The sequence below is a fragment of the Acipenser ruthenus genome, chromosome 10, assembly GCF_902713425.1.
Source record: "Acipenser ruthenus chromosome 10, fAciRut3.2 maternal haplotype, whole genome shotgun sequence".
Lineage (NCBI taxonomy): Eukaryota > Metazoa > Chordata > Actinopteri > Acipenseriformes > Acipenseridae > Acipenser > Acipenser ruthenus.
The window spans coordinates 468,646-757,003 of NC_081198.1; the positions used below are offsets into that span (position 1 = coordinate 468,646).

Here is a 288,358-nt window from a genome sequence, read left to right on the forward strand (position 1 = left end):
AGAACTGAGAATGTGCCAGCTTCCCCAGCAGAGTGAGAGGGGAGGGGAGCGGGGGCAGTGTGAGAGGAGAGGAGAGGGGAGCAGGGGCAGTGTGAGAGGAGAGGAGAGGGGAGCAGGGGCAGTGTGAGAGGAGAGGAGAGGGGAGCGGGGGCAGTGTGAGAGGAGAGGAGAGGGGAGCAGGGGCAGTGTGAGAGGAGAGGAGAGGGGAGCAGGGGCAGTGTGAGAGGAGAGGAGAGGGGAGCAGGGGCAGTGTGAGAGGAGAGGAGAGGGGAGCAGGGACAGTGTGAGAGGAGAGGAGAGGGGAGCGGGGGCAGTGTGAGAGGAGAGGAGAGGGGAGCAGGGGCAGTGTGAGAGGAGAGGAGAGGGGAGCAGGGACAGTGTGAGAGGAGAGGAGAGGGGAGCGGGGGCAGTGTGAGAGGAGAGGAGAGGGGAGCAGGGGCAGTGTGAGAGGAGAGGAGAGGGGAGCAGGGGCAGTGTGAGAGGAGAGGAGAGGGGAGCAGGGGCAGTGTGAGAGGAGAGGAGAGGGGAGCAGGGGCAGTGTGAGAGGAGAGGAGAGGGGAGGGGAGCAGGGGCAGTGTGAGAGGAGAGGAGAGGGGAGCAGGGGCAGTGTGAGAGGAGAGGAGAGGAGAGGAGAGGAGAGGGGAGGGGAGAGGGGAGCAGGGGCAGTGTGAGAGGAGAGGAGAGGAGAGGGGAGCGGGGGCAGTGTGAGAGGAGAGGAGAGGGGAGCGGGGGCAGTGTGAGAGGAGAGGAGAGGGGACGGGGCAGTGTGAGAGGAGAGGAGAGGGGAGCGGGGCAGTGTGAGAGGAGAGGAGAGGGGACCGGGTCAGTGTGCGAGGAGAGGAGAGGGGAGCAGGGGTAGTGTGAGAGGAGAGGAGAGGGGAGCAGGGGCAGTGTGAGAGGAGAGGAGAGGGGAGCGGGGGCAGTGTGAGAGGAGAGGAGAGGAGAGGGGAGCGGGGGCAGTGTGAGAGGAGAGGAGAGGGGAGGAGAGGGGACCGGGGCAGTGTGAGAGGAGAGGAGAGGGGACCGGGGCAGTGTGAGAGGAGAGGAGAGGAGAGGGGAGCGGGGGCAGTGTGAGAGGAGAGGAGAGGGGAGCGGGGGCAGTGTGAGAGGAGAGGAGAGGGGACAGTAGGACAGGGGAGCGGGTTGGTGACAGCTCACATTCTCCAGATCTTGTCTTCCATAGCAGCTTGAGGGCTCCGCTGTTTCCGCGCACAGATGATACCGATCTGAACTGCCACATAAGTGTTGGGTTTTGTTTCCTTTGTAACCAAAAACAACCAAAATAAAAAAAAAACATTCTGCCTACCGAAAACTTAAAATAACTGACCTATTTAAACTGCTGTTGGCTCCCAGTGTAATTGGCAATGCTGTGTGATGTGCTGCTGAGCAATATTGAATTCCAGTTCTGTTACAAGGCTAACTGGGACCAGTTTCATCAGACTGTTCTTCCTCATGCTTTTCAGCCTTGAGATTAGTCTGGCCCCTCTTCTCTGAACCATCTCCAGTAAAGTGGAGACCAAAACTGAGCGCGACTAATGGGACAAAGCAGCTCTTATTACTGTATTTGCTGCCATCTGCTGGTAAGAAACGGTAAGGTTTGCTGCAGAGGTCCTGCGCAGTAGAGATTAGCTGGACTGCAGCTGCAGTCCATTCCCGTGGCAGTGGGCAGTGCCTCTGGCGCTCTATACACCACACCACCGTCCCATTGTGCCCTGTCAGCTGTCAGTGCAGTATTCCCCACCTTGCACACGCACCGCTCCGGGGAATTCACACAGCATTGTTTGAATAACAATGTGATTTCAATCCTGGGACTGTAAACTCCCTGTAACTCTGTGCCGTTCAGCGGAGCTCGTTTCACTATAGTTGCACTCTGCTAATTGCACAGGGCTGCACGTTGCACAGTACAGGAGTCGTAGTGTTTCTAAATAAAGAACTGTATAACAGAAGACCGAGAATTTAAGTTTTTAAACATTCATTAAAGTTTTGTGAATATGTGGCAGAGCTTGCCCCAGCGGTTCTGATCCTGTGCGATCCAGTCCGGTTCTGCCCCCAGCACCTCCACTCGGCTTCACCTCTCGGCTCCAAAATAGCCGGGACTTTCTTAACCCAGCGGTCAGGCTGTGGCTTTGTCACGTGATCTGGTCTCCTGGGCAACAGTGACACTGAATTCCCCACAAGAAAACGCCTGACTCAACAGGTGCATTTTCTAAAATCTGATGCCTATTATTATTATTATTATTATTATTATTATTATTATTATTATTATTAGATACTGCCTTTCTGAGTATCTTTATAAACACATGCACATAATTATCATAGCAGTGCAAGAGAAAGCACCTCCCAACTTGATTGGAGGCAGCAGCACCTGAACAGTTAGAAACATCTCACTGTAAGCCATCCCGTCGAAATAAAAACCCGACGAAGCGTGCTATTAACACACGATATATGTACTTAGAGAAGCATGCTATTAACACACGATATATGTACTTAGAGAAGCATGCTATTAACACATGATATATGTACTTAGAGAAGCATGCTATTAACACACGATATATGTACTTAGAGAAGCATGCTATTAACACATGATATATGTACTTAGAGAAGCATGCTATTAACACACGATATATGTACTTAGAGAAGCATGCTATTAACACACGATATATGTACTTAGAGAAGCATGCTATTAACACACGATATATGTACTTAGAGAAGCATGCTATTAACACATGATATATGTACTTAGAGAAGCATGCTATTAACACACGATATATGTACTTAGAGAAGCATGCTATTAACACACGATATATGTACTTAGAGAAGCGTGCTATTAACACACGATATATGTACTTAGAGAAGCATGCTATTAACACACGATATATGTACTTAGAGAAGCGTGCTATTAACACACGATATATGTACTTAGAGAAGCATGCTATTAACACACGATATATGTACTTAGAGAAGCGTGCTATTAACACACGATATATGTACTTAGAGAAGCGTGCTATTAACACACGATATATGTACTTAGAGAAGCATGCTATTAACACACGATATATGTACTTAGAGAAGCGTGCTATTAACACACGATATATGTACTTAGAGAAGCGTGCTATTAACACACGATATATGTACTTAGAGAAGCATGCTATTAACACACGATATATGTACTTAGAGAAGCGTGCTATTAACACACGATATATGTACTTAGAGAAGCGTGCTATTAACACACGATATATGTACTTAGAGAAGCATGCTATTAACACACGATATATGTACTTAGAGAAGCATGCTATTAACACACGATATATGTACTTAGAGAAGCGTGCTATTAACACACGATATATGTACTTAGAGAAGCATGCTATTAACACACGATATATGTACTTAGAGAAGCGTGCTATTAACACACGATATATGTACTTAGAGAAGCATGCTATTAACACACGATATATGTACTTAGAGAAGCATGCTATTAACACACGATATATGTACTTAGAGAAGCATGCTATTAACACATGATATATGTACTTAGAGAAGCATGCTATTAACACACGATATATGTACTTAGAGAAGCATGCTATTAACACACGATATATGTACTTAGAGAAGCGTGCTATTAACACACGATATATGTACTTAGAGAAGCATGCTATTAACACACGATATATGTACTTAGAGAAGCGTGCTATTAACACATGATATATGTACTTAGAGAAGCGTGCTATTAACACATGATATATGTACTTAGAGAAGCATGCTATTAACACATGATATATGTACTTAGAGAAGCGTGCTATTAACACATGATATATGTACTTAGAGAAGCATGCTATTAACACATGATATATGTACTTAGAGAAGCGTGCTATTAACACATGATATATGTACTTAGAGAAGCATGCTATTAACACATGATATATGTACTTAGAGAAGCGTGCTATTAACACACGATATATGTACTTAGAGAAGCATGCTATTAACACACGATATATGTACTTAGAGAAGCATGCTATTAACACACGATATATGTACTTAGAGAAGCATGCTATTAACACACGATATATGTACTTAGAGAAGCGTGCTATTAACACATGATATATGTACTTAGAGAAGCATGCTATTAACACACGATATATGTACTTAGAGAAGCATGCTATTAACACACGATATATGTACTTAGAGAAGCGTGCTATTAACACATGATATATGTACTTAGAGAAGCATGCTATTAACACACGATATATGTACTTAGAGAAGCATGCTATTAACACATGATATATGTACTTAGAGAAGCATGCTATTAACACACGATAAGAGATCTGTTTCTGCAAGTCATTTAGAAACGGGCCCCACATGTTCAGGAAGAGCCTATCCTGCTGTGTTCAGTATTAGATGCGGCTGGTATTTGAGTGTGAGAGGGCATCTGCGCTCAGCGATGTTGTGAGTGTAGGTGCTGCTAATGTGTTAAAACGAGGTCTAATGCAATGCTTCAGTCAGGAATGCGATGCCCTTTACAGGCTGGGAGTGACTGCAGCCCGCGCTCTTTCACAAAGTCCAGGACGACTCTCTTCATCGCTGAGCACGTGCTGCTTGTTTTTTTCATTTTAATTCTGGGCTAGCGACAAGCTGACCTTGACATGGGAGATTTCATGTGTTGCTGCCTTCATCCTGAAGGGGGCAGCAGAGTTATTGTAATCACTCGCTGCCTATTTCCAGTGGACTGTGCGCTGTCTGAGCACAGAGGCGGGCAGTAGGGATTCGCTCCCATGAAAACCCACTCTGCCCCTTCCGGTCAAGTCAGGTACTGTTTTGATCTTTTTGGGAGTTGCATCATTGAGATTTTACAGCAAATTAGAATTAAAAGGATGCAGGTTTCGGAAAACATGTTATTACTATTATTATTTCATAGCAGACGCCCTCCAATTGTTACAAGATATCACATTATTTTTACATACAAGTACCTATTTATACAGTTGGGTTTTTACTGGCGCAATCTAGGTAAAGTACCTTGCTCAAGGGTACAGCAGCAGTGTCCCCCCACCTGGGATTGAACCCACGACCCTCCGGTCAAGAGCCCTAACCACTACTCCACACTGCTGCCCTATAACATCCCTATAAATGTAACATTTATGAATGTTATGTGTTAATAATATAATATAATCAACAGTATAATTTGCTTTATACAGAATTTAGGCGAGTGTAGTTTGAGTTGCAGGGCTGAAAATAAGACTCCTATTGCATAGCAGTTTCACCCATTCCAGGTTTTACTACAGACTCGAGCAGTGTCTAAGTCACAAGCTGAGGTGAGTCTTATTCAACTCCTAGTAAAACCAGGAATGGATCGAGCTGCTACTCACATCCCCTGTTGTGCCGTTTCTCTTTTTACTGTCTGAAATCGAGATCATCACTGGATGTTTTCACTTCGATTGCTATCGTTGCTGGAGTGCCCTGTGGTCATGAGTACACTAACATCGTGCTCATCTTGAAAAGGTTACGCGAGCAGGGAGGGGATGCGGGCTGGGTTGTAAAGGGCAGGCTAGTCTCGTAAGCTCTTCCTTGGCTCATAACCTGCCGGGGCTGTCCCTGCACTTTGGAGGCCAATTAAAAAAAAACACAGCAAAAAGTACCATGCAGTGTGACTATCAAACGAGTACGCTGAGCCGCCCCGTGGAATGCGTCCCGCAACCTGCAGTGACGCGCCTCCTTCAGGGTTAGCATGCCTAACCCTCACCCTAACCCTAACCCTAACCCTAACCCTAACCCTAACCCTAACCCAAACACCAACTAATCCTAACCCTAACCCTAATGCAAACACCAGCTAACCCTAACCCTAACACTAACCCTAACCCTAACCCTAATCCTAACCCTAACCCTAACCCGCAACCTGCAGTGACGCGCCTCCTTCAGGGTTAGCATGCCTAACCCTCACCCTAACCCTAACCCTAACCCTAACCCTAACCCTAACCCTAACCCTAATGCAAACACCAGCTAACCCTAACCCTAACCCTAACCCTAATGCAAACACCAGCTAACCCTAACCCTAACCCTAATGCAAACACCAGCTAACCCTAACCCTAACCCTAACCCTAATGCAAACACCAGCTAACCCTAACCCTAATGCAAACACCAGCTAACCCTAACCCTAACCCTAATGCAAACACCAGCTAACCCTAACCCTAACCCTAATGCAAACACCAGCTAACCCTAACCCTAATGCAAACACCAGCTAACCCTAACCCTAACCCTAATGCAAACACCAGCTAACCCTAACCCTAATGCAAACACCAGCTAACCCTAACCCTAATGCAAACACCAGCTAACCCTAACCCTAACCCTAATGCAAACACCAGCTAACCCTAACCCTAATGCAAACACCAGCTAACCCTAACCCTAACCCTAATGCAAACACCAGCTAACCCTAACCCTAATGCAAACACCAGCTAACCCTAACCCTAACCCTAATGCAAACACCAGCTAACCCTAACCCTAACCCTAACCCTAATGCAAACACCAGCTAACCCTAACCCTAATGCAAACACCAGCTAACCCTAACCCTAACCCTAATGCAAACACCAGCTAACCCTAACCCTAACCCTAATGCAAACACCAGCTAACCCTAACCCTAACCCTAATGCAAACACCAGCTAACCCTAACCCTAATGCAAACACCAGCTAACCCTAACCCTAACCCTAACCCTAATGCAAACACCAGCTAACCCTAACCCTAACCCTAATGCAAACACCAGCTAACCCTAACCCTAACCCTAACCCTAATGCAAACACCAGCTAACCCTAACCCTAATGCAAACACCAGCTAACCCTAACCCTAACCCTAATGCAAACACCAGCTAACCCTAACCCTAACCCTAATGCAAACACCAGCTAACCCTAACCCTAATGCAAACACCAGCTAACCCTAACCCTAACCCTAATGCAAACACCAGCTAACCCTAACCCTAACCCTAACCCTAATGCAAACACCAGCTAACCCTAACCCTAATGCAAACACCAGCTAACCCTAACCCTAACCCTAATGCAAACACCAGCTAACCCTAACCCTAACCCTAATGCAAACACCAGCTAACCCTAACCCTAACCCTAACCCTAATGCAAACACCAGCTAACCCTAACCCTAATGCAAACACCAGCTAACCCTAACCCTAACCCTAATGCAAACACCAGCTAACCCTAACCCTAACCCTAATGCAAACACCAGCTAACCCTAACCCTAACCCTAATGCAAACACCAGCTGGTGGGTGCGGTGAGTGCGGTTCTTCCATTATCTGTAACTAAACTCCAGACACACGGCAGTTAAATAAGCGCCCGTTATACGTTGATTTGGGGCCTGCGGAGGCCGTTGGGCTGCGACATTTCGCAATCCGCAGTGAGGCAGACCAGTCCATCAGAATGCAAAGAAATACATGACCCCGCCCACGCATTCCTATTGGACATGCTAGAGATGGGCGGTCCCATTACAAAACAGGGCTTGTTTTGATACAAGGTTACCACCTTGACCTCTGGCAGCTCCGTTGTAAAATAATTGTAAACTCCACAGATCAGAGTTATTGAACATCCCTCAACAGTTTTATTGTTATCATTATTATTAGTAGTAATTGTACAGTTGTACTCGTAGTATGTATTTATTTTTGTCGTGGTACCAGTAGTAGTATTAGTCTGATTTGAAACCTGGATAATAGTAGTATTATCGAGAGTGATCGATAGTGTCAAAGGCAGCAGAGAGATTGAGGAGAATTAGGACAGCGGAGAGAGAGGCAGCACTGGCAGCAATAGTAGGACCTCGATTATATTTTTGTTTGGTGAATCTCCACAAAACTTCACTTTATGCGTATGTAAAAACTTTCTTGTCACTGATTTGTGCCTGAGAACAATTTAGTGAACAAAACGCTATTTATCATAAAAATAAATTTTAAAAAAGCCAGAACTTGCATAATTGGAAAGACAATGTCTCGCTGCTCGATGCACCACCCGTTCAAATTGCAGTCATATAATAATGGATAGTATTGCACAATTAACTTTTCGTCCTCCAGGATTAACTTGTTTTTGAGGAGTGACTTGTTTTGAGGCGTGACGTGTTTTGAAGCGTGTGTTTGACGTGTGTCAAGGGCGTTAACCTTGCTTCTGATTGGTCAGTTGCATTCCAGTGGCGACGTAAAAAAAAAATAGAAACTATTTTAGCGATGGCGTCGGTCGCTGCTGGTGTGCAGCGTCGCGTTTGTCTGCAGTGACTTCGTATTCGCTCGAGTCCAGTGTGGATGCAGTGCCCGCGCGGCGTGTTCACCAGTATCGGCACGGCTGACGTCATCCGCGTTACAAAATCAATTAGAACCCCTCGGAATTCCGCTCACGTGCAAAGGCTGTTCAAAAGACTGACGTCACAGCCGCCCGGGTACCGCAGACATTTAACGGCATTTTCAAAACCAAACAAACACGAAAGGTAGCGGTATTTCACTTCCAATGGTTAGAAAACAAATGTAGTGTGATTTTGAACTTGTTCTAACTGAAGAACAGTGTACAGCAGAGTTACAGGGCGGTGAACGCCTGTGTATGGTTATAATATCGAGACTCGAAGAGCTTAACGGACCTCGGCTTTCAGAAACCAGGAGGAAATTGAATAGGGAGACATTGCGGATGGAAGGTAGGCTCTAAAGTAACACACAGAGAGGCGCGGTATTGTATTAGGTATTATATTAGCAGGTATTATATTAGCAGGTATTATATTAGCAGGTATTATATTAGCAGGTATTATATTAGGTATTATATTAGCAGGTATTATATTAGCAGGTATTATATTAGCAGCACGACGGTCTTAAGCGTTTAGCTTTGTACTTTTAAACTCACAAGTTCGTTTGAAAACTCAAATTACAGAGACTCGCAAAGTTTGAACTCCGGATACTCGTGGACATCTTAACCGTTTTTCCAGCTAATGTTGTTTATACAGGGTGTTTTGTTTATTAACAGAAAACAATGGAAACTGTTTGTTTTTTTTTTTTTTTTTTAGCAAATGTTTAGAACAGCTGCCTGGGTAAATAAAACCCTTGATTGAATCATCACGTTTTTATGTTGTTTTTTTTCTTCATGTCCCCAAGGGACTAAATATAAATATACATTAAATAGAAATATTTGTATCAATGTACATGTTATTTTTGTGTTTACCGCAGCTGTGGTGCATACAGTAGTACCATAAACGCATTCGTAATTAAGACCTCGTCTTGTGGAAAAGGGAGAATTGTTGCATTCTGTTTCAAGTTCCACCTTCCCAATTTCTGAGAAAAAAAGACATTAATTTGGGTAGCATGAAAATGACAAATTCGACAATGAAGCGGTCGCGGACGATCACTGGCTGGAATGCGAATCCTGAGATCATTACTCTGATAGGGCAGGTATCAGTAAACTAATACAATCCGCCGTCAGTCGATTTGAGTAAGGACTCGCTGCGAGGTGCCCCCCCTGCAGTCCCACCTACACCTCCGCAGAAATGTGCACAATCATCTCATCTCAAGAGCTTTCCAACACTAAAACTGCAAGCAAAGTGCAATATTGCCCCACAAGCACTGCCACTTTGCCAGTATAACTATATCGTTTCTTTTCTGCTGTGAATCCCCCTGTAAATGCTTTTTACAAGCCACAATTATTATTATTATTATTATTTAGTATCTTTTATAAACATACACGGGATGATCATTTTGAAACTATACTCTGCTAACCTTTGAGCTGATAAGCAAAAAATAAATAGCTATGCACAGTGGTTTAGAGTTAATATAATACAATTAAAAAAAATCAAACAATTCAGTTGAAGATGATAATTTGTTTTGTTTTCCTGTCCTTTTTATTTCTGTCTGTCTGTATTCCAAGCTGCAGAGTGCTGCTCCTTTGTGCTGAGAGAGGAACAGTCCTGCTGTGGGGTGCTGAATGCAGAGACTTGTTTTAAAAGTTGCTTTACTGTCCCTGCCCAGGCCCTGCTTGAGTACAGTAGACAGTAAGCACAGTTAGAGCCCCTATTCCCACCCACTCAAACATGTACATCCTGAAAGTACTGTCATCAATGCACACACATGGGGAGGGGGATTCCCTGCTTGTTTCATCTCTGTATTGTGTGTGGTGAGAGGTGGGCAGAGAGCGGTGTTTCTGACACCTCTTGAGTAATATCAGGAGTGTTATCTGGCCTCAGCCCTGGATTTCAGCACTGCCTGCCGAGGGGTTGCTGTAAGCTCAGGGAAACCACCCCCCTGCTGGGACTGGGAGAGCCAGGCTGACCAGCAGGATAGCTTACTGTTTCCTAGAACTCACAAACCACTCTTTAATCAGAAGCCTTGCTGGGGGCGCTGTTTCTGACATGCCCTCGAAATCCTGTTAGTTACACAAATTACTAAGCAAAACAAACCTACTTTATAATTTGTGTGTTCGGGGGCTGAATCCAGTAAGAGTGTATGCTTGCGCACCCTTTGCTGTGTCAAGGAGCACAAAGTATACTCTCAATTTCATTAGAGGGAGCCACTGAGCACTTAGAAACATAGGTCGTTCAATCTTAATAAACAGATGACACGCTAACGGTGACGCGCTCAATCTGTTTTTGTAGAACCTGTTTTGGGTTTGAATGTTTCGAATGCTTTGTGATGACATTCGGAGTGCGAGGGCTACACATATTAAAAAAGAAACCATGGTAAACTGGTCCTGATAAGTGTCCTATAGTAAAAACACAGCAAAGTGTGATATGCACAGAGAGGTCTGGTAAAGCATAGGGAAGCATTGTAAAGCACAGAGAGGTCTGGTAAAGCATAGGGAAGCATTGTAAAGCACAGAGAGGTCTGGTAAAGCATAGGGAAGCATTGTAAAGCACAGAGAGGTCTGGTAAAGCATAGGGAAGCATTGTAAAGCACAGGGAGGTCTGGTAAAGCATAGGGAAGCATTGTAAAGCACAGAGAGGTATAGTAAAGAATAGGGAAGCATTGTAAAGCACAGAGAGGTATGGTAAAGCAAAGGGAAGCATTGTAAAGCACAGAGAGGTCTGGTAAAGCATAGGAGCATAGGGAAGCATTGTAAAGCACAGAGAGGTCTGGTAAAGCATAGGGAAGCATTGTAAAGCACAGAGAGGTGTGGTAAAGCATATGAAAGCATTGTAAAGCACAGAGAGGTCTGGTAAAGCATAGGGAAGCAGTGTAAAGCACAGAGAGGTCTGGTAAAGCATAGGAGCATAGGGAAGCATTGTAAAGCACAGAGAGGTCTGGTAAAGCATAGGGAAGCATTGTAAAGCACAGAGAGGTGTGGTAAAGCATATGGAAGCATTGTAAAGCACAGAGGTCTGGTAAAGCATAGGGAAGCATTGTAAAGCACAGCAAGGTATGTTAAAGCACATAATGAAACATGGCAAACCATGATAAACTATGATAAATGCATGGGGAAGACTACAACATTACTGTGCAAATTTACTGTGGTCTCTGTGTCACACTGTACAGGTGATGTCAGCCTGTGCATCAATCTTCATCAAAGCTCTGCATACACTGCTGGCCTCCTATACTGTAGTAGCTTCTGCTTGCAGTTGGGTATAATCCCATATACTTTAGATGATTATTATTTCTTTTTTTACATATTTCATTTTTAACCTGTCCATTCTCAATATTAACTTGAATACCATTCAGAACTGCTCTGTAGTTTAGCTGCATTTACCCTGTTCATTGCACTTGCACTCTGATCATATCGGTAGCAAAAGAGTGAAACCAATAGCTGCCGGAGAAGCATGCTGATTATCTATTAATATTTCATATTGAGAGAGATTTGTTTGCAAAGCCTCTCTTTGGTACTACTGTGTCCCACAGTAAAAGCATAGCTAAGTGTAATAAAGCAGGGTGAAAGCATTGGTAAAGCTCATAGTAATTGAGCATTGTAAAGACTTGTGAGGTATAGTAAAGTATAGACATGGCAAACCAGGGTTATGAATGGGGGAAAATTCATGTGCAGATCTAAGGGCCATGTTAGTCTCACCGCCCTGAGAGTTTCTCATGAGACTGCTCTCTGATTCTAGCATCGGTATGCTGTTGCAGGGTTCCCTTAATCATGTCACGTGTTTAAAACCTGTGTGATAGAGCAATACCCATCCCTGTGTTTCCTTCAGCCCCACCAGACAGCAGCAGCAGCTTGTTTTTCTCATCCCGACAGCAGGGTTAGTGCTTGAGGGGAACTGCTGATATGAATCACTTCTATGTAAGAGAATGGGCTTTTCTTTTCTTTTTTTAGTTGTATTTATTTTAAAGATTTGCACCCACAATCTGCTGGGGTCAACTCCAGAGATGAAACATCCTCTGTTGTTTTCAGTTACTGCGCTCTATCAGCGCAGCCACATCTTCACCCTCAAGTGCTTTTCACTTTCTGTCACTTTCACTGGAAGCACAAATGAGGTCTGTGCTCTGCGTCACATGAAACCCTCAGCAGCACGCTGAGCCAGAAACGCAGGCAGGCTGTAGGAGTGCATCAAGAGAGCTGAGAAGTGACTGGCAACCCTCCCCACCCTTTCCCAACACACACCCTGGGGCCGGACAGGCAGCATCAACCAGAAACATAGCTGTTCTCCGCAGTCTCGAGAGGATCCTGATCAATGCTCACTGGGTATCTGGGTGCAGTAAATGCAGCAGTGAGGAGGTATTATATTTCACTCTGGGTATCTGGGTGCAGTAAATGCAGCAGTGAGGAGGTATTATATTTCACTCTGGGTATCTGGGTGCAGTAAATGCAGCAGTGAGGAGGTATTATATTTCACTCTGGGTATCTGGGTGCAGTAAATGCAGCAGTGAGGAGGTATTATATTTCACTCTGGGTATCTGGGTGCAGTAAGTACAGCAGTGAGGAGGTATTATATTTCACTCTGGGTATCTGGGTGCAGTAAATGCAGCAGTGAGGAGGTATTATATTTCACTCTGGGTATCTGGGTGCAGTAAATGCAGCAGTGAGGAGGTATTATATTTCACTCTGGGTATCTGGGTGCAGTAAGTACAGCAGTGAGGAGGTATTATATTTTCCTGTGTGCGTTCCACCAGCGATACATGCAATCAGGTCTTCTTGTGCTGGAGCAGACCCTGGATTTCTGTATTCTGCTGCTAGCTGCAGTAAGAGGAGTCTGTTTAAGGACACAGACAGAGCAGGCCCTGTGGTCAGAGGGAGGGGAAGTGAAATGGGGAAGCACTCGGTGGGGTGCGGTCTGGGGTCCTGACCACTTCAGCAGGGTAGCGAGCTGTGAGTCTGCCCCTGGAGAGATGTTGAGACTGCAGAGGGACTGCACTGTGGCTAAGCAGGGATGGAAATAAGACTGCCATTGAGTAGCAGTTTGATCTGTTCCTGGTTTCACTTTGAATTTAATAAGACACACCTGAGCTTGTGACCTATACACTGTGGCTAATCAAACTCATAGGTGAAGCTGCTAAGCAAATAGGAGTCTTACTTCCATGCCTACCTACCAAGGCAGTGTCTCTCGCCCAATCTGTTCTAGGACTTACCAGCACTAAGTTTGTACAGAGAATGCAAACAAATTACAAGAGAATTGTCGGTTATAGTTCTGACTGCATCTGGGAATTCATTTTTTAGGAGAAAACAACTTAAAAAAAAATTCAAAAGTATGAGAAAGTAGCGAAACCTGCTGAGTCATTTCCAGGGACCGTGTTTCTGAAGCTGAACCAGATTCAAACTGCATGGTAATAATTTCTTTCAGCCGTAGGAGGTTGGGTATTTTCTGACCTTCGCTGAAAACGTTTAGAGATCAGTCTTTTATAAAGCACATGTTTGACACCCAAATAAAAACGAATTGAAGTCAACCCAGTAACTTTCTGTTCATTCAGTTTTGAGTCAGATTCTCGAATTGGGATCTAACCACACAATATATGGTAGTTTCTCACATGTGCTCTCCAAGAGACAGATGTGTTTAATGTGTTGCCATCTTCTGCAGTACTATTGCTGCTGAGCAAGGGTGCATACCTCACTACCCATCAGCTACAGGAATATAACAGATAGGTGTGCCAGCATGTGTCCCTCCCTGTGCTGGAGCTCGGTGTCACATTATAGAGCTTTGTATATATTAGGGGAACTTCTTTACCAGCTATGATGAAACTTGAAAAGGACATTATTGAACAGAAGTAACAATATCTATCTATCTATCTATCTATCTATCTATCTATCTATCTATCTATCTATCTATCTATCTATCTATCTATCCATATACATATATATAGAGAAACTTTGTTTTGATATCCTGTAGCATATGGAGTATCGGAATGTGGGTGTATATGGAGGGGTCTGTGTTGTCTTTGTACAGTGTTGTGCAGGTCATGGCAATCTACGTTTTCATGTTACTCATGGCTCTCTCTATATCATTCTGGATTTGTAGCCGTCGCTGGTAATGTGTGTTATTAGATTTTGATGGTAGGGCCGCCTGCAGCTTACATTTTATTTCTCAAGTCTTCTGATTTTTTTAATGCTTGAACAAGCCAGAGTTAAAAACAAAAAAGGATAGCAAGATTGAAAGAGGAAGACAGGATTTAATTCTTAGGCCACATATTCTAGGCTCCATTTGGACTTTTTGTTCAAATGCTAATCATTTAGATGGCGTCAGATTGGAAGCTCTGAAATGTTACTCTGTTTCTTTGAAGGTTGTCGGTTGTTCTTCACCACAGCAAACAGCAAAAATCCTGCTGGCTTCATTTGCATACCGGTGCCTTTTGAAGTGAAGAAGCGACGACTGTGGCCTTATCATTACAACTTGACAAACAAGACCTCTTAAAAAAAAAAAAAAAAAAAAAAAAAAAAAAAAAACCCACCATCATCCCTTTCCGATTTCTCCCTTGCTCTTTAATGCTTCTTCATTGCAGTCTAATTCACACCTAGCTCTGGAGCCGTGGCTCTTGTAAATGACTTGGTTTGCAGCACTTCCGAGTATAAGCACACAACGCAAAGTGTTTGTTAAATGGAGGATCACAGTCCACCACTTAGGTGTCTTTGTTTGCTCCGCTATGAAAGCATGTTTGTGTCTCGCATTGATCTTCCAGGGTCTGTAGTAATGGCTTTCTGCATGAGGTATTAATTATGTTATTAATTATATTAGTTATTAATTAAATGTGTGCTTTTTTGTGGTGTAACACTTGTGTTAAATTTAGTGTTTTAACTGTCCCTGCTTTCTCACTGTCCTGATTGAAGCGACAGGGAAAGCACAGTGAGAGAATCGATGAAACCTGATGAAATTCAATGTTTTAACTGTCCCTGCTTTCTCACTGTTCTGATTGAAGCGACAGGGAAAGCACAGTGAGAGAATCGATGAAACCTGATGAAATTCAATGTTTTAACTGTCCCTGCTTTCTCACTGTCCTGATTGAAGCGACAGGGAAAGCACAGTGAGAGAATCGATGAAACCTGATGAAATTCAATGTTTCAACTGTCCCTGCTTTCTCACTGTCCTGATTGAAGCGACAGGGAAAGCACAGTGAGAGAAACGGTGAAACCTGATGAAATTCAGCAGTACTGCTCTGCTGCATTGACTCTCTACCCAGCACAAACTCACCTTTAAAACACTGTTAAAGAGGAATTTACACTGCTTATGTTCTAAGCAAACAACAAATATTAAAATCAAACTTTCTTTATTTATTAAAGGTCTCATTAGGCATTGGCGTTTGTGAAACCTGCCATTCAAAGGACTGCATGAGGTTTTTGGGAACTGAAATAAACAGGCTCATAATAAAAAAGCATTTCATTTCTGAGGTGCTTGAAGTTATGGGTGAGCATCCATATTGGGCAATTTTAGGACAATCAAGATTGTTCTAAAAATGTGTTCATTTTTTGTATTTCTGATAACCTGAAGCCATCAGTTTGCATGATCTCCATACATGTGATATCCAAGGATGGGCAGTATTGAGAATACATGTAATTGAAATATGTGTTTTCATTACATTTTTGTAGTTTGTATTGAAAATACACATGTTAGCCTGTAATTTGAAAATACTCAAAAATGCATTGCTGCTATGCCATCCGGAGCTAAGTTCAGTGCAGTATTTCAGATGCAAACGACCTTTTCGCGTGAGAATGCAAAACAATGTTTTGTATACAAAAATATACACTTTTTCTGTTCCTGTATGGTTTGTATTTGAAAGGAGTAGACTATTGTCTGATTTAAAATCGACATTTTCCTCTACATTCTTCCTTGTGTACATATAACTTGTCCAGTCAGGAATTCAGCCAGCAGCCCAAAGAAAACTGTTAACTTGTCAGCACATCAGGTAAGGAAAATGTGTAATTATTATTATTATTATTATTATTATTATTATTATTATTATTATTATTATTATTATTATTATTATTATTATTCGGTTTTATCTATAATTGTGTTCAACGTTTAAAAAAACTGTTAGAATTGAATATCGGAAGAGAATGAAAGTAAAGGTTCAAATAAAGAAATAAAGATGTGTCGTTTGCCAGATTTGTGCTTTTCATTTTATTCTAATAATAACAAAGACCAATGTGAGTTCAAATCAATTATTGTTATTTCCATTCCCCTCGAAGTAGATGGGTAGTAATGTACAATTATAAATACACACATAGTAGAAAGCTAAAAGAAAATTATACCAGACTTTGTTTGATTAAGTATTTCAAATTAAGGTGAGAAAACGCTGCACAGCTCAAGTGGAATGCATTTGGTCAACCAAAAACTTCAGAAATAATTCTGGAAATCTGCCATTGTCAAGTGATTAGTCCATGCCCTTGATGAAATTCATTGTATGACAACCTACTAATTGATATCCATAAGAAAGTTCCCCAGTTGATGGAAAAACTCCAGCTTCCTAGCTTAAGGAAGTGGAGTTAGACTTCCTTGATGAAGTACTACTGCTGAGTGCTGATGCCCATTGCCACTGCTGTAGATCACTGAGTGCTGAAGCCCACTGCCACGGCTGTAGATCGCTGAGTGCTGAAGCCCACTGCCACGGCTGTAGATCGCCTTCAGGGTCAGTTTTCTCTGTTTTCTTCATGATTTTAGGGGTGTCTAATTCTATGTACATCAATCTCTCCGTTGAGCTTCCTCCCGTCAGCCTGATGAGCTCCGGACGCTCCGCGGCCCTCCAAGCCCTGTGATCCTAGGTGCTCTGCACTGGAAGATTCCATTTCCATTTTTTCCTTTGATTTACACAACCTACTCAACACTTTCAATGTGTGAAAAAATGGGGGGGTGAAAAAACAATTCAATTAAAAATAAAAACCTGAAAAGTCTTCATTAGATAAGTATTCACCCCCTTTGCTATGACACTCCTAAACAACCAGTTGCCTTCAGAATTCACACAATAAGTTATCTGTGTGCAATAAAGGTGGTTCACATGATTTCAGATTAAATACACCTGTCTCTGTAAGGTCCCACAGTTGGGTAGTGCATTCAAAGAAAAGATACTACCATGAAGACCAAGGAGCTTTCAAAACAACTCCGGGATAAAGTTGTGGAAAGGCACAGATCAGGGGAGGGGTAATAAAAGATTTCAAAGGCATTGAATATCCCTTGGAGCACAGTCAAGTTGATCATTAAGAAGTGGAAGGTATATGGCACCACCCAGAATTTGCTTAGAGCAGACTGTCCTCCCAAACTGAGCAGCCGGGTAAGAAGGGCATTGGTCAGAGAAGCCAGCAAGAGGCCAATGACAACCTGAAAGACTTACAGCGTTCCATGGCTGAGATGGAAGAAACTGTCCATGTGTCAACAATAGCTCAGGTACTCCACAAATCTGACCTGTATGGAAGAGTTTCAAGAAGGAATAATAAAGCCCATGTAAAATCCTGCTTGGAATCTGCAAAAAGGCATGTGGGAGACTGAAAAGTTGTGGCAAAATATTCTGTGGTCTAATGAAACAAAAATTGAACTATTTGGCCTAAATGCAAAGCGTTATGTCTGGCGCAAACCCAACACAGCACATCACCCAGGTAACACCATCCCTACTGTGAAGCATGGTGGTGGCAGCATCATGCTATGTGGATGCTTTTCATCGGCAGGGACTGGGGAGGTTGTCAGGGTAGAGGGCAAACTGGATGGAGCTAAATACAGGCAAATCCTTGAGGAAAACCTGCTTCAGTCTGCAAAAGACCTAAGACTGGGACGGAGATTTACCTTTCAGCAGGACAATGACCCCAAGCACACAGCCAAAGCAACACTGGAGTGGCTTAAAAACAAGAAAGTGAATGTCCTAGAGTGGCCCCGTCAAAGCCCGGACTTGAATCTGATTGAGAATCTGTGGCAAGACTTGAAGATTGTTGTCCACCAACAATCCCCATCCAACTTGATAGAGCTTGAACAATTTTGCCAAGAAGAATGGGCGAATATTGAATGATCCAGATGTGCAAAGCTGGTAGAGACTTACCCCAAAAGATTCATAGCTGTAATTGCTGCCAAAGGTGCTTCTACCAAGTATCGACTGAGGGGGGTGAATACTTATCTAACCAAGACATTTCAGTTTTTTTTTATTTTTCATTAACTTTTGTTTCTCATTAAAAATTCTCTTGCCTCTTCAAAGTGTTGAGTAAGTTGTGTAAATCAAAGGGAAAAAAAAATCAATTTAAATGCATCAAAATTTCAGGTTGTAACACAACAAACTAGAAAAAGTCCAAGCAGGGTGAATACTTACTATAGGCACTGTATGTGATCTGACTTAAATAAACCAGCAAAGTGTTTCAAGGACCAAACGGCTACATTAGTAACAGGGCCGGAGTGACCTCCTCTCTATTAGATATTGGGTCCCCTGGTGTTAACAAGGACCTACTGCATGTTTGCTTATTAATGTAGCTTGAAACTTGTTTATTATTCACGGTTTCAGTTCCTTTATTGACAAAACAGATTTTTCTGGATGACTGATGGTTTGTTTTATTAAAGGTATTTTGTAAATTCAAATTGTTTTTTAACAAATATAGTTGTATTGTAATGTCTTCATCTAGACAATGTGGGGAAGCTATATAAAAGCCAACAAAATGCTTGGATATGTAGTGAAAAGTGTTGAATTTAAATCAAGGGAAGTAATGTTAAAACTTTACAATGCATTACTAAGACCTCATCTAGAATATTGTGTTCAGTTCTGGTCACCTTGCTGCTAAAAGGATATTATTATTTGTTTATTTAGCAGACACCTTTTATCCAAGGTGACTAGGGTGCGTGAACTATGCATCAGCTGCAGAGTCACTTACAACTACGTCTCTCCCAAAAGATGGAGCACAAGGAGGTTAAGTGACTTGCTCAGGGTCACACAATGAGTCAGTGGCTGAGGTGGGATTTGAACCGGGGACCTCCTGATTACAAGCCCTTTTCTTTAACCACTGGACCACATAGCCTCCTGTGGTCATATTGCTGCTCTAGAAAGAGTGCAAAGAAGAGCAACCAGAATTATCCCGGGTTTAAAAGGCATGTATGCAGACAGGCTAAAATAACTGAATCTATTCAGTCTTGAACAAAGAAGACGGTGATCTGATTCAAGCATTCAAAATTCTAAAAGGTATGGATAATGTCGACCCAGGAGACTTTTTCGATCTGAAAAAAGAAACAAGGACCAGGGTTCACAAATGGAGATTAGATAAAGGGGCACTTTTTTACACAGAGAATTGTGAGAGTCTGGGACCAACTCCCCAGTAATGTTGTTGAAGCTGACACCCTGGGATCCTTCAAGAAGCTGCTTGAGATTCTGGAATCAATAAGCTACTAACAACCAAACGAGCAAGATGGGCCGAATGACCTCCTCTCATTTGTAAACTTTCTTATGTTCTTTTAACTTGTTTTTACAGCAAGTGTTGAGAGTTGTAACGCTTTCACACTCTTTCGTGCTACAGAAATCTCATTTTGGAGTGCATCTTGCTTTCCAAACCCAATATGGTGGTATGACCAGGCAAGTCACATTGTAGGTAAAGCCCCTTTCACACTGGCATGCTGTACCCAGGTCAGGTCAGAACCTACCCGGGTCAGGACCTGGTGTCATGCAGGTCAGGTACGTGATTTCACACTGCTTTTGATACAGCAGGGTTGACCTGGGTGACAGACGCAAGTACACAATACGCGTATCAATTCCCCGGAAGCAGCTTGTTACTGATGCTTCCATCCAAGCTGCTCTGGATTGAACCATCGGCTCAAATGTTGATCAGAGCAAATGTCACTTCATCCCTGCTTCAATCTGGCTCATGGTGTGTCTCAATCAACAAAAATCTGGCTAAACAGAAATGTTCCTTGTGGAAGTGGAACCTTCACGCAGGCGTGGCTGTTTGTTAATGCGTTGGCTCACGAATGGCCGTCAAGCATTTTGTCTCGCTCAACCTGAGTCAACGTGTCATCCCACATCCTGAGGTGGGTCGCTGGGATCCGGGTACGTGGTTTCACACTACGTGGGATTGTAACCCTGGTAGCCAGGACCTGGGTCTGGACCCGGGTAGGAGTGCCAGCGTGAAAGGGGCTTAAGAAGGTGCTGAGCAGGAGCTTAATCTAAGAAAAGTACTTCTCCAGGTTCAGCTGTTTCAATTCAGATCCATTGTTATTTAAACAGGGTACATACCCCATGATCGTAGGTGGAGTGCTGTGAGGAAGGGAGGCTTGTGAGTTACTCGGCTGTCCTTGTTTGTGGATTAATAACAACAGTACAGTATAAACGTTCATGAAGTGTCACCTATAAATATTAAGAAGGGAACTGTGTCTTATTTTACCTTCAGATGTGTTTCTCTTGGTATTAAAAAAGTGAGACTTCTCAAGAACTGTCACAGCCTAGATGAGTTCATAATAATCAGGTGTACATACATATTAATGTGTTATTTAACTAGGAGATTTACCCATTAAGACTGAGGCATCATTTACAAGGGGGTCCTGGAAAACAATAACAAAAGACAATAGCAATGTATGAACACCACAATAAAAACGTGTGGTTCAAACTGAATCCGCAGCATGCAGAGATCTAAGACCAGTATAAATAAGACACATATTACTTATTAATGTGGAGAGAAGGAGAAGCATTGGCAGGAGGTTCGAAGCAATTCCCAAATACAATCTTTAAAAGCAGAGAAAGAAAGGTTTTCCAATTCCATCTTCATACTGTGATGGAAACAGTTCCACGTCTTCGGGAGCTGATCGTACACATGATGTGTTGCTGTTGCAGGGCGTGTGCTTACCTTCCAAGCAGCCAACAGAGGGCGCCAGAGACAGCCACTCATTCAGAGAGGTGCTTCAGGGCTGTCACGCCACCCGCTCCTTTTTTTTTTTTTTTTTTAAATAACAAGATATTTTTTTTTTATTGTCAGGAATCAAACGGTAAAACAGTGTCGTTATGACTGGAGAGTTTGACCAAAACAGATAAAGGGAAATTTTCTTATTCTTTTTTTTGTGTAACTTTTTCAGTGCCTTAAATGTCAAATTCATGACACTCCTGAATGTCCTAAATACATTTCCCAGCAAGATGTCATAAAATACTGACTAAGAAGCACAGTTAATAAAAAAAAAATAACAGTAACATGTTTGAATATATTTTACAAATATCGAAATAGCCTGCTTTTAAAAAAAAAAATACACTGTACAAAACATATATATATCTACATATATTTTTTAAATTTGTAACTCTGCTTGTAGTTTTATAAACACATCTTTAAATCTATAATCCTGATCATTTTGGTTTCTTATGCCACGTCATTTGAATTGCTAAGTCTGTTCTAGTCCTGCACTGTACTGTGACTTGCATAACACAACGGTTGTAAGACTCATGGCGTCCAAGTTATTTTTTGAAAAATGCTGAGAAGGAGGTTATGGCTATAGAGGGGTGCAGTAGTTACTCATTTACAGGTTCCTTTTCTATGTAATAGTTTCCCTGCTCCAATATATATGTGGTCAAGCTAAATCAGCAGTTACTGTAACCAATCTGTCCTGACCACATTCTCCCATGTTTTAGAGCTCATCTCCGATCAGGTGAGACTAATCAGCCCAGCTCCACTCTCCCAAGACTGGCTAGTCTGCCTGTTAGAGAGGAAGCAAGACACAATACAGGGATTGAAATTAAAAAAAAACAATAACCTGCCTTAACTCACATACAGAATACTATTTACAATCCCACTGCACACGTAGAAACAAATGAGCAGCCACTGTGCGGTACATCCGCTCCGCACACAGCACTGAGGGGAGACCTTAGCACTTACTCATACCTGGGGGATATTAAATACTCAATTTGAGCCGGGGGGGGGCTCAGTCACGGGTTGAAAGAACAAATGAATCAGGAAGGAGATGGGATGGTTTTGTTTGTTATGCTATGTTAAGGAAGTTCTGTTTAGTTAAGTGTGATGACAATTCCAGCAGTGTGTGTTCTATAATAAATTGGATCCACCGAGTATGCTGGGTTCCACATTCACGAGGGGGGACCAAAGGAAAAACGTTCTTTCTTCTTTTGATTAGTTTTTGCTTTGTTTTCTCATATTGTTTAGGTTGGGTTTGTAGGTGCATAACTATCTGACTTCCTGTAGTGTTTATTAAAAAGCTGCTATATTCCTTGAACTTCTTAGCAAATTAAACCGCGCACAGGAAGTTTTTCAAAAAACCCCACAATTAATGAATATTAATGTTTCTGACTTTCAAAACTTCTTTTCAAAACATTAACAGACTATGCAGCGAGTAGCCCAGATTCTTAGACCAAATGCTTGAGGAAGCTCTCAGCTCAGGATCTTGACGCAACAGTTGTTGTGAGTCAGTGCCTGACAATGTTGCTGCATGAAAAGAGCTTACAGATCGGACTAAAAATGCGTTTTCAAAATCCCAGATTCTTGCATATAGTACAGACGTGCAAAGCTATGGTGTAATGGTGATAGTGCAAAGGTTGTGGTGAGTTCCAGTCTAACTATACAACCCTTTGTCTGTATTGAAACATCATCTGAGTTCACTGCAGGGAAGCCAGTCTGCCCCATCTGTATTGAAACATCATCTGAGTTCACTGCAGGGAAGCCAGTCTGCCCCATCTGTATTGAAACATCATCTGAGTTCACTGCAGGGAAGCCAGTCTGCCCCATCTGTATTGAAACATCATCTGAGTTCACTGCAGGGAAGCCAGTCTGCCCCATCTCTATTGAAACATCATCTGAGTTCACTGCAGGGAAGTCAGTCTGCCCCATCTCTATTGAAACATCATCTGAGTTCACTGCAGGGAAGCCAGTCTGCCCCATCTGTATTGAAACATCATCTGAGTTCACTGCAGGGAAGCCAGTCTGCCCCATCTGTATTGAAACATCATCTGAGTTCACTGCAGGGAAGCCAGTCTGCCCCATCTGTATTGAAACATCATCTGAGTTTACTGCAGGGAAGCCAGTCTGCCCCATCTCTATTGAAACATCATCTGAGTTCACTGCAGGGAAGCCAGTCTGCCCCATCTGTATTGAAACATCATCTGAGTTCACTGCAGGGAAGCCAGTCTGCCCCATCTGTATTGAAACATCATCTGAGTTCACTGCAGGGAAGCCAGTCTGCCCCATCTGTATTGAAACATCATCTGAGTTTACTGCAGGGAAGCCAGTCTGCCCCATCTCTATTGAAACATCATCTGAGTTCACTGCAGGGAAGCCAGTCTGCCCCATCTCTATTGAAACATCATCTGAGTTCACTGCACGGAAGTCAGTCTGCCCCATCTCTATTGAAACATCATCTGAGTTCACTGCAGGGAAGCCAGTCTGCCCCCAAATAGTCCAGGCTGTGTGACTCATCCTGTGCTCGCAGCGGCAGTGCTTTAACTGGATGAGCCTCTCTGGGACCCCCGGCTGTGTCTTTTAAAGCACTGCCACGGCTGGCCTGCCTTGCACAGACAGGAAGCACTGCGACCAGAAGCTGGAAGTCATGTGACCCATCGGTTTTCATTAGCCCTGAGTGTGCACAGGAAATGCATTCAGTGTAATCTACACCATCTGAAAAACACAGGTAAACGATAGCAGAGAGAATATGAAATTGACCTAGATAGCAGCCTCTCTCGGGTCATCCTCCATACCACTGTTTTTGTTGCACAAAGACTTACAAGAAAGTTCTTTTGGCTGGTTGGCTTATTTACTATTAAACAGGCAGTCAGGCAGGCAGGGATATTGGTAGGAGTTTATATCTACTGTAGACAGCAGCTCTCAGAGCTCTCTCTCACCACACGAGGAGGCAGCTTTAGAAAATAAAGACTTGTGCCAATATCTTAATGTCCTCATAATGACTAACATGGGCCGTCATTCCCCACTTATCCTAATAACAGACAACATGAGTCTCAATCATCTTTTATTTCTTCAGTATAAAAAAGCAGCAGCATCTTCTTTATTGCACTTGCATTTCACCACCTTAACCAGTATTTCCTTTATGTATGTACAGTGACATCCTGTCCTTCTCAATAAAATACCAAGCTACTATCAAATCCCCATAAGGTGTTGATCACAAATGCACTCAGACTTTCCTCCACTCTCATCCCCCGACACTGATCTCTTGGGGGGCTGGTCTGGACCCCTGGTCTGCATTCATGGTAAGAGATGCACATTCGTTCTTTGTTTTTTAAATGTAGCGTGCCTTCAGTAGATGGGTGTATTGCGGGTTCAGTGGAAACTCTGATAGTAACCTCCTGACGCATGGCACACGTCATGGTTACCAGAATGGGAGCTAAAAAAACCCAAAAAACGATTTAAAACACACTCCTAGCAAGTTTAGACTTTTAAACTTCTAAAAACAGAAGCAGCTTCAGAGTTCTGGTTGCTCATAGTGAGGTGAAAGGAATACTTGTAGAATTTAAACAAAATATTGAATTCCATGCTGGCCAGCTGGAACTTGGATTTTTACATGGGCACAATTCCTTAGTTGTATCGATTTTATCACAATGCCGGTCTGTAAAAGAACATGTACAGCAGCAAAGAACGTACAAAGCACTGGGGCTCTTTAGTTCAATGGAAAGCGTAAGATGACACTCTTTATATGGTGTGAAGTACCACTTAATAACTACAGGATCTGTCTTGCTTGTGTATGAATTTGAAACGCTATCAGTAAAGCGTGAGGCTGGGTTTAATAAACACAATGAAATCCTATAGTTTTGAACACAAATATAGTTTTACTCTGCAATGTATGCAACTACGTAACTTAGAACTTCACATTTTCAAATTCGAATATAATCATTTTAATGGTATAAAACTAGTAAGAAGCTACTCAGAATAATCCTTTGTCTGCTTCATGTTTCAAGGTGGAAATAGACCAAAGCTTTGCAAAGACTAAAAGTAAGTGTTATGCATCTTGCTAAGTGATCTTGTTGGTATAGTGTCTCCTAACCTAAACACAAGATACAGATAAGATACTGCACTTGTAAAGGAACTGCTAGTTTTGATGGACGTGTGCCCAGGAGAGTGCAGGCAGCAATATGTAAAAGGCCATGGTTTTATGTGTAGAATGGACACTACTCTGTATTGGTACACAGGACAGGCTGTGTGGTGCTGTAGAAATGGGAAATGTCTTTTTCAGGTTGGGTTTGTGTGGAGGGCAGACTTCATGCGACACTGTGTTTAGGAGCAGTCCTTTTTTGTTTTTTTGGTTTTTTTTCGGTTTGGTCGGGCTGCAACTCGAAATCTTCTTTGATCAAACCCAGTTGTTCCCTCCTCTGATGCCATTTTGTAGATGATATAAAAAGTGAGTTTGTGTGACTACTACTACATTTGTGGAACCATTACAGTTACTGAAAAATGTACAGTATTCCTTCGAATTTAAGAAGCTCTCGAATTTAAGACACAGCCCAAATTTCCTACCGTCAACTTGAGGAAAAAATCAAAGTCAAATCCAGATGCGTTAACAAAGATGCATTGACTCATAAGAAAACGACGTATGGAGGCAGTTTGCTGCTTCTCCTTTCCAGTCGTGGTTACTCGCACATGCTTTTCTCTCTTTTTGTGAACTCTGGTATTGCTTGGCAAGTAGAAAAATACAGGGGGCTGATTAGAACCAAGCCTAATAATGAAACGCTGAAATTGTAAAAGCTTCTCTTCAAATTCCTCAGGAAGATAATGACGCTTTGTGACAGGGAGGACCCTGCCGCTGGTTCAGCTGCGCTGCTGCTGTGGTAAACAGGAAGGCTTGCCCGAAGCTGAGCTGATCGGGAGGTCCTGATTGGCTCTGGGGCGTGCCCGGGGAGCTGAGTTGATCGGGAGGTCCTGATTGGCTCCGGGGCGTGCCCGGGGATCTGAGCTGATCGGAAGGTCCTGATTGGCTGGGGATCGTGTCCGGGGAGCCTACGTCTGTTTAAGAACCCAGCAGCACTAGTTCGAGGCTACTGCCCCACGGCCACAGCTACACAGACGGGCGCTGAGCGAAAGCTTGCATTGTTTACATCGAGTGGGAGAGCGTCCGCTCCGCAGGATAACTACTACGGAAACCTTCAACTGCCAGTCAGTCACGCTGCTGTTTGTGTACTCGGCCTGTCACATCTTGTGTTGGCGATTTTAATACACGCATCACTATACTGTACTCGAATTTAAGACGGAGGCTATTTGAGAAGAAAACATTGGTTCAAAAAGTGCGTCTTAAATTCGAAGAAATACGGTAATAAGATTACAGTAATGGATTATACATCAACACTTATTATGTGTGTGTGTGTGTTTGCTTCAAGTATCAAATAATTGAATCCTTCTAGGCAGTATTTATGTGCTCCTTGTTGGTGAAAGAGAATTTGTTCACTCTAATTACAATAATCAGAAAACTAACAAAAACATGACAAATACAATGTAATCTTAACAAATGTAAAGTGCTGCACTCGGATCACAAAGGTGTTGGTTTCAAATACTGGGGCACCGAACTACAGCAAGCTCGCTTCTGGACATCCCAGGGCTAAAACATTGAGTTATGAAGCCAGATTGAGGAACTGATTCTGTAGTATTAACCTAGAACACAGAAGGGTTAGGGCAATCTATTTATGTTTTTAAAAATCCCCAAAAGAGTTGACAGAGTAGAACCCTAGCCGCTTTTTCAAGTGCAGCACAGAGAGCAGGGCCAGAGAGCACTGGAGACAGACACAGGAGGGCATGGGGGTGTATGGAATGGGTTACCAAGCCACGCTGGGGCTGCTGGATTTTTGTGATTCTTCAATATCAATCAGCTACTAGAAAATGAATGAGCACTGAGGGGCCAAACAGGTCCCTGTCTGGTAACTTTTCTCATGTTCTCATGTAATAACAGAAACTGTTTCTGCACTGATGGCTGCCTTAGTATGTGTTCACATGCAGGCCATTCAGAAATGATATGAGCCTGCAGTGTAAGTAACAGGCTGGAGGCTTGGCACAAACCGAGGCCCTGCACATGTCAAGCAAACACCTTAACCGCTATGCAAAAAGAGCTGGCTCATCTGCATTTGTGGTTTTAGAGCTTTTTGCTTTTGTAATGACAGTGCATCACACAGCACTGCCCGTTACATCTACAACAATTCTTGATTTCAAGCAGTGTGTGTTTCCTGCTGCTGTGTTGCGGGTTGCAACATGTGTATAGAAAGCAGGGGGCGCAAAGACCTGCAGCACAGTCCACTTCCTCTAGGAATGAAGACTGTACGGGACAGAGGGCAAAACTGAGATCAGACAAAAAAACACTCAAGCCCCATCTTACGCATTCTTACTTTTGTTGAGTAAATGGCCGTTTCCTTTCTCTGTTGGGATGTGTTGGCTGCACCCCGTGCAGACGGGAGGGTGCAGTGTGAATACATCCCCCGCTGATGCTCCACCAGATACCTGTTTCTGCTGCAATTTCATTTCTGGGGGGCTTTTGTTTATTAGCTACCATTTTTCAACCTTTCTAAAAGGTTCCTTGCAGGAAAGCCAGAAACAGCAAAAAAAAAAATACAATAATTTGAGAACATAATCTCCCTGTTGGGAGTGGGTCTGCCCTCTCCTTTCATGCTGAGAGACGAGATCCTGGCCCATCCCAGTTCTAAAGAAATCCCTTTCTAATGATGTTGCCTACCTTATCCAATAATGTACTGAACAGAAACACACAATTTAAACAGGCAGAGCAATGCAAACAAAGGCGAGTTCAAATACAGACGCCGGGCAGTATCTCCCCAGTGTGAAGTGGCTACTATTGCTGCCTCTACGGGACTAGGCAAGGTCCTTCCAGGTGCTGCTTGGGATCAGCCTGGCTCTCCGTCGAGCCCGTGAAGGCTTGAATCACACCTTGTAACAGGAGATCATCTTCAGGACGCGGTCCTCTGCTGCGCTTGCCAGCCAGGATGATCCCACACACATTCTGTGCGCTTCCTGTCCTGGTGCTGTGGAGGGCAGGTCAGTACTGATGTCTGGTCTGTGGCTTCAATGCACCGACCGTATCGAATGCTGGAAGAAACAAGCCTGCACTCGTGAGCAGCAGGTTAAACACAGCCGGTTCCACCCATAGCCTAGCCTGCCCCCACCAGCATCGCAGGGCAGTGTTGGTGTTGGTGTTACAGGAGGATGTTCTCCAGAGGGGAAAGCCAGCCGTTCACAGCCTGGTCATCTCTGTACCTAACTGCCTGGCAGTCCCTGAATCTGCGTCTCGCTTCCCGTCCAGCAGCAAAGATCATCACACCTGCTGCTTCTTTATTCACACTCTCTTGCTTAGTTTCATATTTGTTATTCTCTCTTTTCATATGTACATCTGTCCATCTGATGTTCAAGAATAAATGTGCTCGACAGATCAGTTAGTTTTCTTTGTATGTTAAGCTACACCTCTGTCTAGGGGTGTAATTATTCCATGTGTCCTGATGAATCGTGACACTTTCTTTACATGATATATAGAGGTCTGTATCGTGATACAAGAACAAAAGCATTTTGCAGCTTGTTGTACTTCACCAAATGCTTCTTGAATGAAGGACACGTGTATTTTGTAGTTGGTATGAATACATACTCTACCTATCTAATTGAATCGACCTTTTTTTAACAAAATAAAAATTGTTAAATGATCATTTGATCTTGGTATACATCACCCAAGTAGCCAATTGCATGTATGGTGATGCGTATCGTATAGCGCCCTGCATATCGTGAGACTCATTGTATCGTTCCACCCCTGCCTCCGTCAGGCAGCTCTCCACTAAGGTCTCATGCTGTCTGCCCCTTCGGACTCTGAGGATCTCCCTGTGAGGAGACCAGTTCTTTGCTTTATTAGCATTGTTAAATAAAAAAAATAAAAAATCCTGAAATATTTTCAATCTCCATTTCAATCAAATCATTATTTAAACCAATCAATTTGTGCTTGAGGGAACGTTTATTTCTGTATGTATTTATTTATTAATTTAAAATGTTATTACTATTATTATTTCAATTCCAGTGTCGTAGGAACGGAATCCATATGAAACGGATATGAAGTGCTCTCGTTGTGTTTTATACCATGTGGTTATGGCAGGAGGCTTTCTGTATTTGTTTGTTTGTTTGTTTGTTTGTTTTAACTGCGCTGTGACAATGACCTGGCCTGCCTTGATTCCCAGCGCTCCACCTGGTCTATTTGTATCCCCAGTGCAGTGTCCACAGTACAGGCACCTCAATATATTCTTGTTTTGTCACGGATCCTCTTGTATAAATTGCTTTTTTCACTGTTTCAATGTTCTGTTCCGGTAAGCAGACATGTGAAAAACCACAAAGTTAGCAACACTTTCACCCACACACTTCTTAAATCACCAATCGTTCCTAAAGGTGCCTTCTAGAATGACCTTATAACAAAATGTACAAATTGAAATTCGTGCACACTGATAATTTTAGGCAGGAAATTCCCATGTGAGTGGAGGAAGGCGCAGCAGCAGCAGCACACACCCTTGATAAACTTGTAAAGGGACACACTGAACTGTATGCCTGGACTGTTAGCAACTCACAAGCTTACTTCAGAGGTGTTTCTTCCTAGTCCTGTAACATTAACAGCTGCATTTGTCTTTCATAATAAAACTGCGTGCTGGTCTCAGTTTTATTGCAGCCCCGAGCCCTTGAGACCCCAGCGCTGGTCTCAGTTCTATTGCAGCCCCGAGCCCTTGAGACCCCAGCGCTGGTCTCAGTTTTATTGCAGCCCGAGCCCTTGAGACCCCAGCGCTGGTCTCAGTTTTATTGCAGCCCCGAGCCCTTGAGACCCCAGCGCTGGTCTCAGTTTTATTGTAGCCCCGAGCCCTTGAGACCCCAGCGCTGGTCTCAGTTTTATTGGGCTGATGAAACTCACTCCTGACCTTTTCAGCTTAGTTGAGCAGACTTAATCTGCCTATGATTAAAGTTAAATCTTTTCATTTTCCACTGCGCTGCTGCTGCTGTTGGCACCTTGCACTCTGATTAGTATTGCTCTAGTAACCACTGTGTGTGGGGGCGGGTGCAGGAACACAGTGGAGGCAGTCTGACCTACTTGACTGACTGGGAGTGTGAGGGATTGGGAGCGTGCGACTAGGCGGTTAGGGCTGAGCCGTGGTCACGCTCTGAAGTATCTCGGAGAATGCGGGGCAGTGTTTATATTCCACTGATATTTTTATCTGTGTGATTCCTCTCCCCTGTCTCTGTCTGCTTCTATTTAAGTCACGATTTCCAGCGTGGAAGTCAAGCGAGCTGACCTTCCTGTGTGGAGGCGTTCCTTCCGACATACAGCCACTGCCTCCCATTACTGCATGATGCCCGTATCAATGGACAGTAATAATAGCACGGCCAGCGTGCTCTTATTCCAGCGGAGTCCAGTCTGATTCACAGTTTCCATTCCTATATTTATATATAGTTTTGATCACTCAGAACTATTGTACTGTAGTCTGGTGTTTCTTTATATAAATGAAGAGCAGCAAGGTTGGTCATTTTTTCTTCTATTCTCCTGTTCTTTATGTGGGCAGTTAAAGCCAACAGGCAGGACTGTAAGGTGTGAAGGGTTCTTTCATGAAGTCTGCTTGAAGAGTTGTCAATCAGGTACTTATATGATACACTGGGTCAATGATTTCCTTTAACTGCCTGCAGCAATAAAGATGAGTGATGAAATTTTCATGCTGCAAGATCCTGAAGGAATTACTGACTGATAAATAGCTGTGAGACTAAAGTCAGGGTTTCCGTCCGGATGAAATGATAATGCTTAACTTGGAGGGGAAGTGATTAAAAAGGCACACATAATTCTACAGTGTTTAAATAGTCAAAAGTGTAGAGTACAAATCCAGTAGGTCCTGCTGTAGTCTCTGCAATTCAGAAAGAGAGTCCAGGGAAGGACAGCCAGTCCAATCCCAGGGTTTAATGAGTTATAAGGATAGCTTGAGGGAATTGAATCTGTTTAGCAGAAAAAAGGAAGGATTAAGGAAGACTTTATTTCAAATCTTAAAAGCAGTTGACAAAGTTAGCCCTCGCTAATACATGAAGCACAGAGGTGCGAGACAGGAGTGAGGGGCATCTTTGTGTGTAAGTGGACGGAATGGGTTACCAAGCCACGGTGTTGATGCTGAATCGTTAGGATTAGATTTGAAGAGGGGGCTCCTGAGTGGTTGTGACAGGCTGGCTGCAGGGAGGAACTCAGACCAGAGAGAGAGAAACACACAGACAGACGGTGGTGATGAGTAGCTGAGTGCAAATGGTAGCACTCAGCGTTTATTAACAAAATAAAAGGTTTAAACAGAACACAAAAACAGGACACGGCACTCTACGCCAAAATAAAATAGACAAACAAAACGTACTAAACAGTAAACAGACAAACGAAACACGGTGAGTGAGACACTTCTTTTCTTCTTCTTCTTCTTCTTATTATTCTGTTTACCTCCTTCTCCACACTCGTTCTCCACTCACCGAACACCCAACCACGAGTGAGAGCTACATGTCTCTATATATACTGTTGTGCTGGGATTCAATTACTAATTAATTATTCACTTGAATCCCAGCACGTGAATTCATTACGTGCAACCCCGTGCTCACATATTACATTTAACCAGCACGTGAAGTGATTTGTGCCCTCCTCGTGCCTAAATACAAATCTACATTTTTAAATACACGTGAAACACAGACCCGTTTATATCCCGTGTACCAATGACTATACACCAACATTAACACATGCACCATACAACACATAACACACAAATGCACACAGGGGTGGGGCGCATTGCCACAGTGGTGCATCCAGTAAAGGTGCTCCACGTGGAGTGCAGGATGCATCCTATAGCCTGGAGGTCGCAGGTTTGAATCCAGGCTATGTCATTTCCGAACGTGACCGGGAGTTCCCAGGGGGTGGCGCACAATTGGCCGAGCGCGGCCCGGGTAGGGAGGGCTTAGATTAGCAGGGCAATCCACGGTTCACCGCACCCCAGCGACCCCTGTGGCTGACAGGACGCATGGGGCGGCACCCTTCTCTGGGAGGTAAAGGGTTAAGTCAGTTAGCGAGCAGGCAGGTCCCTGTGAATCAGGAGTTCATTAATGCCTCCTCTCAGAGATACAAAGTTCAGTGTGAGCTTATCTGTGCTTATCTGAGACAGAGAAGCAGGGGGCAACGCCCCTAAACACATTACATCATCAGGAGCGCTGTGCAATCTCTGGTTTGTTTCCTTATTACTGGGTTCACTTTCCACCACCTTTCAGTGAAACCGCCCTCGCTCAGTCGCAGACAGAATACCTGCAATGCAGGAGAGCAGTCTGGCTGGACTGTGTTTGTATCAAATAAATACGCAGAAAACTGCCACAGTATGAGGGAGCAGTGACAAAGGCCCACTTTACAGGAATTGTCTTCCAGTATTTAACACAAACAGTGACGCAGCGCAAGTGTTGTCACACTGTATTCTGAAGGCGTACAGTGCATACAGGAGTAGAGCGAGTTCCTAATCAGTATTGTCAACAATGTTAATTTCTCATTTCCTGTCTAGTTGATCATTCATTTAAGGTATATTGAGTTAGATCTGTTGAGCTCCCTGAGTATCGACAAAGGGCTCCTTGTAAAAGTGCTCCCTTTTCTAGCAAAAGCCTCCTTTTTTAAAAGGGAATGAGCTTGTTACCCTTAAAAGTTTACCACAGGAAATGTGTGCCGTTATCTTTCAGTTTTAACAAGCTTTCCCCACAGTTACTGTATACTGTGTATTTACCATAGTGTACCATGTTTTTTTAATATGCTGTGCCATACCCCTCTGGCTTTGTAAGCGTTCGTGACGAATCTGTGTTTTTTTTGGTTGGTTTTCAACTGTAAGAATCATATCAGACCACCTGGTGAAAGGAAAACAAGATTACAAGCTGCTTTAAATCACTCTGTATGGAAACCGCTTGCCATTGATTGGTACTCAATTGTATAGTGAGAAAGGCAGCTTTTCTTGTTGTGAAATTAAAAAACATGTTAAAGAGAATGGCTGTGATATTCTGTGTACCTGAACACCCCTAGTTGATAATATAGTATTATTGTTACTGTAGTATTACAGTACAAATGCACATTGATTTTTATATAGCGCCCTTCATCCCATGGCATCCCAGAGCGTTGTACAAAGTTGTCATGTACACCATACACTCCAGCTACAACCAATTATATACAAAGAGTATGCTTCCATTCAGACTTGAAAGAGTCCGGTGCTTGAACTTGCCTGATGTGACGCACAGTAGAGTTCAACAAACGAGGCGCTCAACAGCAAAAAAGCTCTGGCTCATGCGGACTTTTTAGATGATATTTTGGAACAACTGAGAGTTCTGCATTTTCTGATCTGAAGGAATGAAGAGGAATATATGGAGTTAGTAGTTCTTGGAGATAGGGATATTGTTACTGTAGTATTATGTATGTGGTGCTTTACATTTGCATTGCTTTGACATATTTGCTGTTTTAAAGTCTGCACAGCCGGACAATGCAGTAACATGCATGGTCTTTTTCATTGAGCTGAGGCAGTTCTGGGGGGCTCTGCTTCGGGCTGAGTGCTGTGATGTGTGCTGTAAGATTGTTTGAAAGCTGAGGAGTTTCACAATTGGAAGTTTGCTCATCTGAATGTCTTGGATAATAAAGCTTAAAAAAAAGGAACAGAAACAAACAAATGTTGTTAAATGTTTTCCTTTATTCACAGTAGACTCTTTAAAAAAAAAAAAAAAAAAAGTATTGCATTCCACTCGCACCTCACGCGCACACACAGACACACACACACACACACAATCCCCTCTCTCTTTGTTGAGAATTAAGCTGAGGGAACACAAGCCACTTCGTTGCTTGGAACTTGGTTTGAGGAGACCAGGTTTCAGGCCAGTACACAGCACACCAGGGGAGACTTGGGGTTTGATGCAGCAAAGTTGCCTCAAACTAGGTCTCCAGGAACCAAGTTTCAAGCCACTGTTCCTGAAAAAGGGGATTTGTTTTCCCTCAACTTTAGAGGCACACCACATGGTGTGAGGGCTGTGGAATAAAGCAACAGTTGTGGATGGAGGGTGGGGAGGGTGTCATGGCCACTCCTCCTCAGTTAGGTTGCTAAACTCCATTCCTGAGGTTTGTGAACGCATTGCTTTCCCTGCCAGGTGCAGGAGTAAAGTGGGAGATGATCAAATCATTCCATTCCACACAGTTTACATTACAAGACGATAGGAATCTAAACATACAGTAACATACCAAACATTTCACAATCAAGTGATGGATACGCAACTTATACAGCATACATGTTAACCCTAACCCAGCACACCCGTGTGAACACTTTGCAAAGCCATTCTGAAAAAAAGATGCTCATCTAAACCAGAATGATATTTCCCTAGAAAAACACCCTACCAGGGAAAACTGTAGGTTCATAATAATAATAATAATAATGAAATATGCCATAAATATGTACCTATTACTATTCCAGTTTTTGCAGACTTACTATCTGTTCTCTTGCTGTTCTCCCCTCCCTGTCCTGCGCTACCTCTTTGTTTTCAGTCACAGTTCAGTTACCAGGCTAGCGGTCAATGAGCTGAGACTTCAGTATCTGCTACAGTTCCCTGTCTTCACGGCAGGATCAGGTTTCATGCTTCCTCATTAGAAGTTCCTGGCACACTGCCTTGAGCACCTGAGCGATGCAGCTACAGTTCAAAGATACCAAAGACAGTCAGGTCCTTCTGGACTTTGTGCTCTCCGTTCAGCTTCACGGACAGCGTGTCTCCCCAGGTCAGGTTGTACATGCCGCTCAGGGTGACAGATGGCTGGCATTTGCAGTTCTTGGTCTCTGGCAGGTCCCTCTCGTTCAGCACGGTGTTGTTCCGATACAGCTTCACTGAGAAAGCAGTCGTGGCTTCCTGTCCCTCCTGCCCCGTCACCTGGGTGTACACAAAGTACCAGCTGTCTTCAGGGACTGTGAACTGGAACAGGTTGTTATTACTGACATCTCCATCTTTGACTGCACAAGAAAAGAACAGGGATTTTAATATACAGATGCAGTAGATGGATGGATAGATGGATAGAGAGATAGAGAGAGATGTTTTTAAAGAAAGAGAAATCAGACCCTTGTAACTGCCGACGTGTTCAGTGCACACTGTAGAAAGCAGGAGACTGACGGCTGTAATAACAGGTTGTGTAGTAATGTGCTTTCTCGGACTCACGTGTGCCTGTGTCTGTGTCTGTGTGCGCGTGTACGTTTCAAATCTGAGATGTTTTCTGTGCTGTAAATGGATGTTGGATGAAAAGAATCTGCATCGTACCTTGTAATTGTAAAAGTGACTCTGTAACCGTCACTCTTGGAATATTTATTCTGAGAAATAAAATTCGGGTTTAGTGGCTGTGCTGACAAGGAGAGGGAACTCATCCTGCCCTACTCCCACTCCTGCTCCCTCCCTCCCAGTGTGGGAGTTATTCTATAGTGGGGTTACTGGCAGAGAGAAACTTGACTCAGGAAAACAGGAACAAAGACAATGAAATGAAAGCTGCAGAGGATCGGAAGCATGTGAATATGAGCGCTCTCCTACAGGGTGACGCAAGGCGCTGCTAGGGTGTATTTCTTCTAAATGTCAGCATTTTTTTAATGCTGCATTTTAGTTTACTCTTCTTCAGCTAGCCACGTGTTGTCAAAAGTTAACATTTCTGTTAAAGCAAGACTTTTACAGAAATGATGTGGTCTGTAAAACATGCAGACAAATCACAATACAGACATTACAATGACTTACAGTGGACAATCCAAGCCAGGATACAGTTTTTAATAAAAGTTTACCCTTTGTCTTTTTGTTTTTTTTTAATTCAATTGAAGGCAAAATACATGTTAAAATCTTGAGGTACTAAAAGTGTCGATTTCTAACCAGCAAAGTCTCACTCAGTTGGTTTTGTCTTCACACAGAAATGAATAGATAGACAGATATGAAATATAAATGCGTACAGAATCACCTAACAGAAAATGTATTAATGTACTCTAGCAACTTTTTAAAATGCATGCTTCATGTCACGGCAAGCGGTCAGACTCCGTGACGATTAGCTTGAAAGCATGATTCCAAACAGACCCCTAGGAAAAGCTGCGCGCATGTTACCCAGTAACCACGCCACACCCCCAGGACACACGTGGAAGGGGCTCACCTTTAAAGGAAGTGCGCAGCTTCTCTCGAGGCAGCTGCAAGATGAAAAACAAAAAAGAAATAAAATAATGCATGCTCTTTAATTCCCACCAAGCATTGATCACTGCTGGCTCAGTTCACTCCCATTCATGAGGCTCCCATTCATCGCCCATGCACTGGTCTATTTCCACACTAACTCTTTGCATCAGTAAAAATCTGCAATTTCTGATGATCTGCCTCTTGCATTGACATTAATAAAATAAACACTAACAAAGAGATAAACTAATATAGCTCCATCCCAATCCGAATTCCTGTGGTTTCACAGCCCTCTATCAGCACTGTCAGTGATATGAGTGCTGATCGGGGGCCTGTGAAAACAAGCCCTTGTATTTGCTGTGCACAGATCCTGCATTACCTGCGCTGATGGAGGAGCTGTGGTTGGGGGATCTTTCCCAAGCTCGTTCTTGAAGACCAGGAAGCAGAAGCCGGCAGAGATGGAAGAGGCCAGCAGTGCCAGTGCCAGGGCTGAGATCCCTAGGAGGCAGCGCCGCACTCGAGGGGGCTGCCCTGAGCTCTCCAGAAACACCTTGCCTTCCATTGTGCTGTCCAGATTGATCTCAGCAGTAGGATGTGCTTCTCCTGAGAGAGGGCTGCTCCTGGGGTTTTATAGCTTTGCTCAGCCCAGGCCATTCCACTGCCTGCCTACTCACTGAACTATTAGTTTCTGATGAAGCAGAAACTGGAGGTAGCGCTGCTTGGCAGGGATCCAACAATTGTAAGGGGGGGGGGGGGGGGTGATAAAAAAAATAAACCTTGACAGAAGTGAAACTGCAATTCCACTGCCTCCGTCTGCTCGCTCCGCAGCATGAAAGGAGAAGTCATTTGTACAGCTTTCTTTCTTTCTTTCTTTCTTTCTTTCTGTTACAGCACTGTTTACAGTCTCCTGAGTTTATCTCAGATTTCTATTTGAACTGGATTTGAACCCAAGAAACGACATGTATTATATCAGCCAGAGCTGTGGTTGAAAGGCTAGAGAGGATTCAGAGTAACGTGACCATGCTGTTTGAAAGGAGAGTGTTATCACTTGCAGTGAATTGATAAAAAAAGTGGCGCAAACATAGACCTGGATCTGAAGGGCACTGATTGGGCAAACTATCTCCTGATGATTTTGCTGTGGAACCCGCAGGAGTGCGAAGGCCAGTGCAGCGCCCCAGCCATGTGCACGCAAGGTTCCATCCAGCGAGTTTGCGCTCACATGACTTTACAGGCTGGGCTGCAGGGGACCCTGAACTAACTGAACAATAAGGGTTATTTTTCCACAGTGTAAAGTTTTAGAAACGTGTACGTCGCTTTTAGTTCCATACTTCCCCATTCGGTAAGGATTTACGTAAATGAAGAGCAGCGGCTCACAGGGGGTCTTGTTCCACTCTGTTCTGCAAGGACAGCAAACCGGGAATAGGAGTCAGTGATGAAACTGGACCAAGAATGTGTGGGAGAAAGGGGAAGTGAACCCACACACATGAGAGAGAGAGCGAGAGAGAGAGAGAGAGAGAGAGAGAAAGAGAACGGACAGACAAAGTCCTAAACTTGTGCTGTTCAGGAGGGAGTTTACAGGACTGCTAACGTTTCTGTTTTATTTTATTTTGCAGTTCAGTAAAATATGCTTTAGCTGGGGTCCTCGAGTGGGCCACCTGGTAAAAGCACAGCTGCAGGGTGAGTCATACAGCGCAGGTTTGTGTTCTTGCTGTGTGAAGTAGCCGGTCTTCGTTGGGGATTCCGAAGGGAGCGTCGCATTGGCTTCCGGTAGGGACTGTTTCTACTTATCACACTACAGCGAATTCTGCTGGCCAGGTGCCCAGTGAGCTCAAAAGCGGGCACCTGCAGGCTGGTCATTGTCCTCCTGAGCTTGGTAGCTCACTGACATCCACTCTCGAGTTCCTGGGTATAAAAGAGGAAGCTTGCTGTGAGGGTAAAATAATTGGGCACATTAAATAAATTATATATATATATATATATATATATATATATATATATATATATATATATATATATATATATATATTATACATGAATGAAGGCTATATTTGCTTCCTGAGCCATTTGAAAAAATGGCATAATAGCACAGTAGTGACGTCAAAATGGCATAATTCCTCTAGAGGAAAATGTACTTGAACTTTGACCCATTCGACTCCTCGAGACACATTCAAACACAAAATGTCTAGTTTTCAATCACTCGACAACACCCACAGTAGAGAAATGTTCATTAATGATCAACAAAATGAGAATATGTAAAAAAAAAAAAAAAAAATTGATGTAAAGTTTGTATTTGTATCTCAGAGAAACTGGAGAGGAACGGGAAATTAAAGACATTCCTGTCAATGACTTTCAAAATTTCAATCACTCGACAACACCCACAATTCATGATTTTTAGGCACTTTTAACAAATCTGTCTCTCTGACAATTTACAATCATCCTTCACCAACGGGAGCACCAACCAAGCGAGCAACACAAATCTTCGACTCTGACAGCAACTAATAATAAAAAAAGCATACCCCATTGAAACACATTTTCCTTATAAATTCATTACCCACCCATTTTAATTCACTTGTTCCTGAATTATCAAAAAGAAAATTATATTTAAGATTATTTAATATTGACTTACTGGACGTTATTATTATTTATTAAATTCTGTTGCAATTTGAACCTTCTCACCCGTTTATTGTGTTTTTTTTTAATTCTTTTTATTAGATACTAATATCCATGTATAAACGGTCTCATAGTTTATGACGTCACATAAACCCAAGATGGAATTATTTTCCTGTAACTCACTGAAGCCCATCTATTATTCTGTATATATATATATACATACACACACTTTAGTTAGTATATGATATTTTACTGTGTCAATATGTTGTTAAAAATAAAAGCTATTACAGCGAAAATGAAGGCAATGAACAGTCCAGTGAAGGAGCAGTATCTTAATGATATGCTCAAACTATACAAAGAGAAGGTACTCAACTATATCAGAGGATGAGGGATGATCAAATACACGCATATAAGAGAGGGTGCCCTATCAGATACACACGTATAAGAGAGGGTACCCTATCAGAGGATGAGCGATGATCAAATACACCCATATAAGAGAGGGTACCCTATCAGAGGATGAGCGATGATCAGATACACACATATAAGAGAGGGTACCCTATCAGAGGATGAGCGATGATCAAATACACACATATAAGAGAGGGTACCCTATCAGAGGATGAGCGATGATCAAATACACACATATAAGAGAGGGTACCCTATCAGAGGATGAGCGATGATCAAATACACGCATATAAGAGAGGGTACAACATCAGAGGATGAGCGATGATCAAATACACACATATAAGAGAGGGTACCCTATCAGAGGATGAGGGATGATCAAATACACACATATAAGAGAGGGTACCCTATCAGAGGATGAGCGATGATCAAATACACGCATATAAGAGAGGGTACCCTATCAGAGGATGAGCGATGATCAAATACACACATATAAGAGAGGGTACCCTATCAGAGGATGAGCGATGATCAAATACACGCATATAAGAGAGGGTACCCTATCAGAGGATGAGCGATGATCAAATACACGCATATAAGAGAGGGTACCCTATCAGAGGATGAGCGATGATCAAATACACACATATAAGAGAGGGTACCCTATCAGAGGATGAGCGATGATCAAATACACACATATAAGAGAGGGTACCCTATCAGAGGATGAGCGATGATCAAATACACGCATATAAGAGAGGGTACCCTATCAGAGGATGAGGGATGATCAAATACACACATATAAGAGAGGGTACCCTATCAGAGGATGAGGGATGATCAAATACACACATATAAGAGACTATTGAACACGTAAAACATGTGTCTTTGACTTGGCCCTGTGTGAAGTTTCTGTTCAACAGTACAGTCTGCAGGGTGTTTGTTATGCTACATGCACATACATACTGCAGTGCACAAGGCAGTATCACTGTGTTTTGAAGGGAGCTGACAGGACTGCCAGACGTTCTTCTAAGAGTTTCAGATAGTGTTGCTGCTCCCACAGCCTTGTTGACACAGTTTAGTATTTTGTATTGTTTCTCTTCCTCGTACCTCCGCCTCTTCAGATGGGAGTATTGCAGCATCACATCTCTGTGCGGTGGAGAGATTCCCCCGGCTGGCGGCTCCTTTGATCCACACTGTGTACTTTCCCTTGAAAGCAGTGGGAATGCCGTGAAACTGCTGGCTCTGAGAGGTATTTCCCTGGAGAATTCACTTGCATCACAGCGAAACCCTTTTTTTATTGCATCTGTGTATTCTGTCTTGCATCACGCCTGCTTGGAGTTGTGCCAGCAGTCGATTTGGCCTAATAAACAGAATCAAGTTTCAACAGGTTGCTCTGTCCTGCCAACAAGCTGTGAAGTAGAGATAAGATTAACTTTCTATGGCTGTGAACCTGGTCCCCTTGACTTTTGAGATACAACAACACTCCAGTTTTTATTTTGTACTGACTTTTACTCCTGATGAAACAGCTAATCTGTTTATAGAGTGGGATTTCACACTTTCCTTATGTTGAACTGAAGCATCCTGCAGCTCTCTCCCAATCCTGCACCTCTCTCCCAATCCTGCACCTCTCTCCCAATCCTACACCTCCCAATCCTGCAGCTCTCGCCCAATCCTACACCTCTCTCCCGATCCTACACCTCTCTCCCGATCCTACACCTCTCTCCCAATCCTGTACCTCTCTCCCAATCCTGCACCTCTCTCCCAATCCTGCACCTCTCTCCCAATCCTACACCTCTCTCCCGATCCTACACCTCTCTCCCGATCCTACACCTCTCTCCCAATCCTGTACCTCTCTCCCAATCCTGCACCTCTCTCCCAATCCTGCAGCTCTTGCCCAATCCTACACCTCTCTCCCGATCCTACACCTCTCTCCCGATCCTACACTCCCAATCCTACACCTCTCTCCCAATCCTACACCTTTCTCCCAATCCTGCACCTCTCTCCCAATCCTGCAGCTCTCTCCCGATCCTACACCTCTCTCCCAATCCTACACCTCTCTCCCAATCCTGCACCTCTCTCCCAATCCTGTACCTCTCTCCCGATCCTACAGCTCTCTCCCAATCCTGTACCTCTCTCCCAATCCTGCACCTCTCTCCCAATCCTGCACCTCTCTCCCAATCCTACACCTCTCTCCCGATCCTACACCTCTCTCCCAATCCTACACTCCCAATCCTACACCTCTCTCCCAATCCTACACCTCTCTCCCAATCCTGCAGCTCTCTCCCAATCCTGCAGCTCTCTCCCAATCCTGCACCTCTCTCCCAATCCTGTACCTCTCTCCCAATCCTGCACCTCTCTCCCAATCCTACACCTCTCTCCCGATCCTACACCTCTCTCCCAATCCTACACTCCCAATCCTACACCTCTCTCCCAATCCTACACCTCTCTCCCAATCCTGCAGCTCTCTCCCAATCCTACACCTCTCTCCCAATCCTGCAGCTCTCTCCCAATCCTGCAGCTCTCTCCCAATCCTACACCTCTCTCCCAATCCTGCACCTCTCTCCCAATCCTGCAGCTCTCGCCCGATCCTACACCTCTCTCCCGATCCTGCACCTCTCTCCCAATCCTACACCTCTCTCCCGATCCTGCACCTCTCTCCCAATCCTGCAGCTCTCGCCCAATCCTACACCTCTCTCCCGATCCTGCACCTCTCTCCCGATCCTACACCTCTCTCCCAATCCTAACGCAGCAATTTCATCGTTTTCGAGGTCCCAAATGAATCAATTGACCTGAAGGATGTTTTTTTTTAGGTCAGATAGTGTTATTGTTAGAAAAATCCAACTGTGGTAGGGTTTATTGGAATGGAGTTTGCATGCGCTGCTGTTGATCCTGGCTGCCGTCCCAGTTTCACAGCAGGTGGGTGTGTGTGATGCACACAAACTGCCTGAATTGTTTTTCTTTTTAGAAAAAACTCTAAGAATGCACCCCCATGAAGCAGAGGTCCAGACGCCTGCCAAGCTGTTGTTCACTAATTACAAAATGAAACGGAAAGGCTGGGTGCGAACTGCAGACCTTGCGGTTCAAAGACAAGCCACTAAACTTTCAGCCATTTTTTGGAGCGCAGCATTCGATCAGTGACAGAAGCACACTGATCCAGGAGCACATAATACATCACTCCTGCAAGCAGAGCTACATTCATAGAAACTGAATAACACAGTTTCAGTTGGCACATCTTTAAAGTACTGGTATTAACAGTCAGAATTCTAATAATATCATACCAGGAGGATCCGTTTTAGAAGCAGTGCTTACTCCCTCTCTCTCTCTCTCTCTCTCTCTCTCTCTCTGACTCAGAAGTATAAAAGTTTACTATAGTAAAAGCATAGCAAAGTGTAATAAAGCAGTATAAAGCACAGGTAAGCATTGTAAAGCCCAAGGTATGGTAAAGCAAATTGAAAAACCTGGCAGACCATGGTAAACTACGATAAATGCACAGTACAGGGAATACAGTACACAATCATGGGAAAAACCAGGAATGGATCAAACTGCTATGCAATGGGAGTCTTATTTCCATCCCTGTGTACAGCAAGCTCAGACTGAGCCCTAGCTGCTGCAATCAAAAATGCCTGTTTGAAGTATGCCTGTGACTAACAAATAAAAATGTGCACTATGCAATCAGCGTAAGGATTGCTGGTGAATCGGTTTAATCAGGACACTGGATAATTGTTTGATTCCTTGGTTTGGTTTATTGGCACGTGCTGTGACTGGTAGACACTGCTGTGCTGGCCGGAGGTGCATCTGCTTGAGCTTCTATGAATTACTGCATCGATGGACTTGATGGGCTGAACGTGTCTTGAGGGTGAAACCTCAGGGTTTTTTAGTTCTTTTTTTTCTCTGAAAGTGTAAACTTAAGCCAGTGGCATGTAAACAGCTCAGATGGCTTCACTATACTCGGAAGCAAGGCTGTATCATGTTTCCACTACGTGCTGATACTGGCTATCATCACTTTTTATTTTTCTTCCTGTTTTTGTGAAGACTTTCACTCCTCCAGTTTTAATCCACAATTACATTTTCGTTTGTGTTTCATCCAAAACTCTCAAACCACACCTCCTTTGTACACTTACTGCAGAAACAAACCAGGGGCACCATTTCAGATTTCAGTATGGTGGGTCAACTTTAAGCTCTTGGTTTTTCTGCAGATAAAAACTTAAAAATCAATTTATTACGAGAGCATTTTTATTAATTATTTCCTATATTTTTTATAAACCTTACGATAACAAAATTACCAACATAGGACAAAGGCAACTTTTAAAGCTTACCAATCTGCACCTGTGGCTTGCAGACCCAGTACCAAATATAGCCTTATATATAAGTTCAGAACACTCAGGAGATAATATAGTAAGACATTACTGATCCCACAGCCTTACTATCATATATATATATATATATATATATATATATATATATATATATATATATATATATATATATATATATTTGTTTACCGGACGACAAGGACTTCGCACATGCAGGCATCGTAGATGGTCAACATGTGAGCTTGCCTCACGCACTGAATGCATGCCTGCTACAGAGCTCCCCTGGGTTAAAATGATGCTAGTACTGTATTGGTAAAAGAACAGGGTGTTTCTTAAAAGTATTTTCAGCTTCCATCCACTTAAAATATGCAGATGTAGCTTGAACCTCAAACTGCAGTGTATCGACGATAATGTAAATAACACCAAGCTCCAGACAATGAGTTTCAAACTTGAAACGTGTTCCTGTTTACAGGTAAGAACTCAACTTTACTATGATGAATACGATAATGTTCCTTATGGTAATTGTTTATTTATTAGTTAAAAAATGTTTAGTAAAATGTGACCAAGAGTGAGTTTTTGGAACATTGATAAATAGAGACGCGAGTGTCTGTGCTATGTATTTAAACACTCACAATCATTTAGAATCAGTAATATGTCGTGATTAACTTGCTATAAATATAGTGTAAAACGTTATTGGTCATGTATTTAGTTGTTATTGATGTCTATATTCATTTACACAAAGGTAATTTTGCTGTTTCAATTTAAAATTAAAAGTTAAACTGTAAGCAGACAGAAACCTCAGTGTGATAACATTAGTAAATAACACAAGCTATGATGAATTACAAACTCAAACCATGTTCCTGTGTTTTGGATACAGCAATGTAACACATCCTCCTCTATCTTTGTCCATCTGTTTGCCATTTTCCCAACATTACTGTGATCTCATGCTGTATATAAATTTGTCAGACAGGTCTTTAAACTACGTGCGTCTCGTATGTTCGCTTCTCATTGGTCAGTGTCCCTAGTTAAGGCGTGTGCAGCTCCAGGATCGGATCAACATTACGGATCAGTGGAGCCTGATCCAGATCCTCGTGATCCGGCTCCAGTGATCCCAGATCCGATCCCATTTTTCTTCCCATTGACTTCTATCTGACTTGTGATTATATCAATACATTATCATGAAATAAAACTTTAGGGGGACATTTCCCCATCATTGGAAAAGTGAGGGGGACACGCCCCCTGCGTCCCCTGTGTAGATTACCCCTGTGCAGACAGTACATGCCTTTTGCAGAAATTAAAGGTCTGCTGACACGAAAGGGTTTTAACAGTAGAGTTTTGAGCAAAATCCAAGAGAGATCTGTCTGAGAGAAAACAAACGGGAGAGTCCTGGCAAATAAGGGATAGTTGACAGGTCTGCATTAATGTGTATTGTTCCTACAATTCACAAGTGTTCTGAAACACAATGCCGCCCCTGAAACAAACCCAGTGAAGGCAGACAGGGCTTCTTGGCTGCAGAACAACAGAAGGGTTGCACAGGAGCTAGTCATGAATGTGTACTCTTACTAAGCAATACTCCCTTCACTCCATTCTGGATTTTACACAATTATTTTCCCAATCGCTCGCCTCTGATACAAAGAACAAAACAAACAATGTGTTTTAATACATTTATTTATCTAAAAAAAATATAATAATAATGATAATTAAATACAATACAAAAACATTGCTTTAAAGCATACTTTCTTCCATCCACATTTACACATGGAGTATTCTTTAAACTCATCATCGGTTTACAGTACAGCGACTATGTGAGGTGCGCCGCTGGTTACGAAACCAACATCAGCGCAGAATCTTTGAATAAAATACATTCTGTAGCTTGAAGTCCAGTGTCTTTGGAGTGATTTTGGATATGAACAGAAAAGAGACAGCATGATGCATTCAAGATATCCCATGAGTTCAGGTTAACAGACTAGCTGCTACACAGAGCAATCCAGTGGACAGTGCACATGTAGTTGCACTTCTAGTGTACAATCGTTCCAGTGAAGCTAAACCCTTTGAAATTCTACCACAGTGTGTTTGCAGTTTTCCCATGCTTTTCCCATGGTTGTACTAGGCATTTACCAGAGTTTACCCCAGTTTGCCATGTTTATTCATATGCTTTACCATACTTTGCTATTCTTTACCATGTATGCCACTGTGCTTTGTAACACTTTGCTGTGCTTTACTACACTTTGCTGTGCTTCACTACACTTTACTGTGGAAAACATTTAGAAGGGAACTGTGGGTGAACATTGCTTATTTATATGACAAGGGTTACTGGGCAGGGTTGAGGTTTTTGTGGTTCTTCTCATATGACACTGCCCTTGAGAAAAGTGAGTTCAGTGATCGCACTGTGCACGTCACCATGCTTGGACAGTGCTTGAATACAGTTAACTTTGTTGTTACAATGTTTTGCCATACTTCACTCAACACAACCCCCAATCGTGGTGTGAGGGTGGATTGTGGGAGCAGAGAGCTTTGAGATTGAACCCCAGGCTGGAGGGCGCGCTCCATGTTTCCCTGCTGTGTTCTTTATTGTTGTTTGTTGTGAGGGGATTCACACAGAATATCAGGCACAGTGCAGCACAGTGAAATGTGTCGTATTTAACCCATTGCACTGAATGGAAAGTATCTGTACCGATCCACAATGACTTATCCCAACATAAGATGATGAAACTGACAATTCTGTAAATTAAACACTTATAGCATACACAGCTCAATAATAATATTAAAATAAATACTTTTAGAATAATTACTATTTACAGATTTCTTTAAAAAAAAAAAAAAGAAAGAGATCTACGCATATGTGGTAGGGTACAAAATTCTGAATCAACCTGCCAAATAAAAAAATAAAACACAAAACAGAGGTCCACCAGTCAGGAGCCTGATCCTCGCTCAATATCGTTTAGCTATTCTGAGCCCAGTGATGCATAGAAATCCCAATTGAAGCATCTCTGACAGACGGCTCTGCACGGCTCCCCTGCTCTCGTCTTGTTTCTTTCCTATTTCTGACACTTTTGTTCTTGCAGACCCATCATTCTGTACCCCAGTGGATATATACGTGTAAGACAGCAGTCTCTCTGCCCAGCGCCCGCAGACACACAGACACACCTGTGCGTTTCTGGAGGGTGAGGGTTGGGTAGGAAGGTCAGTTGGTTTATGTGTCTCATGGTTTATCAGGGCAGTCGCCCCTCCCCCACAGGTAAACGAAGGCCACATACAGCTCCTTCAGAGTGGGGGGCAGGTTCTCCCCCCCTGTACTTTTTGTCAGGTTGAAATGAACCCGATCTCCAGCTTCGAACTGGAAGATCTCTTTCAGGCTGTCCTCGGTCTTGTTGGTCACTGGGAAGGACAGCAGGATCTTGTTCTTGTTGTGCATTGTCAATGTGGCGCTGGAGTCTACTCTCTTCATGCTTGATTGAAGCTTGAGGCTCAGGAAGTATGGGCCCTTGCAGTGGAACTCCAGCACGGTCTTGTTGTGAAGCCTGAACACTTTCTCATCTGCTTTCCTATCCACTGTAAACTCCAGGGGATGAGGGGAGGGTTTATGATCTGGAACAGAGCCGGGGAGTCAGCCGTGTGTTATAATAAGCACATCTCTGCTTAGAGAATGGCAGTTATGCAAGAACAAAGCAGTGTATTACTTTCAGTTCTTTCACACAGTTCCCTAATTTACATTCTAAGAAGACTTGCAGTGCAATGCAATATTGGCTGTTTAGTCTGACAGCCAAGTCGCAACATTAAATATGTTTGTGTTGGATAATAATAAGGTCTGCAAGAGTTCTCCCTGTCAGTCATTTCTATACTCTATGTGTACATTCTGTGTGAATTTGTATTTACTCACTTCCTCTGCCCGTCAAGTGGATTTCTGGCGCCTGTTACGAAAGAAAAGAAAAAGAAAATGTATATATTAATGACACAGAGATGAATCTGGAATAACATTCCTAACTCTTCAAACATTACCAATACAATCGTCTGTTTGTTTTCTTGTTTTGATTACAGCAGTATTTCTAGAAGGAAGAGGCAGCTCCTTCACGTGATCTGTTCCTGTGGAACGAGTTCCCTTCAGTCCCTGGCAGTGCTGGCATTTACTAATACGAAGCACTATAAAAAATTAGAATGATGATGAATAAACAAAGTGATTTAAAATTCAAAAACTCTACTGGTGTCTCCTGGGTAATATAAGTATTGCTGTATATGTTATTATTGTAACAGCCCAGCGCACAGTAATGTGGTCTGAAGATCAGCTGCTTGTAACTTGCAGTACTGTGCTGGTGTTTTCCTACATTTCATGAACCATGCTGCCACCTAGAGGAAGTTCTATTAAACCAGGTGTTGCCGCTCATTGTACAGAGGCATAGATGCTATTAGTAATTCTATGGCAAGTGGAATCTCTCAGCCATTCACCTTCACTGGGATTCCGAAACCTGTTACAGAGTGGATAAACAAACGCCACTAAGAGTCCCATTGTCAGCACAGCCTGAATCAGTTGCACTCAGATTCAGAGTGTAAGCAGCACTTCATTGATTTATTTTTTATTTTTATTGAAAACCAGCAGGACTGTAAAACCAGGAAAGCCCCAAACTCCTGTCATTTAATAGCAGTAACTCCAGGGTGCATATACAGTAGTGTACTCAGGAGTCTCTCTCACCCACTCAGAAGACTGTTCTCTCATTAAAACTCTCATATCAAACAGTGAGACGTGGTACTGCTTGTATTAGCATGATATGGAGGCTGAGACAGGGATGCAGACCCAAGGCTACAATTGACAGCATGCTCGTTTGTGAGGTGTTTCATTCCGAACGTGTTTATAACTAAATTGTGCTTCAGAACTCGTTTAAAAAAACAGAAAGACAAAGCAGCCGTGCGGTGAAGCTTCGGGTGGGGTACTGTATTCCTATAAGAATAAACCCATAGAAAATGGGATCTTTTCATTGTGTGTGTTTACCAGCCCTTACCATCCTTGTGTAAGATTGCACAAGCGTTGCATTGATTTGTTTCTATACTTTGCTTGAACACCATGCTGTACCGCAGTGAACTGGACCAGACTGGGAATCTGACCCTCAGGGTTTGTTTCACTTTTACACTCTTCAGGATATTCAGATAGGGCTCTTTTATTTATTTATTTATTTATTTATTTTCCCTCTGGGTTTTCAGTTTTGTATTGTTATAGCAGGTCTGTCTCTCAAGCCTGCCCTGGACTGGGGGAGCACCCTTTCTTTTGGGGGTGAGGGAGGGAGCAGATCAGTCTCATTGCCTCACTTTGGGACTTTGGGGGTCAGTGGAATAACTCACCGTGCCACCTAGCTCTGTGCTGTTTCATTCAGCAATGTGTTCATGAAAAAGACAGCTCTGGAATGTGGAAATGACCTGTTTGGTTGTTTGAGTGCATGTTTTGTACTGTCCTCTGTGTGTGTGTGTGTGTGTGTGTGTGTGTCATTATGAAGAGTCATCCATTGCTGGACTGCGGCTAGCAGCAAATCCACACAAAGAAAGTAGAAACGTCACCTCCAGCACTGTTCTATCAGCAAGTGGACCAGTAGAAACGTCACCTCCAGCACTGTTCTATCAGCAAGTGGACCAGTAGAAACGTCACCTCAGCACTGTTCTATCAGCAAGTGGACCAGTAGAAACGTCACCTCCAGCACTGTTCTATCAGCAAGTGGACCAGTAGAAACGTCACCTCAGCACTGTTCTATCAGCAAGTGGACCAGTAGAAACGTCACCTCCAGCACTGTTCTATCAGCAAGTGGACCAGTAGAAACGTCACCTCCAGCACTGTTCTAGCAGCAAGTGGACCAGTAGAAACGTCACCTCAGCACTGTTCTATCAGCAAGTGGACCAGTAGAAACGTCACCTCCAGCACTGTTCTATCAGCAAGTGGACCAGTAGAAACGTCACCTCCAGCACTGTTCTATCAGCAAGTGGACCAGTAGAAACGTCACCTCCAGCACTGTTCTATCAGCAAGTGGACCAGTAGAAACGTCACCTCCAGCACTGTTCTATCAGCAAGTGGACCAGTAGAAACGTCACCTCCAGCACTGTTCTATCAGCAAGTGGACCAGTAGAAACGTCACCTCCAGCACTGTTCTAGCAGCAAGTGGACCAGTAGAAACGTCACCTCCAGCACTGTTCTATCAGCAAGTGGACCAGTAGAAACGTCACCTCCAGCACTGTTCTAGCAGCAAGAGGACCAGTAGAAACGTCACCTCAGCACTGTTCTATCAGCAAGTGGACCAGTAGAAACGTCACCTCCAGCACTGTTCTATCAGCAAGTGGACCAGTAGAAACGTCACCTCCAGCACTGTTCTATCAGCAAGTGGACCAGTAGAAACGTCACCTCCAGCACTGTTCTAGCAGCAAGAGGACCAGTAGAAACGTCACCTCAGCACTGTTCTATCAGCAAGTGGACCATTTTCAGTTTCCAAGTCACATCAGACTTGTAGATTTCAAAGGAAATATGTAAGAAAATTCCCCCATTAGTCATAACGAGGCTGTTTTCACTCAAAACAGGCCTTGCTATTCATAGCGTCTCTCTGATAAACACATGGAGTTTCTGATTGTTGCGGGTGGAGCGCAAAGTCCCTAAGATGTGCACCCAAACTGTCAAATACAATCGCATGTGTTAAATGAAAACGGTTTCAACCCCAGAAAGTGAACATCTCAGGCTTGTAATCAAAGGGCTGTCACCCATGACTGCAGTCTCTTAGTACCAGAGGCACACCCAGCAGTGCTTAATGCTGTAGGGCTGCTGCTTCTGAGGAACACAACACTGGGCTCTCCGACCTGAAGGGGGCGGTTACAAGTGTAAACTGTCTTTAGAAATCCTATATTCATCCATCATTGATAATATTAACACTATAGGATCCGACAGCCAATTCACATTGCGAGTCTGTTGTACTAGTATTGTATTCTGACTTATCTAGCTGCCATATTGAAATCCCGGCACACCTTCCTCAAAACCGGGACCATCCAATGAAAACAGGGACAGGTGGCAACCCTAGTTATGCTCGACATCAACTTGGATCATCAATCACACGGCAGCACAGCGCTTAATTAATTAACGTTTAATGAAATAAGTTTGTTTTTGCCATGATCACAAATCAAAACCCTTCTACGCAATTCGCACGCTTGGTCTGTATCTTGCGTATTGTAATTGTACGGAAGCAGTTTGAAACATCTGCGGGGAAGATATAACAACTGTAGCAAAACGGTTGCATCACTTCAGGTGTATAGCTGTTGTGATGCTGTCCCCGGATCAACAGTGACTCGGCATTATCACTCCCCCGGGGTAAGCGCGGTCAGTGCAAGCGGTTTAGGGAATGCACTGTGAGTCCGGGGGCTGTGCAAGCGCTTCAGAAAGGTCATTCTGGACTATTAAATCACGTTTACACCCGAGAATGTAGCACACGCAATAACTTTCCCCACAGTCAGTCATTCGTTTACTTACAGCAACGTGGTTTCTAACATTACTCTGATACTAACCAAAAACAGAAATACACACATAAATAGTTTTGCAAGAAGACGTCATTTGACTTTATACTTTGAATGGATCAAAACATGATTCAATAGGATTAAAAGCTGACTATATATAAACGATAAGGGATTTCTGCCCTTCAGCTGTGTTTACTTTTGTTTCTACACAGCTGAAGAAGGGCTTTTCTCCGTCTGAAATAAATCTTTTTTAATCAGTTAAACGTTTTGTGTACATCCAAAAAAATACCGGTACAATACATATTCATCTAGGAATATTCTGAATCATTGTACAACAGAAGTTATTAAAGCCTAACTATACTGTAAAATAAAAGAAAAGTCACACAGTTACAGTGCAAGTCAAGTGCATCAAAATCATAAAAACCACAGACATGCTGTGATAACCGCATCAAAAGCCCTTACCACTTTCTGAACGATATAACCCTTACCCTGATACAAATGTGTACTTGCATATATGGTGAAAAAATATTTACACATACAGTACATTGTATCTGCATAATGACACAGTAAATACATGTGTGCTAACACATAATTACAAGGTACTTACTGTGTAAATACACAGTAATTAAAAACACAGTAAAGTGTTACCCTGTACAGCTTGACTGCCGTTAATCCCAGGCCCCACCACAAGGTGGTGCTACAATGACCGTGTGTGAACACCGCCCGGTGCGCAGACTCCCAGCCCATTAAACTGTTACAGTAGCAATGCACGCGAGTCTGGAAATCACAGTGTTCAACAAACACAATCGAGCAGAGTAGGACTACGCTGCTGTGCACGCACGAACATTGCGTTTCTATTGTTATTAAGATCAAGAAACTCTCGCAGTCGTGCAGTACTGGTATATTTGAGAGGATCTCGGCATTAAACCACAACTGTGTTCTGCGCTCCTTCTACAGATGTACAGACAGGTCTGGAGAGAAAGGAGCAGACTTTGCAAAAGCACATCACTGCTTTTAAAGGACTGCTGCACAGTACAAAAGAATCACCAACACAGTGTGAGGGAAATAGTGGAAAAATCGAAAGGCTGCCATTTACTTTAAAACCCAACCCAACTGTATATAATATATACGTGTGAGATATCTTGCTCGTTCAAATATTTAGCATATATTTTGAAGGGGAGACGATGATCTATTCAGATATTTCGCAAGGGTCTGAGTCAGGTAATATGGGCTATTACTTTATTACTTTTCCGTTTATTTCTGCGAAAATAGAAGCTCAATTGCTTCTATTTCAATTGCATTGCATAAAAGAAGACTGATGAATGTGCAAAGGTTTCTACGCATAGTTGTATTAATGAATGAATAGATCGAAAGAAAGTCTGTCTCTTACCGGGGCTGGGCTCTGCTTTGATGTCCACAGATAGTGCAGACATATGGCAAGGCAGAAAATATTAAACAGCATCTGAGACGCCACGAACACCGCGAGTCTGGCATTGCTCCTGCCCCCCCGCCTTATAGCGCCCTGTCCACCTTCCAGAGCAGCGCCCTGTCCACCTTCCAGAGCAGCGCCCTGGCCGTCACTTCCACCCATCGCGATCCGGAGGAGACGGGTCGGGTTATCGGATCCACCTGCTGGCGGGGCTCGTACTGGCGTGTAGTCCTCAGTGTTTGAGGACGCGTCTGTGTCTGCGGTCAGTCAGCTCTGCTGATGGAGTTTGCATAGCATCGCTCTCTCGTACCTTTTATTTATAGAGTAGGCTGCAGGACGGGGAGGGGAGTTTTGTGAGTAATCAAAAAATTCCCTCTATATGTAGAGTGGAGGATGAACTGGTTTCATATGTGATACCGATATACAACATACAGTGCTACAGGATAATATAACGCGTCTCCTCTCTCTCGCTCTCTCGCTCTGTCTGTGTCTCTCTTTCTCTCTCAATTTATATTTCTTATCTTACCCGAGTCCCATCAAGAGAGTTCTTCGGCTAACACTCATTCTAATGGGAACATGTTCATTATATTCGTGGAACACCTTGCCTTGCGGGCCGCGGGGAACCTGCAAAAAGAGCGAGCAAAACTGCATTCAAAATGCTGGAAAAGGGACGTGGTGTGAGACGCCTACAAACTTTCCATGCAACAGAGATCATCAACACAAATAAAAACAACTGGAACTAGTCCTACCCACCCACCTAGCGGCATCCAAAACGAAGCGCGACTTTAAAAGCTCTATTGCCGAGCCGGACTCGTATTCCAAACAGCATGTTCTTACACGAACCGGATCCGGATTTTATATATATATATATATATATATATATATATATATATAAAATGTATTTATTTATTTTTTTAGTCAGGGTTTGGTCTGTGTTCATCAATCTTTAATACCCGTTTTGAAGGTATCTTTTTAGTTTTAATGACGGGACTATCGCAAGAATGTCCTCTCCGCTATAACTAAATCCGAACACATTTTATAAATAGGCGCAGTGTCCCACAATCGTGTTCAGTTTTACAAGAAAAAGTAACTTGATTAACTTTATGAGAACGTTGTTGACAGACCCGTTTGTTTACATTCTCTCAACGGCAGTAGCTCCATTTCCCTTGTAACCTGCTTGATACAATGTGACTTTGTAAGTTCAAATAGTCGAGCCTGTACTGCGCCCCGCTAGCAGTGAACACACACTGTTAATATGTGTTAACCTTTGAGACGTTTACGAAGACCTGGCTCGACGTGAAACAGTAAGCTCTTTCCTGGCTGTTGATGGAAACCCGGCCAGCCCTGCGCCCACACACTCGCTACATCCTGTTTGTCTCCGCCTGGAATGAAAACAGACTAACGAGCAGTGTGTGTTTTTTTGTTGTTTTTTTCCTCTGGTATGCAGTGGCGTAACTCTGGTTTCAAAAAGGGGGGACAGTTTCTGTAGCTGGGGCTGCATGAAGATTATTCTATCTGAAATAAGATATGTAACAAAGCATTTCATCCCTCGTATGTCTAATTAAAAGACCCAAAGACATTCCTGCGCAATCATTCAAAACTATACATGTTGCCATGAGCAGGGCCGGATTAAGTTTAATGGGAGCCCGGGGCTGTATTCGCTTTGGGGGCCTCTCTTTGCATATTAATTTGAGTCCCTTTACTGGTTTACCACCACCATGCTCGATTAACAGTAATGTCAAATGATTCCATCTGAGCGGATCCCTATTTCCCTGACTCGATGTTTGAATTAGAGCTAGGTTTGAAAATGAGCATTGGCCGCAGCGTTAGTTAGTGCAACCCGCAGACTCTTCTGTCGTGAAAGCAAGTTATCTGGAAACGTGTTGTCTTTATCTCTTACCAATATGTACGTGCTTAATAGGTTTGTAGTAAATATATATGCAGACAAAAATGTTTAGCAAATAATACAAGGATAGTACACAGCGCTTTCTTATGCCATGTTTTTGTTTTTTTGTGTAACGCTACAGCTTGTATGCATGTATGTATGTATGTATGTATGTGTGTATATATATATATATATATATATATATATATATATATATATATATATATATATATATATATATATATATATATATATATTATTTTGTTCTGGGTTGCGGGCAGGCGGGATCAAATGAGGCAGGCTGTGTTAAGACAACATAAAAACGTAATGGAAACCCGGTTTAGAAAGCTGTACGATATCCCGTATTTTAATATGAATTAGTTTATTTGCACTTGGAACGAGTTAGAAAAAGGTGAGACTTATTTTTATTTTTCATCGATTGCCCTACTGTAATCCATGTAAACCTAGATCATTTCCTCGCGTTGATTTCTCTCCGATGTATTTTCTGATGTGCCGGTTCCTTCACGTACATGTGTTGGTATGCTATTGGAATAGCGTGTCAGCGTTGCTGTTTTTTTTCACATATCTTCCTCGCGATGACACTGCTTGTGTTTCTGCTTTTCAGCGTCGCTACGCTTCCCCGGTCCTGCTTTGAGCGTCCGAGAAATCTCTTCGGAGTGCTTCAGAGCGTGGATTTCTCTTCAGTCTTCGAACGATCTAAAACTGTATGAACTGGAGGTCGTCAGCGAGAACACAGACGTGCTGGTTTCCTCAATGATTGCAAACACTTTTGGTTTGTTTTACAACATCTTCAATTTGACAGAAAGGACGAAAATGTAAGCCGGTGGTTTGTGGAAAATGTAATACTGCAGAGGCGTAGCTAGGAACAGATTTTTACTGAGGCAAAAATCTAATTTTTGTGTAAAAAAAAACCCTTGCATATCATTGTTCGTGTTATGAAGGTGAAAGTTAGCGTCTTATGAAGCCTGAAGACTATTAATGCAAACTGCAAAGCAATGTAAGCCGCTAACTCTTTGTACCCACCTCTTTATTTACTTATTTTTTCAAACAACACCAACACCAACCTAAAATGACTCTCTTCACACTGTTAGAAATATGTGATAATAAAAGGACAAGAAGAATAGAACTTATCAATATGAATCAGTAGATGGGTTTGGTTCACTGATACTGAAGTTAATGCTGAGACTGATGCTACAACTGGAACTGGTAAGACTGGAGCTGACACTGCTGGGACTGGTAAGACTGGAGATGACACTGCTGGGACTGGTACGACTGGAGCTGACACTGCTGGGACTGGTAAGACTGGAGCTGACACTGCTGGGACTGGTAAGACTGGAGATGACACTGCTGGGACTGGTAAGACTGGAGCTGACACTGCTGGGACTGGTAAGACTGGAGATGACGCTGCTGGGACTGGTAAGACTGGAGCTGACACTGCTGGGACTGGTAAGACTGGTGCTGACGCTGCTGGGACTGGTAAGACTGGAGCTGACACTGCTGGGACTGGTAAGACTGGTGCTGACGCTGCTGGGACTGGTAAGACTGGAGCTGACACTGCTGGGACTGGTAAGACTGGAGATGACACTGCTGGGACTGGTAAGACTGGAGCTGACGCTGCTGGGACTGGTAAGACTGGAGCTGACACGGCTGGGACTGGGGGGGGGGGGGTTATACGCGTCATACACATGGGAGGGGTATCATAAACGTACACCCTCAACTCAACAACACACGACCAGCATGACAGTAAACAGACACAATGAAGCGTTCTTACCTTTGTATCCCGGTAAGTTAGTGATCAGCAGATGTGTCAGCCGCACGAAGCGAACAGCGTGTGGTTAACTATACTGTGCAGAATAAATGACTTTTTTTCTGTATGTAAATATCAGGACTTTCTTCCTATGCATCGGGACGCGGGACATTTGCTAGGAAATCGGGATTGTCCCGACCATATAGGGACTGTTTGCATGTATGTGTTTTATTATTTCAGACAGAATAATGTGATGCACTGCAGGGAAGAACATTAAGGACTTCTGTTACAAACTACAGTACTGCTTTAAGAAGGCTGACACTTATATGAAAATGCTGACGGCAAAAGTGCATCCAACGACTGGCCATAAAACACGGGTTTAAGCGGCTTGTACCTCATCAGTCACAGAGACGCGGGGACTGGAGTGAACGATGCCCTGGCAGTATTTATTCTGCCCTTGCTTTTAAGATTTAATATAGAATACAAAAGCACAAATACGTGCTACACATTTATTTTTTTTAAAAAAGAAAACACTGGTAAGTAATGTTATAAACTGTTAATTTATCTGCTTTGCTTTTTTTAATCACAATTTACAGAACCAGAGCCGCTGTTTTAATCTGATCCAGAAAAAAAAAAAAACATTCAGAATCTACAATTAAATTGTCCAGAACTGTCTCCGGTAGTCTTTAAAAAAACATTTTAAAAACAATCTGAATTGTACTGATACATGTCTTAAACTGGTGACGAATAAAACTAAGTGAGTGTTTGTGTGATTCGTTATTGTTTTGGATGCAGCTCCAGAAAAAACGACATTGAGGACGCAATATGCTAATACTACGGCCAGGGCACTGTGGTGATTGAAGTTCTGCAAAAGACCATGATAAAAATAGCCAAAAAATAACCAAACCACCAGAGACAACATTTCCCGCAAGATGCTTTCAAAAAAAGCCCAGTTTGGCTGGAAGAACGCGTGTCTGGCAGCACTGGGGGAATAGCAAGACAGATGCATTGGCTGTGTGGTCCAGTGGTTAAGGAACAGGGCTTGTAACCAGGAGGTCCCCGATTCAAATCCCACCTCAGTCACTGACTCATTGTGTGATCCTGAGCAAGTCACTTCACCTCCTTGTGCCCGGTCTTTCGGGTGAGACGTAATTGTAAGTGACTGCAGCTGATGCATAGTTCACACACCCTAGTCTCTGTAAGTCGCCTTGGATAAAGGCGTCTGCTAAATAAACAACTAATAATAATAATGCATTACCTATTAAATGTGACCTCAAGTTCCATGTGTAAATACAGCGTGAGTTCATCTCTATTTGAATTGCGGTGCTGGTACTGTAAGGGTTATGACGTCACCTCTGATTATTAGCCTCTATTTGCGCCTGGGTAACGATCCGTACTCTTACTACATGCTCTGAGCACTTTCTAAAGTGCAATAGTGCAGTTAGCACTTCATTTAAAGTGACTGTTTTGATTCATCTTAGTTTTGATGACATGTTAATGGAAAATCTGTAATGGATCACTTGGATATTAAACAATGTGGTGTTGCTCCTTTTAACCGTGCTGTCCAATAAAAACATTCTCATTGATTTTCTATGGATCTGTTGTCTGTGGTTTAATTGGTGGTTTAATTGGTGACACTGCTCTGTATCCGAATAAAAAGAACCTGATTTATTATCTAATATTGTTCTGTGCTTATGGCAATGAACTGGCGTAGTCGGACTATATATTAAAAATAAGCCCTGTGTTTGTAGCCCCTCTGAGCAAGCAGGTGTAACATGTGCATATATATTACTGAATCCCAAGGTGACAGGCTCTTATTACTAACACACGGTTATGTGAATAATACAATCCCGCAGGGCTTCATCACTCATCACCAGTGCTCCGTGTTATTTCTAAGGTCATTTTTATTATTGGTTTCTGATGATCTCATTTGTATTTTGGCCCCCGTCTCTGGGAATGTCCAGACCCAGCTCAGGGAGGTTCCTCTTCAGTCCTGTTTACTCGCTGTTTTTCATACACTGTCTTTGTGGTAAATAAAAATATTAGAGTGTTTGGCTGTTTGCCTAACCAAGCTGTTGAGCTCTGTACTTTACACAGACCATCAAAGTTAATATAGTTATTGCCTTGCAGAATTTTAATTTGAGATGATGTAAAAGACAAGTGATGCTGACTGTTCTGTACACATATCGGTCCTCAGACAGCTTCTGGTGACCTTGTAAAGCACACAGGATCAAAGCTGTTAAGAAATCGCTATACATTTAAAATCGATGCGTGCAGCTAGAGTACTGCCCTCTCGAGTCAAACCACACAGCAACCAACAGATAAAATCAGAATTGAAATGTCCACACAGGGTATAAACCCCAAAACAGGGAACTTAAGTTCCGGAGTAAAGGGGTGCTGTAAAGGAATAGTATTTGTGTGCTTGTGCAGGAGTTCATTCAGGATGGCTCTTGTGGTTTGAAGAACGTGATTCTGTGTTGGGATGGTTGTGTGTGTGTGTCAGTTTGTGTCAGTGTGAGTGTGAGTGTGTGTTTGGAGGCAGTGTGCTGGTTAGAGTTAGGGTGTGTGTGAGTGTGTGTTTGCAGGCAGTGTGCTGGTTAGAGTTAGGGTGTGTGTGAGTGTGTGTTTGCAGGCAGTGTGCTGGTTAGAGTTAAGGTGTGTGTGAGTGTGTGTTTGCAGGCAGTGTGCTGGTTAGAGTTAAGGTGTGTGTGAGTGTGTGTTTGCAGGCAGTGTGCTGGTTAGAGTTAAGGTGTGTGTGAGTGTGTGTTTGCAGGCAGTGTGCTGGTTAGAGTTAGGGTGTGTGTGAGTGTGTGTTTGCAGGCAGTGTGCTGGTTAGAGTTAGGGTGTGTGTGAGTGTGTGTTTGCAGGCAGTGTGCTGGTTAGAGTTAGGGTGTGTGTGAGTGTGTGTTTGCAGGCAGTGTGCTGGTTAGAGTTAGGGTGTGTGTGAGTGTGTGTTTGCAGGCAGTGTGCTGGTTAGAGTTAGGGTGTGTGTGAGTGTGTGTTTGCAGGCAGTGTGCTGGTTAGAGTTAGGGTGTGTGTGAGTGTGTGTTTGGAGGCAGTGTGCTGGTTAGGGTGTGTGTGAGTGTGTGTTTGCAGGCAGTGTGCTGGTTAGAGTTAGGGTGTGTGTGAGTGTGTGTTTGGAGGCAGTGTGCTGGTTAGAGTTAGGGTGTGTGTGAGTGTGTGTTTGCAGGCAGTGTGCTGGTTAGAGTTAGGGTGTGTGTGAGTGTGTGTTTGCAGGCAGTGTGCTGGTTAGAGTTAGGGTGTGTGTGAGTGTGTGTTTGCAGGCAGTGTGCTGGTTAGAGTTAAGGTGTGTGTGAGTGTGTGTTTGGAGGCAGTGTGCTGGTTAGAGTTAGGGTGTGTGTGAGTGTGTGTTTGCAGGCAGTGTGCTGGTTAGAGTTAGGGTGTGTGTGAGTGTGTGTTTGCAGGCAGTGTGCTGGTTAGAGTTAGGGTGTGTGTGAGTGTGTGTTTGCAGGCAGTGTGCTGGTTAGAGTTAGGGTGTGTGTGAGTGTGTGTTTGCAGGCAGTGTGCTGGTTAGAGTTAGGGTGTGTGTGAGTGTGTGTTTGCAGGCAGTGTGCTGGTTAGAGTTAGGGTGTGTGTGAGTGTGTGTTTGCAGGCAGTGTGCTGGTTAGAGTTAGGGTGTGTGTGAGTGTGTGTTTGCAGGCAGTGTGCTGGTTAGAGTTAGGGTGTGTGTGAGTGTGTGTTTGCAGGCAGTGTGCTGGTTAGAGTTAGGGTGTGTGTGAGTGTGTGTTTGCAGGCAGTGTGCTGGTTAGAGTTAGGGTGTGTGTGAGTGTGTGTTTGGAGGCAGTGTGCTGGTTAGGGTGTGTGTGAGTGTGTGTTTGCAGGCAGTGTGCTGGTTAGAGTTAGGGTGTGTGTGAGTGTGTGTTTGGAGGCAGTGTGCTGGTTAGAGTTAGGGTGTGTGTGAGTGTGTGTTTGCAGGCAGTGTGCTGGTTAGAGTTAGGGTGTGTGTGAGTGTGTGTTTGCAGGCAGTGTGCTGGTTAGAGTTAGGGTGTGTGTGAGTGTGTGTTTGCAGGCAGTGTGCTGGTTAGAGTTAAGGTGTGTGTGAGTGTGTGTTTGGAGGCAGTGTGCTGGTTAGAGTTAGGGTGTGTGTGAGTGTGTGTTTGCAGGCAGTGTGCTGGTTAGAGTTAGGGTGTGTGTGAGTGTGTGTTTGCAGGCAGTGTGCTGGTTAGAGTTAGGGTGTGTGTGAGTGTGTGTTTGCAGGCAGTGTGCTGGTTAGAGTTAGGGTGTGTGTGAGTGTGTGTTTGCAGGCAGTGTGCTGGTTAGAGTTAGGGTGTGTGTGAGTGTGTGTTTGCAGGCAGTGTGCTGGTTAGAGTTAGGGTGTGTGTGAGTGTGTGTTTGCAGGCAGTGTGCTGGTTAGAGTTAGGGTGTGTGTGAGTGTGTGTTTGCAGGCAGTGTGCTGGTTAGAGTTAAGGTGTGTGTGAGTGTGTGTTTGCAGGCAGTGTGCTGGTTAGAGTTAAGGTGTGTGTGAGTGTGTGTTTGCAGGCAGTGTGCTGGTTAGAGTTAAGGTGTGTGTGAGTGTGTGTTTGCAGGCAGTGTGCTGGTTAGAGTTAGGGTGTGTGTGAGTGTGTGTTTGCAGGCAGTGTGCTGGTTAGAGTTAGGGTGTGTGTGAGTGTGTGTTTGCAGGCAGTGTGCTGGTTAGAGTTAAGGTGTGTGTGAGTGTGTGTTTGCAGGCAGTGTGCTGGTTAGAGTTAAGGTGTGTGTGAGTGTGTGTTTGCAGGCAGTGTGCTGGTTAGAGTTAAGGTGTGTGTGAGTGTGTGTTTGCAGGCAGTGTGCTGGTTAGAGTTAGGGTGTGTGTGAGTGTGTGTTTGCAGGCAGTGTGCTGGTTAGAGTTAGGGTGTGTGTGAGTGTGTGTTTGCAGGCAGTGTGCTGGTTAGAGTTAAGGTGTGTGTGAGTGTGTGTTTGCAGGCAGTGTGCTGGTTAGAGTTAGGGTGTGTGTGAGTGTGTGTTTGCAGGCAGTGTGCTGGTTAGAGTTAGGGTGTGTGTGAGTGTGTGTTTGCAGGCAGTGTGCTGGTTAGAGTTAAGGTGTGTGTGAGTGTGTGTTTGCAGGCAGTGTGCTGGTTAGAGTTAGGGTGTGTGTGAGTGTGTGTTTGCAGGCAGTGTGCTGGTTAGAGTTAGGGTGTGTGTGAGTGTGTGTTTGCAGGCAGTGTGCTGGTTAGAGTTAAGGTGTGTGTGAGTGTGTGTTTGCAGGCAGTGTGCTGGTTAGAGTTAGGGTGTGTGTGAGTGTGTGTTTGCAGGCAGTGTGCTGGTTAGAGTTAGGGTGTGTGTGAGTGTGTGTTTGCAGGCAGTGTGCTGGTTAGAGTTAGGGTGTGTGTGAGTGTGTGTTTGCAGGCAGTGTGCTGGTTAGAGTTAGGGTGTGTGTGAGTGTGTGTTTGCAGGCAGTGTGCTGGTTAGAGTTAAGGTGTGTGTGAGTGTGTGTTTGCAGGCAGTGTGCTGGTTAGAGTTAGGGTGTGTGTGAGTGTGTGTTTGCAGGCAGTGTGCTGGTTAGAGTTAGGGTGTGTGTGAGTGTGTGTTTGCAGGCAGTGTGCTGGTTAGAGTTAGGGTGTGTGTGAGTGTGTGTTTGGAGGCAGTGTGCTGGTTAGAGTTAGGGTGTGTGTGAGTGTGTGTTTGCAGGCAGTGTGCTGGTTAGAGTTAGGGTGTGTGTGAGTGTGTGTTTGGAGGCAGTGTGCTGGTTAGAGTTAGGGTGTGTGTGAGTGTGTGTTTGCAGGCAGTGTGCTGGTTAGAGTTAGGGTGTGTGTGAGTGTGTGTTTGCAGGCAGTGTGCTGGTTAGAGTTAGGGTGTGTGTGAGTGTGTGTTTGCAGGCAGTGTGCTGGTTAGAGTTAAGGTGTGTGTGAGTGTGTGTTTGCAGGCAGTGTGCTGGTTAGAGTTAAGGTGTGTGTGAGTGTGTGTTTGCAGGCAGTGTGCTGGCTGGTTTGTGCTCCTGTGTTGCATCAGTTCTCAGCTCCAGGAGCCGCATGCATCTTGTTTCCTGTCTGATACTTTCACTGGGACTGGGAGGCGAGGCTTCGAGTTTCCAGTGAGTCACCAGGCTGGGAACTGGGCTATTCTGCAGCGTGCAGGCCTGTATATATATACACACACACTGGTTTAAGACTGAGATTAAAAGGTGGTAAAAAATGTGTATGTTGCACACATTCAACAGAAACATAAGAATCAAATATTACAAATAAATGACAGGCTGCTTCAGTGGATGACCCGGCAGCTTTGACTGGGAGCACACAGTCACAGGATATCCAGAAGCACTTCAAATCAGACCAATGCTTTTTTACATTTTTAGTTTTTAGTTGGATGTAAAAGGTTTTAGTGGATTCTTTACGCAAGTGGTGAATTGATCCTCTGATTGAATATTAACCTACAGTACAAATAACATGACTATAAGATGTGGTCTGATCTGTATCTACACAGGAGAGCCATGACATTTAAAATCACAGTGTTTTTACTGTTAGTGTATTTCGTTTTCCGAAATATAAAAACCTCAAAACCCTGAGTTTCAGAAGTCCCCATGTTTGTTATTGTCATGACTAGGCCCTGGTAAACCTGCTCTGAACTAACAGGCTCTCAGTCTCCGAGTCTGTTGTTGGGAGTGTTTGGAAGAATGATGTTTGCTGTCATTCTGAGTTGCTCTGAGAGCGCCTGTATAATCCTCTGTCCGTCTGGTGCCTGGATTTGAGATGTGGGGCTCCTCTGTTGAAATGCATTGCAAACATTGAGGCTAAAGGTTCCTCCCATGAATGAGTAAGACATGGTCAGTGTGCCTCATTCCACTGAAACGATGTGACTCTGAAAGCCCTGCATACACTTTATTTGTATATATAGAGGAACTATTCTTTTAGAATGAAATTTAAGCCAGAAAGTCGAAGTCGGTTTTAACGCAGCCGTTGAGCGTATTGTTAGCAGCAGTTTCGAAGTCTGGGGAGCGTTGCAGCAGAGTGAAGGAAACACCCACTAGTTATTAAACGAGGGGAATGAAACCAGCTACAGTATGACTAAAGATCTGTGCAATCCTAACGACTCTCTGCTGTAGGTGTTCCATTTACAGAATACCAAGAGCTGTTTGTTACCATTGTTGTTTTTGCACAAGTCACAAATTAAGTTGAAATAGTTTTCAGCTTTAGTATCTCGATCTTGAATTGTGTTGTAACCTGATTATTATTATTATTATTATTATTATTATTATTATTATTATTAATAATAATAATAATAATAATAATAATAATAATAATAATGATAATAATAATGATAATAATAATAATCATTTTAATTATTGCCGACATTATATTGACATTTCCATCTATAATATCTTTTATTTGTTTTGCATTTATTTCTTCACTTTGTGCCCACAGGCAGGGCCAGCACAGGCACATCTCAATATTGCAACACTAATACAAAGAGAGATCTGAAAATGAAATAAAAAATTGCAAACCCAACCAATAAACAGAACATTAAGAAACATTAGAACATAAGAACATAAGAAAGTTTACAAACAAGAGGAGGCCATTCAGTCCATCTTGCTTGTTTGGTTGTTAGTAGCTTATTGATCCCCGAATCTCATCATGCAGCTTTTTGAAGGATCCCAGGGTTTCAGCTTCAACAACATTACTGGGGAGTTGGTTCCAGACCCTCACAATTCTCTGTGTAAAAAAGTGCCTCCTATTTTCTGTTCTGAATGCCCCTTTATCTAATCTCCATTTGTGACCCCTGGTCCTTGTTTCTTTTTTCAGGTCAAAAAAGTCCCCTGGGTCGACATTGTCTATACCTTTTAGGATTTTGAATGTTTGAATCAGATCGCCGAGTAGTCTTCTTTGTTCAAGACTGAATAGATTCAATTCTTTTAGCCTGTCTGCATACGAATTGCCTTTTAAACCCGGGATAATTCTGGTTGCTCTTCTTTGCACTCTTTCTAGAGCAGCAATATACTTTTTTTGTAACAAGGTGACCAGAACTGAACACAATATTCTAGGTGAGGTCTTACTAATGCATTGTAAAGTTTTAACATTACTTCCCTTGATTTAAAGGTCTTTTTCATAGTTCCCTTCTTCCATTTCAGTATCTCCCATATGATATTTATAATGCACATTTTTATTGCCTGCATGCAATACTTTACATTTTTCTCTATTAAATTTCATTTGCCATGTGTCTGCCCAGTTCTGAATGCTGTCTAGATCATTTGGAATGACCTTTGCTGCTGCAACAGTGTTTGCCACTCCTATTTTTGTGTCGCCTGCAAATTTAACAAGTTTTGTCCAAAAAAAGTCTACAATTCTACCTTCACCAACGCCCCCCCTCTACATGCCAATGACTCTGCATGCCAGTGGAGTCAAGACTGTATGCCAGTGGAGTCAGTGGCTCTGCATGTCAGTGGAGTCAAGACTGTATGTCAGTGGAGTCAGTGGCTCTGCATGTCAGTGGCTCTGCATGTCAGTGGCTCTGCATGTCAGGGGAGTCAGTGGCTCTGCATGTCAGTGGATCTGCATGTCAGTGGAGTCAGTGGCTCTGCATGTCAGTGGAGTCAGTGGCTCTGCATGTCAGTGGCTCTGCATGTCAGTGGAGTCAGTGGCTCTGCATGTCAATGGAGTCAAGACTGTATGCCAGTGGAGTCAGTGGCTCTGCATGCCAGTGGCTCTGCATGCCAGTGGAGTCAGTGGCTCTGCATGCCAGGGGAGTCAGTGGCTCTGCATGCCAGTGGCTCTGCATGTCAGTGGAGTCATGGGAATGTATTTTTATTGATGACGACACTGAGGAGGGTACAGTAACAGGGTGTGCATGACCTTTTCAAGCTGCTCTGAATCATCGTGCAGTCTGTATGGCTTGAGCTGTGCACATGGGGAATTCCCTCTGTGGTTATTGTCTTCTGTGAGCGCTGGAGAAGAATTGAGTTCTGGGAGTGATAAACACAGCCAGTCTCAGCCAGTGCCCCCAGCTCAGTGTGTGTGGTGCTGGCCTGTACAGAATGTGTCTGGGCATGTTTATCTGGGTCACTGGGACTCCTCTCCAGGACTGCTGTATTATATGTGAACCAGGGGACTTTTTCAAACAAGGGAAGTCACTCAACTACAACAACAATATACTTCAAATGTTTCATGTACAAAATTAAATTCCACAGCAGGTACAAAATAATAATAATACAATTAATATGAGAACAGGGGCAATGCTTGGTCTGCCTTGTACAGTAGTGAACAGAAAACTTAGAAAGTAAATGGAGAAATAGACTGAACACGATTATGCCAGCGGGACTCAACAGAAAAGAATGAACCAATTAACTCCAATACATATATAACATTTAAATAAATAAATAAACAAAAGTTGTGCATGCTGCTGCGCTGGGGAGGCCAAATCAAGACTGATCCTCAGAGCCAGCATCGCATGATAATAGAAATAGGAGTTCATATAAACTAATGTTAATTAGAATTAATACAGATTTAAAGATAGAAGTAAAAAAGATGTCACAATATATAGAACACCATGACATCATGTAAGAATAAATCAAGGATTTGAATATAAATAATAACAAGTTGTTGTCATGCAGTCAAAAACCTCCCGTGAGAAAGATATGTACAACATATCCAAACGTTGGGCAGCTGGCTCTTTGAGCTAAAATAAATAAATATATATATATATATATATATATATATATATATATATATATATATATATATATATATATATATATATACATTATTTAACATGGTCTTGTAGTTTCTTTATTTACATGCCAGTACAAAAGTATACTGGAAGCCATGATAGTAGTACATTATTTCATGTTAGATTTGAAACGTCACATTTTTTAATTGTCAATTTTTCATTAAGTATATGGAAAACTACAAAGTGGTATGTTAACACATTATTCAGCAGGTTTCATTCGACTTTAAGAAGCAAAATTTGTCAATTCCTTAATTCTATAGATGATGTAAACCATCTGGCCATAGCTGTACATGAAATATCGAAGGCTATTCCAGTGGGAAATGAAGGCTCAGTATGCGTGATGAATTTAAACGTGTGTCCCTGCGTTAGAATAACAGACGGCTGAAGGAACGCATTCTGACACAAGTATCAGAATTCCCTTTTCAAAAACAAAATAATTCAATCCTACAAACCCGACTTGTGACACCGTCACTAATGTCATCACCACTTTGCTACTGAACTTAAAAAGACTTATTTCACAATTCTGTGCAGGAAACTGAACTGCAAGCCTTTCCATATTTCTAATCTAGTAGGCAAGTTCCTGTTTCTGCCGGATAATGTAACAAGTAAAATGCTTACGAAGTTCTTGAATCCTATATTGCATCTTCAGGCTCCAAATATAAAAAACAGGAACGTTATGTGTGGTTTAATTAGTTGGAAGCTTGCATTGAAATCAGTTGGAGTCCACTCTGCCCAGTTCCCGTTTTCTTACATTCTCTTTGTTCGTTGTTTGTTCTGGCGCCAGGTCACTACTGGGGTGTTATGGGTAAAAACGTTAAAGTGACATCACTGTTCATGAGGGCAGAGGATTTGTGAAGCCACACGTGTGATGGGATGTCCTTTTGCTAAATCCTTTTTGAATGAACAGACAGTGTGCAAAGAAATCGGAAGCTTTACAGAATTTGAAACGCACCTGTTCAAACGGGTGTGCAGAGTTTGCATGCCAAGCTCAGTGGGGTTCAGGTGGAATGGATACTTCTAAACCCCTCCCACCCCTCCCAACCTTCCCAACCTTCCCAACCTTCCCAACCTTCCCAACCTGACTCCAGCTCCAAACTGGTTTACATGCAGGGTATCCAGACAGCTCCAAACTGATTTACATGCAGGGTATCCAGACAGCTCCAAACTGGTTTACATGCAGGGTATCCAGAGGAGATTTTCATATTGATTCCTCAAACAGGGAGCTTGAATGGGATTTGATTAGCTTGTGCAATGATTTCACTATGTGGTGTCCATTCCTCCGCACCTGGTAGGTCACGATGCACAGAGTGCTGGCTCTGCACAGGTGAAGCTGAGCTCTGTAAGCTAAACTGCTGCCCACACAATGCACAGCGCACCTGTGATCAGACACTGCTTCCTATTCTGAACTAAATGCTTCACGTCTTATTCGAGTAGATTAGGGAAGAGGGATGTGGGCTGCTAGGAAACCAGACTCCAGTCCCTATTGAACCCCCCGTGTCTACGTGGTGGTTAGAGACGGGGTCTGAGCAGGTTCAGCTGTGGTGTAGCTCGGGGTTACCAGACTCCAGTCCCTATTGAACCCCCCGTGTCTACGTGGTGGTTAGAGACGGGGTCTGAGCAGGTTCAGCTGTGGTGTAGCTCGGGGTTACCAGACTCCAGTCTCTATTGAACCCCCCGTGTCTACGTGGTGGTTAGAGACGGGGTCTGAGCAGGTTCAGCTGTGGTGTAGCTCGGGGTTACCAGACTCCAGTCTCTATTGAACCCCCCGTGTCTACGTGGTGGTTAGAGACGGTGTCTGAGCAGGTTCAGCTGTGGTGTAGCTCGGGGTTACCAGACTCCAGTCTCTATTGAACCCCCCGTGTCTACGTGGTGGTTAGAGACGGGGTCTGAGCAGGTTCAGCTGTGGTGTAGCTCGGGGTTACCAGACTCCAGTCCCTATTGAACCCCCCGTGTCTACGTGGTGGTTAGAGACGGGGTCTGAGCAGGTTCAGCTGTGGTGTAGCTCGGGGTTACCAGACTCCAGTCTCTATTGAACCCCCCGTGTCTACGTGGTGGTTAGAGACGGGGTCTGAGCAGGTTCAGCTGTGGTGTAGCTCGGGGTTACCAGACTCCAGTCTCTATTGAACCCCCCGTGTCTACGTGGTGGTTAGAGACGGTGTCTGAGCAGGTTCAGCTGTGGTGTAGCTCGGGGTTACCAGACTCCAGTCTCTATTGAACCCCCCGTGTCTACGTGGTGGTTAGAGACGGGGTCTGAGCAGGTTCAGCTGTGGTGTAGCTCGGGGTTACCAGACTCCAGTCCCTATTGAACCCCCCGTGTCTACGTGGTGGTTAGAGACGGTGTCTGAGCAGGTTCAGCTGTGGTGTAGCTCAGGGTTACCAGACTCCAGTCCCTATTGAACCCCCCGTGTCTACGTGGTGGTTAGAGACGGTGTCTGAGCAGGTTCAGCTGTATAAATAAAGATTATTATTATTATTATTAATCCACAAGATCTAGCAGTGCTGTGTAAACGGTATGTAGATGTGGGGCTTTCATTTGCATGCCAAGCTAACCAGTCATCTGTCCTGGTTAAGCTGGCATGCAAATGAAATCCCCACAGGAACTGCACTGATAACATCACACCCAAGTAAGCAGCTATTATTATTAATAAGCTGACACTTTTAGCAGACACTTTTATCTAAAGCAACTTACAAGACTAGACATCACAACTGCGGCTGCAGAGTCACTTACAACAGGACCTCAGTTTTACATCGCATCCAAAGGACAGAGCACAAGAAGGTAAATGACTCACACACAATGAGTTGGGCTTGAACCTGGAACCTCCTGGTAACAAGCCCCTTACTCTCACCACTGGACCACCAAGCCTCCCTAAGGAAAGATTCTCCTTTCCAATAAACAAGACCCAGAGGAGGACACATGGAGGATGATCTGGACTGACCCTGGAAGATAATACATCCTTTTAGGATTGAAACTCTACCTCAGGACTGTGTGCCTCAGTGCTCTTGAACTTTCATCTGTAAGTCACTGTGCAGCTTTCAGACGTCAGCTTTCTGCCCTCCTATTTCTATCATGCTCTCTGAAGAAGACTGAAGCCAAAACATTGTAGCTAATTATTAAACTAGTGAGTTTTCAGTTTATCAATTACTTTTTTTTTGTTTTATATATATTATATATTATAAAATGGCTTGGATAAATTAAGTGCTGTGATTGGCTTAACAAGATCACATGACCATGCGGTAAGAATTGTCTTTCCGCAGGGCTATGACATCATAGACCAACTTACTTACCTGATCTATAAATATTACTACACCTTAATAGTAACAATTATCTAAACAGTGTTTCTGTAGGTAAAAATGTCAACATACAACTGAAACAGCATTTAAATTACCCAACAATCTGTGTCACTAAGAATTACAGAAAACATGGCAAACATACTGTGGTATTTAGAGAATAGAACAAAGAAAACTCGGAGGTAAGCAGTAACAGTAGCGTTTGGTTACTTACCGTAACCCTGGTTCCCTGAAAGAGAAGACGACCACCAATGAACATTATGTTCGGGTAGGTGAGCTCTCTACACCAGAGCTGCCGATAGGCCCCTTCCTGGGATGATGCACTGTCTAACCCAGGGGTCAGCGGTGTGATCTTACACCCTCAAGGACCCTCGTGTCTAATGAAGGCAGGGCAGGGTCTACCACATTAAGACGGTAGAACCTGGAGAAGGTATGTGGCGTAGCCCAGCTAGCCGCAGTACAAATATCAGACAGCGAGGCCCCTCTGAAGAGGGCCCAAGATGTAGCCAACCCTCTTGTGGAGTGTGCGGCTACCCTACCAGGTGGGGGCAAGCCAGCACTATCATACACAGTCGAGACTGTGTCCACAATCCAGTGTGACAGACGCTGCTTAGAGAGGGGCTGTCCTAGGGTCCGTGTCTCCTGACAGATGCAGAGCTCTTGTCCTATCCATGTAGCATCTCAATGCCCGCACTGGGCAGAGGAAATTCAATCTCTCATCCTCCGTTGAAGTGGATGGAAGGACTCCAGTTCTACAGACTGATTAATGTGGAAGGCTGTGATCACCTTGGGGAGGAAAGCAGGATTATTGCAGGGCATGGCATGCAGAGATAGCTGCTAAATACACCTTCATAGTGGAAGGTGACCTACTAGCATCAAGCAGTTCTTGCAGAAACTGTAATATGACTGGAATAGGGCAAGATATTGGGTCATGGCTTCCAGCCAGACACCAAACTTAGAAAGTCCCGATATTTACCCATAGAAAAAAATGCATTTATTCTGCACAGTAGTGAAAAAACCACACGCTGTGCTCTTTGTGCGGCTGACACATCTGCTGATCACTAACTTATATAAAGAGAAGAACGCTTCATTGTGTCTATTTTTACTGTCATGATGTTCGTGTGGTGCTGAGTTAGGGGATATGTCTATGATATGATAATATATATGATCAGCGTCCTGCTTAACAGTTTCCAAATGTTGGCATGTATGACCGTATCCATACCAAAATAACTGCACTTATCCTGCATGACGGCAGATTGGCAAATGTATGATTCCTGAAGATTTTTTAGCAGTTGATTTGGTATAAATGAGTAACTTGGTGATTCTCTTAACTGTTTCAATTGTGCTCTACAGATGGATCACGGCTTGCCAGGATGTTTTGTTGTTTGACTATTTTATCCCCCACTGGAAATTTGACAAATTGCAGCCTGCATGAAATATATATGCAGTGTGTGTGATTTATTTATTTTTTTAATAATCAGATCCCGCTAAGCAGTGAATGGCAAAATAACGCAGAATATATTTCAGTGCAGTTCTCAAACTTAACAGACCGATAATAATAATAATAATAATAAAAACATTTGCACAGTGGACTGGCTCAGCGAGACTGGAAATACCCAAACGGCAATGAACCGTGAGTAAGCAAGATTCGCAAGAACCAGACTTCTGCTGTCCGGTCAGTGGTTCTGACCGTACACAGTACAAATTCCCTTAAAACCGGACAGTTGGCAACCCTACATCTAATGCTGGTTTACAATCTAGAGAAATGATGCCGGTTACCGGCCATCGGTGTGAAAACAGCCTCTGAAATTACTGGTCAGCTTCTCTTGAACACCGCAAAACCTGAGTAGGCTCATGTCCCACGCCCACTCCCACGCCCTCTCCCACGCCCACACCCACACAGAAGCTCCTCCCTCAATGTCAAGAGCGGTGCAGTGTTTGGCTGTTCCATGAATCCTCCCTCAGATGTGGGAAATCAGTCTGCTTTCAATTCCCAAATGTAACTTTGTCTCAAAATATATGTATTCAGGGACTATTTTATTTCAGTGGAAGGATACATAATGGGGCAGCAGTGTGGAGTAGTGGTTAGGGCTCTGGACTCTTGACCGGAGGGTCGTAGGTTCAATCCCCGGTGGGGACACTGCTGCTGTACCCTTGAGCAAGGTACTTTACCTAGTTTGCTCCAGTAAAAAGCCCAACTGTATAAATGGGTAATTGTATGTAACAATAATGTGATATCTTGTAACAATTGTAAGTCGCCCTGGATAAGGGTGTCAGCTAAGAAATAAAATAAATAAAATAATACATTTCGAAGCGAAATAATCCACTCCAGGTGTGCAGTAAGACAATTCTTAACTCCAGGTGTGCAGTAAGACAATTCTTAACTCCAGGTGTGCAGTAAGACAATTCTTAACTCCAGGTGTGCAGTAAGACAATTCTGAACTCCAGGTGTGCAGTAAGACAATTCTGAACTCCAGGTGTGCAGTAAGACAATTCTTAACTCCAGGTGTGCAGTAAGACAATTCTTAACTCCAGGTGTGCAGTAAGACAATTCTGAACTCCAGGTGTGCAGTAAGACAATTCTGAACTCCAGGTGTGCAGTAAGACAATTCTGAACTCCAGGTGTGCAGTAAGACACTTCCTGGGTGGTTGATGGGACTCAGCCTGCAGCCGCGTGCCTCACACCGCACCCAGGGTGTTCAGTAAGAATCGTCTTACCGCACACCCTGTCGTGGGTTATTTCTTACTTCTATTATCCACACAGACACACACAGGTCATTTTGTAAATGTAAATAGCATTTACAAAGCCAAACAATCCCCTAACCACCGTTAACATTCGCATACCATGGCTGGTATTTTGTGAAGGGTGGAACTGGATTGTGCCCCAGAGGTGACATGAAGCCCCTCTGAAATGCTTGCTGAGATATTAGCGGTGAAGAGCCGCATGCAGTCAGACACACAAAGGGAAGGAGCTGAGACCAGCCCCCCTCTGTGCTAGGAGCATGTGATAGACCTGCCAGATTTTAGGAAATATTGTTTTCCTTTCATAATAAATACCCCCCCCCCAGTTGTTAGTATTTAAAAGCTAGTGTCCTTTAACATAAGCAGACATGTTTAACGTCGAGGGCAGCACTGTAACATTTCTCATTAGAAAGCATGCTCTTGGTAATAGATCACATTCACTCTTCAAACTATGCTTTGTGTCTACTGTTACAGTGATTACTGATCTACTGATCTACATTAAACACACACACACACAACAGTTGTAATTATATATATATATTTTTTTTAATTTAGTCGTTGCCAATTATTTTTTTATTATTTTCTCCCCAATTTAGAATGGCCAATTATTTTTTTAGTAGGCTCAGCTCACCGCAACCACCCCTGCGCTGACTCGGGAGGGTGAAGACGAACACACGCTGTCCTCCGAAGCGTGTGCCGTCAGCTGACCGCTTTTTTTCACACTGCGGACTCACCATGCAGCCACCCAAGAGCTCGTCCAATTGAGCGCAGCCCCCTGGAAGCTCCCATCCTCAGTCGGGAAAGGAATAGCCTGGACTTGAACTCGCGACGTCCAGACTATAGAGCGCACCCTGCACTCCACGCGGAGCACCTTTACTGGATGCGCCACTCGGGAGCCCCTCAACAGGTGGAATAGTTATTGACAAACATTTGAACTACTTTATAAGCTTTTCAGTTTTCAATCATTCTAGACATTTGTCATGAAACTACACTTTTTTTAGTATTTATAAATTTCCCATTATTGAATGATTTTTTTTTTCTTCTGGGCAACATACTGAACAAGCAGCCAGTGTTAAAGTGTATGCTGTGATGAAGGATGCAGGGCAGTTCACTCTGCCTGCGTCTCTTCAACCACACTGTGGCTGGGGAAGTGGAGTTATCTGTACAGACCACAGTGTCGGCTAGGGGAGGGAGAGAGAGAGAGAGTCCCTTTGACATCACAAAGCCCCCACAAGCCATTCTGCGGTGGGATTACAGTTTGCATCTTTCCATGAGGCTTGAGCCTGTGACCGTTTCCCCATCACAGCAGCACCTGCGCTTTACCGCTCATGGAAAATAAATGAATGAAGATACAAATAAAAAACGAAATAAAGAAGAGAGAGCGTCCCATTCTGCAGTGGGGTGACAGCTCATCTCACACTTTCCATTCCTGTGCTCAGAGGCTGGTATAGGCAGAGTGAGAAACTGCAATCCTGGCTATCTAGCAACACCTAGTGGCAGGATCTTTAAAAATACTCTAACATGTGCAAGACTGCAAACAAAAAAGAAAGAAACAAGCAAGAGACCAGATACGCTATTTTAATAAATTGATGCAATATTTACAATTCAACTCTTCGAACAAATTACTGTCCGTTTCCTACTGTCATGGCTGTAGTATACAAAACCAAACCAAAAAAAAAATTGTCTGAAACTCAGTTCAAACATGGTATAAAGAGAAGGGTGCAGACGCTGCGTCTGTCTGTCTCTCTCTCTCTCTCAAACTGCTGTCTGTTGCACTTGGTTTCTTCCCCTAAAGGATATTCACAGTTCAGCTCTGCTACGTTACTTCAGCTCTGTATGTTAATTTACACACCAACAGCATTAAAACAATGGCAGCACAAGTGACAGCAGATACATGTGAACTGTACCACAGTGACAGGAGCAAGTCTATTGGATTCTCCATTTAACACAGCAAGTGTTCTCCTCTTGTGGTCCAGTACGAGCCTGCTGCATGTCCCCAGGACCTCTCTGATAAAAGCAACTGAATTGAGTAAGAGTCTCCAGGGCTGCCTCGATGTGCTGGGGCAGGTGTCAGCTGAGGACCAGTCCCTCCTTGGCTGCCAGTCGCTGTCGGTGCACATGGTCCTGCTCCAGCTCCTTGTGGCTGGGGTGCCACAGCCGTGCCAGGATGCGCTCAACGTTCAGGGCGTAGACTGTGTGTGAGGGTACCGCCTCGCGGTGAATCTGCAGGAACACACACACACACATTATATATATATATATATATATATTACACACACACACACAGGATGATTCGAAAGTGAGTTCACCACATCCATGCTATGGTGTGTTTATGTGCTACACTTACTTTCTAATCCCCCTGTGTATATAATTATAATTAGCAGTGTTGTGTGAAGCACTGCCATCACGGAGTCTGACCCCCGCTGGCAAGATGAGGTTAAAGCTCTCCAATTACAAATGCAGAGGAGCCCAGCTCTTTTGCACAGCAGTTAGACGTGGTCACCGGTTGGTGCCCAGATGCCACCCTGTTTCACCTGCCTGAGCTGAGACATTGAAGGGCCAGTGAGAATGTAGCCCACTAACTGTACTTGTAAAAGACTGCTTTAACATGGTCTGTTGACTTGAGCGGTTGTTATTATAAGCAGTGACCAGTCCCATTCTAGGAACACAGGGCGAGTCAATGACCAAGAAGCAGCAGACAGGGTCTTAATAATAATAATAATAATAATAATAATAATTTGTTTATTTAGCAGATGCCTTTATCCAAGGCAACTTACAGAGACTCAGATGTGTGAACTATGCATCAGCTGCAGAATCACTTACGTCTCACCCGAAAGACGGAGCACAAGGAGGTTAAGTGACTTGCTCATTGTTACGCAGAGGGTGAGCTGGGATTTGAACCAGGGATCCTCCTGGTTACAAGCCCTTTTCTTTAACCACTAAAAGAAACCAACTGGACCACACAGCCCCCTTTTCAAACCAAGACATGTGTCACCCAGTAGGCCAAGGAGGCTCTGAATGTCTGAAATGGATCCTCATCTATTGATTTTCTGTAACTGAATTTTTAAATAAAATACATTTTTTTAAAAAAGATAAGAAATTATTTGTCTTTGGAAAACAAAGGAAGACAAGAAAGAGACAAGAATGTTCTCTTGGTGCTAACTAAATTCAGCACTATTGAGTGTGTGATGCATTCTGGATAGAACTGAATTTAAAGAGGAGGAGTACCTGCAGCGCCTCCAGGAGGTCAAACATGCTGACTGGAGGCGGGGCAGCCAGGAGGCGGTCCCCCGAACAGGCCAAAAGGAGGGCAGCCTGCTGCTCCGCCTCATCGGGGGACACCTGGGGAGGCGGACCCGGGGGCAGGGAGGTGCTGGGGGGCAGCCTGCAGAGACACACACAGACACACACACATATATATTGAACTACTATTTACTCAGTGGCTACATGCTGCAGCTGCACGTCCAGTAACGCAAGTACATTCAGCAATTAAATACACAATAATGAAATCAAATCACCACCTGGTCCACAGTCTGAAAGACACTCTGAAAACATCTATTAGTTGCAACACATCTTAATCAGTATTTTTCAGGGATGGAAATAAGACTCCTACTGTATAGCAGCTTCTCCCCCATTCTTAGTTTCATAATGAACCCGATTAACTACAGCGAAAAGGTAACACGCTCAGGTGCGTCTTAGTAGACTTATAGTAAAACCACGAATGGATGAAATTGCTATACACTGGGTGTCTTATTTCCACCCCGCCCCCCCTCCCTGCTCTTACCCATCAGGGATGCTGTTGTAAGCCCCCATGCTGTTCTTCAGGTAGGGCTGAGGGGTGATGTTGCTGCCAAAGGCATATTTGAAGTGCCGGTCCCGCAGGCGATAGGCTTTCCGCCTGGAGATCACAGCCATCAGAATGTCCTTCAGGTGGTGCTGAAACCAGAGCACACAATAAAACACAAGCCCTCAGTGGACTTCACCCCCTTCCTCTCTCTCATTTACTTATTAGAGACACCCCTGTCTGCTCCAGCCCCATTAATCCCCCCGCGACACGTCCTGTACCTCGACGGCACAGACGAGCGTGCTGACCGCGTCCTCGCTGACGTTGTCCAGGCCGAGCTCGAAGGCCGTCACCATCATCCTGGCCTCCAGCTGCCCTCTGGAGGGGAGCAGCAGCGTGTGGGCACTGAGCCGCACCTCCTCCTCCTCCTCCTCAGGGGGGTCCTTCGACATGAGGGGCTGGGCTGCGGAGAGGGGGTTCAGGGACTGGAAGCGGTGCTGGAGAGAGAGAGAGAGAGGAGAGAGAGAGAGGAGAGAGTGTCACACACACTGGCAGTGCTGCACCAACCCATTATTCAAATTGAGCTCTCTAAATAAATCAGGTGCTGACATAAGGCGAGGGTCATTGGTGTGAATCAGGCTAGTTTACCAAAACAAGTGAAGAAACAGCTGCTTGGGTTTGTGTGGATCGCTATTCTCCAGAGTCTAAGAAAAGCAGCGATCAGCACAAACCCAAGCAGCTGTTTCTTCACTATTTCACATTGAATGGTAAATTAGCCCGATCAACACTAATGACCCTCACCTGATTTCTCAATAATTGGTCTGTGCCGCACTACTGTTAGAACAACGTACTTCCACTACTAAACCTGTTCTGAAATCACAGTGGCCATTCGATGTCAAAATGTATCGATCGTTTGTGATGTTAGCAACATCAGTGTCCAACTGCTGGCAATGCCAAGTTGTTTTGAGGCAACTGTATTATAGATTAGACCCATCAACACAAACATCTTGGACTTTACCATCAGTGTAACAAAACGTACCGTTGAATGGACCTTTGGCAAAACATTATGTTTGTGTATATTTACTTTCAACAACTACAGTACTACTGCTGCAGTGACCTACACAGACAATATACACCCCCTCCCCCAATCACAGGCACACTTACGTCAAATTTCTGTCGCACAGAGGAGAACTTCTTCTTCCCTTTGGGTTTCCCAGGTTTGCAGGCAGACCCGCCTGCCCAGGGCAAGGAGCCAGCACCCTCTGTGGGAACAAGAGGGAACCGGCTGCTAAAACCATTCCAGGAACCCCACGCAATTCAGAAAGGATTTCGCTCCTCAAACAACACTGGCTAGGCTGATGAAGGCCCTGTGTTGGCTGATCGTCTTGTTTCTCTCAAACAGCACAGTGATCTGCCATATCCGAGACCTTATTCACAAACACTGAATGAAATCAATTTATTACAATTACCACCTGCACTGCGCTAGTCCTCCACAAGGCAGAGCAGTTTATTCAATACAGATAACGGTGTGACAGAGGTACTGTATTAAGCATTGAACAGTAAAAAGGCAAAAAAATAACAGGCATTTCACCCACTTGACAAGCACAGTAGACATTAGGCACTGCACTTACCCACAGCATCACTGTGCATTTTCTTACTACAGCCTGAACATTAGACAAGGTGTTCAGCGTATTCCAACAGCTTTGTCTGTCCAGCTCTTTTTTTGCAAGGTTTCAGGAAAAAAATACAATTATCAGTGCATTACCTGGGTGTGGTGAAGATGCTAGCCTAAGTTCACTGCACTTCGGTTCTGTACTAACCATCTTCATTACAACCAGGTAACCTGGGCGCAGTGCAGGGGATATTCAAGGTTAGGGTCAGTGCAGGGGATATTCAGGGTTAGGGTCAGTGCAGGGGATATTCAGGGTTAGGGTCAGTGCAGGGGATATTCAGGGTTAGGGTCAGTGCAGGGGATATTCAAGGTTAGGGTCAGTGCAGGGGATATTCAGGGTACAGCCAGCATTGACATGAAGGATGATCAACCTCAGGTACTGTTGAGGAAACCAAACCAACCCTGAACTCCACACTATTCAGCCATGTGTTTCACTTCACTTTTATTCCAAATAAGGAATTTACTTCCACATCACGTTTACTAAAGGCTGCATTCCAACATTTGTATTGGCTTGCAGCTGACTGAATATTTCAATCTGGGTTTGACAAGTGCATGCCTTGAAAATACACAAAACAGATAACTTGGGGCTTGGTACAACGTGCTACGCTCGCTGGTGAATGTGAAATATACGGACGTTTTCCTGTTCTTGCTCAGCTTTTGCTACTGACATGAACCAACCTCTTTACAGAATACTTGGTTTGAAACAATGAGAATACTCTAGTGTGTGTGTGGTTTGAAACAATGAGGATACTCTAGTGTGTGTGTGGTTTGAAACAATGAGAATACTCTAGTGTGTGTGTGGTTTGAAACAATGAGAATACTCTAGTGTGTGTGTGGTTTGAAACAATGAGGATACTCTAGTGTGCGTGTGGTTTGAAACAATGAGAATACTCTAGTGTGTGTGTGGTTTGAAACAATGAGAATACTCTAGTGTGCGTGTGGTTTGAAACAATGAGAATACTCTAGTGTGTGTGTGGTTTGAAACAATGAGGATACTCTAGTGTGCGTGTGGTTTGAAACAATGAGAATACTCTAGTGTGCGTGTGTGGTTTGTGCTGCTTTGTTGCTCTATCGTAGTTGTATCTAGTCTTGTACTGCGCTGAATCCCACTGCTGCTGCCTCTGTAACTGTGCTGTCTGGCCAGCGCCTCACTTGTTAATGAGGGCTCAGTCTATCGAAACAGGCTTCTCTCCTAGTTAAATAAATAAACACACTCATAAAATAAAAGAAACTCAGTCCGTCATTAAATCAAATGACAGCTTCTAAAAACCTTTAGTATTCTCTCGAGTGGGATTTCAGAACACATTTCAGCATGGAACAGACAGAGTTTTGTCATGTCATGCTCCAGCCATTTAGAGTTTTACACTTCATACAATTTTCTTCTGGGTTTTTTTTGTAACAGACAGAGGAAAAGAAAAAATGTAAATCTGAAAAGGGATTGAGTTTGGTGTTTATTATCATATGGTGGATACACTAGTCACTAGACTTGAGGGAAGCTGTATTTACAGCATTTGTTTTCAGTCCCCACTTGTTAACTGAATATAAATAAATGTTTAGTTTTGACCACAAGGGCTCACAATGTCTGCACTCCAAGACAAGCAGGGACTGTGAAATGTTTTTCTTTGTGCCCCTCTCTCTCACATTGTGGTGTGGCTGCGGGTACCTACCTGGCACAGACACCATGATCTGACAGCGTGTGAGGATGGCCAGCAGGAAGTCATTGTGGAAGTGCACTGCAGAGAGAAGGGAAAGGATGTCACCACACACAGCACAATATGCAACAGCAGTACAGTGTTTACAAGATCTGGTAGGGCTATACAGAAAACATTTTCAAAATAAAGAGAGACACACAAGCCATGCTTAAATAACAAGAATAAGGGTCACTAATAAATGAACCCCACAACCCCCCATTAAACACTCCAATAGTGCTGACAGAACGTTTCGGCAGTGCGTCTCTCTCAGTGTCTTCAGTGCCTCTGTCTGTCACTGAGTGTATGAAGGGTTTTTTTACTATTTAAATGTCAGCACTATTGGGATGGTTTAATAGTTACAGATGATACTTGCCAACATACTGGACACAACAAAAACTGCAACAAGAGGAGTCTGCTGTAAATGAGAATCTTACACAGCTTCTCCATTTAAGAGAGTTACCTGGAGAATACGATTCTCACTTACAGCACACCCCTCTCGAGGCAGCTTTCTAGTGTGAAACTTTATTAGACTTCATCTGTGGCAAACAGGGGCTTCACTGCACTCTAAACCACAGACAATACTGCAGAAACCACTCCTGTCACTGGAACACTGCGAGAAAGCAAACGCAGTCTGTACTGGAGTAAAATACTGACTGGTCTGCTTGGAACACACACGATAAATAGCGGACAGGTTATCTGCATGGAGAGGAGTTTGCAGGAAGATTCGGGATGCAACTCCCCCAGTGCAGAACTCAAGTAAAGGCTGGCTGTAGCAGCTACTGTGCAAACCCTTACCGTTGTCTTGTGAGAGGAGTCTCCTGGCCTCTGTATCAAACTCTTCTTTACTGATCTTCTGTTTAAACCAAAGCTTCAGGTTAGCCCAATACCTTGAAAATAAAACAGATGAAGGTTAATTGCTACCTTGTCTTCCAAGAGCAATACGTTTTCAGTGAATATGCTGCAGTAATTACATAAAAAGAGAGAGCACGCTATGTTTGTATGACTAAAGCACACACAGAGCGCTGTGCAGGAAACGCACAACACACCAGAGCTCTGTGCAGGAAACGGACAACACACCAGAGCTCTGTGCAAGAAACGGACAACACACCAGAGCTCTGTGCAGGAAACGGACAACACACCAGAGCTCTGTGCAGGAAACGGACAACACACCAGAGCTCTGTGCAAGAAACGGACAACACACCAGAGCGCTGTGCAGGAAACGGACAACACACCAGAGCTCTGTGCAGGAAACGGACAACACACCAGAGCTCTGTGCAGGAAACGGACAACACACCAGAGCTCTGTGCAAGAAACGGACAACACACCAGAGCGCTGTGCAGGAAACGCACAACACACCAGAGCGCTGTGCAGGAAACGCACAACACACCAGAGCGCTGTGCAGGAAACGGACAACACACCAGAGCTCTGTGCAGGAAACGCACAACACACCAGAGCGCTGTGCAAGAAACGGACAACACACCAGAGCTCTGTGCAGGAAACGGACAACACACCAGAGCTCTGTGCAAGAAACGGACAACACACCAGAGCGCTGTGCAGGAAACGGACAACACACCAGAGCTCTGTGCAAGAAACGCACAACACACCAGAGCTCTGTGCAAGAAACGCACAACACACCAGAGCTCTGTGCAGGAAACGGACAACACACCAGAGCTCTGTGCAGGAAACGGACAACACACCAGAGCGCTGTGCAGGAAACGGACAACACACCAGAGCGCTGTGCAGGAAACGGACAACACACCAGAGCGCTGTGCAGGAAACGGACAACACACCAGAGCGCTGTGCAGGAAACGGACAACACACCAGAGCTCTGTGCAGGAAACGCACAACACACCAGAGCTCTGTGCAGGAAACGCACAACACACCAGAGCGCTGTGCAAGAAACGGACAACACACCAGAGCTCTGTGCAAGAAACGGACAACACACCAGAGCGCTGTGCAGGAAACGGACAACACACCAGAGCGCTGTGCAGGAAACGGACAACACACCAGAGCGCTGTGCAGGAAACGGACAACACACCAGAGCTCTGTGCAGGAAACGGACAACACACCAGAGCTCTGTGCAGGAAACGGACAACACACCAGAGCGCTGTGCAGGAAACGCACAACACACCAGAGCTCTGTGCAGGAAACGGACAACACACCAGAGCGCTGTGCAGGAAACGGACAACACACCAGAGCTCTGTGCAGGAAACGGACAACACACCAGAGCTCTGTGCAAGAAACGCACAACACACCAGAGCGCTGTGCAAGAAACGGACAACACACCAGAGCGCTGTGCAGGAAACGCACAACACACCAGAGCGCTGTGCAGGAAACGCACAACACACCAGAGCTCTGTGCAGGAAACGCACAACACACCAGAGCGCTGTGCAAGAAACGCACAACACACCAGAGCGCTGTGCAGGAAACGCACAACACACCAGAGCGCTGTGCAAGAAACGCACAACACACCAGAGCGCTGTGCAGGAAACGCACAACACACCAGAGCGCTGTGCAGGAAACGCACAACACACCAGAGCGCTGTGCAGGAAACGCACAACACACCAGAGCGCTGTGCAAGAAACGCACAACACACCAGAGCGCTGTGCAGGAAACGCACAACACACCAGAGCGCTGTGCAGGAAACGCACAACACACCAGAGCGCTGTGCAAGAAACGGACAACACACCAGAGCGCTGTGCAGGAAACGCACAACACACCAGAGCGCTGTGCAGGAAACGGACAACACACCAGAGCGCTGTGCAGGAAACGGACAACACACCAGAGCTCTGTGCAGGAAACGGACAACACACCAGAGCTCTGTGCAGGAAACGCAGACAACGTTACACACACACACACACACACATACATATATATATATATATATATATATATATATATATATATATATATATATATATATATATATATATATAAAGGCACAGTGCCTGTTCACAGCTTTACCATACTTTCAATGAGAACAGCAAATACTAATATCAACGCAAGGGTATCCTCTCGTCTCGTTTACGTAAACATTAATATTTTCTACATTTTTACTTAAACAAAACCACACAAAACAACATTAAACACCTGCAAATTAATACAACTGATGAAGTACTGTGCTAACTCAAACTAAATGGGGACCGAAACCGTTGCCCAAGTCCCGACTCTAAATTCATCAGAGCTATAACCCGGCTGTCGCTGCAAGGAAATGTCGGTGCTCGCTCGGCCTTCGTCTACTCTGTTCCCGTATCAGCCTAATTCCCCCTTCCTGAATGCTGGCCGATATTAATTTCTGAATACTCAGTACTATTTCTGTGCTTACTGCTTTATGTTCTCTCCCAGCGCCTCGCTAAGGTTTTTCTTGGCCGCTTCTAGCTCGCTAATATTGGAAGCCATCACGTCTCCCGGCTCCGTCGCTGCACTGCAGTCATCGTAACAGACCTGCCTACCGCTTTACGACAGGTCGCTATGGCGTCACACAGTTGCTATGCGACAACCTCCGCTTTGTTTCGTTTTGGAATTCTTTTTGATTAATCGCTTTTATTCTGTTTCCATAGTTACACTGCATTCCTGCGCCTGGGTGCCATTCCAATTTAACCCTTTCAGTCCTGGCGGGACCTCAAGGTTTATATTATGTTACACAAGCCGTCAGAAATCACATTGGAGCCTCACGGGACTCCAGAGAAGTCCAGCTGCCTGGGCATCCTGTTTCATGTTTTATGGGAATCTGTACAGTGTCTGGGCGGCACCACTGACCGGGTCACCGGACAGCAAAAGTGCGGTTCTTGCTAATCTTTCTTCCTCACTGTGTTCGTTACCGCTTGAGTATTTCCCTTCTTACTGCGCTCCTAACCAATCAGAGCTCGCCGAGTCCTTGTTTCGCTGTCGACATTCCTCTCTGCTGTGCAAACATGTTTTTTTTGTTGGTCTGTTAAGTATGAGAACTACACAGAGATATTCTGCTTTACTTTGCATTTCATTCGTACGCGGGGTTTGTTCTAGAGTACCTGTTGGTGTTGACTGTTATAAATATTTCCCCCACACTTTGCTGGTTGCAAATCCCCATAAGCATTTGTAGCAGGCATTGTGTATGTGTGTGAAGACGAGGGGCAAGCAATGTACAGAGCCCGTTCTTTAAACAGGTCCATTAGCACAGGGGGGGCTGCATTATGAGCAAGAACTATGTAGCGAGTATGGGGCTTCCCAACCCTGCCCCTCCCCCAGCCACTCAAAATACAAGTAGAAGAACACTTGTGACAAACACCAGGGCTGGAAATAAAACTCCTGCTGTACAGCCGTATGATCCATTCCTGATTTTACTATGACTAGTAAGACACACCTGAGCTTGCTACCTGTACACACTGGGGCTAATCAAGCACATATTAAAACCAGGAATGGGTGACACTGCCACGCAATAGGAGTCTTATTTCCATCCCTAAAACACACAAGACAGATTAAACTCGAAAGGTCACACAGCAATTTATTAAAGAAAAATCCAGCTCTGTCCCAGTGAGAATCCCGACCCATTCTATATTACTATCCCAGATCCAGCCCTTGATTTAACACCCCCCTCATCATCTCCCAACAGCAGCACACTGCACCCCCCAACTTCAGCAAGGACCCTGCTGTCCACACTGTACAGTAGTGACCCTACTGTCCACACTGTACAGTAGTGACCCTGCTGTCCACACTGTATCGTACTGACCCTGCTGTCCACACTGTACCGTAGTGACCCTTCTGTCCACACTGTACAGTAGTGACCCTGCTGTCCACACTGTACAGTACTGACCCTGCCCCCTCTTCCATTGTGATCCTGTGCTGTTTCAGGTGCATCTCTAGCTATGTGAGCACACAGACCGACCGGCCCCTCCCAGCTCCTCTGGCTGCAGTGTGGATCATGCTGTGGCTTTTCTTGCAAATATATTTAAAAGTCGACCCATACACCCCCATCGTCAGGCTCCAGTTTTAGTCTTTGCACAGAGTTCTCCTCTCTTGTGAATTCAACAGCACTGGTCTTCAGTGTTTTTTACTTTCCCGCATTTTCAAAATAAAAGTGAGTCTATTAATGCTACAGCAGGTCCTCCCTTCCCAACCCCTCCAATCCCCCCTTCTCAGAGTGTTTTAGGTGGATGTGGGTGGGGGGGATCTAAACACAAGAAGCAGTCCCCAGTGTTGCGAGACTCCCCCTGCTGGTTAGGAGTGAGAGAGCTTCATGCGATCCTCGGTCAGCACGCTCTCGGCTCCCTGCGTCTCCACACACTGCCGCACGGTGGTCAGCACGCTCTCCAGCCGCCGGTCCAGCGCAGACAGGTGCGGCTCCGATAGGACGGGGTGCAGGGGGTCGTGCGCCGTGGCCGCCCGCATTGCCGCGCTCAGAGCGCCGTTCCGCAGCAGGGTCAGCCGGTTCCATGTGGACACGCGCACCCTGAGGGGAGAGAGAGAGGGTCAATGTGGAGACTGAGGGACAGGGAGAGCGAGGGGGTCAGTGTAGAGACTGGGGGACAGGGAGGGAGAGGGGGGTCAGTGTAGAGACTGAGGGACAGGGAGAGCGAGGGGGGTCAGTGTATAGACTGGGGGACAGGGAGAGCGAGGGGGGTCAGTGTATAGACTGGGGGACAGGGAGAGCGAGGGGGGTCAGTGTGGAGACTGGGGGACAGGGAGAGCAAGGGGGTCAGTGTAGAGACTGGGGGACAGGGAGAGCGAGGGGGGTCAGTGTATAGACTGGGGGACAGGGAGAGCGAGGGGGTCAGTGTAGAGACTGGGGGACAGGGAGAGCGAGGGGGGTCAGTGTATAGACTGGGGGACAGGGAGAGCGAGGGGGGTCAGTGTGGAGACTGGGGGACAGGGAGAGCAAGGGGGTCAGTGTAGAGACTGGGGGACAGGGAGAGCGAGGGGGGTCAGTGTATAGACTGGGGGACAGGGAGAGCGAGGGGGGTCAGTGTGGAGACTGAGGGACAGGGAGAGCGAGGGGGTCAGTGTGGAGACTGAGGGACAGGGAGGGAGAGGGGGGTCAGTGTAGAGACTGGGGGACAGGGAGGGGGTCAGTGTAGAGACTGGGGGACAGGGAGAGCAAGGGGGTCAGTGTAGAGACTGGGGGACAGGGAGAGCGAGGGGGGTCAGTGTATAGACTAGGGGACAGGGAGAGCGAGGGGGGTCAGTGTGGAGACTGAGGGACAGGGAGAGCGAGGGGGGTCAGTGTGGAGACTGGGGGACAGGGAGAGCGAGGGGGTCAGTGTAGAGACTGGGGGACAGGGAGAGCGAGGGGGGTCAGTGTATAGACTGGGGGACAGGGAGAGCGAGGGGGGTCAGTGTGGAGACTGAGGGACAGGGAGAGCGAGGGGGTCAGTGTGGAGACTGAGGGACAGGGAGGGAGAGGGGGGTCAGTGTAGAGACTGGGGGACAGGGAGGGGGTCAGTGTAGAGACTGGGGGACAGGGAGAGCAAGGGGGTCAGTGTAGAGACTGGGGGACAGGGAGAGCGAGGGGGGTCAGTGTATAGACTGGGGGACAGGGAGAGCGAGGGGGTCAGTGTAGAGACTGGGGGACAGGGAGAGCGAGGGGGGTCAGTGTATAGACTGGGGGACAGGGAGAGCGAGGGGGGTCAGTGTATAGACTGGGGGACAGGGAGAGCAAGGGGGTCAGTGTAGAGACTGGGGGACAGGGAGAGCGAGGGGGGTCAGTGTATAGACTGGGGGACAGGGAGAGCGAGGGGGGTCAGTGTGGAGACTGAGGGACAGGGAGAGCGAGGGGGTCAGTGTGGAGACTGAGGGACAGGGAGGGAGAGGGGGGTCAGTGTAGAGACTGGGGGACAGGGAGGGGGTCAGTGTAGAGACTGGGGGACAGGGAGAGCAAGGGAGTCAGTGTAGAGACTGGGGGACAGGGAGAGCGAGGGGGGTCAGTGTATAGACTAGGGGACAGGGAGAGCGAGGGGGGTCAGTGTGGAGACTGAGGGACAGGGAGAGCGAGGGGGGTCAGTGTAGAGACTGGGGGACAGGGAGAGCGAGGGGGGTCAGTGTAGAGACTGGGGGACAGGGACAGCAAGGGGGGGTGAGTGTACAGACTGGGGGACAGGGACAGCGAGGGGGTCAGTGTAGAGACTGGGGGACAGGGTGACACTGTCTCAGGTTTTGTGCACTGGGCAGGAGAGCGATACTCACATACAGCACTGGTACACTGGGGCCAGGATACTCCTCTCATCCTGGGTAGGGTTGCCAAAACTGTAATAAATCCAAACATAACAGACATCAATAAACCATAACAATAAAACCTGCATTTAGCACCAGTGCAGTAATAATACAAACACTGTGTCTTCAGCTCCGTGACACACGGGGACTGTATTTCTAAACACTGTGTCTTCAGCTCCGTGACACACGGGGACTGTATTTCTAAACACTGTGTCTTCAGCTCCGTGACACACGGGGACTGTATTTCTAAACACTGTGACTTCAGCTCCGTGACACACGGGGACTGTATTTCTAAACACTGTGTCTTCAGCTCCGTGACACACGGGGACTGTATTTCTAAACACTGTGTCTTCAGCTCCGTGACACACGGGGACTGTATTTCCTCAGCCCACTCTCTAATCTTTGCGAGGTACCCAGAAGAAACACAAGAAGAATTTGGAAAATCTTGCCGGTACCCTCAGAGTCTCAATAACTTCAAAACAACCAATCAAATGTAAGAAAACCTTTAATGACTAAGGAAACAGACAAAGTATTCAGCTGTTGCCATCAGTTTTCTCTAAGATTTACCCAGGAGTCAGTTGCTCATAGTTTTTAGCCACGCTCCCTTCGAGTCTCCCAGTTTAGACACTGGGAAGACTGGTCGGGGTCCTAGGAGACTGCAGAGATGGAAATAAGGCTCCAGTTGTACAGCACTTTGATCCATTCCTAGTGTCACTGAGTTTGATAAGACACACCTGAGCTTGTTCTATACACTGGGGCTAATGAAGCTGGTAGTAAAGCCTGGAATGGGTGACACTGCTGTGCAATAGGAGTCTCGTTGCCACCCCTGGGCTGGTACCTCTTGGCATTGTCCAGCAGGATGAGCATGCTGGCTCCACCGTCGTCCTGGAAGCTCTCGTAGTGATGGCGGTCTGCGTTGCCTATGAGGTAATCGAAGATGGCCGTGTCGATGACGTCCAGGAGCCGCGGGCCAGAGTCGTACGGAGCCGTCTTCATCACAGCGTCGCAGTAACTCTCATCATACTCCCACCTGACACACGGAGACACAGCCAAGACCCCTCACTCAGCTTCATGTAACTCATCACTCCCACCTGACACACACAGCCAAGACCCCTCACACAGCACAGTTACGTCCATCACACACACACACTTCATACTCGCTCCCAGTCCAGAAAAGTAAACCTCATTTAATGGATAAGAAATGTATTGGGTGGCATCCAGGTGACCAGGTTAAAACAGCCCTCTAGTGCAGGGGTGGCCAAACCTGGTCCTGGAGAGCCACAATCCTGCAGCTTTTCTTGGTATCTTTCAAAAAATGGCTACAGACCTGGAATCTTTACCCCCAGCTCACCTGGCTAGCTTGCCCTCTCGGTAGGTGCGGCCCCAGGGGTGCCTGTGTTTCTGCAGGGGCCACACGTCAGGCAGCCAGAGCGTCACCGAGCCCTCCATCACCTCTCCCTCCGCGCAGGCCGGCTCGCTCTCCCGGCAGTAATAGCACTTCCCGTAGAAACAGGTGTTGTTACCTGGGAGACAGGAAGAAACTCAAAGTTGCTGTGTGACCTTTTGTGTTATTTTAAGTTGAGTTTAATGTCTTGTGTGTTCAGGGATGGAAACAAGACTCCTATCGCAAAGCATTTGCACCCATTCCAGGTTTTACTACGAGCTTGATTAGCCCCAGGGTGTACAGATAACAAGCACATGTGTAAAACCTCATAGTAAAACCAGGAATGGATCAAACTGCTATGCAATGGGAGTCTTATTTCCATCCCTGTGTCTGCACCACACTCTGGAGAAGACAGAAACGCAGGAAAAGTGCCAACAAGAGTCTTCAAACCCAGTTCTACAAACTGACTTCAACAAGAAAGGGAGGAAAACAAAACGTCCGCAGACCGTTTATTGAGAGAAAGACCATCTGGAATGAAGGGAACATTCCCAAATCCTCCTTCTATCTCACTGCTTACTTTCATTTTTCCATTTCCTTTATTTTGATTTTATACCATTTAATTTTGTAACTGACTGATGAGTAAAAGACTGAGAAGTCCTGTGGAGCGCGGCAGGGAATCCCCATTCTCCACACAGACACCGAGCACCAGAGAGAAGCACGGATCCCCATTCTCCACACAGACACCGAGCACCAGAGAGAAGCACGGATCCCCATTCCCCACACAGCCCCAGAAGCATACAGCCCCCTCACCCTGCATCAGGAAGGTGCTCAACAGCTGATCAGTAGCGACGGGTTTGATCTCTGTCCGCAGGTTCATGAACCTCCCCACCACTAGGGGCGCCCTGCGGAAACCCAGGATCCTGCAGGAGACACAGAGCAGAAGAACAGTTACAAATGAGAGGAAGCCATTCACACCGCTTCAAAGTAGCTGGCTGATCTCAAAACCTTTGTCAGGTCAGGTTTGAAAGGATCCCAGCTAGTTAGCAGCACAGGCAACCTCACTGTCTGGAAAGCGTAGACATTTATAACATGACAGTGGGCATTACTCTGAATGCTTAAGGACTGCTTTGAAGAATGCTTTTGGTAAGGACTGTTTGTTTTAGTTTGTTTTTTTAAAGCCCATTTTGATTATTCAAATTGAATTTGCGGTTCATGATGAAACCTTCCACAGCTTTTGTTTTAGAGGGTTCATCAGTTTATTTAAAAAATGCAAAGCCCTGTTTAAACAGAGAAGATGTAAAATGAAAAGACTCCTCAAAGAGTCCTGTGAGAGAGCACAGTGTACTCTCAGCCAGTGCAGACTGTCCACACGTTCCTGTGTGATGATGTGATGAAGAAAGGGGGGTCTGGTTAAACAGGGTGCCTAGTATAAAACACTCCTCCTCCGTTAGGGGTACCTGTCCAGGTGAAAGGCGGCCACCTCAGCGTTGTGTCTGTCGTACCCGGCATAGGGCTCTCCCTCCACCAGGTGGTCCCGGCTGTACCTGAGACAGGGGCAGACAGACATCCCTTCACTTTAATCACTGCACAGAAATCAGGGGAGGGTCAATGGTGTTGATCAGGCTAGCTTACCATTAAGAGTGAAATGAGCAAACAAACAGCTGCTTGGGTTTGTGTGGATTGCTGCTCTCCAGTCTAAGAAAAGCAGCGATCATCACAAACCCAAGCGCTGTTTCTTGACTGAATGGTAAATCAGCCCGATTGACCCCAGCGACCCTCCCATGACTGTCGGCCCCTGCTTTCTGTGGAGGTGCTCCCACTCCGTGTCTCTTACCTCCTGGGTTTGAAGACCACCTTCTGTCCCCCCTCCAGCACCAGCAGGGCTTTGAGCTGTGTGCCCTTGTAGCCGACGTCAGCGCGCTCCACGCGGCCCGTCGCCATGGCGCTGAGCACGGCCCCCAGCTCAGGGGTCTCGTCGGGGTACACCTCGCGCGGCCCCACCCACTGCGCCGCCACCTCCCAGGGGGACTGCAGGGTGTGGTCGAGCTGCGCCCCCCTCCGCAGCCGCAGACCCGCCTCCATGCGCTGGAAGGCGCGCTGGTCCTGCCGGCTCGCAGCCGACCCCTCGCCCCCGTCCAGCAGGAACACCTTGGCCAGGATGAGGACCACCAGCAGTGCGGCCAGCAGGACCACCCTCTGCTTCAGCTTCATCTCCTCCTCCTCTCCACGGTCTAGCCCTGGTGCGTGAGCATGTCACCTGCCTGCCACAGACACATACACAGTAATAACGGTTCAATACAAATTATAAACAAAAAAAAAGTCTTCGTGCAAACTGGCGATCACACCTCAGTCTAAAGGAGTGCTTCTCATGCAGCTCAGAGCAGAGAGGCTGACCGGCACTCACACAGGGACAGGCAGCTCAGGAGCAGAGAGGCTGACCAGCACTCACACAGGGACAGGCAGCTCAGGAGCAGAGAGGCTGACCGGCACTCGCACAGGGACAGGCAGCTCAGGAGCAGAGAGGCTGACCGGCACTCACACAGGGGCAGGCAGCTCAGGAGCAAAGAGGCTGACCGGCACACACACAGAGACAGGCAGCTCAGGAGCAGAGAGGCTGACCGGCACTCACACAGAGACAGGCAGCTCAGGAGCAGAGAGGCTGACCGGCACTCACACAGGGGCAGGCAGCTCAGGAGCAGAGAGGCTGACCGGCACACACACAGAGACAGGCAGCTCAGGAGCAGAGAGGCTGACCGGCACTCACACAGGGGCAGGCAGCTCAAGAGCAGAGAGGCTGGCCGGCACTCACACAGGGACAGGCAGCTCAGGAGCAGAGAGGCTGACCGGCACTCACAGAGACAGGCAGCTCAGGAGCAGAGAGGCTGACCGGCACTCACAGAGACAGGCAGCTCAGGAGCAGAGAGGCTGACCGGCACACACACATAGAGACAGGCAGCTCAGGAGCAGAGAGGCTCTGACCGGCACACACACAGGGGCAGGCAGCTCAGGAGCAGAGAGGCTGACCGGCACACACACAGAGACAGGCAGCTCAGGAGCAGAGAGGCTGACCGGCACTCACACAGGGGCAGGCAGCTCAGGAGCAGACAGGCAATGGGACAGGCCCCGTTTGTTTCTGTTAAGCTTTAATAAACGCAGAACGATGTCCCGCACAAAGGTACAAAGGAGCTTCAATTAGCAGCTCTCAGGAGATTGAATAATCATTACTGGCTCTAATTACATTACCCCAATGAGTCCTGCCTAATGAAGTGTGTTTGACATGATAACACCGCCTCTCATTAGGAGCCACCTGCGAACGAGCAGGACGAGTCACGTGTCTGTTGCTGAGCTCACAGCTCCTCTCATTGGACAGCACTGAGCTCACAGCCTCTCCCATTGGACAGCACTGAGCTCACAGCCCCTCCCATTGGACAGCACTGAGCTCACAGCCCCTCACACTGGACAGCACTGAGCTCACAGCCCCTCACACTGGACAGCACTGAGCTCACAGCCCCTCCCATTGGACAGCACTGAGCTCACAGCCCCTCCCATTGGACAGCACTGAGCTCACAGCCCCTCCCACTGGACAGCACTGAGCTCACAGCCCCTCCCATTGGACAGCACTGAGCTCACAGCCCCTCACACTGGACAGCACTGAGCTCACAGCCCCTCCCATTGGACAGCACTGAGCTCACAGCCCCTCCCATTGGACAGCACTGTGCTCACAGCCCCTCATACTGGACAGCACTGAGCTCACAGCCCCTCTCATTGGACAGCACTGAGCTCACAGCCCCTCTCATTGGACAGCACTGAGCTCACAGCCCCTCCCATTGGACAGCACTGAGCTTACAGGCCCTCCCACTGGCCAGCCCAGTCACCGTAGCATTAGCTCCCATTTGCTGGCAGGTGTGCCCAGGCTCCACCTTTATAAAAGTTCACCACGGTAATGAGTTAGCTGTCAATGAACTCATTGCTCAAACCCCTGCTCTAAACCTATCTCAATAGACAGCAAGCACTGGAGACTGGACTGCTCTGTGCATCAGTCTGTCTGTCTGTCGCTCTCCTACCTCAGTGAGAAAGGCAGCCCGTCGGCCTGCGGAGATCAGGAATGGCGAGGCGAGGAGGTCAGGGCGTGTCAGTTCTGACGTGGTGCTGTGGTCTCTCTCTCTCTTTGCTAGGGACGGGAGGTATAGATCACAGGCACATGAGAACAGGAGGCCCCTCTCACACACTGACAATCTCGCTGTGTGAACCCAGAGACTCCAGCCTGGCCCAGTTCAGAGTGCGCGTTATACAGTCTGTGTGTGTGTGTAGCTGGGAGTGTGCAGGTTCTGTCACACAGTCTGTGTGTGTGTGTGTGTGTGTGTGTAGCTGGGAGTGTGCAGGTTCTGTCACACAGTCTGTGTGTGTGTGTGTGTGTGTGTGTGTAGCTGGGAGTGTGCAGGTTCTGTCACACAGTCTGTGTGTGTGTGTGTGTGTAGCTGGGAGTGTGCAGGTTCTGTCACACAGTCTGTGTGTGTGTGTGTGTGTGTGTGTGTAGCTGGGAGTGTGCAGGTTCTGTCACACAGTCTGTGTGTGTGTGTGTGTGTGTGTGTGTGTAGCTGGGAGTGTGCAGGTTCTGTCACACAGTCTGTGTGTGTGTGTGTGTGTGTGTGTAGCTGGGAGTGTGCAGGTTCTGTCACACAGTCTGTGTGTGTGTGTGTGTGTGTGTGTAGCTGGGAGTGTGCAGGTTCTGTCACACAGTCTGTGTGTGTGTGTGTGTGTGTGTGTGTGTGTAGCTGGGAGTGTGCAGGTTCTGTCACACAGTCTGTGTGTGTGTGTGTGTGTGTGTGTAGCTGGGAGTGTGCAGGTTCTGTCACACAGTCTGTGTGTGTGTGTGTGTGTGTGTGTGTGTAGCTGGGAGTGTGCAGGTTCTGTCACACAGTCTGTGTGTGTGTGTGTGTGTGTGTGTGTAGCTGGGAGTGTGCAGGTTCTGTCACACAGTCTGTGTGTGTGTGTGTGTGTGTGTGTAGCTGGGAGTGTGCAGGTTCTGTCACACAGTCTGTGTGTGTGTGTGTGTGTGTGTGTAGCTGGGAGTGTGCAGGTTCTGTCACACAGTCTGTGTGTGTGTGTGTGTGTGTGTGTGTGTAGCTGGGAGTGTGCAGGTTCTGTCACACAGTCTCACACCTTACCCTTGCAAACAATATACAGCAATATATATGCAGTTATTTTACTCTGGGTGTAGCGATACACAAGCTTTATGATACGATAGGTATTCATTCAATACATATATACATTATATATATATATATATGCAGGTGATGCTGCCGATAGGCTGTGTATCATACAATAAGACTCCTATTGCATAGCAGTTTCACCCATTCCAGGTTTTACTATGAGCTTGATTAGCCCCAGTGTAGAGGTAACAAGCTCAGGGGTGTCTTATTAAACCAGGAATGGATCACACTGCTATGCAATTGGAGTCTTATTCCTGTCCCTGAATCATGCTAGTTCTGGAGTCTGTAGGTTAAACTCATTATGATACAAGAAAACTGTGGGTTAAAGTCCTTACAGGAAGGGTTCACAGTAATTTAAACAGAAGAGTGTAAAAGCAATGAATGAGAGGAGGTCATATGACACACCCCACTCGTAGCAGCGATCTCACAGCTGTCAAATCGGGTTTGAAGGATCCCAGTGACTGAGCACCGACAGCACAGCTAGGTAACCCACCCCATGTCTGCACAGCTCATTCTTTTAAGCCCTGCTGGGGTTAACCTGGCTGCCCTTTGTTGGGTTCTCTCCGTGCCCTTTCGGTGCTGTGGGGTCTGAAATAAAGTGATTGTTGACGTCAGTATTAAACGCGCCCCGATGCTGTCAATGTGTGCTGGTGCTTTGGCGTGTACCAGGCAGACACGCAGGGAGGGCTAGGTGTGCGTTCAGTATCTTTCTGACGTTTTCAGCAGGGTGGCAATATGAACCTTCCAGGTAGATCACAATAAACCAGCTTTCCACACGTCTCTGCAGTATATTATTATGGGTGGCACGGATCTGTCACAGGGCAGTGCAAACGACAATGTGTTTTAAAGTGTGGATGGCATCTTATTATTGATTGATTGATTGATTGATTTTTTTTGCAGTAAGTTAATGCGGACAATATTGGTTTTGCCGTTATATTTCTAATATGTAAGCCTGTCCCTTTAAGAAGACCCCTCTCCCCACACCGCCTGCAGGGCGGCCACGCTGGCATGTTGTTTCTCACGCCACACAGAGCACCCATCCATCCATTCATTCATTCATTCATTCATTCATTCATTCATCCATCATTTCAGAGCCGCCGTGTTTGTTGAAATTACATCCAACACGACCCGTCACTCAGAACCGTGCGGACCAAGAGAGAGGCCTACAGTCCTCCGCAACCTCGGCCTTTCCTATCGCGTCTCTTTCTGAACCCCAGGTCAATCCCTCCGGTCACACGGCCGTTAACGTTATTACATCTCGCCTTCGTTTAGATTTAATGTCAAATCTGTGCGTGTTACGTGTTTGCAGTTCAATGTTATCTTATATAAAGCGGCCGAGTATCTACACAGTTATTAAACCAGGACAGACGCACAACAAATCGGATCAATAACCATACACCCCCAATCGATATACTGCCACAGAAACACTATCTCGGTTATTTGTTTTTTTATTTGTCTGTCTGTCCTTTAATTTCCTGTGATAACGTTTTAAGACTAACTACGCGTTTACACGGATAATAAGCAGGCTCCTGATAATTATATTATTTGTGTATGCATGGTCTCCAGCGCTACTCATCTCTTCATAAGCAGTTCAGACAGTAACGGTTCACTTCTATGACCGCGCACAATCACGTTATTCATTCACATAATCATCATCATTATTATTATTATTATTATTATCATCACTGCGTGGTTATTTTTCATGCACCCGGGTTTGTGTTGATAACGCTTACCTCGCCTCAGTCAGTCACGAGTCTGGCTGCAGATTTTCCCGTTTGGTTTGCTTATTTATTTATTTATTTATTTATTTATTTATTTATTTATTTTCTCGTTTTACAGATTACATTTATGAAGGACGCTATTTTGTTTTTCGAGTTGCTGTCGTGTATTTCCGCCACTGTTTCTCTCCGATCTCTCTCTCCTCTCGCTAACTTCCTCCTCCAGCCGACAGTGAACCCGCCCCTTCTTCTCTTAAAGACCCCCCCCCCCCCCCCCCGGAGAGACGTGCACGCCCGTGTTCTCATAACAACAGCGCTCAATGCTTACAGAGACGTGCCATGAGTCTACTTTACACACTAAGTAGGTCTAAGATATGGGTCAGACTCCAATACTAGTGGGAACATTGTAAAATTACGTAATTGCATTTATTTATTTAGTTAGTTAGGGGGTGAATACTTCTGCAAACCACTGTAAAATTTATATATATATATATATATGGTGGAATCGACACCCTGCTCTGAGGGACGAGAGGGACTGGTCTAGACAATCCGAGAGGCTGCTCACTGTCCTCACCTCTCTCTACCAGCAGGGGGCATTGCTGCATTACAATCCTCATTTGATCGGACTGATCAACCAGAAGGCAGCACACTCACCAATTTGTAAAAAAGCCCCCATGTATAAACCAATGAAATCAGATAAATAGAATACTGTATTATTAGATCACTGTGCCACTACAAGAGCTGAAGGACTGGGAGGGAGGGAGGCAGTGTGGTCTGAGCTGAGGGACTGGGAGGGAGGGAGGGAGGCAGTGGTCTGAGCTGAGGGAATGGGAGGGAGGGAGGCAGTGTGGTCAAGTGATCTGAGCTGAGGGACTGGGAGGGAGGGAGGCAGTGTGGTCTGAGCTGAGGGACTAGGAGGGAGGGAGGCAGTGTGGTCTGAGCTGAGGGACTGGGAGGGAGGCAGTGTGGTCGAGTGGTCTGAGCTGAGGGACTGGGAAGGAGGGAGGCAGTGTGGTCTGAGCTGAGGGACTGGGAGGGAGGGAGGCAGCGTGGTCTAGTGGTCTGAGCTGAGGGACTGGGAGGGAGGGGGGCAGTGTGGTCTGAGCTGGGGGACTGGGAGGGAGGGAGGCAGTGTGGTCTGAGCTGAGTGACTGGGAGGGAGAGTGAAAAAAACAAAAAGGTAGCAGCCTCTCTCTCTCTCTCTCTCCTTGCACAGGAAGGGCAGAGTTTGGCGGTGCAGCTACAGGCGTCAAGCAAGGCAGGGGAGCTTTTTTCATTGCTGTGACTATAGGGATACCAGTGGCTAGACCCCACTGCCTCCCTCCCAGTCCCTCAGCAATAACCACTGGACCTCCCTGCCTCCCTCCCAGTCCCTCAGCTCTAACCACTAGACCTCCCTGCCTCCCTTCCAGTCCCAGTTCTAACCACTAGACCTCACTGCCTCCCTCCCAGTCCCTCAGCTCTAACCACTAGACCTCACTGCCTCCCTCCCAGTCCCTCAGCTCTAACCCCTAATCAGCTTTCCCCAGTTGATAACATTAAAGCTCAATCTTGTGTCCTGCTTCCTTCAGAAACCCTTTCTGTTTTTTGAGTTTCCAGATGCTGTTATTTTACCGAGCTCTTTAATGGATATCAAACCTGGGTTTTACTCCCAATAAAAAATATATAAAATAAAATACAATTATATAAAACAACCCAACAACTGTCACGCTCCAGATAGAAATAAAATAAGCGTTGATGCCAATCCAAGACCCCCATTCCCACTCCCATTCCCATGGGAAACACCCGAGCGCTCCAGCACTTCCTCCTGGGAGAGACACACACACCCACATCCTCAGTCCGTGCACGGAAGGGGAAGATGTTAACCTGGATTACTAGGACAGGGTTTCCTGTATTTGCCTCTGCAATACAGATCATAATTACTAATACATGAAAATGCTCAAACTTGTCAAGGGGAAAAAAGAAAACACGAAAGAAAAAACCTTAAAAGGTCTTTCCATATGTTTCACAAAGTCCCTGCAGGACATCATCTCAAGGTTAACGAAGAAAAAAGGAAAATAAATATGAAGCGGACTGGTGCAGAGCGTGCAGCTGCCAGTGCCAAGGTTACAACATCAACAACAAGAGCATAGCAACCAAGCAGGGGAGAGACCCTGTGCAGCACAATCACACAGCGGAAACAAGACATCTCACTCAGCCCAGCGACTGGCAGAGAGGCAGGCAGGGTGGGCTAGTGGTTAGAGCTGAGGAACTAGGAGAGGGAGGCAGCATAGTCTAGTGGTTAAAGCCGAGTGACCAGGAAGGAGGCAGTGTTATCTAGTGGTTAGAGTTGAGGGACTGGGAGACAGGGAGGCAGTGTGATCTAGCGGTTAGAGCAGAGGGACTGGCAGGGAGGCAGTGTGGCTCAGTTGAGGGCAGAGGGACTGGCAGGGAGGCAGTGTGGCTCAGTTGAGGGCAGGGGGACTGGCAGGGAGGCAGTGTGGCTCAGTTGAGGGCAGGGGGTGGTATTGCTGTACTAGCAGGTCTCTTGGATTATTCCTTTGCCTTATAGCTTCTTGGTTTATTCCTTTGCTTCATCTCCCGATTGAGCAGATAAACAGGCAGGGGGCTTTAGTCTCCCAAGGGCACAAGTCCCTCACAGAAATAAAGCCATTCACCTACATTTTGCATAGTTCATAATCTCATCTTTTATAACCTCAGCTCAGAGGACAGAATCCCAGCGGTCTCCTCTCAGCTGTTCCCAATGGAAAATCAGCTTTGGATTAGTTTTTTGTTTCTCTGCTCCTGTCTTAAGCAGAGTGTACAATTATCATTATCTCCTGCGTCAATTAGACAAGTGTGTTTCACTCACTATGGACATTGCCATACCTTCTAACCCTTTGCTGTCACGCCAAGACAGCATTGCCACAGATAGTGGTCCAATAAACACACACATGAAAGCCAAGTAGAAAATACAAAGCGTCTTGTTCAGTACATGGTGCCAAAAACACCATTTGAAGAAAAAGTGATGATTTCCTGTTTTGCTTCTTGAGAGACTGGAGTCAAGATGTAAATTATAATAACCTCCCTCTGCAGCAAGTGGATGCTCACATATTGTGACAAAGCATCTTTAAAAGGCAAGGACAGCTGAACAGCTAAACTACCTTAGAGAGAGTTAAAATAAACATCAGTAAACCATCACAATATGCTTTCTGAGGAATGCACAGAAAACTGAATTATGGAGGACTGTAGCTCACATGCAGAGAAATGCAGACTTTCTATGACCATCTCTTGTAAAGCCACACAGGTTACAGAGCTCTGTGTTTGGCACTATGGAGCCACGGCCCCTGGAGATTATGTGGACCAAGCCCATGAATACAGCCACTCGTACTGTAAGGGAAGTACACATCCTACACAGGCTGCTCGCGAATATTCAGGAGAGTGCAATCTGTGAGAAGAAGAAAAACAATTCAATCAAATCACAAAGTTTCCCTCTGAAGTTGCGTAACCGCAGGCATGATCCTGGTTGCGAGGCCAGCCCTGTGGAAAAATATACTCTGTATGTACAGGGAGGGAGGGAGGTCCAAAATTTATGGCTCCAGCTTGTCAGGCCGGAATCAAATACTTGTCCGTTGGGATTGCGAGGAATTCCATTTGAAATGGGGGGCCAGGGAGGGAGGTGGAGAAACAGCTTTCAGGATAATCTACTTTAAAAGTAATTAAGACTTCTGTCTAAATGTTCATTTCTTCAGTGTTTTCTGGATATGCTAGCATTAATAAATCCAAAGGGATTGCTGTGTGTGGATGCAGACAGTAAACTACAATGGCCTTCAAATCACTGCGGGTTACACACACACACACACGGGGTCTGCAGTCTTTGCAGTAAAGGTCGCAACTTAACAGATTTGGAAAAAAGAAATGCTACAATTATACCAAAATAAAAACAGAGACGGATAACAATTCAAGTAGTTTATTTCAGTAGGAAAGATTAGTTTAAATCAGTACCTAAAGTGTTCCAACAGCTTATGTGCAAACACACACAGTAAAATCACACACGCATACAAACAGGCTTTCCAACTTCTTATATATATATATATATATATATATATATATATATATATATATATATATATATATATATATAACAAACAGTGAAACAAAACAATCAATACAAAAAGCAAAGCCCCCAAAACAGCACATCACTCTACAACAGAGGTCATAGTGCAGCTCTGTACTCAGTACAGCATCATCATTCGCACCTGCCAATCCCAAAGCACAGAAAGGGCTTGTAGTGTGACTTCACATCGTGGCTCAATGACTGAGACACATGGACGCTCTTAGTCTGGGGGAACAGGGTTTAGTCTTTTTAGCAACGTGTGTTCTATTAAAAATGACTGATATTAAAGATCACACGAGATACTGGATTTTAGGAAGATTAATCCAGCAGGGTCTGATTTATGCCAGTGCTTTAGCCAGTTTTTTCCCCCAAAGTTAAACAAGCTCTTTTATGACATTTGATGAAGCCCAATAAATAAAATGTAAACTCTGTCTGGCTCAGATTAGGAGTTTCTGGAGGAGTGCCTAAAAGGGGCTTGCGTCAGGCCAGTTCTTGGTAAAGCATTAGGTCTTACTATACATGGACCAGTGGCCCAAGTTCAAGACCCTACACTGGATAGCAGAGAGTGGGTAACGCAGTGTGTTCTGAGCCATCCACGCGTCAGGAGGTAAGGAGGGAAACATCCTCATTGAAGCAATGGGGCCGCAAGCTACTTCAAGACTGCAACTGAAACCGTGAGAATGATCCCTGTGTCTCAACAATAATCTTCTGGCAGAGCAGACGGAGAGCAGAGCTGTCTCAGAGGCCTGTTTAACTGCACAGGATTCCCATGTGATCTACATTAGCGTGGCCAAAGCTGAACTGGCAATCCACCCCCGTCACATCAACAAGGGGGGTTTGCCAAGCTGTAGAATGCAGATGTCTTCCGACACAAATTACTGGTTTTAAAACTCATTTAAATCTAGGATAAGATTTGTATTTACACACGCACACTTATTTTAAAACTGCACAAGTCAGGTTTGCAGATGTTCTCCATAGCAAGTTTACACTCAAGCCACTTTCGAATGCAATGAAATAATTTCAGATTAAAAAAAAACAAAAAACTAAAAACAAAATACTTAAACCAGTGGGGTTTAAACAACCCTCATGGGTTAGCACATGTCCCATGTATAGCAAAGCTAGCTAGCTATTACAGATGTGCTTGTTACTCCTAATAAAACAAAACAAAAACACATATATTTACACACTGGCATACACACAAACCCTGACGACAGGCTGACCAGCATATGACTTCACTGCTCTGTAAACTGTTCTTGCTGCTCCCTACTTGTGCTTAATGTGTCACCTCTCTCCCTCACCCTCTGCCTCTAACCTGCCTATTCAGAATACAGAGCCACCAGGTTCACATTGTTCTTGTCTTACTCAAAAGTCAGTCTCATTAAATGCGCCTCGACTTTGGCATGGATGGTACCACTCTATACATGAAACACTGTATAAATCTCTCCTTATCTGAACTATTCTCATGCACAAACCACACCACCTTCCAGTCCCTCCTATTTACCTAGACTCCTAGCCTGGTAAATATTCATGTCATCAATCCCAACAGAGGTCGCAATTAACAAAACCAAAAAGGTGAATTCATTTCACGGTATCCTCGTCAATACTGGGTCCTTCAGTTCTTCAGGGTCTCAACAGCTCGTCAGTGTGAGAGTTGAAAGTATATTAACACAAGTCAAAGCTGAAGCTGGGTGCTTCCAGGGCAGAGGCAGAGTGCTGCTGCAGGGCTGCTGAACCGTAGAGTTAATGTCAGGCATCCGAAGCCCCCTGGGGCACAAAGACAAAGTACATATTACCAGACCTTGTTCTTTTTGTAACCCTGGATACCACTATCACTGCAGTTGCTTTTCCATCTTTAATCCAGTTCTTTTGGATTCCAGACATTGTGAATCGCACACACAACAACAAGAGTTTAGAAGCAAGCAGTTGATTGTATCTTTGATAACTATTACTGCACTGGTATCCAGGGGGTGAAAATTGTTTCTATTGCAGCCAGTTTAATTTGGATGTGAAGAATACCAGCGCAAGAACATGACCTATGTCTGCTAATAGATTCAGCTTTGACGGGTCAATGTGTAAACAGATGAAGTGATGGAAACGTAACAGGCCCTACTACTGCACTGCTGGATGGCTGGGAAGTGTTAATAATTATACGAATTAAGCTTTGCAAAGTCATAACCCAGCACCCTGCCGACGTGTATCAAAACAGCTTGGAAATCCAAACTAGCTGCAGCAGCGTGGCCCAAAAAGAACTCAACAGGAACATCTGCACAAAGATCAAACAATCAGAAGAAAAAACAAAGGGTACAAAACGCGTCAAAACAAACGCTTGGGAAATCAATTGTAACAAAAAGAACCTCGACATGTGCAGGCTACTTCTACACTGTAATACTGCCAACTACGGGGAAAAGAAATGGGTTTTGACTCCCCAAAGTGTTTTCAGTTTGAGCTGGACCGAGTAGACAAAGGGAAAGTGAAGCCCCAACCTGTATCTGCTTTGCTGGTTAACAATGAGAAGTGGAAGTGCTGTGCCGCTAGTGAACCTGCAGCAGTCTAGCTCCTGATGCTTCTTTGCACTGAGAGGGTGAATCAGTGTGAGTGATTACTAGTTTATTACTAACATTAGTGATTAGAAACTGTGCTCACAAAAAGGTTTTCAAAAACTGAAAACTATTTAAATAGTTGTGTTATAAAATCCTGTAAGATTCGAACCCTTTTGAATATCAAACACCAGCCCCCCCATCCTATAACCTTTCCATAAAAATAAAAAAAACAGGGCAGTCAGGTGTAAAACACAAACCACATTTTTGCACCATGTGCTGGCTCTACACTTCTTGGTTTTAACCATGTAAACTAACAAACCCTAATTGTGAACCCATCAGAAACTTGAATGTGGGTCAACTGGCAGCTTACCAGAACAGCTCAATAAGGTCTGCTATGCGGTCGTGACAAATGCAAATGAAATGCAACACAGCATTCCTATTGCTTGAAACTAAATTCACACAGGAGAATATAGCATAATGGGGATTACAACCAAATGATCAGAGATGGAAAGAAAAAAAAAAAAGAAGTCTGATCAAGACACCCCCCCTTTGTTAAAACACAAAACACCCAGGTGTTAAAAAGGGAGGGGGAGCTGAAGAGAAGGTCCTCCAGATTCACACCGTGACCTGCGCTGCTGGAACAGACACGCACACTACTTGGTGTCAAGCCTCTTTAATGGTTCTGTTTCTCTCTCATTCCTTAAGGCAGTGGTTCCACAGGTCAAGTTCAGTGCAAAGTGGGCACACAGTCCATGGCAGTTACAGTCTTCAGTGTCTCCCCTCTGAAGCTGCAGGGCTCAGCTCCCCTTCATATGTTAGTGCTTTTAGTTGCCTTGTTCAGCGAGGCTAGGCTCTGCTGTGGCACTGGGTTAGTGATTGCTGGCTCAGTCTCTCCCAATATCCTTACAGTCTTTTCTGTACAGCAGTTCACCTGGTCCTTCATTCACAGCAGCTACTCAAAAGACATTAAATTTGTCGGAACCTTCAGAAGGGGAAACAAGAACACAGGTCAAAAACATTACTCTGCAGCAATTCTGACGTCTGGACCAATCCATTAGAACATGTTGTTTTGATAAGGCTGAGCATGAGAAGGCAGGGCCTGGTTACCTGCTGTCTGTTGCTTTGGCAGGCAGCACTCAGGTGTTTAAACCACAGCAAGGCATTCATCCTGTTCCCTGCCTGGTACTTGTAGGAGTTTCCTGAGAGGGCACATTCAAGACAACAGCGTTTCACTTCACAATTCTTTTAATGCAATTTAAACACATGGAAAATAAATCAAATCATAGATGCTTTAAAAGAGGGGTTCATCACTATCAATGGAGCTGCCTCAGGGTTACCCTCCTAAGGTAAATCTCAAATAGACCGCGGTATGAAGGAGGTAATCCTATATCTTAATTCACAGAATCAGCTTCTTCAATGCAGGAGCTCCTGGGGCCTGCATGCACTGTTAGCAGAGGCCCGTTCATATAGTTAGCTGCTGTATTTAAAGTGTATGAGGCGTGGCAGGGGTGCGACAGATTTTCTAAGCGTCTGCACAGTTCTCCAGGTCCTGCATGGTATTTGCCCAGTGATTGGTATGCAGTCCCATGTACAGAGTCTCGTCCCCTGGCCGCACACTGACTCACCGTGCTCAGAGTCTGTGAGCAGGAACACGTCCGGGTGCTCAGGGTCATCTGCCATCATCGCCATCCAGCCCAGTACCGACGTGCTCTTACTGGAGGTCGACTTGAACTGGGGAAAAAACACAACAAAATTAAAAGAAAATGACCTACTGAAAGCTCAACGGATCAACACTAGAGCACACCATCTCAGTCAATTATTAACATTTTGAAACCATCCGCTCAATCAACTGCAGTGAATATGTTGTAGAGAGTTGTGCTATAAAAGACCATCCAGTTAAGAATAGTACAATTATTTAGTTAAAAAAACAAATCTACATGTACTGTACCTGTATTTCTGTGCTGCAGACCCAAGTTGCTTCAGTTTGAGAACTGTGTCTAGAGTGAAACTGATCCTCGTTACCAAATATTACTTTACAGAGAATGGTAGGGTACAGGCAAAACGGTCCAGTCCATTACTGGAAAGTTAGTTAAATGCCCACATCATCATCTTGGGGGGTGGGGAGCAAGTCCAACACTCCATTCACTACCATGCCAGTAACTGACTGACCCATTGTTCATTATTGTTGATCAAAAACACAACGCACATGGGCAGTTTATGTGACTAAGTATAGCTATGGTGGCAATGCTGAAGAGGTTGATAACCAAAGCCCGTCCTGATTGATGGACAAAATGCAGCATATAATTCTAAATATAAGGAGAGCTTAGCTGTGGGGAGCGCTGCTGTGGGTTTTGTGGGCAGGTCCTGTTGAGCGTATCCAATGGGATAAGAGGCACATGGAGCAGGCAGCCGAGCAGCGTACAGAAACTGTTGTATTGTGTAACCGTCCCTGCTCCCCAGGCCTGACTCATAATGTTAACACATTACAAGGCAGTGGTGCGGGCACTAGCACAACCACAGCCATTATACAGTGTGTACATTCAGTATTTCAACACTCATTACATACAGTGATATTTCTGCCTTTTCAAGTGTAGCAGACCTGTTGGATAACTCTGCCGATTAAGATCCCTTCAAGGTATGTTTTATTTACAGCAATTAAACAGCATTAACTTACAGAAACAGTAATGGCTTATATGTGAAATAAACAGTTTTGAAAACACAAACACACCGCACGCGCACACGCACACACTGTATACAGCCCACTGGCTGACATGGTTAATTTATAACAGGACAGTGAATTGGCTAGTGTCGTGCTGGCAGCTGTGATAATATACAGTGTGTTTGGAGGTTATAAATATTGCTATTCTCCAGCACAAGTAAAACAGGAAGCAGGGAATGCTTTAGTGACTGTGCATTAATAAGAGCTCATTTGTGCCCCATTCTGAAAAACTCAATCATCCAGTTGTGAGGAGAAAGGGCTGTACTGCAAAGCAGCCCCCGTCAGAGAGCTGGGTGCCGGGCTTATTGTGATCACGCAAGGCTTGGTAATCTACCCCACAGCGACGTGGGAATGGAAACTGGCACATTGTTGACTATGACTATGATGATGATGATGTAAGGGTCTTTATTCATCATGAGCAAAGACATCTGTTCGAGGACTCTGATATCCGGGTGAGTGGATTACTGTACCACTCTATTAATTGCCTTGTTTGCTCCTTAGAGGCTCCTATAAGGCACTGTACCATTTCCATGTCAGCTGCGAAAGTTGTGTTTTAACTCCTGCTAAATGGAGCACTTTCTTTCTTTCTTCTAGCAATGACAAACACAGCTACAGTATTTCTGATGTTTTTCTAGGCAGCCCCTTGGGAAAAGTTCACAAATTGCTAATTTCTGTCCTAAAGAACCACTGTAGCAAATTACATTTTTTGTTTTATTTACATATCTATTTTAACTGCCCATTTTTATTACATTTGCAAATGTTCAGAGGTACGGTAAGGTGTATATATAATTATATATATATATTTGAAGCTGCTTGCTCTGTAAACATTGTCATTTCTGAACACTAACTAGATAAAAGAAACCACCTAGGAGGACAAGCCCCCTGTGTGGCCTGCACTACTTTAATACAGTAATGTATAAAGTAGATGTTCTCCCTAGCGAGGGCTGCATGCTTTTTCCATTAACTGTACCTCAAGTAGAACACGAAGATAAATCTACATGCTGCAAGTGGGTTGCTTTTATTGGAACGAATGTTGATCTGATAAGTCTGTGTCTTCGGTTGTGGAGCGCAGCAGGGAAACACTTACATGCTTTCTCTCCGTGGCTTTCAGGGACTTGGCAGGGTAGTAGAAGAGCTGAGTCCCACACAGAGCTACCCAGTACTTTGTCCAGGAGGCGACCTGCAAAAATCACATTTCAATACAAGAAATAAATCCTATTTGTATTATTCTTCAAGCCCATGACAAAGAATACATGATTATAGAGAGGATCACGTGAGGGTCCCTGTGTATCCTCTTTGAGATGTTCATTAAGAAATGAAAGCAGGTGTAAATCATTAGTCTTCAATGGAACTGTTTCAATTTTCCATCAGTGCTTTTTGCCTGATCGGGTTTGTATTTATTAGTAGAAGAAAAAAAAAACAAAACTGTGTAAAACACTTTCCCAGTTGGAAAATGTGCAGTGTTTGGATAGCACGTTCTATAAAAGTATACTAACCATAAAATACCCTTTCCTGCACAACTGCATGGGGACTAGTAAAAATAAGAAATAGTCATACTGAAAAGCTCAGCCTGTCTTACGGTACACCTTTCAACTAACTGCAGGGCTGAGGCAGTAACCCCGTTTCACAGAGCAATTAGAAATGCAAATCAAAGCCAAGTTTGCATGGCATGGTACTCAGAATTCAAAGAGGTGCACCAGGTCCTGCTCTCCAGAACTGGCCATGCTTCAACAGCCATGAACGTCAGAGCTGGTTTCATTCATTTTACTAAGTGTAATTACACATGTTTTAGGAAAATGTTGTTTCATGGTGTACTTTCGGATGGGATATACACCATCGGTCTCTATAATAAATACACTGAATTTGGACTGTGTTAATAATGCTAAGGTGTGTGTGGGTCGGGGCAGTACTTTTGTTCTTTTTCCATTTTTACATTAACTCACTCATTCAAAAGATTGCTCAAGCTTATTTTAGGTGTCGGGTATTTCTCTCTGCTGGTCTCACTAATCTTGACTACTTTCTCTTAACTTAGGCAAGGTAGTCTGAGATTAGCGCAGCAGCTACTCAGTCTGTGAAACAATGGGGTATTGTGACTCAATGGGGTGTCCTACCGTTGGCTTCTTCCCCTCTTTGAGGAGGGTCTTCCTTCGCAGGACCCCCTGCACGGTCACGGCCCCCGGGTACAGGTGCACTGCCAGGTCCTCGGACTCTGCAGAGCTGGAGAGACGGGGCTCACTTAATGACAGGGAACAGAGCAGCTCTACAGGCACAGCTCTGTGGTTCTCTCTACCCTATGGACTCTCCCCCCACCCCCATTCACCCATGTGGTTGTGCTGTGGGCTTCATTTCCAGGTTGAAGTTAAGACCTAGTCAAACACTACTTTGCTACCAGAACTGATTGGTAAAAAACAACAAAAAACAAATGAAAAAAAAACCTGTGCATAACACCATAAAAGAATGTAACTGATTGAATCATACTCTGTGTTTCAGCGGAGAAAGCTCAATTACTTTCGCTAGGCTAGGCTTGCCAAGAAATTATTACATCTCTGAGCAGACTCGACACAGAAAAATCAAGTAATGCTGATGTCACTCCACTGCCGAACTGTCACGCCGAACTGTTTAGAAGTAGGGTGGCACTTTGCCATCTGGCTGTGCAGCAGACCCTTATCACACAGCTACCATACATCTCAGGGGGCTGTTTTGCCTGGGCCACTGATTGAAAAATCAAACAAAACACACAAGACACATTTTCAGCAGTGAATGAATAAATCATTATTTAAGATTTCAAACCTTCCACAGCACGGAACGGTATTAAAGCACAGTGGATTGCTAAGAAGGTATTCCCTGCCCCACACTAGCACACTTCTAAACCCCATTTCTACAGCTGCGTGGGGGAGTCACTTTCTCCAAAACACTGGGTGCTCCTGCTATCAGAACGAGGAGCTGTGCATTAAATCTGTTACACTGTACTTACCTGCCTGCTGGTTTTTTAGTTATAAAGTGATTCAACTCAAGCTGCTTTCTCATCACCAATGTGCCCTCGCTGTGATACTGATTTCATTCGGTCCTCACTTTGCACATATTGGGTTAATCTGAGCCCAGCACCCAATAAGCATAGAGCATTCATGTCAAGCCTGTGTGTGTGAGCGTGAGTGCGACTGCATGCTGCCGATCCTTTGTGCTTAATTCAAGGCTGCTGAGAGTCCTACAAGAAAGAGTATATGTTTTCTGCTCTAGTCTTGTAACCTGGTCTCAGGGATGCAAGTCCTTTAATAAATGGGGGGCGGGGGGTCAGTCTGAAACTGAAAAGCAACAGCAGTAAGAATCTGCGAGAAGGAAAGGAGGCAACATCACACGTTTGGAAAGTAAAGTGACGACACTGCATGAAGCCCTCCACCACTATTAGCAGGATACTAATGGGAGGGACAAGGAACAGAAATCACACAGGAGAAAGTCCACCACCTCATTGCACCCCAAACAAACCAGCACCCTACTAATGACCCCCCAGGCTGGGCGGGACTGTACCTGCTGGCTTTCTGGTGTCCTCGGTGGGGGGTTCTTGCCACCCTTGTTACAGGGCCGAGGGAGTGATAGAAGCGGTGCCTGTTGGATTTCAGGATATGTTTTGAAGGGAACAAATACATGTAGAATTGAAGGTTATTAAAATGCATACGTAGTCATATGCACTTGCTCGTACGTCCTTGAGATATGAAGTACAGCATTCCAATGCGTTGATTAAAAAAAAAAACATTTACTGGAGTGAACTATGAAATTTCCATGTATTTCTCAAAATCAATTTGTTTTTTTCCTCCTGATTACAAAACATAAACTCCTGCCCATTTCAAATTAACACAATATGTGAAACTATAAACTCTGCTCTTTTGGAATAGGACATGGACTGTTCCAGTCTATTCCATTGCTGGCTGAAAGGTGCCTGTTACTGACGTCTCCTGTATTTGATTTCTGCTGGCTCTTATGTACTTTGCATTGACTTTGCAGGCTCCATGATCTCAGTTTTTTGTTTACTTTCTCTTTGACAGAGCCCGTCAGTATTGTGTATGGGTGATAGATACAATGCAGGCTGCTGTTATCCTTACCTCTCAAAAGCAGGCCAAGAAGTCTCTTCACTGAGCTCTGATCCTTCACTGCTCCCTGCACACACAAAAGATGATAATGCAAGTGAGATGCATTCACATACAAAGAGGCCGTCAATCTTCTGCTTTATGAAGGCCATAAAATGCACCTACAGTAATGAACCCTGTTCAAATGTCTACTGCTTGAATAAAAACAGAATGTAAATTATGATACTAATAAAAATTGCTTTCCAGAACAAATTTCCAGGGGATTTAAAAGAACAAGAATACATGGGAAAGTATGTTTAAAGGAAAGTACACTTTTACATTATTACTATTATTAACTTTAACCCTCTGCCCTTTCCGGTCCAATGTCGGACCCTGTCTGACATCATCAAAAAAACAGGTCTCTAGTCTTTTTTTTCTCTGGAAAAAGCCGAGAAAACCATTCATTCAATGGCTGAGTGAGACCGATAGGAGCCGAGAGAAACTGGGAAAAAAAGAAAAAAAAAAGGGGTGGATCTGAGCAATGCACATCACTACAGAGATAACACGGCCATAAACAAGATAGCTGCTTCTACATCCAGCGCTCAAAGAATATCACGGACATTTGCAGAGCTATTTGAGATGTTATAGTAATAAAATAATTACTTGGATCGCATTATTGAGGAGTTTGGTGATAAAACGAGGGATCAGGAGATGATTTATCAGTATGCACGACTATACAGCGAACGAGGAGTGGGGCGGGGCTGGAGATGCAGTACTGAGTGTCCTGTTGATATGCAGTGCCTTTTAAACCTGTTTTACTGTGAAAAAAAATACTTTTAAACCACGCGTCTAAAATAAACTGTACGTGTGAAAATAAATTGGACCTGACGCGCCTGAGATGGGCTGAATAAATGGACCGCTAAGGGTTAATGCTCCCCGTAAGCTAACACCATAGGGATCTCTTGATATTATTAAACAGCGGCTGGTGCTCTCCCTCACTCTCCCGTTACCTAGTGAGATGCAGCTGGAGACGGTGGAGCTCTCTGCCCTCCCTCACTCTCCCGTTACCTAGCGAGATGCAGCTGGAGAGGGTGGAGCTCTCTGCCCCTCTAGCCCCGCCCCCACTCTCCCGTTACCTAGCGAGATGCCGCTGGAGACGGTGGAGCTCTCTGCCCTCCCTCACTCTCCCGTTACCTAGCGAGATGCAGCTGGAGAGGGTGGAGCTCTCTGCCCCTCCAGCCCCGCACCCACTCTCCCTTTACCTAGCGAGATGCCGCTGGAGAGGGTGGAGCTCTCGGCCTGCCCCCGTGAGGGGGTGTGGCTCTCCATCACGCTGTCGTCCAGCAGGTGTCGAGAGCCCGCGTTGGGGAAGGTGGCGCTCTTAAACTCTGCTGTGTTCATCTTGTGAATGAAGCTGGGAGACAAAACACACACAAAGCAACCAGAGTCAGCGCGAAATCATCAACAAGGGGCAAAGTAACAAACAACACAAATCACTTGGTCATCAAGCCGTAACACCAGGACGCTGGCCAAGCCATGAAAAAACAGGTTTGATAAAAAAAAAAAAAAAAAGAAGTACGTCAAATAAATCAAATCGCTAACAGGGTGACTCTGACTGGCAGCATTCCACCAGAGTATTTTATTAATCATCAATTAGAACCACATTACAAGCAGGAAAAGAGGACAAGCAAGAGATTCTGGCACAAGCAAAATGTTCAATGTTTAAAAGCCCATCGCCGGGATGGACAGGCAAAGAGATTGTACTGACTTGTATCCCAAGCTGTGGCACTTCCTGTGTCCGTAGGGTATGAGGTTTCGGGGCGATGGGGGCGTAGGGGGCACTTTGGATAACGCACCCCCCTCTCCTGCTACATTCCGCCGGCCACTCTGGGGGGAGGCCACTGAGTCAGGACCTGGGGGAGAGCAGATGACGGCCAATCAAAAACATCCTCATAAAAAAAAAAAAAAACAAGAAAACAAAAAAAGCTCTGCAATGATCCAGTCTACAACTCTTAGGCCAAACAGCCTCAAAGCTGTTCCATCCACAATGCAAATCCCACCTCCCAGTCCTCACCTCTAACACAACAGGCCAACCTGTTTCCCAGTCCTCATCTGTAACCGCTACATGCCAGCCTGCAGCTTGAACTACATTACAGAGCACCCCTGCCTCTGCCTCGACAGTCCTCATCTGTAACCACTACACCAAGACTCATGGTTTTCAACTCCTCGTGTACCTTATTGCAAGATTTGCTATATAGCTTTTTCAGTTTTCAGAGGATTCCTTTCTATTCCTTACACCAAGTTAAATAAACCTGTGTGTTAAAATGTCCGATCCCTTACCTACTAAATCCTCCCGAGATGCTGTGGAACGAGGAGTGCTTGTGGCTGGCTCGATCTTCAGTGACAGCCTGCAAGAAGGAGGAAGAACAGTGGTAAAGAACGTTTCCACACAATTTGATAAGCAGATATCTAGGTACTACAGGAAAAACAGAGTGACAAACAAACAGACACAGTCCTCTCTTATCAGTGCTCGACTGTCAGGGGTAACTTGTCGTCAGCAGCAGCAGCACAGACAAGGCTTTGAAAGTATCCATTTAATTATAGTCAGTATGGATTTAAACTAAGACACTACTGCACTTGGAGGCTGTAGTCACCGCAGCAGAGGGAAAGAGTGATGAGGTTTCTTTGTGCTGACAGGATGTCCAATTCAAGAGTGAAAGGCACTATTTACTTGCACAAGGGAGTCCCACTCTGTCTTGCCACAGATCTGTGGAAGTGATGACAGGTATTCTCTCCCTTCCCATAGATGTGGGTCCTGCTGCCCATGAGCAGGGCACCCCGCAGGGAGGAGGGAAAGCTCCCCTCACCCAGGCACACCCGTCTACTGAGCCAGGGTCACCAGCAAGGTCGGTAGAAACTGGTGCCGTTCAGAGGTGTACAGTGGGATTGAATTTCTATATTCCAAGGGACCATTCAGCCTCACTTCACTTTCAATTCAAATAACACAGCAGTGCGACAGGAATAGAGACATACTAAATTAACAATGCCTCAAAAACACCAGGTGATTTGAATCAACAGTGACTAATGAGCGGCTGCAAAAAGCTTTGAGGAAAACTAAACAAGCCCCCCCACCCCCGCCCCCCCATGAGGAATGACGTTTTACATTTCTATACAATTCCAGGTTCAAGGTTTTTTATGGACACACACGTGAATATATAGTTTTCAGCTGTAGAAGGTGGTGAACCATCAACTGTGCATACTGCTCTCCCCAGAGGAGTTACCTAATAATTACTTACTTGTAGTTGTCATCCTCTACGAATTTCTGGAGTTCTTCAATGTACTGGACAGAGTTGAAGTACTTCTGAACATGAGGCAACACTGGTATATCTAGATGAAGGATGAAACAGAGAGACACCGATTTCATTCCTAAATAAGAATTCCTTGAAGCATGGCTACATTAAGGAAAGGGCACTGTGTAGCAGTATGGATACATGTTCTAAGAAGGAAACAAATAAATAAATTATTATGCTCAGGAATAAATCCAATCTTTTGAGTGTCTCTCAGCAGTTTATTGAACATTTGACTTCATTGAGTTGGAAAAGGCCAGGATTACTGGGGCTCTGTTTTAACTCCAGTAACCCTGGCCAAAGCCCAATATATCCTCTTGACCTACATTGGCGATTGTGGAACAAAAACGGGGGCTTGTGTCAAAATCTTGACTTGGCTGGTCAGGCTGGGATCCCAGCAGAGCCAAGAAATGAGGAGGAGGACTTCCAGATCCCAGCCTGCCACCCACAAGCTCACTGAAACAGATAGGAAGTGTACCCGTTCAGGGGGAGTATCTACAGCACAGTAGATGTGTGTGGATCAGGAAGGCTGCCAGGCCCAGGGATATAGGGAGAAGAAACGAAAACAAACTCATCAGCTGGATACTGGTTCCAGTCCAAAGAAATTATGTTACTCTTGAATTATTTATTTTACATGGCATTAAAAATGATTTTTCATATGATCAGTCAAATATTATGAAAAACGATTCTGAAATAATTAATTTTCCATTTTCTTATGCTGAAAACAAACCAGGGTGTGGCTAATCACCGTGGCAGGACAAAATGGGACCCGTTAGTGCTGCCCAGTTTGAATAGGGACCCGTTAGTGCTGTCCAGTTTGAATAGGGGCTGTTGGTTTTGCCCAGTTTGAATAGGGAATTGTTGGTGCTGCCCAGTTTGAATAGGGACTGTTAGTGCTGTCCAGTCTGTCTCCATCTTTAGGACTGGTCTCTCCCTTTTCTACCTACCATACTCGCAGGATCGCTGCAGGTCTGAGATGATTCTCAGGATGTTGTTCATTAAAGTCGATCTCTGCTCGTTCTCCAGGATGCTGCCTGTGGAGGGGTAGGCAGAGTCGATGTAAGTCAGGTCCGACAGATACATTCCTGCAACAGACAAGGCAATATCAGCATGCTGGCCACGTCCAAGGATGCATTCCAAGCTGTAGATTTCTGTTGGGCATCCACACAGTGCTGAAGGCAGTACAGCATACCTTTAGGAAAAAAAAAAGAAAGTGAATGTTTTGTTAAAGCTGTCAATCATGTGTTGAGGGCTCCCTGTGAATAGCTCATTTTCCCCCACAGGCTGGTTTCAAAATAAACTCGTCCTGTCCCGTGGGCTCTGTCTCAAAGCCTTGTCTCCCCAGATTGGCAGCGCCTACGGTACACGCTAACCAGGATTTACTGAAAGTGTAACAGAGGTCTCGTTGAGAAACAACTTCATTGCATTTTGTGCAGACTGTGGGTTTGAGAAGCTCGGAGTCCTGGACCAGCATGGGAGGCAGGAGGGGTTTGAGTTGTTCAGTGGTTGCTGGGTTGTGGTGTGAATGATTGCTGTTTAAACCAAGGGGCTGACCCTAGCTGCCTCGGGGCTGTCACACTAAAACACATCTAGTCCAGAGTCACAGACCTGTCAGTTGCAGCTCAAAAAAACCCCAGCATACAGCCCCAACTTTATTGAAAAACTGTGGTCTAAGCAGTCAGTTCACAGTTACCTGCAGAGGTACTTAGAGGGTGTAATGAAAGGTATTCAAGCTGACAACAGCTGCACTGTTGGGCTGGTAATGTCATTAATAAAGGCTTTCTTATAACCTTGTATGCAGAAAGCATAACAAGCCTGACCATGATTTAACTCTGGTGGAAATTAGTTGTAAATGAATTTCCCCTTGCTTTTTGTTTTATTTATACAGCAGAAGTATTTTGGTCAAGCACAGCCAGTGTGATTTAACCACTAGTTTCAAAAGGACGAAAATCAGTTTAACCTGAAAAAAAGTATGTACAAATGCAACCATAGAAATGAGACAATATTAAAGTTAAGGCTGCCAAGCATGCTTGAATTATAGGACAAAAGTATTTTGGATTAGGCTACTATAAAACAAACTCATGCAACTGTTCCACCAGTTTCTCCTTTACCAATACAGAAACACGCTGCCACTGCACAACCAGAGGTCTCTCTCGCAATGCTCAATTATTATTATTATTATTATTATTATTATTATTATTATTATTGTTGTATGTGAAGAATGACTGTCTCTACCCTCTTTTTAGGAGTATAAAAAAATATGTGCAGTAAAAACAAAAAACAGAAACTTGACAGGGTGAAAGATAAGAATGAAGAAATAAACTAGGGAGTGTGGGAGCACGACATGAGTTTCCAGTCGAGACCTGCAAGAGGCTTTCCATTAAAACAGCAGAAGAGGAAGTCCCCTGCCCATTCAATACCCTTTCCGACGTGTATACAATCATCCCTTGTTTCAGAGTCGGGTTCTTTTTCAGGAACTCGAGGAGGAGTTTATTTTTGTCTCCTCCAGGATCAGTTTAAGCAGTAATGACATCAGAGGCGGTCCAAACTCTCAACCCCCCCACCCCCCCTCTTGTGCTTTAGCTTTTTAAAAGGAGAAAAAAAGAAACAAACACTGTTACCAAGAAACCCTGCTCAGCCCTTCAGTAGCGGCTCCTGTCCTGCACAGAGTAAGGCGCCTGTAGAGAACAATGTCAGCATAACTGAGTGAATGCCCAGAGCCACGTCTGGATCTCTGCAGTGCAGAGTGTCGCTGGTTTGTGGTGGATTAGAGCTCTCCACTTTGTACGGATAAACGCTATGCAACCCTGAAACACTGCGCTTTACTGGATTGTGACAGTATGGGACCAGCAAATAAACATCACAGAAGCAGTCTGCATTGTGAAATCAAAACAGAAGAGAAATAAATTGGCCGAACGGACAGGTTTGTATCAATTTGCTTTGATTTTCTATTCATATTAAAAGTGCTTGTTTTATATAAAAAGAGCACTTATATTTGGTTGAAATATGTATGCTGGGTTAAATAATAAACATCCATTCTCATTTCTGACCTGCAGTGCTGAACAGTCCTGTTTATAACAGTCTGCATATAAAAGGGAGCCAGGCCAATAATGCCAATGCACAGATGGATCTTTTAATGGAATTACTTCCCAATTCCAGAAACAGGATTCCTATTTTAAAAGAACAGTATGAAGGAGTAGGGAGGGCAGTAAGCGATTTATTAACATTAGCAACTGTGTTTTGTTTTGTCTAAATATATTTTAGAAATTATAAAAGGGTAACAATAAAAAAAAAAATAATGAACTGCTTACTCCCATGTCTTAGTGCGATTGATCGTATCTTTGTAGTTTTGCTTTCAAAATAAAATATAAACCCTTAGTGCTGGATATTTAGGGACTAGTTCTACAGCAATGGCCAGTGCAGATTCCCAGACATTCTAAACTACTAGTGGCACACAATACTGAAGAGTGTGTTTTTAAATGTAATATTGCAAGTTTCTACACAATGCTGTATCTATCTAAGACTGGTAAAGATACAGGAGGCATTGCGGCCTGGATTTCCCCTCTCAGGCAGGAGCAGCTGTGCAGCTTTGTTGAGAACGGAACTCTCTAGAACTCTAAACACAACGTATGGTCTGCGTTTTGTTTGTAGTTTCATTTATTTGTTAAGATAACCAGGACCCGCACGCAGTTACACAGTTTCATTTTCTTCATCCCTCATTATGTTGTTGTTTGAGAATTCTCATCTTTCAATATGTATTCTTTAAATTGAAGTAAGACATTCTAAACAGCTTTATAAACAAGACATAAAAAGTTTAGTTTTAAACTATTTGATTACCAATAATTGAACCTGTTGGGTACAACTTTCTTCTGATTTTATTAACAGCGCATGCTTTGTGTTTTCAACTTGAATATCTGATTGTCCTGTTAGGGTCCTTAATGTGCAACCCAACAATGACTCTCAGAAATAGAAGCACAAATGTGACATTTGCTGCATTCTCTGCAAAAAAAAAAGCCTCCGCAGCAAGATAACTGGAAGCACATGTTGAAAGTATTTTTGTAGCATTCAGTGAAAAATGATTTGCAGGTTTTCACCTTTCCCCTCCAATTATGTACACTTCATTACTGTAGTCCACAAAATGGATAAGAGAGCTTACTGTGCTAACTGTGTCTCTGTTTCACGGCTCAAAGATTTAAATTGAACAGGTACTCTTTATAGTTTCAGACCCAGTCACCCATTCATCTCCATACATATATTATGTCCTATTCACAAACCAGACAGCAGCTGAAATACAGCTCAGGATTCAGTTCCTTCTGTTCTATCCAAGCACCCTGACATTTATCCAGTTATGAATAATTCATTTGACACTGTTTAAATACGACAGCACTCCAGTTCCATCAGTCCCGTGAGCTCTCTTCACATGCTGGAAAGCTTGGAAACTGGTTTGGGGAGGTGCTGCATGTTCTCCTTATAGTAAGTCTGGTTTACACTCATTGTAATTACTGTGCTGGTCTAAAAACCAAGCTGTAAAAATCATGGTCATCCCGCTGGGCATGAACAGCCTTTTGTGTTTAGAAAATGTTAACTAATAAATTTGGTTCTACTGGTTTACCTAGAATTGGCTGAAGTGCGAAGTACAAACACAAATGAGGTCGAAATGCTGTGTAAAAGGACCTCTCTGTGTATAACAGAGAACACAAGCGACTCGTGTCATTAAGGAAGACTTGGCTGAATACATGAACCGCAGATATTTCTGTTACTTTTGTACTTTTCAATACCAAACTAAAAGACCACTGTCAGGCTCTGGGAGTCTTGCCAAGCATAAACAACCTCAATAAAACAGGTTATTTTATTTACTAATTTCAGATTACGAGTAAACTGACAAGACTTGTTGGCGTCCATGTATCTGGAGATTACAGGTTATCATGCCTTATTACACTTCACTGGTAATTGTAAATGCTTCCAATGCTACCTGGTTTTAGTGCAATATTAAAGGATAACACTGCAGAGCTCTCCACTCCTCAGGAGCAGCCACTCATGTGCAGAATGACATTTAAGGGCAGTTTCCATTTTAAGAAACATTCAATTAAATATGCTTTTAATTGAGTTCTAACCAGAGAAAGAAATACTTGAGCTCAGCATACGCTCATGAACTAAATGTGTGTAGACTTCAAAAACACAAACATGGAGCTCTGTTCTTCTGTTATATCCAATGTAACTGCTCCAGATGTTTCCACAAACCCAGGAACGCCATTAGTTAAACATTCAAATTAATACAAATATTTACGTACAAATACTGCTTAGCTTCCGAAGTGCAGCTCGGATTTACTTAGATTTTCTAATTGCTGTATGCTAGCGTTTGCCAGAAAGACTACAGTAGCTCCTTTTATAATGGATAGCGCACAGATTTCTACAACAGATTATCACATCAAACTTAGCCACAAGATACATGATATGTGCATTAAATCAATGTGGATTTAATCCATGCTTCGTTAACTTAATGATGAAGACATTATGAGCATATCTTTAAAACATGCTTTGGGGGGGAAAAAAAAAAATTATATATTATATTATATATATATATATATATATATATATATATATATATATATATATATATATATATATATATATATATATATATACACACACCAATTAACTTGGAAATCCATATTCTTCTATTACTTTGGTAACAAACATCATCTTTACAGCCCACAGTGGCCCGTATCAGTATATTTTTGTTTGTAAGCTAAAGAAAAGAAAAAAATGTAAATGCAATTGAAATGCACCTTTGTGAGGATAACGTTTCAACAATAACACATTGTCACATGTGTGGATAGCAGGTGTGTGTGGGTTTGAAAGCGTTTTACAATGTGATGAATGGAGTTTTTAATCCAGGACGTTTGGACGCACCAGATGTGGATAATATTATATTTAGGGTAACGAAGGGGTGAACCAAACTTAAATACTGACAGCTTGGAATGGAATGAAGGGGTGTGTCACCCCTCTCCCAAAAATAAGTTTAGTTTGGTAACATTTATGAACACCACCAGCTATCCAGTAAATGTTTTTTTAGATGCAGTTTGCTTGTTTTTTTAAATGTTATGTTTGTTTTGTGTTTGTCAGTAATTTGGGCGGTTTTGAGTCTTGTTTGTTTCTCTGTGATCTGCCATGTGCCTGTGCTGCCATCGTTCCTGTGGCTCCTTTCATTTGGACTGTATTAAAGCTCTTCAAAGCAGTTTGCATCATCCGGGCTGGTCGACAGCAATGCAGTAAACAGTCAAGCATCATCCGGGCTGGCTGAGAGCAATGCAGTAAACAGTCAAGCATCATCCGGGCTGGCTGAGAGCAATGCAGTAAACAGTCAAGCATCATCCGGGCTGGCTGAGAGCAATGCAGTAAACAGTCAAGCATCCTTTTTAACCCTTTTTCCTTTTGTGAACGCATCATGCCTGCGTAAAGTTCCTCTTGTTCTTATTCACAGACAGCTCCCAATCTGCTGCTTGTTTTCATCTTGTTTGAAGAGAGTTGGAATTCTACAAATGTAGATGCTTACTAGATTTCACCTCTAAAAAAAAATAAATAATAATACCCATAACAGTCAACCACACGTCATACTAATTACAACAAACAGTGTTGCATATGGCCGAACGTAAAAAAAGACATTATGAAGTCATGCTGTTGGGAAATTTGATCTTTGGCTGCAGGGCAACAGGACTCAATATGGGTTTGGCATGTCTGCGGTCAGCAGTAACAGGTTTGATGGAAGCTTCCTGACCAAGGCGACAGTGTTCCGAGGGGAATGTTGCAAATATCCGGAGGCATACAGTATGCATAAAGAACAGAACTCTTTAATTGTGAATGTATTAACTCTTTGCAGGTACTGGTAGATTATATATATATATATATATATTATATATATATATATATATATATATATATATATAGTACCCAAAGCATAATTAACAAGTACAGAGAAACATCATCTGTAATTGACAAACCCAAGACTGGAAGACCCAAAAAGCTGTCTAACAAGGATGAGCAATACTTGAATATAATATCCTTAAGGTATAGAAAGAAGACAAGCATTGAATTAACACTCCAAGACTAGCAAGTTTCAAAAAGTATTAGTCCTTACGACTAGTACCACCATTTTTTGTTTCTAACCCTGAAGTACATGCGAATGTGGGTGCGTCAGAAAGGGGAATTCAAAGTAACCCCTACTTGGCTAGCACTGAATTTGCAAAATCTGTTAGGACCAAACCATTCAATATATGAGAAGGGGGAGTTAGGGAGTGTTGCACATAGGATTAATAATAATAATGACAGCGTTTTAATCATGTGTGTATTTGTGTATGAAACTGGTGGTGAAAATATGTACAATATTTGTGTATTTATTTATCTTTAATATAAATAGCTGTAAGTCTAGTTGCTTTACAATAATACCTCAATACCTGATTGTCTGAATTTGTAATCAATTGGTACACTTGTTAGCCCTTTCAAATACTGTACCTACTAGTGATAAACTGCGGTTCTGTTGAGTTTATGGGGAAACAGGGACTGCAGGAGGGGTGGTAGTGTTGAGAGAGCGGGGGGGGGGGGGGGGTTGTAGATAATAGCGACCCCTCACTTATAAATATAGCACTACACCACTATATATATATATATCTCTATTCTATATCCATTTCACTGGGAGAACAGCAGCAGAACCAACCATCAATTGAGTTTGTGTGTTAATAGAAATGAGATATAATCCAAGCCTGACAGAATCAGGGAACAGCGCAGCTTCACTGGCCCGGCCTGCCATTGCTGGCTACTACCTGGGCTCAACGGAGGGTTCACGTTGGGTTGTTTTTATGCTGTATGGCTTCCCCTGCCAAGATCCCAAGAATGTACTCCGGATAAATGAAATAAATATCAAATGAAAAACTATGGACTATGCAGCCAATTACAAGAAATATTTACCCTGAGAGAAGCCTTCCACTCTAAATAAACAATGAATCAGTACTTCTCAAAACATGTGCAATGTGGAGGCATTCACCTCTGCATTGTTTATAGTGTAAAAATCTGAATTATCCTGGAGGTCTTAGGCCCGGAGCTGGACGTGCTTCACATTTATTTGGGTTTTGCTGCATGGCAGATCTTCCCACCGCAGTGTGGTCTGAGCTGTCAAACAATTTGTGTGTTCGGAGAGGAAGACCACTGGCCCACATTGACAGAGTCAGACTGGTGCTGAAACGAGCACATCATAACAGCCTGTCTGTGGCTTTTCAGCTCATACTGAGGGGAATTCTCACACAGCGACACCAAGACAGAGGCACATCTGGGGGGGGGGGGGGGGGGGGGGGGGTAGTGGGTGCACATGAGTGAAAGCAAAATACAGAGACTTTCACAAGTGCATTGACTGCATTTAGAAGACACATTTTTGTTTTGATTCAGGTCATTACAAGTTGTTTTCTGGTGACCCACAACATCACACAGATAAATGCCTCCAGCTTGTCTTGATTACAACTGGTTTTGGTTGGGCTTCTTACTTGATCTTTTAGTACAATTGTTTTTTTAAATAGCACATGCAGACATATTAAAAATAAATAAATAAATAAATGACCCAATTAGTAAGCAAATTCTGCATGTTCTTTGGCTAGCAAATACATCTGCTGACTGGTATTCATTTCTCTATTTCAGATTTATAATTCCCCAACTACAGTATATCATTTTGTAAAACAAACAAAAAAAACAAACAAAAAAAAAAAAACAATGAAGCCACTGACATGGACTTTCTTTGCAATATTTTATCTGTCAGCCTGGGTAGAATGCAGAAAACTGCATTTACAAACTAGTGGTGCATCACCACATAGGAGGAACCCCAGGTCAACAGACGAGGAGGAGAGCAATAAGAAATGCTCGTACACCTTCCTGATCCCACAGCAGAAGATCACAGGGCCCATCTGCGCGAACGCCAAGGGGCCAGTGCCTGACAAGGAGCGTGTGACCCGCATGGAGCTGGAGGACCTGAAGGAGATCCTGTCCAAGCAGAAGAGGGAGATTGAGACGGTGCAGCTGGTGGTGGACGTGGACGGAAACATTGTGAACGAGATGAAGCTGCTAAGGAAGGAGAGCCGCAACATGAACTCCAGGGTCACCCAGCTCTACATGCAGCTCCTGCACGAGATCATCCGCAAGAGGGACAACTCCCTGGAGATCTCCCAGCTGGAGAACAAGATCCTCAACGTCACCTCCGAGATGCTCAAGATGGGCAGCCGCTACAAGGAGCTGCAGCAGCGCTACGCGGAGCTGGCTGGGCTGGTCAATAACCAGTCAGTAATCATCACCATGCTGGAGGAGCAGTGCATGCGCACCTACACCAGGAAGGACCTCCCTGCCATGCCTCCTCTGGTGCAGGTGGTGCCCGAGCACATCCCCCCAAACAATCGCTACAGCAGCAGCCTGTACGGCGGCAACGAGATCCAGAGGGACCAGAACCAGGCTTACTCCAGGGACAGGGGGATCCGAATGGACCCATCCCCAACCTCCGTGGCTCTGGGGATCCCCCCTGCACAGGGTACGGCCATCTCCGACGGTAAGCTCATACCACACATGCCCTTTCTGTTAGATGAAACACCACAAGATGCTTTGATCAATCCTGAAGCTCTTTAAACATGCAAATCTATCCTTCTGATTCATTTTAATACCATTATCATTAGATTCACAAGCCCAACAGCTTGCTGGGAGAGGCTGGGTGTAACTGCATGCTGTCTCTCAGTCTGTGCCTCACTGCTGTGCAATGTCTCTACAGCACATTAAAGGGCACATAAGGACCTTCTTTATTTTATTGTGTTACATGTTCCCATGTGTTGCTGCAACTGTTTACGTAAGGTATGCGTATTGTTTTAATGTTTGTTTGTTTTTTTTTACATTTTGACCACTTTTTTAAACTTTAAATTGCATTCCCTGCCTCACGATGGCTTCCCATGTACCAGCATGGACCTCTCAGAACTACATTTCCCATCATCCTTCTGCTCACTGGTAGTTCTGAGAGGTCCATGCAGGTGCATGGGAAGCCATCTTGAGGCAGGGAATGCAATTTAAAGTTTAAAAAAGTGGTCAAAATGTAAAAAAATATATATATATTTAAACAATACATACACCTTACGGAAACAGTTGCAGCAACACATGGGAACATGTAACACAATAAAATAAAAAGGTCCTTATGTGCCCTTTAAGAGACTGTACAAGCTGGAAAAACCCTTTAGTTAATCATTAGCTTCAATAAGTCAAGCATTTCCTTGCGTTAGGCTCCCAAACGCAGCTCCAAAGAAAACTATTGGACTGTCTTTTGGGCCGATGCCCAGCTCTATTCACTGACCTTCAGATTAACACATCTGGAAAGGTACTCAAGGAAAAAAAAACTGGTCATCGTGAAAATATGAAAAGCCACATCTAAAAAGATAAACTACAGAGATGTGTATGTTCTTTTAAAAATGTAAAACCTTTAACCTCACTAGAATTCAATCAGAAGGAAATTCCAAATTTCATTGAAACATTTTAATTATAAAACTGATAGTAGAAGTCAAAGTCATTGAATCTCTTCTTCTATTGCAATGCCAAAAGGCAGAATGTGTTCCAAGTCTAGACTTCTGTTATGTCTGAACTTTTCATAACAGGGAAGAAAAAGAGATCAATTTTGTATTGCATTAATCACTTATTACATCAAGTACCTTAATCTGCTGTGAATTAAACGGTAGAGAATGGGATTCGTCTGACACATACATTTTGTAAAACATGTGCTGAACACCCTCTTGGTTACTCTGCACGCAAGCAGCCTAAAGGCTGGTTCACACTGGGCATACGAACGCGCCACCTCGCGTTCAAATCGTAGACGCTGCGGATGAGTTGGTAGATTTCAACTTCTCAGCGTCAAGTTGGTGACGTCACTTGCGTTCAACCAATCACACGCCTTTCTCTTTCCTTTAGAATTTTACAAGTAAAATACAATTTACCGTTTATATTTGAAATAAATTATACTTGTATTATTGTGTTACATGTTCCCATGTGTTGCTACAATGGTTTCCGTAAGGTGAGTGTTGTTTAAATTATTTTTTTTTGTAGCGGAAAATGTCTAAACTAATAATTAAGCATGTACTGTACCATAAATAAACAGATAAATAATCAGAATTAAAACTAACAGTTCAGGAATTTAAGCCGTGTTTGATGTGTGTTTCATCAGTGTTTACATACAGTGTTTACTGAAAGCGGGATTGTTAAATTGAGCAGGTCAGCTCAACAAAGTCTGAGCGAATGTCAGTGATTTTACCACGAAACTGAATGGGGGCACTGTCAATCACACAATAATTTTTTTAAATTTTTTTGGATCAGCTGTTTATAAAAGAGGCGCTGCGGTTCTACAGTGTATAAGTTAAATGCGGCAGTGTGCACGACTCCCCGAACCTCCAGAAGAGTGTGGTCTTTTTCAAACCAATCAGAATTAACTAACGCAGGGAGAAGATCGCTCACTGAGAACTACAGTCTGCGTGCGTCTATCTGAATCGTATGCCCAGTGTGAACCAGCCTGAATCCCTCCAGTCTGCAACCACTTGATCCCACCAGGATGATATGAAAAACATTCTCCAATCAAGCACGTTACAGTGTGTATGTGTTCCTGTCTGTTTACACCCCCCAACAGCCAACTGTATGTCGTTGCAAAGCCAATCATAGTGAAGAGTTTGATCAAGAGTTGTGAATGAATCACACCAACAAACATGGCTGGTACAGTGCAGCACCTTAGTAACAAGCCAAGCTGATTGCAAAGAGGGGTGCAGTGTTTGTACACTCCACATATCTACTGATTGCAAAGAGGGGTGCAGTGTTTGTACACTCCACATATCTACTGATTGCAAAGAGGGTGCAGTGTTTGTATACTCCACATATCTACTGATTGCAAAGAGGGGTGCAGTGTTTGTACACTCCACATATCTACTGATTGCAAAGAGGGTGCAGTGTTTGTATACTCCACATATCTACTGATTGCAAAGAGGGGTGCAGTGTTTGTATACTCCACATATCTACTGATTGCAAAGAGGGGTGCAGTGTTTGTATACTCCACATATCTACTGATTGCAAAGAGGGGTGCAGTGTTTGTATACTCCACATATCTACTGATTGGAAAGAGGGGTGCAGTGTTTGTATACTCCACATATCTACTGATTGCAAAGAGGGGTGCAGTGTTTGTATACTCCACATATCTACTGATTGCAAAGAGGGGTGCAGTGTTTGTATACTCCACATATCTACTGATTGCAAAGAGGGGTGCAGTGTTTGTATACTCCACATATCTACTGATTGCAAAGAGGGGTGCAGTGTTTGTATACTCCACATATCTACTGATTGCAAAGAGGGGTGCAGTGTTTGTATACTCCACATATCTACTGATTGGAAAGAGGGGTGCAGTGTTTGTATACTCCACATATCTACTGATTGCAAAGAGGGGTGCAGTGTTTGTATACTCCACATATCTACTGATTGGAAAGAGGGGTGCAGTGTTTGTGTACTCCACATATCTACTGATTGGAAAGAGGGGTGCAGTGTTTGTATACTCCACATATCTACTGATTGCAAAGAGGGGTGCAGTGTTTGTATACTCCACATATCTACTGATTGGAAAGAGGGGTACACTGTTTGTATACTCCACATATCTACTGATTGCAAAGAGGGGTGCAGTGTTTGTATACTCCACATATCTACTGATTGGAAAGAGGGGTGCAGTGTTTGTATACTCCACATATCTACTGATTGGAAAGAGGGGTGCAGTGTTTGTATACTCCACATATCTACTGATTGCAAAGAGGGGTGCAGTGTTTGTATACTCCACATATCTACTGATTGCAAAAAGGGGTGCAGTGTTTGTATACTCCACATATCTACTGATTGCAAAGAGGGGTGCAGTGTTTGTACACTCCACATATCTACTGATTGGAAAGAGGGGTGCAGTGTTTGTACACTCCACATATCTACTGATTGCAAAAAGGGGTGCAGTGTTTGTATACTCCACATATCTACTGATTGGAAAGAGGGGTGCAGTGTTTGTATACTCCACATATCTACTGATTGGAAAGAGGGGTGCAGTGTTTGTACACTCCACATATCTACTGATTGCAAAGAGGGGTGCAGTGTTTGTACACTCCACATATCTACTGATTGCAAAAAGGGGTGCAGTGTTTGTATACTCCACATATCTACTGATTGGAAAGAGGGGTGCAGTGTTTGTACACTCCACATATCTACTGATTGGAAAGAGGGGTGCAGTGTTTGTATACTCCACATATCTACTGATTGCAAAGAGGGGTGCAGTGTTTGTATACTCCACATATCTACTGATTGCAAAGAGGGTGCAGTGTTTGTATACTCCACATATCTACTGATTGCAAAGAGGGGTGCAGTGTTTGTATACTCCACATATCTACTGATTGCAAAGAGGGGTGCAGTGTTTGTATACTCCACATATCTACTGATTGGAAAGAGGGGTGCAGTGTTTGTATACTCCACATATCTACTGATTGGAAAGAGGGGTGCAGTGTTTGTATACTCCACATATCTACTGATTGCAAAGAGGGGTGCAGTGTTTGTATACTCCACATATCTACTGATTGCAAAGAGGGGTGCAGTGTTTGTATACTCCACATATCTACTGATTGGAAAGAGGGGTGCAGTGTTTGTATACTCCACATATCTACTCCATCCAGGGGGCTCAAGCGCAGACTGACCGTGTGTTTCTTCTACATTTCCTTTGGCTCACTTTCAAACACAAAATCACAAGCAGGATAGCATGAAGAGAAATAACCTCTAAAGCAAAAGAGTAAATCACCCCACCATCTCTTACTTACCAAAGGTAGTATTAATTCAATGAGATTGCTTGTGAAAGTACTCCCCCTGCAGATACGAGCTGAGAACACATCGTATTTAGTCAACTATGAACAAGTGCTGGCACTGAGCTCTAGTTCCTGCCTTTCGTGTTAGTATTCCAGAGGGAAGCTGAGCATTTCCCAAATACAAATGAAGAGAGCACACAGCGAGAACTAGTGTCAACATTTCTCCATTCTTCTCAAAATAACGGGCTAACGAATATTACTGGCTTCACAAAAGTCTTGAACATGGTTTCTTTATAGCATGGACACTTTTTCTGAAGTATTGTTTATTTAATTACTGGTGGCTGCAGTGCTTGTCTTTCTGAAGCCCTTTCTCCATGTCCTGCAGGCCCTTTTAAAGACTGTTACCATGTCCGTAAGGCTGGCTATACAACCAGTGGGATCTATCTGATCAAACCTGACAACAGTGATGGTGTGATGCAGGTGTGGTGTGAGCACGGACTGGACAATGGGGGCTGGACAGTCATCCAGCGCAGGATGGACGGCTCAGTCAACTTCTTCAGGAACTGGGACAATTACAAGGTAAATGTATACCTCCTCCCTGTCATGTGTAACACTGCTCTATACTGTCATGAAAAAAGTCAACTAACAATACTACACAGACATTATGATACCAGAAAAACCCACTGTGTTACATCAGTACGAACCACCTACTTCAAGTCAGAAAACTACACAGGCTGAGAAATCAGATTGGGGGGGGGGGGGGGGGATTCTGATTTTTATTTTCTTTTAGTGGTTATTGTGGTTTCTTCATAACACCCACGCAACTTCCCATGTGTGCAATGTAAAGCGAAAGACTTGCAATGGCAAATTGTGTTTTTTAAAAAGCAAAAAATAAATAAATAAATAAATAAATAAATAAATAAATAAATAAATAATGATAAACTAGCCTGGACAAAATACAAAAAGTAAATACAATCCGACTATTTAGCCTAAACAGACGGTCTGCCCTGCAATCAACCTGTTAAAGCACTGTGCTTAGTGTTTCAGGAAGTAAGCCATATCAAATGTGCGAAAACAAGAAGACAAACAAATTTAAAAATCACCATTTTAGCAAGTTAAATACATTCTACTACTGAGACTCAAATAACTGTTTGTATGTACAATTACTACCAAAGTGGGCAATGTTTCTGGGGTTTGTTAGGGGAACGAGGACTAAGCATTGACCAGTAAAGCCACTGTGTGAGGGTGGGATCATTTGCACATTTCCTGCTAGCCTTCTGCAGTGTTAAATCCTCCTGATTCCCTGACGAAGTCACAGCGAGCCTCTAATGTATATAAATGAGAAAATTAGCAGACAATCTGTTTTATTCTCTGACCCTGGAGTTAAGAGACTCATGCTATACTGTGAAGGACATTTAGCAGTATTTACTGGATCACATTTTTATGAGACCATGAAAAAAAAAACCTCATTTTCAGTTTCTAGCATGTCAAATAAATACATTCTGGAACGATAACACGTTAAATAGTAGCCTGTGCAGATTTGTCATGTAGACAGATTACTTAAAGTTTCCATAGCTTCTCAAAAGTCTGTGACCTTCCTTTTGTGAATGATTCCATTATTAATCATCAATGACGGAGTGGTTTAGAACAGAACATGGACAGGAATATGCCAAACCATAATTGTGAAAATTAAAAACAGCATGTGCTGATCACTGAAACATTTATCTCAACACTCGAAGTTTCTAAACAAAGGGGAACACCTATTGAAAACGATACCAAAACACTTTAAAAAGGCTACAAGAAAGAGGTCACGTTGGCTCGGGAACAGTATGATCTAACCCTCTACAGACCAGTCACTGCAGATCACAATTGGAGCGTTAGCCCTACTGCAGAACCAAAATATACTAAAGTGATAATTGGGTGCCTGTGTGTTACACTGAAGACCACATTAAATACCCAATACTAAATATGTAAGATAAATGAATCATTTCACAACAAGTTTAACTTCCAGATATTGTACAGTACTACTAAGCATTTATTTCCTTTTAGAAAGGGTTTGGTAACATCGACAATGAATACTGGCTGGGTCTGGAGAATATCTACAACCTGGCGAAGCAGGGGAGCTACAGGCTGCTGATCGAGCTGGAGGACTGGACAGACAAGAAGGTGTACGCCGAGTACAGCAGCTTCCACCTGGAGCCCGAGAGCGATTTCTATCGGCTGCGACTGGGCACGTACCAAGGGAACGCCGGGGACTCGCTCATGTGGCACAATGGCAAGCAGTTCACCACGCTGGACAGAGACAAGGACGCTTTCTCAGGTAAAAACACATCAGCCCCTGTTAGCCTAATACCCAGGATCATGCTGTAGAAGACTATGTTGTAAGTAACCTCTATGTATTCGGGTTTGCTCATTTAATACCACACCCCTAACGTTTCTCTGGTTTCCTTGTCTCTAGGTAACTGTGCCCATTTCCACAAGGGCGGCTGGTGGTACAACTCGTGTGCGCAGTCCAATCTAAACGGGGTGTGGTACCGTGGTGGGCACTACCGCAGCAAGTTCCAGGACGGGATCTACTGGGCAGAGTACCGAGGGGGGTCCTACTCCCTCAGGGAGGTTCAAATGATGCTCCGACCCATTGACTGAAGAGTGGAGACTATCCAACAGCATCAGATTGCCAAAATAATACCCCCCTTCCCTTCCTTCCTCTATACATATTTTATATAAGCACAACCCTCTTCAAAAAAATATTAATTAAAAGTATCCTCCTGATGGAAATGTTATACATTTGGATTACTGTTTCAGAGAGAGAACTTCATTCAGGCCACAAGCTATTCTGCTGGAAGCAAAGAGACTGGCTTTTGCTCATTATCACACTAACCCATACTCCCACCCAGGGCTGGGTACTGTGGAGCCTCCGTGAGGACCAGCGTTCTGCTAGAGGAAATGACAAACACACACACTGAGAGATTCCTTCATGCTTGTAACATGCTTTTCAAAAAGATTAAAACACCTGTAATTCATCCTAGGAACGAAATAGGTTGGGGGAAAAAATGTGCATTTGATGTTTGTTTTTTTATATTCAAGTACCTTAAAACCACAAACCACATGTCTAATATTTAAATAAAATAAAATAATAAAGGTTTTATCCCAAACAATGTTCTGCACTTTCAACTATACTATGCTAGCCTTGGTATGTAAATATATTTGGCCTGGTTTGTAATGCTTGCAGTCGTCCCTATTGAGTTATTTATCAGTCATGCTTGATTGTGTTTGTACTGTTCCGGTGATGTTGTAAATTGTGTAAATGTTGTTTACAGCAAATTGTACTTTCCAACCCAGTCACAGCACCCCCCGTCGCCTCCCGCATCACAAGCAAGCCAGAGACCCCACAGACAGGAGATGGACGGAAATGCCAACTCTGCCTCCACATACAATCACAAAATAAAAGATTTTTAAATGACGAAAATCCCATTTCTTCATTCTGTTCTTTTGGGGGTGCTATGAAATTAAACCTTTGCACGATACAGTTTGGTATTACTTTCTTCTCTTTGTAAAAACAATATGTATGAGACCTCAAATCAATGTGTGCCTCCTATAGAAATGAATCAATGTAAACAGCAACACACAGTATTAAAGATACCAAAGTGACCCCCCTGGTGTTAGTCATGCATGTGAATTGACCCATTACCTTAAAGCCATTGTCTGCACCACAGAAATGTTCCTGGGCTGGACATGGCCAGCAAACAAGTACACTAAGCCTTACACAAACAAAAAAGTTAATTATGCAGCTACAGCCAAAGTACTGAAAAGACTGTGCAAACTGAATTAGGTGTACACTGTTGAACACTTTGCATTTTAGTATCTGACTGCACTCAACAACAGGAAGCAATCATTCCATACCAACAGGTTCAGGTCACGCATACTTGTTTTTGGAATTATACAATGCAGTAATACTAGGAGGAATATGCTGTACAGCCAAAGTACCACTGTGCAGCAGACAACCAGCAAGCAACACATTGACTTAATCCAGAGGGGCACAGGTGGAAAGCAAAACCACTTTAAATGGATTTAGAGTACAAGTACTGACAGGTTTATCTAAATGGAAATAAATCAAGTAACATGTATTCTATTGCAAACATTTGAACTTTTTTTTTAAATATAAAAATACTAAAAAAAACTAAAATGTGTTTGTTAGTATTTCTACATCCAGCACTAGTGAGTGCGTATAAGTTACAGATGATAATAAAAATAAAAGTCCAATAAATTCCATGAAGACTACGAAGGGAGAACATTGGATTTTAGGAGGCATGTGCACAGTGTTCCAAAGAAACAGCAGATTCCAATTAAGGTCTTGACATTGTGCTACTAGTTTAGAGAGAATGAGCGACAGGAAATACAAATACCTCAGTTAGGTATGGGGTTTAATTCATCCAATAAAAACAGAGCTCTAGTGAATCTTCTACTTCTCCCAGGAGTTACTACAGGGAATGTAACATTAGCTTAATTTGTCAAATCTGGACAATGTATTTTAGAAGTTGCAAAAACATTGCATGCCTAGGAGGCACTTACTTATTTTAACCTTAACAATGTTTTGTGGCTGCAAAGGATTTGTGCTCAGAACTGCTTCCAGATACAAGTGTTTCTAATCAATATCAAATCAACCTGCCTGCAAACCATAAATACTGGCTTTTATTCTTCAGTTATGACTCTAATATCTAAACTTCTGCCTTTCAATATTTTTCCCCTGGTGTAACCTTGGATGCTGCAATCAATATCATTTGAAGTTACAGCAGTATTTCCATTCGGAACGAGCTTCCCAGATGCAGTGCACAGTAGGGGTTTGGAAGAGGAGCGCAAGTCCACACCAAGAGCCAGGGAACTTCTTTAAACTAAGAGAGGTCTGTCACAACAGAGACTAGAAGATTCCAGGGACTTTTTGCGACAATTCACCCGCTACCGAATCCGAATCCTTGAGCGCGTCCCTGCATCGCTGATCTACATACCAGAAAAGCTGTGCCAACCATAGTGTGTGGCCAGCTGCATGACTTTCCAACGACTGGTTGCATGGCTGCTGCAGCATTTCCCACAGCTTTCAAAAATGAGCTGCAAACCAATGAGCTGCTGCATGGAACGAGCACACCCCCTCCAACAGGTAATGCCTTATAGATTTTTATATGAATAATAACTTGTGGTACATATTTATTTAAACACATATTGTTTATTTAGATATCTAGTTTATCCCCTTAGTTTATGGATGCACAAATGTGGTCACTGTGATAAGTGAGCTGACATCAATCTCTTGTGCAAGTGTAAAGGTACATGTGCATCTGCAATGGCGTACATTGCATGAGAAGGGTTACCTACTGGATTACTAGCTGTCTGCCAGTGAGAGTCACCTGGCACACAATTGTACTTTACCTGTTAAAACCACGTCCCTCAGTTAAAAATCAGCTGTCCTGTCAGAATAAGAAACACATGGCTCTCCCTTTGTTGAAGAGTAAATGCTGGCTTTGCCAAAAGCCTGATTGTCTCTATAGGACTATAACAAATTAATGACATGAATAAATCAGTGATTTTAATGCATTTCAGAGATGGTGCACGACAGGCAGAGCAGCTTTTTCCCCTCCTGAATGCCAGACTGACTAAGCCCTCCCAAACAGCCTTCAGAGAAATCCCTGGTCTATGCAGATGCAGGAGTTATGAATGTAGCAGAAAACAAATAAGTGCAAGAATGTATATGCATTTTAAGAATATCTATCTAATATCGGTCTATCTACATCTATCACACACAAAGTAAAAAAACTACCTGGGATTAATGTCTTTGTTATTTTATAGTCTGTGCTTTTCTATGCATTTCTCTTGGACACAGGCTGTGCTGCCAGTACCTAGAAAAAGAACCTGCTAACTACTTCTCCATGAATCATGTATTTATTTAGCACTCCAAACGGCAAAGCAATTTCAAAGAGGAGCAGCTCCTAACATGTAACACAGTTTTGCTGGAAACAACATCCCCAGAACACTAAAGCTCCAGCAAGCCCCTCCTCAGTACAGTGCCTCCTCTCACTAAGCTAACATGACACTTATCAGCCAGTGGAATGACAGCTTGCACTCATGTGCACGTGTGATTTGAGATGGTATTTACAAGCCGGGTACAGTTCTGGTAATTGCTGATGTAACCCATTCTACTGTTTATAAGGGCAGGGGGACTGCTTAAGCCTGCTGGAGCCCAAGGTTAAAGCTTCCCCATAAGCAGAGACAGCACAGCTCTGAGCACAGCTGGTACAGCTGATCCCTAAGGATAATGTGGAAATATCATTTGAAACGTTCTATTGCTTCATTGATCTTACCCAAATAAGGGATACAGGGAGTCATGCTCAAGGTGCTGATGTATTCTCTGAGCCGTTTGTAATTATCTTCCTTAGCCATCAAGTATTCTAATTTTTCAAAGGTAGTTTTATCTTTCCGACTTAGGAGCTGAAAACAAAAAAGAATACAGGAGAAAACATTTGAATAAAATGACAATATAAAACTAGTAACAAATATAGCCCTTAAAATGTTTAAGATGAAAATGCACAAGCTTTGCTTTAAAATATTAAATTAGAAAAATTAGACTTTTTTTAAAATTATTTAATTCCTTGCAAGACCGAGTTCCAAAAGTTGAATTAGGTATCTGTTTGTGTTCTTGGAAAGGACCAGGAACAAAAACAGTGTGTTGCTGGTGTGCACCAAGAGTTACATTGCTATCCAGTGACAGCACTTTAGAAGGCAGCAGCGCTATTTATAATTAGGGCTTCTGTTTTTCAGGTTTTATTAATTGTATTTTTCGGTGCTTATTTTGAGCTATTTTCGAGTTTTATGTAAATTGTTTTTTTTCAGGGCTTTTGTTTTTGATATACTGTATGAAATTAGTGTTTTCAGTTACTTTCCAAAATGCTTGAGCGTTTTTTTTTTGTGTGTCAAAATATGTATAGTAACTCGACAGTACTTGCACACTTAAGTTGTACCTTCTTTCCTTTGCTGTCTTCCACAATGAAATCCTTGTGGTCACGGGCGCACTCTTCTGGGGTTTTTGTGTGTACGCATTTTTGTACATTTCACCACAATTCTGTTTAAAATCCTCTGTGTCTTAACTGTAATACAGCTTTAAATCCTGCTAACAAGCCTTCATCCTGATTGTAATCTCGTATTAAATCTTGCAAGTGGAGTCTCCAATAGAAATGTAGGAATGTGCGGTTACTCAGTAGCTGGGGCGGGTTTAAAGTATTCAGAACTAATCAATGATAGATGCAAGTCAGGAAGGCGGGACATTGCCCAGCAGCACAGGGAAATGTATTTATTATTATTTTTGTAGTAGGTTTTATTTTTTTTAATGTGAAAAGGGTAAAGTCAATGTGAATAGATTAACCATTTCCACAGTTTTTCCGGTGTTTATTGGCTATCCACCTATTACATTTTTTTTGTATCGGGGGTGTTTTATTGGGTTTTATCGGTTAAAAACAAAAATCAGAAGCCCTATTTATAATGCATCAGAAACAGCTGCATCCACAGTGAGCTCATCAGACAGGGTATCCACAGTGAGCTTTGAGGAGAAGGGCAGTAACACAGGGGCAGGGGAGTGAAGTTGATCTACAGTGAGCTCCGAGGAGAGGGGCAGTAACACAGGGGCAGGGGAGTGTGCTCATCTGGCAGGGTATCCACAGTGAGCGCCGAGGAGGGGCAGTAACAGAGGCAGGGGAGTGTGCTCATCAGGCAGGGTATCCACAGTGAGCGCCGAGGAAGGGGCTAGTAACAGGGGCAGGGGAGTGAAGTTGATCTACAGTAAGCGAGGAGAGGGGCAGTAACAGGGGCAGGGGAGTGCGCTCATCAGGCAGGGTATCTACAGTGAGGGCAGAGGAGGGGTGCAGTAACAGGGGCAGGGGAGTGAAGCTGATCTACAGTAAGCGAGGAGAGGAGCAGTAACAGGGGCAGGGGAGTGCGCTCATCAGGCAGGGTATCCACAGTGAGGGCAAAGGAGGGGTGCAGTAACAGGGGCAGGGGAGTGAAGTTGATCTACAGTGTGCTCTGAGGAGAGGGGCAGTAACACAGGAGCAGGGGAGTGAAGTTGATCTACAGTGTCCTCCGAAGAGAGGGGCAGTAACAAAGGGGCAGGGGAGTGTGCTCATGAGGCAGGTGGAATCAAAGCACTTACAGGATTGGAATTAAGGCATGCACTATTTGACCATACACATTACAAATCAGGAAACAGAGCAATATTAGACTGGGAATGAAATAGGATGCTGGTACTCACCGCCCACGTTTTGGTTAGTCTGAAGATCGGTGCGCTTTGTAAACCAGATACTACGGACATCAGTGCATGGAGATTATTGAGCTCACAGAGTTTCTGAAAGATACAAAAAGATCACAATGAGATGTACTGGCATAGTGCTTATTAGGGATACAGTACATATCGGAGTAGTGGTGGGGCAGCAGTATGGAATAGTGGTTAGGACTCTTGACCGGAGGGTCGTGGGTTCAATCCCAGGTGGGGGACACTGCTGCTGTACCCTTGAGCAAGGTACTTTACCTAGATTGCTCCACTAAAAACCCAACTGTAAGAATGGGTAATTGTATGTTAAAATAATGTAATTGTATGTAAAAAAAAAACCAAAAAAAAAAAAAAAAAGAATTTGTAAGTTGCCCTGGATAAGGGTGTCGGCTAAGAAATAAATAATAATAATAAAATAATAATAATCGGTCATTTGATAGGAACACCAATTTTAACAACTTAAAAACTTTCCAAGTATAATTACAAACCCCACAGCCCAATAGGTTTAAAGGTTTAGGTCAAGTAAACAACATTAAAAACATACCGTTTTAAAGCTTCCTTATGAAAACAATGCAGAAAAAGCTCACTGCATAGGACAGTCAATATCTCCTAATTTTAATGAATTTAGCCATTAAAAAAAAAAAAAAAAAAAAAAAGTGTTACCTTTCCCGTTTTAATATAATGACTCAACACTTCTGCTCTTATTTTCAGTGTCTGTGCATGAAGAATTTCTCGAACCACCCAGAAGGTGACCTGCAGGATAAAACACACAGTGGTAAACTTTGTGGCCAAATGAAAACCTCCTAGGGCAGGACGACCTCAGATTATCGGTTTACCAGCCAGCCATTTCATTATACTGCCCAGGTCACTGACACTGTGTGCTGCTCGTTGTTAATCAGGCGCTACAGCAAGAGAACCTTTTCAGGGGTTTCACACTCCCTGTGCACTGAGGGAACTGCTTCCATTAACACCTGTATTACTGCACCAGGGGTAACTTTCATAATCCAAGTAAAGGCCTTCCACAGTTTTGACTGTCTAAAGACTGCACGTAATTACATGAATGCCAGAGACTTTAATAATACGCCACTATGAGCACCCCTGGGTTTTTCTACAGATGTCAGCACAAAGTGTTTAAGGAGCCACATGTTAAAATTGTTTACTGGCTCATCAGTAAAAAGACAAGTAGGAAAACTCCAGCCTTTTCAAACAGCTGATATCACCCAAAGGTTGTCAAACTCTACTGTTATGCACTTTCTAGAAGTTATTGATTCGTTACTTTAGCCAACTGAATCAATTCTGCAACAGGTACATTCCACGCTTAAATTTAACATCGGGCTCTTGTCGCTAAGGAACATGCCTCCTGATGTGGTAATGTGAGGGGGAGGAAAAATATGTTATAATTGCTCAGAACGCAGAAATGCTGTGCGAGTACTCTGAAAAAGGAAAACAGATGTGAGTAATGTGGAACAGCTGACAGGAGCCGATGGAGGGGGTGAGAGATGTTAATCTCAATAGATTTATATGTGATGGATGAGGAAGAGTTCTGGCCGAGTGAAGATGAGATCAGCTTTTCAGAACCACTTGTAATAATTAGAGGACTATGACAGAGGAAGGGAGAGTGGGAAGGCAGCACACATAGCCACACTTGCAGCCCAGACTTACAGGGGCTGTCCCCCTGCTCTATAAAAGGCAGCTGGATGTCACCCCATGGCGACGAGGACTAGGAAGAGTTATTTTTCCAAACTACTATAATAAGAGAACCTTGTTGGATTTGGTTTCTCAAGTATCCAAAGAAAGAAAGAAAGAAAGAAAGAAAGAAAGAGCAAGGCAGAGGCAAATGAAGCTGTTTTTAGCTAGTTCTGAAGCAATGACTGGCTGACGCAGTCTGGTTTTAGTTCCACATGCTTTATTAATAATGCTATATTGGCCACAGAGAGCCTTCAAAGTTGTATTAAACATGTTTATAGACTTATAAAAACAAACATGCTAAATGATATATTGGTTCCATTAAAAAAAAAACATTCTTACTAGTACTACAAGGCAAAGGTTTCAAATGTAAGCATATCTTGTAAAAAAAAAACAACAGGGCACTGTAAAGTACCTGTTAGCCCCTTTTTCACCATTCTTATTGGGCAGCAGTAATGTGACCAGCTGCCAGTCTCAAACAATGCACTCTTGAATCCTATTCATTTTGCATAACCCTGCAAAAAGGGTTTGAGAGCTGGCCCCTATAATACAGCTATTGAGCGAATATACAATAGTCTGAAGCCTTCCACACAGCCATGGCCCTTGTAAAGGTTTCAGAGCACGGGGTGGCAGTGTGCCAGTGTAGACTTAAGAAGCTGGCGAAAGCAGTCCTGCAGCTCTTACATACTGTAGCTTTCATCGCCATGTCATGTTTACCTTGGAGACCACGCACAAAAGGCTGTTTGCTAAAGAAAACAAAATGTATATTGATCTCATGAACAGCCTGTATATTTTTCCCAAAGCACATTATTCAAAACTGGCATGAGTCACTTGCCTTTAAAAAGAATATGTGCAATGAGATATAGACATACAATGTCACACACAAACACACTTCAGGAGTCCAAGGGAATTAAAGCCAGGAATATACAAAAACACACAAAGCAAATGAAAGCTTTCACTTACGTGGTTAAACCTCCTTGTAAAGGCAACAGCGTTTGGTGCAGAACTGTACTTTTCTTTTTTATTCCAGCCACAACTCGCCAGCTCCTGAAAAAGATAGATATTACATTTATTTTAAAAACAAAGCCAGTTTACTATTGTTCTCTCTTGTTATTTCAGGATTCGATAACTCACTGTTAATATGCTGACAGCAAATTGTGCTGCTGTTACTGTACATCCTTAGCCTGGAAGTATTATTTACAACACTGTTCTGCAAGCTAACCCTTTGAACACGCACACACATCTCAAAGGGATCAGCGCATGGGCACAGACCCATTGAGATGCAATGTCGTGGTTGAAAGAGGGCCTGTACTTTATTGAGGTAGGAGAATTAAGTGTGTGGAGATTGGTTTTATTTATTTAATCAATAGGGTTTACTCCACGGGAGCATGAATCTCCTTAAATGTTTATGTTGCATTAATAAAGCACTCAAACACATGTCAGCCCAGTTTCAACAGGAATAACGTTTACAACACTGAATTGCACTTACTATCTCAATATGTGTAGCTAGGCTTGTTTTAAAAATAGAAATTCTAAAATGACAGATACATCAAATATGTGGAGCCTGGCAGGACACCCAATTGCTCCAGGAAACTGTCAGGCTGGAGTTTCCCAGAGTGTTGAAATACATTTTCAATGCAATAACCAGCCCCAGAGCAGCAGGTTACGAAGTCACGTTATATTACAAAGGAGAGCTGCAGTGGCTAGCTTCACTGTGCCGAGGGCGAACATCTGCCTGCAATCCTGTCAGGGAAAAGGGCCAAACGTCCGAGGACACAGCAGTGATGTAATTGTAGGAAAATCTCGGCAAATTCATCATCTTCAGCCATGCTCGTCCCCAGAGCCCCAGCAGCTTGGAAGGGGAAGTGTTGGACCGGCTGTCCACTGGCACACAGCGGAGGCGACTGATGAATTGTACGCCAAAGGCCCTGTTTTGTTTTAGTTTGGCCCTGCCAACTCCTCTTAACTCACGAACACATTGTTAAACTGAATTTGCAAAGGCTGGTTTCCAAAACGGTCTTCAAAACCAGTTTTCAGAGTTAGACTGGCTGACTTTAAACTGGTCAGACAATCAGTTGTAGTAACTGTGAAAGAGTCAACATACGGTAGCCTATATTAAATCGTCTATAGTAACTGTAAACTCATTTAGATATGAAGCGTTACGACATTTGGTTGAGTGATTTTCAAAATACGGGTTAAAAAAAAGTAAAAGTACACAAAAAATAAAACCTTCCAGTTCACCGCTTAATATTTACGGCGCCTCATTTATTTATTTTTTAAAAAAGGTGGCATATAATATTTCCAAAGTGATGCTGCGTGCAAAACAGTCCTTCGATCTAAAAGGTTTAGAGAGTTGACAGCGGAATGAATTTAGAGTAAATGTAAAGATGTAGTTCATATGAAAATGTGACTGTGCTTCTGACTGCAGCTATAAACCCCATGATTTAGAGAAGTAATCCCAGTACTAGCTCCTTTTACCTGCTGCCAAAGTACAAAACTGTGAGCCTTGGAGCTTGTGTAGGTGGATTCCCTTTCTTTCTTTTTTAGCAGGCTGTGTTCTACACCTTAACCAAACATTAATGAAGATTAGCTCAATACTGGGTGCCCACTTCACAGACTTAAAAGGTGTCTTGCAAACGTCTTAACACTACTACAATTTCTCCAGCATGAATTACTGTGGGCTCAAGTTCTGCAAGGAAAAGTGATCTGGACTCGGATGAAAAGGTTAGTGCTGTCACCTTTCAGACAGAGGAGCAAGCATTCCAATGTCAACACAGGGAATGGGAATACTGGAAGCAGGAGAAGAATGCAGGTTCTGAGGGATCATCAGTTAGCTGTCCAGTTCCAACACCGAAAGTAAGTTTAGTTTGCTTTTGTAGACTATAACAAAATCTGACTGCAATTTCACAATCAATCACTTTACTTCTTGACTGCATTCCAGGTGATGATGTTCTGCATAACCAAGTGAAGGCAAATCCATTTACTTATATTATTAACAAAAAGGAAACCATGCAATTGACATTTCCTTTATTGAGCCAATTGTTATATTCTCCAGTGATTTTTTAAAAATGTTGTTATTGGGGTTTAAAGGTAGAGAACTTTTCCATTTCATGAACCGCAAGTGAAAAGGCAGGCACTTTGTAACTAGCATAAAGAATAGTAAAAGACTGCTGAAGAACAGCATGCAAATCAGACAGACTCTAAACAATCACACTGACTCGGGGCTCCATGGTGCGCGGGCTGTGCACAGGAGCTGGGCTAACTAGCTCATACTCTACATCTGGGAAGGACAGACGGCAGTTTCTGTAAATCTGCTGATCATGACAGACCCACATTCAACTCGAGACAGGAGCAGTTTGTTTCACCCCTTTTACCCATGTCCGACAGTTCAATGTGCCGCATAACCTCATGAGCCATCGCTAGCTCCTATGCGCCAATCTTTAAATCTTACAAACACAAGTGCACCAGGATTCAATTCCAGACTAACTTATTCTGTTATAAAACTACTTTGATGAGATTACTGTAAATCAGCTTTTTCCTATTTTAGTGTCTATGCTAGAAGGAGGCATCTGGCAAACACCTTTAATTCCATGGAAGCAGACAATCTGTCTCCCAGAGCTCCCAGAACATGCAGAGACAAGACAGTGATGTTTGTTTACAGCATCTTTCATTGGTTATACCGTGAAACTGCAAACAAATGCTGTTATGGGCTGTTGCCATGATTCCCAATAATAGAAAATGCCAGACTGCAGTGCCGTGATAAAATACTCTCCGTTTTATTAAATAAGATCAACATGAAAGACTAGCAATAAAAATGACTCTCCACGTGCCAGACAATTTTCTTTTTTTTTTCCTACGTATGACGAAAACTCTCGGCATAAGTACAGAATTAAAGTGAGGGCTTATGGGTTAACTCAGCCTTCAGGACTAACTTGTTGTCAAAGACTGAGATTAAAAAGGGCAACTGGCACTTCCAAGTTTAGATTTCAAAAATCAAATGGGAATACTGTCCATACTTTTTTCTGTACACTCTACTCAGAACGCATGCCTAAAAATGGACTGTCCTGCTGGGGACAGGGGTGGGCAAATTCCATGTATGCGTTATTATGCATTACTGTATACTTTAGAAGCAGGTAGTGCATTCAAATCCTTTGTAACAAACATTATTACATGTGTTTGTGTAATCTTAAATGGAAGAGCTCCTTTTACGCTGGGGGTGTGCTGTGACTGAAAAAAAAAAATACAAATGAGTGCATTCACTAATTTATGAGATTAGGTGGTGTGCTCTTTTCAAACATTGTACCTATGGAAAGACCTGATACCACAGTGTGTTTATTACAAGAATCAGACACCACTTGGATTGGAGATATTCACGAGTGGCTACAGCATCCTGTGCCCAGCGGCTGTGATTCTGGTTGAGTTAACTAAAAACACACCACTTATCCACAAACACTTCTACGAGATTTCAAATGATAAAACCCAAACAAAAAAAAAAAATCTTTACAATTCTTTTTATCATCAAAATGTTTTTTTCAGAAAAAGATGACAAGACCACCATCCTTCAGTGGTTCACATATATGTCTCTGTATCTTGGTTAATGTAGATATCTCTCTAACAAAATATCTATGAGACAGTGAGGAGACTACAGTGTCTGGAAAATAGTCACGTCTTCAGGGTATGGCTGTCCGCTGAGGATCCATCCTGGAGGAACAATCCTCCTTTGAAAGGTCCACAGACACAAGACAGAACACAGCCCAAAATATGACAACATGGAAGCGAAATCTGGCTTGGAACCTAAACTCTAAATTTGTCATCACATACAGCAATATAGTCATTGGTCATCAATCATTTTGTTGGCTGAACATCAGTTCAACCCAAGGACAATGTTAGAGATAAACAGCACAAAGAGGCTGTTGGTATTCAAGGCTAGCTGTAGTGGTTTGTCTCCACAGTGGTATCAGAGCGCCTATATATTTAACAATATGGAATGCACTGTGTGTAATGGTAACTGCAGACCTGGGAAAAGCACACAGCTTTCTTATTTACTGAGTAATATCACAGTACTTTAATACATATGTGCGTTTTCCATTATAAATCTGAACCAGGAGAGCAGCAGGATCGGAAACAACGCAAGCTCCATAATGAGAAAGCGGGGGAACACTTTTAACATTCCCTAACAAAAACATCATGTGCAGAGTTTACAGCCAAAGTGCCTGTACTGTTAACCCCAATTCACTAAAGCACAGGAGGAAAAATAAAAAAAGGGACTGTGCATCTGTAACTGTTGTTCTGCAAGATTACCTCGTCTGCATTGGAATTCCACATGGATATCTTATGAAATGTACTACTCAGTTTGCCATGGGTTATTAGTTATTATTTGATTAATTCTCCCTGGTCCCGGTCATGCATGTTAATTACAAATGCCCCCATGATCCACTGATGTCAGCTTTCCGATTTACACATCATTATAAAAAGAAGCTGATTTTGTTCTATCTATCTCTAGGGAAGGATCATACTGCACTGCTGAGGCCCCGACACACTCACTGACTGCTGTCAGCAATCTGGGAGTCATGGAACAGCTGAGGGAACAGCAAAGCTCCTTCACCCCTGCCAGTCTAGTCTTTGTTGAAGCATGGATGCTCCCATAGACTGCATTTCTTTTTTTAGACTTTAAGAAAGGGACTCCAGCCAAGTCCACAGATGTAACATACTGTACTACTTATCCATGAAGAACGCAGAGACTATAAACCAGGGAGCTCTTTATTAAAAAGAAAAGAAAAAAAAATTAAACTGCTTTCTCTAATATGTAAGGAGACTAAATAATAGGTCTCAAAATATGTGCTATAGTAAAATTAATGAATAGAATAAAGATCTAAAAAAGAAATAAATAAATAAAACAGAACCCCCCCCCCCCCTATAGCAGTTGTGTGCTTGAATACACACATTGGTCTCCCAAATTTAGTAGAAGACAAATGGATATGTCCATCTGAACACACTGTCACAATAAGCTGGAGCTCTATATACGTGTTCTGAGGAGCAGTACATGTCGTGCAAAGAAGTTCCACATATCGTTCATTGGCAGCTAGATGATAAAAGAAAAAAAGGGATACTTCCACCAGTGCTAGGGTAGTAAAGCAGACTTTCTTACCCAAAAGAATATGTACCTCAAACCATATCAAATAACAATAATACTCTCGATATTCTCTCCTTGTTCCAGAACGCTACAAGGAATCTCACATTTCTGCTGAAGTCGTCTTGTTTTCTCTACAACGCTGGTTCAGGCCAAGGATATCCATGCAGAAATCAAAACGCATTTTAAACCACATATCTGGCTTAGTAAAGACCTGATAATTTAGGCACTACTTTGGGTAGCTTAACTATGGGCTGTATTGTCTATAGTCAAATCAAGCTTAGAATAGTAACTGTGGATCGCAGTAACAGATAGCTCGATTATGTGGTTAGTTTGGCCTACTGTAATGATTTCTCAACCCACTAATTCTACTGTAATATTACAGCCTTATTTTTGGTTTATCATATTGCTACAGGATAAAAATGACTTGTATAAAAAATATACATATATTTATCTATCAAGATAACAATATTTTTTAATTCCATTAAAATCTCTTATTATTTAGTTTCCTACCCAAAGTTGCATTTGCAAGGAGTGCTGACCAGGACCATTTTCATACTCATTATTCAATTTAGAAACATCACCGATCCTCCTTTTCTCAATTTAATTCAGATATGCAGATGCTTTGAACTGCTGATTCCTGGTACCTTTTCCCTCCATGTCCTGTAGGGCAGTCTTACTCCAGCCTAGCGGCAACAAGACCATGTGTGTGACCTTCAGCAAAAAAGGGGATTGCAGTCTGTACCAGTAAGCCCTAGTTTAAATCATATAGTCCATTTTGTTTAATTTGAAAACTGTGCGCATACACAAAAACAAAAAAAACAAACACACAAAGTATGCAATTATTACTTCTAGGGTTTAATATGTTTATAGAAGAGTATTTAAATCGGAGATAAAAAGGTTGAGTTCCAATAGTTTGGGTCAAATTTGTGCGAGTAATAAAAACAGGGCAATATTGTGATGCATCTGGGAAGGCAACACAGACGTCTTGTAAAGTTACAGTAATAGAAGAGACTATTAAAACAAACCACAACAAGACATCCTCTGAAGCAAGCTAAACTGAAAACTAAAATAAAAAACGAGTCAAAGTTTTTCTGTCGCTTGCAATATAACCACAGGGGCCCAGGAAGAACAGTCTCCTGATGAGATAATAACCTTGGCATTTGTCTCTGTTCTTAACGGCTTGTAAATCAAGCTATTGTCTTGTATACTTTCCAGTGCCTATAGCTACCCCTAATTAACACTGGAGAATATGCCATAAACAGAACAAAGGATGGACTGTCCTTTAAGAATCTGAACAACATCCCGTATCCAAGGAAATATTGGCGCAGCAGCCATTTCAGAAGTAACATTGCTAGCAGACGCTAATGCAACTCTACTTAAACATATACCTTGTATGCTGAAGTATACACAATGTCACACATTGCGACTTCAGCCTAATTAAGCAATGGCAATCAACAGACTGGTTATTCCACTGATTAGTTTGGTTTCAGTATGTACAAAGCACAGCTATTCTTTAAAGCCATAGGGCTAACTGCTACACTATCCCCAGTCCAGCTGAGAAACACTGCTGCTGGTGCTCTCATACAGCAGCAGAAAGCCTTTTATAAGCTGTGCATCAAGTCTTGAAGTGTACTTCCCTCTAGTGGTTACATCCAAGAACACCACTAGCCATTAAAAACAGGCAGGAGTACACTGCGTTACTGGATGCGGTTTACAAAACAATTAGGTTGAATTCATAGTGAATGAGACTGGAAGGTTTATACATGAGCATTTGGATTTTAAACTATAAAGATTAGTCACAAATCACTACATGTCTCAGGTCAAGTCATGTTTATAAAAGCCAGGCAAGCCATTCTGGGGCCTTGGTTTATTTGACTTCTACAGGACTCATGTGAACGATGACCTGGGAATAACATCAGCATGTTGAACAGTTCTGCAGATTGCCGAAGCCTAAGCACTGCGGTACTGCTCAGCAGGCAGTCTCGGGGAACTAATGAGCACACAGAGAAAAAGATGAGCCCAGTCTGCGGCCACTCACCTCAGGCTGAATAGCTTTGAAAACTGGAGCGTCCATTAGAGTTATTTGACTCTAGAAGAGAAAAAACACAAAAACAGTGTATCAATCGCCATTCCAAGAAGGGAGTTAGGATTGAGGACGGAGTAAGGAAAATGTAGACACGAAAGAAGAATGACAGAAACCCTCTAACCCCTACACATTAGGTAGCTTTGTTTATAGTAGAAATAATACAAAATGAAATCTTACAGCATATTCCTCTGGCGTCACCTTGAGGATGTCAAACACCACTGCATCGAAACTCTTCTTCAGCTCAGAGGAGCCTTTATCACTCAGGGACTCGGAGCTGCTGCTTCTCTGCAAAGTCCCAAGGGATTTCAGTTTCATTCATCATTTTCTAATCTAAAATTACCGCACAGCACAGTGGTCATGTTGCAATTGCAGATCTCCAAAGTCTCCGATAAAGGAGAAAAAGGATTAAACACAAGGAGGCGAGACAAATACAAAAATTACATGTTTTACAGGATTAAAAACAATTACAGTTCTACCTTTTTTCTAATTTAAAAAATAGTAATTAAGTTATCCAAACTGTGTTGAATTGTGAAGTTGATGCAAATTCTGTGTAAAATAAACGGTGATTAGCTGTCTATTGTCCTCTAACTAGGGGGCGTGTGTGTCAGTTCTGTGGTGTCTGTCCTGTTTTGATTGTCTCTCACATCCCTTTTATTCTATCCTCTCACTCCCATCCTCTGTCCGCTGCTCCCCTAACCCCTCTAACCTCATCCCTCTGCCTCTCCCCCCCTCCCACTCTTTCCCCTCCTGCACTCTCTCTGGTGCCCTCTGGAACTGTCACTCTTCTGCTAAGAAAGCTGATTTCATCTCTGCCTTTGCCTCCCACCTCTCTTTCGATTTCCTTGCTCTCACTGAAACCTGGCTGTCCCTTATAACACTAACTCCTGCCACCCTGTCCTCTCTCTATGTCCTATCCCATACTCCGCATCTCACTGGATGGGGAGGTGGGACTGGTTTTCTCCTCTCTCCCTCCTTACTTTTTTCTGTCCCCTCTGACCTCTCATCACTTTCTGTTTACACCTTTGAATTTCACAATGTCCAACTAACCTCTCCCTGTCAACTCCTGCTAATTGTACTGTACCATCCCGCTGGACCTCTCACTCACTTTCTCGATGAACTTGACTACCTCCCTCCCCTCTCCGTCTACCCCAACTGTGCTGTTGGGTGATTTCTATATCCATCTATCCAACCCCACCAACTCTGCCGGATTTCTTCCTCTCCTTCACTCCTTCAGCTTCTTTCTCTCCATCCCCTCCTCCCCACAAAGCTGGCCGACAACTGGACCTCACCTTCTCCAAGGCCTGCTGCCCCTCCACCCTCTCTGTCATCCCTCTGGACCTCCCTGATCACTATTTCATCTCTTTTTCTCTGTCACTCCCCTCTCTCCCTACTCCACCTACCCCCACTGTCACCTCCCGCCGTAACCTCCGCTCTCTCCCCCTCTGTCCTTGCCTCCACCGCTCTCTCTCACCTCCCTCCAATCGACTCCTTCTCCCAACTCTCTGTAGAGTCTGCTACCTCCATCCTCTTCTCCTCCATTGACTCCGTCTGTCCCCTCACCACCTGACCTGCCCACCCCTCCCGTCCCCAACCCTGGCTCTCCTCTGTGCTCCGCTTGGCAAGAACCAAACTGCACTCTGCTGAAAAGAAATGGAAGAGAACCAAACTCCCTGCTGCCCTAGACCTCTACCACTCCTTCCTCTCCTCCTTCTCCTCTACTCTCTCCCCTGCTAAATGCTCCTATTTCCAATCTATTATCCAATCCTCCACTAACAACCCCCGGAAACTATTCTCATTCCTCCTCAACCCTCCCCCTCCTCCTCCCTCCTCTATCTCCTCTGACAACTTTGCCTCTTTCTTCTCCTCTAAAATCTCCGATATCCGCAAACTCTTTAACACCTCTCCCTCCTGCTCCAACCCAACACCCTCTGTCTCCCCTACTGACTCACCCTCCTTCTCTCCCCTCCCAGAATCTGACCTCTCCTCCCTCCTCCAGGGCCACAAATCCACCACGTGCGCCCTGGACCCCCTCTCCACTCACCTCTTTCAAGCTGCTGCTCCTGCTCTATTCCCCTTCATCTCCTCCCTTCTCAACACCTCTCTCCCGTCTGGCCTCTTTCCCTCTGCCTTCAAACAAGCCTCTATCACCCCTCGACCCTCTCCAATCTGGTTTCCGCTCTGCTCACTCCACTGAAACTGCTCATCTGTCTGTCACCAACTCGCTAAACTCGCCGGTGCTGCCTCTCTCTCTCCTCTGTCCTAATTCTCCTCGATCTCTCTCCTGCCTTTGACACTGTTGATCACTCTCTTCTCCTATCCTCTCTCGCTGACCTGGGAATCTCTGGCACTGCTCTGGCCTGGTTCTCCTCCTACCTCTCCGACCGCACCTACTAGGTAACCTGGCGGAACTCAACCTCCACACCTCACCCTCTCTCAACAGGAGTCCCCCAAGGATCAGTCTTGGGTCCTCGCCTGTTCTCTCTCTATACCCGCTCCCTGGGACCCCTCATCGCATCCTATGGTTTCTCATACCATTTCTATGCTGATGATGCTCAGATCTTCCTCTCCTTCCCCCCCCTCCGACACCACATCCCCTCCCGTATCTCTACCTGTCTGTCTGCTATCTCCTCCTGGATGCACTCACATCACCTCAAACTCAACCGCTCTAAATATGACCTCCTTTTCTACCCCGCCTCATCTTCCCCCTCCTCTGATCTCTCTATTTCCATTCCTGTGGAATCCACCACACTCTCTCCCTCCTCCTCAGCCAAAAAACTCAGAGTAACCCTGGACCCCTGCCTCTCCTACTCCCAGCACATCTCCACTCTAGCACGCACCTGCCGTTTCTTCCTGAGTGGTGGAATGACCTTCCTACGGATGTCAGGACTGCCCAGTCCCTTATCACCTTCCGGTGCCTCCTCAAGACACACCTCTTCAGATAACACCTGCAAAACTCAACTCTCCCCTTCTGCTCTATATAGCACTCTGCCTTTAATGCACTTTAACTTGCACTTATCTGCTCCCTATTTTACTGTATTTAATCCTGCACCTAACCCAATCTGTAATATTTTGTATTTCACTTGCACTTGTATCTAACCCTGGGCATCTCCTCAGAATATTGTAATCTGCCAAGTGTTTAATCTGTAGTATTTTGTACTTAATCATATCCTGATGTAACTATCACTATTTAATCATATCCTGATGTAACTTTCACTATTATCTGCTGTATTATTGAATTGTGGTTTGTCACACTTGAGAATTATTGTATTTCTTGTTCTTATTGTATGACTTATATTGTAACACTTGAATGTATTTGTATTTGCTTGCGATTGTAAGTCACCCTGGATAAGGGCGTCTGCTAAGAAATAAATAATAATAATAATAATAATAATAATAATAATAATAATTTTTTAATTAAATCAGCTCAGCGGCTTTTCTTTCTACTGAGCTAGGAGCTGCACACCTGTTAAAAGCTGTCACTTACCTCTGAAGCAGTAGCATTGAAGTGGACAACACTCGACTGCCCATTGGCTTGGTACATAATTCCCATACCATCAGTGTCCTTGTATCACAGCAAGAGGGCACCACTTAACTCATTGTCAGGGCAGCATATCCACTTGTCCTGCAGAGTAAAAGCAATTCAGTAATTAAGAACACTTTAGTCTCAAATATACTTTCATGTGCAGATTCAACCAAAAGTAAACCATGTAATATTAGAGGGTGCTGTCAGATGCCTCATGCACAGGTCTCTATAAGCATTGCACCAGGTGGAGATTGTGAAGGCACAAGCTTGTTTTTAAAGTTTGCACTGCACTTTAATGCAACAATTGGTTTACTCAAAGTGTGTTTAAAGAGTAACAGAGTAAATATATTTTTTACAGGAGGGATATGATTGATGCATCTACATGAAATATGGTTACACTCTACAGTAACCTGCACAATACAGTAAATGTAGAAGGCAATCTCCTAATGTGATGGAACTGTTCAGCGTAGCATCTCCTTGTTAGGGAGGATACTGGTACTGTCTAGTACTGCTGTCATAGATTATCCTATTTCCAGGTGGCAGCTTCGTAACGCATGCATTAGCACCACCTGCTGACCGCAATTTATTTTGACATTAAATTAAACTCTATCCCAGCTCCTGCTCATTGTACAATCTAATCCACAACAAGGGCTGTCACAGTAAAGCAATGCTATGTATGGTAAGTTATCCTTGAACAAACTGCAATGAATCAAAACATGTCGAAGGGAACAATCCTTGCAGCTACTCTGTAACATGGTATTGCTGTTAACCTCATCTTGAGAAGCTGCCAATGATTTCACTGTCAGATGCAACTTCACATCACTAATATAAAACACATCAAAACGAACAAAGACTGTCACGCAGCTGATATGCAAGCAGCCTGTTGGTACCATGCAGTCCCTTTTGAAACATGTGCCTGGGTGTCTCTCTTCAATGTCTTTGATGCCTGCAATTCTAGTGTCTGTTACAGAATGCACACCACCTATCTCTGGATCACCAGTCACTTAAGGGTCATGTGTGCTTCCCCTGCCTCTAACAGTGAGCTGATTCATCAGCCTCAAACATACTTCAGGGACACACAGATAACACAGCACTGAAATTCTCTAATAAATCAAAGCACAGTTGTCCTGTCAGTCACATTTTTGTGAATCATTTCCTGAAATGCTTGAAGCAGCAACAGGATACCTACCGGGTACATTTGCAGTAAGATAAAATGGTAAAGTAATCATGATGAATTACCTACTGTAGGGACAAGTTTTAAGGTCTACATTACACTGGCATTAGTTTTTGTTCCACCACCCCTTTCAGATCGTATTTCCAACGGAACAATGAGTCAGCAGCTGAGATACAAGCAAGATGGGCTGAATGGCCTCCTCTCGTTTGTAAACTTTCTTTCTTATACGTTGTTGAGTTACACACTACAGCTTTGTGCAGTGTTGATGAAAGGGTTTCGTCAATGGTCAGATAGTGTCATTTGCAGACTGCAAGTTTTACGGGTATATTGTACTGCTTTAAAAAGAACACTGGGGGAACAGAGGGTTATCAAGCAGCTCCCTGTGGAACGTGTATTCCTTGTAGCAGTCACTAATGACAAGCACTCAATATAAACTTGGGTCCCTTACCAGCAGGCTGTCAAATCAGCATGTGCGCTGCCTCCAGATGTGATATTACTGATGTTTTAGAAATGATCAATAAAGCTTGTTCCACCTCGTGTTCTCTTGATCCTTGGCCGACTAATATTGTCCATCATTGTGCAGATACGCTTGCTCCTGTGATTGGTAATATTGTGAATCTCTCCCTATTATTACTGTTATTATTTATTTATTAGTATACGCCCTTATCCAGGACAACTTACAATTGTTACAAGATATCACATCATTTCACATTATACAGATATCACTTTTTTTTTTTTTTACATACAATTACCCATTTATACAGTTGGGTTTTTACTGGAGCAATCTAGGTAAAGTATCTTGCCCAAGGGTACAGCAGCAGTGTCCCCCACCTGGGACTGAACCCACAACCCTCTGGTCAAGAGTCCAGAGCCCTAACCACTACTCCACACTGCTGCCCTATAAACTGGAACTGTTCCATCTAGTTTAAAGTTGGCAATTGTTAAGCCAGTACTTAAAACATATACATTGGATCCTGATGTCTTGTCTAATAATTGTCCAATTTCTAATTTACCTTTCCTTGCAAAAGTCTTGGAAAAGATTGTTGTTGCTCAGTTGTCTGCATATCTCTCTGCTAAAAATTTCAATCTGGTTTTCGTAAACATAGTACAGCGTCTGTACTCATAAAAGGTGTTAATGACATCCTGCTGAATGCAGATGAGGGGCTGTTATCAGGGATTGTCATTTTGGTTAGATCTGATGCATTTGACACCATTGATCACACACTTCTTGATCGCCTTGAGAAAACTATTGGCATTACTGGCACAGTACTCGCCTGCCTGCGGTCCTACTTAACCTCCCAACATCAATTTGTGTCCTTTGGAGGATCAAAATCGGTTAATTGTCTTGTTGTTTCTGGGGTTCCACAGGGCTCTGTTTTTGGCCCTTTACTTTTTAATTTGTATATGCTACCGCTGGGTAATGTGATCAGACAACATGGTTTTAATTTCCACTCTTATGCCGACGACACCCAGATTTATTTTAAAATGAGTTCAGATGATGTAAACTCCAGACTATCAACTTGCCTTGACAAAATAGGGGCTTGGATGTCAAATTATTTGCAGTTAAATGCAAATAAAACTGCATCTAAAACTGCATTAAATAAAATCCCACAACCAGTGACCTTTGGCAGCCCCCCATTAGCTCTTCCCAAGCTCTGAAAAGTCTTGGAGTCTTATTTGACTCTATTCTTAGTTTTCAGCATCACATTTCAACTGTAGTGAAGTCTGCTTATTATCATTTGCGGAATTTATCTCAAGCCTGTTTGTCTCTTGCAGAATCTGACGTAGATTGGTCTACCTTCTAAACTCATCAATCGCTTACAGCAGGTTCAGAACACAGCTGCACAAATTCTGACAGGTACAAAAAGATTTGATACACCTGTTCTTGCCCGCTTGCATTGGCTTTCGGTGAAGTACATATTTTTTAAATTTTACTAATGACATTTAAGGATGTCTCTGGAAATGGCCCTGCTTACATTAATGATATGCTTTTACCTTGTGTCCCTGGACGCCAGTTGAGATCTGCTGATGCTGGGCTTCTGGTGACTACAATGATAAAACGTAGCTCTTGTGGTGGAAGAGCCTTTAGTCATTATGTACCTGTATTATGGAACAATCTTCCAATTGAAATCCGTAAAGCTGACTCAATAAATGCATTTAAATCAAAGCTTAAAACACATCTTTAAGCCGAGGCCTTTTTGTAGAATGGGATGGCCTATTTTAGAATTTTGTTAATATGTATTTGATTTATTTATTTATTTATTTATTTATTTATTTTTTCGCAATTTGTTTTTTGATATTTTATTGTATATTATATTATATCATTGTACAGTATATTTATTTGTCATGTGAAGCGCTTTGGGATGCCTTGGCATGAAAGGCGCTATACAAAATAAATTTGATTGATTGATTGATTGATTGATTGATTGATGTGTCCTGTGCTTTCTCTGCTGCAGGGGCTTCACGCGGTCTGGTTTACAGAAGGGAATCACACACACACACACACACACACACATATTACACTGGTGCACATCGGAAAGCATGCCACAGGCATTTTACTACTGCTCTGCGGGCTTTTCACATTCAGCCTGTCAAACTCCTGAATATATGCAGAAAAGCACTTATATTAAGAAAAAAATAAATGCAAATTATAATAAATGTTTTTGTCTACAAGAGAAAATTGTATCTATGCAACTAATAGCATCTCACAAGCAATACTTCTTACTACAGAACTGAAGTGCTTTAGAAATGACTATATAAAAACTGAACTTAACAAAAATAAATAGTCATGTGTGTATTTAAAAATAAATAAGTCATTTTAAGGGGGGGGGGGGTTGTAATGTAAAAGGGAAAGAATATGTACAATACACACAGTAACCACTGGGAGGAGCCATTTACTTTGGCAGTGGTAAAAGATGACAAACATGAGGCTTTTCCAGGCATTTAAAGAACAAGAGACAACAACTGTCTAATAGCAAGCTTAAAAACATCTAGTCAGTGCCCATCAGAGCCCTACAGCCAGATACCAAGTGCTGAAAGGGGGATGGATATCGACAGGCAAAAGCTGTGAGGATTTTGCATCTATTCAGGCCAGTGTAAGAAGTCTTAGCTGCAGTGCAGTGCACAGCTCCAGTGCAGACAGGTATCATAATCAAGGGATTACCAGCACAGAGGGGCTTGGAATCTCAAAATTAGATGCCATACATTCTGAAAGACAAAACAGTAATGGCTTAATATATGGAGCAATTTTAAAACGGATATATTACAGAATTAGCTCAAATGAATGGCATGCAAAAAGTGGGGGTGGTACAGTCCATGTCGGTAAATGTCCCTGAAATGATGCATTAATCCTACAACATAGAATCTAAATGACATTTAATGGAGTGGGAAGCTGTAGGGAGGCAGACACTAAAGCCCTGCGCTTCCTGAAACCTATATGCATGTTGCTCCTACTGTACACCGATAGCTTCAGTGACTACAGCCAGACCACACCAGATACACCTCTACACACCCCGCCCGCTGCACCTGTCAGATCAGAGTAACTGGAACAGGGCAGCGGGCTAGCTGCCTGAAATGACTTCATTCCCTTCAGGAAACACCCTCCACAGACTCATCTGCTGACAACTGAGGAAATCCTCCAAACACCACAGAAATAAAAGCAACAGCTCTGCAGCTTAGCCCACAAAACACAACCTATGTGAATCACTTCGAACAGCCTTCCTTAAATAACGAAGCAGGGCTTACAATTAAGCAGCTAAACAATAGCAACTCCACATATGAACACGTTTCCCACCTGAAACTCCGTCACAGTGCTGGCTTGTTGTGCAGCATGACATCTTATTTGCAGGTAGAATGTACAGCAATAACTTCAACCGATTAGCAATAATCTTGGTCTACTTGGAGTCTGTGAAGCCTGCAGTATCGCAAGGGTTTTGTTTTGGTATAAAAGGGTTGAATTTTTCACTTTCAATTTAGACTGGGTCCTGAACAAATTGACACTTGGCCCGATCCAATTGAACAACATGGCTATGCTGCCACATAAACATGTGCATTAGAAATACCATATGGGAAATACTGAAATTGAAGAAGGAATCTACAAAAAAGAAGATCTAGGAGTTTATGTTGACTCAGAAATGTCTTCATCTAGACACTGGGGAAACTATAAAAAAGGCCAAAAAATGCTTGGATATATTAGTGAAAAGTGTTGAATTTAAATCAAGGGAAGTAATGTTAAAACTTTACAATGCATTAGTAAGAACTCATCTAGGATATTGTGTTCAGTTCTGGTCACTCGCTACAAAAAGGATATTGCTGCTCTAGAAAGAGTGCAAAGAAGAGCGACCAGAATTATCCCAGGTTTAAAAGGCATGTCATATGCAGACAGGCTAAAAGAATTGAATCTATTCAGTCTTGAACAAAGAATACTACGCGGTGATCTGATTCAAGCATCCAAAATTATAAAAGGTATTGACAATGTCGGCCCAAGGGACTTTTTTTTTTTTTTTTACACAGAGAATTGTGAGGGTCTGGAACCAACTCCCCAGTAATGTTGTTGAAGCCGACACCCTGGGATCCTTCAAGAAACTGCTTGATGAGATTCTGGGTTCAATAAACTACTAACAACCAAAACGAGCAAGATGGGCCGAATGGCCTCCTCTCGTTTGTAAACTTTCTCATGTTCTTATAAGTAATAGATGAGAGTTTTTGTCCCTGGTACAATTAAAAATGAAAAACAAACATTCATGACCTTGTAATAAATGATCTCACAGTAAAACAGCATGACTAGTGTCTCAGCAGAATGAGTACTAAATCCATGAAGCCCTGAATCCCATCCACTAGTCAGGAAGCATTCTCCTCTACGTCTCAGTCTCAGACACAGCATGTCTGCCAAGTCAGCTCTGTACAGTCAAGGAGCAGGTGAAATGGAAAATGAGGTAATGTTTCTTCCTTTAAGCAAAGTGTCCGTTCTCTCCAATCACTGCACTGGGACTGTGGAGTACTTGCATTGATGGGTACTTCTTTCTTTTCTTTTTTATGTTTCAATGAACAAGACAAAAGCCAGTGGAAAACGATGACCAAGCAATACAAACAGCCTTGCGAATAATCAGATCATCAGTCACACCTCACCCAATACAATCAGGGCTTGAATCACACCCGGTGTTATATACTACATGCCATATGGAGCCGATACCTCATCCTCCTAACTTGACAGGATTAGGGTCGAGGAGGGGGGGGCTATCCCGCTGACAAAATCTGTTCTTAGCTTCTGAGCCGGTGCGGAAGGGCTGAAGGATGGTAATTTCAACTGGAAAACATGCCATATGTCAAAATACTAGAATTCTGAAATGAAAAAAACTAGCTTTTACATTTCTGAACATGCTACCACTTTCCTTCCCCGAATACATTTTTTGGCTTCATTTATCACAGCGGAAAGCGAACTGCTGTAAAGATAGCCAATGTAAACAATGGTATTCGTAAGAGATTACCTCTTCATGCACATTTACAGAGGTAGATAAGAAATGTTTATGCTCTGGTTTCTGAAAGGGGAAACACAGAGGAAATCCCTTACATTTCTGCTCCGAGACATGGGTGACTCAGAGGGTTTGTTTTGCTCACTGATGATTGAGCCAAAAACAAAATCACAGAACTGTCCTAGATAATGGCTATAGCAACAACCCACAACAAAACAACCACTATCAATCCCATCCCAATCCTAGCCATTCATGTCTTTCTTCATTGATAGTGTACATCTTGACCATTTACAGTACAGTACCAGACATTCTGGATACAATTGCATCTGCCCATCCCACAACAAACACGTTTCTTTTTTCAGGTTAGAAGATTTTTTCTTCTAGTCAAGGTCCTCGATCAGATTCTAATCAGACTTTAAATTCTCAGGTTTTACACGACTGCAGTATTTTTTATTGTATTTTTTTTTTTTTTTGGTAAATGGTCATGTTTACAATGTTTCACACTTTTTGTTTGCTTCAACAGCTTTAACCCAGTACACTGCACACCTAATCACTTCTCATTTCTGTTTTACTGTTTGTTTTTTCTTTGATAAAAAAACATAGTTACAGTACTACACAGTCATAGGCACACCCACATCCACATTCCCACTGTACTTGTCATCATTGTCTGTGAAACGGCTGCCCTAAAAACCTTCTACAGCTTCCCTGCAAACCCAGCTCTGCCCTGCTGACTGCCACAGTCAGGCTGTTGTCACCTACATGCAAAGTGGTTCATCAGCAGATGACTCTTTATCATTACAGACGGGATAGTCTGAGGCACTGCAAAGCATTTCAATCATATCACCCCTGAATCTTCTTCGATCTCAGCCTCTTGGTAGCGCATTCCTTGAAGCCCTGGAATCAGTTTGATTGCTCTTCGTTGGACTCTCTCCTGGGCCACAAGTCCCTTTGGTTCCTTGGTGCCCAGAACTGGACACACAGCGGTCTCCCTCCTGGCTGGCCTCCCTGCGTCTGCCACCCGTCCGCTCCAGCTCATCCAGAACTCTGCTGCTCGCCTGGTGTTCTCTCTACCTCGCTTCGCCCACGCTACTCCACTACTCCGCTCGCTCCACTGGCTCCCGATCACCGCTCGCATCCAGTTCAAGACTCTTGTACTAGCCTACAGATGCCTTGATCAGACTGCACCCAGCTACCTCCAGACCCTCATCTCTCCCTACACCCCCACTCGACCTCTCCGCTCCGCCTGCACTAGAAGACTGGCTCTACCTCCGCTACGCTCCCCTGCCTCCCGAGCCCGCTCCTTCTCCACCCTTGCTCCGCAGTGGTGGAACGACCTTCCTACAGATGTCAGGACTGCCCAGTCCCTGACCACATTCCGGCGCCTCCTTAAGACTCACCTCTTCAAACAGCACCTGTAGAACTCCTCTGTTGTATCCTGGGACACTATCACCCTTCATTTAAATATGCTTTATTTTGCTCTTATCTGCCCCCTATTTTACTGCATTTAATCCTGTACCTCAGAATATTGTAATCTCCCAAGTGTTTAATCTGTAGTATTTTGTACTTAATCATATCCTGATGTAACTATCACTACTTAATCATATCCTGATGTAACTTTCACTATTATCTGCTGTATTATTGAATTGTGGTTTGTCACACTTGAGAATTATTGTATTTCTTGTTCTTATTGTATGACTTATATTGTAACACTTGAATGTATTTGTATTTGCTTGCGATTGTAAGTCGCCCTGGATAAGGGCGTCTGCTAAGAAATAAATAATAATAATAATAATAATAATTACACAACCTCATCATAACCTCCTTGGTTTTGTACTCTACACTTTTGGCTATATACCCGAGCATTCTGTTTGCTTCCCCATAGTGTCTGGTTGCTGACAGCGTGGAGTCTATTCCAGTTCTATACCCACCATTTGGTATTTGGATCCTACATTTTTGGGACCGACATATACCACTTTTCTGTCTAGGTCTGTATGCAGTCTAAATCTTTTGGGATTCCTTCACAGCAATGCCTAATCACATGTCTCTATTGAGAGAAGAGAAATAGAAACAGAATGCTTAACTAATTAGCCCAGCAAGCTCCTGCTATAGCAAGGCGTTCCCATCACCATCATCTGCTGTGTCTCAAGAGCCAGAAACAGGATTCTTAATCCTCAGCCTAGCTTTACACCTCAGAGTCTACACCAGTACTTTGAGCTTCCGGTAGAAAAGAAACGCTAGTCACAGAGCTCTGTGATGGGATTCTTGACCTGACCGAGTGGCTCTGCATGGACAGAGAAATGCTGGGAATGAAATGGGCTTGTGTGTCTGGAGATGGTTAGGAATGTAACTGGAGGCGGAGGAGCTGACAGTTATGGTACAGCTGGCTCTGTATGTAACTGACATTTTGTCAGAGATACAGTGGGGCTCAGTGTAAGCAGTTTAAATAACACAAGTCTTAGATAGCAGAGATTGTTTCAGCAAACAGATACTGGTTCAGCAAAACATTAAATATGCGTAATAAAAGCACAGGATTTTGTTGCATCTCTAGAAATGCTAGTATTGCTGGTTCAGGTCACGGTTAATAAATATTTGAGCAATATACAATAGAATTTGTTACAAAAATGAAGATTAACTGAAATAGAAGCCAGGGTTTATCAATATATATCATTATATATATATATATATATATTAGTGTGATTGTATACGAGTAGGGAGTTTCTTTGATGGATAAAGAGCATGTATGACTATTTGAAAGTTATTTGATAAAAGCCCTGTGTGAGGGGACTGTATATTCCAGATGAATGGAGTTGAACTGTAGTGTACCTAGGTGGCAAAGTAAACACACAGTCCGATTGTAAACAGAGTAATCAGAGTGGCAACATGCAGTGGAATTTAGCAGTGTACTAGTTTGAGACTTCTTGCCATAAACAAATAAACACATTGCTACAGTACACTCATCAACTCAACACAAGTTTTGTATTTTCATAATTAGGCATCCTGGATCATCAAGGTTGTACTGAAAATGCTTTCATTAGGGGCGGCAGTAAACTTGTTGGGATCATTTAGAGAATCAGGTTTTTAATTATTAATTGCATGTGCATTGCAAAAGACGAGTACTGGGAAATGTGCCTCCCTGTACACTATAGATGTGCAATACATTAATAAGGAACTTGGCTGTTCTTCGTTTGCAGGGCACGTTTTGTTGCACAATGTGTAGATTGCTGTACCAGACCAAATGTAAACAAGCCCTCCTGTATCACACTACTTGAAGGCAATGACAGTAAATTCATACAGGTCAATATTTACATCACGTGGGATCTGTGTACGTTTATTTTGCTTAGAATTTCAAATAATTTCTTTTTGGTATCTGGACATTGAGTTATTCGATACACAGAAACACAAACATGACCATCATCTGTTTGGCAACTATCAGGCCTTGATGAAAACGAAAGCTTGTGCCAGATTGTTGTGTGTGCCTCTATTGATTTCTCCACACAGCAACCAGTGGGATTGCTTCATCTGCATCAGAGATCAGAAAGCAAGCCGCTATCAGGCAGTGCCAGGGAGCCGGCAGAGAGATGGATTCGGTGGAGGTTAAAGGCCCCTGTACACAAAAGGTAAACAATTCTGTGGGAGTGGAAAGAGCTGCCCATTTTTTAGTGCATAAGAGATGGATTTCCATGTTTCAGACACCATTATGTCTGTTACTCCTAAAAAGTGTATACTCACCTTCCTTGTTGTCCTGTGTCTGTTTACAGTAGTGCTACAGTACCTTATAACAAGGGAGCCCTGCCCTGGCTCTTGTGGCTTTATTACGAGTTATCTTATTAGGCTTCTAGCGGGTTGATTTAATCAACCTATAAAACTGCCAGGTTAAACTACAGCTGGATTTTGAAGAACTGGGGAATCATCCTGTAATGCATCAACCACTTCTGTAATCCAGGGGGATTCCCTGGTGCAGTAAAATGCTCTAAATATAAGCTGTGGTTTATCCAGGCAGGACATCAGTTGTTCAAACCTGGTTTGACAAATATTCACACTGACTTAAAATGTATCACATATAAACAAATAGGCTAGCCTATATTTTACAATGAAGTAGTTGTGTGTAACACATGGGTGGTAAAAGTGAAAGTTTAGTTTGGTTTCCTCAGCCCTACAGCTATCCCAGCAAGATACTTCTTTAGAGAGTCAGTTTGACACCATGCAGACCTCCTTCCTTCTCATTTCACACTTCTGTATTTGTTGCCCTGCCTGGTCAGTGTGCTGTCTGATCTGCTGTGTGTGTTTCCGTATTTCCAAAATCCCCCCATGGAAGCAAATGTCTCATCCAAAGATATACTTGGAATGTGTTATTCAAGTTAGTTTGTTTGGTGGTACTGTAAGCACTCTTAGTAAGCAAACCAGATCAAAACTTCATCATACATTCACAGTGGAAATAACAAAAGTGCAATTATTAGCAGCTACTCGGTATTTTACAAACCACGAGTTGAAAACTAAACGCAGTAAACAGGGCACTACAGCCAATATAAACAGCTTGATCTAAAAGAAATTACAATAGAAAACATGCATTTACTTTCTTTAGCAATGGTCAAAGCTGAGGGGCTGACTGTGAACTGGGCCACAGGTATTAAGGGACCAGACCAATCTTCAATTCTATTAATCATGCTAGGCATTTCATTGCATGATTACTAGCATTGAAGATTTAGGAAGTGTGGATTATGATGTGAATGACTCAGACTAGGAGTTTCTTTAAAAAACAAGATCTGCTTTGTTAAGCATTCTATCTTAACAGAGCTATAGAATGAGGCTTCAACTTCTACTGCACAGGCCTCTGAATGGCACCAGGATCAAATCCCAACATTATGTTCAATAATTAGTTATTGAAAAAGAGCAAGACTTGACGCACGCAATTTTTCTGTATGTTGCCTAGTTTGCACACCCACTCACACCGATTGAGTCACCTGAAGACTGCCCTCAGACAGTTTGTATTTTCTTTGGTCGTAGGGTACCTATTTGATGTACAGACTGAAAATATGTGCCAGACTAGCTCCTTACTGCCAAAGAATCAGAGAGAGAGAGAGAGAGAGAGAGAGAGAGAGGAGAGAGAGAGATTATGAGTGGAATGAAAGAGAGCGGAGAACATTATGAGCGGTGAGTGGAATTTTGTCACCACTCACATTCTGTGTAATCAAGCGAGAGGGTTATCAAACTAAAGTTTGGTTCAGTTCAAGGGCATACAAAACAAGCAGACTGAAGACTATAAAATGAGCCTCTTGATAGGAGGTTGGTTCACTATAAAAGTAAGGCAACTTCCATCCACACGGAGCTACTCCGCTGCACTACAACTCGCTCGAATCACAGCATGAAGGGTCAACGATAATTTCCATGTTCTTACGTTCTTATGTTGAAGTTAAAGCAATACCGAATATCACAACATTTGCATTCCAAATGACACTCAGCCCCTGTGGATGACAATCGCTGCAGATAATGAATTCCACATTTCTCCAGGTAAATAACACAGTGGGATGAGTGGAATATGAGCACAGTTCTGTTCCCAGTGAATAACACCAAAATGGATAAGATCCAAAATGGAAAATTACCTATATGGTACAATATCCTGGGAGACAGTCAGCATGTTTTTAGGAAAGGGAGATCGTGTCTAACTAACCTGCTTGACTTTTTTGAGGATGCAACATTGACAATGGATAATTGCAAAGCAGACGACATGGTTTATTTAAATTTCCAGAAAGCTTTTCACAAAGTCCAGCATAAAAGATTAATTCTCAAACTGAACGCAGTAGGGATTCAAGGAAATGCATGCACATGGATTAGGGAGTGGTTAACATGTAGAAAACAGAAAGTACTGATTAGAGGAGAAACCTCAAAATGGAGCAAGGTAACCAGTGGTGTACCACAGGGATCAGTATTAGGTCCTCTGCTATTCCTAATCTACATTTATGATTTAGATTTTGGTATAGTAAGCAAACTCGTTAAATTTGCAGACGACACAAAAACAGGAGGAGTGGCAAACACTGTTGCAGCAGCAAAGGTCATTCCAAATGATCTAGACAGCATTCAGAATTGGGCAGACACATGGCAAATGAAATTTAATAGAGAAAAGTGTAAAGTATTGCATGCAGGCAATAAAAATGTGCATTATAAATATCATATGGGAGATACTGAAATTGAAGAAGGGAACTATGAAAAAGACCTAGGAGTTTATGTTGACTCAGAAATGTCTTCATCTAGACAATATGGGGAAGCTATAAAAAAGGCCAACAAGATGCTCGGATATATTGTGAGAAGTGTTGAATTTAAATCAAGGGAAGTAATGTTAAAACTTTACAATGCATTAGTAAGACCTCACCTAGAATATTGTGTTCAGTTCTGGTCACCTCATTACAAAAAGGATATTGCTGCTCTAGAAAGAGTTCAAAGAAGAGCAACCAGAATTATCCCGGGTTTAAAAGGCATGTCGTATGCAGACAGGCTAAAAGAATTGAATCTATTCAGTCTTGAACAAAGAAGACTACGCAGCGATCTGATTCAAACATTCAAAATCCTAAAAGGTATAGACAATGTCGACCCAGGGGACTTCTTTGACCTGAAAAAAGAAACAAGGACCAGGGGTCACAAATGGAGATTAGATAAAGGGGCATTCAGAACAGAAAATAGGAGGCACTTTTTTACACAGAGAATTGTGAGGGTCTGGAACCAACTCCCCAGTAATGTTGTTGAAGCTGACACCCTGGGATCCTTCAAGAAACTGCTTGATGAGATTCTGGGATCAATAAGCTACTAACAACCAAACGAGCAAAATGGGCTGAATGGCCTCCTCTCGTTTGTAAACTTTATTATGTTCTTATGTTCTTATGTGAAACTGAGACATGTAGAAACTATTTTAATCTACTATAAAAGGCATGAATTATTTTGGTATAAAGTCTGAATTTTCACATGCTTGAGTGGGTGAAAAAAAACCCCAAAAAACAGTGAGTAGCATTAACGTTTTTCTTTTTGTGTTTTTTTTTTTTTTTTTTTTAATAAACAATTGGTAAAAATTGAAAGTAAAGGGCTTGACAGTGCAGCACAGATGTGGGTTCAAGCAGTCCCTCCAACTGCCTGCTGTGACTATTTAAACAAAATACTTAACACACAGCAGCGACTTAGACTTGCTTCACTGGTGTCAGTCACAGACTTCTCAAAAGAGAAACACAGATCTCTGCAGTAGATAGATATACACACACCATGTAAAAAAAAAATGTCTTTAGGCTTCAGTCACAATAACATACATGTTTTGTAATAGTGACTAATTATAAAAGTAAATTTGTTTTAACCCCGTTTCCTTCTCTAGATGTATTCAAGTTAAATATTATGTTTGTTTTCTTAGATTGTGTGGTACATTTACTATTACCACTCATTTTCAGAGCAGTCCACTTAAATTAGACCACTGAGAATAAGCCCAAAAGACACAATGAAATATTGTATTTTTCCTCCCCCCACTGAAACACATACAGGGATTCTGGCACTGTTCCATCTCTGAGGCAGAGCTGTCTAATCTTTGTAAACAATCTGATAACCGAGTAGATCTCCTTGCCTCAGAGAAGTACTGCAACACATCACAGCACAGCAGTCCCTCGACTCTGCTATAATTATAGGCTTGTTCTTTATTAATATTCCCACACACACAGGTTGCTACTTGCTTCTGGCCTGCATTCCAGTCTCTGCAAATGAGCAGGATGTTGTGTAATGTTACTCACAAACCCAGAATGAAAGGGGAGAAGAACTGGAAAGTATCACACCCTTAACCACAAACGACTCAGCATTACTGTATGCGGCACAGAGAAACCACAGAGCTCATCAGCTCAGCCCCACACACTCTAAACAGAGGTGCAAACCGCAACTCTTTACAGGGGCCTCTTTTGGGTTAATATAATGTAGTGCAAAGGGCCTTCCCCCTTCTTTGAAATGGAAGGTTAGCAGCTCTGTCTCTCAGCAGTCTACTGTACAGTAATGCATCTGGCTGAATTCATATATTATATAAACTTCAGATCAGGGACAGCAACAAATCCCCCCTGGAACACCATCAGTCTGCTGCAGTTTTGGCTCAGATCAGGGTTCACTAACTAAACGGCGGCTGTGGATAAAGAAACCCACCTCCGTCTGCAGCATCCATTGTTATTGAGTGACGTCGCTGTGATAGAAGCAGTCCTGTAGACAAACAGCGCCCATGTTAAGCAGTAAGCGCAATAACACACAGACGTCACTACGGACTCCTTTATGATCCAAGCTGGTAATCCTAGCATCAAGCTGCTCATCAACAGCCTTCACCTGCCAAGTTTCACTCATGGAGAAGCAACAGAATGCAAAGCCAACAGATTACAAGTACAAGCTGCTTCATAGGATCTGATAGGCATTGTTCTTTTCTACTCCTGTGAGACACACATCAGAAACCTTTTTACAATTACAAAAGTCGACTGTTTCACTGATTAAATAGAAATATTTGGCTGGCATATAAAGTGGATGTATTTTATCAAACAAAACAAAATAAAAAACGACTGGTTTCTCTGACACTGTTTTGTATGCAAGAGGGCAACTGTTCTGCACACGCAGGTACAAGAGAAGTATTATGTTTACAATACAGAGTGTAATGTAACAATATTACTGTGTGAGGCTCTAGCAGCATACACACCCCATGACTACTAGTACAGTTACAATGCCCTGGAGAACCACTGTATTCACACGAATAAAGAAATGACTGGACAGCCTTACAATAGAGCAAGTGGAATCAGTCCCTGAATCTCGTCTGAGGTTTAATGGATGAAAACATTTTATGTGGGCAGACAAACATACTGTAGTAGCAAACTCACTTAACTGAATCAGAGAACAGTGGGTGGGTGAAGAGGGATGTGTGAATGTAGCTACCTTCTAACCCAGCGCTTCCCAGCCCTGGTCCTGGGGACCACATGTGTCTGCTGGCTTTCATTCCAGCTGAGCTCTCAATTACTTAACTAGACCCTTCATTGAACTCAATGTGCTTAATTAGACCTTTTTAATTGTTCTCAGCTCCTAAACAGTTGCACAATTCAAGTTACTTAAAATATGTTACAACTAACCTGAAATCTGCAACTGTTTAAGAGCTGAAAACAAGTAAAAAGGTCTAATTAAGAAAATGATCAGTTCAATTAAGAGTTTAATTAAGTAATTGAGCTCAGTTGGAATGAAAACCAGCAGACACAGGGGTCCCCAGGACCAGGGTTGGGAAGCCCTGTTCTAACCCCATTCCCCTTACTTGCTTTCTGATGTGAAACTCAAAATAGCTACAAGGATGTTGACAAACATAATTTGAGTATACAAACAAAGTATAAAGCTGTGCAATGCTCATTGTTTCACATAGTTCCACTGCCATGTAGATGGACAGCCAATGGATTGGGGGGAAAACAATCAAACGCTGTATTTTTTTAATTAATTAACTTTTAAACTCTGTACCTGGCAGATCCTTACACAGCTGGTAAACTTGGCTATGCCCAATGATTCATCAGCTGCAACAGAAAATCAATGGCTGCTTAAGATAATGCAGCACCCACTTTGAAGCTCAAAAGTAAACAAGCATCCAAAGGTTGTTTATCTGGTATATCTCCCAACAGGTCAGCTCACAGAGGCAATCCATTTCAGAGCACTCCTACTTTGGACTTGTTTAAAGATGCAGTACCCCGGATGGGTTTTTTCTAAACTGTACTTATTTAAGCAATGCAGTACCTTGTTTACAGAGTCCTTTCCTAAAACATTATTAGAATAACAAATCAGCAGCTCCAGAGGACGTTCAGAACACCCCGCTGCTGCAGATAATAGGATCATGTCTGTAATATTTGAGTGAAAACGCACATGAATACCTGCGCACAGCTTTAACTGGTTCATGCAGCACTTGGCTAAAAAACAACATGCAGAGAAATCTTGTTATTCTCAATTCACACTCTCCCTAACATTTAAAAGCAGAATGTTGGTAGGAGGGAAGTAATGTAAATAGAAAGTATTCACAATCCGCAGTGCTGTAGTTAAGCTATTAAGATGAAGGACGGATTACAAGAACAGGTATATCTCATTAAAACTGTGTGCCAATATCAGATGGCCAGCAAAGCAAAGCTGTGATCAATGCAAGAGATTAGAACTACAATAGTTAAGTCTGTAAAATATTAACAAAGCTGGCTTTTTCACTGGCAAATCTGCACTTCAAAGACCAACAACTTTAACTAAAGCAATGAGAAAGGTCTGATATGCATTTATCAGTTGATATGCCACATTTGTCAACAGACCATTCTACCTTGTACCCACTATGCTCTGTGTACTGCCTCTCAACCCTTCACAGATCAGAGCCACAGCAAGCCAACACTGTCCAGCTAAAAAGAACTGTCAAAGGGGGTTCTCCGTTCAGGCTACAACAAGAGCACAGGTATGGGCGAGGATGGAGTCTGTCTTTACTTTCATATTTATCTACATTTTTTGATCATCAAAATGACAAAATGTCAGTAGATCACAACCATGTAAACAGAAACAGAAAAAAATAAATCAATGAACCATTTCATTTTTGGTTAATACATTTGTGTGTCCACCCAAAAGAATCTCTTTGCAGCTGTTATTTTTAGAACGTGACACCACCATCTGAAATCACACTGTGGACTTTCACAGGTAGAGAATTCACAAACACATTCTAATGGCTGGAAAAGGAGTTGAGGATGTCTAAATCCATCCCCCTCTTCTGGATATTTACCCAATCACATCATACTCTGTATTCACAGCTGCCAAGAGTGGGGATGCCAATAGCCCTGCAGCTGCCTCTATACCCAGGTCTGCACTGCGGGGTAGAAATCTATTGAGTCTCTGCTCTGTCGGTGGAACAGTGAACTACACAGTGTATATCAGACATTATTCACAGCTGCAGACTTCTGAGAAATTAGAAATGCATGTGCACAATGCTTTTAGTTTTTAATGCAATTTATTCAAACTTCACTTATAAAGCTCAATTTAACAATCAACATCTACCTCAGAAACAAATCATGATTCTAACCAACCATGTCGATCACTCTCTAAAAAGAAGGGATACAAACATTAATTACATACTGCACATGTGCTCAATTGAAACCACTTTATTACATATTATTTTATCATCATCTCCACCATGCATTATCCACTTGTACGCACCACTTCCCATTCCTGCTATAGCAAACTGAGGAGCTCCGCTTCCAATCAGGAGCTCTGCTGCTCTTCAGCTACTGTATGGAGCCAACAACAACCTAAACATACTTCCAAAAATGCTTTAGGAAACAACCCTGCCATTCCCAGTTACAGTATGAGCTCAACCCTGCCATTCCCAGCACTGTTACAGTATGAGCTCAACGCTGCCATTCCCAGCACTGTTACAGTATGAGCTCAACCCTGCCATTCCCAGCACTGTTACAGTATGAGCTCAACCCTGCCATTCCCAGCACTGTTACAGTATGAGCTCAACGCTGCCATTCCCAGCACTGTTACAGTATGAGCTCAACGCTGCCATTCCCAGCACTGTTACAGTATGAGCTCAACGCTGCCATTCTCAGCACTGTTACAGTATGAGCTCAACGCTGCCATTCCCAGCACTGTTACAGTATGAGCTCAACGCTGCCATTCCCAGCACTGTTACAGTATGAGCTCAACCCTGCCATTCCCAGCACTGTTACAGTATGAGCTCAACCCTGCCATTCCCAGCACTGTTACAGTATGAGCTCAACCCTGCCATTCCCAGCACTGTTACAGTATGAGCTCAACCCTGCCATTCCCAGCACTGTTACAGTATGAGCTCAACCCTGCCATTCCCAGCACTGTTACAGTATGAGCTCAACGCTGCCATTCCCAGCACTGTTACAGTATGAGCTCAACCCTGCCATTCACAGCACTGTTACAGTATGAGCTCAACCCTGCCACTCCCAGCACTGTTACAGTATGAGCTCAACCCTGCCATTCCCAGCACTGTTACAGTATGAGCTCAACCCTGCCATTCACAGCACTGTTACAGTATCAGAGCAATGCTGCCATTCACAGCACTGTTACAGTATCAGAGCAATGCTGCCATTCACAGCACTGTTACAGTATGAGCTCAACCCTGCCACTCCCAGCACTGTTACAGTATGAGCTCAACCCTGCCATTCCCAGCACTGTTACAGTATGAGCTCAACCCTGCCATTCACAGCACTGTTACAGTATCAGAGCAATGCTGCCATTCACAGCACTGTTACAGTATCAGAGCAATGCTGCCATTCACAGCACTGTTACAGTATGAGCTCAACCCTGCCACTCCCAGCACTGTTACAGTATGAGCTCAACCCTGCCATTCCCAGCACTGTTACAGTATGAGCTCAACCCTGCCATTCACAGCACTGTTACAGTATCAGAGCAATGCTGCCATTCACAGCACTGTTACAGTATCAGAGCAATGCTGCCATTCACAGCACTGTTACAGTATGAGCTCAGGGTCTGAGGTCCAACATCATGCCACTTGAGGGAATATCTGAAGTACCAGATTACAATAGATAGTTTGTAAATGGGTGTCCTGTCCAATTGACTTATATAGTGTCCAACTACATTTTGCGAAGGTATGCAAATGGATTAAGGAGTGCTATTTGAAAACGTGTAAATAAATAAATGCATGCACACAAGCCTGACCGTGAACTTAAACTAATTACCTTAGTGTATAATTGAACTGGGTTGTGGGTCACTGTAGCTCAAAATAGGAAATACAAATCTCTCAACGCGGAGCGCACTATACGGTGTTATCAGTAAATAACAAACAATGAAAAAACAAACAATTTAACTTACAATACAAGCAAACAAACCGTTCGCTAGTATTATATGTGCCGCTACAGCCAGGCCATCCATACCCTCCTGTCTTTTTAAAAAGTGACCGTGGCTTCCCACCTAAATCGGACAGAAGCAAACGCTCCAAAAATAACACCTAGACTCGCAAACCGATTGTAACGAATCTGCTTGATTTACATAAATACAATAGCCAGTGACTGAACATTAATGTGACACATTACTTACAATTAAAATCCTGTTGCGTAACATTTTTATTAAGACATTAACACATTTCATTTTGCCGAACCCAGCCTTGCTTAATTCAACCGGATGCTGTGTGTTTTTTTTTTGTATTTAAATTACACAAGGGGAATGGGGTGGTTACCCGATTCTGTTTACGTTTTAGCAAGTATTGCCGTTTTACATATTTTAAACAGTACCGACCGCAGCAAAATAGCTCTAATCCCCACCCTCCTTCTCGAGACACTCCCCGGATCTGGGCGGGACTCAGCGACTCCAAACCGGGGCACATCCAGCCCGAGTACCGAGGCCAGGTGGGGATTGGACACACGCATTGAAATAAAAATGACAAAGCAAATAAACGATAACAACACATGGTGACAGAAGTAATGTAACGACCCCACAGGCGCTAATTACTTAGCCTGCTACACCCCAGAGAAGAAACCACCAAGTACAAACACAAATAAAACCACCGCTTACTGAACCTATCTATGAGAAACACACACACACACACATCTCCCGATTATAAGCATCAGTCAGTAAGCCTATCTCTCCAGCAACACAGCAGCAAGCCTGAGGTAAAAAAAAAATAAAAAAACACAACAAAACACTGACCTGTTCAAACTGGTGATACGCGTAGCTGTTCTGTCTGCTCACTTGTTTCAACCAATGGATGTTGTTAGTGTTATTATTGTTATAATTATTCTCTCATTAACGGTACGGTTATTTAAATCCACTGTCAGCTTGCGCGTCCCGAGTCCGCCGTTTCCCCTCAACTCAGTCCGGGGAGAGAGGGAGGAGCTGCTCGACGCCGAAATACCGCCCGCCCTGGAGCGCGAGCAGGAGAGCGAGCGAGAGCGAGCGAGAGCGGGAGCGCGCGCAGCTCCCTGCCCCTGCCCCTGCGCGTGACGCGGCGTGCACCTCCTGCACGGTCTAAATCTCATGCACAACAGCAGCCCACCTTTTAAAAATACAAAAAACGGGACACCTGCCATTTCTTATGCTGGGGTATATTTACACACACACATATATATATATATATATATATATATATATATATATATATATATATATATATATATATATATTTTTTTTTTTTTTACTGTTTCCGGGGAGGAGGAGTAATGATTAGTGGCAGTGGTTGTGAGAGTGAAATGATTAGAAATGGAACCAGCATAAAATATCTGTGAGCTAGTTGATCCCTTCAAGGCTGTATTTCACATAGGTTTATTTGTAGCTTGTATTGTTGTTGTGGACTGTTTGGCTGTCACTGTAGTTGCTGTTCTGTCTCGATGGCAGCGCGCTGTGTTTATTCATTTTTAAAAAGGGAACTCGGGAAAGAACAGAAATGCAGCACTCTGACTGAAACACGTTACAGCATGGTGATGCAGAGTCGTTGTCGGCATGAGGTGAGATGTCGGTGTGGTTCAGTTGTGCGTACCATGTGAAAGGTTTCTGGGGGCGCGCCTGAATACATACATGCATTTACATTTCGGGACTCTCCCGCCCAATTAGGGACGGGTGGTCACCCTACAACAGCAGGGTCAAATTAGTATGAGCGCTTTCACTAGGATTTGTTACACTTTGCGATGCTTTTTACTGCGGGTCATTTTTATAAGGGAACTTTCATCCATAGAGTTGTCTTTAGAAACATCTGCGTACATGTGTAGGTACTGTACTGTTCTGTACAATATACACAACGAAGACCAAAATATCTTCAACAGTAAACGAGGGAAGCAGGGTTATCGTGTATTCCTCTAATAATAGGGAAGAAAATGTAAAATTGTTTAGCAATCCTTTAAAATGCTCTTTTAGTATTGGTAAAGGGGTGCTGGCAGGCTAGTGAGTCTCCATGCTCCTGTTTTATAGCCTCTGGCTCCACATTGTGGCCAATCTAGGGTATTGTACGTTAAATACCGTGTTTGGTGTGTTACTTTATTTTTTTTATTTTTTTTTTACAGTAGTTTGTGTATTCAGCAACCTATGGGTATAGTCACTTAGCAAGGTGTTGAATGCAGTGTGCACATGGCTCTGTGTTGTACTTAGCAAGGTGTTGAATGCAGTGTGCACATGGCTCTGTGTTGTACTTAGCAAGGTGTTGAATGCAGTGTGCACATGGCTCTGTGTTATCGTTAGCAAGGTGTTGAATGCAGTGTGCACATGGCTCTGTGTTGTACTTAGCAAGGTGTTGAATGCAGTGTGCACATGGCTCTGTGTTGTACTTAGCAAGGTGTTGAATGCAGTGTGCACATGGCTCTGTGTTATCGTTAGCCAGGTGTTGAATGCAGTGTGCACATGGCTCTGTGTTGTACTTAGCAAGGTGTTGAATGCAGTGTGCACATGGCTCTGTGTTATCGTTAGCAAGGTGTTGAATGCAGTGTGCACATGGCTCTGTTGTACTTAGCAAGGTGTTGAATGCAGTGTGCACATGGCTCTGTGTTGTACTTAGCAAGGTGTTGAATGCAGTGTGCACATGGCTCTGTGTTGTACTTAGCAAGGTGTTGAATGCAGTGTGCACATGGCTCTGTGTTGTACTTAGCAAGGTGTTGAATGCAGTGTGCACATGGCTCTGTGTTGTACTTAGCAAGGTGTTGAATGCAGTGTGCACATGGCTCTGTGTTGTACTTAGCCAGGTGTTGAATGCAGTGTGCACATGGCTCTGTGTTGTACTTAGCAAGGTGTTGAATGCAGTGTGCACATGGCTCTGTGTTATCGTTAGCAAGGTGTTGAATGCAGTGTGCACATGGCTCTGTGTTGTACTTAGCAAGGTGTTGAATGCAGTGTGCACATGGCTCTGTGTTGTACTTAGCCAGGTGTTGAATGCAGTGTGCACATGGCTCTGTGTTGTACTTAGCAAGGTGTTGAATGCAGTGTGCACATGGCTCTGTGTTATCGTTAGCAGGGTGTTGAATGCAGTGTGCACATGGCTCTGTGTTGTACTTAGCAAGGTGTTGAATGCAGTGTGCACATGGCTCTGTGTTGTACTTAGCAAGGTGTTGAATGCAGTGTGCACATGGCTCTGTGTTATCGTTAGCAAGGTGTTGAATGCAGTGTGCACATGGCTCTGTGCCTTTGGCCGTCCCACCTCTTGGCTTCATCTAAACCATCTGGACTCAAATGGAAAGAAAATGTCAAGGCACTGTCCAGACATTCTTGGAAGGATCCCGTCACACATGTACACACGTTCTTGGTTTTCCCAGCAAAGCATTTTGGAGTTGTGTTCTCAAAGGGGGGATGTTTTGCTTGTCTGAACAATGCTTTTTGCAAACATATCAAAAGTAAGCCTCTTGCTGTTCTACATTCCAGTGGGTTGGCTTTCATTTTGTGTGTCATGAATTGGGCATCTAATGCAGCATATAAAGTATTTCTGTTCATACTGCTGCTGAGACGTGTGATGGGATGACTCGGGGTACCAGCAGTAGATATAAAGAGGTGTCACTCGCTATGACATCACACGGAAGATTACAACGTTACAAACACACAGCTGTGTTTAACTGCTTTATTTCACTTTCACAAAAATGGTGCAGTACATCCTAAACTCTGCCAATGAATTCAAGCATGTAGAGGAGCACAGAAGAGTGGAGGACACAGGGCACACCCTGGAATCTGGTTAACTGGAGCCAGCTGTTTTTAATTAATCTTTATTTCTACAAAGATACAAAACACTAGTTACACCTGCAGGGCTTCCCCACCCCCTGTGAGTTACAATCACTCTGATCACACACATAGACAACTCTGGGCTGGACGGCCTGCTGTTGGAAAGCCCCTCTCTCATACAGGCCAGTGCAGCTGGCACCCCTGGCAGTTTGAGGGGTGAATGTGCTGGAGCGGACTGTGTGGTGGCTCTGCTGTCAGTCCCCTGGGGTGAGATTGGGGTGCGGGACGCCCCCTCTACACCCTGAAAGCCAGCTGCACCTCCTGCTGCTGCCCGTGGAGCTCCCTGGCGCGGTTCTTGAGCGCCTCGGCCTTGGCGTCATCCCGCGGTGCCCCCTTGCCCAGCTTGAACATGCGGCTGGCGTTGGCGCAGCCCCACACGTGGCTCAGGTCGCAGGCCTGCAGCGCGTACTGTAGCGCCAGCCCCATGTCCCTGCCCAGCCCCGGTGCTCCCTGGATAAACCGAGCGCTCAGGTTGAAGCAGCTGGCCGCGAAGCCGCCCTCACACGCCCGCGTGTAGTAATCCCGCGCCGCCACGGAATCCACCTTGCCCCCCAGCGCCTGCCTGTCGTGTGCCAGCATCCCCACGTTGTGGCACGCATCCAGACTTCTTCCCGCCCTTCTCACAGGACTTGAGGAAGCAGGAGTACGCCGTCTTCAGGCACTGAGGCAGCCCTCCTGCAGAGCTGAGGCAGTGTGCTGTGGTAGGCTGCAGTTAGCAGAGCTGAGGCAGTGTGCTGTGGTAGGCTGCAGTTTGCAGAGCTGAGGCAGTGTGCTGTGGTAGGTTGCAGTTTGCAGAGCTGAGGCAGTGTGCTGTGGTAGGCTGCAGTTTGCAGAGCTGAGGCAGTGTGCTGTGGTAGGCTGCAGTTAGCAGAGCTGAGGCAGTGTGCTGTGGTAGGCTGCAGTTTGCAGAGCTGAGGCAGTGTGCTGTGGTAGGTTGCAGTTTGCAGAGCTGAGGCAGTGTGCTGTGGTAGGCTGCAGTTTGCAGAGCTGAGGCAGTGTGCTGTGGTAGGCTGCAGTTTGCAGAGCTGAGGCAGTGTGCTGTGGTAGGTTGCAGTTTGCAGAGCTGAGGCAGTGTGCTGTGGTAGGCTGCAGTTTGCAGAGCTGAGGCAGTGTGCTGTGGTAGGCTGCAGTTAGCAGAGCTGAGGCAGTGTGCTGTGGTAGGCTGCAGTTTGCAGAGCTGAGGCAGTGTGCTGTGGTAGGTTGCAGTTTGCAGAGCTGAGGCAGTGTGCTGTGGTAGGCTGCAGTTTGCAGAGCTGAGGCAGTGTGCTGTGGTAGGCTGCAGTTTGCAGAGCTGAGGCAGTGTGCTGTGGTAGGTTGCAGTTTGCAGAGCTGAGGCAGTGTGCTGCGGTAGGCTGCAGTTAGCAGAGCTGAGGCAGTGTGCTGTGGTAGGTTGCAGTTTGCAGAGCTGAGGCAGTGTGATGTGGTAGGTTGCAGTTTGCAGAGCTGAGGCAGTGTGCTGTGGTAGGTTGCAGTTTGCAGAGCTGAGGCAGTGTGCTGTGGTAGGCTGCAGTTTGCAGAGCTGAGGCAGTGTGCTGCGGTAGGCTGCAGTTTGCAGAGCTGAGGCAGTGTGCTGTGGTAGGCTGCAGTTTGCAGAGCTGAGGCAGTGTGCTGTGGTAGGCTGCAGTTAGCAGAGCTGAGGCAGTGTGCTGTGGGTGCTGCTTGTCGCTTGGCTCGCACCCTTGCCCGTGGTATAATAGGCTCCCAGTTTGTAGCAGCTCTCCGGGTGCTCATTCTGCTCACAGTTCATCTTCAGCACCTGCGCCGTCGCCTCGTAGTTCTTCTTCACGCCCTCCAGATAGTCGGCCAGCCGCTGGCAGCCTGTGAAGAGTCACACCCGATCACTCAGGAACGGCTGAGCAACAAGACAGACAGGTCCTGCCAGAAAGGGGCTCATGCTATTCAGGATTACTGAGATTCAAACACAGTCCAAATTAAAGTGCTCCCGTCTCAATACACACCTGACTTGGATATTTTCTGGACATCTGTTTTTTAACATTAATATAATAATTCATCTTCTGGATCCTTCTCCTTGTGGCACTGGAAGCTGTACTCGATCCCGAGATTATCCAAGTACTGCTTCACCTCTGCCTCGTTTTGGAAATCGATCAGTCCTGCCATGACTTCGGTACCTTCCTATTATCGATTACTATGAAACAACGCAAAACCGAGATATCTTTCTCTTCTGATACGGACAGATCAGAGGGCAGCCCTGCACCTCGCACACTGAGGAGGATGCGAATCTAAATGACTACAGAAGCACAGCGCGCTCTGTCTGCGTGGCAGCCCACTCGTGTGCAGGTAAACGATGACCTTGCCGGTCTCGTCCGCGACTGATAACCCACGTGTTGAATCTTTCCAAGGGCACTGCAGACTCGGGGAGGTTTTCGGGTTTGTACCAATTGGAGCGCTGACACTGACAGCCAGTAAGACGTCCGTGTGCTGTTTAAATCAATGAGAGGGACGCCAGCTACAAAGCACACTCAGCAGTCGCTGCAATGGTAACCTTAAACAACAGAATGCAACCCGACCTAATCTGCCCTCCACACACACGTATCACGTACATCCGACGAGGCTTCCGCCGATACAGGAACGCATGTAGTTCTGAACACCACGTGGTGTTGACGCCAGTCCGTATTTACAAGCCTAATCAAATGAGCAGAGGCAGCAGCAGCAGCAGCAGGAGCCATCTGTAGATTGAAGCAAACCCGCGGATCACCGTACGGGGTCATCAAACACCCACTAACCAAGGGTTCACTATAAAGAGTGGAGACATGCTGGGGACCCCTCCGATACAGCAGTGCGGTGTCTGGCTGCTGTGTGTTAGTAATAAGGGGTTTGGCGTGAGTGGGAACTGCAACGGGCAGTCCAGTCCAGTTCAGTTCAGTCCAGTCCAGTCCCTCAAAAACCACAGCATGCAAACCTGACCTTAGCAAACAAACACAGCACACCAAGCACGCGGGTCAGGGATGATTATATTAACCAAACTGTGGCAATTTAAAAAAGTGCAATTATTCTGCTTGCCATCAAGAATAAAGCAGAAATAAATTATATGAATAAAATGTTAGGTTTAGAATCACACAGTTTAAGCGGGTTATCCTGCACCTGAGGTCACTTGCACATGCACAGCAACGCCACAAGGGGTCACTGCAGGACAGGGGTGTCAAAACTCTGCTTTATTGGCAGTAGCTGTGTTTTTTTTTTTTTTTGTTAAAAAAAACGTTAACGTTATCATATGTTGAAACTAAAATGTGTTGCTCGAAGCAGTAAAAAAAAAAAAGTCGCGTTTTTTTAGAATTAGGTTTGGAGGCTGTAACAGGGCAGCCAGGCAGCAGTATACACACGCTGGTCTCCAAGCTCACATTCGATAGCTGAATTCAGGCCCTTCTCTCATTTCTGTTCTGACATTTATGGCTATTATTCCAGGTTGTAAGAAAACCAGTAGAGGTTAAGAGAAGAAAAGAGAAAACAAAGAGAAAAAGATCAATAGTGACGCTGAACGCAGGTCCTGACTTTGCAAAGTGACTGCGATGTTACACAGTATCATTCTACACTCAGGAATCTCACATCTCTCTCAGGTGAAAGCAAGCTTGCATGCACCGCATTCATCATTAAAAAAAAAAAAAAAGAGGTTTCAATAGTTAGGTCAACAGTTCATATTAAGAGACGGTTAAAATTAGAATTTGAAAAGATCTCATTTCATTTACTTTTTATAATGGGCACCATTATGGGTGATTGAAGTGTTGTCAGCCCCCCCCCCCCCCCCCCCCCCTGATACTACCTAATTCTTCACACCATTCTGAATCCACATTACATTTCAATAATTAAATCGTGTGTGATCGGTGTATTTTTGACAGTAAGCAGCCTTCACTGGCTCACACTTTCATAGTGGATTTGTAAGACAGCAACTGTGTATTAAAAAGAACAGTCATTCATTCCCACCAATCAACTGCCTCCTGCTAATTGACTATACAAAGAATGGATTTACACAGGCAGATGGCATGCCCTTCCAACCAGTCAAGCAGACACGCATTTAAGCTGTCTGCTTACTTGACTTCTTCCAGTTTTAAACTCTGAATTTAGTGTTTGAAGTTATTGATCAATCAATCACTCAAGGCATTGCAAGACCAGCTCAGCTCAGCACAGTCCTAAATGAATTATATTCCCAAGCAAGTGTGAAATACATGCATGCATACATACATACATGCACACAGTACATACATACATGCATGCATGCATACATACATACGTAATACACTCTTGATAACTTGTGTGCAAAATAATTTTGCCAAGTGGTTCTGTAGAGACATGTATGTAAAAATCTAAGCTTGCTAATTGCTACAGGTACCAGCTTACACAGAGATGGCCTGGCAGCTCCTTTACATTATATAACCCTAACCAAGTTTCCTAACCAAATAAAGCCAAAGCGGTCACGCGGATATATCTTAAGCACAGTGGCACGTGTCCTCTGGTAAGGCACCAGTGGAGGAATAATAACGCAAGGGTTCCTCTTGCAGATATATGCTGAGCAGACTGGCTCCCTCCACAGTGACGGCACCCGATACTGATGCCCTCCCACTTCGAGCTGCGGAAGGACTGGGTGAAATGTGGAACAGCAACACTAAACTCACATCGGTAAGGCATTAATTATCTTAGAAAGTATTAAGGGTTAACAAGCTCGTCCATTCAAGCTCGTCCATTCACTCATTAAATTGTACATTACAGTCGTAAAGGAACAGTGTTTCAAAATGTACAGAACCTGGAATTCTTCCAACACTATTATGGTGATGGGAAAGAGCCATCAACAAAACATCTAATGATAAGCATAAGGTCCAACCACGAAAGGGTTATTTGAGTTTATACACTGTTAGATTGAACTGTCTATCCAAGATTCACGTTTAATATAGGGCAGCAGTGTGGAGTAGTGGTCAGGGCTCTGGACTCTTGACCGGAGGGTCGTGGGTTCAATCCCAGGTGGGGGACACTGCTGCTGTACCCTTGAACAAGGTACTTTACCTAGATTATTATTATTATTTGTTTATTTAGCAGACTTAGAGACTAGGGTGTGTGAACTATGCATCAGCTGCAGAGTCACTTACAACTACGTCTCACCTGGAAGACGGAGCACAAGGAGGTTAAGTGACTTGCTCAGGGTCACACAATGAGTCAGTGGCTGAGGTGGGATTTGAACCGGGGACCGCTTGGTTACAAGCCCTTTTCTTTAACCACTGGACCACACTGCCTCCTTGCTCCAGTAAAAAAAAAAACCAAATAATGTGAAAAAAATAAAAATAAAAAAGTGATGTAATTGTATGTAAAAATAATGTGATATCTTGTAACAACTGTAAGTCGCCCTGGATAAGGGCGTCTGCTAAGAAATGAATAATAACATGGACAAATGCATGGCCATGACGTCATCAATCTGCTAACGACAGCAATAATTGTTTAATCCAGCCCCGTGTTTGTTTGGGGTTTTTTTTATAGATCCTTCAGATAGATTTGTAACAGATTCAAAGTGGCCAAGGTCGGGATAATGCGCAGATCTACAGTACAAAATCAATGACACCCACAGAACACGGACTCTGCTAAACATGTGGCGTCACCTCTTGACTCACAATGCTGCTTTTATAACCGTTGTTTTAGATTTAAAGCTCTTATTTTTGCTCGCATTTGTTGTTCCTATTAGTTGTGCTTTTTATAGGAAGCACAGCAGCTGATATTGTGTTTGTTAAAGAAATCTTGGATTCTTAAATTAATGATATTTGTCTCTTTTATTTGAAAAATAAATCTGCACACGTTTGCATGCAATGTATATAATACTGCATTACTATCCCAGTCACCCCGCTGCAGGGTTGCCAGATTTCTGCTGGGTTATAGCCCAAAGTCACTTCAAAAATAGCCCAATTATTTGTTTTAACTGAAAGCAAGCTTATTATTAACACGTAGGCATGTGCATCAAAAAAACAAACAAACAAAAGCTTTTGTAAAAAAATAAACCAAGCATAAATTTGATAAAAACTACTAAGTACAGTTCATGCACACGTCATTATCAACAAATTCGTACGGAAGCTCTGAAGGGACGAATCGACATTCATACCAGACCAGCAACCGAAATACAGCGCCATCCCTTTATTGTAATACTAATGCCGGTACTGTATCCCAAACAATATTGCAAATATGAAAACAGTTCAATCTTTTAAAGTTATATCACCAAGCTAATGATATTATCAACCAGAGACTCCTCCATATTTCCCGCGGCTTTGTTTTTGAAGTTTAACCTGGCAACACTGCCCCGTTGCCATGTAAACAGACTAGAAGCTCAACAGGTATTTCTTACGGAGGGAAACTCAGCGATAATATTTGAGTTCCTATATGCAAATACTGTGAGTGTAGTGATTTTGTTAAATACATTTAAATTAATTTGTCATGTCTAGCTACAATTTAACCAGTTTCGGCTGCAATCTATATTTTTGTAATTAGTGATTTACTTTATTATTATAATTATTTAAGTTGTACGGGTGGTACTTAGTTTCTTACGTGATGATGTTTAAGGTTGCACCGCGCCAATTTACAAAAGCTGGCAGAGTAGAAAGTAAACAGTAAAAACGATACATTTTTACACTCTTCTGTGTATCTTTTAAATACATAACGGACAAGAAGATGTCTAGAATACCGTAAGTCACTCACAAAGCCGCTTTACCCGACTCCTTTATGTGTGTTTTATTCTGTCTTTGTTTTTTCTTTAAAAACGTGCCTAGTGTTTCCTCAAAATGTAAATAGTATTTTTGAACTGTATATCGTTCAATGAAAACAATACCAAATACAGTACTAAACTAAAGACATTTTAAAAATATTTCTTTGCAGGGTAAAACGAGCGCTCCAGTTACTAGATGAAACTACAGGAGAAAATGTGAGTATCGATAGCCGTCTGCGTTGTGGAATACAATACAGATGTTACATTCATGAGTGAATTAGACTGCAAGTATACACGCTCATGTATTTTACTGTGTTTTATCACAGAAGAATAATGAAGAGACGCCGGCGAAAAAGCAACGCCGAACTGGTACTGGAACATTTTCTCCAATGACTGGCACCTGTCACTTGAGTCTTATGTCAACACCTCCGGCTGTCAGCAAAGGTCAACATTATTATTATTATGATTATGTATGATCGAGATAATTAATTCTGTAGTCAAACCTGACACTGCTTATGATATGAATCCCCATGCTGTTAATCATTTCGTAAATCAGCGGGTTGGAAAAGACTGTTCTGCATAAAACAAACAAATAACACTTTTATACAGTCCCTTTATGCATCAGATTACTTTTATACAGTCCCTGTATGCATCAGATTACTTTTATACAGTCCCTGTATGCATCAGATTACTTTTATACAGTCCCTGTATGCATCAGATTACTTTTATACAGTCCCTGTATGCATCAGATTACTTTTATACAGTCCCTGTATGCATCAGATTACTTTTATACAGTCCCTGTATGCATCAGATTACTTTTATACAGTCCCTTTATGCATCAGATTACTTTTATACAGTCCCTTTATGCATCAGATTACTTTTATACAGTCCCTGTATGCATCAGATTACTTTTATACAGTCCCTTTATGCATCAGATTACTTTTATACAGTCCCTTTATGCATCAGATTACTTTTATACAGTCCCTGTATGCATCAGATTACTTTTATACAGTCCCTTTATGCATCAGATTACTTTTATACAGTCCCTTTATGCATCAGATTACTTTTATACAGTCCCTGTATGCATCAGATTACTTTTATACAGTCCCTTTATGCATCAGATTACTTTTATACAGTCCCTGTATGCATCAGATTACTTTTATACAGTCCCTTTATGCATCAGATTACTTTTATACAGTCCCTTTATGCATCAGATTACTTTTATACAGTCCCTTTATGCATCAGATTACTTTTATACAGTCCCTGTATGCATCAGATTACTTTTATACAGTCCCTTTATGCATCAGATTACTTTTATACAGTCCCTTTATGCATCAGATTACTTTTATACAGTCCTTGTATGCATCAGATTACTTTTATACAGTCCCTTTATGCATCAGATTACTTTTATACAGTCCCTTTATGCATCAGATTACTTTTATACAGTCCCTTTATGCATCAGATTAACTGTATCTGTAACTATCACTATTTAATCATATCCTGATGTAACTATCACTATTACCTGCTGTATTATTGAATTGTGGTTTGTCAAACTTGTACTTTACTTGAACAAAAGTTATTGTATTTCTTGCTCTTATTGTATTACTTGTATTGTAACGCTTGAAATGTTTTTGCTTACGATTGTAAGTCGCCCTGGATAAGGGCGTCTGCTAAGAAATAAATAATAATAATAATAATCAGATTACTTTTATACAGTCCCTTTATGCATCAGATTACTTTTATACAGTCCCTGTATGCATCAGATTACTTTTATACAGTCCCTGTATGCATCAGATTACTTTTATACAGTCCCTGTATGCATCAGATTACTTTTATACAGTCCCTTTATGCATCAGATTACTTTTATACAGTCCCTTTATGCATCAGATTTTCACAATTAAGTCAAGCTGAGGGAACACAAAGCCGCTTCTTTTCAGGAACAGTGGCTTGAAACCTGGTTCCAGGAGGTCTAGTTTGAGGCAACTTTGCTGTATCAAACTCCCAAGTCTCCCCAGGGGCCGGTTTTTCAAAATTTTGGTAATCGGATTTCCGCGTTTGATCTGGATTATATCGTGCAATTGGGTTTTTCAAAACATCGAAATGCGATCAGGATTACTGTGATCCGGATATCGTTTTGGTAATCCGATCGCACTTTTAATCAAGATTAAATGTTGCAGTTGGATTTTTCAGAATTTAAAGAGGAGATCAGGATTACTTTGATCCAAAATACCAGGATTATTGTGATCCTACTGCGGAGGTGGATATAGCTTTTAAATGATCATAGAACAGAGATATTTTGTTTGAATTGTCATAGCAAACACACCCTATATGTCCAAATAGAATATAATATTTACATATGTATGTAAGTTTTGTATCCATGCAAGCAAAAAGGAAAACACGTATTTAGTGGTATAGCTTTAATGAAAAAGCATACGGGTACGCACACGCCTCCTTAAAGATCATCTGAGATGCTGGACTCCCGCCCGACGAGGAAGATGTCTAAAAACATATGCTTTTTTCAAAAGTGTTATTTTTGTTCAATTAATTTCTTCTAAGTATTCATACATAAAATAAACATTATTTGCATGCGTTATATGTGCACTAACATTAAAATATTTTGTTAAAAGAATGTGTATTAATCATTATTACCACGATCTTATTTACTTTGTTAAATTAGGTTATATCATAAATAAGGCCTCTTTTAAAAAAAGAACTAGCCTATTCAAAAAAAACTGTCTTTTGTAATGGTGATAATTTGTTGTCTGGATAAATGTAATCCAGCAGTGACATTTTCTGAAAAACCGGACCAAAATGATCCCGATAAAAGCAATCTTGATCACAAAGTAAAGGATTACAAAATCCGGATCACTTTGATCCAGATTAAAAGTTTTGAAAAACCGGCCCCTGGTGCACCACGCAGTGATGCTGAAACCTACTCTCCTGAAACCAAGTCCCAACACACAAAGTGGCTTCATGTTCCCTCAGCTTTAAGGTAGGTGTTGTCAGTGAGCCACACAAAGCGTGTCACGCAGCACTGCTCCTTACAAGAACAAACTGCTTCTATGTTTAGAGCCTTTGAAAGCAAACAGAATTCACTCAGATTTTTAAATATTCTTTCTTTTCTTTTTAAGGTGTCGATGAAGCCCGATCAAGGGGCATGTACCACAAGTCACAAATGGACAAGTGAGTATTTCTGTACAGAAGGCTGGAACACACACACACAGCTTAACTGCTGGCCGTTTGTTGTTATAGTTAATAAAGGCGACGCTGTTTAGAAAAAGTTTCCTTCTAGGTTTTGTGAAACACAAGGAAAAATGTCCCGACTTCCCTGCCTTCAGTTAGAGCTTTACTTCGTTTATTTTCTATTTATTATTTATTTACTTTATTAATCCAAGTTTAATGGCAGGAGTCATAGGACAGGACATGTATGTCAGCAAATCACAGTGGTGCATAGTTTCTGGATCTGCAGAGGTCAGTGCAGCTCAGAGCTGACTCAAGTCTTTCTGAGAGTCTGTGTGCCTCAGATGGTTTGCATGACACAGGACATAGCTGACCTGCAAGGTTCAAAACGTTGTCAAAAGAAATAAGACATGTTTGCATGTTCTCCAGCTTGGGCGGATCCATTCCGTGGTTTTGTTTTACATCTGCATTGTTCGCATGCTTACATCCATAACGTCTGAGTCGTGCTCAGTGCCGCATGCTGAACCACCAATATGCAGATTCTGTGTCGGGTTTAAAATGTACTCTTGTGAGTATTATTGAGTATTTGAAAATAAATCCAGATTATATTCGATATTTCCATAGTGAGCCCACTGTTTTTGTTCCCACACAGCTCAAATGCATTGAGGTCCAAAGTGGAAAAGTGTGTGCAGGCGTTTCAGGATGCCAGGAGTCAGCTGAAGCACTTGCAGGTATTTATACAAGCGCAAGTGTCAGCCCTTTTTAAAAGAAGCGTTATAAAGCTTTATACATCATTACAAAGTGCAGCAGAGCATGAGAAGTTGCATACAAGCACGGTGAAGCATCGCAAAAGCACAGTAAAGTCAACCAGGCTTTCATTTCATTAAATGAATGGCCGTTAGAACTTTGAAATGCTGAATTATAATGCATTGCAGAAATTTGATTGTTATTATTCTGTGTTCTAGCAGTTTGTTTTTCTTATTTTTAAAGATTCTGAGGGGAAAAAATGACTTCCTGTAACGTAAATACACAACCTGCTTTTTAAAGGAAAAAGAATGTAATTGTTGTGTATAATTCAATTTTCTGGTATTCCTGTAACTGTTCGATGCACACAATTATACCTTCCAGGGATGAAGTGATAACTTCTCCATTCAGCAGCTGCTGATTTACAAAAGAATCAATAGAAAAAGTGCAATCAAAGGAGAAAACAGCGCCCAGACAGTTTTTACAAAATGCATTCCGCTTGCAAAGTGCAACCTACGTTTAAAAAAAAAAAAAAAAAAAAAGTATGGTTTAAGCCTGTAATTTTCTTTGGAAGGCACTGGAGGGCAGCAGCGAGCTGGGGAATTTCTTCAGAAGAGGGTCTGCTGACTTGGAGGCCGAACTCCTCAAAAACAGAGAGCTGGGTAAAGTTCCACGCCTGTTACTCACTTAAAGAAGTAACAAAAACTGCAGCTACTTTGGATGCAAATGATGCATGCAGCGAGCGATCAAAGATCTATAAAGGGGGGAACTGTTTGGGGCTGATGTAGGAAGTTTGCATATCATCCAGAAGGTAGTTTATAGTCACTTAAATAATCAACACTGTACAGCAGTGCCTAATTGTAACATTATTCCTTTATGGTTGGTTTTCCCAGGAAATAAAAGAATAAAGCTTTTTTTATTTCTTTTTTAGTGGCACAAGTTGAGAAAGGGCTCAAACAGACTGGGACTGGACCACCGAAAGGTAATGACGCAATGAGTGCTGCCTGCTTTTTATACTGGAGAACAGTCTCCTCACACCGCAGTGTGTGTGTTCACTCGCCCTCATTTTAGAAGCATTCCTACATTGGGTTAAAGGTTTATACGCACGTAATAAAGTCTGTTACTCCGAGAGCTGTTCCATTTAAAAGTTCTGCTGCTCACAATAGACACTTCTTCCGGTAGTACAGCTGTGCATCAAAGTGCTCATTCTGTTTTTGAATTTTCTCCGCAAAGCATGTAAAGGTTGTTAGGATGGTATTTTAAGATTCAGCCAAATGTCAATTTCATATTGAGCTGCCTCATAAAAGCTACGTGTTTTCAGCTGAAAAACGTTTTGAAAAGTTTACTGTATCAAAAAGACTAAACCAAACTGAAAAGGCATGTTTGTTTGTTTATTTATTTATTTATTTATTTCATTTTCATGTGTATTTTTAATACCGAGATAGTTAATAAATGAGCAAAACTGGAGCGATCATGTCGCACAGCACTGACTCAGAAATCACACAAATTGCTGTCTGATCCAAATACTTGCAATCTATTGAAATGGTTAGGTTGCTATGTACAAGTCATTAGTTACTTCCCTAGTTAATATACTGTATCTATATCTATATCTATATGTCTGTGACCTCGGGCATAGGGTTATACATCATGCATTTCAAAACTGAAACATGTTAACCTTGAAGTGAAATCAATTCAGTGAGCATGGCTAGCTATCTATAGGTTGATTGATTTCATTGAATTATTTTAGGCAGACTATGCCTATAGCCAAATTATACTTGTGATTCAACCACATCATTTGGATTAAAAAAATAAATTAAAAAAATGTATGAAGGGATGATTGTGAGTTTGGTTTTGTAAGCTTTTTTTTTAGATATGGTCTTCTCAAAATTGTTTTAATTCGTTACACTCAACAGTCTTAAAATCTGCTATGTTTGCGGCTAGTCCCAGTGGAATGTCACATTTCTATCACATGGCTAGGCATGAAATGTATCTAGTCAACATAAACAACCTCTACTTAAAGCAACACAAGGCAACACATTTTTCACTCAATGGCCTGCATTATTTGAGGACCTGTTTATCATTTTCCCATTACTTGGATGCAAAATAGAGCCATTGTAGCCCTGAGACTTGTATTTACAGTAAACAAATAGTTTTTTGAGACTGTGTAAGGAAACAGTGCAGTATTTGTTAAAGCGTGAAATCTGGACAGATAGTCGCAATCCAGATCCTATCATGTCTGCAAGGCATTTGCTTATACAGGCTAAAATGTTTGTTTAAAGTTCTCGTGTACAGCCTGATCTTCGTTTGCAAGAAAACAATTGCGCATAGTAGCGTTTTCAAGTTGTGCTAAGCTTCATTCAGCTGTGAAATGATTCTGTTTCCTACTTGCACCCTAATCTCTAAGTCTTTTAAATAAATGAATATACAGACAGCAATCAGAAAATAAGCTTCAGAAGACAGAAATAATGAATAATATATACATTTTAAATTTTTTTGTAGACTTGCTGCTTCTTGCATTTACAATTGAACAAATCATGTTTTTAAAAAAATGGTTTTTAACCCATTGAATAGGTTTGAGTTCCAGTAGAGATAAATATTGCAAGTTTTTTTCTTGTTTGTTTTTAGTTTTTTTGTTAAGCAGCAGCAATGCTCTCTGCTGATCTCTTCAGGTATTTAAGAGATTCCGCAGCAATGCTCTCTCCTGATCTCTTCAGGTATTTAAGAGATTCCGCAGCAATGCTCTCTCCTGATCTCTTCAGGTATTTAAGTGATTCAGCAGCAATGCTCTCTCCTGATCTCTTCAGGTATTTAAGTGATTCAGCAGCAATGCTCTCTCCTGATCTCTTCAGGTATTTAAGAGATTCCGCAGCAATGCTCTCTCCTGATCTCTTCAGGTATTTAAGTGATTCAGCAGCAATGCTCTCTCCTGATCTCTTCAGGTATTTAAGTGATTCTGCAGCAATGCTCTCTCCTGATCTCTGAGGCAGCTCCAGGAGATGGGTTATCATAAGAGAATGCCAGTGCCAGGCGCTTGCTTGCGTCTCCTGTTTCATGATGCCCCAGGGTGCTGGCTATCGCATGATAATCCGCTGCCAGTCCTGCCTTAATATGGTCAGATTACCTATAATATGTTAAAGAAGTGTCCATTATGTTTTGCCACATAGAATCCTATACGTCGCATTTTGAAAAACAACATGTTTGTTATATTTTTTTCATAAATTCGAATGTGACTGATTCAGTTACTAGATGTACTTTTTAATTTTTTCCCACTAGAATCATGAGTTACACAAGTCAGACCCCTTCAGGGCTGTTGTCTAAAAGCAGCAGCATGATCTGTGGTCTAATGTTTAATGAATATGGCCTTTAGACACGGATGATCATTGAGGGTAACTGAGTTGAAGCTGAAGTGCTTTCAGGTGTGTTCTTTTTATAGCCTTAATGAACTCATGTAATAATAGTTAAACCAGGATCTTGGTATTTATTCAGTAAACCGATCATACTGGAAGCCATTCTTTGTGTTAACAGAAGTTTGGAAAGCATTCTCGCGCCGTCTCTCTGGTGAGCAGTTAGGGTTCTGGTGGCTGTAAATGACAGGGCTGTGCAGGCGTTACTGAGACCCAGGTGCTCGCTATGTGCTGATGACAACAGAATGGAAAAGAAAGACTGTAATAATTCTGAGCAAGCTTCTCTGAAGAAAGTATTGATTATTTGTGTGTGGTGAGAGATTTGGAAAATTCAATTTAAGGAGTTGTGCAAAGGTTTCATAAATTTTCCACCTACAGCATGTACAGTGACATTGTTATGTGCTGAATCAATGTTGCACTTCACAATATATTTTCTTTGGAGCATAAAAATAAATAACATTTAAACAGTTCTGCTTACTGCAGAAACAAATTTGATTCTCTCTGAAGCATTTAGCCGTGCGCTGATACTGACTCATTCACATTTGCCAGCTGTAACAAATTTTATAGTGCTTTTTCCATAGGGAAAATCCTATATAATATGAATTTTTGGATGATAAAATGAGGGGAAAGGGGACACGTCAGCAGTATAAAAATTGATCAGTTAATAGATAAGAGTGTGGAGTGAGAGATTTGTATGGCAGCTTTAATAGGTTATATTAAAGAAAGATTCCTTAAGAATCTAATAAAAGAAATGTGATTTCTTTTTTCACTGAGGTTACGCAGCAGATCTGATACCCAGAGCATCAGTTTTGTTGTGAGAATCGCAGTTCCCAAGTGTTGGAACCCCTTTTCAACTGGTTAAAGCATTTAGCAAGTGTGCCGTGTTATCAGCTGTGTTTCCAACTGGTTAAAGCATTTAGCAACCGTGCCGTGTGATTGGCTGTGCTGATGCACAGTTTTGATCTGTTCTGCATGGTTTTCATTAAGCAGAAATGACTCTTGCATTAGGAGTATTGTATTCATTGTAGATACCACTTAATTTACTGCGCCTGACTGTGATGCTAATTTGCACATTTTAGTTTCACAGAGATTCGTTTGTAAATAACATCTCCGTAATATCTCCACAGCCATGATTCCATTTGGAAGCAGTTACGAATTCCTAAAATCCATCCTCAATTAAGGTAAAATATATTTTATTTGTATTGTTTGTTTAAAGTACAAATTGCAACCAAAAAAGCCTACCTACTGCCATTGTAATGCGTTACATTGTGACTGTATTAAAGAAATGCTATTGCACCTGCTTACTATGTTTTCCTGTTTGTGTTTTTAAGATCCAAGGTGTCGGATGAGCTTCGATGCAAGCCTTGAAGACTGGATACATGCATTGAGTAAAATAAATAAATAAAGCGTTCTGTTTTGATTTTTATTAGAAAACCATCCAAGGACATTGCACACGTTTCTTTTTTTAATAAGATTTAAATATCCAAGAAGAAAAAGTAAAAACCTAGATAGATAAAATATAGTTTCACATAAAAATGCTATAGACCTTTGTTTCACAGTTAAAATAATAATGGTGGTGTTTGACACAAACATTGTGACAATAGTAATAACATAAATCAGTAAAATGCAGGCTCAAGGCAAACTGTAAGGGCGGCTGCTGGCAAGCTGGTGGGAGCAGCAGACGACCGGTGCAACAGCTGCTCCTGCACAGAAACATTTCCTATTTCTGCCCAAGGAGGATCGTATGACTCTCACTTTATCACCCTTAGAGGCCATCTGAAGGACAAAGCAGATACAACCCGTAAACACAACTAATGTTTTTATATAGTGGGCAGAAGGGAAAACAACTTCGCAAAGGCATCCCGTGAACGTGACAAGGGGACGGCAAGCAGAGACTGCAAACGATTGTCCTGTCAGTGGCATTGAGGGCAGCAGTAACCCTACTCCACCCGTCCAGAATCACAAGGAGAGTTCCCTCTGCCGGGCCGTGGCTGGCATCGTCATTCGCTCACAATCCCACGTATGCCGTTTTCCGAAGCAGCTCAGGACACTGAATCCCGCTCTGCCTGTGATCATTCGTAATAAAACCCAGTTAACAGAACAACTGGAGGTCAGAGCAGTGCACAGCCTCCTCCGACCCGACCCTGGTTGGAATGGATTATTTTATTTGTGTGCGTTTCACGTTAAATATCGATTTCTAGTGGTTTTATTATTTCTTTCATTTGACACTTGTTTTTTTTCTATATCTGTTACACTGTAACCCCAAAGTCATTCTAAAAAAAATAAAATCAAGTTACATTAACTTAAAAATTCAAATATTATTCATAACGCTCATCCATTTTAAGTTCGTTGAACATTCAAATTTACTTTAGTTGTTCAAACGTAAATGGTTTAAGTAGAATCGGGACTCGATTCCCATCAGCCCTTGCAGGACTTGTACAATTTGTTTTTGGACTTGTTTGTTGTTTATTGTGTTGTTGTTTTGTGTATGTGCGGTTGCACAAGTGTGTTGTGTTTGCTTGTCTCTTGTGCCCCTGCCTGCTCCCTTACATGTTGTGTGTGGCCACCCCCCCATTTGGTGGTCAGTCTGCGGATGTGACCTCCCTCCCTTCTCCCTCTGCCTGGTTCCAGCACTTGGAAATGTTGCCATAAGCGCCTAAGCAGAAGTGAGGCACTGGCAGCTAATAGAATAGCTTGCTTGCACATTCTGTTGCCTGAGCAAAAACTTTTTATTGTTTAAATGAAATAACAAATGTTCAAATTAACTATTGAGAAATAAATGTAACTCAAATGGATTAAGTTACGTGAATGTACATGTTATGAGTTTAGTCAGCCCCACAGAAAGTTGTCGTAACAAAAACTAAATGAGTAGCTAAACTTAATTATATTAAGGCAATGCGTTTACTCATTATTTTGGAGTAAACTTGACTTATCAGGGTTTACAATGTATATACTATATCATAGTGTAAGCAGTTGCTAGCCACAGTATAATGACTCCTCTTCACCCTTCTAATATGTTCAGAATTAGGTTCTGAACATGGCAGATGTAAAATATTCTCTGTGTGAACAGGTTCATAACCCCGTGTTAGAAAAAGTCAAAACATTTCCTTTAAAGCGAAGTGTGAACCTAGTCTTTTTGGGGTTCAAATGTATTCAGTATACATGAAGTATTGACAAAGCAAAGTTTAGAACAAAGGAGTCCTGTCAATACCTTAGGCTTGGGTTCTGACTGAAAAGTCTTGAGTGTTCACACAACACGAGCTGTGTGGAGAGGGTACAAAGCGATGGCTGGGGTTCTTGTATTTTTCCACCTGTGTGACTGTGAGACTGATTGGAAGGCCTAGGAATTATTTTTATAATTGACACAAAATGAATGAGATTTATTTAAAAAAGAAAAACACAAGTCAGACGTAATGTATACTATTTTATTAGAACAATATATATTTTTCATTACTGTCCCGGTAACAAACCCCCCCCCCCCAAATAAAAAACAGTATATTTGAATAAAGTGAACCCTTTAGAAGCAAGGCATACTTGAGTAATCTCTGAACCTTGTGCATGTGGAATGGATACAGCATGCCAACAGTGTTTGTAAATAAAGATGTAACCGTGACATTGTTGCAATGGTATAATACAAATAAGAAGATATACAATGTACCCTGCAAAACTCTGAACTGGCTGTACAGTCATAACTGTTCTCTCAAATCCACCTGCAGATCTCGACAGAACCATGGTGTTTTACTGGTCCATGACGTTTCACCCGAGCAGGAATCAAGTGGTGCTGTTTGGTTGACAGCAGCCCAGTTCTTGCAGAGGCACCTAGTTTGTTTTCTTCTGGGTCTTTTTACTTGGAAGCTCCGTCAGGTGAATGGTATTGAAATAGATCAGAAACCCCACAAAGTGCACGTAGGAGAAGAGAGAGATGGCAACGGGAAACAGGTCTGGCAGTCTGGCTGGAGGGCTCAGTGCTGCGCTCAGGAAACTCAGCACAGCCATGCAGAGAACAGACAGAATGTACTGCAAAACAGGGGAGGGAGAGAGTGTGCTTTACAGCGTTTTAACAGCAGTCGTTTGCATTCACAGCATTATCATCTGGCTTGGTTTGAATATTCACCACTGCCAAGGAAAATGAATTCAGGTGTAAGATCAATGCGCGAAACATCAATTGGAATGTGATATTTTAAAAAGGACTTTCTCCACTGTTACTTGTGTTAAAAAAAAAAAAAAAAAAGTGCAAACTCCGACTCAAGATTTCATAACGTACATGTCGGACAAGAAAATGAAAGGGGGTTACATTTATTGAGTAATTCCAAACGACTGAAACTCATTACAGAGCAACATGACTCAAAAGCCAGATCTGGTCAGGATTCCACAAGGCAGCTCAGGGGCTCTGCGTGGTTCAGTAAATCTCAGCGCTTCTCTGCAGTCGGCAAGCGCTCTTTCTATATTATTAATGACCTCGTCTAATGCACTTCCCTGACCAGTAAGACATACAAGGACTGCATTTGTCCCTCGTTCAGTAATTCAATAGTAAAATGGTTACTTACTCCAGATTTAGCAAGCAAAGGGGCATTAAACCGTGGCATGTGTTTTCTTCTGCGAGTGAAGAGCTGCTTCAGTTTCAGGTCCTCTTCAGAACTCTGTTCCAGCGCAGATAGCAGAGTGATGCTTATCAGAAGGAAAGCCAGGGATGTAACGATATAGGGCAGCAGCAGCCCGTCCTTCAGCAGCAGAGGCAGCATACTGGGAATGCACAGAAAATATAACACAGTTACGAAAAGGAAAAGGCAAACCAAAACTGCCCCGTCCCCCCAACAACAAGCAGCCCTGCATTGGTGTTAATCTCTTCATTTTAGAGTCTTGAGACAGTAAATCATAACCGTAAAACCTCTTTCTTGTGGTATTATCCCTGCAACTCAAACTCTCTAAAGGCATTATGCAGCTGTGCTGTTCAAATGGCCCTAACCAGCTCTTCAGAAGTGCTGCTGCTGTGCATCATTTCAATTACATGCTTGCTGCTCTCTGAAAACCAGTGAAGGGTTAACCTGCTTGAATCTGCTGCAGCGCTTCGGGCCCTGCTGTGAGTTATGCTAACTATGGCATATAATCCCACAATGATCCCTACACTAACCACGCACTGAGCAATTAAAAGTATAGAAAGAATGTACAAACAGCTGACAATAGCCCATTTGATCTGAGCAAGCAATCAGGAGAAATATGCAAAAGACATGGAAGCCAAGAGGCCATTTTCAATAACGAAGCCAAAAATCCTTGCAAAAGTATTAGTAGCAATCTAGCCAGGAAAAAACATATAAATTCTATATTGTGTTCTAAATATCTCTCTCTCTCTCTATATATATATATCTATCTATATATATATATATATATATATATATATATATATATTTCTCTCTTAATGACCTCTCAGTACAGAAAAGCAGTTATTTGCTTACCTGAATGTTGTCACCTGTAAAAACCACGTAGATATGAATGGAATTTCTCTGATCAGCAAGCAAACTGGCCTGCAATGAGAAACACAAAGAGGTGAATTTCACTGGAGATCTCACGTGTGCCCATCCCATCTATCAAATACAAACAGAGATATTATCTGAGTGATAATCACACTGAGCAATTTGGAAGATCATAACTCATTATTAAATGACATCTTTTTTTATTGATCCAGGTTTTGTATTTCCCTGATCTGGGTGCACTCATTCCAACCATCGATGTGAATGGATTCATTTTCAAATGACATAGTTTACTCTTGGATTGCATGCTTTCCAAATCCAGGAACACACATAACGGATGCCCTTTTCAAACAGGTGCAGGATATAACTCAATCATAAACAAAGTAACCATCTGGATAATCTAGATTAGTATGCAGCAGGATTGGTAACTGAATCATTACTGTAGAGTCTTAAAAATCTGGTACTATGCAGCTGCTGCTCTTAAATGATACTTATACAGTGTAATTATATATATATATATAAATATATATATATAAATAAATGACAAGGAACCACACATTGGAAAAGCAGTTTTACAAACAGAGGACGGGTGAACAGTTGTTTTTGTTATGAAAGCACGTATTTTCTTTGCACAGTAAAACCGCAGGTATCTGAACTCTTGATTATCAGAACATCTCCGTTATCCGAACAGGCATGTTGTCATAGAGAATGCGCTACCCAGCCTTTCATCTCCATCCTGTATCACTGTGTTACAAATCCACTATGTGAAAGTCCAGCTGTAATTCGTTTATCTGAACAAATCTGCCCAGATCCAAAATAGTTCAGATAACAGAGTTTTTATGAATATAATAATCACAGCAGAATCTTTCATATACCAGCATGTAATAATGTCAATTCCTCTACCACGTATACACACTCCTGCCAAATAAGCCCAGAGGTGGTCAAGTTCACTCCACAGACGATTGTGAATTCCGCACTGTGCTCTTTAACTGAAGCTAGACCCCTGTGAGCTAATTCATTGTCATCTAGGTAGTACCCTCCCCCCGTCACTTAAGAAACAATTCACCTGGCACCTTCAATCCACAGGTGAAGCCCGATTACTGAATCAAACCCAGCTCAGCCCAATCTTCTGCACCCTGTCTGATGCTTTGCAGAAGCGCACAGAACAGCTTCCAGTATCTGCTGGCCTCCGTACCCCTGCAGATCCGAGCTGTCATCACTGGCAGGGTATTGTAGCTCTTTGAATATTTTTCTACTTTGCTTTATTATATATATATATATATATATATATATATATATATATATATATATATATATATATATATATATCTTCAAGATAAGAGTATTCATAAACTTGTGTTTTATTCCTAGCCTACAGAAAGACAAAAGCATCTTTAAACTTACAATGCAGTCAGAAGAATAGACTTTTCATGGACTTGAAAGGAGAACAGAAAGAACCCTAATGAACAGGTCACCTGAAATTAACACAAGAAAAAGTAGGTAAACGATTTTGTGGAGGGTTGAGGATAATCACCAGACTCAGGCAAGCAGAGAAAAGAAGGGCAAGAAATGGACTGCTTACTTTTTTTATAAACATTTCTTGACAATTGTTTAAAGAAACTATACTTACTATAAGCAATTATTTAATTACAATATTTACTAACACGCTAAACATAAACTTGAATTTGAACAATATCCAGTACAGATCATACATATTAATGTGAAACTGCATAAGCAGGGTGTGCTACTCAATAATACTAACAGTGATCCAGTTAAATGACTGGGGGACACTTACCAAGGCAAGCTTGAATCCTCTGACACTAGGGTGCACAAACAGTTTTATGCATGAAGGTAAAACAGCCAGAAGTGTTGCTACAAAACTAATAGAGGAGAAAACAAAGAGCATGTCAAACACTCTCACTGTAGTACCCTGGCCATCCTGCAGACACATCCAGACAGCATAGGGAGTGTGGGGATGCACTGCAGACACAGCACACAGTGTGGGGATGCACTGCAGACACAGCACACAGACAGTGTGGGGATGCACTGCAGACACAGCACACAGACAGTGTGGGGATGCACTGCAGACACAGCACACAGACAGTGTGGGGATGCACTGCAGACACAGCACACAGTGTGGGGATGCACTGCAGACACAGCACACAGACAGTGTGGGGATGCACTGCAGACACAGCACACAGTGTGGGGATGCACTGCAGACACAGCACACAGACAGTGTAGGGATGCACTGCAGACACAGCACACAGACAGTGTAGGGATGCACTGCAGACACAGCACACAGTGTAGGGATGCACTGCAGACACAGCACACAGTGTGGGGATGCACTGCAGAAACAGCACACAGACAGTGTAGGGATGCACTGCAGACACAGCATACAGACAGTGTAGGGATGCACTGCAGACACAGCATAGAGGCAGTGTGGGGATGCACTGCATACTGGTCCTCTCTCTTGACCAGGCTGGACTTCAAGCAATTAAGCTGCCCAGAGCTTTCAGACAGACAGCAGTAACTTCAAAAAGCCGCAGCAGGCAGTCTGTGATTTTAATCATTTAAAATGAAACTGTTTGATATGACACCTTACCCAAAGTACCCTCGTATCCCTACTGAGAAAAAGCTAAATGTTTTTTCTGTGTCTAGTTTTAAAATGTGCAAGTATACTGAGCCCTGTAAATCCTGAGCTTTAATGGACTTAGCAAACAGCTCCATTATAGACCCAGAGGATGTCTAAATTTAGATCGCTGGTCTATTTAAAAACATGAAGCAAGACGCCCAGGCGGTAATCGTTCAGTTATAGCCCCTCAAGCTTCAGCCCCACAGAAAGCTGACAGATTAAAGCAGGCTTGAAAATGCCACAGCTCCGCCCCCAGATCACAGGTCGTTCCAGCCTCAGCACACACGTACATATATGTGAAACACTGGGAAACAAGCAGGCCCTGTACTGAAGTTAACAAGAACACCTGGTGGTCTGGAACCAGGAGTCCTGATCAGCTGTGACTGAGAGAGCAGCAGTAACAGAGAGGCTCCCCTGAGTCTGAGCTGGGTCTGAGGGAGCAGCAGTAACAGAGAGGCTCCCCTGAGTCTGAGCTGGGTCTGAGGGAGCAGCAGTAACAGAGAGGCTCCCCTGAGTCTGAGCTGGGTCTGAGGGAGCAGCAGTAACAGAGAGGCTCCCCTGAGTCTGAGCTGGGTCTGAGGGAGCAGCAGTAACAGAGAGGCTCCCCTGAGTCTGAGCTGGGTCTGAGGGAGCAGCAGTAACAGAGAGGCTCCCCTGAGTCTGAGCTGGGTCTGAGGGAGCAGCAGTAACAGGGAGGCTCACCTGAGTCTGAGCTGGGTCTGAGAGAGCAGCAGTAACAGAGAGGCTCCCCTGAGTCTGAGCTGGGTCTGAGGGAGCAGCAGTAACAGAGAGGCTCCCCTGAGTCTGAGCTGGGTCTGAGGGAGCAGCAGTAACAGAGAGGCTCCCCTGAGTCTGAGCTGGGTCTGAGGGAGCAGCAGTAACAGAGAGGCTCCCCTGAGTCTAAGCTGGGTCTGAGGGAGCAGCAAGTTCTTTACTTTCACCAGAACACTCAAACTGCACCAGGTGTTGGCGACTTTATCCTACAGAACAAAAAACAAATCAGTTGATTATTTGCACATGCATACAGGATATGACAATCAATGCTGCTGTTTTATTTAACGTGGAGAAAAACAACACAAAAAAAGTATTCCTTGAAACCTTCAATTCTGCTTCGACAAAGCAATAAGCTGATATAACATAGTGTAAAACAAGCCAGTTTCTTTTTGAAAAGGAAACTAATTATTATACCTCTCCAGAAAAACCACCCAACTAAAATATCAGTACCCTTTACATGGGCTGCATGTAGCAGTTATTTAACCTGGCAAGACAGCCAAGGTATGCACTTGTCGGTGCACTGAGAAAGGACGCTGGGTTACCCAAACTAATCTGATTAGCCACATTTCAGCACCCAGGAAACATGCAGATGAAACGAATCGCTTGTCAAAACAATATTAAAGGGAGGGCAGTCTCTTTGTGCAGCCTCCCAGTCCTACCCGTCGAGAAATGATTTCAGCCCTTTTTTGGTTGCGATGAACGGAGCGGTTCAATGCGATTTCTAAAAGGCTCCAAGACTTCAGCAGTTGTGCTCGGATCACATTTGATATTAAACTGACAGCCTTGGCCATGGTGGTCATGACATCGTACACTCATCTTAAACACAGCTGCTCAAACCACAGCTGTGTGGACATTGCTGCCTGCAGACTGTACACTAACCAGCAGCTCAGCCATCTTTTCTACAAGCCAACTAGAAAAAAAAAAAACACATGAAGAATGCTCCTTCAATTTGCTGAGAGCAACACATGAAGACAGGGTTTGGCCGCTTCACCTACTGTAGCGCAGGATTCTACAGCCATCAGCATTTGTTTCCATTTTCATAAACGGGAACCAGAGACAGAGAATGTGGGTCAGGCATGCCAGGATAAACTTACTGTGCCCTGCTTACGTGCGCAATTTCACAATTAGTTCAGTCCGACATCCAAACAAGTCACTCGCGCCCTTTGCATTTTGTATTTTGATCTTTTCATAAATAAAGACAGACACATAATATCACCCTCGATCTGCAGTTTGCCATTAGTCCCTCCCTTGATTATTAAAACTCTTGATCTGTCCCGTACAGCAATGTTTTGGCATTTTCAATCATATCAATCCGGAGAGCAGCTTCGCTCTGACCTTTTCGTTTCGTGCAAAGTAGCATTGCAAAATGACACCGACAACTTGCACTGAGGTCATCGCCACCAAGTGCTTTGAAATGACTGTATATACACTGTGCAAGTATAGCATTGTTTTTAATGATTGTATATACACTGTGTAAGTATAGCACTGTTTTTAATGATTGTATATACACTGTGCAAGTATAGCATTGTTTTTAATGATTGTATATACACTGTGCAAGTATAGCATTGTTTTTAATGATTGTATATACACTGTGCAAGTATAGCATTGTTTTTAATGATTGTATATACACTGTGCAAGTATAGCATTGTTTTTAATGATTGTATATACACTGTGCAAGTATAGCATTGTTTTTAATGATTGTATATACACTGTGCAAGTATAGCATTGTTTTTAATGATTGTATATACACTGTGTAAGTATAGCATTGTTTTTAATGATTGTATCTACACTGTGCAAGTATAGCATTGTTTTTAATGATTGTATATACACTGTGCAAGTATAGCATTGTTTTTAATGATTGTATATACACTGTGCAAGTATAGCATTGTTTTTAATGATTGTATATACACTGTGCAAGTATAGCATTGTTTTTAATGATTGTATATACACTGTGCAAGTATAGCATTGTTTTTTTCTTTTCCTCTAATTTGGTGACCTATATAAAGTGCTATTCAAGGACAGGTGTTGCTGCCAAAGTTTTTAAATCCATGTTAAACAGACCCTCATACTGTGTCACCAAATGCCACAGTTGCCTACAAAGTGCTGAAATGTCTGAGCATAAACTAGGAAGATTTATATCCACTGTACCAAGAAGTTAACTTGAAACCCATCTTGTGAATGATTTATCACAGCCGTTCATCTAAAAACATGGATTCAAACTTCCAAATGCAAGAGAATCAAGATGCTAAATTTGTAACGTTAAACATTTGCACCGTCCCTTTTTTCAATTCTGCATTTTAAAGACAACCTGTCCAGCGCAGACTAGACTGCTGGTATTCTTTCCATTCGCTCGCTGTCAGTTCTCGTCGGCGTCTTGAACACACCTCAAACAAACCCCGGTCAACTGGGAACAGCCTCCGGAGGACCTGCAGGGCCTGCGCAGGGTCTGCAAGGAAAGGCAGCCAGCACAGCGCAAAGGAGGCTGCGACCGTCCCAGCGATCTTCAGGAGGTGGGTCAGCCTGGAGCACAAACACATCGTTAGAAGAACAGGTTCATTACAGCACTGCTGTCCTCCTATTAATCCTGCTGTTTGGGGCACTTAAAAGTGTCCTGCTTAGTTTTCTTTCAATATTCACCATGCGTTTCTTTTATTTACAATCCAAGCACACAATGTAAAACTACATTTGATAGTATTATTATTATTATTATATTTTTATAATGTAATGACATCATTGTAACCCCTTAAAGTGCATCTTACTAAGTGGCATCTTAACTAACCTATTCTTCTTGTCGTTCAGATTTACTTTGTATTGTTTTCTGTTTCAGTCACCACACCCTTGGTGAAAACCCACCCTCACCAAAAATTGTCATTAGTAGTAAAGATATGAAAAACAATGTATTGAGTATGAAGCAACTGTCCTGAACGCTCAAATGCTGAAGTCTCATGGGGATTACAAGGGGAAAGTGACCAGCTGTGGTGTGCAGTTGGGTTCTTATCCTTATTGAGATAAATAACAATGTCCAGAAATGAGGGGGCTCCTTGGTTCTAAGGGGCTGTGAAGTTCTGTTCTCACGTTGTAAAGAGTCGCACAAACAGGACTAGCTGAAGGAGCAGCGCATAGCTGATGTGTCATCTGCACATTTCTGCAGAGAGCAATCTAATCCGCTAGTACATCTGCCACCGAAACGCCCTTGGTACTTCGTTACTAAATCAACAAATGCGAGGACATTAATAACAGCGTATGTTTTACTGCTTCCAATAATGCCCTTGCAGAAATTGCACCCAGCATGCAGTGTACAAGTATTGTATAAAAGAAAAATAATAATAATTAAAAAAACTTTATTATTTACTGATGTCACAGCAGCCCTAAAATGCAAGATGGGGAGCGGTCTTGTTTATTCACTGTTTTGTGAAACAGAAAGCACCACAGAGGCTCGCTGTGTAACGTCCTGAGATGGGGAGCGGTCTCGTTTATTCACTGTTTTGTGAAACAGAAAGCACCACAGAGGCTCGCTGTGTAATAATACAGTCCTGAGATGGGGAGCGGTCTCGTTTATTCACTGTTTTGTGAAACAGAAAGCACTGCAGAGGCTCGCTGTGTAATAATACAGTCCTGAGATGGGGAGCGGTCTCGTTTATTCACTGTTTTGTGAAACAGAAAGCAGCACAGAGGTTCGCTGTGTTATAATACAGTCCTGAGATGGGGAGCGCTCTCGTTTATTCACTGTTTTGTGAAACAGAAAGCACTGCAGAGGCTCGCTGTGTAATACAGTCTGAGATTAGCAGCTTACCCTTTGCCTGTCAGCCCTTCCCTCGTGCATTTCCCCAGGAGGTAGCAGAAGAAGGGCAGTGCGTGGTACAGCTCCATCTGCTTGTAGTTCAGAGCCAGGCAGAAAGCCAGGGAGCCACAGAGGTCCCACCCCAGAGCCAGCCCCAGCACGCCCCACAGAGCGAAACCCAGACTCACACAGTTATATGTGTTTCAGTGTTGAGGAAAACAAACACTCGATTATCCAAAACTTCAGTATACAGTACAATTCCATGTGTCCTAATGATACAGCAGGCAGGGACTGCACAGCAGTTTCAGCCAGACCAGGTTTTGATATAACCATGATTAGCCCCAGTGTATAGGGAAAAAGCTCAAGGGTGTCTTATTAAACTCATTGTCAAACCAGGAATGGATCAAACTGCTATGCAATCAGTCTTATTGCCATCTCTGTGCAGTGGAAATATATGCAATGGGATGATCAAAAAACACCAGACTATCAAAACAAAAATGTGTTGTCTGCTGTACACATGTAGCATACGCAGTTTCATCAAATTCGTGTGAACGGTTATTTGAGATATAGATATTTATATAGATTCTTGTGAACGGTTATTTGAGATAGAGATATTTATATAGATTCGTGTGAACGGTTATTTGAGATAGAGATATTTATATAGATTTGTGTGAACGGTTATTATAGTGATATTTATATAGGTTTGTACAGACAGAAGCCTCCATTGTATCCCTGCAGCCGCGGACAGGCATTTATTTTGCATGCATATCAAATTCCAATGACTTTACTGTGAAGTTCATTTGATAATGAAAATGTGTTTGTTAGGGCTATTACCCTATCAGAGCTGGGGCACTGGAATCAGAGCAGTATCTGTGAACGGGGCTCATGCACCACGCCTGAGGCACTGGAATCAGAGCAGTATCTGTGAACGGGGCTCATGCACCACGCCTGAGGCACTGGAATCAGAGCAGTATCTGTGAACGGGGCTCATGCACCACACCTGAGGCACTGGAATCAGAGCAGTATCTGTGAACAGGGCTCATGCACCACGCCTGAGGCACTGGAATCAGAGCAGTATCTGTGAACGAGGCTCATGCACCACGCCTGAGGCACTGGAATCAGAGCAGTATCTGTGAACGGGGCTCATGCACCACGCCTGAGGCACTGGAATCAGAGCAGTATCTGTGAACGGGGCTCATGCACCACGCCTGAGGCACTGGAATCAGAGCAGTATCTGTGAACGGGGCTCATGCACCATGCATGAGGCACTGGAATCAGAGCAGTATCTGTGAACGGGGCTCATGCACCACGCCTGAGGCACTGGAATCAGAGCAGTATCTGTGAACGGGGCTCATGCACCAAAGTCAGATACACACAGCCGTAAATAGTAATGCAGGCTCTTTCTCTACAAAGAGTCGAGTGCCTGTCTTTTGTTTATATAAACCAGAAATTTGCATTGACAAAAAACAAAAAATTCAAGCTAGATACAGATAGATAGATAACTGAAGATGACAATGTGCACAGCGCGTATAAAAAAAACATTTGGAAAATTCGGAGCTGAATAAGAATTCAGCGACACTGCCCATCTCGCCGTCAGCCCAAACAAAACGGATAAGGATACGAGGCTCCAGTCTCGCATGTTTTAAACAGTTTATAATTTCATCAATGACATGTCCAGCACTCTGCTCTCTGCATACCCCTAGCAGGTTATTGTTCTACTTCCTCGTTCATTGACGTCACCGCTGGGACTCCGAAGATCCCGCCTCCTCCTCCTCCGGCGCTGCATTGTGACGTCTAGACTTCCAGAGCCTCGCTTTACCTGAACAGGTCTATAGAAGAGCCTTGGTTATTTTACAAGCAAACTCATAGTTATAACTGCACTGTTTGTGTGTTATCCAACGTGTGCATGCGAAACATATGGTATTGGTTTAAAATGAGCTTTGTACATTAGAACCACTGTATAATTTTGGACTAGAATTGAACTTCATCCCGTCCCCATATATTTCAAGTTGTTAGCAAACTGCCTCTCTTTTATATATTAATAGCCCTACAACCCGCAAAGCTGCATGGTAATGACGTCACCAAATGAATAACGCAGCGTGCGTGTGCAGATTTTCTACACAAAGCTGTGTGTCTTAATGTATTCATGTCTAATTGTAGAGGACAGCGTTGTGAGAACAGGCCCCATTGCACTTAATATCTCTATTCATTCTCTCCGCTTGCATTGGCTGCTTTGTAAAAGCACGTGGTTCCTTTGTGCTGGTTCTAGAACCCACACAACGTTCTGCTGAGGTTCTGCACAGAACACGTCTGGTTTGCTTGACAGCGGAGGGTCCCATACACTGTCTGTGTATAAAAACCAAGGGAGCTGTTTTATACTGGAATGTCAGGGGTTCAGTACATGACTTTGGTTCTTCAGGATGGAGACTCCTATTGCATAGCCGTTTCACCCATTTTGGGGTTTAATTTAGCCCCAGTGTATAAAACAAGCACAGGTGTGTCTTATTAAACTCCTAGTAAAAACGGGAATGGAGCAAGCTGCTCTGTAATGGGAGTCGTATTCCCATCCCTATATTACCTGTATGTTAAATAAATAAATAAATAAATATAAATATCCCATCATTACAGCAAATTGTACTCAACTGAAGCACATTCCAATCGCGGCGTTCATAAACCCGCTGAGGATGCTCTGCGTCCTCGCGTCTCCTGTGGAATGCAGCGTGCAGTGTGTTACGCATTAGACCTTCACTGGCACGTCTGGAACTTTCATACAGGAAAAACAAAAACACTAAATTACAAGAACATCGTGATGTTTCCTCCACCCTGTTCAGTTCAGTAGTTTTCACAGGTCGAATAAAAGTTGTGGTATTAAACGTGTATCTGTGTAGTGAGTACATCAAATATTTATAAATAATAATAACCTTGGACAACCGCTGATTTGCCGTGACACTTTCATTATAACAAGAAGCCTATTCGTCACCCAGAGGTGCCCGTTAGTTATTAATGCACAGTGTGCCAGCCTCAGTTTGTCACTTTATTGCTACATCTCTGCCGGTTTTAAATATTCAGTGGCTGGCTGCTGCGGTATCTGCTTTACTGTCCCTGACTCATCCTTGCACATTTTAAAATGTATTGATGTATTTAACCAGGAGATTTACCCATTGAGACCGAGGCCGCATTTACAAGGGGGTCCTGGAAAACAATAACAAAAGACAATAGCAATGTATGAACACCACAATAAAAACGTGTGGTTCAAACTGAATCCGCAGCATGCAGAGATCTAAGACCAGTATAAATAAGACGCATATTACTTATTAATGTGGAGTGAAGGAGAAGCATTGGCAGGAGGTTCGAAGCAATTCCCAAATACAATCTTTAAAAGCAGAGAAAGAAAGGTTTTCCAATTCCATCTTCATACTGTGATGGAAACAGTTCCACGTCTTCGGGACCGGATCTGCAAAGAAAATTCCTGTTCTAACCCTAACAACCGAGAGCAGAATCCCGCGAGCGCAAACTACAGCTTCCAAGCAGAGCCATTTCAAAATACTAAGCGATATGTATGCGCCTGAGCTTAGCATAGTCAAGATATTGCACATTATATATATATATATATATATATATATATATATATATATATATATATATATATATATATATTGTTAGCAAGTTTTACCGTGTTACTGCATGAACTAATAATATCACTTTTTTTGTAGTATGGCAGAAATGTTAATCTCAGTTTGGCCCAGTCCCTTTCTATCTGCGCTATTAAGGATGGGGAAGCATTAAGAGGTCAAGAACAGCTGAATAATACAAAACAGTAGCTATGTGGTAATAAAACAAACCATATTGAGGCATTGTGCATCCGTGAATCCGGACTCCGGACTTCACAGCTTCAGTAACATTACTGGACTGCAATAACATTCCCAGACCCTCACAATTCTCTGTGTAAAAAAGCGCCTCCTATTGAATGCCCCTTTATCTAATCTCCATTTGTTCCTGACTGAATAGATTTAATTATTTTAACCTTTCTGAATGTTTGCACTCTTTCTAGAGCAGCAATATCCTTTTTGTAACGAGGTGACCAGAACTGAACACAATATTCTAGAAGAGGTCTTAATAATGCGTTGTAAAGTTTTAACATTACTTCCCTTGATTTAAATTCAAAACTTTTCACTATATATCCGAGCATCTAGTTGGCCTTTTTTTATAGCTTCCCCACATTGTCTAGATAAAGACATTTGTGAGTCAACATAAACTCCTACGTCTTTTTCATAGACTCCTTCTTCAATTTCAGTATCTATGTGATATTTATAATGCACATTTTTATTGCCTGCGTGGAGTTCCTTACACTTTTCTCTATTAAATGTCATTTGCCATGTGTCTGCCCAGTTCTGAATGCTGCTCAGTTCTGAATGCTGCTCAGTTCTGAATGCTGCTCAGTTCTGAATGCTGCCCAATGCTGAATGCTGCTCAGTTCTGAATGCTGCTCAGTTCTGAATGCTGCTCAGTTCTGAATGCTGCCCAATGCTGAATGCTGCTCAGTTCTGAATGCTGCTCAGTTCTGAATGCTGCCCAATGCTGAATGCTGCTCAGTTCTGAATGCTGCTCAGTTCTGAATGCTGCCCAATGCTGAATGCTGCTCAGTTCTGAATGCTGCTCAGTTCTGAATGCTGCTCAGTTCTGAATGCTGCCCAATGCTGAATGCTGCTCAGTTCTGAATGCTGCTCAGTTCTGAATGCTGCCCAATGCTGAATGCTGCTCAGTTTTGAATGCTGCTCAGTTCTGAATGCTGCTCAGTTCTGAATGCTGCTCATTTCTGAATGCTGCTCAGTTCTGAATGCTGCCCAATGCTGAATGCTGCTCAGTTCTGAATGCTGCCCAATGCTGAATGCTGCTCAGTTCTGAATGCTGCCCAATGCTGAATGCTGCTCAGTTCTGAATGCTGCTCAGTTCTGAATGCTGCCCAATGCTGAATGCTGCCCAATGCTGAATGCTGCTCAGTTCTGAATGCTGCTCAGTTCTGAAGTGCTCTCTGTGGTTTGGAAATAAACAAACAGATGTAACTCACTTTATTGTTTTCTTTTGTGAATACAATATTGTATTGTTTTTGAAAACGAACGTTTATACAGAAAGTAAATCACTTAGTTCATTATATTGTACAAAATCAATTGCTATAATACATTGTTACGTGTTGTATTTGAGTCTGTTTAATACAGCTGTCTTTGTACAGTAATGTAAGGCCATGTTTTATTGATTAAATATTTTGGCCGCTCCCTTACTCCTGTTCATATCGGTTAAAACAATATTTATCCGCCACTAGGAGTGTATGTTTGTTTGGCTAAATCATGACTAATGGCTAATCTTTGGTAGACTATGTATCCACATCATTGCTTACAATACAAACGCACCGTATTTACGCGTCTGTGTGTAATATATTCGAAAACGATTACAAATAAAGTCTGGAATGTGTAGAGCCCATTACTATTGTACACTCGTACAATAAACTGCACAATATTACCAATACCCGTAATGATAACACGCATACTGTGTTACTGCATTCAAACGTTCCAGTACTACTTTCTGTATTGCATTTCCATAGTCTAATAGTTTCGTTTCGAATGGTCTTGTCTAAATTTTTTTTTTTTTTTTAAACGGTCCTTGGCACACGGTCATCGCACCCTTTCGCCTTCCTCCTGTGCTGTAACCTTGGAGTGCCGACACAGTACTTGATATCCGACTCTTATCCCAGGAGGATCTCCTCTACAGCTGTACTGCTCATCCAGCCGTGGAGGGGTGTCACTTGACGTCAGTTATATAAAGAGATGGGATCTCTTATAACCTTGTCACTTGCTCAGAGTCAACTCTTTCCCACCGCCCGACCTTAAAATAGACCCTGCAGAGACGAAAAAACAACAACTTGCATGTAAATAATTTCACAGTGTCCCTTCTCCAAAATAAATACGCGGCATCACAGGAAGCCCTGTATATGTTCCCAATACCATACCCTCGAACCCGTCTCAATGTACAAAGTGTCGCAGGCTATTAAAGGGTCTTCTTGTTTGAAGTGTGGCTCACCAGGAAGATGTGTGTTAGCAAACGCCATCTAGTGTCGGTCTTCAGAAGCTGCTGTTGCAAGACGCTTATATCCTTCAAGAGGTAAGCATTGCCCGCAATGAGTGTAGCGGATAGCTGGATGAGTGTAGCACATAGCTGGATGTTATAGGCAACCGATTTCAGTGTCTTCCATTCACACATAATACAGTAAACCATACAGCCTCGCTCTGACATGCTTTAACCTGTAGATACATTTATCGACTGGGTGATATAGTTAAATAGTTAAACTAGTGTTTGGCACAGTGTTTAGTTGTGTATGCCACAGTATAAAATGTAATATTATAATCGCAATTTCGTTACACATATTTTGTAACACAGGGGTCGATACTTGCATGATTTAAATATAATACGCAAATGTCTTTAAACAGATCCCTGCAAACCCGTGTACTGGCTGCAGTATCTCGAGAAGTCTTCTATCAAAAAGCAGACGTGACAATACAAATAACGCTTGTAACAAATTAGTTTGATGTCTCTGTGTGTGTGTATGTGTGTGTGTGTGTGTGTGTGTGTGTGTGTGTGTGTGTGTGTGTGAGAGAGAGAGAGAGAGAGAGAGATACGGTTTTTTTGGGATATACACAAAAGTTTTAACTGATTAAAAAATATTTATTTCAGGACGTTTCTGAAAGAAACACAGTAAAAAAAAAGTAAACAGCGCATAAACCCGTTCTTTTTTATTATATATATATATATATACATACACACACACACACACACACACACACACACACACACACACACACACATATATATATATATATATATATATATATATATATATATATATATATATATATATATATATATATATATATATATATATATATATATATATATTAGCTCAAAGAGCCAGCCATATATATATATATATATATGTGTGTGTGTGTGTGTGTGTGTGTATGTGTGTGTGTGTGTGTGTGTGTGTGTGTGTGTGTGTGTGTGTGTGTGTGTGTGTGAGAGATACGGTTTTTTTTGGGATTAAAAAACCTAGCCTTCACGCTGCAAGGATACAGCAGCCTAATCTCTCCCATTAACCGCTGTTCGGTTGTTGGTGTTTTTAAATAACCTTAGACGCTTTGCTTTATTAAACTTATCCTGTTAAAGTAACAAAAAAAGAAAAAGAAGAAATGCGGCACATGCCTGTAGTAAATCACTGGCGGTATAGCCAGTCTAACTACACTGTGACAGCAGGCATTGCAGCAATGCACATAGAAATACAAATCTAATTTGTGAAGGGATAAAGACTCGCCCCGGTTATCCAGTGTCATTGAGAACTCCGCGCTCAGCAGCTTCTTGAGCCTGCAAGTGAATTCTAGAAGAGCCCCTTTCTCTTTTCCCATGAGTATCGGTTAAATATACCACTAACCCCTGAGGGCAGCCTCATCTACCATTTGCTGTTTGTGTAAAAGTGATTAGCCAGACACAACTGTGAAACGACGTGTTACTTTTATAGCACCAAACGCATAAACATTTTTAGATGCCTTGTTCGGGGTTTGCTTGTTCAAAAGGGATGAGACGGGTTTGCATTCAAGACTCCGATATTCGATACGCGCTCTCATTAAGAAAGCCTGTTGTTCTTCTTGTTTTATGTTAATTCTATATCATCATTGTAGCCCCCCCCCCCCAGCCCAACATCATGCATTTTATTTGAAGCTATTTATTATAAATGTTTACCCGACACATGATAAGATTTACCGCACTCTCAAGTCATTTCAGTCCATTGCAGAATATGGACAAGCATAACATAACGCACGAATTCCAAAGTATTCATTTATACAAGCCGCGAATTGAAACGTGCATAGCTATTATTAATCTGCGATAATTAATTACACCCGCGCATTAAGAATAGTTATTTATTATATCAACGCGTAATGTAAGTCACCCCAATTATCCAAATGGACAAACCGTTCAGAACTGGAGAGTCGGTGTACTTTAGAGAACGAAACAGAAATGATGAAACAGAAAGAAGTCTTTATAATTGCCTCGTTATTCGCTTGATATATTTCTATTATAAATGCTCATTTATAAATCCAGTACTCGGTAAATGATTTGTGAAAACAAGCTGGTTTTATTCTTACATCCTGCTCATAGTCTCTCACATTGTCTTTAATTAATTAGAAAATTGGATTTCACATCGCAGAAGACATTGTTCCATGTAGGGTATTTTAACTGTATATTTAAATCTAGATGAAACACTCATTTTTATAAATGAGGCTTTTTTTTTAACCCAAGCTTGTAATATTGTGTTCGTGTGTATTTATCTACACTGCGGGTTATTGTGCTCTCTGCACAGCTCTTTGATGAAAGTCGCTGTATAAATAATGATTGTATTGTATTGTATTGTAGTGTATTGTATTGTATTGTATTGTATTGTATTGTATTGTATTTTCATCTGTATCGATGGTCTTTTAAGGAACCTGAAAAGAGTATTTTGAGAAATTAAATATTTTTTATCAAACCGGAATGTAAAAGTTTTTTTTTCGCTTCATATTTACATTCTTTATACATTTTAAAACGCGAAATAAAGATTTTAATTTTGATATTTTTCTTATTTGAATACGTTTATGTTTAACTCGACTACAAGAATGATGTATTTATTTAGTTTAGTTTTTTTAATATTGACCTAATAGGAATATAATGAAACCCATGGTGTGCGATTCTCGAGTCTCTGATTAGATGGGCTATCTCTTCATGTCCAGGTGCGCGCAGCTGTTACCCTTCCTGGCTGTTGGACCCAGACTCCCGTGAAAAGGAAATACCTGTTCACAAGGGTTTAAATGAGAGACTGGATTCGGCAAAGGGCGCAACACCATATGAATGGTATTTTATTAAAATAACCTGGCACATCATCATCATCATCATCATCATCATCATCATCATCATCATCATCATCATCATCATCATCATCATAATAATAATAATAATAATAATAATAATAATAATAATATCGTTGTATAAGGCCTATTCTGTACAAATTACTCTCGGTTGGAGCTGCGTTGTATACATATATTTACAGTAAACCAATGATTATTAGATATCTAGATACACGCTGCAATGGAGGAAAATCATATTTCTTTTTGCATTTTGTGTAAATAAAAAAAAATAAACAACGTATTTAATAATTGGGGCAGCAGTGTGGAGTAGTGGTTAGGGCTCTGGACTCTTGACCGGAGGGTCGTGGGTTCAATCCCCGGTGGAGGACACTGCTGCTGTACCCTTGAGCAAGGTACTTTACCTAGATTGCTCCAGTAAAAACCCAACTGTATAAATGGGTAATTGTATGTAAAAATAATGTGATATCTTGTAAAAATTGTAAGTCGCCCTGGATAAGGGCGTCAGCTAAGAAATAAATAATAATAATAATAATAATAATAATAATAATAATAATAATAATAATAATAATAATAATGTAACTAACCCTTTGCACCAGAAGAGCCCCCTGCTTAGAAAAGAGAAGTACACACACTCACACACACACACTCACACACACACACACTCACACACACACACTCACACACACACACACTCACACACACACACACACACACACACACACTCACACACATACACACAGACACGGCGAGCGATGTTTCAGATTTATTAACAAAGTTATCCAGTGTACAACACAATATAGCTACATATAGATCACACAGATTTCAATTCATATAAACACGCTGCTGTAATCGTAACAGAACACTGACAGGGGTTTTCTTTCTTTCTGTTGTTAAAAACATTCTTTATCATTTCATTTATTACCATCAGTGAATCTTCAGCAACGACAGCAGAAAATAACGAAAGAACTGCTATACAGCTCAAACAATAAAACAAAATAATAATAATAATAATAATAATAATAATAATAATAATAATAATAATAATAATAATAAAAGAACAAAACTTCATAAAAGTAGATCAGTTTCTTTGTACACATATTTACAAATGTTTACCTGTACAAACCGCATCCCTTGTGTTTCTTAGGCTTTAATGACCGTGGCTACAGTTAATGCAGTCAGAGTCCAGTGCTGCGTACCGAACAGTGGGCTATACAGTTTATTTACACAGTAAACCCGGGCAGTGTCACTGTGCGGCCCACTTGGATACCGCTGCAGACGCTGAGGGGAGGAATTGTCCAGAAATTAAATTTGTAGGAACGCTGAATATGGGCGCTACGGCAGCTGAGGTGCGGGTTAAGGACAGCGGCTGTGCGCTCAGTAAGGCAGACTGGACGGTGACGGGGGGCCTCAGGAAAGCCTGAGTGCTGGATGACGTGCTGGAGACCCCAATAATGTTCTCTATGCTAAACGAGGGTCTGCTGGACGGCTCCGATTTGATGATGGACGCCGCGCTCAGGCTGCTCAGCTGCAGCTGAAGGCTGGGGCTGAGCTGTGAGTGGAAGGCTTTCCTGTTGAGTTCAGTGGAGGGCAAGAGAGGGACCGCCGGGGGAAGCATGGGACCCATGGGGGGCATGTAGGGGTACTGCAAAGCCGCCGGGTGGGTGTAGGCGGCTGGATGAATTCCGTAGTGGCGGCCGTAGGGACCCCCGAGACTGTACGCCCCAAAACTTTGCATCATGAGCGCGGTCTGCTCCCTCAGAATCTCGCTCTGGTGCCTCTTGAAGCGTTTTCTCCTCCGGAGGAAGCTGCCGTTGTCGAACATGTCTTCAGACTGGGGGTCCAGGGTCCAGTAGTTGCCCTTGCCAGGGTTCCCGGGCTCCCGCGGGATTTTCACGAAGCAGTCGTTAAGGGACAGGTTGTGGCGGATGGAGTTCTGCCAGGCAGGGAATTTCTCTCTGTAGTAGGGGAAGCGGTTGCTGATAAACTCGCAGATACCGCTGAGGGTTAACTTCTTCTGCGGGCTCTGGAGGATAGACATGGTTATGAGCGCGATGTAAGAGTAAGGGGGCTTCACCAGGCTGTTTTTGGGCTTGTTTTGCATGGGGCCGGACCCGCCATCCTGCCCGTCCCCTTTGGTGTCCTGCGCCTCGGCGGTGCTTTCGCAGGGGCTCCCGGTCATCTCTTTCACGCCGATCTCCTCCACCTCCTCCCCGCGGTCGTGGAGCCCCTGGCTCTCGCAGTCGCTGTCCCTTTCCATGCCGTCATCACCTTCTCCCACCACATCGATATCCACATCTTCGGCTATGAGGACCGTCTGACCAGACATGGCGTTGGCCGTGCAGCTTCCAGATAGGGTCATCCCAGCTTGCTTTACTCAAGAACAACCAAAGGTAAGTGCGTGACCCGTCCTGCTCGGATCCGACAGATCAGATGACAACGAATTCTAAATGCAGGTCAGAACGGCCCGCCAGTGAAACTTACACTTCAGAAAATAATACACGCAGTGGTGTAGTTAGTTGCAGGGAGTCTGAAGTTGAAAGAGCCCGGGTGCGCGCTGTGTGCTTCGGTCTGCCTCTCTCTCTCACGCAGCTCCCCTGAAAAGTGTAATTCCCAGTGTCACAAACTGAGTTGGGAACGGGGAGCAAAGATGACAGTGCTTTGTAAAGCCGGGTTAAAGAATGCCTGATAGATTACTTTTCAGTTAAAGATATACTATCAGCACCGTCACGTGCGGACCTGACGTCAGGCGCCCCGCTGTTAAACCACGCACAGTGCGGACTTGTCTCCTGGATCTGTCAACAAAGGGACAGCAGTAACTCGGCATTATTCACCCGTCCCAGCTCTAGCGCTGTGAACGCAGGGCAATCAGACAAGCGGGCTGCTCGCTTTAGCAGAATCGATCCTGTCAATATTATTACACAAAGCAGGGTCTTATCCGTTATTATAACTTTGCTTAAACAGACCGATGAAAGCTGCCGAATGAACACGTCTACAGTTAAGTTGATTAAACCGATAGCATTCAATTATGTGCAATGTGCCATGCCAACAATGATCTTTTCAAAAAATACAAGTGTAAATAAAATGGTAGAGTTATAGGGTGATGTAATGTTTACGCTTAACGTGTCCTGCAATTATGGCAATAACTTCTTATTGGAATGGGTTAGTGCTGCACACATATTGAAACGGTGCGCCGTGTGACTGCTACACTGGAAACCAGTATTATACTTGAATCGGTTGCATGGGAACTTTAACACGCAGGGAACCCCAGCTATTGATAAATGTGTTCGATTTACTGGAGATGAAGAAACCATGGGGCAGCGCATGAGAAGTGCTCGCTGGATTTACAGAGGTGTGAACGACCCAATGATTGCACGCGTTAGCATATGAAAAAGTAGGAAATGCGAGCATGTGGGTGAATGCAAAGCACCCATTCACAGCACTGAAGGTAAGTCCTGTCCGAGGACGGCTCCATGAAAAGGATGTCAAAGCTGTATGAGCGCTTCCCATTTCCTGCGCGCTGTATGGGAACTCCATTTAAAATGACTAACACCTTCTGTACGAGGTATCCACAGAAACGACAAACAAGAAAGCACAACACAAACACGGTCTGTACTTTCACTTTTTCATTTTCATAATAATAATAATAATAATAATGATAATGATAATAATACCGAGCACAGAAAACTATTTACCCAGTAATTACACACGCAATAACAATATAATAATAATAATAATAATAATAATAATAATAATAATAATAATAATAATAATAATAATAATAATAATATGGCCGGCATATCGTGTAGTTTTATAATCGGTAACGGGTTTTAAATGAATTAGACCGTGCTCTGCTCGTTGTGTTGGTATTACCGGTGTTTTTAGTGCTGCGTAGACATTGCATAGATCTTTCTTTCTTTCTTTCTTTCTTTCTTTCTTTCTTTCTTTCTTTCTTTCTTTCTTTCTTTCTTTCTGTACCTAATTAAGTTTTCGGTGGGTGTATCAACCACTCATAAATGCAATTTGTATTACGAAAAGAAAGACTGGAAATTAAGAATAGCTAAATTCGTTTTTATGTGTGTGCCGCTGGTAATGCAAGTAGTTTAAATTTCCTATTGATTCGGGGCGCCAAGTCCTCTCCCGCGGTAATGAAAATATCTTTAATTGACAACAGAATCAATTATTCTTTCCTCCCCTCTGTTAGCACTAACAGAAACGTGTGAATGACTTTACCATGGGCGCTCGGATTGCAGTTCACCGAGACGTGTTTATTCCGCGCATCTTTCTAATGAACTTCAGGAGCGTCTCTACATGTCCCAGAAATGATCAGATTACAAACAAAATGTCATCTGGATTTCGCAATATTCTATTTGAAACAAAAAGCAAAGAAAAAGAAACGTGGGTTACGAAGCAAGAGTGTATTTTATAATGAACACCACACTCAGCCACTCAGTGCGTGTCACAGCAAGTAAACGCAAGGCAATAAGGATGCGATAACTTTAATATACAAAGGAAGCTCCTAATTACCAGCCAGTAATCCACAATGAATATAAACGACGTGTCATTGTAATGTACCCGTTCAATATCTCCTGCTTCACTGCGAAACAAACCTGCAGACTGGATGCTGGTGGTTAGGCCTATCGATGATAATACTGGTATAATGATTGTATATTTTAATATCGTGTGTGGATTGCTGTCGTTGTGTTTCAGGGTTTCATATTATTGTATGAAGGTGTGTTTATGAGAAAGGCCGTGTTTATGCGAGTAGAAAGTCTTTAATAGAAGTCGGCAATTATATTTTCAGTCTTAGACTTAAAAACAAAATCCCCTCTGAAACCGTTCCCTTTAATACAGGCTTTATTATTATTATTATTATTATTATTATTATTATTATTATTATTATTATTAGTAGTAGTAGTAGTAGTAGTATTGTTATTATTATCATTATTATTATTAGTTGTATTATTAGTAGTATTATTTTTATTATTATTATTATTATTATTAATATAGTAGTGTTATTATTAGTTTTATTATTAGTATTATTATTATTATTATTATTATTATTATTAGTAGTAGTAGTAGTAGTAGTAGTATTTTTAGTATTATTATTGTTGTTATTATTATTATTATTATTATTATTATTATTATTATTATTATTATTATTATTATTATTAGTATTATTTTTATTATTATTATTATTATTATTATTATTATTATTAGTAGTAGTAGTAGTAGTAGTAGTAGTATTTTTAGTAGTAGTATTATTGTTGTTATTATTATTATTATTATTATTATTATTATTATTATTATTATTATTATTATTAGTAGTAGTAGTAGTAGTTGTAGTAGTAGTAGTAGTATTTTTAGTAGTAGTATTATACACGAATAACAGAGCGTGGTTCAGATAATATTTTGACAGCACTCTGAACAACACCCCTCCTCTCTCACTCCTCTGTTATTCAGGAATCACTTCATTCTCTAAAGAGAGCGGGGGAGAGCAAGCAAGCAAGCCACGGACCGCTTTCATGCGCCTTTTCCGCGACAAATTAATTCAATCATATCGTTAATGACGGTACTTAGCGTGAAAAGAAACGTTTCCCCCGATTAGGTATGTATTGTGCTAATCTCGTGCTCAGGCAGGACCCCATCTGATCTGCAAGCCTGTCCTTACATCAATAGCGGCTACACAGCAGATGAGTTCAGACTTACTTCGCTTGTTTATTTAGTTCGTTGTATTGCAATACTCTGTCTATCTATCTATCTATCTATCTATCTATCTATCTATCTATCTATCTATCTATCTATCTATCTATCTAGTTTGTTCCAGTTTTTGTATATACAGCACAAATCCCATGCATGCAGCACAATGCACATTTAAATGTGTAGCACACTAACACACTGCCACGGGATTATTAGATTCTGTGTAAAGGCTGCATTTTCGTTGCTGTTGCTCGGCGCGTTGTATCAATTGAGAAGCTAAATTCTGTTTGAAATTAAAAGATGATCGCAATCCGATCGGCACGTGGTTACAAACAAAAAAAGAATGAAGACAAAATCCGTCCTCGTATTGATCTTTGGAAGCTTCATACATAATCGCGTTTCATAGCCTGCGGGCTGGTAATGAAATGTACTTTTAAGCACACATGCACGGCTTAGTCCGACAGAACCTTTTAGAATAATAAGATAACTCTTTCCAGATTGAACCTTTAATACAGGAGCAGGTGACGGCGGTGCACGAGGGGACCCTGTAGGGCCGCGAGCGAGGTCAGGAAGAATAGCACGCGCGCAGCAAAACGGCGACGGGTCAAGCTTTACTAAAATAAAAAATAAACTACATACAGATATAAGGACATGCGAGATGGTGTAATGCAATAAAGCACGTAGAGATGAAACAAGCTGACGGGTCTAGGGTACCTGCAGACACGAGGACACTGTCATATGCAGCAGCATGCACGGGTTTGTGTTTGTATTTCTATAGAAAGCAGGGACGCGGTGTTACTGGGCATGTGAACCCGCAAACCCACAAACGCTTTTATATAATCGCTTTAGAGGAGCAAAGCTGGAATCAGAGGCAGGCAGTCTCATCTTTTTAAACCCTTCCCTGCTTTCAGTAAATAAGTGACCTGCCTTGGATTAGGAAAGCCCTTCGTCATTAGGCAGAATGCTGTTTGAATCGCCGGCGCTGCGTCAGGATCACTTTCTGCTGTATTTATTTATAGTGACTGTATGAGATGCTGCTTGGAATCGATTAGGGGAGCTGATATGAGAAGAAATCTGGTGCAAACACATCGTCTTCGTTTCACTTAGAATTTGTATATAACCCTCTACCGTTACAGAAAGCATTTGTTTATATTCATGTATTGTGTTTGCAATGTAAAGCCGTGGTCAATTGGTTTTAATTGTGGTGCCAGTTTTTAAAATCAACTTCTTTCTAATGATCAGCCTTTCTATAATATTGTCTGTGTGGAGGTAGATCGATCACTTTGATAAGATATAGAACGCGTGTGTTAATACACGGAGACAGTTAACTGGCACCGCATTCTCTCCAGTATTCAATATGCATCTGATATACTCGGGTTATAATAAACTGCTTGTATTTTACTTCCAGACGAATCTGGGTATTTATAGACTCGTTTAGAAATGTCCAAATCAATGCAATTCTCATTTTATTGATCGAGATGTATTTTCGGCATTGGGCAGAGAATAATATTTTTAGAGGCACTATCATAACGACGAGGACAGCATGCATAGTTTAGAGAGATCAACCATCTTTATGATCGGCAGCACATTTAATTAACGACGAGAGAGCAGTTGGGGGCAGTAAGCTAGTAAAACCGTGTGATAAATGAGTGGCATTGTTAGCGCGCTTTTAATTACGGCTATTATGTTAATTATTTTACATCAGCGCGGAATTATCAGCCTGTCAGATTTAATCAAAACGCGCCTTTCTCTGGAAAGTCCTTCTTTTCATCGTTGATGGAAAAACACCTCGTCATACAGTATCCGGGTTTTAAAAAGCACTGTTTGATGCGATGTTGTATGATATTGTCTCCGCCGGTTCCCTTCAGGCTATCTATCTGATCTCCAGAAGGCAGGATCTCCGCTCCAGCTCTTTTTATTTTAGGAATCACCTCTTTCACCCCCTGAAGAAGCCACTCTGTCACCCGGCAGCTTTCTGTCAAACAGAAAGACTCTGCTCGTTTTTACCCGTCCGGTAGAAGCCGGTATCGAGGCGCAGCAGCACCAGATCCTCAAGGAGCTAAGCAGAGGGGGACACGCGCGCACAATTCTGGATGTTTCAGTAACAGCATCATTGGACAGAGTTTTAAAATCGGAAATGAATGACACACAGTCTATTGCCTATACCTGAAAAACAGGTGTGACTAAAGCGGCATTAATACGGTACTCCATATGAATTAATAAGAACAGGGTGTGAACTGAACGCGAATAAAACATGGGGTATATAACGCTGTGACGCCGTGTCTGCAAATAAACCATCTGACGCATTGAATTTATTCTTTAAAAAATAATAATAAAAAAAAACAGATCATGTCATTTTTAGGCAAGCTTATAGCAATTTTAATAAATGTAGCATTTTCGATGCTATTGCAAATCCACAACATAATTATGCTTCGCATGCTTCATAAGCTGTTATTATTATTATTATTATTATTATTATTATTATTATTATTATTATTATTATTATTATTATTATTATTATTATTATTATTATTATTATTATTATTAGTATTATTTGAAGCTGTTGTAGTAATAGGATTAATACATTTAACAAAAGTAGTAATAATAATAATTCTAATAACAGCAGTATGGGTAAGATAAACTCTATCGACTGCTAATGATTCTTCACATTTCAGAAAACAATATCATACATTTCAACAAAGCGATGCATTGACTTGCATTTCAGCGCAATATACAAATCTAAATTATTATCGTGATAATAATAATAATAATAATAATAATAATAATAATAATAATAATAATAATAATAGGGCAGCAGTGTGGAGTAGTGGTTAGGGCTCTGGACTCTTGACCGGAGGGTCGTAGGTTCAATCCCAGGTGGAGGACACTGCTGCTGTACCCTTGAGCAAGGTACTTTACCTAGATTGCTCCAGTAAAAACCCAACTGTAAGAATGGGTAATTGTATGTAAAAATAATGTGTAAAAAATAATGTAATTGTATGTAAAAAATATCTTGTAACAATTGTAAGTTGCCCTGGATAAGGGCGTCTGCTAAGAAGATAAATAATAATAATAATAATAATAATAATAATAATAATAATAATAATGATGATGATGGTAATAATAATAATAATGATGATGATGGTGGTGATGATGACGAGGCACTATTCCAGCGCTTTGCAGTATCACAGTGATCACTGAGTGCAGGTCTCGCGCTCACCCTTTCCCATTCTTTCTCTCTCACTGTTCTGTTGACGGGTCACTGAGTTCTGATGCCGGGCTGCATGCTGTGTGGTTTTCATTCCATATACATTTATGATGTGAATCAAATCCTGTCACGCTAAATGAATGCTAGATGGGTACATTTTATGGTAACCTTCGTATACATAAAAGCGCTTCTGCCAAAATAAACGTAAAGAATGTATCCTCACGTTGGACAAAGCCATCTTAGTTAGTCAGGTGTGCATGTGTAAGTAACAGGTATGCATGCAGGAAAGCGCCACACTACTGTATATTCCAGGGATGAGAGATGAGGAAAGAGCCACACTACTGTATATTCCAGGGATGAGAGATGAGGAAAGAGCCACACTACTGTATATTCCAGGGATGAGAGATGAGGAAAGCGCCACACTACTGTATATTCCAGGGATGAGAGATGAGGAAAGCCCTACACTACTGTATATTCCAGGGATGAGAGATGAGGAAAGAGCCACACTACTGCATATTCCAGGGATGAGAGATGAGGAAAGAGCCACACTACTGCATATTCCAGGGATGAGAGATGAGGAAAGAGCCACACTACTGTATATTCCAGGGATGAGAGATGAGGAAAGAGCCACACTACTGTATATTCCAGGGATGAGAGATGAGGAAAGAGCCACACTACTGTATATTCCAGGGATGAGAGATGAGGAAAGAGCCACACTACTGCATATTCCAGGGATGAGAGATGAGGAAAGAGCCACACTACTGTATATTCCAGGGATGAGAGATGAGGAAAGAGCCACACTACTGTATATTCCAGGGATGAGAGATGAGGAAAGAGCCACACTACTGTATATTCCAGGGATGAGAGATGAGGAAAGCCCTACACTACTGCATATTCCAGGGATTTTGAAGCAATTTGAAATAACGTGTGTGTCGCCCTCATATAACAACATAGCACGATCCTCGCACCTGTTATAAACTGTAAGTGTGTTTTTAAAGATCCAGCCCAACTTTTCACTAAGCCTTCTCCTCCCTGTGCTGTCCCGCCGATCACAGTGCTTCTCTACACAATAGAGCAAAGTCATTTTTCACTCTCTGAATTAATGGCAAAAATGGTGGCATTTAAACATATTCGTTATCAATTGAACGAATTAATAAAGCGTATGTGCAATCGACGGATCTTTTTAACACGATACAATATCGCTATCTTGTTATTTATTAAATCCATACGCGCACAGTGTAGTTTAGTTGTAGTTTCGCGACACTACAGGGCAGCAGTGCTCGGCTGTCCCAGACCGTGCAGGGACCATTCCCAGCCCACGCCGCGCTTCACAGGTCGTTAGCAGCACACAGCAACCCGGCCACTTGCCATGAAGAGCATCTATAGAATCTATAGAAACCCTTCTCATCAGCTGTTAAATAAATACCGTAAGAAATAAGCACGGTTATAATATGTACAGAAATAAGCACGGTTACAGAAAATAGCACGGTTATACATACAGAGATAAACATGGTTATACATACAGAAATAATACATACAGAAATAAACATGGTTATACATACAGAAATAATACATACAGAAATAAGCACGGTTATACATACAGAAATAATACATACAGAAATAAGCAGGGTTATACATACAGAAATAAACATGGTTATACATACAGAAATAATACATACAGAAATAAGCATGGTTATACATACAGAAATAATACATACAGAAATAAGCAGGGTTATACATACAGAAATAAACATGGTTATACATACAGAAATAATACATACAGAAATAAGCAGGGTTATACATACAGAAATAATACATACAGAAATAAGCACGGTTATACATACAGAAATAAACATGGTTATACATTATTATTATTATTATTATTATTTATTTCTTGGCAGACGCCCTTATCCAGGGCGACTTACAATTGTTACAAGATATCACATTATACATTATTTCACATTATACAGATATCACATTATTTTACATACAATTACCCATTTTTACAGTTGGGTTTTTACTGGAGCAATCTAGGTAAAGTACCTTGCTCAAGGGTACAACAGCAGTGTCCACATGGTTATACATACAGAAATAATACATACAGAAATAAACATGGTTATACATACAGAAATAATACATACAGAAATAAGCACGGTTATACATACAGAAATAATACATACAGAAATAAACATGGTTATACATACAGAAATAAACATGGTTATACATACAGAAATAATACATACAGAAATAAGCAGGGTTATACATACAGAAATAAACATGGTTATACATACAGAAATAAACATGGTTATACATACAGAAATAATACATACAGAAATAAACATGGTTATACATACAGAAATAATACATACAGAAATAAGCACGGTTATACATACAGAAATAATACATACAGAAATAAACATGGTTATACATACAGAAATAAACATGGTTATACATACAGAAATAAACATGGTTATACATACAGAAATAATACATACAGAAATAAGCACGGTTATACATACAGAAATAATACATACAGAAATAAGCAGGGTTATACATACAGAAATAATACATACAGAAATAAACATGGTTATACATACAGAAATAATACATACAGAAATAAGCATGGTTATACATACAGAAATAATACATACAGAAATAAACATGGTTATACATACAGAAATAATACATACAGAAATAAGCACGGTTATACATACAGAAATAATACATACAGAAATAAACATGGTTATACATACAGAAATAATACATACAGAAATAAGCATGGTTATACATACAGAAATAATACATACAGAAATAAGCATGGTTATACATACAGAAATAAACATGGTTATACATACAGAAATAATACATACAGAAATAAGCATGGTTATACATACAGAAATAATACATACAGAAATAAGCATGGTTATACATACAGAAATAATACATACAGAAATAAGCATGGTTATACATACAGAAATAAGCATGGTTATACATACAGAAATAATACATACAGAAATAAACATGGTTATACATACAGAAATAATACATACAGAAATAAGCAGGGTTATACATACAGAAATAATACATACAGAAATAAGCATGGTTATACATACAGAAATAAGCATGGTTATACATACAGAAATAATACATACAGAAATAAACATGGTTATACATACAGAAATAAACATGGTTATACATACAGAAATAATACATACAGAAATAAGCACGGTTATACATACAGAAATAATACATACAGAAATAAGCACGGTTATACATACAGAAATAATACATACAGAAATAAACATGGTTATACATACAGAAATAAACATGGTTATACATACAGAAATAATACATACAGAAATAAGCACGGTTATACATACAGAAATAATACATACAGAAATAAGCACGGTTATACATACAGAAATAATACATACAGAAATAAACATGGTTATACATACAGAAATAATACATACAGAAATAAGCATGGTTATACATACAGAAATAATACATACAGAAATAAACATGGTTATACATACAGAAATAATACATACAGAAATAAGCACGGTTATACATACAGAAATAATACATACAGAAATAAGCATGGTTATAATAGAAATAAGCATGGTTCTAATACACACAGAAATAAGCATAATTATAATACATACAGATAATACACGCACATGAGGATAGTGTAGAATTGTCCCACCTGTAGCTATTAAACACACTGTCCTGCTAAATTTAGAAATATTAAAAGAAACCCAATCAATTAAACGCCTCAAGTTTCGACTAGAAGTCTTTTTCAATGTGTTCTGTATAACCGGTCTTCAGTAGGCAATACGTCCATCATGGGACCCAACATGTTTGTAATTGGAACACTGGATGCTGTATTAGAACCCTGTTAAGAACGGCTCTTGGAACACAGCGAACAGGGGTTCCAATAGAACACCCACTGTTCTGTACAGAACGCACAGGAACACGTTGCTTACAAATGAATACCATAGCAGTAAGCACGGCGCTAATTTTACACAATATATATATATATATATATATATATATATATATATATATATATATATATATATATATATATACAATTCAAGTTATCATTCAAAAAGCCTCCCCGACCCACAGTTAAAAGAAACGCAGCGTTTAAACAGGAGTGTGTTCGCTTAGTTTTTCCACACCAATCCCTAGCCTTGATTCATTGTAAATGAGTTGAATGACCCCGATAAGAACTGCAGGTGTGCCTGCCTGTGTATTCGAGTGAAATGATAACGCTGCCTCTTGTACAGTCCACATGCTCTAGTACTGTATTGAGTAGGTTTAGTTAATACCCCCTGTGTTATACATTATGTACGTGTACGGCCTGTATTATACTTGCAGAGATGCGACCCCATAGTAACAGATCGTAGATGAAACTTCCATTCCGTCTTCTTTATTATTTAAAAAGAACAGAGTCCAAAACAGAGGCACGTTTCTGTGTGACTTGAAAACCGTGCGCGTGCACGTGCGACCGAAGTGCATCTCAAATAAACTGCGCTTTACAATGAATAGCGAGCAGCAGCTACAACCTTCCTACTGCCGTTTATTATAATGTACCACGTTACACTATGATCTATTACTAATCTATCACTAATCAGAAAATCACTCATTCCTATTCTGTAAATGGACAGCCATTAATCCGCTAGCCAAACATATATATATATATATATATATATATATATATATATATATATATATATATATATATATATATATATATATATATAACGTGTGTGCCAAAGTCAAACTTAAACACCATCACCCTACTGATTTCTACTACGCTATCTGAAGAAGACGGAAGCCGAAACGTGGCTAATTATTAAATCACCTGTCTTCCTTTTATATATATATATATATATATATATATATATATATATATATATATATATATATATATATATATATATATATATGCGCCTACAAAAAATGAAAACAAATGTGTTTTTTTTGGTATATACGCAAAGGGGTTACATTATTAATAAATGCATTTATTTAAGCCGGTCAAAAGCCCTTCTGCTGTGTAGAATAAAAAATAAATTATTTTTAAAATTATTTAAGCCTTTTGTGTACATAAACACCCGATCAGACTGTAATCAATGCATTGAATCGGCGTTATGAAGACACATCAGACCCCTTGGAATGGTCTGTGTGGTTCCTCATGAGTCACACATGGGCTCCGTTAGGTGATCACCAGCGCATTGAAAGGTGATGATAGGGTTGCCCAGTCTCATGAGAGAAACGGTAACAGATTGACGTTTCTGCATTTCTCCTTTCTGTTGGAAAAAACGTTACGTGAGGAACGTTTTCACTTTCAACCACGGTGCTTCACGGCAGCTTTTGTCGAAATTCTTTTTTTAAAATATTTATTTTCTGTGAATATTAGTTTATGGATAATCGTGTTTGCTTTTAAACCAATTAAATTGTTACGAAACAATTACTGTTATTTGTCGTTTTAATTCCGTACATGGTCTTGTAGTAGTGCTAAATACACTGCCTTTTTTCTTTATATATTTACGGGAAACCTCGCTTAATATAAGGTTAGGAAATGACATGTCAGGACTGTACTTGCATCCAGAGCGCGTCTGCCGATGAAAATAAAAACACGGCTAAAAACAAAACAGTATTCGGTTCAACAGAGACAGTCAGTAGCGTAAAAACAAATAAGTGAAATGCTCCGTGTCGATCTGTGTATTTTGAATTTTGAATGTGCCGCCCCTGCTTGCTCTGCGACGCTCAGCCAATAGGCAGGGACGGGACGTTGAAAAGAATTGTGGGATATGTGGGAGCGAGTCATAGAAGCAAAGGTATATTTCAAGGTTTTAAAAAGACATATCCCACAATCCTCTTCAACGTCCCGTTGGATTCATATCTAATTCCTATGGCATCCAATTTGATCTATCTATCTATCTATCTATCTATCTATCTATCTATCTATCTATCTATCTACATGTGTAATGTGATATTTTACAATGTGATATTGTGTAATGTGATGCTTTACAATGTGATATTGTGTAATGTGATGCTTTACAATGTGATATTGTGTAATGTGATATTTTACAATGTGATATTGTGTAATGTGATGCTTTACAATGTGATATTGTGTAATGTGATGCTTTACAATGTGATATTGTGTAATGTGATATTTTACAATGTGATATTGTGTAATGTGATGCTTTACAATGTGATATTGTGTAATGTGATGCTTTACAATGTGATATTGTGTAATGTGATATTTTACAATGTGATATTGTGTAATGTGATATTTTACAATGTGATATTGTGTAATGTGATGCTTTACAATGTGATATTGTGTAATGTGATATTTTACAATGTGATATTGTGTAATGTGGTATTTTACAATGTGATATTGTGTAATGTGATGCTTTACAATGTGATATTGTGTAAGACTTGCAAGTCTCCCTGAATAATAATTCAAAATTGAGTTTATGGATGGAATTATCATTTAAAACAGTAACATTATTTTTTTTTCCCCAAAATATAATCTCATATATATATATGATAATTGCTCAGTTTTAGCATACCATATTTTCAGTTATGTTCATGCTTTTGGGATTTACAGCAGTGTTAAAATGCAATGCCCTGGAGAAATAAGAGGGAAACAGCCCTGCAGACACACTGGAATAACTCATAGTAACAGATCCATCTGTTTGAAGGCATCCTAAAATAGTTTCGACATCTCAAATCAAATACATCATATCTAAAATTAATTCCTATGGCATCTAGTTTTCCAAAATGGCATCCTAGCTGACTTATTTATAACAGTTATCTTAGTTTCCCGTGTAAATCTGTTCAACTTATTCTGGAACATGTTTTACTATAAGTTACCGGTAATAAAATTCATTGAACGTTGATATAACACATATTAAGATCTATCTATATATACATTTATATCTATATCTATATATCTATATCTATCTATCTATACATCTATATCTATATATATATATATATATATATATATATATATATATATATATATATACATCTATATCTATATCTATATCTATATCTATCTATCTATATCTATATATCTATATCTATATCTATATATATAGCACATGTTATACTGATAATTAGCATGTTGAAATGTCCAGTGTGTCCAGTGTGTCAGCCACAATCCAGCATGGTGTTAGATTATTATTAGCAGTAATCTTCACCAGTCTCGTATGTGTTAGCTACATCCTGTACTGAGCTAAAGTCCTAAAACCCTTGGCTCCCAATACATATTGTACCGCATGTGTTTTAAACAAGTGCCCTTCTTATAAATAGCTTGTCTATATACTCAAGAACAGGCAATGTTCTGAGCAATGTAAGGCTTAGCTTTGTGCTTTCACCTCACTCAGCATTATTGCCCTGAATGAAAGTCCAGTGCTCACTGGGGTTGTGCTTTTTGTTCTCTTCGAATACCCCAGTCACTCACTTTGACCCCAAACGTGAGGCCGCTGACACGACAGGGCCATGTGAAACACAAGCGGATCTTCTCACTCTCTCTTCTGTCTTGACTGAAGCCTTGTCTCCAGTTTGCTCATTCCTGGATCCTGGGGAAGACATGGCCTGGATCAATGGCCATTACTGTGTCAGATCAGTAACAACTTCACAAGCTGCACAAAGACCCTGAAGGGGTAAAATGAGAGCGACTCACTAGATGGAACAGGGACACCTGACACTTATCATGCCTCTGTAATGAATTCCTAATGAAGCGAATGTTAGAGCTGGCATCCCACTGGCTTCTGTTGAAACAGTGATACATTTCCATTTTAAAAACAAATCAGTGAGCATAAAAAACAAACAAACAAAAAATGTGCTTTCTTTGGAAAATGCAATCACCTCACTGGATGCTCCAAATGAAAATGACATTACATTTATTTAATTGGATTTTGATTAATTTTTAGAAGCTTGCCTATTTGGACCCGCTCGTCCATATGCAGCACAGTGTTAAAATGTACCAGCTCTCCAATGAAGGCAAATGCAGTCCTGTGTTGTCATGCATCATTATCTCATGTGTGTGCGTTTGAACTCCCTCATGCTACACAATAAAACAGAGGCTCTAATAATCTTTAATTTCGCTTAAAAGAAACTATCATCTTGTAACCTCACAGCGTGGCGGATTTCAGCAAGCACGGGAGACCACCTCTCAGCTCAATCTTCTGCTGCCTATCGAGGCATAAATATCTAAAATATCACACAACATTACATTCAATTGGGAAGGGCTCCTTTTAATAACCTGTCAGGGTTTCCCAGCATCATGTTTCACCCAAAACCTCCTTCACCCTCTAAACCCAATGAACTCAAAACAACTTGATGAATGAAAACCTGATGGCAGCGGCACACCTGATAACACTGCACTCCCTGTCTCTTACTGTGATGCAGCGGCATCTGGGTGCAGTGCATGGTATATCTGGGTGCAGTGCATGGTATATCTGGGTGCAGTGCATGGTATATCTGGGTGCAGTGCATGGTATATCTGGGTGCAGTGCATGGTATATCTGGGTGCAGTGCATGGTATATCTGGGGTGCAGTGCATGGTATATCTGGGTGCAGTGCATGGTATATCTGGGGTGCAGTGCATGGTATATCTGGGTGCAGTGCATGGTATATCTGGGTGCAGTGCATGGTATATCTGGGGTGCAGTGCATGGTATATCTGGGGTGCAGAGCATGGTATATCTGGGGTGCAGTGCATGGTATATCTGGGGTGCAGTGCATGGTATATCTGGGTGCAGTGCATGGTATATCTGGGTGTAGTGCATGGTATATCTGGGGTGCAGTGCATGGTATATCTGGGTGCAGTGCATGGTATATCTGGGGTGCAGTGCATGGTATATCTGGGGTGCAGAGCATGGTATATCTGGGGTGCAGTGCATGGTATATCTGGGGTGCAGTGCATGGTATATCTGGGTGCAGTGCATGGTATATCTGGGTGCAGTGCATGGTATATCTGGGGTGCAGTGTATGGTATATCTGGGTGCAGTGCATGGTATATCTGGGTGCAGTGCATGGTATATCTGGGGTGCAGTGCATGGTATATCTGGGTGCAGTGCATGGTATATCTGGGTGTAGTGCATGGTATATCTGGGTGCAGTGCATGGTATATCTGGGTGCAGTGCATGGTATATCTGGGTGCAGTGCATGGTATATCTGGGTGCAGTGCATGGTATATCTGGGGTGCAGTGCATGGTATATCTGGGGTGCAGAGCATGGTATATCTGGGGTGCAGTGCATGGTATATCTGGGGTGCAGTGCATGGTATATCTGGGTGCAGTGCATGGTATATCTGGGTGTAGTGCATGGTATATCTGGGGTGCAGTGCATGGTATATCTGGGTGCAGTGCATGGTATATCTGGGGTGCAGTGCATGGTATATCTGGGGTGCAGAGCATGGTATATCTGGGGTGCAGTGCATGGTATATCTGGGGTGCAGTGCATGGTATATCTGGGTGCAGTGCATGGTATATCTGGGTGCAGTGCATGGTATATCTGGGGTGCAGTGTATGGTATATCTGGGTGCAGTGCATGGTATATCTGGGTGCAGTGCATGGTATATCTGGGGTGCAGTGCATGGTATATCTGGGTGCAGTGCATGGTATATCTGGGTGCAGTGCATGGTATATCTGGGGTGCAGTGCATGGTATATCTGGGTGCAGTGCATGGTATATCTGGGTGCAGTGCATGGTATATCTGGGTGCAGTGCATGGTATATCTGGGTGCAGTGCATGGTATATCTGGGGTGCAGTGCATGGTATATCTGGGTGCAGTGCATGGTATATCTGGGTGCAGTGCATGGTATATCTGGGTGCAGTGCATGGTATATCTGGGTGCAGTGCATGGTATATCTGGGGTGCAGAGCATGGTATATCTGGGTGTAGTGCATGGTATATCTGGGTGCAGTGCATGGTATATCTGGGTGCAGTGCATGGTATAGCTGGGTGCAGTGCATGGTATATCTGGGTGCAGTGCATGGTATATCTGGGTGCAGTGCATGGTATATCTGGGTGCAGTGCATGGTATATCTGGGTGTAGTGCATGGTATATCTGGGTGTAGTGCATGGTATATCTGGGTGCAGTGCATGGTATATCTGGGTGCAGTGCATGGTATATCTGGGTGCAGTGCATGGTATATCTGGGTGCAGTGCATGGTATATCTGGGTGCAGTGCATGGTATATCTGGGTGCAGTGCATGGTATATCTGGGTGCAGTGCATGGTATATTTGGGGTGCAGTGCATGGTATATCTGGGTGCAGTGCATGGTATAGCTGGGTGCAGTGCATGGTATAGCTGGGTGCAGTGCATGGTATATCTGGGGTGCAGTGCATGGTATAGCTGGGTGCAGTGCATGGTATATCTAGGGAGCTACAATCAAGCGTGGAAGGCCTCTTGTTAACAGGCTGTTCATTGTTTTGTTTCTTTATACAGAAGGTGCTCTTTTTACAAGAGTTTACGAAGACATTTCCTTTGGACATAAACTATGCTTTTAAAGTTTACTTCCAATGCTGCTTTACAGCCCGTCCACAACGGCAAATATTGTTGTGCAACAAAGACCTCATATCCAAACAGTTGCACATGGAGCCCAACGCCGTGCACAAGGAGTTCAATATTTAACATCTCCACAGCTCTCCTTTTAACCACGCGCTCAATGGGCCTCATTCATTATGCACTTGTATGTCTTTCAGATGTGGCCTTTGTCATCAGCAAATCATTCTCCCTCTCTTGAATCCCACATAACTTTCTTTGCCCTGTACTTTTACAGATGCCTTCTGGCTATAAACCCTAATGAAATGTCTTTGCTTAATTTGATTTTGCTGGTACACTTGCAGTTATGACCTAACTTTCCCACGAGAGAAACTGATTGAACGTTTCAATTCCTTATGGAACGGAGCAAACATTCCCCCAGACTGGACAGACAATTTCCATAATGACTGAATCTGCAGCCTAATGACCTTCTGCAACAATAAAAAGAGCTCTTGTTAATTCCATTTCTGCTGCTGACATTCAAGAGATTCCTATCTTACACGTTGAGTTTCACAAGATAACAAGTGTACCAAAGAGCAGCCCATTCAATTACCCGACAGGCGCGTCTTATCTGAAAACTAAAGGGATCCGGCTGCGCTTTTAATATTTCTTTTTCTTTCAGAAGTTGGGTTATTTATGGGCTTCCAGGATTGTCAGACTGGCTTTTAAGGCAATCCATTTTCATGTTGCCTTTTTGAACGGTGGGTTTTAAAATGAAGTGCAGAATAATTAAAAAGATCACAAGTACCCCCTCGCATGTAATTATTACTTCTTTTGTGCCATCGCTTGAAGATCCGTCTTTATCTGACCGCCAGTGAACTGATTGCAAAAAGGACTGGATTATTTAGATCTTTAATGGGCTTTTTCAGCTTCTTTGCATGGCAGCATTTCAATTTAAAAAAAAATACACTTCGGAGAGTTAGAAAAGGTTTTTCTACATCACTTTCAGTAGAATTCTTTACCAGGCAGGAGACACTAAACTGAAGACATGGGACATTTCTGAATACCATGTTCAGTTAGTCTGTTACTCATGGCTGTGTCACTTGACACTGAATTTTGCATACATTTTATTGCACTTTTACCAATGTATAAGTTATATTGTCCTGCAGAAGGGAGGAAACAAGTTGTCCTGTTGCTTACCTGAGAAACATGATAAATTATGATATGATAAATGAATCGTCTGTAAATAGACTTTGATACAGTAACGAAGGGTGCATGTGTGTGTGTGTGTGTGTGTGTGTTGGGGTATGGGACGGACGGGACGGGACTCTGATACATGCATTTTGTCTGTTGAAGTGTACTTTGATTAATAGGTTTCCACTCCAGCCCTGTGGGTTTACACAATTTATTAAAATATACTGTCCTAAGAAAATACGAGTGCAAATCATTTCCAGTTTTGGTCAGGGAAGTGAAGCGTGGCTCTCTATTGATTTGTTTCTAATGGGACACTAAACTTTGTGTGCACACCAGGGAGGTGAAGGGAAGATCTTTAACCATCTTCATTTGTTTTTTTGAACGTACTGGGCCTGTAGCCTGGTCTGGTTTGGGATCTCTGTTTGTTCTCAGAAGCTGAACCCCAGTGCAGGTTACTCTGTGTTCGCTCTCAGAAGCTGAACCCCAGTGCAGGTTACTCTGTGTTCGCTCTCAGAAGCTGAACCCCAGTGCAGGTTAATCTGTGTTCACTCTCAGAAGCTGAACCCCAGTACAGGTTAATCTGTGTTCGCTCTCAGAAGCTGAACCCCAGTACAGGTTAATCTGTGTTCGCTCTCAGAAGCTGAACCCCAGTACAGGTTAATCTGTGTTCGCACTGAGAAGCTGAACCCCAGTGCAGGTTAATCTGTGTTCGTTCTCAGAAACTGAACCCCAGTGCAGGTTACTCTGTGTTCGCTCTCAGAAGCTGAACCCTAGTGCAGGTTAATCTGTGTTCGCTCTCAGAAGCTGAACCCCAGTGCAGGTTAATCTGTGTTCGCTCTCAGAAGCTGAACCCCAGTGCAGGTTAATCTGTGTTCGCTCTCAGAAGCTGAACCCCAGTACAGATTAATCTGTGTTCGCTCTCAGAAGCTGAACCCCAGTACAGGTTAATCTGTGTTCGCTCTCAGAAGCTGAACCCCAGTACAGGTTAATCTGTGTTCGCTCTCAGAAGCTGAACCCCAGTATAGGTTAATCTGTGTTCGCTCTCAGTAGCTGAACCCCAGTACAGGTTAATCTGTGTTCGCTCTCAGAAGCTGAACCCCGATACAGGTTAATCTGTGTTCGCTCTCAGAAGCTGAACCCCAGTGCAGGTTAATCTGTGTTCGCTCTCAGAAGCTGAACCCCAGTACAGGTTAATCTGTGTTCGCTCTCAGAAGATGAACCCCAGTACAGGTTAATCTGTGTTCGCTCTCAGAAGCTGAACCCCAGTTCAGGTTAATCTGTGTTCGCTCTCAGAAGCTGAACCCCGATACAGGTTAATCTGTGTTCGCTCTCAGAAGCTGAACCCCAGTATAGGTTAATCTGTGTTCGCTCTCAGAAGCTGAACCCCAGTGCAGGTTAATAAAACTCCTGGCTAGTGTCCTGCTTATTAACACTGAAACTTTCAGACTTGAACAGCAACATCAGTCTACCTACAGTAGCTATTTCTACCATGCTATCTGAAAAAGGCAGAAGCCGAATCGTTGTAGCTAGTCTTTAAGATAGTGAGTTATAAACTTTTCTGGTTTAGTACAATGCACTTGATTTTACAGTTGCAAATGCTGAAGCAGATTTAATTACCTATACGAAATCAGCAGCAAGTAATAGTAAGAAAAATCACAGGCATGTCTATGGGGCTTGTTTATAAAAACCAGACCTAATGGATCTGGGTGGGATATAATGTTAGCAAGTCTGAGGAGAGGCTGTTTGTATCGTTTAAATGAAAGCATCAACGCTTCTGCATTAAGTGCTGTCTGGCACGGATCTCCCCATCCTTCTAAGGGGGTGCACCTTGAATATGTACAGAATGCAAGGTCTGGCTAAAGAGATAAGGGGCCCTTGTGACTCAAGCGAGCAGAACAGAAAATTGAATTATCATGTTAAATATTCTGCATGAAAACAATCTATTCTAGAGATTAGGAGTATTGCTGTCAGATGACTTGCATCAGGGTCATTTCATTTGGTACAACTGAGCCCTTCTTTGAAAGTTATCAAATGTTTACAAAGTGCTTAATGTGATAAATGTAACCAGCGATCCCATTGCTAATTGTGTAGAAAGCTTGGTCAGAGTGGTACGGATGTGTAATCGCTGAATTCTTAAAGATACTCATCAAAACAAGAATCTCTTTTATAAACCAGGGCACCGTTAATAAAGGCGAGGCGTTTCCTGTAAGCACGGATGCATGTTAAACAAAGTGACCTGAATCGCTGTCAGATTACACAGCGTTAGCTACATTGCAGTTATACACTACACGATGCGTATAACACATCGCCTATAGAATGAACTGAACCCATGGCTTCCCGTGGGATATTTCTAACGGGGTTCCCTATCTCAAAGACTGCGGGTGTGGAGCAACATTCACTATAAAACCATATATTTATGAACAAAACCAAACCAAAAAACACACACGCAAACACACCATATATCAGGCGCGCATTTTTATTTTTATTTTGGTAAGACAAGTTTTGGCGTCTAAAGTATATTCTATAACAAATAAGCCAAACACTTCTATATTAAAATTCGTCCGATAACACTGTGTTCGCATCTGCGTAGAGACACAGAAATGTGCGTTAACTCGTCATCATGCAGTTCCACGTTTTTCTATGCGCTGGCAATACAGCGTATTGATCTGATAGTCGAGCACTGTCATTTTCATATTGAACCCGAAGTCTGGATGATAGCTCTGCCGCCAGGGGTGTGGAAGAGCCAGGGGCAGAGTCTCGCTGCTGCTGCGCCCACTGAGATTGCTCCAGGTCACAGCAAAATCATCTTCAAATCCATCTACTTGAATTTTAAAACTTAAAGCACATCAGTCTATCTCTAGGGTGCTAGCTGAAGCAGACGGAGGCTGACACGTGTAGCTGTTTATTACAGTAAAATAGTGAGTTTCTAGTGATTGATGAGTATCCTGTTGGATCCGATTCTCCTTGGATAGAGTTTGCTGCTTTTGAATTCTCTCTCTCTCTCATGACACGGCATGAAATTATACAACGTCAAACTTTGTATCATAATAAACAAAATACTGGACTCCCGCCCTCACTTAATTTCGCCTCTGGGGAAACACGAATTCAACACCGTGCAAGATAAAGCAACTCTATTGTTTGCAATTGCGTGTCAAACCACAATGTGCGCAACTGATGCGACTGAAAACAACATGTCTATCATACAGTGTCGTATAAATATCGTATAGTTTGATTATTTAACAAATGTATTTAAAATAAACGTAAACATTTCAGGTTAAGATTGTGGATTGGTTTGTTAAGGATTTACAGATTAACACCAGGACTGAAGAAACACATATTTTACTGGCCTTACACATTTAGAGAAAAGGGAAGTGGGAAACAGTTCTGTTTTTCACGGTCCGGGTTGCAGCCTGCGTTCTGAGGAATCTGGGTCCGAATCCATGTCAGGTGTTTCCCTATTGAAAGAAATACAATTATTATTCGATATTTTACTGAAGAGAACAACTGTTGTTGCAAATGAGTGTTTTCCTGACTCACGGCATATCAGCTCACATGACGGTGACATCATAGCTTCTGAAGGTTTTATAATCAGTTGAAGACAGCAACCCACACGTACCCAAAACTCAACAGCCCGGCCCTGCTGCCCTCCACATGCGGCACAGATGGCTCAGTGCAATGTGACCACTGATTCAATGGTAAATCACTCAGACCGGTACACACGCATTACTTCATTTTCATTCACTGTGCTCACCAGAGCACACGCAATAATGGTAAACAATAAAACGAGTCCAATAAAGATCAGGCCACGGTATTCTTAGTAATTAGGAAACAATGCCTGCTTTACATGAAATGACAGCCACAGTAAATGATATTATTATTATTAGTTTATTTAGCAGACGCCTTTATCCAAGGCGACTTACAGAGACTAGGACGTGTGAACTATGCATCAGCTGCAGAGTCACTTACAATTACGTCTCACCCGAAAGACGGAGCACAAGGAGGTGAAGTGACTTGCTCAGGGTCACACAGTGAGTCAGTGGCTGAGGTGGGATTTGAACCGGGGACCTCCTGGTTACAAGCCCTTTTCTTTAACCACTGGACCACACAGCCTCCTATTGATATTAACATAACAACTAGACCTAAAACAGCTCCAGTAGCCTACTAACCCTATATGAACACCTGTAAGATTACAAAAAAAAAAATCTGAATAGGTCGTATCTTATTTAATATTACGTTATTGATACATAAATCGTAATTGTCATACATTTTAAATACATGTTTCCATATGTGTGGAATTAAATAATAAATCATACTTATGCACTTTAGGGTTATTTCAGAAACTTACTCCAACCGTGACCCCGAATGAGTCGATTAAACACCTGCTTAGGTTCAACTAAACAATTACACACCTGCGCAGAAAAGACTGCGTGCGCCCGATTGGATACTCAGGGACATGTGAGCACAATGAGGGACTGACAGGGCGCTGTCCAATCATTTATCGAGCTGCGCCCAGGTAGCGTGGAGGCTGCTTCGGTACTTGAGACACAGGCGGGACGGGACTAAAACCAAACACCGTTAATACCCGAGAGGCATTTGGTTTGCTTTCCTTCTTGTGTGCGGTTATTTCGTTTTAAAATGTAACGCGCCTCCTCTGCGGCTGAACATGGTTGCGTTTTTATTTGTTAGGCCAGTGATACCAAAACAACAACTTGATCTTTCATCATCTCGAATCAGCGGGGGAGTGAAGCTTTAACAGGGAGTGAAGGTGAAGCGTGTTTGAGATCACTTGTGATTAAAACATTAGAGAATGCGTGTCGATTTAATCATCGCTTCATCGCTAGCCGATATATTTGTGAAAGGTAGCGATGCAAATAATGACGTGAATTAGTCATGTGTTAAAACACCAATAACATCATTACATAATATAACCCCTGGATGCTACATCTGAAGAGGTAAAAACATTTGTGTAACAATGATTAATAAAGTAAATATTTAGTGGGCTGCATTGCAACTGTCCAGTAATGCGCCTCTCTGCTGTAGTAATGCGCCTCTCTGCTGTAGTAATGCACCTCTCTGCTGTAGTAATGCGCCTCTCTGCTGTAGTAATGCGCCTCTCTCTCCTGTAGTAATGCACCTCTCTCCTGTAGTAATGCGCCTCTCTCTCCTGTAGTAATGCACCTCTCTGCTGTAGTAATGCGCCTCTCTCTCCTGTAGTAATGCTCCTCTCTCCTGCAGTAATGCGCCTCTCTCCTGTAGTAATGCGCCTCTCTGCTGTAGTAATGCACCTCTCTGCTGTAGTAATGCACCTCTCTGCTGTAGTAATGTGCCTCTCTCCTGTAGTAATGCACCTCTCTGCTGTAGTAATGCGCCTCTCTCCTGTAGTAATGCACCTCTCTCCTGTAGTAATGCACCTCTCTGCTGTAGTAATGCACCTCTCTGCTGTAGTAATGCGCCTCTCTGCTGTAGTAATGCGCCTCTCTCCTGTAGTAATGCACCTCTCTGCTGTAGTAATGCGCCTCTCTCCTGTAGTAATGCACCTCTCTCCTGTAGTAATGCACCTCTCTGCTGTAGTAATGCACCTCTCTGCTGTAGTAATGCGCCTCTCTGCTGTAGTAATGCACCTCTCTCCTGTAGTAATACACCTCTCTGCTGTAGTAATACACCTCTCTGCTGTAGTAATGCACCTCTCTCCTGTAGTAATACACCTCTCTGCTGTAGTAATGCACCTCTCTGCTGTAGTAATGCACCTCTCTCCTGTAGTAATACACCTCTCTGCTGTAGTAATGCACCTCTCTGCTGTAGTAATGCACCTCTCTGCTGTAGTAATACACCTCTCTCCTGTAGTAATGCACCTCTCTGCTGTAGTAATATACCTCTCTGCTGTAGTAATACACCTCTCTGCTGTAGTAATGCACCTCTCTGCTGTAGTAATATACCTCTCTCCTGTAGTAATACACCTCTCTGCTGTAGTAATACACCTCTCTGCTGTAGTAATGCACCTCTCTGCTGTAGTAATACACCTCTCTGCTGTAGTAATACACCTCTCTCCTGTAGTAATACACCTCTCTGCTGTAGTAATACACCTCTCTCCTGTAGTAATGCACCTCTCTGCTGTAGTAATATACCTCTCTCCTGTAGTAATGCGCCTCTCTCCTGTAGTAATACGCCTCTCTCCTGTAGTAATGCGCCTCTCTGCTGTAGTAATATACCTCTCTGCTGTAGTAATGCGCCTCTCTCCTGCAGTAATGCACCTCTCTGCTGTAGTAATGCGCCTCTCTCCTGTACTATTCTGTTTTCTCTTGCGTATTTTCACTCAGTGAATAAGTAAAGTTTGATCAAATTAAGAGCTGGTTTGCCAGTCTGTTTCAAGAGCTGCAGATTTATCGTCCTTGGAGATTTCTCTGTGATATTCATTTACATTGTAACTTTCTAAAATTAGCACCAGAAATAGAATAATATATATGAAAAAGATGAACTATGTTAAGTTAAGGGGAATGCGTTTAATTGAATACAGTTCTATCATTTTTGCTGACTGGGGCATTGTCTCGTTGTTCAGACGGATGGGGATACATTATTCACCAGCATTCTGCGACTGTGCAGAAATAGTGCTTCAAAGAACAGCAGTATTTAAAATGGAACGCAATTAAAATTCTGTGGCCCCTGGTAATGCTACAGAACATTCCTCCACAGTGCACTCCACGCTGTCAGCTACTGGTTACAATGTGCACTCACAGGACATGCCTGCACAGTGCACTCCACGCTGTCAGCTACTGGTTACAATGTGCACTCACAGGACATGCCTGCACAGTGCACTCCACGCTGTCAGCTACTGGTTACAATGTGCACTCACAGGACATTCCTCCACAGTGCACTCCACGCTGTCAGCTACTGGTTACAATGTGCACTCACAGGACATGCCTGCACAGTGCACTCCACGCTGTCAGCTACTGGTTACAATGTGCACTCACAGGACATTCCTCCACAGTGCACTCCACGCTGTCAGCTACTGGTTACAATGTGCACTCACAGGACATGCCTGCACAATGCACTCCACGCTGTCAGCTACTGGTTACAATGTGCACTCACAGGACATTCCTCCACAGTGCACTCCACGCTGTCAGCTACTGGTTACAATGTACACTCACAGGACATTCCTCCACAGTGCACTCCACGCTGTCAGCTACTGGTTACAATGTGCACTCACAGGACATGCCTGCACAGTGCACTCCACGCTGTCAGCTACTGGTTACAATGTGCACTCACAGGACATGCCTGCACAGTGCACTCCACGCTGTCAGCTACTGGTTACAATGTGCACTCACAGGACATTCCTCCACAGTGCACTCCACGCTGTCAGCTACTGGTTACAATGTGCACTCACAGGACATTCCTCCACAGTGCACTCCACGCTGTCAGCTACTGGTTACAATGTACACTCACAGGACATTCCTCCACAGTGCACTCCACGCTGTCAGCTACTGGTTACAATGTGCACTCACAGGACATTCCACAGGTTTCTATACTGTAGGTTTTACCAGGATTTTTTTAATTTTTATTTTACTGGAGCAGGAAAAGTCTCAAAATACATGCTCAACTTACATATGAAATATGAGCTCAGATAGCAGCCTAATGCTAGATACCCACACATGCATGGCATAGGAATTGACTGGTTAGTAACATGGAACTACATTTCAGCAAGTGGTGCATTGCATATGAATTCAATTCTTATTTATGACACTTGGAATAAAGCGTTAGCACCACAGTATCCCAGATTCCCAGCCGTTACACATTGATGTAAAAAATGCTTAAGCCAAGAGTGTAAGCAGCTTCAGCCCATGAAGGAAAGCTGCAACGATGCGACAGTGTTCATGATATCTGCACTCAGTCCTCTTGCCAGTATAACATGTCATCTCTGTGACATCACCTGTGAACTGACAATTTGCTTCCTTCCCCTCCAGTCAAGCAGTTCATGATAATTTAAAACAATTTTTTTACATGTTCAGGTACAGAAAGAACACAATATAAAGTAGTTGTTCATTCAGATACTGTCCCCAGACTTAAACTAGACAGTGTCTTTAAACTGTACTGGAGTAACCTGTAATATAACAATACCATGTCAATAACGTGTGCTTCCTGGAGCTCTGTGTTGCTCTATTGCAAGCCTGTTACACACAGCACAGCACTGAGGCTCTGCCTGCAGGTTCTTTGTGATTCCAATAGCAAAAACAGGTTACTGGATGGCCAGGTGCACTGCTGGCTTCCACCTCTACAGGGCTGTGTTTGAATCTGAATCAGGTAGCTAATGAAATGAGTTTGGGGGTCTCAGCGTAGCCCCTAGTAGACATCAGTGCACATTGCATGCATTCTCCATGATTGGCAGCTGCTTCTCGAGAGGCCCTGTTCTGAATGGCAGGTGCTGTGCATGTCAGAATGGAGCTGTACTCACTGAAGACGCTGTGCATGTCAGAATGGAGCTGTACTCACTGAAGACGCTGTGCATGTCAGAATGGAGCTGCACTCACTGAAGATGCTGTGCATGTCAGAATGGAGCTGCACTCACTGAAGATGCTGTGCATATCAGAATGGAGCTGCACTCACTGAAGATGCTGTGCATATCAGAATGGAGCTGCACTCACTGAAGATGCTGTGCATGTCAGAATGGAGCTGTCTCACTGAAGATGCTGTGCATGTCAGAATGGAGCTGCACTCACTGGGCTGTGCATGTCAGAATGGAGCTGCACTCACTGAAGAGGCTGTGCATGTCAGAATGGAGCTGCCTCACTGAAGAGGCTGTGCATGTCAGAATGGAGCTGCACTCACTGAAGAGGCTGTGCATGTCAGAATGGAGCTGTACTCACTGAAGATGCTGTGCATGTCAGAATGGAGCTGTACTCACTGAAGACGCTGTGCATGTCAGAATGGAGCTGCACTCACTGAAGACGCTGTGCATGTCAGAATGGAGCTGCCTCACTGAAGAGGCTGTGCATGTCAGAATGGAGCTGCACTCGCTGAAGAGGCTGTGCATGTCAGAATGGAGCTGCCTCACTGAAGAGGCTGTGCATGTCAGAATGGAGCTGCCTCACTGAAGAGGCTGTGCATGTCAGAATGGAGCTGCACTCACTGAAGAGGCTGTGCATGTCAGAATGGAGCTGTACTCACTGAAGATGCTGTGCATGTCAGAATGGAGCTGCACTCACTGAAGATGCTGTGCATGTCAGAATGGAGCTGCCTCACTGAAGAGGCTGTGCATGTCAGAATGGAGCTGCACTCACTGAAGATGCTGTGCATGTCAGAATGGAGCTGCACTCGCTGAAGATGCTGTGCATGTCAGAATGGAGCTGTGCATGTCAGAATGGAGCTGCCTCACTGAAGAGGCTGTGCATGTCAGAATGGAGCTGCACTCGCTGACACCAAAATACAAAGGGAGGCTCTGGAGGAACCTGCTCTGGCATCGTACCCAACTGCACTGTACCAGAGGGTCAATGCAACAGGACTATGACATCCCTTATAAAAGTTTACCACTGTATTTCTGCACTGTGTTTTTTGCAGTTTGACCATGCTTTTGACATACTATGCATTTATCATAGTTTACCCTGCTTTGCCCTGTTTATTAATGTGCTTTACCATACCTCGCTATTCTACAATGCTTGCACAATGCTTTACCCTGCTTTCACTATGCTTTATTACACTTTGCTATGCTTTTACTATGAGACACTTTTTTTATAAGGGATCAAGTGCTTGTGTAACTGTCTTTTTAGCAGATCACAGTGAGCCTTAATGAGTTAGGATAACGGGGTACATCAAATATTGCCCAACAACATACACAGTGCACTAAATCTGCTTGTTTGTTTGTTTTTCTAGGGCTGGGCATTCTGTAATGGGTGCAGCAAGGTAGGTGGTGAAGCGAAGCTTGTGACAGATTTAGATAGTCTGTTTAAACATAGGGTCCGTTGCCATCAATATTTGGACAAGTGGGGAACAACTTCACAGTGTCCTGTATGCTGCTCAAGCCCACTGCCCCGAGGAGCGGCTGGATCGCAGTCGCCATGTCAAAGGGCAAGGTCAGCTGGGGAGAGCGCTCCTCACATTCTGGAGATAACCTGCTGCTTTGGACAGAGGTTAGGTCACCAGATAGATATTGATCCACGCTGTCAATGTGTCCCAAGGAACTGCTTTTGCAGTTTTCCTAAAAAGATCAAAATAAATTGTGGAAGAGTCAAACACTGAAATGCTTGTTAAAATAATTCATCTAGCTTTTTAGGGTTTAAGTGCAAATTGATTCAGTGAAATGTATTCAAAATATCTAGGTCTAACGACCTAATGTATTATTTATAAATTATACATATATCTCAACATTTTTCTTTTCATATATGCAATGACATACAAAGTCCATCTGTTTCCTGTGTACCAGATAACATAAATGTAAAGAACCACTGACATTTTAGCAGCACAACTAATGTCTGACAGTTTGATTAAAACTCAGAATCAAAGCATGTATTTATATCTATTTTCTAACAATGCCGTGAGCTAAATGCCTGTATTGAGAGTGGCTCTTATTCACCGTCCGAAATCAAGCCTGATAAAGATTTCAGAGCATGGCCATTTCAATACAACCCCAATGAGATTTTCCAAACTGAATGTGGATTGCAAACATGATGGCCAAGGCTGTGAAATGCATTAGCAGAAAATTGAAAAAGCAAAACAAAGGGCACAGGGGGCTCGATGGAATAGCAATTGGATATGAAGCCTTTCACCTCCACTTGAAAGATACAGACTCTCCCTCAGATGGGATCGGGAGGGGGGGGGGGAGCTGGGTCAGGTCCGAGTCCGGTGTCTGCTCGGTGGTTTTACTGACTAAACTGCCCCTTCATCCCCCCCAGAGCACGGCTGGGGCAGATTGTTGATACAGAATGGGTTCCTTTGCTCTGTCTACAGTATGTTGTGGCTGTGATCAGGATTCATATTCCCCAGTGCTGTCAATCTAGAACCTGTTTATTCAAATGCAATTCAAGGTCCTTGCAGAGAATCACCAATAAAAAAGTAGGTGTACTTTGTGCTACTGAGGAAAAAAAGATGGACCTATATCTTTATTTAAACACAGCATGTACTGCAAAAAGGTAATTCTGACACCCCTATGATAACATATTTGTTTTAATCGAATACACTGTCAGTATACCTATAGGTAACGTATATGTTTAATCTAATGCACTGTCATTTTGTTTTCTATTCATAAACATGTTTGAATAGAATATAGCGTTACTTTCTGCAATCCATTGTCTACAAAGGTGTGTCTTCATTACACACTTTGTTACACAGGTAAAGAGTTAGTCCTGCTTTTTCACTGTTGGCTACTTCCTTAGCTACGTCTGTTCATTCAAGCATTTACTAGCGTTACTATCTAAAAATGAAACTCCTACAATGCTTGAATGAAGACAATCTTCAAACTAAGAGTCCACTCTGAATCAGGAGCGGTGAGGACAGCATCCCTTATAAAAGGTGCCTACAGTGGAAGAAAGCATAGGGAGGTAAGGTAAAGCAGATTCATTAACATGGAAAACCAGGGCAATCTCTTGTAAATGCATAGTAGAACCATGGGGAAAGCATGGTTAAACTGCAAAGATACTGTGCAAAAAAAGACCACAGCAAACTTTCATAAAGGAGAACGCAATGATTCTGAAAACCAATTTCCTCATAAAAACAGCTGCAGTGTAAATGAATCGGTATTTATACCAGCAGTGTGTTGGCAGGCTCAGGACACAGTGCCCTCAGTCAAGCCCAGGAGGTCACAGGGGGGTACAGGCTTAAAGCTTAAACCCTGAGTGGGTATAACATGCAGGCGCTTCATCCCCAAGGACCCCAGCATGGTGCCTGGGAATGCATGCTGTGAGAGGGGCCGCTCTGTGAAGTCCATGGGCTTTGAGGACACAAATAGCAGGGGGTTTGCCCCAAGGTCCCCAGCCATAATCCCACCAAGAAGTATCAATTCCCTAATTCATTCAAATTAGCCCTAGAGGGATGTTAGGACTTTGGACCAACAAAACCACAAGCTGTACAAACTTACACTGTACAAAGAAACAAACATCATTTTTAGTGTCACACAATTGTCACCAGCAGTTGGTGCCATTTTGGAACTTGATCAATGGGTCTGGCATGGGTCTAGCATGGGTCTTTTAATGATCTGAGCTCATGCAGTTTTTTTAGGGGCTAGCTCAGCGGGCAGCATACCTGCACTGTACCAGAGTACTAGATTGACCTCACAGTAGATTGCAGAGAACACTCTGCAATTTAAGTTCTAGTTCTTTTAAAACTTCATTCAGAACTCTTCAAGTAGCTCTAGTTTGCAGGATGTCCAGCGAGGAGCAGGGAGTCCAGCAAGGAGCAGGGAGTCCAGCGAGGAGGAGCAGGGAGTCCAGCGAGGAGCAGGGAGTCCAGCGAGGAGGAGCAGGGAGTCCAGCGAGGAGGAGCAGGGAGTTCAGCGAGGAGGAGCAGGGAGTCCAGAGATCAGGAGCAGGGAGTCCATCGAGGAGCAGCAGGGAGTCCAGCGAGGAGCAGGGAGTCCAGCGAGGAGGAGCAGGGAGTCCAGCGAGGAGGAGCAGGGAGTTCAGCGAGGAGGAGCAGGGAGTCCAGCGAGGAGGAGCAGGGAGTTCAGCGAGGAGGAGCAGGGAGTCCAGAGATCAGGAGCAGGGAGTCCAGCGAGGAGCAGGGAGTCCATCGAGAAGCAGCAGGGAGTCCAGCGAGGAGCAGGGAGTCCAGCGAGGAGGAGCAGGGAGTCCAGCGAGGAGGAGCAGGGAGTTCAGCGAGGAGGAGCAGGGAGTCCAGAGATCAGGAGCAGGGAGTCCAGAGATCAGGAGCAGGTAGTCCAGCGAGGAGCAGGGAGTGTGATAATGAAGCAATTAAACCAGAGCTGCTCACTCTGACGATTTTACACAGCCTCTTCACTCAGACAGCTTCTGGGTGCTGTTTGTAAATATTTTCTTAATTGTGAATGAAAACTATGTGCCACAACAGATAACTGTTTGATTAACCTGAAGAGAGAGAGGAAGAGAGAGGGAGCGAGTAGAAAGACTTGCGGATAGACAGATATCTGTTTTCTTCATCCTAAAAGAATTGCATAAAAAAAGAACCATTAACCTCCCCAAAACAGCAAGACTAAAAAGGGAAACTAAACTGTCTGCCTTGACTGAATGGTGGCACAGCGTAATGAAATCCTCTCAAAGTCAACAGTTCAGAAAGTCTTTTGTTCTAGTAAAAGAGTCTTTAATTTTTAACATAAACTCACACTTAGGTATGCATGAACTTTGGTAAAATCCAGAGACATGTGTATAATAGGATTGAATGGATTATCGCTCTGCGTTTTCTAATGATGTCAGCTTCTCCAGGGCTCTGATGGAGTAGCACTTCATGTAAATTTAATTTGGAGTGATGTATGGAGGGCTGGAGGTGCTACCGTGTGAGAGCCCTGCACAGCCTGCAGTGTCTCTGTGGGTAGCATCTGGAATGGGCCTCTCCCAATGCCCAACAGCAGTGTCTAACTAGGATTAATGACATGCTCTGCTCAGCGCTCATCTAAAGGTTGGTATGCTCCATTTACTACCAACAATGTGATGGGGGGTCACTATCCTTTTCTTGCCAATGGGACAACACAATTTGAATTTGAGGCAAAAAAAAAACAACTCCCTTTGCTTCTGTCCACCTCTTTAACTTGAGGGGAACCGGTCAGCTGGTAAACACAAAATCAATGTTAGTTTAAAAAAAAAAAAAAATGCTTTTGTTTTTGTTTTCAGTGGAAAATTAAAAATAAAAGTAGAGTCATTTTAAAGTGATAGCATGAAAGGTTTCATGTTCTGTAAGAGAATAAAACCTGTGATTCCATGGAAGGCTGTTGGATAGGGTCAGGAAGATAGTAGAGTCTGACATCTTCAGTCTTGTTCAGTAGCAAACAAATCTATTGCTCAATAACAAAATTAGCTGACAAATGGAGTTCTAAGATCAGCATTACTTTAAAGTTTTAGAGTAATTTGGGCCTAGTGGTGTTTGCTTGGGGTGTGACATGTTGCTTTTAGCAGGGGTAGAGTGTGTGTGTGTTTGTGTGTGCGTGCGTGCGCATGTCTCTTTGTGTGTGTGTCTCTCTTTATGTGCTTGTGTGTGTGTGTGTGTGTGTGTGTGTGTGTATGATTGTGTGTCTCTCTGTATGTGTATGCGTGTGGGTCTGTGTGTTTGTGTGTGTGCCTCTCTCTCTCTCTCTCTGTGCGTTTGTGGGTCTGTGTGTTTTCCTAAAATATCAGCAGGATTTCCAAGCTGAAGGTAACACACAGCCTCGAGCCTTCTCCCAGAATTTCATTTTTATTATCCTTTGTGTTTAACTAAGCATTGAATGAACACTGAGCTAATTCTAAATTCCCTCTGTCATCATCATTTCCAGCTAAAAGTCTATAATAAATGCCCAGAAGATGAGCTGAGGCTCAATGAATAGTGAATGGGATTCATCAGCCAAACTGAGAGTCCAGATCCAATTATATGTATTCATTAAGTGATAATGATATCATGGTCTTTAACTGGGAAGAAAAGAGCGTAATTGAATAATAACAGTTGTACAATCCCAGAGGAACAGGCTCTTCATCCCAGCACAGCGACCCTCGGGGAGGGAGGAGGATTGATGGAATTCTATTACTCTCTGATAGATTTATTCTGAAAGCCTGAGTGGACTCACTGCTCCACTTTGTCACTCACACTAATCAGCGTCGCGAGGCTCTGAACGCACAGCCTTTTGTATCCGTCTGACAAAGACAAGGTTAGGGGAGGGTGACCGACACCCAGACCCTTGCAAGCCCACAGCGCCCCACAGACCTGGAGCAGCTGAGCTCAGTGCCCGGGCTGCATGTTAATCTGGTTATTAATGGCTTGCACGTGCAGCACCAAGGGGGGTGTCAGGAGGACCAACGCTCAGGACAAACGCTTTTGTTTGGCAGGTTTATCTTGGAAAAACCATTTGTAAACAGAATTAAAAAAGGAAAAAGGCACGCTAGCTAGGTAACCTCAGCTATCAACCCGGGGTTTGCATGTCAGTGTACGATAAACATGCTGTGTAAATATACTTTAGAGGTTTAATCACATCATGTATACAGGGCAAGATGTCTTGCATGGAAGGATTGGATGCACATTCATTAGAAAGTAACTCATTGCCAATAAATTGCATTGATCCCATCACCTTTGATTCTATTGTAATCATCGTTATTTCAGATTATTTCCTTATTTCAAATTAAAAACGTTTCAGCAAATGATTATTATTTTTCATCCATTCCAGGTTTTAATAGGTGCTTGATTAGCCAAGCTTAGGTGTGTCTTATTAAACTCACAGTAAAACCAGGAACGGATCAAACTGCTGTGTAACGGGAGTCTTATTTCTATCCCTGGACTGGATCATGGTTAGTTAGAACATAACTAACTCATAGTGTTGTTAGAACTCATAGTGTTGGGATTTAAATTGAAAATTGAGAATTTGGGGCGATTTTTAAATGTGTCTGTAGATCCCTAACAAACATAGTGTAAATGATTTTCATTTGTTTGTGACATTGATTTTTACGTCCTCTTGCAAGACAGGATTCCTTTTAGCAAGCTGCACTATAGTTTAATACCCTGCATGCTAACAGCCTTATGAAACGCATTTCACTCGCTGTGTATCGCATGGTGTTTAAAAGGAGATGCAATGAAGAGAATAATATTTATAGTGGTGGTCGCTTAATTAGCAGACGAGACATAGACTCTGTTTACATGCACGCGTCCTTCCAGAAACTGGTTTTGATTAAAAATTAGCCCATAGATTTGTTTACAAACACAAAACCTGCTCTCTAAATATATATTCATGATTATACAGCAAGTGGGTTTTTTTTAAGATAATACTTAGCAGACAAACAAACACTGGTTTTGCATTATTTTGGCAGATTTTAAAGAATGTTTGAGTCTCAGATACAGCGCAGGTCTGCAGGGTTTGTATGGGGTTGGCGGTGCATTTCTGATTTTGAACAGTGTCGCCTCAGCTCAAAACTCTTACTTCAATCTAACAGATCAGTGGTGTTTGTGGTCTAAACGGACCTTGCGTTATTTTGTAAAACTCAGTGAATTGCTAATGCGTTTAGGAGTTATTATAAATGATTAATATTTTCTGGTACAGGACTTGTGTATCTTGTGGAAACAATACAGCAATATCATTAATATGACTAGCTGAACAGCTAGATAACCCAGCACACATGTTCAAATTGAGCAGCCCTGGTGGGTACTACTGCATGGAGGACCTCAGATGGGGTTCTTACATATTCTTAGTCTTCCGGTCTCCAGTATTCTGGGACAGGCTATGGGAGATTAGTCACTTTAAATGACCCAGTGGTAAGTGAAGGGAATCTACAATATAGCATGCAATGTCTGTACCGGCTTCATGATGCAAGGTGGAGGGCTAGGTGCATTGGCTGCAGGCTAGCATCTCAATCGCATTGGCAAAGAAAGCTTCAGCACTACGCTTCAGTCTTGATCTAACGGACCGCAGTGCCCAGGGGACCAGAGACCAGAGTCTACCTATTGTCCCAAAGTGTGCCGAATTGTGTGATGTGGACTAAAGAAGACCACCAAAATCTTTAACCTGCTCAGTTCCCATTGTCCATGCACCCCATCCCATCTCATTGTTCTGTGAATGGGACAGTGAGACTTTAACAGATTAACTTGTGACAGGAGACGGATTAGGATCCAGCCCTTCAAAGGTGACAGACTAGTGCTTTAACCCACTTTACTACCTGTTCTTCTTATATATATATATATATATATATATATATATATATATATATATATATATATATATATATATATATATATATATACAGTGCATACACATCCATTTATATATCAGTGCATTGTCTCCACTGTTTTATTCTACATTCCTTCATGAACATGGTATTTTGATGTTGTTGTCCCTCAAGCCAGTAAGCATGGCATTGTCTTTGCATGAGATCCTTACCATATATCCCTCCCTCCCCAGGGTTCCAGGACCCCCCCTTCCCCGCTCCCCATTCATACAACACTGCCTCTTTGTCTTAGCAGCTGTACTGTCCTGCAGACTCGTCACTGAAGCTCCAATACATCAAGAGTCCACATTCCTCCAGACAGAGGCAGGGGTTATAGATCACTACCTGCCATACCCCAGAGCCCTGGTGACACGCACTGTACAATTAAAGCTGGATCACACAGGTAGCTTCCCGGGGTTTCTCTTTGTGTGTAATTGTGTTCATACGGACAGACTGTATATGAAGAAAAAAACACACACTCCACAAATGGTCTCATCCAATGATTACAGACTTATGACCATTTTTAGAACCCTTCGGACTGGACCCATCACTGTGTATTGCTTACAGTCTAATAATAAGTGCAATGGAGCCAGGTAATCTTCGGGGTTGTTTGGAAACACTGTGACCTCATGGGTGCTCTAGAGGAAAGTAGATCAGGTATGTCCATGATGCATCTTATACAATACCACTTCTGGTAGCAGAGCACCTTAGCACTATACAAAGCAGATGGGTTACCACTGATATCCAGTGCTGGTCTCATAGGCCAATACAGTACTATTGTGTAGAAACTGTTTGATCATCATCCCGCCTCTAAGGGTATGGAAACACAGAGGGTGTGAGTGCTTCACTAGGAAGTGGAGCTGTTAGTAAATAAAGCAGTCATGTCATGTGAGTGACTGTGCAGCTGAAAGTGCTCTGTACACCGATCAGGGCAGGATCTATCCCTGGGTGCCAGGGGGGATGGATCGCTGAGTAGTCACTGCATCTGTATCCTAGACTGCAGCTGCATCCCTGGAAACCCAGGACCACTGTGTCACGCGTCCTTAAGGAATGACAAATGTCCCAGAAGACAACTGCTCTACTGGTCAGGAGCCAACTGTTGACTGATGGGGAATGACAACCTCTGTGACAGCTGAAAGGCGTCAGTCAATGCACTCAGCAGCCCAAAGGCTGACGCAGTGTGCTAGGAGGTAAGCAGGACTGGAGTGACCACATCATTAAGAACCACCTTGTATAATACTCCAGTACTGTATGTCACGTCACCAGGTATGAAATCAAAGTGAGTCAGGATCACACACAGTATGTGTCCCTCGATTCCTGCCAGCCTGGCTCCTGTGAGACTGCCTTCACGATTCTGCTGATCTCCAGATTTTATGTCATTTAGCTGCGGGGTGGTGGTGTCCGTACAGCACTATTAATCTATTTCCAAATGCCATAACATTTCCAAAAATCCCAGCTTTTATCCCATAATTAGAATGTCTATTTAAAGTTCACACCTTCCCTGCTGTTATCAATTAAAAGACGGTCCATGCGATCGGTATCAATTGTCAACAAATTCAAACTCCTTCTGAAAGTGTGTAAGTGTGAGGCCTTGCTTTAAGGTGCTGTAGAGTGATATCATGATATCTGGCTGTTAAACCACTTGTTCAGTTCAGAAGCCTTGGTTTTTGTTTTTGAATATTCATATGATCGTTCTATATCACACAATGGCATTAAAACACTTTGTCAAAGTCACGTTTGCTTCCTGAATTAGGCTAAACTGAATTCCATGGCTGTCCATCAATTGGAGTTTTTTCGTTTCTTTATTATAACAAATCTGATTGCTATTAATATCATTAATGATATCACACAATGAAAACAATAAGGTACATGTAACTAGGGGTGCAACGGTTCACTGTGCATCGATGAGTTGTGGTGCTTTCTTTACATGATGTATTGTAATAGAGGTGTGTATTGTTTGCATTGTGATATGAGACCGAAAGCACAGCAGAGCTCATTGCTGATCACCAAGTGGTTCTTCAATGAAGAAGTGTGTTTTATAGTCAGTATGAATACATACTCTCCCCAACTCATTTAATTTCAGTCTTTTAAGTGAGTGGTCCATCATTAAATTGATCATCTGATCTTATTATGCATCATACAAGTAGCCCATCAGGTCCATACATATCATACCTGGACCTGTGTATCGTGACACATACCATACCTGGACCTGCGTATCGTGACAGATACCATACCTGGACCTGCGTATCGTGACACATACCATACCTGGACCTGCGTATCGTGACACATACCATACCTGGACCTGTGTATCGTGACACATACCATACCTGGACCTGCGTATCGTGACACATACCATACCTGGACCTGCGTATCGTGACACATACCATACCTGGACCTGCGTATCGTGACACATACCATACCTGGACCTGCGTATCGTGACACATACCATACCTGGACCTGTGTATCGTGACACATACCATACCTGGACCTGCGTATCGTGACACATACCATACCTGGACCTGCGTATCGTGACACATACCATACCTGGACCTGCGTATCGTGACACATACCATACCTGGACCTGTGTATCGTGACACATACCATACCTGGACCTGCGTATCGTGACACATACCATACCTGGACCTGTGTATCGTGACACATACCATACCTGGACGTGCGTATCGTGACACATACCATACCTGGACCTGCGTATCGTGACACATACCATACCTGGACCTGCGTATCGTGACAGATACCATACCTGGACCTGTGTATCGTGACACATACCATACCTGGACCTGCGTATCGTGACACATACCATACCTGGACCTGCGTATCGTGACACATACCATACCTGGACCTGTGTATCGTGACACATACCATACCTGGACCTGTGTATCGTGACACATACCATACCTGGACCTGCGTATCGTGACACATACCATACCTGGACCTGCGTATCGTGACACATACCATACCTGGACCTGTGTATCGTGACACATACCATACCTGGACCTGCGTATCGTGACACATACCATACCTGGACCTGCGTATCGTGACAGATACCATACCTGGACCTGTGTATCGTGACACATACCATACCTGGACCTGCGTATCGTGACACATACCATACCTGGACCTGCGTATCGTGACACATACCATACCTGGACCTGTGTATCGTGACACATATCGCATCAGGACTTGCATATCGTGATACATATCGTGTCGGGACCTGCATATCGCGATACGTACCATGTCGGGACCTGCATATCGTGATATGCATCGTATTGTGAGACTGGTGTATCGTTACACTACATGTAACACTAAATGCATCTTTGTATTCGTGATATGTTAGGTGTAATTAAACTGTACAACACGCATGTTGCAGTTACTATATCATACTGTACAGTATATTTGCAATGCATTTTTATTATAAGTGGGCGTATCATAATAATTTAAGAAAATGTACGACCGAGAGAAGGCTCATCAGTGCTCGTCTGGTTCCTGGTCGCTGATTGATCCCCAAACTTTGTGATATCAGGTCATAGGGATCCCACTTATTCAGCATCAACAACATGGCTTGGTAACCTATTCCATACTGTCACCACTCTCTGGGCTAGATTCACAAAGCTATTTCATCCATATCGTCGTTTCCTTCAGAAAGGAAAAACACACCCAATAAAGTCATCAAACCAGATATAAACCACTAACTCTCTTAACTTAGGAACTTGTGAGTAATCTTAAGTGGTTTCTTTTTCATTTTTGAATTTGGAGCAAATAGCTTTTAGAATCTAACCCTCTATGTCTGTTTTCCTAAAAGGCTTTTTTTTTTTATCCCTGCTACGAGTTCATTAGTTCGGAATATATCAGGAACTTTATCATCCATTGACTATTACTTCACTAGAAGATAACATTGTAGCTCCTATGCAATTCCATTTGAATTTCAAACACGTGTGTGTGTGTGCGCAGCGTAGTATAAGTCTTTATAAGTCATAGTGTGTGTGTGTGTGTGTGTGTGTGTGTGTGTGTGTGTGTGTGTGTGTGTGTGTGTGTGTGTGTGTGTGGAGAGACAGCCGGTTTCAACGAGCGATGGCAAGAATCCCTCCTGGAGAGCCTCCTGAGTAAAACGATTACTTCCATCTGGAAAACCATGTTCACCGCTGGCGACGAGAATAAACTGATGACAAAGGTGGGCTTTTTATATCAGTGATCTGGGGGTTGTCTGTTAGGCCATTGTCTCTGTGCCATTAGCCTCCCCTCCCTCGGTAGGTGGTGAAGTCCAGAGCAGTCTGAGCATCCACATCAGGGCCCTCGCTGTGGTAGCAGCCACTTCAAAAGCTGCCTCATAAAAAGGGCACATTTGACCCCTGACCCCAGCCAGCAGTTAAACGAGCAGATAGAGAGCCAGAATCATTTGTATCATCTCAATAAGTTACTATGTGGCAAAACAGGAAGGTCGTGACTCTACGTGGCAATCGCTGCCCGTGGCAACCAAACATCAATGTAACAGCAGTTCCCAAATACTTTCACTTCATAAACAAGGGCTGATTGTGCAGGCAGGGTCGGGCGGACTCTCTTGTGCTGATTGTGCTGTGGTTGCAGAGGGGGGGGGTATGACTTTGGTAGGCAGTGCTGGTGCAGTAATCACTGCATGATAAATTTCAGTAACGTTGTCTGAATGGCGGGTTTTCCCTGCGACAGTGACTCCTTCTTTACAGGCATGGCCGGGCTTTTTTTTTTTTCTGTTTGCTCAAGTCAACCAAAATTCTCTGAAAAAGCGCAAATCAATGTTGCTATTGTTGAGGCAAACAGTGCACCCTAACCATAGCCAATGCAAAGAATTCCAAAAAACAAGGAACGGCCTGCTGGAATATACAGATTTGATTATGAGAAACGCTAGGTTGTTTTTCACCATGAAGAAAGGGGAGCTTGTTCCAGGGCCCAGACAATGGAGTGTTTTGAGTGCCTTGTGAAACTTCCTGAACTCTGTGTAATAATTCAAGCCTTTGATTTGACAATGTTTTTGTGCCATCCTCCACATCTGCAAATACCTCCACTTACCCTCAGTGCCTGAGCCAAGGGGTTGCTGGTTGGGTAGAAAGCAAGCAAGCAAGCAAGTGAATCTTTTGTACATGGGGAAAGAAAAAAAGAGAGAGAGAAGAAAGACACAAGGAAAGAAAGTTTGGCACGTACATAAGTTTTGCTATTTGGCTTTTGTTTTTTGAATTAAAATAAAGGTTTCCTTCTCTCTTGTCACAATGTATTAGTGGCTGGGAAGCCTGGTATCACAGTTCCTTCTCTCTCCCCTTGCATGTGGAGCAGACTTGACGGGGTGTGGAGACTAACACAGCCACTCTGCTGTGACCGCGTCGCCTCCAATCAGGGTGTGCGTCAGCTCAGATTAATCCTGACAGGAGGCAATATCTCCAACATTATTAGAAGAGAAACCTCATATTTTGGGACATCAGGGATCTCTGCGCTGGTGTCCATCAACGCGAGAGCCTTCATTTGATGCTTCTTGGATGGGTAACCTTAGTGCTTAACCCCTTTTTAGGCAATAGCTATTCCATTCCGCTCTCCGCAGCCCGGCACAAGCTTTTTAAAAAGGGTTATGATGAGGAAGCCCCTCTCGCCTGGTAATGCATTTATTCTGTACACAGTTTGAAAGTTGTTATGTCCAGTTTGCGGGGAATGATTACATGCATTGATCTCTAAATAAAGCTCCAATACCTCCTCATGCACCTCCCACAGTGTTTATCCGCTTTAAAAAAATGGGTGTCTTTCGCAATTTGTCCACATTTCTGTTTTATTTGATTTGATTCGTGTACTGCCTTTTTCTTTTTGTCTCGACTCACTTACATGAAATCCAGACTGCTCTTTGTACTGTAATACATTCTTACCACACTCCAGTTTTTTCTTAAACATTTTGCATCCCTGCTGCCTGTCGATTGACTAATTTGTTTATAGATTTTCGCAGTCCGGCAACTCCTCACCATCACAGCCGATATTAGCCTTGACGTGATGCTGAGGCTGCTGTAGAGAAGCCAGCAGGGCTAATAGGGAGACAGCATGGTCTGCTGGGTAGAGAAAAGCACAGAGCATGCCGTTCCTATATCAGCGTTGCCACTCATTCCTGTGTGACTGTGAGCTCCTTCCTTCCCCCGGTACAAAAAACCAAGGAAAAGCAAACCAGCCTGGATAGAGGGGCTTGCCTCCCAGAGTGCACATTCCTAAATAAAAGATGTCAAAATGATAGTCCATTGTTTTAAAAACACAACATTCTGCCAGACTTGTTAGGTCGATATAATCAATACAATTCAGGGATTATGATGAACATATTTACAAAATGTAGCAGAATGTAATTGAATACACAAGACATCGAGCCATGTTTCCTCACACTCATGCCCAGTGATTTCACAGCAAGCACCCAGACAAGCACACAACACTGCTGAAAGAACTGTAGGCTCAGGATGAGGGCTCTCCTATGATTTATAAATCTTTATAATCCGTGAATGTTTTAATCCACTTAATAAGGTGTAAGGATGAGAAGTTGCCCTGGTTTACCAGGTTTATTAACATGCTTTACTAAACCTTGCAGTTGTTAACAATGCTTTACCATGCTTTCACTATGCTGTATTACACTTTGCTATGCTTTCACTATGGGTAATTGAACAGAATTATCAAAACACCAAGTTCTCAAGTCTTTGACCAGGAGAAGAGCGACTGTGGATTTTCTGGAAGCTCCAGTTCTAGGTTTCTCTGCGTGTTTGATACAGCATAGCATTAGCAGTTTTATTTCATTTGTAAGGGTGAGATTGCTTTCATCCAGCCTCACTGGTTTCATTGTGGTGTTCGATGTCAACACTAATGTCGTGGACACAGTTGTCATGTTGATGTGTGTGTGTGATTGGGAGGGGTGTGTTCTTCTATTGTATTGTGGACACACAATTAAAAAGGAAATGTACAAAAAAAATCAATTAAATACAACCTATATTAAAACAATATCCTACAAAGGACACTAAACGCACTAGCTTTGAGTTAGAAATTATACATTATAATGTCCTGAGATTGCCAGCAAAGCAAATTTGTGTGTGTGTGCCTATGTCTATCTGAGTGTGTGTGTGTGTGTCTATCTGAGTGTGTGTGTGTCTGTGTCTATCTGTGTGTGTGTGTGTGTGCCTATGTCTATCTGAATGTGTGTGTGTGTGCCTATGTCTATCTGTGTGTGTGTCTGTCGGTCTGTGTGTGTGTGTTTGTGTCTATCTCTGTGTGTGCCTATGTCTATCTGTGTGTGTGTGTGTGTGTGTGTGTGTATGCGTGCGTGTGCATGTGTGTGTTACAGTCCAAAGAATAAATTGTGATTTTATTTGCTATCAGATTTTTTCAGCATGATGTCAATAAAATACTTCAGTTTTATTTTGTTTTATCTGCTGATTAGATTTTGTCCATTGGCAGCCTTTTAAGCGATTCAGTAAGATTAACAGACTTGGAAATGAAATGAGAAATCCCCCAAACATCTTTCAGAAAGCAGATGAGTGCAGCGCTCTGCGTCTCTATCATCCAGATATCCAAACAGTTAAGAGATAAGGAAATGGAGCACTTTACACCAGCCATTGTAAAGCGCTACCGCCTTCCAGGATCAGCTGGCCTTTAGTGTAACAGCCTCATTCCTTCAGAGCGCAGAACTGAAGTCTTTAAAAAGATGCCCATCTGAATAATGAAATACAAAAGGAAGGGTTTATGACAATTATAAAACGGTCTCTTTTAAACTGGAAAACATTGCTGCATAATATGTGCTTTGCCGAACCCATTCATTCCACCAATTGCCTCAAACCATAAGTTGCCTATTAGATTTGATTAAAATGAATAAACACAAAAGCTTAAGGTTTATGGACTACTGCAAGGACCTCCAGACATGAGTCAGACATTAAATATGTCCACTTGCACTTAAAAAGCCCTTTGTCGTTGCCAAGAAAACAACATTTCAGTGTTGTCTTCTCTCGCTTTGCATCCAGTATTCCAAGCCGCAGCTTAATTATGCTCTCAATGATCCCCATTATTCCTTTGTGCGCTCAGTTCAAGACGGATATGATCCAAATATGGCCACAAACATATTGGGAGTATATTTTAAAAAGCAGAAGAATAGGATAGTTCTGTTTGCAGGGCTAATGTATTCACACCCCCTCAGTTTGAATCACCCCACAAAAGAGCCACTGTCATCTATTCTAGGCAGCTGTGCTGAGCAGCAAAATGTGGAATCCTTTGTAGGCAGCAGAAAATTGAGCCTTTGTACATTTTTCTGAAGTATATTTTACCATACGCCCCTGTAGGACCAGCGCGGCATTTAGAGTTGCAACAGGCTAAAGAAAGTTTGCACAGATAAACGGGGCTATAACACATTTTGTGCCTACTAATAAATGAATCACCATATATTAAAAGTGCTCACTGCGATACAGAACGCATGAGCATTTAGTTTATTCTGATGCCATGCTGGTTGTTTTCAGCAAGCAACGAGTTTTTCAAAGGTCTGCTGGAAAACAAAGCCTTCCCCTTAGATGTAACCTTAGATAGCAGAGCTATAGAAGGAGGAACAGCCTGAACCCTAAACATTGTGCTTGCACTGCAGGATGGGGGCTGAGCTGTGCTTTACTCTTCACTTGAAATCTGCGTGGTTTATATAAAAGCTGTGTGTTTCAGGGCGAGGTGGATGAGTTTCTTTTCTCTGTTCTTTGGTTGTTTCTGTGCAGTACGCTGCTGAAACGAACGTTCATCACATTACCCCAAAGCTTTTCTGTTCCTTTTAAACGGGTCCCATTAAAGTCAGGAAACAGTATCTCCAACAATAAGAAAGGGTATTTTTGCTATGAATATGCAGAACACAATCATTTCAAATATGTAACGTGAACATAAGCAGAAAGCTGATATTATTTTTAGAGGCATTATAGCCAATCCTTTAAAACAACAAACACATTTTCTTTCCTTCGTCCCATTAGCCTACAGCATTCTTAAGTAGTGTGATATATTTTCTTTTTAAATCAGACAAAGAGCTCACTGTTTCTGTGAATTAAACACAAATGTTTGGGAAGCACATGTGTGTTGACGTCCATTTGAATCGCCGTTGCTGTGAAAATTGGTAGAACTAACAGACAAGCGACTGTACAGTGGAGTCGACAGCATGCTTACACAGTGAAGTGCCTGGCTTACTGGAAGCAATGGGAGACTGGTCCACTGCTACACAGTCCCAGTGACATCAAATCTGCAATGCAGTCTAAGACGTGTAGATTGAGAAAATATTCTTTCAATGGAAATATTTATGATGCGTGAGGCACGCCTGAAACTTGTTCCCTCAAACTAAGCATCAGAAGCCCATGTTCATCCCACACGGAAAAAATGGGGTTTACAAATGCTATTATTATATGGAATCCCTGCGAATACAAAATGCACAATTAACAGCGACAACAATGGCAATTGTGACGTCAAGGGCCTCATCTAGTTTTTTTTTTTTTTTTTTTCTTGTATTTCAGGAAATCACACGTTTAAGCAATAAATGGAGCATGTAAATATCTCTCTGTGTTGGATTAGTGCATCATTGATGTTGTGTTGGATTACCGCATCTTTGATGTTGTGTTGGATTAGCGCATCATTGATGTTGTGTTGGATTAGCGCATCATTGATGTTGTGTTGGATTAGCGCATCATTGATGTTGTGTTGGATTAGCGCATCGTTGATGTTGTGTTGGATTAGCGCATCATTGATGTTGTGTTGGATTAGCGCATCATTGATGTTGTGTTGGATTAGCGCATCGTTGATGTTGTGTTGGATTAGCGCATCATTGATGTTGTGTTGGATTAGCGCATCGTTGATGTTGTGTTGGATTAGCGCATCATTGGTGTTGTGTTGTTAATCGACTCCAAACACACATGCTGGAGCTCCCCTGTTCACTCTGTTGGATTAGCGCATCGTTGATGTTGTGTTGTTAATGGAATCCAAACACACATGCTGGAGCTCCCCTGTTCACTCTGTTGGATTAGCGCATCTTTGATGTTGTGTTGGATTAGCGCTTCATTGATGTTGTGTTGTTAATGGACTCCAAACACACATGCTGGAGCTCCCCTGTTCACTCCCTTGATTGAAGCCCAATTATATTCTCCCAGTTGGGCCCCAGTATTCTTTGAATCCCCCCTTGTTTAGAATGGAGTCCTCTCCACTTAGGAATGTGCTGCTAAATGAAATCTCCTCAAAGCAGCATGCTGTCGATTATCATGCTCATTATCAGCTTCCTTTCCTTCTTACTCTTTACTAATTGACAGGCTCCTGGGGTGCAAGAGAACAAGGCACCCACATTCCTTCCTCTATTGGTGCTCTTCTTGGGGTTCGGTGGCAGTTTATTCTCCAGCAAATCGCTTGCACGATCAGCATATGGTGAAAGTGCATGGTAATTAAGTAATGAAATAAGAACCGCTGGAGGACTTTGAGACGTTAATAGTAAAGAAGCATACTAACACACTGCCGGAACCAGGGCGTCCATTATACAAGCTTCCCATAGCAAAAGCATAGCAAAGTGTAGTAAAGCACAGTGAAAGCTAAAGCATAGGTAAGCATTGTAAAGACCAACGAGGTACGATAAAGCATATTAATAAACATGGCAAACCATGGTCAATGCACAGTATAACCGTGAGATACACGTGGCAAACCTGCAACAATACAGCCGGGGTGCATCACGACCCTGCTCTCTGTAGGAATCTCGCAATATTCAATATAGAATAAACACAATGTTTATTAAACATTTATAAAATGCTGAGTCTCTGTAGCGTGTCTCTCAAAGAGAGGTAACTGCAAGCGTGTGTGAGTCTCTGTAGCGTGTCTTTCAAAGAGAGGTAACTGCAAGCGTGTGTGAGTCTCTGTAGCGTGTCTGTCAGAGAGGTAACTGCAAGCGTGTGTGAGTCTCTGTAGCGTGTCTTTCAAAGAGAGGTAACTGCAAGCGTGTGTGAGTCTCTGTAGCGTGTCTCTCAGAGAGGTAACTGCAAGCGTGTGTGAGTCTCTGTAGCGTGTCTCTCAAAGAGAGGTAACTGCAAGCATGTGTGAGTCTCTGTAGCGTGTCTCTCAGAGAGGTAACTGCAAGCGTGTGTGAGTCTCTGTAGCGTGTCTGTCAGAGAGGTAACTGCAAGCGTGTGTGAGTCTCTGTAGCGTGTCTCTCAAAGAGAGGTAACTGCAAGCGTGTGTGAGTCTCTGTAGCGTGTCTCTCAGAGAGGTAACTGCAAGCGTGTGTGAGTCTCTGTAGCGTGTCTCTCAAAGAGAGGTAACTGCAAGCGTGTGTGAGTCTCTGTAGCGTGTCTCTCAAAGAGAGGTGACTGCCACATTGGGTCCTTATGTAGTATTTAAATGGTGGCGGTAGATCTGAAGCTGTTTAGATCAATTGCATATAGGTAAATGTGTTCATATTCTGGGACTAAAGCAATCTATGTTTCACTAGGCAAAAAAATATGACAAGAATATAAATAACATTTCTTGCGGCTGAAAAAGGTTTCACATTAAATGCATTTCTAATATAAATGACGTAAAGAATTTATTTCCACTAACATGGCATGTGTCATTTGTGTCGACAACAGTGCACTTTATATCCCAGTATGGCTGTGTAACGCGCACGACCTCCGCAAATTAGCAACTTGACAGAATGAACTTTTTTTTTCAGCAGCTATCATGAGCCATGGATGGGGAGGAGGCAATCAGTGATGGCCCCAAGCTTTAACAGCTTAATAACAATCCATTAGACACAGGCCATTCAAATGAAAAGTATTTGCAAAAGCCACTTCATTTCTTTGCTACTTGGTCTTCTTCCTTTCTCTGGGATTATGTATTTCAGCCCGTGGCCCCGAGGAGGCCAGGCCCATTTCATTTCCGGGGAGCCCTGCTGGCGTCCTGTCTTCTTGCTGTGTGGCACCAGGGACACAACAAGGAGCTGGATTGTCAGCCTGGCTGAGCTGGAGTTTAAAAGCACACTCTCTGAGTTCTCGGCTCTGCTCTCTGCCTCCTGCAGCCCTGCTAACCTTCCTTCCTGCAGTGTTGAAGGCGGGGGGAGAAGGAGATGCCATTCCACCCATCAGAGCTTGTCTCTTGCTAGCACACCGTTAGCTCCAGGGCTAGAAGTAATTGTTTTTTTGAATGATGCCGTGTTTGAGCTGTCACAGTTTCACCTGGTAAACCATTCTGCACATTGATCACTCTGTGGAAAGAGCTGCTTCCTAAATTCCAGGCTGAATGTACTTTTTACTGATCTCCCATTTGTGCCCCCTGACCTTTATAACAGTTGGTAACACTTTTAAAAAAAAATGTTTTTTGTTTTTATGTTATTTTCTCCCCAATTTAGTAGTGTCCAATTATTTTGTTTAGCTCAGCTCACCGCTACCACCCCTTCACTGACTCGGGAGGGGCGAAGACGAACACACGCTGTCCTCCGAAGCATGTGCCGTCAGCCGACCGCTGTTTTTTACACTGCAGACTCACCGTGCAGCCACCCAGAGCTACAGCGTCGGAGGACAATGCAGCTCTGGGCAGCTTACAGGCAAGCCCGCAGGCGCCCGGTCAGACCACAGGGGTCTCTGGTGCGCGGTGAGCCGAGGACACCCTCCCCAACCTAACCCTCCCTCCCCCCGGGCGGCGCTCGGCCAATTGTGCACCGCCCCCTGGGAGCTCCATTCCTCCGTCGGCAAAGGAATAGCCTGGACTCGAACCGGTGACATCCATACTATAGGGCACATCCTGCACTCTACGCGAGTGCTTTTACTGGATGCGCCACTCGGGAGCCCCACAGTTGGTAACACTTGTGTCTCTAATTACTGTGTATTTACATAGTATTTACTTACAAAATACATGTGTATTGAAACATCATTACAATCATAATTACAATGTTATTATGTTACAATGTACTTAATGTGTCATTTTGTATGGATGATATAACCTTACTCAAAACCCTATCCCTAACCCTTTTCTGATGCAAGTGTGTACTTATGTATATTGTGCAAACAAATGTACACGTTAAGTACTTTGTAACTATGCAGAATAATATTGTAATTATGTGTATGTACACATGTATTTACTATGTAACTACAATGTAAATGTAACTGCTATGTAAAGATACAGTGAACAGAGACACTTAATGTAAAGTGTTACCTGAAAGTTTACTGTAGTGAGGTGAGCAGACAGGGTCATTATCAATTCAGATTACACATGAATAATCAGAAAATAAGTTTTACTTTCCATAATAATACTGCAGCTGCATCTGCAATGTCAAGCAAGACAGGACTGTGGTTGTCAGTTTTCGGGGGGATAACTTAGTTCACATAATAAGATCTGCAGCCACTTTGCAAAGCTAAAGTTGTTAGCTAATATACTGCCTTTACAAGCCCACAAAGATTCCTTTTCATTAAACCAGCTCAGCTGTCGATCAGACTAGATTCGTGTAAGAAGGGCAATTGGAAATCAAGTCTCTCAGCACAGGGGCTTCACAGCATCAAGAGCCAGGGCAGCAGTCAGGGCCTGCCTGTCAGTCTCAGATACAAGGGGCAGTGCTGCACCTGGATGAACTGCAGAATCCTGTCTCAGATACAAGGGGCAGTGCTGCACCTGGATGAACTGCAGAATCCTGTCTCAGATACAAGGGACAGTGCTGCACCTGGATGAACTGCAGAATCCTGTCTCAGATACAAGGGGCAGTGCTGCACCTGGATGAACTGCAGAATCCTGTCTCAGATACAAGGGGCAGTGCTGCACCTGGATGAACTGCAGAATCCTGTCTCAGATACAAGGCACAGTGCTGCACCTGGATGAACTGCAGAATCCTGTCTCAGATACAAGGCACAGTGGGAATCCTTTGAAACACTGTCAGGATTGGAGCTTGCACCAGAGGAGGCAGGTGGGCTTGACCTTTCCCAGCACACTGGACTGGGAGCCCGTCTGCTAACAGAGAGCCCTGTTCACAGCTCCTTGAGAGATCCCTTAAGATTCTCATTTTCTAGTTAGCAACTAACTTCCAAACAACAATGCTGGCTGCGTAGGGCACTCATTTAAAGCCTCTACCTCTTTCACATGTTGATCAAAGGAGTTTTTTTTGCTGACAGTCACTGCAACATGTTTGGCTTTTTCAAAGGGGCTTTGTTGTTTAACTCATTGTGGTTTGCAGAACCACTTCAACACAGGGCCTCTTAATGTCATTAGCGAAGCACAGTGCTAATGTATAGAACAATCACATGTATTTGTTTTTGCAGCCTCACAACCGATTGCATTTTAATGATAAAGGGTTGTGCAATCTTTAATGGAGCTTCAGAGAGAGGTTTATTTTTATTACCTTTTTAAAGCCAACCCCCTCGCCTCGATACTTGAACATCAACTGCTAATGCAGCTCTGCAGCATGTTGGATAGGACACACAGGGGTCAGCTTTATAAAGGATAACAAGGGAACAAACTGTTCAGGGTTCCTTCAGTGCTAAAAGGCGTGCCTGTGTTATTTGGCACTGGTTTTGTAACACTGACCGTCGCGTTTTCCCTTCTGCAAAACATGTTTACAGATCCATGCTGCTTTTCTGCTGTGACCTGTGACCTTTGCTGTTTAAGTTGCAGTGTTCCATACAGTTCATTATATAACAGTGCTGTAAAGAGATTCTATTTTAGTGTAAAATTGCACGTGGTAAATCACATAGTCGTTTCATACAGTACACAGAGTAATTGTAATCCAGGTGCATTAACCCCCCGTCACACCCACTCTTTGGGAGGTATGTGTTCAGACGAAGGCTCTGATTTTGGAGTTGATCCACTAGCCTTGTTTGCTCTATTAGTTATTCCTGAGTCAATGCTTCAATGAAGTCCCAGGAAGTATATCAACTGGGTTGTTTTGTGTCTTTATAGGAGAGCTCCTGCCCTCCCCACCAGGAGGTATGCCAGGAACGCAGGACTCCACACAGACATGCAGGAGGTGTGCCAGGAACGCAGGACTCCACACAGACATGCAGGAGGTGTGAGAGCAGGAGTTCTGCTCTCCAATTAGGCACATCCCAGCCTGGTCGGCACTCAATGTTTAGGTTGTGTTGAAATACTCTGCTTCATTTTTTCCCTGTTCCACGCTTATTCTATAATGACACCCCTGACCTCAAAAATAATGTGTTTCTGATATTACAATCATAAATAATGATCGAAGAAGATTGAACTTACATGCATACTACATACACTGGCCTTGCAGAAACAGATTTCTTTGGTGAAAATGACGAACAAATACCCCACCCAGTTCTTCTGCATTGGCATGGGCTGCCACTGCACTCATGGGACGTCCTGCTTATTAAGATCTGTCACCTGTTTTTGAAGAGGGGACGAGTATCTATTCAGGGATATTAAGATATGAATTAAACAAGGCGTCCGGTGGGGTGACTGAGCAGTACACATCCCCATAGTAATCGCTCCATATTCCCAGGAAATGGAAATCATTTTGGGGAACGACTGCACCTGCGCGGTGGTCTTCTCATTAAAATATTTTGCTTACATTCACAGAGGAGACGATTGCCTGTCCAATGAAGCCCAGATATTTAGTAAGTAAGGGGTGGGGCAGCAGGGGTGATAACAGTCCTACCCCCAGTCCCCAGTGTCCTGGTACATGTTGGAGTGTAGTGTATAAAAATAAAACCTCTATAAAGACAACTACGGCATGTAAAACTGCTGACCTAAATAGCAGCAGTTTATTCACAAAGAAGTAAGCTGGCCCGACCCTTTGGATAAAAGGTCCAAGGTTATGGCACTAAATGAAAAGGAGGATCATGATGCCCTGGGCTGGTTATCCCTTGAGGGTCTCACTCCCTGGTATTCTAACTGAACAATAGCTACTGTGTGCTGCACATTATCCCTGCCTGAAACATCTGGATGAGAGGAGGTCAGCAGGAGTCATGCTGATAGGGCCTTATCTTTAGAAAACTAGCTGCATTGTGCACACATTTCATCTGATTTGTTATTGAAAAGTTAAAGGCTGGTGCCACACTGCAGGAGCTACTGTGGAACAAATCTGTTTAACCCCCCCCCCCGTTAACCCCAGCAGTGTCAGACAGGACAGTAATTAATAATCACATCGCTCTGGAGTTTACATGCATGTCCACCGCGTTTGAACCCTTTGAGCTTTTACTGACACTTTAGATTCCTGTGGAATAGCAGCCCATTGTAATACATTGGTATTTAATGGACGTTTGATGAACAAAGCTGTATTTGCAAAGAGACCCTGGGATTGCTGGGTGCGAGTCTTCATTACTGTTCAGTCTCTGGATCAGGGTGAAGCATGAAAGCAAAGCACGACCACTATAACGAAAGAAATTCCTGCTGTACGATCACACAGCCTGCATAAATTGTGCTTTGTTTGATAGAGGAACCTAGTTTCCTTTCCTAAATCACTTCCAGTGTTGCATGCAATTGGACCCCACCTGAATCCACATAGATTCCTGTGTACAGCACAGAATATTGAGAAAATCGTTCACTGTCGCGTGAGTAAAGGGAAAGTCTTTATTGCTGCTTTCACATTTAGCTTCCCTACACCCTCCCTTACCTTGTTTTGTGACAGTTGTGAACATTAATTTAATCATAGCTTTTTTTCCTTAACAAAATTATTTTAATTTTAGTACCTTGGTTCTTGTAAATGAGACATGAGGCTTACGTAAAATGTAAAACTCAACTGCCAGCAACAAGCAAATCTTTCGTTTGCACCAACTCAAGGTTAACAGCAACAAACCTCAACAATGCAGGAAATAATCCAAAGTGTGGCTTGCGGTAGGGAATTGAAAATGCGAGGGAGAGAATATTAAAACACCCATCCAGCCCCACTGGAGTGAAACCAGGGCTTGTTTACACAATGTGTATTCTGAAGTCACCAGTTAACAAAACAAAAGGCCTATGTGGCAGTGATTTCTGAGTGGGCTTTTACAAGCCTTCCATTGAAGAGCAGGGGATTGCGTGGTCTTCTCTGCAGTGTGTTTGTTAGGGTTCTGGATCTTCATTGAAGAGCAGGGGATTGCGTGGTCTTCTCTGCAGTGTGTTTGTTAGGGTTCTGGATCTTCATTGAAGAGCAGTGGATTGCGTGGTCTTCTCTGCAGTGTGTTTGTTAGGGTTCTGGATCTTCATTGAAGAGCAGTGGATTGCATGGTCTTCTCTGCAGTGTGTTTGTTAGGGTTCTGGATCTTCATTGAAGAGCAGTGGATTGCGTGGTCTTCTCTGCAGTGTGTTTGTTAGGGTTCTGGACTGGATCTTCATTGAAGAGCAGAGGATTCCGTGGTCTTCTCTGCAGTTTGTTAAAAAATCAAGTCACGGTCAATTTCACGGAATGATCACTGCTACAAAGATTTGAACTTAAAGAGGTATATTTTCTGCACAAAAGTCTTTTGGTTAATTTGAAGAATTTGTTTCTCTTTTAAAGCTGCTCCCTTTGCTTTTGTGAACTTCTTTGGGATATTGCTCTGCTAGCTGCTTAGAACTTAATTTCACGCTCTACTTCTTTGTAGTTCTGTGGACGTCTTTACTGCTTTGTAGTTCTGTGTACGTCTTTACTGCTTTGTAGTTCTGTGTACGTCTTTACTGCTTTGTAGTTCTGTGTACGTCTTTACTGCTTTGTAGTTCTGTGTACGTCTTTACTGCTTTGTAGTTCTGTGTACGTCTTTACTGCTTTGTAGTTCTGTGTACGTCTTTACTGCTTTGTAGTTCTGTGTACGTCTTTACTTCTTTGTAGTTCTGTGTACGTCTTTACTGTTTTGTAGTTCTGTGTAAGTTTTTGACTTTATTTGACTTTTGCAAACCACTTTCACTAACTGCTCACTTCCTTTTTCATGCTGAGTGGAAGCTAATGGCAGAATTCCTGGGTTCTGTGAAAGCTGTGACCACCGTGATGTAATCGTATCCTTACTTCTCATGAACGATCACTTACATCGTGCAGAATTCCAGAATCTGTTGTCCCTTTCATTTATTTAACTATTAAATCTAAGATTAGCTGTAAACATATACATTAATGTCCTGCATGTAGTATTCTATTACTATCAGTGTCATATTGCACCACCATGTGCTAATTATATCAGACTGGAATGTATGACAGCTTATGGAAAGCTGATGGGCAACTGACACTTGAAGCAAATAATGATACTGTGCACTGCTATGATTCCTAGAATGGGTCTGCTTGTGAGGTGCATTTGAAGACAGGACTCCAGTGACATCCCTTCAATAAAAGAGCTCTGTTTTTATTCCGCCACAGTTTTTTGTATTTCATTTAAAATATTGTAAAACTGTTTATATGAACTCCATGCCTTTATAAAGTACAGCACAGATAGGAAGCATGGTAGTTATGCATGCTGGTAAAACTGCTTCCATGCTTTTTATTCTTTTGGAGGGTAATACTTTACATGAAGTGTCTCTAATTACTGTGTCTTTACATAGTTGTTACTTAGTAAATACACGTATACTTACACATAAATACAATGTTATTATGCATAGTTACAATGTACTTAATGTGTAAATATCTTTTTGCATGATATATGTAAGTACACAATTGTATCAGAAATGGGTTGGGGTTAGGGATATATATCATGCAATAAGATTTTATAAGGGAACAGCTAAAGACACTGCTGTCACCCTTGAAAGACCCCAGTAAGGGCAGTATGTACAGAGGATTAGCGACTCGCCTGGGATCAGGTAGAGGAAGCTGAAGAAAACCCAGTCTGCAGACAGGAGGTTCGGCACATAGTGAGTGTGGGTACGAGAGAACCACAGCCATGCTTCATCCACTTTCAAAGACCTTTAAAGCCAGACATAGTGAATTAAATGGTGTTGGGGTTCATTGAATGTACTTCCTAAGCTTAGAGAAACTTTGCAAACACTCCTGAGAAAACAGTTTTTGACTACAGTGTGAGTTTTACTGCTGGAGATCTTGTTTTTTCCATGCTTCATGGTGTAACAGCATGTTTGTTTTGCTGTAGCTATGCACAGCCCTGTCCAGTCAACAGAAAATCAGTACTCATCCTTTTTCTGGTTTGTTGAAGGGATGTCTTGTCAATTACACTTCAGTTTAAGGATCTGATTAGTTTGGATGATTATTGGCTACAAACAGTTCATTACGATATATGTTTGTATGACGCATTACTAGCGTAAAGCTTAAGGTCGGGATAAAAAAGCCTTTTAACCCTTTCAGCCCTGCATTATTTTTGTCGAGCTGAAGAATGCGAAATTAAGTGATATAACTCAAAAAGGAACTCCTTCATAGACGATACATGAGAACAGGATAAAACATTTATTTTGACATATATTTTGGTATACGTCTGTACTTCAAGAACTCTAAACAGCGCTGAGATGAAGACTGAAAAGCTTCAAATGCATTAGTTTGACATTCTTTTATTAATAAATATCTACTATATGTAACATCCTTAATAACAGAACTAGAGATTATAGCGCATACAGAATAACTGATTATAGATAGCGCCTCAATTTTGGTTCTGTCCCTAAGAAAATAGGCCTAAAAAGTGCTGTGTGTCACGGTGCCTCCAGAGCCTGAGAACTGACACATTTCAAATAGGAGACTGTATTCTGCAGTGATGACCAGCAGGACCAGCGCGGAGTTGTGCACAAATATCTGTAAGAACATCTCTGTAAACACGAGCATCCTGCCAGGGTCAGCCAGAGAGTGTCTGACACCGAAAAGGCTCCGGCAGCACCGCAGTCATGTCAACGGAAGTGTAAAACGACACCCAGTGTTCCTAACAAGCGAGCCACCGAGGGGATGGGAGGCATCTCAAGACTCCAAGCACAAGTCCTCCTCCTCGCCTTAAAATACTCTTTTTATTTTCAGCAGGTGCCTCTTAATTATTTTAGCGCTGGAACTTGAGAGGATTAGGTTCTCGCGTTAGACGACGTGCAAAGGGAGAGAAAGAAAACACGGGTCAAAGATTCTCTGGGTGTAACATGCTTTGCTTTCACCATGGTTGGGACGTGTCTGCCTGGTCCAGACCTGACGGGTTACATTCCTCTCAAGCTGAGGGAACACGGAGACACTTTGTGGATCGGAACTTGGTTTCCGGAGACTGCATGGCACACCAGGGGAGATTCTGGATTTGATGCAGCAAAGTTGCCTCAAACTAGGTCTTCTGGAACCAGGTTTCAAGCCACTGTTCCTGAAAAAGTGGCTTTGTGTTCCCTCAACTTTAGCCTTTGCCTGGTGAACAAGACCCGTTGTGATGTCACCTGGGATTGTCCCTGTTCATGTAACCGAGCATGTGGGGCCTATTTTTCAAAGCTATTACTCCAGTCTTTAATTAAGTCCACATTTTTTAAAATAGAAAAACCTGTTTATTAAAAATAAATACATAAATAAATAAGGTGCTTAAGTTATATAATCAAGTCTCTTCAGACTCACCAGCTGTTTGCATCTTAACTTTTGAGCGTTTTGAAAACAAAGCACACACGACTAACTACACAGTTAAAGGATAATGCTTTAAAGAGTAAACACAATAGTGTGCGTGATAGCGAGAAAGCTGCTGTACTGTATTAGAAATTCTGACTTCCTGTCCTTTGACAGTCACACCTTGGGCAGGATGTTTCAAAGCTGACACATGAGCTACAGGACCCACACACTCCCTGAATGCCAAGTTTAAAAGGAACAGCTCCCATATAGCGGAAGAAACTTGAGTCTGGGACTGTTGGGCGAGATTTATTAGCAGCTGTATTTTTCTAGTATCAACTGATGTTGTGTGAAAGTGAGCCGTGGTTTTACATGACTCCACTTGGCAGCTGACATGTATTTAAAATTGTGCTATTCCTGTGGGAGTGTTAAACATAACAGATAAAAATGCATTGCAAACCAGTAATAAATGCATTGCAAACATCTGAGGGGAAGCATTAGCCTGCTTATCTTATTAGTGGTGCTATATCGTCCCCCCAGATACGTGCTTGGCACGGCGACGCGTTGTAACTGTAGAAGGGTCAAAGCACAGGCACACCCAGGGCTTTATATAATGCTAGATTCCTTCACAAGTCTTCAGTGCAAATGGAAGGAGAATAAATCACTAAGAACATATTGGAAAGTCTTAAAGTAAGAATATGTCAAGCTGGTAAAAAAATAAATGAAAAGCGCTTGTGCTTTGAAAGTGATCTGGATCGGGATGTCCTCCCCTCATATGTAATTGTATTAACACCTCAGCCTCCCAGATTAAACAGAAGGACATTGCATTGCTTGAAGTCATTACGCTGCACATTGCTGCTGGTGTCTGCAGCCTCACTAAAGATAGTGGGCTCTACACTCTTCATGTGGGTCACCTTCTGCTCCTCCCATCTTAACAGTTATAACCATGGTAGAGACACTGCAGAGTGTAGTAAAGCATGGTAGAGACACTGCAGAGTGTAGTAAAGCATGGTAGAGACACTGCAGAGTGTAGTAAAGCATGGTAGAGACACTGCAGAGTGTAGTAAAGCATGGTAGAGACACTGCAGAGTGTAGTAAAGCATGGTAGAGACACTGCAGAGTGTAGTAAAGCATGATAGAGACACTGCAGAGTGTAGTAAAGCATGGTAGAGACACTGCAGAGTGTAGTAAAGCATGGTAGAGACACTGCAGAGTGTAGTAAAGCATGGTAGAGACACTGCAGAGTGTAGTAAAGCATGGTAGAGACACTGCAGAGTGTAGTAAAGCATGGTAGAGACACTGCAGAGTGTAGTAAAGCATGGTAGAGACACTGCAGAGTGTAGTAAAGCATGATAGAGACACTGCAGAGTGTAGTAAAGCATGGTAGAGACACTGCAGAGTGTAGTAAAGCATGGTAGAGACACTGCAGAGTGTAGTAAAGCATGATAGAGACACTGCAGAGTGTAGTAAAGCATAATAATAATAATACATTGCCCTATCAGATTTTATTATTTTCAGATTTAAAAAACAAGAATTATTTCCGTATCTCAGTTTTTAGAAGAAAAAACTAAAATCTGTTAATCCCATAGCAGTCAGTGAATATTGTACAGTGAAAACACACGAGCGAAGTAACAAACCCAGCATGGTAACCAGAGCAGCCGGGGTTATGAAGCAGCTTTCTAATGACAGCTGTTTTAACAACACAAAAGGTTATGGCGGCGGTGTTGAAGAATCAAATATTTCTGTCCAAACAAAACTCATAATGCTGTTGTAATGCTGGTTAATGCTGCTCTGCTCTGTCCTGAAACAGCACCAGCCTGGCATTGCTGCTCTGCTCTGTCCTGAAACAGCACCAGCCTGGCATTGCTGCTCTGCTCTGTCCTGAAACAGCACCAGCCTGGCATTGCTGCTCTGCTCTGTCCTGAAACAGCACCAGCCTGGCATTGCTGCTCTGCTCTGTCCTGAAACGGCACCAGCCTGGCATTGCTGCTCTGCTCTGTCCTGAAACAGCACCAGCCTGGCATTGCTGCTCTGCTCTGTCCTGAAACGGCACCAGCCTGGCATTGCTGCTCTGCTCTCTGTGGATCTGCAGCCTATGCAGAGGGTCTCCAGTGAGGTATATGTTATGATTCAGTGTCACAGAAATCAATCCTGATTAATTTTAAAGTTCACATTTTATATTTCATGACTTTCTAGGGAATCGCTTAAACTGAAAATGACTTTTCTACTCTTTTCCAACTGGCCCTGTATTGATTGTCTTTGCCAGTAGAGAGCTGTCTTTAAAGATCCCTGTCCAGAATGAGTTAAACAATACTAACTAAAAAAGGTGATCTGTCTTAATGTGTCCGCCTTCATGAGTGGATCTGATTACTGTCCTGCATTAATTCATCCAGTTTAAGAGGAAACACCTGTGACAGTTCCCAGGTGAGCTCTGGACTCTTGTTGTCTCAGTGCAGTGTTAAACTTTATAACATTGCGTGTCAGCAGTCTAAAAGCAAAGTCCCTGCCTTTGGGCACACAGTGTGTATATTTACATGAAGCACCGGGTAACTTTTAAATGTGTCAGTTATTCAAACGCAATTATGGTATTAACAGACATCCCTTCAATTCCTATGGATCTTCTGCATTTGCCCACGACACTTTCCAAACTTCTTCAGACTGAACCCTTACACCAACCTTAATTCAAAATGTATTTTTAAAATGTAAAAAAAAAAAAAAAATTGTAATGCAAATTCTGACTAGCTCCAGACTGGTTCAAAAAGAATATTTCTGTTGTCCGCTGCACGAGATAATAAGGAAATCAGAAGCACAGCATAATGGTCATTTTTACAGTAAAGTGCTCATCAGCTGTGACAGTATTGTCTTCCCTAATTAAAACCAAAACACAAAGACACAGAGAGCAGAGGCAGGTGTGCAGTGAGACAGTGATATTAATACTGTGTCTTACACACACAGAGCAGAGGCAGGTGTGCAGTGAGACAGTGATATTAATACTGTGTCTTACACACACAGAGCAGAGGCAGGTGTGCAGTGAGACAGTGATATTAATACTGTGTCTTACACACACAGAGCAGAGGCAGGTGTGCAGTGAGACAGTGATATTAATACTGTGTCTTACACACACAGAGCAGAGGCGGGTGTGTAGTGAGACAGTGATATTTGGGTATGGCAGTGACCCTGCTATCAGCTCTCTTTTACTAGAGAATGAATGACTCCTGTGTAAAATCCCTGCTGTTTGTGTGTGTCCATGTCATCTCACGAAGGCCTGAATTCAATCGGCAAGGTTAGAGATCCCAAAGCCTCCGTTCCTCCAGCAAAGGCTTGTTGTTCAAGGGAAGTTTGACAAGAGGAGAGTTAAAGACCGGTGTCTCAATGCCCCTCTGCTTCATACATCAAACCAAACTGTCCAGACCGGGGCGAGGGAGGGGGTGCGCAGGGAGACACGGGGCTTACTGTGTGGGCTGCTTCTGGAAATACCGGGCTTCTTCCCTTTACTATTGCAGAAAAGGTATAAATATTGTGCTCTGTGCAAACACACACAGACAAACAATCTCAGATTGTAACATGCATGCCTACATAATGTACCTTTTGTTTTAATTGTTTTAACTACTTATGTCAAATAAACATTTATGTCCTGAGTATTAAGTGTAAGGACATAAAAGTGTTCTTGTGCTAACTGCCCACTAAGTGGGTGGGACAAGAATGCCATGACCCCTTTACCCTTCCCACCAGTCTCCCTGACAGCTTTGGCCTTTGGGTCAGCTCAATTTCCCCTCTGCTGAGTGGCCATTACTGAGCGCTGCTTAGATGAAGCATCGTGAGCGGCTGCATTGCCAGCAACCAGCACTAGGGAGACCAGGCACCCAGGGCCAGACAGACTGAGCCAGGAGACAGATAGAACTAGCGAGCATGCAGCCACACCAACTGTCAGTTACCTAGCAACATGACCTGACTCACCAAAAACAAGACACAAGAAAAATACCTTGTGGGGGACGGACATATACATTCAAGAGCATTATTATTATTATTATTATTATTATTATTATTATTATTATTATTATTATTATTATTATTATTATTAATAACAATCAACATAAATCCTAGGTTTAATTCCAAACCCCAGTGTACAATATTAACAGCACCTTGTTGACCTTCTTTGGTGTGTTCTTGGTATTTTTGTATATTTACAGATAGACTTGGCTGTATATACTTGAGTGGTGAAGCTAGTGCTGTCGAGCCAATGCATTTGAATGCTTACTGATTTTTACAGGAAAGCTGAGTGTCTGAACCTTATCCCTGGCGTGATTGTTAATATATAACAAGAAAATACAAGATACGATTTCTGTGTTGACTTTGTTTTCAAATCCAGCACATGCTAAGATTCCTACGTGGTGCGTTCTTTACCCTATCAATATTAACCAATAATAAAATAATTATTATTATTATTATTATTATTATTTATTTCTTAGCAGACGCCCTTATCCAGGGCGACTTACAGTCGTAAACAAAAATACATTTTAAGAATCACAGTACAAGTATTAATACAATTAAGAGCAAGATGAAATACAGTGACTTTGGTTCTAGCAATAATCCCAACAAGGTAACAAGATAGACTCTCCTAAGTGGACCTAGAAAGAGAACCCCCTTCCCTGTCTACCACGAGACTGTGGATTTCATTTTGGCACTTCTCCTAAATGATGAGTCCAGCGCAGTAGTGAAAGTGACAGTCTTTGCTCAGCAGAGGGCTGTGTATGGAGTGAGTGCAGCGAGCTAAACCAGCCACACTCCCCTACAGATGGTGTTGTTTTCTGGGCAGGCTGCAGGCTCAGTTGCAGGCTTGTGTTGGGAAGCCAGGCATTCTGCTGACTAGGGCAGCACCTGTGCAGAGCAGAGACAGAGGGCTGGATTCTCAAAACTATTACTCCAAATCGTCATTAGCACAGCTTTTTAAGCATGACAGCCTACAGGGATGGAAATAAGACTCCTATTGCATAGCAGTGTCACCTCTTCCATGTTTTACTAGGAGCTGGATTAGCCACAGTGTGTCTAGGTACCAAGCTCAGGAGGGTCTTGTTAATCTCAGTAAAACCAGGACAGGATCAGACTGTTGTGTTATTCAGAGTCTTATTTCCGTCCCTGCAGACTACAAGGGGACATTTCACATCATTACAAGAATGCACATGTGGCAGACAGAGCGTCACCCACACCCCACTGTCCACTGTGCTCACACTGTGGAAGACAGCGCGTCACCCACACGCCACTGTCTGTCTGCTGTGCTCACACTGTGGCAGACAGAGCATCACCCACACCCCACTGTCTGTCTGCTGTGCTCACACTGTGTTTACCAGCGCTTTTACCAAGGTAAACTGTGCTTTAACAAAACTCTGTGGTTTAACCAGTGCAGATTTCCATAAGGGATTCATATCCTAAAGCCCATAGGCAATAATGAAGCTGTGTAATGGCTGTAAGTACCCACTGGGCTCTCTTATTGGATGTGCATTGTATGCATTATTCCTCTCCTGGCAGTTTAGAAGATATAGTATTTGGAAAAAAAATCAGGGGGCATCTGTAATGCAGCACACGTTGTCTCACATTATCATTCCTAGTTTGTCTTTGCCATAATTCACATCCCTCTGCAAAACCCTGGCATATTAGTTAGGGCTTTTAATTAAAACTGCAGCACCTGCAGGTGGGAAAACACAGCCGTGAGCTCTGTACTGAGAGCAGCCCTGAGAGCCGGGAACTGGCCGGAGAGCAGAAAGAAGAGAAGAGGTGCTAAAATAACACTCATCCGCTCACAGTCACCCCATTCATTCCTACAGAAACAAACATAGCTTGCATGTCCATAGAAGATGCCACTCGGAATTAACTGATAGACTGCTGGCTGTCAGAACATCAGGGGTTGTGATCACATTTTTATAAAATAAATATATCATGACGATAAAAAACAGAGAAAGAAATTGAAAATAAATCTTAAAAAAGAAGCGATATAGAACAGATTATTGAGCGAGAATTAAAGAGTTGACAAACTCAATAGAAATGAACTACTTGAGTATAATAAAAGAGAAAAGAAGGATGAAAGAATACCATCAATAATTACATATTCTATATATATATACCATATATATATATATATATATATATATATATATATTGCAAAGGTGGCCGTGGAAACCGTTGTCTTATTTCAAACTGCAGGTAGATAATCGGAATAAACAGTGGAGCTGGATCCTCTATTTATTTGTTCACATTGCTCTGCAAGCGGGTTCTGCCGTGCATGAGCTTCTGTAAAAGCTCATTAATTTCACATGATCAGGTTCTAGCTATGAGAGATGGTTCGATGCTTGATCAGGTTATGTCTATGAGAGATGGTTCGATGCTTGATCGGGTTATAGCTATGAGAGATGGTTCGATGCTTGATTGGGTTCTAGCTATGAGAGATGGTTCGATGCTTGATCAGGTTCTAGCTATGAGAGATAGTTTGATGCTTGATCAGGTTCTAGCTATGAGAGATGGTTCAATGCTTGATTGGGTTCTAGCTATGAGAGATGGTTCAATGCTTGATCAGGTTCTAGCTATGAGAGATGGTTCGATGCTTGATCAGGTTCTAGCTATGAGAGATAGTTTGATGCTTGATCAGGTTCTAGCTATGAGAGATGGTTCAATGCTTGATTGGGTTCTAGCTATGAGAGATGGTTCGATGCTTGATTGGGTTCTAGCTATGAGAGATAGTTTGATGCTTGATCAGGTTCTAGCTATGAGAGATGGTTCAATGCTTGATTGGGTTCTAGCTATGAGAGATGGTTCGATGCTTGATTGGGTTCTAGCTATGAGAGATGGTTCGATGCTTGATCAGGTTCTAGCTATGAGAGATAGTTTGATGCTTGATCAGGTTCTAGCTATGAGAGATGGTTCAATGCTTGATTGGGTTCTAGCTATGAGAGATGGTTCAATGCTTGATCAGGTTCTAGCTATGAGAGATGGTTCGATGCTTGATCAGGTTCTAGCTATGAGAGATAGTTTGATGCTTGATCAGGTTCTAGCTATGAGAGATGGTTCAATGCTTGATTGGGTTCTAGCTATGAGAGATGGTTCGATGCTTGATTGGGTTCTAGCTATGAGAGATAGTTTGATGCTTGATCAGGTTCTAGCTATGAGAGATGGTTCAATGCTTGATTGGGTTCTAGCTATGAGAGATGGTTCGATGCTTGATTGGGTTCTAGCTATGAGAGATAGTTTGATGCTTGATCAGGTTCTAGCTATGAGAGATGGTTCAATGCTTGATTGGGTTCTAGCTATGAGAGATGGTTCGATGCTTGATTGGGTTCTAGCTATGAGAGATAGTTTGATGCTTGATCAGGTTCTAGCTATGAGAGATGGTTCGATGCTTGATCAGGTTCTAGCTATGAGAGATGGTTCGATGCTTGATCAGGTTCTAGCTATGAGAGATGGTTCGATGCTTGATCAGGTTCTAGCTATGAGAGATGGTTCGATGCTTGATCAGGTTCTAGCTATGAGAGATGGTACAGATGCTGGGGGAAGATAAAGATCTTTTGGCGTGCTGCTCAGATTAGTGGAAGACAATAGGGCAAAGCAGATTGCCTGTGGAATATTGTTGAGCCTGCCAGCGTGGCCTGTGATGTATTGGGAATCACTTTGACACAAATTACCTTCAATTAACAGTAGAGTTCAGTGTAATAGTTGATGTAACTGTTTTTTTTTTTTGCTGTTTCCGATGAATAGGTTTGGGGAGTTTTCTGAAAGATGCACTTGACTATATGATTGTCGCTGAGATTGTTGCACAGTAATCACATTTTTTCCCCCTGCCTGTGTGAGGTGAGTAAAAAGGCCATGCATTGCCAGGGCTGAGCCAAATAGTATTCTTGCTGGGAAGTTTCAATGTGAATGAGCCAGCAGCTGCATGTTTGTCCAGTGCCTCACCCTCTGCCACCAGTATTAATGGGTTGAGAGCACCCAGAATTCAATACAGAACAGGGTTTCCCTGATTAGAGGAGATCACTCTCTTTAATAAAGAGATCCTGTGCCACGAATGTCAGTAGATTTTAATCAATGTTTGTTCAGATGTAAATCTATAGAATATATGTGTGCTGTATCTATGTACTGTACATGTATGTATGCAGGCTTGCTTGTATGTATGTATGTATTGATGCATGTGTGCATGCGTGTATGTGTTTGTGTTCAGTGCCCAGTTGAGTTCCACAATTGACATATATCTTTTATCACCAGACACCTGGAAATGAGTTAGTACTCTACTGATAAATCTGGCTACAGGAATCTTGCTGTGTTCCCAATTACTGTATGTTAAAAATACTGCAGAGAGACTACAACAGAAATAATCTAATCAAATCAAATCAAATAAATAAAATAGCTAGCACTGTTGTAGATGCAGCCATGCTGTGTTTTCATTACGCCACTTATAAATACGAACAAGAAAATAAAAGTGCATTTTTTATTGAGTCTGTGATAACTTATATACAGTACAGACAAGGTTAGCAAACAGCCCTGTTCAGCGAGGGAGAGGGAGGAGGCGTCCGTCTCTGTGCACACTGCAGCAGCCCTCTGGGAGTGAGTGCTGTCCTGAGCTGTGCCAGGCTGTACCCCGAGGCCTCTGCAGTCCCTTTAGCAAGCTCGGAGACGTGTAAGTACATTATCTACAAGGCTGCTAAAGAGAGCTTAGGGAGGATTTGTGGGTCTGCGGAAAGGACAAAGAAAAATGTTTTCTAATAAATTATTCAGGATCTCGCAATCCCTTCTGGGCGCCGCGGTGCATTCTGTCTGCTCGCTTCTCTCTGCACGCAGCGCCTCGCCTCCAGAGAGCAGCAGAGATCTCACACAAGCTGCTGCACATAATGGCAGCAATTAATAACTTGTCATAATCCTGCGGATGAAAGGGAGGAAAGGAAGAAAAAAAGGCTGATCATGAGCAGCCAGGTCCGGGAGCTCCTGAAAGTGAACGGGGTGCAGGTGCTGTCCAGACTGAAGCACTTCCTTAGACTGTCAGTCCACTGCCAAGCCACAGAGACTGTATCACCCTACTGGTACATAGCTCACTGCAACCCACCTCCCAGCTCCAGGTGCACAGGGCTTACACAAAGGGGTTTATTACACAGCACTTTGACGGATATATAAACTGTGCCATAAAAACAGTGCACAGTATATATTCTGTTTAATACTGCATAGTCACACAGACACAGACGCACAGAGAAGCACAGAGAAGCACACAAACACAGACACAGACGCACACACACACACACACACACACACATGTTTGCATTCCTATATTTGTGGGGACTTCTCATTGACTCTCACTATTTTTCGATTTACTTCTCCAGTCAAACAAAACTCCACACAGGGTGAAAGTCGACACACGCACACAGACACAGACACAAACACACACACACACACACACACACACACACACACATATAGACATACTAGTTATATGTTGCACAGTGTTTAGAATAGCATATATGTTGTACAGTGTTTAAGCCCTGTTCCTGGAGGCGGTTCAGTTTATACAGAGCACTGCACTTGCATTCTGCCTCTTCATGAGCACGGTGATTTAGTTACTGCTCAGAAAGCTCCATCCAGTCTTGCTTGGAATAAGCAAAGTTTACAAACCTCTGCTGGTTTGTACACTCCTATTATACATTAGTAACTGTCAGCCCAGTCACTCTGATGCAGTGCTTTCATTTGACCCAATTTATTTCAATGGGTGTGTCCAGGTGGCAGTGATGTATGCCCTGCGTTATTTTACTGATGTATAATCTTTCAGTTTTCTACCACAGGAGTTATCTTTACTTGCATAGTCCTAGGAAACAACGGTCAATGGAATACCAGGTTCATTTAGAGAGCGGCAGAACCACAATCCCAGTGCACCGCGTGCGTCCACAGTCCTGATCAGGAATCCCCATTTCATTGTGCAGCCTTTCTAGAGACTGCAGTAGCAGGTGGATTTCAGGTTTGAATGAATGAAACATTGTAATCATGAGCTGTCTAATAAAATAGCATACTTTCATAGGGTTAGGGGTATGTTTAGGGATCTAATTAATCTAAATCTACTGTAAATACTGTTGTCGTCTAGTTGTTCAAAACACGGCCCTCATACCAATGAAAGCCTCTATCACTGACACGGCATACCAGTCTCTTTGTGTATTTTATAGTTTTTTAAAGTGTGAAAACGTAATGATTTAGATAAATTGAACACACCTGTGTTGTCCTTTGTACTGTCCATGCATTTGAAAGTGTTCCAGAACCCCTGCAGTGTTTACAGAAACACACAACTCTACCTTTGCTGTATCCCATGTTGCCCACACTGCAGCAATTGTTTTTCAACATATTCCCGACTGTGTTGATTTTTATTCTCACATCAGAGTTAATTAAACCAGGGAATCATTCTGGAGCATTCGTCTTCTAAACATGGCAGTGTATCCAATCCATGCTCCCCCCTGCAACACTGCAGGTGCTCTGATAGAAATGAGCAGTGTGCTGTGGGAACAGAAAAGCAGCATTGCTGCAGGAGGGCGCCTTCTGTTCTCCTGGCGAATGCACCTGAGAGAATGTTGAGAAGTGGATGGAACGCACCTGAGAGAATGTTGAGAAGTGGATGGAACGCACCTGAGTGAATGTTGAGAAGTGGATGGAACGCACCTGAGAGAATGTTGAGAAGTGGATGGAACGCACCTGAGTGAATGTTGAGAAGTGGATGGAACGCACCTGAGTGAATGTTGAGAAGTGGATGGAACGCACCTGAGTGAATGTTGAGAAGTGGATGGAACGCACCTGAGTGAATGTTGAGAAGTGGATGGAACGCACCTGAGTGAATGTTGAGAAGTGGATGGAACGCACCTGAGTGAATGTTGAGAAGTGGATGGAACGCACCTGAGTGAATGTTGAGAAGTGGATGGAACGCACCTGAGTGAATGTTGAGAAGTGGATGGAACGCACCTGAGTGAATGTTGAGAAGTGGATGGAACGCACCTGAGTGAATGTTGAGAAGTGGATGGAACGCACCTGAGTGAATGTTGAGAAGTGGATGGAACGCACCTGAGAGAATGTTGAGAAGTGGATGGAACGCACCTGAGTGAATGTTGAGAAGTGGCTGTAACGCACCTGAGTGAATGTTGAGAAGTGGCTGGAACGCACCTGAGAGAATGTTGAGAAGTGGCTGGAACGCACCTGAGAGAATGTTGAGAAGTGGATGGAACGCACCTGAGAGAATGTTGAGAAGTGGATCACTGTAACACTTTAATTATAGTCCCAAATGCCTTCAGAGCTGTATTCATTAGTATACATGTGTGTCAGTGCTCTATCCATTAGTATACATGTGTGTTTCTAAGCCTGCAATATTACAAATACCGTGAGGGAGCAGATGACACTAAATGTATATCACTCAGATCGTTTGACATTGACTGTCAATTTGAAAAACGTTGTGAAAGATGTTGTTTGTCTTTGTACAGCCCACAAAACCACGATATCCGCCATGCAGTGTGGTCTTGTAAACATTTACATTATGTATTTTAAACACGTGCTATTTAATTATTATTATTATTATTTTGAAACCGTGCCTATCTTCTCAAGTGCTATTTACTGGAGTGTTTCTCCCATGAAAATAGCACTCCCCCAGTCTCCCTGTCTCTTTATTGCTCTGCTTTAGTATGGCATAAATCACTTATGTGTTTCAGTGCAAAGTACTCTCTTTTCTCCATTGTATTCACAGATTTAGTGGCATTTCAAATAGATAAACACAAGCAACATCTATCAACACAACAAAAAGGGAGCCTTAATCAAAGCCCTGGGACCCAGGGCTCAGCATCTCCATTTACCTTGAGATAGATCCAGTGGTATGACCAGCATGCCGGCCGTGCTGCGAGTGACTGATCACCACAGTCAGCCGCTCTGTGCACGGGCTTATTGACCTTCCATTAAGTGCTCTTACCCTTCGCTGGAAAGAATGGTGCTTGTCAGGCAGCACCAGATTAAAGGTAGACTAAAAGAAATGATTTGTTGTGAGAAAACCCCCATTGTGAATTTTTAACAAGGAGACAGATGTGTATGAGAGAGGCTTCCATGAGGTGTATGAGAGAGGCTTCCATGATGTGTATGAGAGAGGCTTCCATGATGTGTATGAGAGAGGCTTCCATGAGGTGTATGAGAGAGGCTTCCATGATGTGTATGAGAGAGGCTTCCATGATGTGTATGAGAGAGGCTTCCATGATGTGTATGAGAGAGGCTTCCATGATGTGTATAAGAGAGGCTTCCATGATGTGTATGAGAGAGGCTTCCATGATGTGTATGAGAGAGGCTTTCATGATGTGTATGAGAGAGGCTTCCATAATGTGTATGAGAGAGGCTTCCATGATGTGTATGAGAGAGGCTTCCATGATGTGTATGAGAGAGGCTTCCATGATGTGTATGAGAGAGGCTTCCATGATGTGTATGAGAGAGGCTTCCATGATGTGTATGAGAGAGGCTTCCATGATGTGTATGAGAGAGGCTTCCATGATGTCTATGAGAGAGGCTTCCATGATGTGTATGAGAGAGGCTTCCATGATGTGTATGAGAGAGGCTTCCATGGCGTGTCACACTGAAAGAGAAGGAAGGAGAGGAGACGGGAGACAGTACAAGAGTACCTTGAGACATGGGGGGGGGGGGGGCGCACAGGGATGGATCATAATTCAGGAAGCGTGCTTGTGTAGCACTCTGTCCCGTGTTCCCGTGTCCCCGTGTCCCCACAAGAAAAAGAAAACTGAATTGGAAAGTTGGTTTGTGTGTGGGAGGGGGCGTTCTGGTATTGTAAATGCTGAAGCACCCAGCAGCAGGCTATATAGCTGGCAATGTCAAAAAATATATTTTTGTAATAAAAACAATTTATGGTTACTCTTGCACCAGTGCTTGTTGTGTTATCATTGCAAAAGAGCCTTATAGGTTTGATTAAAATATGTATTTTAGAGATGAAAAAAAATGTGTTGGGGTAAATGCCCCCCCCCATCTGCGTGTTCACAAGGAGTCTCTTTTTTTTTTTAAATTGGACAAACCAGCGCTTTACTCCACAATAATATACTCCTTTAAATGAAAACAGTGTCAGGTTCACATTTACTTAAAAGAAACATCTGCTGGGTAAACATTTACTCCAAAAATTTTGACCGAAGCTGGGCAAACATTTGCCCATCCAATCGACGTGTTTGCTGAAGAAATTCACAGCCGGGCTCGAGAGGGCTGATGAGAGGACAGGCAGGGGAAGTGTTTGTCACAGCTGGGTTATTCCGAGGGCTAGGGTGCAGATGCCTTTGATCACTGCCTCCGTACCACACAGGACACACAGCTGGGGAAGCACATAGCAGCACATAGCAGCTCAGGAGAGAGACAGGGGCCGGGGTTCAAGAATCACAAGAATCTGGACATGTACCAGTATGAGTGATTCCCCTGCTCTTAGTACCCTTAGAGCACATTCTTATAGCCTTGCAGAGGTGCTGCAATAGAGAAATAATGTTATATATATATATATATATATATATATATATATATATATATATATATATATATATATATATATATATATATATATAAATAATTAGTTGCATATGATTTGGTTACTCTATAATGGAGACACAGCTGTTGGAACCGCTCAGTGAATTAGGATGGAAGCCAGTTAGAAACACGAATGAATACAACTCAGTATTGGAGACACAGCAGTTGGAACCACTGAGAAATATTGTAAACACTATTACAAATAAATACAAAACTATTTGAAGTGAAACCAGCCCTATTGTTTTAATGTAATTCAGTAAACAGGAAGACACACACAGTAAGCGTGTTATTGTCGTGTTCAGATAATGCTGAGGGGCATTCCTGTGTAAAATCATTGTGCTCTTGTTTCAGGAAGTATTTCCTGAACCTTGGGTCTGACAAGTACACCTGTCCTCCCGTCCTGTGTGATTGGAAATGGTTTTATTGCTTTCTATATAATCTTGCGATTCCTGTTCAGCCTGCAAATCCAATTTATTTATGATACCGCGAGCCATTGTACACCTTCTAAAAGCTACTGGAGATTAGACAGCCAATCTCACAGGACGATTACCCTGACAGCCCCTCTCCCTCAATGAGAATCTCACTGCATCCTCCCTCTGAGCTCCTTTCAGACCTAAGGAACAGCTGTGAGTACACTGTACTAATATTACTTTACTCTCAAAGCTGTCAGAGCCAAAGGTCATCTTTCTGTGACATTCTTCATCATTGACTATTAGTTGTTGAATACAGGAATGTGGGAGATGAAAAGTGAAAGAAGTGCTTCTGTAGACTGGAGGTTACTGGGAATGCGGGAGATGAAAAGTGAAAGAAGTGCTTCTGTAGACTGGAGGTTACTGGGAATGTGGGAGATGAAAAGTGAAAGAAGAGCTTCTGTAGACTGGAGGTTACTGGGAATGTGGGAGATGAAAAGTGAAAGAAGAGCTTCTGTAGACTGGAGGTTACTGGGAATGTGGGAGATGAAAAGTGAAAGAAGAGCTTCTGTGGACTGGAGGTTACTGGGAATGCGGGAGATGAAAAGTGAAAGAAGTGCTTCTGTAGACTGGAGGTTACTGGGAATGTGGGAGATGAAAAGTGAAAGAAGAGCTTCTGTAGACTGGAGGTTACTGGGAATGTGGGAGATGAAAAGTGAAAGAAGAGCTTCTGTAGACTGGAGGTTACTGGGAATGCAGGAGATGAAAAGTGAAAGAAGTGCTTCTGTAGACTGGAGGTTACTGGGAATGTGGGAGATGAAAAGTGAAAGAAGTGCTTCTGTAGACTGGAGGTTACTGGGAATGTGGGAGATGAAAAGTGAAAGAAGAGCTTCTGTAGACTGGAGGTTACTGGGAATGCGGGAGATGAAAAGTGAAAGAAGAGCTTCTGTAGACTGGAGGTTACTGGGAATGTGGGAGATGAAAAGTGAAAGAAGAGCTTCTGTAGACTGGAGGTTACTGGGAATAAGGGAGATGAAAAGTGAAAGAAGAGCTTCTGTGGACTGGAGGTTACTGGGAATGCGGGAGATGAAAAGTGAAAGAAGAGCTTCTGTAGACTGGAGGTTACTGGGAATAAGGGAGATGAAAAGTGAAAGAAGAGCTTCTGTAGACTGGAGGTTACTGGGAATGCAGGAGATGAAAAGTGAAAGAAGTGCTTCTGTAGACTGGAGGTTACTGGGAATGCGGGAGATGAAAAGTGAAAGAAGTGCTTCTGTAGACTGGAGGTTACTGGGAATGTGGGAGATGAAAGGTGAAAGAAGAGCTTCTGTAGACTGGAGGTTACTGGGAATGTGGGAGATGAAAAGTGAAAGAAGTGCTTCTGTAGACTGGAGGTTACTGGGAATGCGGGAGATGAAAGGTGAAAGAAGAGCTTCTGTAGACTGGAGGTTACTGGGAATGCGGGAGATGAAAGGTGAAAGAAGAGCTTCTGTAGACTGGAGGTTACTGGGAATGTGGGAGATGAAAAGTGAAAGAAGTGCTTCTGTAGACTGGAGGTTACTGGGAATGTTTTCCGTGGCAGCTCGCTGGCGGGAGGTGCAGCTGCTGAAATATATGCTGCAGACACTGTGGTGTTTTCATACACAATAACCAGCATCTCATCACAGTAACCACCAACTCTGACACAGCAACTTTAAATAGTCCCAATATTTGAATGCATCAGGTGGACTGGGCTTTATAAGCCCCTTGTGGCAGGGCTGAGGGCTGCCCTGGTAAATGATGTATAGGTGGTTAGGTTTTGTAAAGAAAATGTGTTTAGTTTGTATAATCTAAAAGTATATCTCGTTTCTAAGAGGATACCCACACTGTAATAGCACACCTCTGTGTTTCTCAGAGGATACCCGCACTGTAACAGCACACCTCTGTGTTTCTCAGAGGATACCCGCACTGTAACAGCACACCTCTGTGTTTCTCAGAGGATACCCGCACTGTAACAGCACACCTCTGTGTCTCTCTCGTTCCTCATTTAGGGGAATGAAGCATTTCAAAGTCCCTGGTCTGGCATGTCTTTTACTTTTATTTAGAATAAAACCTGAATAAATATACAAAGTGAGATACCGTGTGGATACACAGACACTGTAATCATGCCTGTGAAATGAAGGCTCCTCGCTCTTACCCTGCTTCATGGGTTAAAATGAGACACAGCAAACACATGACACGAAGACAAGAAAAAGTAACCCGGTGTTTAAAAGGAATCGCTGAGTGAAGATGAGTCATGTTTCGATGATCAATACGTATTGATCAAACCTAAGCACAGGAGAGGGACAGTCCCCTCTATGTAGCCCTGGGTGACTCCACGTTAAACCCCTGCTATTGTAAAATCAAAACGAAAGGGTCGATCACAAATGGAGTAAACAGATCTGAATGATTTACTGCCAAATAGAGGATATAAATTCCAATACGACTTTACACTGTGTCTCCAATTGCTGTGTATTTACATAGTAATTACTTAGTAAACACATGTGTACTGCAACATCATTACAATGTTATTATGCATAGTTACAGTGCACTTCATGTGGAAATCTTTTGTAAGTACACAATTGTATGAGGTTAGGGTTATACGATGCAAAAAGGTTTCCACATGAAGTGCATTGTAACGATGCATGATGACATTGTAATGATGTTGCAGTACACATGTATTTAATATGTGGCTGTCATGTAAACACAGCAATTAGAGACCCTTCATGGAAAGTATTACCTACATTCCTGCAAGGCTGTGGAGACTCACTTCAGTGTTCAACATGGTCCTTATTGCCGTTGGAAATGTGTGCAATGTTACTGTATGTTCCACTCTACTGATTAGCAGTGCAAATTACATTTTTAATTCTAGTTTTTTTATGGTCTGCCATAGTATAAAAAGAAACGTTGGGGCAATAAATCTCAAGTTTATTTGTGCATTCCGGCTATCAACAAATACAACAGTGTACATAAAATCTGACTAATATTGATTTCAAAATATTAACATTACTTTAACACCAGAGATGTATTATTCAATTTAAAACTACAAAGCATAAAATGCAAGCATTATAACTCAGTTAATGAAGGGGAAAAGTCCATTACAAACCGCTCAAAACCTGAGTGATCTGATCCACAGAAATGGGCTTGATACTGCAGGAATAATTTACTTTGGGAACTAGTCATCCTTGCTATAAAATACAGTATTTAGTAAAAACCTATTAGAGAGCTATTAGATTTCATGGACATATCTATCTATCTATCTATCTATCTATCTATCTATCTATCTATCTATCTATCTGATATATACTTGCTGTATATTGATAGATACACAGATAGATAGATAGATAGATAGATGCATACATACTGTACATTACATACATATTTCCAGATATAACAATAAGATTTTTCAATTTGTATATTAAAAACTATACAGTATACTACTACTAGTATGCCTACCTATCTATATATCTAGCTGTAGATCTAGACTGATACACATATAAGATAGGTCTAGATAGATGGAGACGAAACAATAGATATTATAAGGTATGCAGCATTATAAAAAGTTGAAATGTGTTGTATGGCTTGTACTTCAGAAACTCGTCCTTTAGGTGAATTCAGTATTTCAAAGCTCTTGGTAAGTCCTGACATTCCTTTACTTTTGTTTCCTGTAATGATATTTTCAAGAGACCAAACTTATGTACTGGTGCGACTGAAGACACAGAGTCTGTGTTGCTGTGTTTGAAGTTCTTATCTGTTCTAAGTATCAAGCAGTTCTTTTATAGTCACAGTGAAGGGAAATGTGCTCCAAGGAACTTCTTCTACTGAGTCCTTCTTCTACTGAGTCCTTCTTCTACTGAGTCCTTCTTCTTCTACTGAGTCCTTCTTCTACTGAGTCCTTCTTCTTCTACTGAGTCCTTCTTCTTCTACTGAGTCCATCTTCTACTGAGTCCTTCTTCTTCTACTGAGTCCTTCTTCTTCTACTGAGTCCATCTTCTACTGAGTCCTTCTTCTTCTACTGAGTCCTTCTTCTTCTACTGAGTCCATCTTCTACTGAGTCCTTCTTCTTCTACTGAGTCCTTCTTCTTCTACTAAGTCCTTCTTCTACTGAGTCCTTCTTCTTCTACTGAGTCCTTCTTCTTCTACTGAGTCCATCTTCTACTGAGTCCTTCTTCTTCTACTGAGTCCTTCTTCTTCTACTGAGTCCTTCTTCTACTGAGTCCTTCTTCTACTGAGTCCTTCTTCTTCTACTGAGTCCTTCTTCTTCTACTAAGTCCTTCTTCTACTGAGTCCTTCTTCTACTGAGTCCTTCTTCTTCTACTGAGTCCTTCTTCTTCTACTAAGTCCTTCTTCTACTGAGTCCTTCTTCTTCTACTGAGTCCATCTTCTACTGAGTCCTTCTTCTTCTACTGAGTCCTTCTTCTTCTACTAAGTCCTTCTTCTACTGAGTCCTTCTTCTACTGAGTCCTTCTTCTACTGAGTCCTTCTTCTTCTACTGAGTCCTTCTACTGAGTCCTTCTTCTTCTACTGAGTCCTTCTTCTTCTACTGAGTCCTTCTTCTACTGAGTCCTTCTTCTTCTACTGAGTCCTTCTTCTTCTACTGAGTCCTTCTTCTACTAAGTCCTTCTTCTTTTTCTTCTTCTACTGAGTCCTTCTTCTACTGAGTCCTTCTTCTGCTGAGTCCTTCTTCTTCTTCTTCTTCTTCTTCTTCTTCTTGGAAAGCTGTAAAAAGAATGCAAGTTAATAAACATTAAGTGAGGAAACTTCTAATGGCTAAACTTGGTAAACTGGGTCTCTGAGCAGTGCTGTGATTAAGTCTCCTCTGTGCTCCTGGATTGAATTGAAGCGCTGTGGACAGCAGGGGGCTGGGGCTCTGTGTTGAGAAGCAGTCTGGGCCCTGCCGTGATCCATCTCCGCAAAAGAGCAGTCAGCCTTTAATGCAGCCTCAATAGCCTTGCCAGCAGGGGCTCCATTCAGCCTCTCCTGCAGTCTTAGCTCAGAGTCTGCACTGCCATTGTTCAGCTGCAGAGCAGCATTCAGCATGTTGTTTTAAGGTTTAAACATCCCACAATAAACACATTGTTTCAGAGACAATTCAGAGCAAAACAAATAGCCTAACAAGGGTGCCGGTGAAGCTCATGTGAAATCGAAGGCTTTCGATGGTACCTTTAGAATTGTCTTAATGCAGAGAGTAAATGTGGAAGTTTAAAGCGACTGGTTTCAAAACTACCACTTGATTTCAAACAATCTGTCCTCTTAACAAGCATGACCACAGGCTGGGTCTATCAAACGGACACATGTAATTTTACCAACCAAAGATATCAGTGTAAAATAGAAGTTGTACGTAAGATTTTATTTTTGCTTTCTGGATAAATACATATAAAATGTATGTATGTGTTTTATCTTGGTGGTTTAATCAGTGTGCATTCCTGCAGAATGTACAGTATATAGAATTGACCCAGTCTACTCTAATGCAGTGTCAATGTCTGAGGAATCTCTTGAGCCATGCTGTTATTGCTGACAGCCCCAAGCCTGCCTGCTAACCAATCAAGCAGCAGTTTCTTATTATCACTTGACTCTTAACTATTTACACATTCGCTGATCAGAGGTCAGTTCAAAAGGGCATGGCCTCTTGCATTGCTTTCCAGTCTCTCTTATTATTTTGAATGGGATGACCATGCACTACATCACAGTTATGCTTTGGGCAAACGAAGGTCACTGTATTGATTTCATATTTGTCATTACATGGTTTTCAGAGCCTTTTCTCCTTGGTTCCAAAATTTTAAATACGATTTTGTTTTGGTTGAAAAAAAAGTCAGATCTATAAAAATGAGCTGGCATTGTCTCTACATTTGCAGCGTTTTTGAAAACTTTCAAACTAGTCGTCAGTTGCATCGTTCTGTATTTTGGGTTGTGTTTCTCCTGTATAGATTTGTTGTCCAGCGATGTCAGGGGTCAATGTCAGAACCCCCCTTTGGAAAGCATTAGCCACAAACACTGAACTTGTTCCTCATCGATCCGCCGCTTCAGAATATCTATTATGCGGCTGATAAAAGATGGTCACCCTGTTCAGGAAACAAATGATTCATAAAGGGGATGAAAGGTCATGTCAAGTGACATGTTAGTATTTCACTTTACCTTTGATTAAGGGCTTGGTGAACAGAGCCCTGGAATGACTCAATAGCACACAGCCCTCCCTCACACTAACAATAAGCATTACATATTATTCTTACGGCAGTCAATAGAGAGACACTGAAAGCTATCTGTTACAGATCTGTACGGTACTGACCGGAGAATACAAATGCTCTCTTTTCATTTGTATTTGTCTGTAGCACCCTAGCCTGTTTCAAAACAGTTCATTTTAGCAGAGTTATGTTATTTATTCTATATTATCTGTAAGGTAAATGTTAAAAGAATAGTATATTTTAATAACTGAGCTTCTTTTAATGAGATTATCATTTAAACAGTGCAGAGGACCATTAAGAACTAGTGTTGCTTAATGAGCCAATTTGAATTTCTTGTTTTTATTGCTTGTCTGAAATATAGTTATTTTAAAAATGTTCTTCACAATAGTTCTAATTATTATTTTAAAAGAACTGTAAAGGACTCCTCATGAAGCTCACTTGTATAATATACCATGTATGCTCTAAAGCACTCCTCATGAAGCTCACTTGTATAATATACCATGTATGCTCTAAAGCACTCCTCATGAAGCTCACTTGTATAATATACCATGTATGCTCTAAAGCACTCCTCATGAAGCTCACTTGTATAATATACCACGCATGCTCTAAAGCACTCCTCATGAAGCTCACTTGTATAATATACCACGCATGCTCTAAAGCACTCCTCATGAAGCTCACTTGTATAATATACCATGCATGCTCTAAAGCACTCCTCATGAAGCTCACTTGTATAATATACCACGCATGCTCTAAAGCACTCCTCATGAAGCTCACTTGTATAATATACCATGCATGCTCTAAAGCACTCCTCATGAAGCTCACTTGTATAATATACCACGCATGCTCTAAAGCACTCCTCATGAAGCTCACTTGTATAATATACCACGCATGCTCTAAAGCACTCCTCATGAAGCTCACTTGTATAATATACCATGCATGCTCTAAAGCACTCCTCATGAAGCTCACTTGTATAATATACCACGCATGCTCTAAAGCACTCCTCATGAAGCTCACTTGTATAATATACCACGCATGCTCTAAAGCACTCCTCATGAAGCTCACTTGTATAATATACCACGCATGCTCTAAAGCACTCCTCATGAAGCTCACTTGTATAATATAACATGCATGCTCTAAAGCACTCCTCATGACGTGCGTCTGGGACCCCCGGAGCAGACAGCTGGGATGCCACACCGATCCACCGTGCCACACCACCGGAGCAGCAGCGTCCCTGGAGATGCGTGGAAGTGTTGTGGAAGCAGGACCCCACCAGAAGAATACATGTAAACTCCCACCACTGGGAAATGAAACAATTTGTTAAAGGCTGATTAACAGTAATATGAATGTGACTGTACTGGCACACCAGGGAGCTGCTTTGCAGACACAGTTACAGCAGGGATGTAATGGGATACACATTCATATTCATATTGTGAGCCATCCGTCTTTATTTACACATCGTAATGACTTCCAGTGTTAATCTTCCAGCGGGCTCCGGGAAGCCTTCAATCCCAGGAAACAGCAGCTCACAAATAAATACATGCCTTCCTCTGCTAGAGAGCCCTCCATTCTAGTGATCGTTAAGGAGTAAATGGATGAACTTAACACAGCTGCACTTCATAACACTTTAGGAAGGAAGAAAAAAGCACCTCTTGCTTTACAATCTCATTCTGGAAATCTTCCATTGATAGAAATGGGAAGCTATCTGGGAAAGCAAACGGCTGGTTTAACAGACCCTGGTTAGTCCTAGTCTTGGATTACTTTACCTAAGGTAACATTAGGTAGTCCGAGGTTAGTGCTGTGAAACCAGCCTGAAGTGTCAGTCTCATTATTACCATTTTCTGGTAGAACTTTTATCCTTTTGTTGCTATTGTTATTTTGTAATGTCATTTCTGTCTTACACATTTACTCCAGATACTGACGATACTGATAGTGGGACACATGGTTTGTAAAAGCCCAGTTTCTTCTTCTTCTTCTTCTTCTTCTTCTTCTTCTTCTTCTTCTTCTTCTTCTTCTTCTTCTTCTTCTTCTTCTTCTTATTATTATTATTATTATTATTATTATTATTTATTTCTTAGCAGACGCCCTTATCCAGGGCGACTTACAATTGTTACAAGATATCACATTATACATTATTTCACATTATACAGATATCACATTATTTTACATACAATTACCCATTTTTACAGTTGGGTTTTTACTGGAGCAATCTAGGTAAAGTACCTTGCTCAAGGGTACAACAGCAGTGTCCCCCACTGGGGATTGAACCCACAACCCTCCGGTCAAGAGTCCAGAGCTCTAACCACTACTCCACACTGCTGCCCATGTTTCTTACACAGTGTTGTGTATTTTGGTGGCACACATTGTTTAGAGAATTGCCCATCCAGCTGCCCTGCGTCTCTCGTACCAAAGTAAACAAGATGTCCAGGAGACAATGGAAACCCACAAGCTCACTGTTAACAGCCTTTTCATGCCAATTAGACACATTTGATACCGTCACAGCAGACGCATCAGTGGGCCCAGAATGAGAGATAATAGGAGCCGTCCCTCTAATCTTGCAACTCTCAGCAAATACCCAAGCTCAGAAGAGCTGCAATGTTGTGTGGCAGCGTATTACACAGCTACTGTTTGAATTGAAGGAAAACCCGCTCAGTACCGGCTTCATCTTCTCTTTGAAAGACAATCACAACACAAGCTGGATTTATCTAATTGGATACATTAACATTTAGACTTGACAAAAACAGAGCAAGTTATCATAACAATATAGTCTAAGAGAAAATACCAGGTAGGTGCCAGCTAAAGATGCTCCAGAACAGTTACGAAGCAGCCTGTCCTGAAATGAGGGCACTGGCACTGAATGGGTTAAGGGTTTTGAATGGATCAATGATATCGCGGTGATAAAGCCAAACTGCCACTCCACACGTACTCCACATTATATGTGTAAATGTGTCAGTATTGCTGTGGGGGGGGGGGGGGTGGCTGTGTCAACCCATTCATCATTGCAGGGACAGTAGCACTGCTGTGGAGAAAATGGTTTTGATCGGAGTAACACCATGCCCAGTTATAGGATTTTTTTTTTTGCACGATTATCACTGATCTCCTTTCCTTAATAAATAAACATACATAAATAAATTTAAATTCAGTCTTGGCAACCAGGACAGTAAGAGCTACAGTGCCATCGCTAATACTGCAGTATTTTGGATGCAGCTAAAATCCTGCAGGATAATTCTGTAAGATAATTCCAGGATTCTGTAACCCAAAAGTGGAACAGCTGTTTCGAGTGTGTCTACATGCAGCCCTCAGGAGCATGCGTCGAATGCAGAAGGGTAAATGCTTTCAATTTCCAATTATTGTAACATTACGTAATGAAGCGCTCCCCCTTTGCTTCATAAAACACCCGTCCCTCTTTGCTTCACGTCGATGTTCAAAGCAGGCTGTATAAAAGACCATTCTGCCACAACACAAAGTAATTACTGGTGAGGACATTCATGAAGTGTGACAACAATATGGGACGTTCCTGGCCACCTGAAAGGACCACAATTGGATGAGCAATTAACGGCAGGATTGCAAATTCACTGAGATGGTCGGGGCAGCACTAAGGTCTGCTGTCCCTGTCAGTTTCGATTCCAGCCTCAGTATGCAGGGGCTCTGCCTGGTCCAGAGTGATGGGACTGTGTGTCTCTGAGTGTCCCGAGTGATGGGACTGTGTCTGAGTGTCCCGAGTGATGGGACTGTGTGTCTCTGAGTGTCCCAAGTGATGGGACTGTGTGTCTCTGAGTGTCCCGAGTGATGGGACTGTGTGTCTCTGAGTGTCCCGAGTGATGGGACTGTGTGTCTCTGAGTGTCCCGAGTGATGGGACTGTGTCTGAGTGTCCCGAGTGATGGGACTGTGTGTCTCTGAGTGTCCCGAGTGATGGGACTGTGTGTCTCTGAGTGTCCCGAGTGATGGGACTGTGTGTCTTTGAGTGTCCCGAGTGCTGCTGTTTCCCCTCTCCTCCCCTCTCTTTTCCCTCTCCTTCTCCTCTCCTCTTCCTCTCTGTCCTCTTTCCCCTCTCCTCTCCTTTCTTATCCTCTTCCTCTCTGTCCTCTTTCCCCTCTCCTCTCCTCTCCTTTCTTATCCTCTCCTCTCCCTCTCCTCTCCTCTCCTCTCCTCTCTTGCCCCTCTCCTCTCCTTTCTTATCCTCTCCTCTTCTCTCTCCTCTCCTCTCCCTCTCCTCCTCTCATCCTCTCTCCTCTCCCTCTTCCCTCCTCTCCCTCTCTCCTCTCCTCCTCTCTTCTCTCTCCTCTCCTCTCCCTCTCTCCTCCTCTCCTCTCCCTCTCCTCTCCTCTCTCCCCTCTCCTCTTCTCTCCATGCTAA

General features: G+C 42.8%; 7 protein-coding genes and 1 pseudogene across 11 annotated transcripts; 2 read left to right on the forward strand and 6 right to left on the reverse strand.

The window, feature by feature from the left end:
* Positions 1–73,571: 73,571 nt before the first annotated feature.
* LOC117402552 (transcriptional adapter 1-like) lies at positions 73,572–82,832 on the reverse strand. The gene is made up of 8 exons (XM_034003817.3): positions 82,482–82,832; positions 79,952–80,043; positions 79,133–79,198; positions 76,958–77,055; positions 76,075–76,290; positions 75,794–75,945; positions 75,238–75,394; positions 73,572–74,232 (listed from the first exon to the last, which is right to left on the reverse strand). The coding sequence occupies exons 1-8, from the start codon at positions 82,553–82,555 to the stop codon at positions 74,080–74,082; spliced, it is 1,008 nt and encodes a 335-aa protein (XP_033859708.1). The 5' UTR covers positions 82,556–82,832; the 3' UTR covers positions 73,572–74,079.
* Positions 82,833–83,622: 790 nt separating this feature from the next.
* Positions 83,623–94,889, reverse strand: LOC117404110 (glycosaminoglycan xylosylkinase). 2 transcript variants are annotated; one of them, XM_034006833.3, is made up of 9 exons: positions 94,672–94,889; positions 91,790–91,896; positions 89,560–89,986; positions 89,183–89,269; positions 88,536–88,645; positions 87,693–87,864; positions 87,180–87,371; positions 86,315–86,374; positions 83,623–84,584 (listed from the first exon to the last, which is right to left on the reverse strand). In XM_034006833.3, exons 3-9 carry the CDS (start codon positions 89,934–89,936, stop codon positions 84,353–84,355), a joined length of 1,230 nt encoding a protein of 409 aa, XP_033862724.1. In that variant the 5' UTR covers positions 89,937–89,986; positions 91,790–91,896; positions 94,672–94,889; the 3' UTR covers positions 83,623–84,352. The 2 variants fall into 2 exon arrangements, with proteins under 2 accessions (XP_033862724.1, XP_033862734.1); XM_034006843.3 differs by lacking the exon at positions 91,790–91,896.
* A 3,700-nt stretch (positions 94,890–98,589) lies between these two features.
* On the reverse strand, positions 98,590–167,655 carry LOC117402461 (ras-specific guanine nucleotide-releasing factor RalGPS2). 2 transcript variants are annotated; one of them, XM_034003608.3, is made up of 20 exons: positions 167,346–167,655; positions 146,982–147,119; positions 143,675–143,782; positions 143,450–143,500; positions 136,242–136,325; positions 134,256–134,345; positions 133,575–133,667; positions 131,635–131,761; positions 112,367–112,504; positions 111,369–111,459; positions 110,413–110,480; positions 109,841–109,985; positions 109,335–109,486; positions 108,109–108,163; positions 107,537–107,614; positions 106,123–106,228; positions 105,099–105,191; positions 102,918–103,023; positions 102,400–102,491; positions 98,590–102,274 (listed from the first exon to the last, which is right to left on the reverse strand). In XM_034003608.3, exons 2-20 carry the CDS (start codon positions 147,045–147,047, stop codon positions 102,245–102,247), a joined length of 1,773 nt encoding a protein of 590 aa, XP_033859499.1. In that variant the 5' UTR covers positions 147,048–147,119; positions 167,346–167,655; the 3' UTR covers positions 98,590–102,244. The 2 variants fall into 2 exon arrangements, with proteins under 2 accessions (XP_033859499.1, XP_033859508.1); XM_034003617.3 differs by lacking the exon at positions 107,537–107,614.
* LOC117402469 (angiopoietin-related protein 1) lies at positions 114,015–129,299 on the forward strand. Its single transcript, XM_034003633.3, has 5 exons — positions 114,015–114,342; positions 120,105–120,999; positions 125,670–125,863; positions 127,334–127,604; positions 127,743–129,299. The coding sequence occupies exons 2-5, from the start codon at positions 120,177–120,179 to the stop codon at positions 127,928–127,930; spliced, it is 1,476 nt and encodes a 491-aa protein (XP_033859524.1). The 5' UTR covers positions 114,015–114,342; positions 120,105–120,176; the 3' UTR covers positions 127,931–129,299.
* Positions 167,656–169,944: 2,289 nt separating the features above from the next.
* LOC117411351 (cytochrome c oxidase assembly factor 7-like) lies at positions 169,945–173,078 on the reverse strand (annotated as a pseudogene).
* A 3,664-nt stretch (positions 173,079–176,742) lies between these two features.
* itgb3bp (integrin subunit beta 3 binding protein) lies at positions 176,743–187,563 on the forward strand. The gene is made up of 9 exons (XM_034000297.3): positions 176,743–177,058; positions 177,249–177,294; positions 177,405–177,522; positions 180,210–180,261; positions 180,911–180,989; positions 181,577–181,664; positions 181,934–181,984; positions 185,534–185,587; positions 185,738–187,563. The coding sequence occupies exons 1-8, from the start codon at positions 177,045–177,047 to the stop codon at positions 185,584–185,586; spliced, it is 501 nt and encodes a 166-aa protein (XP_033856188.3). The 5' UTR covers positions 176,743–177,044; the 3' UTR covers position 185,587; positions 185,738–187,563.
* Positions 187,564–187,876: 313 nt separating this feature from the next.
* On the reverse strand, positions 187,877–197,449 carry LOC117411348 (dolichyl pyrophosphate Man9GlcNAc2 alpha-1,3-glucosyltransferase-like). Of its 3 annotated transcripts, XM_059031408.1 has the most exons (8): positions 197,074–197,449; positions 195,665–195,800; positions 193,209–193,486; positions 191,670–191,754; positions 191,279–191,349; positions 189,860–189,928; positions 188,954–189,149; positions 187,880–188,423 (listed from the first exon to the last, which is right to left on the reverse strand). In XM_059031408.1, exons 1-8 carry the CDS (start codon positions 197,148–197,150, stop codon positions 188,226–188,228), a joined length of 1,110 nt encoding a protein of 369 aa, XP_058887391.1. In that variant the 5' UTR covers positions 197,151–197,449; the 3' UTR covers positions 187,880–188,225. The 3 variants fall into 3 exon arrangements, with proteins under 3 accessions (XP_058887392.1, XP_058887390.1, XP_058887391.1); XM_059031409.1 differs by lacking the exons at positions 195,665–195,800; positions 197,074–197,449 and adding an exon at positions 193,940–194,711 and having other exon boundaries at positions 187,877–188,423; XM_059031407.1 differs by lacking the exons at positions 193,209–193,486; positions 195,665–195,800; positions 197,074–197,449 and having other exon boundaries at positions 187,879–188,423; positions 191,670–192,481.
* Positions 197,450–206,584: 9,135 nt separating this feature from the next.
* LOC117405921 (forkhead box protein D3) lies at positions 206,585–209,033 on the reverse strand. Its single transcript, XM_034009450.3, has one exon. The coding sequence runs from the start codon at positions 208,363–208,365 to the stop codon at positions 207,250–207,252; it is 1,116 nt and encodes a 371-aa protein (XP_033865341.2). The 5' UTR covers positions 208,366–209,033; the 3' UTR covers positions 206,585–207,249.
* Positions 209,034–288,358: the final 79,325 nt, after the last annotated feature.

Excerpts from the sequence above, each read along its gene's own strand:
- LOC117402552 (XM_034003817.3), bottom strand. The coding sequence starts at position 82,555 with ATGGCTTCCAATATTAGCGAGCTAGAAGCGGCCAAGAAAAACCTTAGC. Across the intron at positions 75,395-75,793 it reads TACAACAGCATCCCTGATGG|GCTGCCCCCCAGCACCTCCC; the intron begins GTAAGAGCAGGG and ends GTGTCTCTGCAG. Across the intron at positions 74,233-75,237 it reads ACCTCCTGGAGGCGCTGCAG|ATTCACCGCGAGGCGGTACC; the intron begins GTACTCCTCCTC and ends GTGTTCCTGCAG.
- LOC117404110 (XM_034006843.3), bottom strand. The coding sequence starts at position 89,936 with ATGAAGCTGAAGCAGAGGGTGGTCCTGCTGGCCGCACTGCTGGTGGTC. Across the intron at positions 89,270-89,559 it reads GTGGTCTTCAAACCCAGGAG|GTACAGCCGGGACCACCTGG; the intron begins GTAAGAGACACG and ends CCCCTGTCTCAG. Across the intron at positions 88,646-89,182 it reads GCCGCCTTTCACCTGGACAG|GATCCTGGGTTTCCGCAGGG; the intron begins GTACCCCTAACG and ends TGTCTCCTGCAG.
- LOC117402469 (XM_034003633.3), top strand. The coding sequence starts at position 120,177 with ATGAAGCCACTGACATGGACTTTCTTTGCAATATTTTATCTGTCAGCC. Across the intron at positions 125,864-127,333 it reads GGAACTGGGACAATTACAAG|AAAGGGTTTGGTAACATCGA; the intron begins GTAAATGTATAC and ends ATTTCCTTTTAG. Across the intron at positions 127,605-127,742 it reads AGACAAGGACGCTTTCTCAG|GTAACTGTGCCCATTTCCAC; the intron begins GTAAAAACACAT and ends CCTTGTCTCTAG.
- LOC117402461 (XM_034003608.3), bottom strand. The coding sequence starts at position 147,047 with ATGGGAATTATGTACCAAGCCAATGGGCAGTCGAGTGTTGTCCACTTC. Across the intron at positions 111,460-112,366 it reads GCAGCGATCCTGCGAGTATG|ATATACCAGTGTTGCCTCAT; the intron begins GTAGGTAGAAAA and ends TCCTTCATCTAG. Across the intron at positions 110,481-111,368 it reads GTAGAGGATGACAACTACAA|GCTGTCACTGAAGATCGAGC; the intron begins GTAAGTAATTAT and ends TCCTTCTTGCAG.
- itgb3bp (XM_034000297.3), top strand. Across the intron at positions 177,295-177,404 it reads ATGAAACTACAGGAGAAAAT|AAGAATAATGAAGAGACGCC; the intron begins GTGAGTATCGAT and ends GTTTTATCACAG. Across the intron at positions 177,523-180,209 it reads ACCTCCGGCTGTCAGCAAAG|GTGTCGATGAAGCCCGATCA; the intron begins GTCAACATTATT and ends TTTCTTTTTAAG.
- LOC117411348 (XM_059031407.1), bottom strand. The coding sequence starts at position 192,269 with ATGCTGTGTCTGCAGTGCATCCCTACACTGTCTGTGTGCTGTTTCTGC. Across the intron at positions 189,929-191,278 it reads TCTATTCTTCTGACTGCATT|GCCAGTTTGCTTGCTGATCA; the intron begins GTAAGTTTAAAG and ends TTCTCATTGCAG. Across the intron at positions 188,424-188,953 it reads CTTTGCTTGCTAAATCTGGA|TACATTCTGTCTGTTCTCTG; the intron begins GTAAGTAACCAT and ends CCTGTTTTGCAG.
- LOC117405921 (XM_034009450.3), bottom strand. The coding sequence starts at position 208,365 with ATGACCCTATCTGGAAGCTGCACGGCCAACGCCATGTCTGGTCAGACG.